This window comes from Schistocerca americana, chromosome 1 (assembly GCF_021461395.2).
Source record: "Schistocerca americana isolate TAMUIC-IGC-003095 chromosome 1, iqSchAmer2.1, whole genome shotgun sequence".
Classification (NCBI taxonomy): Eukaryota; Metazoa; Arthropoda; class Insecta; order Orthoptera; family Acrididae; genus Schistocerca; species Schistocerca americana.
Genome location: NC_060119.1, coordinates 479,255,635 through 479,541,058, shown reverse-complemented (window position 1 = coordinate 479,541,058; position 285,424 = coordinate 479,255,635). Strand labels below are relative to the sequence as shown.

The following is a 285,424-nucleotide window of genomic DNA, read 5'->3' as shown; positions in this document are numbered from 1 at the left end:
CGGATTTAAAATTATAATCAGAAAGCACCTTCTAAATATCAAAGTTACAATTTATTCAGAGGCAGAAAGAAACAAGTTTTTACTGTATGAGCTTCCGGGCAGAGAACCTTGCCGCTCCCTTTTGACATGGCCGTAGTTACGACCGCACACAACAGCCTCTGAAAGACTAAACTGGTGCAAATCTGCAACCCACCAGATAACTCTAACTAAGAGTTTTAACAATGTACACAAGCACACAAACTATGCACCCCCCGTAGGAGGGATGGAAATGGCACAAAACACTAACAATTAAAATATTAACCTTGCCACCGAAGGTGCAACTTGATTTTAACTTCTAAGAAAAGTCTTACGGTGAAAGGCTGGTAACTTTATATACTAGAATGATCATTTAAATAAAAGCCCATGAAATGCAATCTTATATAAAATTGTACAAGGTTGGCCAAACAATAGTTAAGATGCTCTACAGCACACAGATACCGCCTCTCAAGATCATAGGCAATAATATCAAAGTTTCCAAAGATCAATACATATTTCAGGTATTAGGGCGTTACACTCCAATCAATAAATTCGTTAACACACCAAATCCGACACACATGACAGAGGCAGCTACTAACGTACGGTAGATTGATAGGGAGATTGCCGAATAACCCGAACCGCAGGTTGCTCTAACCCGCCCCTACTCCACAAGGGAAAAACGGACCACCCAATTTATAAACAACCACCTTCCCGCGGGTGGGCAAACGGAGAAGAACGGTGGGACGACCCCAAAGCAAAATGGCTGGTAGCCTCAGCAAGTAAACGAGTAGAATTTAACAAGAGTAAATCAAACAACGTATCACCAATCACTTAACTTCTAATAAACTGAGATTTCTCGAGAAGACCTGGCGCAGCACCCCCAAATCGCTCTCCCGAACCGTCCGCTGCCAGCCGCTTCAACGGACGCAGGAAGGAGCGCCGATCTCCCGTCTCACGGCATTCCAGCTCGCACCGGCCAGAATGACGTCGTGGGTTGATTCCTGTTGCTCCCGTGTCACTACCCCTCGCTATACGCCACGGCCCACTGGACTCACGTGGCGACCTCACATGCGCCGACGCTCAAGGCGGACAAGTCATCTTGTGTCTCAGTGCGCGACCGACCAACCGATCGATCCAACCGCCAGTGACCATTGCCTGAACAAACTAGAGCAGACTGGCGGCCTAACGCGCAGACTCAGATGCAGGGACTAAGCCCCGACCGGGCGACCACTCGCTGAGTTCTCTTACTGGCGGAGTGGAAAAGCTGTCATTTTGCCGGCTTTAAAGGTTGATCCGAACGACAGACATACTAGCACTCCGAACGACAGACAGACACTAACTGCCTAACAGATGCGGGCGAGAGACAGCAAGCTGGGGCGAGAGACTGACCGACTGGTGAGCTCATAGCGCCTTTAAATGCACTTGAACAGGCAACCTTTCCCCTTTCCCACCAGAGGGAGACACCAAAGCTGCGACTGTCACAGCGGCGCCACCGCCAGAAACGGAGGGCGACTGCTTCACACTACATGCTGCGGCGCACTCTTCAAAACAGCAATTTTTACCACGGCTCAAACCGTTTTGCCAGGTTTCAACAGCTCATAATAGACCACGCCCCTCTGATCCCACCAAATACAGAGCATCGTCTTTTTGCCAAAGCTTTTCGGTCTTGCGGTCGTTGTAGATGGTGGGGCTGGGTCTACCCAAAGTTTTTTTGCACTTGGGTTACTCAAAATAAATCCACTTCTCATACCCTGTAACTATATGATGGAAAAATGACATCCTTTTGTACTGAGCGAGCAAAATGTCGCAGGTGTTTTTGCGCTTTTCCATTTGCCTATCGTTCAAATCCTGTGACACCCATCTATATTTCTTTTGGTGTTTGCGAATCATCTTCGTTCAACAATGCTTCCAGTTTCACATTTTCGTATGTTTTTGGCGATTTACCAAGCTCGTTGCTGCAACATCGAAATCACCAGTTTTGAACCGTCGAAACCATCTTTCACAGGTATCTTGCGATGGAGCACGTTCACTATAAGCTTCTCGAAGTAATCGTATGATGCATCAGCGGTTTTCTTCAAATGAAAACAGAAAATTAATGCTGTCCGCTAGTGCTCTTTCTGCGGTAAATTTAGACATATTGAACAGAACGACACAACACTATGCACACACTTGTCCAATTTATCACTTGTGCGCGTCTGTCACTTATTGATGACACAACAAAATGGCGCAGTGTCAGATCTTTATAGCTCGAACTGCATTGGCGCGACATCTGTTCTCTGAAATCCGCATGTCATACTTGTACACCTTAACAATACTTTCCAGTTTGTTTCATATTCTGTCAAAGTGACGTTTTACAGTTATATAAAAATATATCGTAATATCGGTATAAGAATAAGTGGATAGGTTGATTCAAAATTTCTATTACAGGCTTTCAGGAATTGTAAAGCGGACTTAGTAGATGAAGTTTTGATAAGGATCCCATGTCCGGAAATGTACCATTTGGATATAAAATCAGTTTAAAGATATTATGATTTTCAAATCTTCCACTTCAGGGTACGCCCACAAGCCGAGAAGAGGACACCGTCCTCGGTCCCTGTTGTAATTACATCACGCAACTCTTTCGTCTAGTGCAACAACGCCTGCGAGAAGCTGGTACGTTCGAAACTAGGAGGTGCTCCACGGACACGCTGCACTCTTAGCTTAGAAGAAGATGTTCTTCATCTCACAGAAGAGAACCCGAGGAGAAGTTGCTACAGTACACAGGTCAAAGCTCATTGTTTCCGCTGTTTGCGTACCGGGAGGTTTGAAAGTTATTCGATTCTCATACAGATTTTACATCCAAACGCTATATTTCAGGACATGAATTCCTTGTAGAAAACTTCATGCACTAAGTCCCCTCAACAACCACTAGAAGCCTGTAATAGCAGTTTTGAATCACCCTGTATACTTCACATAAAGTTTTCAGACAGAACGACGGACGATGATCTCTTTAGGTTTTTTTTCTTTTTTTCACTTTGAGTAGCAATATGATTATTTGTATGTTGGGAAAGTTTATTACAACGAAATTTGTGAAACTCATTAATATACGGTTTTACTAAAACTGGTTTCTCGACTGGCCAACTGGCTCTCTTTTCTACTGTACAGTATTATTCACGAATTCATTATTTTTTATTTCATAAAATATACACTCCTGGAAATTGAAATAAGAACACCGTGAATTCATTGTCCCAGGAAGGGGAAACTTTATTGACACATTCCTGGGGTCAGATACATCACATGATCACACTGACAGAACCACAGGCACGTAGACACAGGCAACAGAGCATGCACAATGTCGGCACTAGTACAGTGTATATCCACCTTTCGCAGCAATGCAGGCTGCTATTCTCCCATGGAGACGATCGTAGAGATGCTGGATGTAGTCCTGTGGAACGGCTTGCCATGCCATTTCCACCTGGCGCCTCAGTTGGACCAGCGTTCGTGCTGGACGTGCAGACCGCGTGAGACGACGCTTCATCCAGTCCCAAACATGCTCAATGGGGGACAGATCCGGAGATCTTGCTGGCTAGGGTAGTTGACTTACACCTTCTAGAGCACGTTGGGTGGCACGGGATACATGCGGACGTGCATTGTCCTGTTGGAACAGCAAGTTCCCTTGCCGGTCTAGGAATGGTAGAACGATGGGTTCGATGACGGTTTGGATGTACCGTGCACTATTCAGTGTCCCCTCGACGATCACCAGTGGTGTACGGCCAGTGTAGGAGATCGCTCCCCACACCATGATGCCGGGTGTTGGCCCTGTGTGCCTCAGTCGTATGCAGTCCTGATTGTGGCGCTCACCTGCACGGCGCCAAACACGCATATGACCATCATTGGCACCAAGGCAGAAGCGACTCTCATCGCTGAAGACGACACGTCTCCATTCGTCCCTCCATTCACGCCTGTCGCGACACCACTGGAGGCGGGCTGCACGATGTTGGGGCGTGAGCGGAAGACGGCCTAACGGTGTGCGGGACCGTAGCCCAGCTTCATGGAGACGGTTGCGAATGGTCCTCGCCGATACCCCAGGAGCAACAGTGTCCCTAATTTGCTGGGAAGTGGCGGTGCGGTCCCCTACGGCACTGCGTAGGATCCTACGGTCTTGGCGTGCATCTGTGCGTCGCTGCGGTCCGGTTCCAGGTCGACGGGCACGTGCACCTTCCGCTGACCACTGGCGACAACATCGATGTACTGTGGAGACCTCACGCCCCACGTGTTGAGCAATTCGGCGGTACGTCCACCCGGCCTCCCGCATGCCCACTATAGCCCTCGCTCAAAGTCCGTCAACTGCACATACGGTTCACGTCCACGCTGTCGCGGCATGCTACCAGTGTTAAAGACTGCGATGGAGCTCTGTATGCCACGGCAAACTGGTTGACACTGACGGCGGCGGTGCACAAATGCTGCGCAGCTAGCGCCATTCGACGGCCAACACCGCGGTTCCTGGTGTGTCTGCTGTGCCGTGCGTGTGATCATTGCTTGTACAGCCCTCTCGCAGTGTCCGGAGCAAGTATGGTGGGTCTGACACACCGGTGTCAATGTGTTCTTTTTTCCATTTCCAGGAGTGTATATTGAATATGAATAATCTACATGCATCTGGAAACAGGAAGTTTTAAAGCTAACAAACGCAGGTTTGAGACGTTCATTGTAGCCCCCTCCAGCTACAAAGCAGACATCTGAGCAGTAGCCGAACTCGTTTCAAATACGAGGAGTCACCTCTTGTGTTACAGAGTTCACCTCAGCTGTGATACGGTTCCGCAGGATGGAGTTGTTGGTAGAGATGGAACGTGAACTGCCTCTTTTACAGAACCCCGAGGAAAAAATCACATGGAGAGAGACCAGGGTACCTCGGTGGCCAGAACAAGAGAGAATCGGTCTTCCTTTTCCTTGTAGCCTACCCTTTCTTGAGAAAAAGACTCATTCGAAAATCCGCAGACATGAAAACGCCAATGGGGCAAAGCTCCAAACTTGTTGAAAAATGAAGTCTTGTGACTCTTTGGTAAGTTTAAGAAAGAACTATTTTTCCAACATTTTCGGGTATGTTATTCTAATAACAGTTTCCTCCGCAAAAAAATTTTGTGGTCCTTTGATTTACGAAAAGGCACGAAACAAACAAATTTACTTTCACTGAGACTCATGTCACAATGTTTCATAAGGATTTTTCAGGCCCAACATGCGAACAACGACTCTTTTCACCCTTCAACTATGCTGAAATCTTGCTTTGTCTTCAAAAATTCAGTGCAGGAGAAACGTTTTAATCCGCCATCTACGTTCCCATTTAGCCGCAAAATTCAGTATGCCTTACTTTGTCATTTTCAACAAAATACTATACAAATAGTAAACGGTATGGCTTGTGGGCCAAAGCTGTCTCAGAAGTCACCATACAATAGATGAGATTCCTACTTCTCTACTAGCTCTATCCGTTGACTTACTTGAACTATGTACACAAAGTAGGCCTTTGTTTCATCCTTTGTTCGGACTGTCGAAATTGTACACATCGACGGTTTTTCCTGTACTTGGTTCGTGGTTCAATTCCGAGTCGGACAAAATGACTCCTGCAGTAAAAATGCACAAGAATGTATAAGACCCAATGCTACAAGGGGGTCACAACTGACGTGAGCTGAGTGTCTGATGTCACGAGCACTCTGGTGACTATCTGCATTGCGCAGCCGTCACCACTGAAGGGGCAGTAATCGAAACCCTAGATCCTCTTCTCTGCAAAGGTGTGTACATTATTCATATCCAGTTTATATTCCACGATATGAAAATCAATTCATTAGGGTGCATCTTTCTGAATAGCCCTGTATTCTTGTTATGTTCATGACACACCTACAGGTGTTGGATCAAAATATGGAAACACCAAAAACACTACCCATTACATGCTTAATACGGCTTCCATTCGTCTCTGAACTGATTAACCTTTCTACCAGAGATCGGAAATTGGCCCCGAATCTCGCTTTAAATTCGTCAGCGAATCCTGTGACATCATATCCGAACTCGCCGTTCCGTGTGCTCGTGCACTCCACTCGTGTGTCTCCGCTGCAGCCCACTCGTCAACTGAGTCAGTTGTCAGACACAACTGGAGTTGACTCGTTCAGAAAGGAGAGCGAGAACGCGCGTTTCCGCCATTAAACTGTAAACAACTATTCGTTTATTTTACAAAATTATGATTTCGTTTTTACAGCCATTCTCAAGCGCAAGTTGAAGTGTTATAAAATGTCAGACCTGCCTAAACGACAGAAGCAAGTTATATAACGACTGATCAATTAGCTGTGAATATTGATCTGTTTGTGCACAATTTTGTATAAAAACTATATCCAAGACTGCTGTAAATTTATTTTAATACTTAATGTCTATGGAGTGAATGTTTAATAATTATGTTGACATATACATACTTTCGAAGCGTTACCGTGTCTGTAACGACCGCAGCTGAAAACATAACATGAGGATGAAGCGCAGTCTCTAAATGGTGATTAATTATTAAAATAAATTACAGAAATGAATAATAAGCTACTATGACCAGGGGAATACAGAAATAGCGTGCTTTTTGTCGCAGGGATAATAACAGTGACGTTGACTACGTGCCCAGTTTTCGTTTCACGCAGAATATGTTTTCTCATGTTAGAAGTGGAATAAACAAAAATACAAACATTACCTTTGCTTAGGACGAAATTTGTATGTTTTTCGTCTGAAGCATGGACTCTAGCGTAAAACTTGTTCTAGGTACCGTTTTTCTTCTAAGGAACACATTTGCAATTGAATCAGTCGTTTTGAAATGGGCATCAATCAATTTTTTTTAAAAAAGGAGTTACGAATTCAATACGTACTTTACGACTTTATCTGCCAGTTTTCATTGAAAAGGGCACCAGTCCACTACATATTGTCGTAGTTACCAGGGTTTGAAAATTTCGTATGTTTTGAAAAGTGTCATCAGTCGAGGACTACTGCCCTGCTGCTGATGTTATTTTTATTTTAGTTAGATTCTGTTAAACCTTTCTGAAAAGATGAATTCTAAATCTGATTCTCAAGTGGAAATAATTTCTAAAAACTGTAAAAAAGGTACAAAGAATGCAGATAGTTATAATCAAAATCTGATAGAACGAGTGCAAAAAACGTCGTAACGAAGAAATGGAACAATTATGTATATCAAAATTCTACATGTCTGAATGCACTCAGAAAAGTTCTCCATCCTCGGCGTCACATCGTCAGTCACGCACGTCGCAGACGCTACAGTCTTACCCTGAGTGCGGCAGCGAGCGTACCAGAAGGCGATGCCCGCTTAGTGCTGCGTTGTGTTGGGCGTAAGGCAAATGTGGCCACGTGGCTGTCGTGTGTCAACAGGCGGCCTGCCAGCAGTAGGAAGGGCGGCACTGCGGCCCACTCCATCACGGCTGCAGCGCCGGTAATTGTCCTGCTGCCACTGAAACACACTTTGGGCAGGCTGTGGCCGGCGCTGCCGCGTATTAACCTAGGAGAACACACACTGCCCTCTTCTACAACGGGCCCGGCACAGAATCCTATCTTACTGCAGCAGGGCCATTGTAACGGTATTTTTAAATGGTGATTTTCTTGTTGTTGTTTTGTATGCAAATTGGTTTCCAATTCTTTAACTTTCCAATGCATCTATGTTGTAATGTGAATCTGGACAATGCAAGTAGTGCGTTTACGTAAACACTATCTGATAAAAAGAGCCGCCAAATCCTTCCGAAACTTACAGCTGTACGCAATTAACTTTTACCGGAAAATAATTAAAACCCTAAAACTATATATTAAATTAGAATTATATTGAAATAGAATTTTGAAAGAATAAATCCCCATAATGCTTTTATTAAAACGCCAAACACTTTTACGTACGTAGCTGATTAAGTAAAATCCCGAACACTAATTGACACATATGCACGCACTCCATGTGATCAAAAGTATCCGAACACCCCCAAAAACATCCTTTTTTCATAGTAGGTGTATTGTGCTGCCATCTACTGCCAGGTACTCCACATCAGCGACCTTAGTAGTAATTAGACATTGTGAGAGAGCAGATTGGAGCGCTCCGCGGAACTCACGGACTTTGAACGTGGTCAGGTGATTGGGTGTCACTTGCGTCATACGTCTGTACGCGAGATTTCCACACTGCTAAACATCCGTAGGTCCACTGTTTCCGATGTGATAGTGACACGTACATCACAATACCGAACAGGCCTACCTCGTCTGTTGACTGACAGAAACCACCGACAGTTGAAGAGGGTCGTAATGTGTAATAGGCAGACATCTATCCAGACCATCACACAGGAATTCCGAACTGCATCAGTATCCACTGCAAGTACTATGACAGTTAGGTGGGAGGTGAGAAAACTTGGATTTCATGGTCGAGCGGCTGCTCATAAGCCACACATCACGCCGGTAAATGCCAAACGAAGCCTCACTTGGTGTAAGGAGCGTAAACATTGGACGACTAAACAGTGGAAAAACAATGTGTGAAGTGACGAATGACGGCACACAATGTGGCACTCCGACGGCAGGGTGTGGGTATGGCGAATGACCGGTGAACGTCATCTGCCAGTGTGTGTAGTGCCAACAGTAAAACTCGAAGGCGGTGGTATTATGGTATGGTCGTGTTTTCCAAGGAGGGGGTTTACAGCCCTTGTTATTTTGTGTGGCACTATCACAGCACAGCATCTTTCAACACGATCGAGTACCTGTTCATAATGCACGGCCTGTGGCGGAGTGGCTACACGACAATAACATCCCTGTACTGGACTTCCCTGCACAGAGTCCTGACCTGAATTCTATAGAACACCTCTCGGATGTTTTGGAACGCCGACTTCGTGCCAGGCCTCACCGACCGACATCGATACCTTTCCTCAGTGCAGCACTCCCTGAAGAATGGGCTGCCATTCCCCGAGAAGTCTTCCAGGCCTAATTGAACATATGCCTGAGAGAGTGGAAGCTGTCATTAAGGCTAAAGGTGGGCCAACACCATATTGAATTCCAGCATTACCGATGGAGGGAGCCACGAGCTTGTAAGTCGTTTTAAGCCAGATGTCCGGATACTTTTGATCACCTAGTGTAAGTAACCTTGCTCTGTAAGAATAAGATTGTCTTACAACTGAACTAAACTTTACTGAACCGAAACTGATTATAATTTTGAAATGCAAAGCTTGCCTGTCAACGCTTTTACTGAGTGCTGACTGATGTTCAGCTGGCCCTAACAAATTTTCATGATTTACCTTGTGGCAATGAAAACCCAGGACTGCTGGAAAGTGATTAATATTAAAATAAGCTCCACAGCAAACTAGCTAAAGAAAAAACCTTACTGGGTGCAACGGAAAGCAGTTTGCTTTATATACTTTATGCAACTGTTTTCCGCTGAGTGCAATGCGGCAACACACAGTAGCAAAGTCAAATAAATATTCGTGAGGAGACAGTGGGAAAGATTCGATTTACTGAATAATTGAAAAGAGACTAGCATTCAGAGCTGTATTATGAACCTCAGTCTCTAGCAATTACAATCAACTTTACAAAAACCACTTCTGATAAAGAAAATGCAATTCTACCATGTAATTAGTTAACCAAAATGCAACTCAGAGGCCAAGCTATGTAACTTGGTTTAGTTATGTCTCGATAGCTAAATCAACTGACCCTAATCAGAAAAGAAAAAGAAATCGTGCTTTTCTCAAACTCCTGATAAATGACAAGCGATTAAGCAGTGGAGCAACGTCATTACCTGAATATCTTCACGCTTCTCAAATCAATCTTTACAAAGTGATACTTCCAAAAGCAACAGCCTCTGCCTTTGCATCTCTCTGTTATGCTAGTTATTTTCAGACTGGTCAACAGCATAACAAGCCAGAGCCACCTAGAAATAAGACCTCAACACTTTGTGTATTACGTCATTGGTAGGGTTCATACTACTATTCAAGATGATTCCAGCTGCTAGCCTATATTGAACTTTATTTTCATCAAATTCTTATCCAAAATAAAAATGAAATTCTCATACTTTAAATAATGAGTATTTGTTCCCTTATTTTTGTGATACACTGCCTTTCTTCGTGAAATTACACATTGAAACTTAATTTGAAGTTGAGTGAAATTTTGAATAATCTGGACAAATACTATTTTAGGGAATCAAGGAATGTTTGTAAATTCGATAAACAATGAATTAGTATTTATATTTACCTAATTATTTATTTTTATTTGTACTTAAAAATTCAAAAACCTTCACAGAACCAAATTTTCAGTACACTTATCTCTTCCTGTTGAGTCATGTAACACTATTTGTATTTACAATATCATTGACCTTTTTGGGGGGTATAATTATTCAAAAGAATATTGACAGTAGGACCAAATATATAGTCAATGATTTCATGTACAGTGTGATTTACAATACAATTAAACCCAACAAATATATATCATCAGGCAAGTTGCTACAGCATACATGAACATACATTTCTTTGGCATCTTACCCAGAGAAACAACTCTTCTTTTCCAGTAAGCAATATATACATATGCCACATATGTTGTAATATCCTGATCAGGATAACACATTGCACCTCCACAGTTGTTAAATGATTTTGATCATCTTTCACATCCTCATCATCTGCTGTTAGATACATTTTACAATAATTACATTTATTTTTCTTAATGACTCGATATGACCAGTAGCCACTTACATTTTGAAGTACAGGCCACATTTCCTCATCTAACTTTTGTATGCCAGCATCATGTATAACTAAATTTAATTCCTCACTGAATGTCATTTGTGAAAGGCCATTTATATCTGACTCATTAGACAAAATATCATCCTTGGAAACTACAATATCACCAATTTTTTGTGTTACTTCCTGTCTCAAAAATATGTCTGATTGGGACATTGTAATTACCAGCATTGGGCTAGTGATATTTCCAAAACGTGTTTTTCAGATCATCAGTTTGAATTGTGCCTGTTAGGCAAATCTCGTTGAGCCAGTATCCAGTCATATCGATCAAGTCAAAATGCTATGTCTAAGAGCTAAACATGTTTGTCTGCTAAGACCAATTATAGGCCTACTGTCCGAATTTTCCATCATTAACCAGTTTGAAAACAGATGTAGGGACTCTAGTATGTGTTTAGAATTCCTGGTTACTGTCTGTTGACACCTATTTGATAATCTCTGACTTCTTAACAAAATTCAAACAGCAACTGTATCCCATGACCAGCAAGTTATCTCAGTGAAATTTGTATATCATTCCAGTATTCAATATTGTAACTAGAAGCTAATTCCTTGAGAGCAATAGCTGTTGTATGATCAAAACTACAAAGAGCAAATTTTACATTCTGCTTTTTGTTGTTGATGGATACAGTGATTTGAAACACAGTTTGTTGGCAAATTTCAATAAATTTACCTTTCCAAGCAAATGAAGAGATAGTTCTCTTCTCACGACATTATTATAAGATACAGTACCACTAACGTCTAACCCCATGCTCTCCAATGTCAATACAATATCTTTAAGGAAGGTGAAAAGAGCAGGTGTCTGCATGACACTGAGAGGCAGAATATGAGCTACGTCAGTGTACTGTGTATCCAAACTATGCACCATGAATACATAGGCTGTAGATGCACAGTGGCTGCTACTATAGGCCTGATACATAATATTACCACCATCTGTGACTTTAAATGGATTTCATCCATCAAGAGGAGAACAGTTTGGTCTTTTTAAGTTAAAAATGGCACTTTCTTAGCTTTATATCCTAAAAAATGTACATAAACTTGTTCAAGAACAGGGTTACTGGAAAATCCACCTCATATTCTAGTCAGAGTAGCAGGCCTAGGCATCATTTTTATTCCACTGCTTCTTAAAAACTTCTAACAGAGAGGAGAAATGGCATGAACTAATGACCATAACGCTAAAATATCCCATAAATATCTTGTCCTTTTTTTTACATTATAGTAGTGAAATCTGTTCTTTAAAAACTCATCATTTCTTGTTTATCTCGCAACTTTTCAGATAAATTATTGAAGACAGTAAATACAAAATCAACACTCTCAATAGCATTCAGGTCTTCTCCATTGCTAATTTTTAAGTTCACAATTTTAAACATATTAGTTAACTGTGTTGTATTACTTACAGTTACTGCAAACTTAAAGTTATCTATTCGACCAATCTGCAGATCATTTACATGAACAGTGAGTCTTAAGTTTGCACTAATTGCGACATGATGCAGAACTCCCAGAAATGGCACTTCACTAATTAAGAGGAAATATACACTAGTCTTCACGCACTCGGATCACAAGTATTAATGTTATCGCATAATTCATACAGAGAAGAGAATAATATTGAGTTCATATGCTCTTCATCAGTACTCAAACTTTCCTTTACAGTTGAATTGATGTAAACATTTTCCAAACTCTGTCTTCGGTTGTCAGGAGGTTGAATGTGTAGATAAATATCCACAAGATCCAGGTAATAGCGATGGTACTGCACCTAAACAAATATATTAATTACCATTATCTTACCTTATAAGTTGTAAGGCAACAGATTCATCCACAAATCATATATCCTAACACATAATCACTTAACACCCAAGTTTCGAGAACACATCTTCACCGAGGAGTCAAGCAGTATATTGCTCCCTCCAACGTACATCTCGCGAGGAGACCATGAGGATAAAATCAGAGAGGTTAGAGCCCACACAGAGGCATACTGACAATCTTTCTTTCCACGAACAATACGAGACTGGAATAGAAGGGAGAAGCGATAGAGGTACTCAAAGTACCCTCCGCCACACACCGTCAGGTGGCTTGCGGAGTATGGATGTAGATGTAGATATATCGCCAAATTGTCCAAGATATAGGCATGATAATGAAAATTTTCGTAAAACTTAACAGTAATTAAAAATGGCCATAACACTTTTCTTTACTTCAACTGAGAAGCTAAGGGAAACATATTTCTATTTAGCTTGCAGATCCTTACTACAGAATATATATGAAGATCATTCTCCCTGACTTTTAATCTTGAGAGTCTTAAATCTTCTAAACCAGAAAATAATGGAAAGATCGATGCTGTCACAATGTTCTTCTACTCTCATACCAAATATCAGGCTTCTCGTGTGTGTGTAATTTATACTACATTTGATCAAAATCGAGACTGATGAAACAAAAAAAAAACATTTAGATGAATAATCTACATTTGATCAAACTCGAGACTGATGAAATAGAAAAAAAACATTTATTTGAATACTCTGATGTAAAATATCTCCAGAATGAAATTTTCATTCTGCAGCAGAATGTGCGCTGATATGAAACTTCCCGGCAGATTAAAATTGCGTGCCGCACCGAACCTCAAACTCAGAACCTTTTGCCTTTCATGGGCAAGTGTTCTACCATCTGAGCTACCAAAACACACATCAGCACTCCTCCTCAGAGCTTCAATTCAACCAGTAAGTCGTTCCTACAGAGAGACTGCAGAGTGAAAATTTCATTCTGGAAACATCCCCAAGGCTGTGGCTAAGCCATGTCTCCGCAATATCCTTTCTTCCAGGAGTGCTAGTTCTGCAAGGTCTCAAGGAGACCTTCTGTGAAATTTGGAAGGTAGGAGACGAGTAGCTGTGAGGATGGGTTCTGAATCATTCCTGGGTAGCTCAGGTGGTAAAGCACTTGCCTGTGAAAGGCAAAACGTCCTGAGTTCGATCTCCATCTGGCATACAGTTTCAATCTACCGGGAAACTTCATAAGATGTCTTATTTGCCGTATGCGCAATTTAAAATCACGTTTCTGAGACATTTAGAAGTTTACAAAGAAACATACTATCACCTGTTCTGTCATGCTTCTCAGCATAAAAATATATGCTTTGACAGTTTGCTTTACTTATTTAATTCATTTTCATCGCAGTGACAATTCTTTTTTGTGTTTCGACAGAACTGTCATCAAAGAATGTGACTGAACAAAATTTAAAATGTTTATTTAACACAACAAACGATCGTCAAGTCACAGCCACTAAAATAATAAATTTTTTAAAAGGATACATAACTAGTTTTGACGCAGAGTCGTCATTTTCAAATATAATCAAAAACCTGGAAGACTGCATTAATAATTGCAACCAAACTTCTTTGAAATATTGCCAAAAATTCACTAAAGACAGTAAATTGAAGCAAAGATAGCAGAAACTGGTCACAAGACGTCATGACACTTTTTGGTTGGTCAGTCATTTCACATCTTAATGCAGTGTAGATGAAAACTGGATCGCGATGAAAGATATTTTACACTCTTGCGTTGTGTCCTACAGTGATTCAACGATCGTTTGGCAAACCAAGGCTCACACATCACGGTGGAAGCTGCCATGAGATAAGTAGAGCACATTACCCAATCGTACTGTTCTGCTAATGAAACTCTACAAAGACGAATTCATCAGCAGGAAAGTTCACCCTGCTGGAGTCCACGGTGAACATTCGCCGACCATGCATCACTCACATTGTCACTGGCTCCCATTCAGGTCGATGACCGAAGCTACGCACCCAGACAGGGTCGTCCAGGACATATCATGAAGGGGATGAGTGCGCATCAGGCCACGGCATAGGTCAGAGCAGATACAGCAGTATCAGGTGCTGTCAGCCATGGAGGACTTCTACTGGACTTTAGACATACAGTAGTGTGGTCCTGTAGGTGCTGAGGAACAAAGGCAATGCCGATGCCGTGGAAAAATGAGTCAAGGACTTTTACAACTGTGTCTTATGGTGCACACCATATGCTCCACTTCCCCATTCGATTGTGGGTGAAACATCGAAAATAACAAGGTGTGCAATACCACTGTGGGGGCAGAAATCAGAAAAAATGCGAACTGTAGGCCATTATCAGAGGCGATTTTCTGGGGCAATCCTTCAGTTGGGAAAACGTGGATGAAAGCCCACATGGTACCTCCCACGATGGTGGAGGCAATGCACAGGACTTATTGGTAATTGGACAGCACGTCAACCACCATCAATCACACATAATGACAGAAAAAGTCCGCAAAGTTGACGTCAGTGCAGTCCCAAGAACGTCTTGGTATGAACCATCAAGTGAAAGTTCTTGACGGTTCCGCCACCTGTTCGACACATTATTTGCATTCACCAACAATCCCCTGAGTTACTGAATGGATGCCAGGACATTAGACCAAAAGTCACGAGTGTACTTTCATAAGGGCCTATAGAATGGCCATGGTATAAAAGAGCAAGGCAGAAAATGAGGCCACAGGATCAGAGGAGTGACGACCGATGGGTTATCATGGACGCTGCTAAGGAGGCATCGAGTGGCGCCAGCCAATAATGGAGGCAGGTGGTGGGCAGGTGCTCGAACTAACCGTTAGACACAAATTCAGCCACTTGTCGAAGCATGGGATGTTAGTGGGTGGCCTGCACTACACAATGACCACCACCAGGAATCTAACCACCTCATGTTGCAAGTGGGCAACGATCTGAAAACAGAAAACTTTGGATTTGTCAAAGCCAGATCAAGTCCCATGGGCATGCACAACACATGTGTCTGTCTTAGCATGCAGTTCTGTGGTACTGTAATGAATCTCGTAGTGGTAAGCAGTCAAAAACAAACCCAACACTGGAAAAGCGCGTGGTCCTATCAGGAAGGCTGTGAATGAGAACCAAATAGTGACACAAATGTCTTATGGAACTTAGTGCTGCAGAGGAAAACATGGAATTTCCAGACTGCATACACGACGGCTAAAACTTCCTTTTCTATCTGCAAATGACTGTTTTGGGTTGTTTTCAACTTTTTGGAAGCTGTTCAGAGCCATCAACGTGTGTGTGAACCAAAACCATCCCAATCCCCCTTGGGAAACATCGGTTGCGAGGATGAGCCGTTTTCCCAGTGTAAAGGTACCAACGCACGGTGACGTCACTGGCATTTGAAAAACTCTGATTTCTGTAGATTGCACTTAAGGTTCACCTCTTGCAGTTTAGTGGAAAGAATCTGAAGGTTAGTGAGATGTTCCCGCTGTGAGCAGCACGAAACAGCTTGTGCTAATTGTTTTAAAAAATCTGTGAAAAATGCCATATGCTAGGTACACATAAAGGTACAAGTGTTGATGACCGTAATTTGTTGAGAGATATAATCCATCTAAGCTGCAGCAATGCCTCCACCAAATCAAGTTTAGAAAAACATTCACTGCCCACCAGTTTTGCAAGTATTCCATCAGGGTGGGGACTAGATAGCAATCCTCTACCGTTTCGACATTAATGGTGGACTTCGGATACCCGCACCAACAAAATGACCCTGTAGGCTTTCAGATTACAGCCAGAGCCATAGATCATTGGCTGGAAGGAATGTGTTTAACGATGCCGAGACACTGCGATCTGTCCAGTTCTTCCTTGACTTTTGGTTGCAGAGCAATTAGAAAAGACTGAGCATGACAAAATTTGGGGACGGCCTTCAGTTTAAATGTGAGGCGTGCCTCGTGGTCTTTTACAGCACTCAGTACCGGTGATAACTGAGACCTGTATTGGTGGCAGACGTTGTCCACCGCCTGGAGTGTGATGGAGTCAGAAACGAGGTGCACAACATATCGAATTTCGAACCCAAAAATTGTGAGTGCATCGAAACCAAAGCTGTTTTCAGGTGTCACACTATCAATGGCCAAAAACGTGACTGCCCTTTAATATGCTGGTACTCGACGTTGATCGTGAACTGGCCGTGAGCAGGAATGGGCTGATCACAACAACCGACCAAACGCTAATTGGTGAGTGAAAGAGAAGGATAAGCCAAACGACGATACTTTTCAAGATTCACAAGAGATGCAGAGGCGCCGATATAGACATGGAATAGGTATGACTGTTGCTGAATTTGCAGCGTAATATAAATCTTGCTGGAAACACTGAGCTCTTGGCTGTGTACCAGTGTGACACTACGACCCTCCAGAAAACCCACGTCCGCGTCTGAGAACTGGCCGGGCAGGTAGGCATGACAGACGGCTGGCACATGGCCATTTTTACGGCAAGCCGAGCACCATGCCTGTTGGTGCGAGTAGCGACTACGGGAGTGTGCTCAGAAACGTTCAGGTTATTAGGGGAAATTACTTCAGGAATGGTCACAGGCCGATTGCGAACACTGCGAACAAGATGAAACCAACGAAAGTGTCTAGACGACGTGGTTGCTGTGAAAACGAACGCACTGCTGCTACGTCAATTATGACCCCAAATTGTTCACTCGCAGTCTGGGACACTCTGAACGCCTGAGTGACAGCAAGGAACTCGTGAACTGTGGGATCTTCTAAACACAACGCCTCCCCGTGCGTCTCTATGTCCGGAGCAGAACACACGATTTCGTACATCACAGCCAGCCGCTGTGGCCGAGCGGTTCTAGGCGTTTCAGTCTGGAACCGCGCGACCGCTACGGTCGCAGGTTCGAATCTTGCCTCGGGCATGGATGTGTGTGATGTCCTTAGGTTAGTTAGGTTTAAGTAGTTCTAAGTTCTAGGGGACTGATGAACTCAGATGTTGAGTCCCATAGTGGTCAGAGCCATTTGAACTATTTTTCGTACATCACAGAGTTGGCATAGGACTGTTTACAACGAGAACAAATATGCCTGGACTTCTGAGATAAGTCCCAGAGGTCGGCTACCCATACTTGATCAGATTGGCCTGGTTACTTTTGTCGCTGGTGAAACTCTGTACTCCAAGGTACAACACGGATTTTTTAAAGGTAATAAGGAATGAGCAGCTTTGAGAAAACAACACTGTGATGTCAATTAAGGGAGCAATTTTACAAAGCAAATGAAATGTTTCGATCTCAGCCAAGACAGAAAAGTTAGGTCCATTACCTCAAATGCTGGGGGCTGCTGCTGCTGCAAACATCATACGTTTCCATTCGTCGTTTGTCTCTTAGAACGGTGGAAAAGTTGTGAGTGTATGTAAGTGTGCTAAGGCGGTTGTGGAAGGTTTGTTGTGCCACACTTTGAAATCATAACCAACTGATGGAGAAAGGCTAACATGTGTTGCTGTTCATGATACTGCTGCAATTGTTGTTGTAACAATTGAACCAACATTGGAAACCTTAGTAGTGAGACAAGGTTTGTGCGGCCTCGTGCTGTATTGTTGCCAGATTTATTCAAGATGCCAGATCCAAGATGGCAGCAATAGATGTGACAACACAATGATGTCATGGTTCAGTTCAAATTTTGGAGGGAAAATAGGTCAATTGGGCTAACTCCACTAATATAACCACCTCACCCCTCCCCCTCCCCTCCCATCCCTCGCCCTCCCCTATAAAATAGTGGGAAAATTTTGGTGGGAAAATTGGTCACTTGGGCTACCTCCACTATCCTAAGAAAGTGGTGGGAAAATTTTGGTGAAAAAATAGGTTACTCCACTAACCTAAGTGTTCCAACCACCACCTGTTCCTTCGAATTTGAGTTGTCATAGGCAGTAGCTCCACCCAGTGTGTTCAACATGAGGTATGGAGACCAACTGACATAGTACACAGACCCGCAACCAGAGGGCGCTGTCGTCCTATGGCGGTCTGGGGAGAGATGGTGGGAAAAGGATTAAGTCTGTGTCTAGCTGCTGGAGAAGGGTAGGAGTGTACTTGATATATTTTCAGTGGGAAGTTGGAACATTTTATTTAGGGATGGATATCACATAGTTTATTTATTACTCTGATAGAAAACATTCGCCCTGAAGTGCTTGGGGTCACAGTAAGTAGCCTACAGAGCTGCAAATCACTCATAAATCATATAAATTATACAGTACACTGATGTACAGATACGCAAACAACTCGGAAATTGTCAAAATAATGCATGTAAAACGCTCTACAAAAACGCTCACTAGTTGTAAACTGTCAAAATAATACATTTCACAGCCTACAGACCCGCAAACTAATCGTAAATCACCGAAATAATGCAGTACACTGTTGTACAGGCACACAAACAACTTGACATGTGAAATTACACGTCATGCCGCCACTATCTCTGTAAAGAGGACATCTGTCATGCAGATGTATAATTCGGGATTACAGTGCCTCACCTGTCGCTCGCTTAGAATCGATTTAGTTATGAAACTGATGTCTCGATTTTATAACCAAGATGCCACCTGGGAATGGAGTACGTCACATAAATCTTCATTCGTGTAGATAAATGTGTCGAAACAGGATAGTAAAGTTTCATCAGACATGAGATGGAAGTCCTCTGTTGACCGAGAGGTTTGCTGTTAACGATCGCAGGTACACAGTGTTGTTCTAAGTCACACACAGAACACGTGGTTATATATGAGACTAATGCAGACTACGCCACACAAGCGATGCATCCTGACCCAACAGCGAAAAATAGATCAAATGACCAGCAGCAACCGTTCCCTCCCTCTCCAACATGCATCATCAGTCTACCATTAAATCGAACCTCGTTACAGCTTCATCTCTAAAATCGTAAATTACACACTATGATCGAGGTGCCAGAAATATGTAGCCCACTATCTGGTGTACTTTGATGATGTATATGTTCGAGAATTAACAATGAATGGATGTACTGCACAGTCATCTATCTACATTCGCAATGTTACTCGGAAAGTAGAGGAGGGGGCGGTTTAGCGATGATACTGAAACTGGGAAGCACGCTGTCGCATCACTGGTAGGTGTTGAAATTATTGTAAAATAACTAAAGTTGTTCGTACCATGAACTATGATGCTTATTATTATAGTACGTCGATGGTGTCTTTTCCATCCCCTCCTTCCACTGGCATGCTGCTGATTACCACATAATGATTGACTGACATCGGTCGTTTGAGATGGAGAAAGTGTCTTGGTGGAGGGGCAACACCTTCTGGGGATGGTTAGCACCGAAACAGAAATCGCGTACATGACTGCTGTACGAGTAATTAATCGAAACAGAACACAAAGTCATCAGCTATCCCGTCACTGTGACAGATGAGTTTAAATGTAGAGGTTGTCAGTCACCTTCCGACAGCAGTTTGGAAACGCTTTACAATAGCGCCAAACTCTTCCAGTTTCCTTGTGTTGAGACTGTCTTTTATTTAAAATCATCCAGTGTGTGTGTGTTGTGGTAGCATCAGCAACAACATGATTTACACCGTGCGACGTCTAGTTTTCTATGAGAGGCGATGGATCGGAACCTGTTAATGTCAGTTTAGAACCTGACACAGACCTCGAAGTCATGGTGGTAATAACAAAATGTATGACAGTGAACAATGCATGTTACAGCAGAGAAAAACGATGTTTCAAATAACGACATAGAGAGCCTCTCTTGCGACTGACAGTATAGTCTGTGGGATACGATCATCATCCTCCTCCTACAGTACACGTGTTGACACTTTACACTGGTTTGCGCAAGTGTCTTCAATCGCTGGCCACCTGCTCCAATGAATCAATACCTGTATATTTTATAGGATCACCGCACGTGCTCGATGCCGGCACGCAAATGGTATTGGTTTCCGATATATCGGAAGAGAGAGAGAGAGAGAGAGAGAGATGCGGTACAAATCTTATCGAGTTCTCTATCGGATGAAGTTAGCGGAGCTTTTATAGTTCGTAGTTTTTCTCTGTTGGAAGGTACAGAATAACGATAATAGAATGTTGGGGTGATAGACGTGAATGGACCCTGGGGGATGCGGCTCTGCTTCGGACTGCAGTACCTGAATGTTGTTGAGTCTTACTAATCTTTCCGATAAGAAACACCACCGTATCTGTTCGTACTGTCTTTATACAGCCTCACGCTGCTGCCTTCGTTTGGCGCTGACCTTACACACCGTACACAACTAGAAGAGCTACGACAACATGTTCCCATTTCCATCAAATGGTCGAAACACAGGCTGCAGAATCTGGTAGATTTAGCTCTCTCCAACTTCTGTTCAGTTCCGACTTAAATTGGAACGATCACATGCCCAGAGCTGCAGAGATGGCAGTGCAGTGTCTGAGGAACTGTTTCAAGGTGCATAGGGACTATCTAAAACCACTTTGGAATTTTACTGTATCAGATGGGTTCGAAGTAGGTGACCCATTTCCAGATATGAGAGTGCCAGAAATATGATTCACTAGTGGCTGTAATCATTAAAATACTTCTCCATAAGTTCCAACGCAGGTGTGTGGTTGAATGGAAAGACTTTATTCCAAATCACAGACAGCATTTTTTCCGGGAAACGTTGCACTAGAGATCTGAAAACCTAGTGTACATTTCTTTCGACCTCAATCAGCACACTGTCTACTGTATGTGATCATTCTCAATCAACCTCCACCTATAACCCAGTGGATATATCGCAGAACCTCTGACGTGGCATCGAGAAAAAAGGCGTTACAAATACTGGAGAAATATCTAGTGGCAGCATGAGGGAGTTCCAAATACTGGCATCATACCGCGTTCCTTAGCCGAATCACTTTCTAAATTCGATGATTTTATTACGAGCTTACAACGTCAGCGACATGTAACCGCACTGTTGGTCTGTTAATATAACTCCACCAATCTGTGATATTCAGTGTTCCAATATATGCCTGGGAAAACCACTTCATTCGGAGATAATGCCATACATCTATTTATAAGGCTTGTATAGTTTTTGTCATGGATATCATTAGCAATACTTATGAGCACCTGTAGAACCAGAACCGCTTGTGTCAGTAACATAGTCGTTGCTATAGTGTTTTTAACATCTGGCGGCTTGTAAGAGGGATACGTTTTTCTTTCTAAGACACTGTGGTACCACTCGCAAGAAAAACTTATGAGACATGTCCACCCATCGCTGATTTTGGCTCAGTATGGTTTCGTGTAGCCAGCAATCAGTTATTGGAGAAGTACTATACTTAGTAGTAGGATGCGTGATAGATTCGCCTTCAGCATCAGGCTTATAAAGTGTGTGTGTGTGTGTGTTCCGACATGTGCAAAGAAACTATGTCCAGTCATAAGGAAGGTATGGATTTGATGTGGAATAATGCCGAAGCCGCAAAGAGAATGAAAGATTTTTTTTTACTTGGAAAAGTATCTCTGGTCATAAGGATGGTACAAATATTTCTATCTCCAGAGCCACTGCAGGGGTATTTCCGATACTTCGCTCGCTGTCAAATGTCATCCAACTGAGATTGCGATCGTAGTATTTAACTGCAAGTGCAGTGATAATATATACGTGGCCTGTTTCTTAGGACGATTCTGTCTGGTGTGTGAGGTGTAAATGGCGACAGTGGTCTGTGCTGGGAATGATTCACGTTTCCAGCTAACAGCAGGAGTGGTCTGAATGTAAGGACCGGTTGAGGTACAGGAATATAGCTGACTTAACCGTGTCGCGCTCTAGATGACTAAATAGTGAAACAATACTCACTACGTGTTGGACAGTCTTCATGCTCGCATGTGCTCTCCGTGGAAGTTCGAGAAGATTCGATATGGACGCGTGTGGACCATTAATCCCTCCCATGTAAATTGTCTGGTTGACTACTCTCGAACATTTCCCACCTTTATTTGGTTGAGAGAACATCGATTGTGATGTGTGCATGTGACACATGAAGACGGATGGACGGCATATTTGCTGGTTCTCTGGACATGAGAAGCACCATAGTTGACTTTGTAAAGTATAGGGATGATTTGGAATCTGTTGTATCACCGACATCAGTTACCACAAGTAGAAATATCAGTTTCCTCCATTTTTTTCGAGTTTTCATGTAAAGATCTTCGCAGACGAGATAAGCTTCTAGTTACTCAGTGGTTTACAGTAGTCTCCACCCCTCTAAATTTTCGGGGTTTCTGGAGAAATTATTTCTAGTCTATATCTTCAGTATTATGCTTCTAAGTGCTTGACATCGAGAGGTATCCCGAAAATAGTATGATATTCTGGCAAACCATGCGAAAATACACATGTCCTTGTAATCCCAGAGTCTGGAGATGGGTGTCGAAAGCAAGCAAGCAGGTCAGGGCCAGAAACAGTAATGCCTTTGTGCCCAGGGGAACCGACTCAGCTTTGTGCAGCAGTTTCGAGAGTGACCTTGGTCCGTTGAGGGCGCTCTGGTCATGCGTCAGTGTGTGTGTGTGTGTGTGTGTGTGTGTGTGTGTGTGTGTGTGGCGGGGGGGGGGGGGGGGGGGGGGTTGATGAAGTGTGACTGTCAGTTGCAGTGGATGACCGCCCAACCTCTCAGGCAATATCTAGTGCTGCGAGGAGTATGTACAGTACTTTTGCTTATGCTGTCTGTCTTCACGGTATATGTATGAGTATCTGGTGGTCGATAGCTATATGCAGGATGCAGAAATGGCGATTTTGTATGGCGCAGGATACGAAATGTGTGTTTACTACATCGATACAGTATGATGTGTTATATGGCTATAATATTCAAGCTTCCGTCGTCAGTGGCAGAGCACTGTAATTGAGCAAGTGTCTTTCCGTATTTGACGATCTGTAGACCACTTTAGCTGTCAGTGCAATATGGCGATCCGTGCAAAATAGTTATACTGCTGAAAGTCTCGTCTGCAGAAAATGATGGTGGACAGTGCTCCCACAATGGCAGCATCAGCAGTTTAGTGGGTAAATTCAGTAAGAGCCAATCAGAATGCTCCATTCATTGATAAGACATTATTTGTGCTGGGACATAAGAGCCTCTCCAGACTGGTTTGAAGAAGATGGAGGCAAGGCATCTATGGAAAGTTCTGACAGACAAGTTGAAGCAGACCATCCATCTCTGGCATGATGCTGGATCTCATCTGCCATTGTGGCATCAGGAAATCTACAGACCAGCAGCTGCAGGACACCGAAAATTCCAACAACGCTACGCAAACATATTGCGACAATGGGTCATCCACGCTGGGCTAGTAAACACAGGTGCGGCCAGAGGTATCACGCGTGTGAGATGGGCTGTCCCATTAGGATCACTAGGAAAGGTACATCCTGTGTTATTCTGGGATATTTTCGTAAACAGGTCCTGTTAGGACAAGAATTTCCATGCAAACAAGCTGAAACATCACAAAACCTCCTACAACAACAAAAGCGACTGTTAACTACTGCTGGGTCACTTTACGATTTCTGAGAGGGAGACTTGGCTCTTATTTACGTAGACATGTGACGTCAGTATAACACTGGCAACCTTTTAGTTGCAAATACGAGGGTGAGCCACTATGCAAACATCTTACTTGGCGCTGCAGACACAGCTACACAAGTCCTGTGTCAGCCACAGTGGCTATACAAATACATGTGAAGTGCCTCTCATGTGGGACAGACAGTCCCATTAGGATCGCTAGGAAGAATGCATCTGCTCATCATTCCACCTTGCAACTCTGTAGGAAATAGTTTCCTGATATGTCACAGTCGATTTTCTTAATGACAGTGCTACAGCATTTTTACATGCAATGAGTGTTTGAGCACCACATTATTTCGGCTTTTTAAGTGTTTAGAGCGTGTTTGAAGAGCGTTATACCTGCATTATTCTGACAATTTACGAGTTGTTTGCGTGTCTGTACATCAGTGTACTGCATTATTTTGGTGATGTACAAGTAGTTTGCAGGTCTGTCGGGCATTTACTGTGACCCCAAGCACATCAAGGCGAGTGTTTTGTATCAGCGTAATAAATAAACTATGTGAAATCCATCCCTAAATAGACTGCTTCCAACTTCCCACTGAAAATAAATAAAGTACACTCTTTTCCCTCTCCATCAGCTGGACACAGACTGAGTCATTTTCCCACCATTTCTTCCCAGACCACCATGTGACGACAGTGCCCTCTGGTGTCGGTACTGTGTACTATGTCAGTTGGACTCCAGACCTCATGGTGAACACACTAAGTGGAGTTATTGCCTATGACAACTCAAATTGTTTAAAATAAACACAGTATGCAGTGTAAAGACCAACATCCATCCCAGCACAGACTGGATCCTTTTCCCACTGATTCCAAGGAAGAGGTGGTGGTTGGATGACTTAGGATAGTGGAGGCAGGCCAAGTAACCTATTTTTTCGCCAAAATTTTCCCACCACTCTCTTGGGATAGTGGAGGTAGCCCAAGTGACCTATTTTCCCACCAAAATTTTCCCGCCATTTTACTGGGTGGAGGGGAGGGAAGGATGTTAGCGGAGGGGAACGGTCTAGGTTACTGGAGGTAGCCCAATTGATCCATTTTTCCACCAAAATTTGAACTTCCTCCCATGGCGTCATTGAGACGTTGCCATATCTATCGCCACCATCTTGGATCTGCCCTCTTGAATAAATTTAGCAACAATGCAGAGTGGGGCCATACCAACTTTGTCCAACTCTGTTCATCATAAAAATAAACTTGATGTAAACAAACGTAATCGTGATCATTGGTAAGAAGCTTGAGCACATGTACACAGGTGTTGTTACGCTCTTGGAAGTAGGTTCTACTTACGTATTATTAGTATTAGTAGTGAAACAAGCGAGGGGAACACGGTTAAAAAGTGCTGAGTAATAGGTTGTTCTTGAGGTTTTTCGTAAATTTACAGAAGAAAATGGCTTCTAAGTTTGCCGAGGGACTACATTTAATATAGTTGAAACACGCATATGCACTGGATATATAACAGAATCGGTTGTGTAGTAGACTGTTACTCTAGTTCAGTTCATGGATCGCTGGTTCAAGACTGGCCTTCGTTTTCTTTTTCATTAAATTTGGAAAAAGACGTCTGGTAGTTGTAAGATTCATCACTTTTACGAATAATGAACGTCTTCTTGTTTCTAATTATATTTTTCACGGAAATTCCTGTTTTCATTTAAAATATAAATTCTTAAATATCGATATTTTATGACAGATTGTTAATAAAAGGTGCTTAAATAAAGAAAACATAACAATTTTTTTAGGACTATGTCCATTGTTTTATACCACAACGTAGACTCACACGAATCAGTGTAATAAATGTCATAGAAACATAAAAACAATCATTTTCACAGGAACGAGTACACCAGAAAAATGCTGTATTTTTACTGTTGCCACTGTACTATTGCAATAAGAACACAATAGAACTGATCTGGAGCCAAGTTAAGAGATATTTGGCGAGAAATGACAAGACTATTAAGCTGCCAGACGTACTGGAACTAATGCACGCAGCGTTTTTGCTTGTCACTGCCGAACGCTGGCGGCATATAGAACGGCATGTCACAATAGAAGAGGAGAATACGTGACACCTGGGTAGCTTCGTGGATTCTGTTGTTGATCGACTCGTTATCAACGTAGCAGATAACAGTTCCAGAACGGAAACGTATATCTCGGATTCGGGTAAGGCAAGAGCTAAGAGATTACGACTGGCTGTAATTAATACCTTCAGTGGCTTCAATAGTCAACAATACGGTGAAGTCCCTGCAGTATGCTTTTGTGTCACACATAGCTCGCTCAGAAAAATTACCCTGTGCTTAAGTTAGGAATTTTCATAACTCTTGTTTGTAATTAGAATATTATGTTAGGTGAGAACGAGAGCATTTTATGCTTTCCATCTGGTCACCTAAGAAGCGTACGGTGGTGCTGGATTTATGCAGAATATTATTTCATTCTCTTTAAAAATTAAGTGATTGGAAGCTATATTGTTTCTCTGCTCGTCTCTTTTGACGTCTGAATTTCAACTGCTCACATCATTGCAGGTTAGCTGGACCAGCTGCCTTGCCAGTGCTGTCCAAGTTAGATGCGCCGGTAACGCTGTCGTCCCACATCGTCGCTCAGTTTATGTGCGTGTAACACAGCATAGAACATATCCTTATAATCGAACTTGGCTGTACTGGACGTGAAACTAAGTGGAATGAGATTTGGGCAAACGCGGAAGAATACGTTGTAACCTCCCAACAAAATTCTTATTCATATTAACCTCCACACAAAATTCGTTCACATTTAGCCTCCCCACAAAATTCATTCACATTTAATGTAAGCTCAAAACAGAAAAATTCCTAAACTTCTCAACAGTAAAAAATTATAATTATGTCGTTCACATTCATTGTAACGTCCCAACAAAAAAATAAATTCAGTAACCTGGTGATAATACAATGTAACTAACCTCTCAATTAAATTGTCGCTCACTTATAACTTTTCAATAATTGACTGTGAATTTAACCTGGTAAGTTTTGGACGTCAGCAGTGCTGCGTCATGGCCCTGAAAGATCATTCCGAATAAAAGAGAAAAATTCTTACCTCAATGAAGTCGCCGGATAACGCATATATATCTGCTCTTGCAGTAAATTTTTCTGGCACAGCCCTGTGCAATGCTGGACGATAGATTTGTCATTTATGAAAGGGGAACAACTGATTGTTCTTTTGCAATAATCGGGATGATCATGGATTGGAGAAATTAGTAAATTCTTTAAATTGAAATGAATGGTTGTTAAAAATTACTTTATATGAGAAAGATTATTATTACAAGATTTTAAAAACATTTACATGGGACTTGAGGCGACATTACTACATATGTGCGAGACTGCTTTTTACCTTCTACAATAATACTCAGGCTCCGGCATCGCTGCACCGCGACCGGCCCAGCCAACACGATACACCAGACCAGACCAGAACAGACCGCAGACTAGCAACAACTTACTGCTACAGCTACACAGTTCCTACTGCAGTCATCACTGCCCTCTGGTCAGAGATTCTCTTATACCTTGCATATCGTAGGCAGCGCATGAGCAATACATCGAAATTACATCTGCTCGGACCTCTTACAACGTGGTGTAACGTTTTTACATCAGGTTTATTCTTATGATGAATACAGTATGGTGGATAACACAAGGGTATGAAACAATCTCGTCTCCAAAAACTACAGTGCCTACAGTTTTATTACAACCAAGTACAGAGAAAATAAAACTGCGGTGAATTAACACAATGGTTCAAATGGCTCTTAGCACTATGGGATGGGGCTTAACTTCTAAGGTCATCAGTTCCCTAGAACTTAGAACTACTTAAACCTAACTAACCTAAGGACATCACACACATCTATGCCCGAGGCAGGATTCGAACCTGCGACCGTAGCGATCGTGCGGTTCCAGACTGTAGCGCCTGGAAGCGCTAGTCCACTAAGGCCGGCGTGAATGAACACTAAAGTTACAATCGCACGTTTTAATACGTCTCACTCGTACTAATGGATAAGTAGCGCCCACCCTCCCTTAATTAAAAGTTACGACAGAATGGGCAGACCATGTCAAAGAAAAAAAATAAAATCAATCCTTGCCCTCACTACAAGTGTATGTGCAACGACTGTAATGGATATTATTGTGGGTATTACTGCTTTTAAATATCAGTGACGTTTTCATTGGCTTTTAAGGAGTTAGAAAATATCACCTAGGCTCATAATCTTTATAGATTCGAACTATTTTACAATCGCGCGACCGCGTGTTTATTATACGGTATTCTTTAATGAAAATCTCATTTAGTGCAATATTAGGACATCGCTTCTTAATTCTGCAGTTTCAGTTTTAAAAATGGTAATGAACAAACTGGAGCCCGATGGTGCTCTAAGTTCTTACACGAAAAGAATCGATTCCGTTTCAAAGATTTAACATTAATGATTATTTCTCTCATTTTTTATAAAAGGTAATTTTGAATAATTACAATGAAATAAACACCCTTAGCTGCTTATAGGCGTTGACATACGTCAACGGGGACAGATGAAAATGTATGCCCCGACCGGGACTCGAACCCGGGATCTCCTGCTTACATGGCACACACTCTATCCATCGTTTTTTTTCTTTACTTTGTTCGTTGTTGATCGTTGTATTTGCTCGTTGTGGACGTCACATGACATCCGTTTCTTTCTCTTTGTTGGTCTTTCCACTCAGTTTTTTTATTACAGAGGCCAACCTGCCCTCTGATAGAACACGCTGAGCTACCGTACCGGCTATCCATCTGAGCCACCGAGGACACAAAGGATAGTGTCCGAAAGAACAGATACCATCTTAGTATATATATAGTTAAGGCTCACCGGCCACTTGACCATCTTCTTCTTCTGTGCGAATGCACAAACAGTGCCCGAACTCTTACGGGAATCGGCAACGCTCCGCGAGTAACGAGTAGCCGGTCGCGGTGGTCTAGCGGTTCTAGGCGCTCAGTCCGGAACCGCGCGACTGCTACGGTCGCAGGTTCGAATCCTGCCTCGGGCATGGATGTGTGTGATGTCCTTAGGTTAGTTAGGTTTAAGTAGTTCTAAGTTCTAGGGGACTGATGACCACAGATGTTAAGTCCCATAGTGCTCAGAGCCATTTGAGTAACGATAATAATGGGCGGGGCACTACGAATGTAGTGCGGGACAATACGTTGAGAATGTGGGTTTCGCGGGAGGCGTGCCAGAGATGAATCCTTGCAGTCGCACTGTCCTCTGTGTGCTCGGTGGCTCAGCTGGATAAGACGGCACGGTAGCTCAGCGTATTCGGCCAGAGGGTTAACTGCCCTCTGTAATAATAATTAAAAAAAAAAACTGAGTTAATCGATCAACAATGAACTTAAACGGATGTCTTACGACGTCCGCCCCCAGCAGATGCAATGAATGAAACCGAACAAAATGAGATTTTTTTTTTAAAAAAAAGATGGATAGAGCGTCTGCCATGTAAGCAGGAGGTCCCGGTCGGGGCACACATTTTCACCTGTCCCCGTTGACGTATGTCAACGCCTCTAAGCAGCTTAGGGTGTTCATTTCATTGTAATTTCATTCTAACGAGCTGGATGGTCATCGATGGTATCATGTCCGGAAGAACAGATACCATCTTAGTATATATAATTTTGAATAAATTATTAGAAATAATTAATCTTGAAATTGATTACTATTCATTTAAAAGGACAATAGATGTAACTCACGTTTAATATGGGCGACACTGAACGGAGCAATAAGATGCCGTAAAACACACATTAAACCTTTTATCAACCCAAAAAGACAACGCTATTCCTTCTTTGTTGCTAATCAATGTTCTTAGACATCTCTGCGTCTTTTATTGTCTCTGCTTAAACTCTTCGCCGTAGCACAGCAACAAAATGAAACTATACTGGGTTATCTGGCGCTTTTGCAATATAAATAAAAAAAATAAAATTATGATGTGTACTTTAAACAGAAGAAACAACAATCCAGGCGGAGGCCGGTATGAGGCGAAGTTCCTTATAGCGACATAACGGAACAATCCTAATCGGAGCCGGCCGGCTGGCCGAGCGGTTCTAGGCGCTTCAGTCTGGAACCGCGTGACCGCTACGGTCGCAGGTTCGAATCCTGCCTCGGGCATGGATGTGTGTGATGTCCTTAGGTTAGTTAGGTTTAAGTAGTTCTAAGTTCTAGGGGACTGATGACCTCAGAAGTTAAATCCCAGAGTGCTCAGAGCCATCTGAATCCTAATCGGAAAGTTGAACCCTCACGAAGCACGGAAGAAGCAATGGGGAGAGCAGATCCGCGCTGGCGGCCGGGCCCATCTTGCTGGCCACGGCGCTGGCATTGAGCGGAGCAGGCCGCGTGTTTCTGCTCTCTCGCCGGCGGCGGTAAATGCGAATCCCGTGGCTGGGATGGCGGCGTAAGACGACGTGCCGCCACTGTAACTGTTTGCGGCACAAGACAGTGATGCAGGGGAAGTCGAGATGAACAATTTGATACAGGACGCTTGTGGTCTATCAAGCCGGAAAACATTCGGCACTGGCCTTCTAAAGCCACCTGAGCTGCAGCGCAAGAGCACTCCGCGAGATTTGCAGTATCCTCTCGCTCTCTTTCATCAACGGGTTACCTGGCTATTCTTTAACTTAGATGTTTGGTGAGGGTAATGAAGGATAAAAAGACTTATCTCATCTTTATAAAAACTTAAGGCCACACAAATAAAACGATATAATTGTCAAGTTTATGCTGTCAAAATTCGCAGTAGTTTGAGGAGAATTCAATTTTACATTCTGCAAGAATAGGGGGTTTTCAATTCCAAGGGCAAATTGCCGGCACGGTAGCCCAGCGTGTTCGGTCAGAGGGCTGCGTGCTCTCTGTAATAAAAAAACTGAGTCAAAGAATCAACGATCAACTTGAACGGATGTCTTGTCACGTCCGCCCAGACCAAACGCAACGAACAGTATAGAACAAAATGAAGAAAAAAAACTTAGATGTCTGGTGGGGGTAATGAAAGATAAAAAGGCTAATCTCATCTTTATAAAGACTTAAGGCCAGACAAATAAAACGATTTAATTGTGAAGTTTATGCTGTCAAAATTCGCAGTATTTTGAGGAGATCTCAATTTTACATTCTGTAAGTGCAAGAATAAGGGGTTATCAATATCCAAGGGCAATTTTATCCAAAATATGGCGCGGCGCGGCTGTAGCTTAGGTAGCTTTTGCAGGCCATTTTGGACTGTTTTCCGGCTTGACAGACCTCAAGTGCCCTGTATCGATTTCTTCGTCTCCACTTCCCCTACACTGCTGTGGTATTTTATAAACGGTTATCGTTTACACCGTGTATTATGCTGTGGTGGCACTGTGATATAGCAGACCTGCGATTATCACATTTCCGAATATTTTTGGGAATTAATTTCCTCGCTTTTCATCCTGGCATATTTTTTTAAAAATCTTTCTTCGCTTTAAAATACTAATAATGAATGATCATTCACCTAGTCCCAGGTACTTTGTGAATACTGTAAAACAACCACAATGTGTTGGAAAACTGAGTATGTAGTATCAAGAAAATTACTCTGACTGCCATGTATTACTGTTACCTGCGTATGAACATTGGACTTAATCGGTATACGTTCAACGGACTGATTCGTAGCACACGCCAATACTATCCAAATAACGTAGTACTTGTTTCATAAATGTACTGCGATAGAATCACTGACACTAACCCTACGACTCTGTGTCTTCATTACACATGTGTTTCGCCGGCCGGGGTGACCGAGTGGTTCTAGGCGCTACAGTCTGGAACCGCGCGACCGCTACGGTAGCAGGTTCGAATTCTGCCTCGGGCATGGATGTGTGGGATGTCCTTAGGTTAGTTAGGTTTAAGTAGTTCTAAGTTCTAGGGGACTGATGACCTTAGAAGTTAAGTCCCATAGTACTCAGAGCCATTTGAACCACATGTGTTTCGATATTAATAAGCACATAAATCACCTCTCACTAAAATGAGAACTATAATTATAAGTTTCTGGTACTTACCCATGAAAAGTAACTGCAATTTATATACAGCTGCTGCGAAATTGGCCACTACAAGAAACGTGTTAACTTTTCCTTCTTTATTTAATCTCGATCTGTGTCTGTAGCAGCAACAATTCAGCACCATTGCTGTTACTAGTAAATGAATGTGTGACAAGAGAGTAGATACGTGGAATATTAAAGTTTACGTCTTAGCGCAAAATCTAAACAAGTGTTTTACCAACACGTGACTACTTCAGATTGATGTTTGCTACGTGCTCCGTACGCCATGTTCGCTCTATATTTCATTTTGTCTATGATCATGCAGCGATAATCTAAAACATAACAAATGCATTAAAGAGTGATCCAAGACAATCTATTTCTATAAACTTCATCACTCCATTTCTATAAACTTCATTGCGTGAACTGAGCTAAGCTTTTCTGAAGGATTTGTTTAGCTGACGAACTAGGCTCACATAAAACGAAATAAACGAGAACATAATGTACAACGCTTAACTTTGAAAATATTACTCCTAAGCTACTTAAAAATCAATGTGGCACGAAGTCTGAAATAAGGAAAAAAGAAATAGAGAAATTAAGCTCTCATATTTCGACGAAAACAGATACCGTCTGTAGCCACACTTATCTGTATCGCAAGAGAAATCCACGCAATAAATCCTCCTCGCTGACAATAGCAGAATCACATATTTCCAAGAGAAACGAAACTCACTGTCTGTAGCTACATTTACCTGTATCCGAAGAGAAATCCTCGCAATAAATTATTCTCGGTGACTGACAATAGCGGAACCGCCTAAAACATGCAGTTTACAGTTATGTGACTCAGTTCTTAAGGTGATGAGGTGTTCTCTAGGTCTTGTGTGTTTTGTAATGTGCTATACTTGTGAAAAAATTTTCGGTCGCTGTTGATTACTAATTCTGGCTTCTCGTATTTAAGCTGCAAAGTCAGGAAGAAAAAGCGTGTGTGTCTTCGTTAACGTAGACTTCGTCCTGGAGGCTGAAAAGGTCTCACACAAATCTAAATATTCCAAGGAATGATGTATGGCCTTCTTGTTTCGCTTCATTATATTGACCAATTCGTTATATCAATTGAACTTCTCACACAATACTTTTGGCAAAAGAATCGTGTCAATGACAATTTCCTTTGCCATTAATTAACGTCCATTCTGAGGCGAGTGACAGCCAACAGCAAACTGACAGCTGAAAAAACGCTTCCGCTATTCTCGTGACGTTACTGCGATTGTCACGGTGGTTCCTGTTCCATGGCTCCCACTCTGTCGCCGAGGTGCGACCCGACGACACAGAATAAACAGCAAGGAAGGCAGATACCGCGAAATATTTTTTGTATGTCCATCCTTTAGCAGAAGGTCTCTGGGACGACGGCCGATTACTATCGTGACAAAAAATAAAAACACCTACAGCCGTCCTTATGATTTCATTTTATTTTCTCGCTACCAGTTGGCAGTTCATGGTTGGAGCGCTGACACATTATCTGCGTATCCAGTAATGCTGGCAATGCTGGCAACTGATGGGTTATCCATGGAGATCATATCAACCTGTACCGCATCAAAAACAGCCTGAAGATGACAAAATAAAGAACTCGAAACTGGTAGCGAAAAAATAAAATCGTAAGGACGGCTGTAGGTGTTTTTATTTTTTGTCACGACAGCAAAATATAGTGAGATTGCTATCGTCATCCTGGGTGGCACATATGCAGCGTCCATCCACTCCAGAACACCCGCGCGTGAAAAAACAATCTTCTGAACATTGTACTGTACTAACTCATTACTTCAATAAAACATTATTCGTGGCGATCATCATTAGTTGCCGCGCGGGGTAGCCGCGCGGTCTGCGACGCCTTGTCACGATCCTTGCGGCTCCCCATGTCGGAGGTTCGAGTACTCCCTCGGGCGTGTGTGTGTGTGTTGTCCATATCGTAAGTTAGTTTGATTAAGTAGTGTGTAGGCTTAGGGACCGATGACCTCCGTAGTTTGGTCCCATAAGACCTTACCACAAATTTCCAATTTTTTCCTTCATTAGTTTGAAAGATGTCGTATAACACATCACATTGCCAAGTGATAAGTTACACGTACTCCTCCCTGTATGATGCGTGTGCGACATCTTCAGCGCTGAACTACTGATTGTATCTGCCCTGTGTTTGTCTCTGGTTCGTTTCTAGGATGCCAGAGGGCTCCTGTCCGCAAGAGGTCAAGTAAGTAGCGGCGAACTGGAATATAGGGGCGTTCTCAGCTATCAGTAGGGAAGTGACTTGGTGGTAGCGGAGTGGGCTATTTGAGGTCCGGGATTACTGAGGAAGTGTGAGTGCTCTGTTGGGCCAAACACAATTAGAAGGCAGCAGTCTGGCCTGCGGAGTGTTACTGGCAACATCACTTCAGTTGGAGTTTAAGTGTCAGATACTCGGCTACTGGAAGATTTGAGCCTATTCAGGGAACTGTTGCGTTCCCATATTGTGCACTCTATGGTGAGGTCTTTTGTTATGAGCAGTAATTTTGTGAGGATACTGCTCGCCGTGTCTGTGCCACCCATGGGTTGTGCTAAATGGAAAACACCTTGTAAGTAGGCTGTTTAGGTTTTTATATTGGTAACGCCATGTAGCGCTCTGTATGAAAATCACTGGCTGTGTTGTGTGCAGTCTGTGGCTGGTTTGCATTGTTGTTGGCCATTGTAGTGTTGGGCAGTTGGCTGTTAACAGCACGCAGCGTTGCGCAGTTGGAGGTGAGCCGCCAGCAGTGGTGGATGTGGGGACAGAAATGGCGGAGTTTAGAAATTTGTAAGACTGGCTGTCATATATTATGACTTTTGAACACTAGTAAGGTAAATACATTGTTTGTTCTCTATCAAAATCTTTCATTTGCTAACTATGCCTATCAGTAGTTAGTGCCTTCAGTAGTTTGAATCTTTTATTTAGCTGGCAGTAGTGGCGCTCGCTGTATTGCAGTAGTTCGAGTAACGAAGATTTTTGGTGAGGTAAGTGATTTGTGAAAGGTATAGGTTAATGTTACTCAGGGCCATTCTTTTGTAGGTATTTTTGAAAGTCAGATTACGTTGCGCTAAAAATATTGTGTGTCAGTTTAAGCACAGTCATGTATAATTTTTCTAAGGGGACGTTTCATATGTCGACCCTTAGCCGAGGATACCTCACTGGAATCTTCTGATTTTTTCTTGTAGTTTGTGTAATTAGTACAGCCTTTGTTTATTGCTAGCGCTTAATTATAGAGAGAATTTCCTTTGTAGTTGTAGTTTTTCATTCTTGTACAGTATAACAGTTGTGGCATGCATGTAGATTTGCACCAAGTATTTCGCAGCTGCGCTTGCAATTAACGAGATATTATTTTCAATGCTATGTTAATGTGTTTTCTTATTTTGCTCTTCAAATTGTGGTTTTCTGTGTTGTCGTGTGAAATATTGTGACAATAATGGCGTGTGAAAAACGTAGTACTAGGCTCCAAAGTAAACTGAGAAATGACAGTGAAGACGAAAGCAGTGTGTTAGCGCCACCGTGTAATGAATTAACTAATGTTCAAAGTAGTAATTTGCTAATTGTGCATAGGGAAATGGAGCGGGCTGAAAATAATGGTGTAGGCAGTGAAACAATTTGTGAACAGGGAAGCATTATCGATCGATAGGTCGGCAACAGCTTGGCTCAGGAATCCGAAATGACAGGACACAATCTTGCAAATACTGTAGATTCAGGTTTTGCGTCCTCGCCGTTTTCTCAAATAAGTCAATACACATTTTCTGCTTTTCAAAATGCGAATATTGCCGGTTCAAATGCATTGCCGAATAGCACTGAGGAACATGTTTCAGACACCAGTGCATTGTTTTACAATTAATGCAACAAATGGGACAAAAGCTTCAAAAGTTAGACACAGTGGAACAAAATCTTCAAAAGTTAGACACAATGGAACAAAATCTTCAAAAGTTAAACACAATGGAACAACACCAGAGACAAACACAGCAACAGTTAGACACAATGGAAAAAAATCAAAGACAAACACAGCAAAAGCTTCAAAAGTTAGACACAATGGAACAAAATCAGAGACTAACACGGCAAAAGCTTCAAAAGTTAGACACCACACTTGAACAAACACGTTAAGATTTAACTACTGAGTTACATAAAATTGAATCGAAATGTCAAAAAGTCTGTAATGACGTAAAAACACAAATTTGTGTGCATTTTCAACCTATTTTTTCGTGGCATGAAAATGCATTACAGAATCACGAAGCAGCCATAAAAGAACTGCAAAACTTTGTTCATGAAAAGCATGAGACCTTGTGGGCTAAAATTGACTCAGTTGCATATACCGATTCGGTTACGCAACTTGCAAAAACTCAGGAAAACTTAAAGGACACAGTAGATACGATTTCAACACAAATGGACACTCTGAAACTTGGTTCAGAAAAACACACTGAAGAAATAAGTACACTATCGGAGAAATTAGCCGAACTTTCGGATCAGTTCACTAACTTATCTGCAAAGGTAGATGATGATCTGAATGACACAAGACGCACAGTTTAGCGCTACAGAAAACGTATTTGAGCTATTAATTTTGTACTTAAAACATTTATTTTTAAAGATATTTGAAGTACAATGATACAAAGGTTTTCCGTGATACATTTCAATCCATTGCTGTAATCTGTAACACCTGAGGGTATAATTACATTAATCCTCAGGGGGGTACACGCTTACTTTGTGTACCATGTGTCTGGCAAGCACAAGGAGCCCTAGCTAATATGGTATTTGCTTATACAACTTTACACATCGGTACCATGTTTCTCTAACACAGAATTACAAAGTTATCTGATTATTTAACTGAGAGAGACAAACATTTATTTTACTACATCAGTGACAGATGTTTACGTAATTACACTGTTGAATAACTTCACACTTATGAAATTGTATTTTGTCTGTACTTGGTGAACTCTTCATATTTTTTCGGAACCATTGTGATCCTATGACAGCTTTGAATGATGTATTCAGATGGGATCATGATTTTTAAAGTATGTTTGAGGTAGATGACACTATTGAAATGAGCAGAGAATTTTCTTCAGGTTTTGATGTTATTGGAGGAAGCTACGACGATTTTGAGATTTGACTGAGGTGTTATGATGTTATTATTATGACGACGATGTGTATTATGCTGTTGAGGTATGTTTATTATGATATGTATTTATTATGATGAAATACTGAAGTGTCGATGAATATGTATATAGGTAATAAGGTAAGGAACAATGAGTAGTAGTTAGGCACTCCCATTTGAGAAAAAGGATGTTGGAAACCAAGAATTGTACTTTGAGAATTATGAAATGTGTGTAAATGCATGAATGTATCACAATGCAGGCGAAAATTTTTTGGACACTGTTATATTTATAGGATTTTGTTTCTACACATTCCTACTGTAATTTCTCGACTTGTGAAATTTTATTTGTATCAAACTGTCGCTGTAGCGGAAACTTCTGTTGTAAATTTCGGTAAGAAAGCAAAGTGACCTCGACGTAATGCGTCGTTGACTCCCAGCTGCGCGTCGCCTGGAGAAAAAGCCATTAGTGCGTGCCTTTCAGAGGCACTGGTGGAGAAAAAAGGAGGCCATTATCCTCGCTATTGACATTTCTTTGTAGAAAGCATCGCAAACACGACACGCTCAAACTTGAAAACATGATTACACTGTAGAGTTCTTAATTTATGATATTTACTGGAATGAAATGATGAGAAACATTTCATGTCTATTGTCTTGATAGTTGAAAGATTGTTTACTGCATTATGAAATGCCATATGGCTAGTGAAAGACGTTTCACGCTTTGCTTTGCCTATTTTGTTTAATATCTAGTTTCTAGCTGCACTGCAGCATTGGTTAAAATAAAATTTTATAGATGAACTAATATAAATATTTTCTGTCTACAGATCCAGTAAATAATAATTTTGTGATATACTTCCAAAAAAATGAGGGAGCAGAAAGAGACATTTCCCTTCACAAGAACTGCATACATAATTTTCTTTTCAAGTACTTGGCAATTTATTTCATAGAATAAGTTTTTGTGGTGCACCATTTTAATTACATAGACATTAAGATGTGAATATACATTTCCCTTATCTGTGTTGTTGTATTTAGTGTACTATTTTTTCTGCTTGTGGGTTTGTCATGTTTAGATATAAGTTATTACATTTACTGCTGCTAGCTTTGCCAATCTGCATTTTTTCATTGCTGTTTGTATTAATTGTTTTATGCTGCTGCATTGCCTCGTCCCTTAGTTTAGCATCTGAGCTCAGTAGATCTAAGTTAGCTTAAGATAGGGTAGGCTACATAAGAGAACGAGTTGCGATGAATTGGAAGAAATGCATTGAGAAGTTATACGAAAAACGTACAGAAAGCAGGTATAGATAGGAATTTTTGGAAATAATGAAGAACGAAGGGAGATCTCCGAGAAGTAAAGAAAGTTTTGTTTGCAAAATACTGCAGTAAAACAAACCCTGTCCTTTCCTTATGTTATCCCACTATGTGTTTGTGTACCCTTGGGTGTTTGTGTTTTTCCTGTCTTTATGTGTTTAGCTGATGAGAGTTATGTTGTAGAATTTTTCTAATACTATGTTATTTACTTTGTAAAGATGTTTAGACATTATTTATTCTGTTTTGTTTTAATGCTCATGTGTGAAGTTGATGTTTCAAAAGTTATTCTGATCTTTTATGTATTTACTTATGTCATAATTCCTGTAACACTGATCTATATGTTTATTTCTATTCTTTTGTAAAGCCCCTATTACTACAAATGTTATCTGTATTGTTATGTTCTTTAATGATGTATTTCGCACCTTTGTTATTGTATTCTTATGTTATAAAATTGTAATTGACACCAGTTCATCAAATTAAGTAACTTGTAAGTTACATTTCACTGCACACGTTTCTGTTGGTCATAGTATATGGACAATATGTGAGAAGTAGGGACTGATAGTGTTTGCACGTGTGTTAACAGCATTGCTGGTTATAAGAACAATTAGAAAAAAACTTTGTGAGTGCACAAGTGGTGGTTTATCGACTTCTTATATTCTCCGCAAGACTCTTCGATGGTGATTGTGTACCTGCACAGGCGCAACGGATGGCTGCTAGCCATTTCTACAAGGACTACAGTGGGTCTGCATCTTTGATGGCCCACCAGTACCATTATTTCTACAAGGACTGCAATGGGTCTGCACCTCTGGTGGCCCACCAATACCGTAATCTCTACCAGGAGTACAGTGGGTCTACTCTGTGATGACCTACCTACCAATATTCTCCAAAACTTCCACTGACTCTGCTGTGGGTTTGCTCTGTAGTGCCCCATTATATGTCTGCATGTCAAGAGTCAGCACTGTCTTTCTGTTTTCTTCTACTGCTCAGACTTTGAAAAAAAAACTGCAATTTTACTATGATGGATGATCAGGACTGTCTTTATGGACTGTGAGAAAATTTTAGCTTTTGACCAACATTGTATCAATAAGTGTGTGCATTTGATATCTTTGTAATTGTAATTATGAAAATTGTTTTCAAATCTGTATTGGCCAGTGCCCAAAACAATTTGTAAAATTTGTTGTGGGGAGCACGGGGGCTATGTAAGTAGGCTGTTTAGGTTTTTATATTGGTAACGCCATGTAGCGCTCTGTATGAAAATCACCGGCTGTGCTGTGTGCAGTCTGTGGCTGGTTTGCATTGTTGTTGGCCATTGTAGTGTTGGGCAGTTGGCTGTTAACAGCACGCAGCGTTGCGCAGTTGGAGGTGAGCCGCCAGCAGTGGTGGATGTGGGGACAGAAATGGCGGAGTTTAGAAATTTGTAAGACTGGCTGTCATATATTATGACTTTTGAACACTAGTAAGGTAAATACATTGTTTGTTCTCTATCAAAATCTTTCATTTGCTAACTATGCCTATCAGTAGTTAGTGCCTTCAGTAGTTTGAATCTTTTATTTAGCTGGCAGTAGTGGCGCTCGCTGTATTGCAGTAGTTCGAGTAACGAAGATTTTTGGTGAGGTAAGTGATTTGTGAAAGGTATAGGTTAATGTTACTCAGGGCCATTCTTTTGTAGGTATTTTTGAAAGTCAGATTGCGTTGCGCTAAAAATATTGTGTGTCAGTTTAAGCACAGTCATGTACAATTTTTCTAAGGGGACGTTTCAACCTTAGGGAAGTCAGTACTCAGTCCTGGGCACAGGATGGAGAACCCATGTTTCCTAAGCTGGAGACTACAAAGAGCCGCCAGTCCTCTTTAACCGTAAGCTCTGGGCATGCTTCAGCGACCACCGTGCACTACGGCGGTGCGGCGGTGGAGCGTTGTATCACAGGAAATGGGGATCTCGGCTTAGCCACCTGGATCGTGGGGATGGTAGAAACCTCTATAAAAAACCTGCCAGTATCAAGGTGTGCTGTGAGTACATGGGATGCATGGCTGTTGAGGCAGAATAGTCGTTAGCGGGAAACCTCTGAGGAAACTGATCGCCCCTCAGTTGTATAACGCTTATCCAGGCAAGCAGTGCTCAGTCTGGACGGAACCTTCTTTCCCTAGCTGCTCGTGGGTCCGAGACGGAACCCCAGAACTCAAAACACATCAACTCCCAGCCTAGTGTGTGTACCACTGCTTGGTATCAACACCCAATCGAACAAGAGGGCTCATGTAGGCAGTCTTCCTGAGTCGGCAGTTGATTCAAACAGTTTTGTTTCTAGTAACAGAATGTACGCTGCTATTCAGATTGTGATTTTGATAGTTAAAAGGAGAGAGGGTCGCTTTGACAAGTTTCAACTTTCAGCACCCAAATAAGTTTAGAGGGCATTGCTGGTACTTTAAAATCCGTCAAGCGATTGCGAAATGGGACACTGTTCGTTGGAAGTTCTAGTTGCAAGTAAGTAACGAATGTCTGGAAAACTAAATATCTTGGGGAAAATGCCATCCAAACTGACTTAGTGGACAATATAAACCACAGGAAAGGTGTTCTGTCATGTAGGGATCTTGTCGATATTCCCAAAGAAGAACTGATAAGTGAGTTAGCTCAGGAAGGTATCAAGGAAAAGGGTGGATGGGGATCAGGTAAAATCCGACTCCTTCATCCGTACCTTTGATAGCACAAGACTCCTGGAGCACATCAAGGCAGGTTTCTTTCGCCTAAACGTGCGGTTCTATGTCCACAATCCATTACCCTATTTCAAATTCCAGCACTTTCGTCACACCTTGCTAGGACCAAAGGATGAAGCCATTTCCGACAAATGTGGTAATGTTGCCCATGAAGGAGTCCAATGTTCAACTCTTATGAAGAGTGTAAATTGTTCTGAGGTTCACCTTGTCTGGGGTACAGAGTGGAGCATCTACCTTGAAGTCAGGAAGATACAGGAGCTTAAAACAAAGTAGTGCATCCTCTATGATGAGGCCTAAAAGATCAATAAGGCCATGCAGCCTTCCACATTCACTACATCTTTCGCTTCAGCCTTTGAAAACCCTATTCCAACAGCCGATGCCCCTACGCAAACAGAGTAGTGTCAGCACTATTACCTGCGTTTTTCGGTGCACTTGCACTTGCATTACTGCCGTTATTTCAGAATCCATGGCGGCCCCTTCCCTTGAGAACGTCAGAAAAAGCCATGGTTGTCAACAATGCGGATTTCCTGTCACCTCCAAAGACAGAGTCTGGTGAACAGTCCAATACTGCCTCTACCATCAGAGCAAATCGATATCATTAAGGTGGACGCTTGTAAAGAGTCTGTTCCAAAGACAGTGGAACGTGGAGTCTGCCTGATGCACCCACCTCGCCCCAAGATTAGATCTCTGCCCATTGCAGAGGGCAGGGGATAGCGCAGCCCCCATACTAAAGTGGGACATGAATGGGTTCAGGACTCATGTAGAGGAACTGAAATTCTCAGCACAGGCACACTTCCTGTGCTTTTCTTTGAAAGAAACACGTTTTAAAGTTTCTGACACCCCTGTGCTATACCCTCCAGCACTAGATGACCTGACTAAGGAAAGAGCGAAGGACGGGGCTGCTCTGTTCGTCTGTAATGCACACCACTGGTCTTGTCTCTCCTTGATTACTGACCTACAGGCAGTAGCCACTGAATTTCATGTGGGTCATAAGATCGCTATCTGCTCACCGTATTTACCTCTACAGGATGCGATAGTCTCTGAGACTCTCAAAGGCCTTATACAGCAATTCTCCCGCCAATTTCTCCTACTGGGTGCCTTTAGTACCCTATTATTGGCTCGAACTTGCCCTAGGTATCGAGTTTTTGAGAGGCTCATATCGTGTCAGGAGCTGTACATTGTCATTACTGGCAGTCTCACTCATTTCTCAGCTGCTACTGGGCCATCCTCTCCTTCTGCTCTCCATTCTTTGCTCTCGGTGGGAAGCAACTGATGACCTGCACTCCAGTGATCACTTACCACTGGGGACCCACCTATTGGACGGAGCATTACTTGCAAGGAAGCTGCCTGGCTATACTTGAATGGGTGGGCCACGTCACACGAGTGATCCACTATGTCGCTGAATTTTCCATTCCAGAGTCCTCAAATCATCTTAGAAGACAACCTGTACCTTGATGGACTGTTTAGTGCCTCCCAGGAACCTGGGACAGGTGTGTGGCTCTTCAGCAGTTCAAATGGTGCCCAACAGCAGACAACCTCGCAGCCTTTCGATTCGTGAGAGCGAAGGCTCGACGTGTAATTAAGGTGAGCAAGAATAAGTCATGGCGAGTGTTCCTGGACTCTATCTCCCAGTCCACTTGTTCTACAAAAGTATGGGAAGCCATATATCCAGTAAACACTGTCATTTACCAATAGTAGCAGCGCTGAAACAAGTGTACCTCCAAAAACGCCCAGTTACATCGCTCAGATGGCAGATCGTTTTGCAGCGACTGCTGGGAATGCCAGCCAGGAACCGAGTTCCGCTGCTACCGTGCCTTCAGGTCAACAATTCTGAATCTTCCAACTGCCATTTCTCCATGTGAGAAACGGATACGGCACTATCTGAGGCTTGTGATACTGCATCCAATCACGACCAAATCAAGTAAAGATTACTGCATTATTTGACAGAATAGTCGCTGAAAATCCTCCTGAATTGGTATGGCAGAACGGCCATTTTCCCAGCTCGTGGAGAATGGCAATTTTGATACCTCTTCTGAAACCGGGAAAGGGCCGAACGTGTCCTAATAGTTACCAGAGTGTCGCCTTAACGAGTCGTATAGAAAAGACCCTGGAGCGAATGGTTTACCGTCATCTGGTCTGGATGTTACAGACAGGCAGCTCATGAGCCGCTCTCAGTGTTGATTCCGGAGATTTCGATCGACTATCGAGAATCTGGCTCCGTTATAGGCGGGTATTCAACAGGCTTTTCTATGCAGACGTCAGTGCATCGGTATATTCTTTGACATCATTAAAGGGGTACGACACGTCTTGGTGACGCAGTATTCTAGGGCAGCACCACCAATGATGCTTCCATGGCCACCTACCTTTCATCAAACTGCCCTTCCTGTCCAAGTGCTTTTTTAGGTCCCAGGTTGGTGACAAGCTGTCGGATCGTTTTCAGTGGGAAGTGGTGTTTCACAGGGCAGTGTTATAAGTGGTATCGGCTTCGCCATTGCCATAAACAGTATCACGTCTCAGGTACGGAGTGCTGTATAATGCTCCTTCTCTGTGGATGTCTTTACGGTTTTCCATTCCTCCTCAGGCACTGGAACAGCGACTCGTCAGTGGTAACTTACAGAGCACAGGTTAGAGGAGTGGGCTGCAAAGATAGTTTATCAGATTTCTTCAGATAAGTCTCTCTCACCCCCCCCCCTCTCTCCATGTGTGTGTGTGTGTGTGTGTGTGTGTGTGTGTGTGTGTGTGTGTGTGTGAGTGTGTGTTCAGTTTAATCGCTCTTGCGGTATTTTTAATTAACCTGACTTCCATATGACAGACATCATTCGACACTTTAAAGACTTCGTGACGTTGCTGAACCTCATTTTTTACTCCGAACCGCTGTGGTTACAACAACTGAGGTACCTGAAAGCCAGACCCAGAAGATACTAAACATATTAAAGTACCTAGAGCGTCCGCTTCAGTCTTGTAGAGCTCTCGTGTGATCGTGGGTAGACCCTGGGTGCACACTATATAGATCAGCGAAACCTTCTTATCTGAAGATCATTGAAGCTATCTACCATGAGGGATTAGGCTGGCTACAGATGCTTACAGGACCAGACTCACACCTAGTCTGTGTGCTGAGGCTGGGGAACCGCCACTCATCATCCAGCTGCAGCTCCTCATGGTGCATCGGGCATAGAAGCTTCTCGCTGCTCCAAATTCACCAGTGTACCAAACTGTTGCTAGTCCGTCTCTGGAACGATTTTCCTCCAAGAAGCCATTTGGGATCGGCGTCCAGTGTGTGCTGGAGTTACTTGTGTGCAGTGAGTACAACCAAATAGCCAGGGTTTTAATTACCTGTCACCCTGGTTACTGCAGAGGCCCACGGTAATAAGTCCAGAATATCTAGGTCACCCTCCTCCAACTGCAAAGTCTGGGGAGCGAAGTGTCTTTCTGCTGGATGCCAAAGTGCAGGGGTATTGTGCGGAACGAAAGTTTAAATGTTCAAATGTGTGTGAAATCTTATGGGACTTAACTGCTAAGGTAATCAGTCCCTGAGTTTACACACTACTTAACCTAAACTATCGTAAGGACAAACACACACCCCATGCCCGAGGGAGGACTCGAACCTCCACTGGGACCAGCCGCGCGGAACGAAAGGATGGATGTATGTAGCAGCCAATGAGACAGACATATCGTGATCCTCAGGTACTACATTGGGCCGTCCCCCTACATGGTAACGCCTCGCTGTCGAGGTACAGAGGCATGCGTCAATGGGAAGACGGGCAGCTGGAAGTGACAGACAGTATGCTTCGACCGTGTGTAGGGAAGCAGCCTACTCACGCTGTAGTAAATTCACATCAGTTTCCATTGTGTGTCAGCCAGTCTGCTGTAACTAGCTCTCACATCATAAATGTTGCACAATACCTTAAAAATCAAGCAAATGACCTAAAACCTTTCTAGCATGTCAGGAATAATACCAAATTAATGTGTGTTAAATATCAGTTCGATAACTTCAGCCATTTTTGAAAGTTGAACATTTTTCTGAAAAAATCATTGGCGCAACAGGAAAGAGCTAGAGACTTCAAAATTTATATTTAGATTCATCTTTCAGAATGATTTAATAAAAACAGTACTTTGGATTTCACAAATTAAGATTTTAGTGGAAATTCATGATTTTGTGGTTTTCGTCTCAAAACTGAAGAAAGCAAGATAGATTAAGTAGGCTAGTAAATAAGGCTAGGATGTTTAGATTTAAATAGGTTGGAGGTCCGCTATGACTATGAAGATGTGAAAAGTTTCTTTTGAATACCTATAAAATTATAGCGATAGCGGATCTCAAAAGGGCCAGTTCAGAGCTCATCTACTGCGTGCAGTGTAATTAAATTAATTCTCCCGCCCAAAATATTTAACTTAGCCACTTCAAAATTTTATTATCAATACTTACCTGCGTGCTGAATGCACGTTTAAATTAAGAGCTTCATCGGCCATCAGCAAAAGAAGCTATAATTTATTATGTAACTTGAAGTGGTGCGTTACTAGCCCAGCGGCTAGTCGGGAGAGCCGATTTGATCAGGCGTTCCCTAGGCCGTCCGCACCGCGGCTTTATATATAAGAACGCTGCGCGAGGAAGGAAAGCCCCAGTTCTCTCCAGACGCTGAATGACACGCCATCTGTGTCGGGAGTCGCGTCGCATCAGTGTCACTGCTACAAACAGCCTCGGGTGCCGTATTAAGTTATTAGAGATACGCGGAACCATGAAAACATTTCAAGTGATGTGTTAGTTCTGGCTTCAGTTTGCGTATTGTCGTATTTTCACGTGCCGTCGCGGGACAGACATTCTACCAAATATTTAGCGTGGCGTTTGATGAAATATTTTCATCAAATTATGGCGAGCATTCTTTTTAACATTTAATTCGGACATTTATAGTTGCATCAGCGCATTAGACTCTGAACTGCTCTGTTAGTTAGGTTGTAGGGATACTTGTGTATTTTATCAGTGAATTTCAGAATATACTCAACTATTTTGGAAAACCGTTTTTGATTAGAAATCCCGGACAATCTCCTAATTCCTCAGAGCTATAAGCTGCAGCTATAATGGTATTCTCAGATGAAGTGGGCACTAGGATCTCTAAGTACTGGCTCCACGTTTTGTTAAATCACTTTCTGGGTGCTAAAAAGTAAATAGAGAGCCAGTGTTGAGAACGGCGAAAGACAGCATTAACAACATTCTAAAAGCCAGAAACTGATTCAACATGCAAGCATTTATACAGCAATTAGATATTTATATTTTTTACAACTTATTCGCCGCCCCACATATGGTGCATCGGCCGGGAACTCAACTAAGTGAAAGTGATTCTTTTTTTTTACTATTCGGATTCGCGATTGGAATGCGACACGCAGCTGAGTAATGGAACAGTGAATGTGTTACGTGTGAATGTGGACGACGCAATTGGATTAACAACACATCTGGATTGACAGAGCTGGCACTGAGTCTAGCGGTGCTGCCGGCATCGTGAGAAGCCAGTCTCGCCGCACCGCAGTCGTCCGCTGGAGCAGCCGGCGCAGAGCCTGCAATTGCGGGCCACGCAAACACACAACAGCCGTCGGAGAGCCGTCTGCAGTTCAACGTGCCACGTCGCATCAGGAATCCTGGTACGCCGCGCCGGCAACGCCATACGTCGTGCAGAAGGAACAAAGTTAAGTGAAAAGCTGTTAAAAATTTTACTAACCTGCACTAAAAGACTGTCGGCGATGGAACCGCCAAAAGAAACTGAGGTTAAACTTATATCAGAACCTATGTCTGTTGAGGGAACTGTAAATCCAGACAACGTTTCAAGTGTAAATATGCATGAAAGTAGTAATGTTAAAGTGAAATATGGAGTACTGTCTCCTGACAGTAGTGTGGGAAGGGGCAATGATTCAATAATAGAGACCCCTGTAGTAAAGCAGAAAGTAGAAATTGTAAATTTATTGGATGATAGTTTCTCTGATGAATTAAAAATGAATCAGTGAATGGAGGTGGTAGAGTTTAAGAAGGAGAAGTTAGATATGACTAATCAATCAGAAGTTTCATTTAGTTTTGATGATTCTGGTATTGGAGCTAGTTTTTTGTCACCTGAGTGTGATAAAAAGCCAGCTAGTGAGCAACCCAAAGATGCTGGGGCTATTGATTTAAATGTTATATTACAAGCAATAGCTGCCAGTAATGCACAAATGACAGCTGAGTTAAAGTCTGAAATAAGTGAACAGGTCAAAAGCAGTAATGCTGAATTAAAGTCTGAAATGGTGGCCAGTCAAACAAATTTTAATAAACAGTTTGAGGCAATGGACAATAAATTAGAATCCAATAACGCTGAATTAAAATCTAATATAATTGAGGTAAATAACAGGATTGTGGCCAGTCAAACTAATTTTAATAAACGATTGGAGGTAATGGACGATACCTTCAAGGCTGGTTGCAATAAGTTGAAAGAGGATCTGGACAGTTTGAATTATAAAATTGATTACAATCATGAGGATATTAAGAAAAAGGTTGCTCAACAATTTTCTGAAATGTATAAAACAGTAAAATCCGAAGTTGCTGAGGTTCGCAAGGACTTCCAAATGGAAGATGCGAAGCTGGAGCACAAGTTAACAGAAAAGATCGAGGCGGAATCTGAACTGTGCTCAGATAGATTTAAAGATGTTAGTATAAAAGTAAACATATGTCAAGCAGAAGTAGAAGCAATCAAAACTGACACTACTCATATTGTACAAAGAGTAGATACTGTTGAAATGAAAGTAGAAAATATCAGTACTAACATTGCTAACATTGAGAGTAAAGTAGCTTCAGTAACTTCTGGTAATGGTAGTATACAACAAGTTGTAGCTGCAAACGCCGATTTTATCGGGTGTCGGCAGTTCTTGCAGTTTGATCCAGATAAAAATATCCACCCGCTAGATTTCTGGATGTGATTCCACCAACTTGGTCTGAACGAGAGAAAATCTCATTTATTAAAAGCCATTTAGCAGGTGACGCCATGCGTTGGTCAGCTGATGTTATGTTGAAGTGTAAAACATTAGCGGAGTTTAAAACAGCTTTCATTAATGAGTATTGGTCTAGCAATAAGCAAAATGAAGTGTTGAGAGAATTTTGGAGTGGAAAACGCTTCAATGCAGGCAAGGAGTCCATTAAAGAGTTTGCTAGGTCATGGATTTCACGTTTGTCACATTTGGATGAAAAGCTGAAACCTGAAATGATAATACTAGGTCTTGAAGCCAAACTGCCATGGTACTGGCAAACTAGAATTATATCTGCCCCTAGAGACAATCTGTAGAAGGTGTTGCTGCCAATGAGGAGCAAGCACGTAATAACAGAAATGCCAATAACAATAATAGTAATTTTAGGAACGAGCAAAATGGCAATGTAAACATCAGAACAGTAGGTGTTCGCCATCCTAAGAGAGGTAGGAATTGGGGAAATAATTATCAGAACCAACAATGGCGTCTAAGGGATAATAATTTTGTTCCAAACAGAAATATGCATGTAAACAACAGTACGGAAAGTAATGCTGTGCCAGTCAACTATAATGAAAATAAAGGAAACAGTAGTAGGCCGAGGCAGGAAAACTAGTTCCCGTCTATGAGGACACTGGCGCTCACCAGGCGGTTACTTTTCCTAAGCCAGTAGTTACGGGAATTGGTAAGACAAATCAGAATACTCAAACTGAACAGGTGGATGAAGTGTCGGTAGCATCTAAGGATACAACAGAAATATTCGATCACTCACAGTATTTGATAGATACCGTGTTAGAGACGCTTTCTAAGTGGAAAGAGAAAGAGAAGGCGCAGCAGTGTAACGATAGGGACGAGCTACAAAATACTGAATTGACAGGTGAAGAAGCAGAAGAAATTCATGCTTATATTTACGATGAAGATGATGTGCTCTTATCTAAAGTGCCTGTGCAGGATGTTGATAATGTACTAATAGATTTAGGACAGGAGGTAAGTGAGAATGTAGAGGGTAGCCTGTTGGGGGTCGATGAACCCAGTAGCTGTGACCAGTTGTCACTTGAGAAGGAAACCGACGATAATGGTGAAAGTGGTTTAGCTGTAACTAGTGTTATGCCCGGTCTGGAGACGCAGAATCGCTCAGACTACAGTAATTTGGGTCATGTTCAGCAAACTAAATGTAATGAAGTCGTGCGATGTTTCGATTTAAAATTAATAGACCGACTGGAAAAGGCAGCTGAAAATGTAATTCAGGAAACCCCTACACACTGTGACCTAAATGTAATGAAGACAGATGTCGATCGCTTTAGTTGGAGACAAATCCAAAAGGAACTACTAGATGAATTTGAGGAACCACCTGTACAACCTAGAATAAGCCACCCTATAATAATAGTGAATACGTTGGGTATCAATGTACGTTGTCTCTTAGACAGTGGAAGTGAAGTGAGTGCGATATCTCAGTCCTTCTTTGATGCATTGCCTGGTAAAGACAAGCTTACAGTAATGAAGGTATCAGGACTAAGAATAATTGGTGCTGCTGGCAAGGTGTCAAAAACGGTAAAGCAAGAAGCTTTGCTGCCCTTTAACATTAATGGTAATTTAATTGATCATCCATGTTTAATTCTAGACAATCTCAGTATTGAAGTTTTAATTGGCATAGATTTCTTGTCAAAATATCAGAGTGTTGTTGACTCTGAAGGAAGCCAGTTAAAAATGGTCTTGCCAATAACCGGAGTAATTATAGTGCCTTTTAGTGATAAACATGTAGTAATTGATGATGAAACTTGGGAGCTGCTTATACGAGTTCTGAAAAATAGGAGGTATTGGGACGAAGGTGTTAATCTTAATAACAGTAAGCTGAACACAGAAGAAGAAGAAGAAGCAATTATTTTAGACAAAATAGAAGCTAAATTGCAGGAAATCGATAGGATTTCAGCCAATCAGAAGGAAGAACTGAGACAGGTTCTAAAAAGGCATCATAAGGTATTTTCAGATCGACCTGGCATAGTCAAAGGTTATGAATGTCAATTAAAGGTGAAACCCGGCCAAGTGTTTTTCAGGAAGCCATACCAAATACATGTAGCTAGGAAGGAGGCGGTTCGAAAGGAGATACAGAGAATGCTAGAGTGGGGTGTGATTGAAAAAGCGGTCAGTGAGTACAATAATCCTCTGGTAGTTGTACCAAAAAGAGACGGGAGTGTCAGATTGGTCTTGGACGCTCGTTGGTTGAATGAAATAGTGGTTAGGGAAAGTGATAGACCGCAGAACATGGACGAGTTATTGCAAAATTTCCGGGGAGTAAAATTCTTAACTTCTATGGACATCACGTGTGGATATTGGAATTTGCCACTGGCGGAAAGTTCAAGGAAGTACACAGCTTTCTTGTACGAAGGAGTTTGTTACCAATACCGTGTGGTACCTTTCGGACTTAATATCTCTGTTTGTGCCTTCGTACGTGTGATGTGCCATGTTTTAGGACCAGCTTTAAGTAATAAAATAACAGTCTACGTAGATGATCTGTTAATAGCAACTCCTACCTGGGAAGAACACATAGCTTTATTAGAGGAAGTGTTAGAGGCTATTGAGAGAGGTGGCATGAAACTAAAGATTGAAAAGACCGAGTGCGTTAAAGAGGAAATAGGTTTCTTGGGATATAGGATAAGTGGAAAAGGTATTCTGCCTGACCCAGGGAAGCTAGCAGTCATTGAAAAATTTGAGGCTCCCAGAAACAAGAAGCAGTTGAGATCAATGTTCGGTCTTTTCGGCTTCTATAGGCGTTTTGTTAGTAATCAGGCTTTTAATGCTCCCTGTCTACACCTCCTGCTGAAAAAGAATACCCCCTGGGTTTGGACAGCAGAATGTCACCTGGCGTTTGAGGTGCTTAAACAATCTTTATTTAATAGTCCTATTTTACATCATCCTGATTTTGAAAAACCATTCTGCATGTCTGTTGATGCTAGTGGCTATGGTATAGCTGTGGAGATATTCCAAGTAGAAATAGAGAACGAACAAGAAGTGCACAAGACTATAGTTTTCGCAAGTCGATCTTTACAGGCAGCAGAGAGAAATTATGGCATCTCAGAACTAGAAGCGTTGGCAATTGTATTTGGGGTACAGAAGTTTGAGCAGTATCTATTAGGTCACAAGATAATAGTTTACAGTGACCATAAGGCATTGACCTTTTTAAAGACCTGTAAATTGAGGAATGCTCGTTTGGTAAGATGGTCATTGTATCTCCAGCAGTTTGACCTTGAGGTTAAATATATTCAAGGGAAAGACAATCTGGTAGCTGATGGGTTATCTAGAAGTGCAGAGCTCTGTGATGACGCGGGAATTACAGCAACCGACCTAAATTAAGTTCGAATGTTTGCATTGCATGAAGTAAAGGAAGAAAGTGCATTAAAGAGAGTGATTAAGAACTTGAGACGTGAGCAGAATGCAGATGAACAACTGAAATTAGTGAAGAGCTATTTAGGAAATGCGAACTATCCTAAGGTTTCGCAATACTATTGTTTGCATAAAGGTATTCTGTTTAGGAGGAAAAAGATAGGTGTTTCTGAGTGGAAGCTGTGCTTTCCCTCACAACATGTAGACTTACTCATCGACTATGTACACCTGAGGTATGGGCACTACGGTGCAAAGAAGTGCATTGCTAAATTAAAAGAGAAGGTTGTGTTTAACAACATGTACCGCCGGGTGGCCAAGCGCCTAGCATCTTGTGTTGTGTGCCAGAATGTCCGTGCTGCTAACACCAGAATACAAGGAGATATGCATTCAGTAGAGCCAACTGAAACCCTAGAATTACTGGCTTGTGATTTGTTTGGCCCTCTTCCTGTTTCGAGAGGTGGTTGCACCCATGTTTTTGTTATTGTGGATGGATTCAGTAAATATGTTAAGCTATGCTCAATTAAAAGAGCAAATGCAAAAACATTGGTTGAAAAGTTGGAAAAAGATTTCTTCTTGAACGTTGGCGCTCCGAAGAATTTGCTGTCAGACAATGGGCCTCAATTTACTTCTGATAGATTTAAGGAATGTCTAGATAAGGCCGGCGTGAAACATCTGAAAATATCTGCGTATTTCCCCCAAGGAAATATGAGTGAATGTATTATGAGGGAATTGAATAGGCTTTGCAGAACTTATTGTGCTCGGAAACATTCAAGTTGGGCAGAGCACATTAAGTATTTTGAGAATGTAATTAACAACTTAAGACATGGTGCAACTGGTTTTGCACCTTGCGAATTGATGTTTGGCCAAGAACCGCACAATGTGATTGCAGATATGGTAGAATTCCCTATTCTAACGCAAATATCCACAGACGAGAAGAAACTAAAGGCTAGGGCTAATATGAGAAAAAGAGCGTTGGAAAGGAAGAAGCGTCATGACGCAAAAGCTGTACCTACTAGCTTTGAAATAGGTCAATTAGTCCTTGTTAAAACCAAAGAAAAATCAAAGAAAGTAAATGCAGAAACAAAGAAATTCATGTTCGTATACCAAGGACCTTTCAGGATCATAGGAAAACCACATGCCAATGCGTATAGGCTAGAGTACCCTAAAAGTAAGAAGCTATTAGGTCTCAGGAACGTGATCGACCTAAAGAAGTTCATAGGTAGTGAATGAATGCTGTAGGGAGGAGGTTGTTCTGCAACCTCTACACAGTGTGGCAGCTGTGCAGTCCCAGCTGTGTGAGATCTTCTTTCCCTTTCAGGTCTCACTCATTCTTCATCTTTCCTATCCACAAAAATTTCGACCTCTTCTTTCCAGACATGAAAATTTTCTGTCATGGCTATCAAGCCATGAGTTATGTAACCATTCTATCTACCGATTAGTGAAGAAAAATACCTAATGTGACAAACCTAATAGTGACAAACAATAGAGAAGTATGACATAATTAAGATACAAATGTATTTGAGTAACAATTATGTATAGTACCCTGGTAATATAGTAACTACAAAGTGTTGTTTTATTGGAAATGGTCCACCAACAGTAATTTAAAAAGATATATGAATTCATGTACAAGCAGGATCTGAAGTGGTAGTGAAACCTAGTGTATGCATTAGAGCTAACTAAGAAATAGTAAAAGAGATTGCTTAGTGTTAGGAAAAATTTGCAGATAAGTTGTAAGATTAAACTCACCTGGTATAGCAAGGAAAGGCAGTGTAATAGAATTGAGCAGTGTTTGTGGTTGAGACGTGAAGGACACGTCCCTGAAGTATTTATAAGGTTGGAGCTGGCCATTATTTTAGTGTAGTGTGTGACAGGATACACCTACAGGTATTGAGGTTATGAGTTGGAGGCGTGAATGCGACCATAGGTACCCTTATGTTAGATGAGACAGAGCAGCTCATGGTGTCCTATAGGTTTAAGGAATTTAGCATTATGCTCGTCCATAATTACTTGATGCACTTTAGTGGTAGGTCTGAGAGAGACTACCTGAGGTTTCAGCGTCCGATCGAGTGGAAATGGATTGCCACGTGAGCAAACTAATCAGCTGCAGTACACTATGAATATGAAATAAATGTGCTATCCTATGCTTTAAATATTAATAGAGTGAGTGTTCAATAAGTACATACACTAGCAAAATAAATAAATAACATACTGACAGAGGTGAAACATTATTTTAGCTCAGCATAAATACACTTCAAAGTAAGTAAGTACCTAATTGCAGATGTGGAACTGACAACAGCAGAGGACCAATAAGTGGATTTAGTAGTCAACTAAACGTAGTGTGTTTTGAACGCTCACAACTGTACTATTACCAAAAGTTACTCTCATGTACAAGAAGCTGAGAAAACAACCACTAATCATACTCATACTATCTCTAAGAATAAAGTAATCAAAGATGAGTCAGCTAAGTAAACAAAAAACAAATGTATCAGGAATGTACTGAGCATTGGTTCAGTGTTCTGGCCCAGAAATAATAAATTGAAATTAAATAGGATTCATGACTGTATGCCTTGAGCATAAATTTTCTCTAGTACGTGACTAACGGCGTTTTTGAGCCATTTGTTTAACGATTTTATGACAGTTAAGTAACCGTAAGAGTAAAATTGAAAAAGTTCTGTTAACTTTGTTCCAGCAAAATATTGAAGGATAAAATGTATATATCCCCATTTCATTGTGACCCACCATTAGATATTAAGTGAACAGAGTCTGAGGCACTCTTTTTGTTTGTTCTACAGGACAAACCAGATAATGGCAGCTTGGTAGCTGCGTGAAAGCGTGGAGTGACTTGGACACAACTCACAGTGACCCCTCCCCTTTCCCCCATGTAATTTAGAGAGAACGTGAAGGACGCACACCATAGCAACTTCCCCTCCTCTACCCTTGTGAATGGAAGTGTAGGACGCCAGCCAAAGCGGCTACAACCACGTGTGTAAAAATTATTTGTGAACTTTTCTTTCAGGTTTAGAAAAGACTGCTAAGAGATAATCATCTGTTTATGTATTATGTTATTTTCTTTGAATTTGTGTATGTAAAAATGTATTTAATGTATTTAATGGATCTAAGATTTTCATAATTTTTCAATTTGTATGTGTTTGTTTGTCTAAGGCAATATGTATGCCAAAATATTTCATTGACTTTGCTTAAAATTTTGAGTAATGACATTGTTTAAAAGGCAGTGAACATGCCTACAATTTAAATAATTAATGTAGTTAATCAGTTTTCTTTAATGTTTCTACAGGTTTATATTTCAATTTTGATTTTTCATAGTTAAACTGTACTCTTGCTTCCCTTTTTGTAATTAAATTTTTTTCATTCATTAACATTCATAAACAAAAAATTTAAGTAGAGGGTGATGTAGGGAAGCAGCCTACTCACGCTGTAGTAAATTCACATCAGTTTCCATTGTGTGCCAGCCAGTCTGCTGTAACTAGCTCTCATGTCATAAATGTTGCGCAATACCTTAAAAATCAAGCAAATGACCTAAAACCTTTCTAGCATGTCAGGAATAATACCAAATTAATGTGTGTTAAATATCAGTTCGATAACTTCAGCCATTTTTGAAATTTGAACGTTTTTCTGAAAAAAATCATTGGCGCAACAGGAAAGAGCTAGAGACTTCAAAATTTATATTTAGATTCATCTTTCAGAATGATTTAATAAAAACAGTAATTTGGATTTCACAAATTAAGATTTTAGTGGAAATTCATGATTTTGTGGTTTTCGTCTCAAAACTGAAGGAAGCAAGATAGATTAAGTAGGCTAGTAAATAAGGCTAGGATGTTTAGATTTAAATAGGTTGGAGGTCCGCTATGACTATGAAGATGTGAAAAGTTTCTTTTGAATACCTATAAAATTATAGCGATAGCGGATCTCAAAAGGGCCAGTTCAGAGCTCATCTACTGCGTGCAGTGTAATTAAATTAATTCTCCCGCCCAAAATATTTAACTTAGCCACTTCAAAATTTTATTATCAATACTTACCTGCGTGCTGAATGCACGTTTAAATTAAGAGCTTCATCGGCCATCAGCAAAAGAAGCTATAATTTATTATGTAACTTGAAGTGGTGCGTTACTAGCCCAGCGGCTAGACGGGAGAGCCGATTTGATCAGGCGTTCCCTTAGCCGTCCGCACCGCGGCTTTATATATAAGAACGCTGCGCAAGGAAGGAAGGCCCCAGTTCTCTCCAGACGCTGAATGACACGCCATCTGCGTCGGGAGTCGCGTCGCATCAGTGTCACTGCTACAAACAGCCTCGGGTGCCGTATTAAGTTATTAGAGATACGCGGAACCATGAAAACATTTCAAGTGATGTGTTAGTTCTGGCTTCAGTTTGCGTATTGTCGTATTTTCACGTGCCGTCGCGGGACAGACATTCTACCAAATATTTAGCGTGGCGTTTGATGAAATATTTTCATCAAATTATGGCGAGCATTCTTTTTAACATTTAATTCGGACATTTATAGTTGCATCAGTGCATTAGACTCTGAACTGCTCTGTTAGTTAGGTTGTAGGGATACTTGTGTATTTTATCAGTGAATTTCAGAATATACTCAACTATTTTGGAAAACCGTTTTTGATTAGAAATCCCGGACAATCTCCTAATTCCTCAGAGCTATAAGCTGCAGCTATAATGGTATTCTCAGATGAAGTGGGCACTAGGATCTCTAAGTACTGGCTCCACGTTTTGTTAAATCACTTTCTGGGTGCTAAAAAGTAAATAGAGAGCCAGTGTTGAGAATGGCGAAAGACAGCATTAACAACGTTCTAAAAGCCAGAAACTGATTCAACATGCAAGCATTTATACAGCAATTAGATATTTATATTTTTTTGTGGTGGTGTTCGTAGCGACAAGCAATTCGCTGTAGAAACGGCTTACGAAGTCACCGCCACACTTTTAATAGCGGGTCGACCGGTCCGCTGGAACAGTGAACAGAAAGATGAAAACCCAAACACTCTGATTAAATAAAAGTCGGTACTTATCTTTATTAACGAAGATACAGGAACACAGTAGTGAACTCCGTGTCTACAGAAATCTGTCTAGTTCGAGTCGGAGCGGCTAGGTCAGCGTCGGCTGACGACAAACAACAACTCTGCTGTGATGAACACACAACTGACTAGCAAGTACACAATTCGGTGGCGAGTATACAACTGAGCGGCGAATACAGAACTGTCCTAGCGCTCGCGACTCCAGCGCTTAAGAAGCCAGAAGCCAGCGGTGGCGCGCGCAGACTTGCGGCGATTTCCTGTCTCGCTGGCGCTGCTTATGCGGACGGCGTCCGGACTTTGACGCTGCCAACCTTTTGGCAGCGGGCTCGGGTGGCATTACTGGCTAGGATATAACACTCCTCCCCCCCCAAATCGCCGCACCGTCGTTGAATAATGACTTGGCGAGCGTCGACGGCGGGGGAGGGTTCTGGCCGCAGGCGTAGCAGAACAGACCAGGGCGGAGACTGTTGTCGGTGGCAGTCCCCGGTCCGCACCACAGCATTGGCTGCGCGGGGCCTCGGGAAACACCGACTGAATACCGAGGTCAGGGTGCACGCCTGTGACCACGGGCGCAGCTTCTGGTACTGGACGCGACGGGGCGTCGGGACCCACGAAGAGAGAGAGCGTCTCCTGACGCTGCGTCGACGGCTGCTGAGTGGGCGCCGGACAAGGCGCTGCGGTGTCAGACTCCTTGGGGGTGCCCAAGGAAAGCGGCTGCAGGACAGGCTGCACAGCCACCGCTTGGGAAGGTGGCCCGGCTGAGGGGTCGACGTCCATCAGCTCCGAAGGCGGTGGCGACTGAAGAGGGACCGCAGGCGCCGGAGCGACCACCTGGGGCGCTCCCGAATGAAGCTGCGTGGGAGGCATCAACGGGACGGGCTGTCGGCGTGGTAGCGGCGACGGCTGCTGCTGCTGCCCTGGGGGCGGCAGCGAAGTCGGAAGGCGCGGCTGGAACCCGCCGCGGACCAAATCTGTGGGCAAAGAACGAGCGGCAGAATCCGGGCGGCCAGCGCGGCGCAACTGGTTCTGATGCCTCCTGTGCACCCCAGTAGCACCTTGAACAGTATAAAAACCGCGACCCTGGACACTTATCGCGGTACCACGTTCCCAACGACGGCGACCGTGATAAACTCTGAAAAACACGGCGTCGTTGCGCTGAAAACGCTTGCGATGCGCAGAAGCGGCGGGTCGATCCGGGGGGTGCAACAACCGTAGTAGGGTGCGATGACGACGGCCGTGGAGAAGCTCCGCAGGCGAAGGGCCGTCGCGTGGCGTGGTCCGGTACGACGACAGGAACGTGATGAGGGCCTGCTGACGAGAGTGCGTAGCACGAAGGCGGTCCATATGATCCTTGAATGTGCGTACAAAACGTTCCGCTGCACCATTCGATTGAGGGTGGAACGGCGGAGTAAGAACATGGCGAATGCCATTGGCAGAACAAAAACTTTCAAATTCAGCAGAGGTAAATTGTGGACCATTGTCAGACACTAAAACTTCTGGAAGACCCTCAATACAAAAAATTGAAGTCAACGCCTGTATAGTTTGTGCAGACGTTGCAGACTGCATGGGCACAACAAACGGAAAATTGCTAAATGCATCTATCACGATGAGCCAACGAGAATTCCAGTATGGACCAGCGAAATCAATATGTACTCGCTGCCAGTGACCGGCAGGGCGTGCCCACTCAAAATAGCGTTGAGGCGGAGCAGCTTGGTGTTCGGCACACGTCGAACAATCTGTAGACATCTGCGTAATCTGCTTATCAATGCCGATCCATGTACAATGACGGCGGGCAAGCTGCTTGGTGCGGACCACTCCCCAATGACCTTGATGCAACAAGTCGAGGACCTTGGATTGGAGCACTTGGGGAACCACTACGCGAAGCTGGTCATTCTCGGTGCGTAACATCAAAACTCCGTGCGAAACAGACAACAGATGACGTTGCGGATAATAGCGACGAACCACAGGATCCGATATGTCCTTTGCCTTGGACGGCCAACCACGTTGAACAAAACGTAATAGTAAACTCAGATGAGGATCCGTAGCTGTCTCACGTGCCACCTGACGATAATCAATCGGAAAATCCCGGAGGGATTGATGCTCATCGGCGTCAATTTGATGTCAAGAGTCGTCAGAGGAACCGAAGACATCATCCGCAGCAACTGGCAATCTAGAAAGCGCGTCAGCGTTTGCATGCTGAGCTGTAGGGCGATACAGTATCTCATACTGATATTGTGATAACAAAAGAGCCCAACGTTGTAGTCTCTGAGCTGTCCGCTGAGGAACTGGTTTAGACGGATGAAACAGTGACGTCAGCGGCTTGTGATCTGTTACTAAATAGAATGGTCTACCATAGAGGTAGTGATGGAATTTTGTGACACCGAACACAATAGCCAACGCTTCCTTGTCCAATTGGCTATAACTACACTGAGCTTTGTTTAGCAATTTAGATGCGAACGCAATAGGACGTTCGGTGTTACCGACTCGGTGAGACAACACCGCACCGAGGCCGAAAGAAGAGGCATCACAAGCTAACACCAGAGGCTTGTTAGGGTCGTAATGGACCAGACAACGATCATTCAATAAAGACTCTTTAAGCTGCTGAAAGGCTGATTGGCAATCAGCTGACCACACAAACGGAACATTCTTACAGCAGAGACGATGCAACGGTGCAGCAATCTGTGATGCATTAGGTATAAACCTAATATAATATGTCAATTTGCCAAGAACTGCTTGCAATTCATGCAGATTGTGAGGGGCGGGCAAATCACGAATAGCTGCTAAATGTGACTGGGAGGGATGAATGCCTTGAGCATTAATAACATGTCCCAGATACTCCAGCTCCGTAAGGAAAAATGAACATTTATCGATGTTGCAACGTAGGCCTGCCTGAGACAACACTTTAAACTAACACTCCAAATTACGGAAATGTTCACCAGGCGTCCGACCGGACACAACAATATCGTCTAAATAGTTGCAACACGATGGCACATTAGCCAGAATTTGTGACAAAAAACGCTGAAAAACAGCTGGAGCTGACGCACAACCAAAAGGCAAACGCAGAAAACGGAACAACCCCAACGATGTGTTTATGACAAAATACTGTTGTGATTGCTCGTCGAGGGGCAATTGCAAATATGCTTCACGGAGATCCATTTTGGAAAAGAAACGAGCTTCCCCTAACTTATCCATCAGCTCGTCCGGTCTAGGCAAAGGAAAAGAATCAATGACAGTCTGAGGATTAACTGTCGACTTAAAATCAGCACACAAACGTAACTTGCCAGACGTTTTGTTTATAATAACTAAGGGAGAAGCCCACTGGCTCGCTGAAACGGGTTGAATAACACTGTTGTTTTGCGAACGACGAAGTTCATCTTCTACAGGTGCCCGGAGGGCGTGAGGCACTGGACGAGCACGACAAAATCGAGGCTGAGCATTATCTTTTAACGTAATATGAGCGGCAAAGTTCGCAGCACAACCTACACTCCTGGAAATGGAAAAAAGAACACATTGACACCGGTGTGTCACACCCACCATACTTGCTCCGGACACTGCGAGAGGGCTGTACAAGCAATGATCACACGCACGGCACAGCGGACACACCAGGAACCGCGGTGTTGGCCGTCGAATGGCGCTAGCTGCGCAGCATTTGTGCACCGCCGCCGTCAGTGTCAGCCAGTTTGCCGTGGCATACGGAGCTCCATCGCAGTCTTTAACACTGGTAGCATGCCGCGACAGCGTGGACGTGAACCGTATGTGCAGTTGACGGACTTTGAGCGAGGGCGTATAGTGGGCATGCGGGAGGCCGGGTGGACGTACCGCCGAATTGCTCAACACGTGGGGCGTGAGGTCTCCACAGTACATCGATGTTGTCGCCAGTGGTCGGCGGAAGGTGCACGTGCCCGTCGACCTGGGACCGGACCGCAGCGACGCACGGATGCACGCCAAGACCGTAGGATCCTACGCAGTGCCGTAGGGGACCGCACCGCCACTTCCCAGCAAATTAGGGACACTGTTGCTCCTGGGGTATCGGCGAGGACCATTCGCAACCGTCTCCATGAAGCTGGACTACGGTCCCGCACACCGTTAGGCCGTCTTCCGCTCACGCCCTAACATCGTGCAGCCCGCCTTCAGTGGTGTCGCGACAGGCGTGAATGGAGGGACGAATGGAGACGTGTCGTCTTCAGCGATGAGAGTCGCTTCTGCCTTGGTGCCAATGATGGTCGTATGCGTGTTTGGCGCCGTGCAGGTGAGCGCCACAATCAGGACTGCATACGACCGAGGCACACAGGGCCAACACCCGGCATCATGGTGTGGGGAGCGATCTCCTACACTGGCCGTACACCACTGGTGATCGTCGAGGGGACACTGAATAGTGCACGGTACATCCAAACCGTCGTCGAACCCATCGTTCTACCATTCCTAGACCGACAAGGGAACTTGCTGTTCCTACAGGACAATGCACGTCCGCATGTATCCCGTGCCACCCAACGTGCTCTAGAAGGTGTAAGTCAACTACCCTGGCCAGCAAGGTCTCCGGATCTGTCCCCCATTGAGCATGTTTGGGACTGGATGAAGCGTCGTCTCACGCGGTCTGCACGTCCAGCACGAACGCTGGTCCAACTGAGGCGCCAGGTGGAAATGGCATGGCAAGCCGTTCCACAGGACTACATCCAGCATCTCTACGATCGTCTCCATGGGAGAATAGCAGCCCGCATTGCTGCGAAAGGTGGATATACACTGTACTAGTGCCGACATTGTGCATGCTCTGTTGCCTGTGTCTATGTGCCTGTGGTTCTGTCAGTGTGATGTATCTGACCCCAGGAATGTGTCAATAAAGTTTCCCCTTCCTGGGACAATGAATTCACGGTGTTCTTATTTCAATTTCCAGGAGTGTAGTTCGTCTTTAAATATGTCACTGTATCGTTTACACAAATCGGTTATGCTGTCTTGAGGAACAACAACAGAATTAATTTGCAACACATTGTCTTGGATAGACAGGCCAAACAAGTCAAAAATGTTTACACTGTCTGTAGCGCGGAGCACTGTGAATGAAACTGTTTTTGTATTGCCACGGAATGTGGCTGGCACGCTACATACACCTAACACAGGAATTTGTTCTCCACTATAAGTAGCCAAAGAATGTTTTGCCGCTGAAAGTTTAGGGTGGCCGATAGCCGCATACGTAGCACTATTTATGAGAGTCACAGACGCACCAGTGTCTAATTGAAAATTGAAGGTCTTATCCTGGATGCGTAGCTTCACAAATAGTTTATTACACTGTCTCTGGATCGGTGCAGTGGAGGCGGAAGACACAAAATCAGCGCGTTTAGCGCGTGTTCGCTGCTTACGACAACTCGTGGGTTGGGTGGGTGGAACAACAACTCCCGCTTCACTTGCAGTCTGTACATTACTTTTTACAGCGTTTGAATTACGCTTGGGTCGCATAGCAGAGGGCTGGGTGGGTGGCTTATTACGAACAAGTTTATTACCCACACGAACCGTGGAAGAGTCCTTAAACGCGACCTTCTGGGCGGGCTGGCTTTGAAGAACATGAATATCCATGGGCTGGGCAGCACTAGAATTGTTCTTGCGTTTACGCAAACAAACAGTCTGGATGTGTCCTTTCCTTTGACAAAAGTGACAAACCGCGTTTCTTAACGGGCAACGTTCACGAGGATGAACAAGAACACACTTAGGGCAAGACTTAACTCTATCATTTTGCACACGCGGCTGACGAATGTGTTTAACATGACGCGGCCGGCTAGTGTTTACAGTCTGACTCTGCCGGTGGGGCCGCGGGCGTGACATGACTTGCTTAGCACAGGCAATTTGAGAAATACATGGCTGATCTAACTCACACTCAGCATAGTCAAAAGTATCTTGGGCTTCAATGATGTTCATCACAGTCTCTAATGACGGGTCAGGCAACTTTAAGATAGCAGCACGAATACGAGAATCTGCAATGTTTTGAGTAATAGCGTCTCGTAACATGACATCACTGTAGGAAGCTCCACACACACAATTAAATCGGCATAAATCTGTTAACCACTGCTTATTAGATTGATGTGGCAGTTTCTTTAATCTGAAGAACTTGAATCTGGCTGCTGCCACATGAACTCGCGACTCGAAATACTCAGCAAGCTTGTTAACAACAACGTCATAGTCTAAAGCTTCTGGCTTGGATTCCGGGAACAACTTACAAAGTAGTCGATAGACTTCCACGCCTGCAGTGGAAATTAAATAAAGCTGCCACTCAGTACCTGTGATTTTGTAGACTGTCATGTGCGCCTGCAACTGCGCGAAATATTCTCGCCATTCTTCTCGTGATGCATCAAAAGCACGGAAAGGTGGTGCTGCCTGTGCTTGTTCCTTTTGTGTTGGAGGATTAGCCCCTTGTTTGGCGATCGCTTCCACCAGACTTTGTATTTGCTGACTCTGTAACAAGATCAACTGTTGTAATTCGGCAGACATAGTGAACACAAATTAAACCAGCCCCCAAAATTTTTATCTCTATAATTAGAAGAACAAGAACAAGTTGAACCAGCCCTGCACACGAGTTCGGAAGTCCTCGTCGCCAGTTTTGTGGCGGTGTTCGTAGCGACAAGCAATTCACTGTAGAAACGGCTTATGAAGTCACAGCCACACTTTTAATAGCGGGCCGACCGGTCCGCTGGAACAGTGAACAGAAAGATGAAAACCCAAACACTCTGATTAAATAAAAGTCGGTACTTATCTTTATTAACGAAGATACAGGAACACAGTAGTGAACTCCGTGTCTACAGAAATCTGTCTAGTTCGAGTCGGAGCGGCTAGGTCAGCGTCGGCTGACGACAAACAACAACTCTGCTGCGATGAACACACAACTGACTAGCAAGTACACAATTCGGTGGCGAGTATACAACTGAGCGGCGAATACAGAACTGTCCTAGCGCTCGCGACTCTAGCGCTTAAGAAGCCAGAAGCCAGCGGTGGCGCGCGCAGACTTGCGGCGATTTCCTGTCTCGCTGGCGCTGCTTATGCGGACGGCGTCCGGACTTTGATGCTGCCAACCTTTTGGCAGCGGGCTCGGGTGGCATTACTGGCTAGGATATAGCATATTTTTTACAACTTATTCGCCGCCCCACACGTGGCATACATCCTTCCAGCCTCGCAGGTGGGATGAGGTCCCTTATTACTAGTAGTCGCACAGGCCAGGGCACTATGACGTATGGCTTCCTGTTCCGGCAAAAGGATCCTCCAGTTGAGGTGTGAGATCACAGTGCGCCACCTTTTATTACACTATGTTTTATATTCAAACCAAAGGGCGGTAGATCGTCTGCCGACAAACTTGCGCTCTATTTTAATTGACAATTGAATGAATGTGGTACGACTTTTAAGGTTTTGTGAATTGTCCAATTTGTTTCCTAAAATTTTAGGGCGAAGGTTTCAATGTGTTATCAGGGTGGCTGACTCATCCGTGTTTTTTGTAAGTGATCAGCCAGCCACACACTCCTGTGGATCTATTTTAGTTTTTGCCTTGTCTTCCTTAAATTTTTTTACAGTTTTAGAACATCTGAAAAGTTTTAACGCTACCTTCGTTGATGGTAGCTAGTGTGATTGTGCGGGTGATCTTTGTTGAGAGTGGGGGAGAGATTGCTTTTTATCTGTCTTCTCGCATTTTCTCCGTTTTATCCACATTCATTTCTACTGACTTCGTGTGAGCGCTGATAACCCCTTTGTTGAGCACCCCTAACCAGCAAACACACGCACGCACGCAAACACATACACACACACTCACAGTAATTTTGTTCTTGATACTGGTGGGTGAGCTGTTACATGCTGGTTCCTCTTGGGTCCAGCTGTTGTGATCCAAAGGCGTTCGTTTGTATTCTGTTACTAGGCTGCGTTTAGCCGATTTTCCGGTCACGTTCGCGATTTGTGCGAACCTGGATTATGTCTATTTTTCTCTCCATGTTACTGAGTAGCGTATCTCGTTTTTCTATGTATGCAAGCCGCGTTTTCTGTCAAACCGTTCTGTGAATTACTTACTCAATGCTCGCCGGCCTTCTTTAATTCATTGACGTCTTGTATTTTATGAGAATAGTGATTAACACACTGTTGAGGTTAAGTGTAAGGTACCTTTCTGTCATATTAGCCATTCAATGTTCGCCATCCTTCTTTAATTCATCTGTTATTTTCGTATTTTACTATAATAGAGTTTAACGCTTCCGATGTTTGCCAAATTGATTTAATTCATTGGCGTTCTGTATTTATCTAGAATAATGTTTAACGCTTCCAGTGCTTGTCAAACTTGTTTTATACACCAGTATTTTATATTTTATTAGCTTGGTGTTTAATTCTTCATATAGGCTTGCGTTATAGGACATATTAGCCATTATTTAATGCCTTGTTAAGGCAAACCCAGACAAGGGGTCCATTGCACGCTTTGCTTGGTCTTGTGGCATTCACCAAACCGTTTTGTAAATTCCCCATATCTCTGCGGAAAAGACATCTATTTTAGTAAGCTGATTCTGATAAGTCTGCATTACTTATCATTTTCTGTTTTCCGAGCGAGCAGCCTGTGGAGTAATTATCTTGTGATTTATTTGCCGTTTCTGCCCTCCGGCTTAGTTGGTTCAGTTGGTGTATTTCGTCAGCTATTGACACTGTTCGCTTTCCTGTAACCTCTGAAATTAAGCGTTTACCTTGCACTAGTGTTTTATATTTCAGGTCATATGATTTGACGCTAATGATTTCCTCTAAACCGCACTTAAGTAAATCTAAGCAACACCGTCTAGAGGCGTCCTTCAGTATAAGTTTAACCTGATGTTTTGGTCGGCTTTTGCGCAGTAAAGTTCTCTGTGTTTACAAGCCTGATAGGCTCCTGCTCCTGAGGGCTTGTTCAGACACAAGCTATGGCTATGTTCGGCTACCTGGAGGTCATTTGCATTCATGGACTTCATGCGATATCACCGGGCCACAACAGTCGCGATTGGTTTGAAGAACATTCTGGACAATTTGAGGGAATGACTTGGCTACACAGATCAGCCGGTATGAATCCCATCAAACGTTTATCGGTAATAATCGAGAAGTCAGTTGGTTCACAAAATCCTGCATCGGTAACACTGTCTTTACTCTGTGGTCCCAATACCTGGCCGCTCCCCAAACAGCTTACCACCGTTTCGCTCCCCTTAGACGAATGGTGTCGTCAATATTGTAAAACGCAAATAAACGATGAACGTTTGGAGTTCAGAACTAATTTTAACATTTTTACGTAAAGTTATTGACAACTAGTGTCTATTATGGTTTTCATTCCTTTACTTTATGATCACAACTATAAATGATCTCATTTGTAATAACGAAACTCATCCTTATTTTAACGTCTGGGATTTTCACAAAGAGATCTTAACCACAAACCACATAGTCATGTAATTGACCTATAGTTAACTGTATCGATGTTATATGCCTATTATCACAAAGTGATTGTTCATTTAATACAAATAGGAATTCTCATAAGATTTTATATTTATGGTAAATTCTGATTGTCTACCTGTTTTATCTCATCTTTATCTCTTTGTGTGTTAGGGTTAATCAAAAGGGGGCGGGGGTTGAGATTTAGGCACATCTCTTTCATCTTCTATAATCATCCGTGTTTTCACTATTCGGGATGAGTATCCGATGCCTGCTATGACTAATACTGTATCAAATGAATATTCGTCTTATTTATTACTTACGCTATTCGCTACTTGCGTCCAGAAATTACTTGTGTGTTACCAGTACCTGTCAGTCAGTAATTCGGATGGAAACCATTGGACAGGAAGAGTGGGACGCTAATCATAGTACTCCAGCTGAAGGAGAAAGAAAGGAAATGAGAGAACTAGAAATACCACAACTGAATAAAAGTAGAAGAAGAAGAAAAAGGAAAAGACAGACCCCAAAGACAAGTACGCTTCCCACTGCCACCCCAGCTATCCAGCCTTGTGAGGTGCCTCACTGGGGTGCTGGAGAATGAAGCTTGTCGCCGATTCCACAGAACAGACACCCCTAGCTTCACCTGCGCAGACCCAACAAATCGGTTATTACACTCTACTATAGAGAGTGCAGTGACACGAACAGTAATTCTGTTCGATTATTTAATTACTCAGGCTTTGTTAGCCTTACTCATTACATGTAGATTAGTTTCCTTTCGTAAGTCCAGAGAGGAAAATTAGCCTAATTACTTACACTAAATTAAGCTAACCTCCCCTAAAAAGTGTGCACAAACGCAGCGATAGCTTCTGTAATCAAATAAAGGTAGAAATACCCTTAACAGAAACATTTGCCAAGTAGAACTCTACTTTGAACAATTATATCTCTATGCTAACCTGTCATATATATGCCGTATAAATAAGAGTACACTTCCCTTCTTTCCCTATCAAAGGTGACAGTGCTAACAGCTAGCACCCCTCCCAAAGAAATCATTTAACTAGTTTTAGGAAGTTTCAGATAAAATATCTTTTGGCTATGGGAGGGGTGATCTGTCTGTTTAATCAGTCGCAAACTTCAAGTATGTAGGATTATCCGAAGCAGATTTATCTATGAGGAAGCCCATTATTTGATCAGAGTTATTGGAAGAATTATTCGTATGATTAATTCATGTACAGAAGACGTCACTCACATAAAGCTAGTTCGACAAATTCTTTAGCATTTTTCGTCAATCCAGAACACTTATCATGAGTGATCATCGGAAAAGGTAAAGAATATTTAAAAATAGCTAAACGATTAGCTACATGGTTGTTTAAGGCTGTCACAGAGATGCTCAAGAAACTACGGCGGGGGACACTAAAAGAGGTTGATGTACATTGCGGGGAGTCTTACTCACAAAATTCGGAGAACCCATTTTCAAAAAACATACTTTCACCATACACTGCATCTTGCAACGCAGAGCACCCATCGCTTTCAATGTTCTTGTCCCACGGGTACCTCATGCACAGCGAAACAACTCATGTAATCAAAATCATGTTTTAAAAAGCAAAATCTGTTTTGTAATTTTGTGAAATCTATGGTTGAAGAACCCCTTCTGTGAAGGGTGCGAGTATAAAAAAGCCATAAAGAGAAAACAAATTAGCCTATCCACTTTGTAGTATTCGCTTATTCTGTACACAATGTTTTGGCATTTAAATCATTTTGTGATAGACAACGCAACGGCTGGACTTGATTTGTGAACACTCTAAAGAATGAACTTATTTCTTTTTGGTCTCATGGTAGCTATTCACTTGTTAACGTTTTCAATCATGGTTGCGTGTGGGTTGCAAGCTTGACAATAGCTTCTTAAACAGAATCTGACCTTTCGTAATGTGTAAAAAGGATTTACTTTTTTCAGAAAGCTTACAGCACTCACACAGCGATGATTTTAACGTTCAACAAATACTATGGAACTTTTGTTGTTGTTGACATTCAAGAATTTTCGACTGAACTGTATGTTGACTGTATGTGATCGTAATTCAACACACTCAGGGCAGCGCATCAGGCATTCAGTACTGTTTCTATTTGGTACTGTGTGCAGCAAATAGTGCACATTTAATATACAATAGTGTACATTTAATGGCAAATAGGCTACAGTATTTACAGCTCAAAGGAGAAATTATGATTAATGTAAGTTGTTCCACAATTTGATAGGCTGATTGGTATGTTTGATTTGATAAAAAAAATGAGACGAATGGGGTCACTCGATACCGACTGATCGCCATAGTATCCTCTGCTAGTGGCGTAATTCAGATACGATATGGAGGGGCGGAACACTGCTCTCCCGGCGGTTGTCAGCTTTTGCACATTGAAGCCACTACTTGTCACAAATAGCTCCTTCTAGCATTTATGGACGACGTCACTCTGATGAATACCCCAGAAATACTCCAAATAGCTCCTGACTCGGCATCCCGAAGCTGTGTGCATCACGTTCCAGTCTTCCTACCAAGCGAAAATCTCCGCTATTACCGAATATTCATTTGGATTCCTCTGCTTAGTTGCCGGACATGGTGACAGCTACAGAACAAAGAGGAATATATAAATTACGTTGCTCTGGTTGACCTCCGTTCTACATAAGAAAAAAAGACAGAAGATCTTTCCATACATGCAACAAAGACCACACTGATGCTTTCGGGCTCAACCACTGCAACAAATCCACCGCAACTAAGCGTATGAATCTGAACAGAGACCCACTAAATGACACCGACAACAGCCTAACTATACTCCACACAGAAGAAGTTGGAACAAAATTTGATCTATTAGAACAGTTAGAAATGTTTCACAAATAAAAACTTCCTGGTGCATGTTAAAAGAACGAACTGAGTTGAACGGCAACAGTTTTTTCAACTATTTCAGAAGTTTACCTTTCTTTCTAAAGTAGCCAGAATTTAGTTTAAGCAGAGTTCAGTCATATATAATCATTTCACAACATACAGTCACAACTGACATCCGCAGAAAAAAATCGTTTTGCATTTATAATCTGGCTATAGATAAAAATTAATGTCGTTGTATCATCTTAGAAATAACATCTGTGTATGCATAAAAATGTAACATTTTTACATTCATATACCTTTTGACTTGTTTAAATGTTGTAAAAATGTGTTGTGAAACTAAACGTGTTTGTCCGCAAGTTAATAGTTTAACTTGCAGTAACTAAATACTGAGTAACAAGCACTGGATACGAAAGTGGTTCTAATTCTGGCTCAGTTATGTAAAAATTGTAGCTGCGGTATAGAATACTACATAACCTAGTAATATGTCTATGTACACTTAAAATGACCAGTGGTAACCTGTTTTGAACAGTGACAGAAAACTGATGTCAAGCACCTGAAGATGATCTCTCAGGATTCGAAATGCATTGTGCCTTGTAACAGAATCACGATTAGTGATAGAAGGCTGCATGTTTTCTTTTTTACGAAAGTAATACAATCACGGTGATAACAGCGTCAACAACGGAAAAATAAGAATACTTTTTCATGTAAGAATACTGTAAAAAAGTGTCTTCATATTGAATTAGTTTTGGGCCCAGAACTGTATGAATAATACGCGAGCAACATCAATGTCTTTCATAAATCATTCGAAACTTATTTTCACGATATTATATATTATCATGTAGAGATGGAGGCTTCTGGTAGGATCCTCATGTAAACGATCGCTCCCAGCAGTTCTCACACAGTTGTCACTCAAGAAATATCTACAGGCTATAGAAAATGATTTAAATACAGAAACCGGTTTAGAGCAATGTACGCGCTGCTGCTCGCTGTCAATAAGATATCAAATCTGAAGTACGTAAATTAAGACAATGCAACACACGATTTAGGTCTTCCAGTATGCAAGAATTACGTTGCACCTTGGGATGTCACAGTGTGCAACATGAGGCGGTCAGGTGTCAATTCTGTTGCTGCAACCAAAACCGGTATCTGCTACAGTCCTTCACGATCAACGCTAAAACAACAGGCGTCTTCACACATGCCAGCGTTAATGTTTGCTCGTTTCGAGTGTAGGATATTGAGTGACATTTTTCAATACTCCAAAGAATGCCTAATTACTGTGATAATATGCATTTAAAGTACACAACATGTCATCAAGCTATTCAGTCTCTATAACACGTGTCGTTAGAAACCACTGTATTACCCATCTTAAACAAACTTGTTGTCCTCACGGTCTCGAATAATTATATTCTAATCAACCTCATATCATTGTCTAGAAAGGCCTCTGATGTCAATACATTTACAGATTGGCCTTTATGGGAGGCGCTTATCACATAAAAGCAATGCTTCAATCTTTCATCATCAGAAACTGAAGAGTGCATTAAGAGAAGAAAATTGGCCTGTCAGTCAGCGATAAATGTGATTAATGTGCGTGCTAGCCGGCCTGTGTGTTATCGCGGTAGCTCGCTGCAGGAGCGTGGGTTTTAAATGCGCCGTTGCTGTATGTGTCCTCTACAACAGTAAAATCAAATATCAAAACTATGTGGGAGGAGGACTAACGAAAAAATGGAAAACAGGCGAGTAAAATATATAACACTAATATCATCATATTTTGTCATGCCTTGTCTTTACAACAATTCCCTTCTTTTGTCTGCACTTCTCTTCATCTCTTCCAGTTCCAGTGTTAAATGCTTTACATCAGTTTCCATCACACTTATATGATCTCATTTCTCTGATTTCCTCTTCCGTTTATCCCAAAAATTTTGTCCTCGAAATTGTCTTTCAGGAGGCTTTTTTGCCTTGGAATCCACTAGAAGAATGAGAATTTCCACTTTCCGATTGATTTTATGGGATTTTTCGGTGCAGTTATTCCTTTTAATACTGTTCCAACTGGATTAGATCTCTTTCCTCCACAACCATATCCATTACTGACGCTTATAAGCGTTTCCGTGATCAACACGCCAGTGCGGGTAACGCTTATAAGTGGCGCGTTCGCTAGCTGAGTACTTGGTTTAGTTTGTTCGGCTGTGCACTCGTGTTAGTACACGAAACCAACGAAATATCACGTAACGTTTTCCCGTCTGCAGTTGTGTGTTTTCGTCTTTAGTCGTATGCGTTGTGCATTGTTTGCAACGGTGGCGAATCAACCGACACCGGGACCTCCTAACCCGAAAAAGAGTAGGAAGAGTGAACAATATACTGACCACGAGTTACTAAGTGTGTTAGAAGATAGTGAAGTTGAGTTCAGAGGGAACGAACCAGAGGAGGGTGGTTGGAATTTGGAGAATGCAGAAACATACCATAGTGATGACAGTTTGGAAGCAGAAGGAGGAAATCGCCGACGCTAAAGAACCCACGCTCGCAGAAGTAAGCAAAGCAGGTGCGACTTGGCATGAAGAACCACATGGGATGCAGTATCATCCGTTTACAAAAGCAGAATGTTTGGAGATAAATCCTGCTAGCCATGCGCCAACGGGTTTCTTTAGACAACTGGTTACAGATGACATACTGCAACTCGTAGTTGATGAAACGAACGGTAACGCACGCAATATACTTGCAAGTGAAAATACGAAAGAGGGCTCTAGGATTAGTAATTGGAAACCTGTAAGTATAGGAGAAATAGTAGTCTTCCTGGGTATTTTATTACATGTGGGTAGTGTCCAATATGCTCGATTACAAGACTACTGGAAGAAAGACCATCTGCAAAGTACTCATAAATCACTTAAATAATGCGGTACACTGATATAAAGATACACAAACAACTCGTAAATTCTCAAAACAGTGCATGTACAAGGCTCTGCAAAAACGCTTCCTAAAGGTCAACTGTCGAAATCATGCAGTGCACAGCCTGCACAGCTGTTCACAATATTATGCAACAACACGATAACAACTAGTAAATTGTCAAAAGATAATGAACATGCAACGCTAGCAAACATTCTCACAACGCTTAAACAGCTGAAAAAAATGCAGTGCACACACACTCATTGTATGTAATAAAATGCTTTCGAACTATTGCCAGCCGCGACGTATCAGCGAACTGGCCCCCTACAGAATCCAAGGCGCGCATGCCACACGGCGCGCTCACTCCGAGTCAATTCGCGAGATGCCTGTGGGCCGCGTGCATGTGTTTACCGTTGCTGTTCCGATACCCGTCTCCTTGTGGATACTGACGTCACAGGACACGCTATAGAAATCTGTTCCAATGCTTCCCAGAATAGCACAGGGTGCATTGTTCCTAGCGATCCTAACGGGACATGCGAGCTGCGTCTAGCCGTGCAAGCGTTTACCCACCCAGAGTGGCTGACGCATCACCGCGAAATGTTTGCATAGTGACTCACCATAGTAGGTGCATCTAAAAGGCTGTCACTGCTATACTGATGTCACATGGCTATGTAAATGAGAGCCAACTCTACCTCTCGGAAATTGCAAAGTGTTGCAGAAATACATAACGGTCGCTTTTGTAGGAGCTTTGGGGATGTCTCTGCTTGTCTGCTTGGAAATTCTTGTCCTAAAAGAACCTGTTCACGAATTAGTCCAGAATAACACTGATTGTATTCCTCCTCACGGCTCTAACGTGACACCATGTCCATCACATGTTATCTTCCTGCTTTCAACAAATATCTCCGAAACACTAACCTTCTTACCACTATGTAGAGGCTCCTATGTCCCAGCACAAATGATTTCTTTTGAGTGAATGAAGCATTATAATCAGCTCGTACTGAATTTACCCTCCAAATTACCGATGCTGCCGGTGTGGAAGCACTGTCTGCCGTTTCCTTTCTGCAGACGAGACTTTCAGTGGCAAAAATATCTAGTACAAATCGCCATATTGCACTGACAGAAAAACCCTGCAAAGTAGCCTACAGGTCGTCAAATACTGAAAGACTCTTACTCAGTTACACTGCTCTGCTACTGAGGATGGAAGTCTGAACATTAGAGTGTGAAACCGATCTCCAACCCATCAATGTATCACTTTGTATGGTGTCGATGAGGTAAACATCAGCAGCCAGCCGCTGTGGTCGAGCGGTTCTAGGCGCTTCAGTCTGGAACTGAGCTGCTGCTATGTTTACAGGTTCGAACCCTACCTCAGGCATAGATGTGTGTGATGTCCTTAGGTTAGTTAGGTTTAAGTAGTTCTAAGTCTAAGGGACTGATGACGTCAGATGTTAAGTCCCATAGTGCTCAGAGTCATTTGAGCCATTTGAAACATGGCGAGAACAAGGTCTTAAACTCCTACACGACACGAATCTACCATCGTCATTTAACAGTCTTAGACAGCATCAGTGATATAATCTGGACAATAAGCTTATCAGGGATGTTCTCGACCAAAATATCGTGAAACCCTACAAGAATTGATAGCCGCACAGGGTAGCCGTGCGGTCTGCAGCGCCACTGGTCACACGGCTCAACCCGTCAGAGGTTTGAGTCCTCCCTCGGACATGGGCGTATGTGTTGTCCTTAGCGTAAGTTAGTTTAAGTTAGATTATGTAGTCTGTAAGTCTAGGGAGCGATGACCTCAGCAGTTTGGTCCAACAGAACATCATGACATAACCTCTCAATCAGTGTTGTAAAATTGCTTATAAATGTAGTACAGCTGGTAACACACAGCGCAAATGCACTGATTGGGGGTGGGGGGAGGAGGGGTGGCATAGTATAGCACTGTACTCGATTGTACCCAGTCGCCTCCACCAAACATATTCCACATTTGCTGAGCGTCTGCTCTGTTTTATGCATGTCTGTGTATGTGCATGCGTTGCAGTTGGCTCGTTTGGAGCTGATCTTACACATTGTACACTGTTGGCGGAGCTACACCAAAATGTTCCCATTTCCACAGAGTGGTCAAAACACGATCCTGATGCATTAACTCAGGTCACTCTGTCTCTACCTGGGTTGCAGAATGTGGTAGATAAATCTCTCTCAGACTTCTGCTCAGTTCCTACTTAAACTGGAACGATCAAATGCGCAAAGCTGCAGAAATGCCAGCAGTTGCATGAGGCACAGGGACTATCTAAAATTTTACTACAGCAGGCAGGTTCGAAAAAGGTGACTCGTTTCGAGATATGAGAGTGCCAGAAATATGATTCACTAGTGGCTGTGTCCATCAGATACAATGCAGGTACGTGCTTGAATGGAAAGACTTGACTCCAAAGCATAGGCATCATTTCTACTAGAGAGTGTACATTTCTTACGACCTTAATCATCACACCATCTACTGTTTGTGAACTTTCCCAATATACCTTCACCTATAAGCCAGTAGATATATAGCAGAACCTCTGACATGGCAGCCAGACAGAATGTGTTACAAATACTGGAGAATTATGTAGCGGCGGCAAGATGAAGTTGCAAATACCGATTTCATACCACGTTCCTTACCCGAATCACTTTCTAAATTCAGTGATTTATCATTAGGTAGCATCGTCGGCTACGTGTAGCAGCGCTGTTGGTCCGATAATGTACACTCCAGGGATCACTGACTATATTCAGTGTCGTGGTATTTGTGCAGAAAAGCCACTCCATTCGGAGGTAATGCCATGCCTCGATTTATAAAGCCCGTATAGCTTTTAACATGGATACTTGTGTGTACCAGTAGAACCAAGACCGCTTGTGATAGTAATATGGTCATTGCGATCGTGTTTTTTTTAACATACTTAAAGACGATTACGCCTTCCCTTCTAAGATATAGTACCAAGAGCAAGAAAAACTTATGAGACATGTCCACCCATTGCCGATTTTCGATCAGTATTATTTTATATCGCTGGCAATCACATATTGGCCAAGTACTATCCTTAGTAGTAGGGGATGCATAATCGGTTTGCCTTGAGCATCAGGCTTATAAAGTATGTGTTTGTTCCAACATGGAAATGACTATGTCCAGTCCTAAGGAACGTAAGGATTTGATGTGGGATACTGTGATAGGAAAGGGGAAAGTATATCAAGTAATAAGAATGGTACAGATATTTCTATTTCTAGAGCTGCAACCACCAGCGGGGTGTGTTTACGATTCATCGCTCATTTTAGAATGTTGTCCAATTGAGACCGCGATCATAACATTTAATTATAAGTACACTGATAAAATATATATGTCACTGGTGTCCTAGGATGATTCCGTCTGCGCCGGTGACCTGCGGTAGGAATGGATCACATTTCCGGCTACCGGTAGGAGCTGTACGAATGAGGAGGCCTGTTGGCATGCAAGTATGTAACTGACTGAACCGTGTCGTCCTCTAGACGGCCGAATAGCTAATTGACACTTATGTTTTGTTGGATAGCCTTTTTGGTCGCGTGGAAATTTGAGAAGATTCAATAAGGACACGTGTTTGCGCTAGACCATTATTCCTTCCCATGTAAATTATCTGATTGACTGCTTCAGCACATTTACCACCTTTATTTGGTTGAGAGAACATCGATTGTGGTGTGTTCATCTAGTAGATGAAAGATGGGTGAAAGACACGTTTGCTAGTTCTCTAGAAATGAGACACACCTTAGTTGACTTTGTAAATTACAAGGATGATTTGGAATCTGTTACATCACTGACACTAGTATTCGCGAAATGAAATATCAGTTTCCTCTATTTTTTTCGAGTTTTCACATAAAGATCTTTGCAGGTGGGATAAGTTTTTAATTACTCAATGGTTTACAGAATGCTCCACCTCACTAAAGTTTCACGTTTCTAGAGAAATAATTTCCAGTCTGTATCTCCGGAATTATAGTGTGCAGCAATTGGTGGCATACTGCTATGTACCTCATATCTAAAAGTATCGCAAAAATGGTATGATATTCTGACGTACCATGTGAAAATACATGTGTTCTCGTAATCACAAAGTCTGGAGATTGATGTAGAAAACAAGGAAGCAAGGAATTCGGGACCAGAAACAGTGACGCCTTTGTGCCGAGGGGAATCGAGCCAGCCTCTGTACAAAAGTTCAGAGAGTGACTTTGGTTTGCCGAGGGTGCTCTGGTCATGTGTCGAAAGCTGACGACTTGTCACCATCGGCTGTGGGAAAATATGTAGTGCTGTGAGGAGTATATACAGTGCTGTCTGTCTTTGCAGTATATGTACGAGTGTCTAGTGTTCGATAGCTATAAGAGTGATCCAAAAGGGCGATTCTGTATGGCACAGGATACGAATTGTATGTTTACCACATCGACACCATACAATGTGATATGTTGCTGGGTTGGAGATCGGTTTCACGCTCTAATACTCAGGCTTCCATACTCAGTGGCAGAGCAGTGTAACTGAGTAAGTCTTCCTGTATTTGACGATCTGTAGGCCACTTTGCAGGGTTTTTCTGTCACTGCAACATGGCGATCTGTACTAAATAGTTTTGCCACTGAAAGTCTCGTCTGCAGAAAGAAATAGGCGGACAGTGCTTCCACACTGGCAACATCAGTAATTTTGTGGGTAAATTCAGTAAGAGCCGATCATAATGCTCCATTCACTTACAAGACATCCTTTGTCCTGAGACATAGGACCCTCTACATAGGGGTGTGAATGTTAGCATTTCAGAGATTTTTGTTGGAAGTGCGTGATGGACAGGGGACAGGGTATCACGTTCGAACCGCGAGGAAGAACGCAGTTGGTGTTATTCTGAGCTAATTTCGTAAACAATCTCCTTTAGGACAAGAATTTCCATGCAACCATGCAGAGACATCTCCAAAGCTCCTACAAAAGCGACCGTTAACTATTTCTGCAACACATTACAATTTCCGAGAAGTGGACTTGGCTCTTATTTACATAGCCATGTGACATCAGTATAACATTGAGAGCCTTTTATATGCACCTGCGATGGTGAGTCACTATGCAAACATTTTGTTTCGATGTGTCAGCCACTCTGGGTGGGTAAACGTGTGCACAGCTAAACGCAGCTCTCATGTCCCGTTAGGGTCGCTAGGTAGAATGCACCCTGTGCTATTCTGGGAAGTATTGGAACAGATTTCTATAGCGTGACCTGTGACGTCAGTATCCACAAGGAGACAGGTATCGGGACAGCAAAGGTAAACACATGGACGCAGCCCAGAGTATCTTGCGAATGGAACCGGTGTGAGCGTGCTGTCTGGTATGCGCACCTTGGAGTTCTGTAGTAGGCCAGTTCGCTGATATGTCACAGCTGACAATAGTCTGGAAGCATTTTTTTACATGCAATGCACTGCATTGTTTTCGGCTGTTTAAGCATTGTGAGCATGTTTGCTTAGCGTTACACATGCATTATCTTTTGACAATTTACAAGTTGTTTTCGTGTCTGTTGCATTATTGTATGAACAGGTGTGCAGGCAATGCAATGCGTGATTTCAACAGTTGACGATTAGCAAGCGTGTTTGGAGAGCTTTTTACATGCATTATTTGACAATTTACGATTTGTTTCTGTCTCTGCACATTGGTGTACTGTATAATTTTGGTGATTTACGAGTAGTTTGCAGGTCTCTAGTCTATTTACTGTGACCTCAAGCACGCCAGGGTGAGTATTTTGTATCAGTATAATAAATAAATTACGTGCAATCCTTCCCTAAATTAATTGTATGCATTATTTGGACAGTTTATAATTAGTGACTGTGTCCACACATCAGTGAACTGCATTATTTGGTGATTTACAAGTAGGTTTCAGTTCTGTAGGCTCTTCAGTGAATTATTTCGACAATTTACAATAATCAAGAGTATTTGAAGAGCATTATACATACATTATTTTGACAATTTACGAGATTTTTGCATGTCTGTACATCACTGCACTGCATTATTTCGATGATTTGTGAGTTGTTTGCGTGTCTGCAGGCTGTGTATTGCGACCCCAAGCATGTCAGAGTGTGTATTTTGTATCAGTGTAATAAACAAACTACACGAAGTCCATCTCTAAATAAACTGTTCCAAACTAAGTAAAGTACACTCCTTCCTCTCTCCAACAGCCCAGCACAGGCTATTTTTCCGCTATTCCCCCCCCCCCCCCCCCCACCCAAATTACCATCTTGGATTACAACATGGGAGGGACGACAGTGCCCTCTGTTGGCAGTACTGAGTACTACGTCAGTTGGACTCGAAACCTCATGGTGAACACACTGGAGAAAGCTACTGCCTCAAATTGTTTAAAAAAACACTGCATGCCAAATAAAGACTTATGTCCATCCTATCCAGCAGCGCATCACAGGCTGAGTTCTTCCCCTCCAAATCCTAGGATGAGGTGGTGGTTGGATGACTTATGTTAGTTGAGGTAGCCCAAGTGACCTATTTTCCCTGTCATTTTCTTAGGTTAGTGGAAGTAGCTATGGTGAGCTTCATTGTCTTGCTGGAATTTTAACTTCCCACTATTTTCTGGAGAGGGAGGGGGAGGGGAGGGGTTAGGTTAGTGGAGGTAGCCGAATTGACCTATCTTCCAGCCAAAATTTGAACTTTCCACCATGATGTCATTGCGATGTTGCCATATCTATCACCACCATCTTGGATCCGCCGTCTTGAATATATTTGGCAACAGTGGAGAGTGGGGCCAAACCGCCAATATCCCCCTACTTCCATTACTAACGATCATTTATTTTATGCAGGTCTGATGTGAGCATAGTAAAATTTTTGAACTGTGATCGGAAGTGAACAGTGGGGGCTTTAAACCTCTGGAATGCTATTTGTGCATGTATCACAAGGAATCGATATTTTGAGGAAGGAGTGTTTCATTTTACAGTTTTTCGCCAAAGTTTACTGCAGAAAAACCTGCAAGGAGAATTTGTGTCATGCGTCGGAAATATTTTTCTTACATTGGGATAGTAACAGCATTGCATTCCATATGACTAATAGGTCAGAAACCACAATGACCTAACATTATAACGCGTTCTAAATGCAGAACCTTGTAGCATTAGGAGTGCATATGTTTATGTTCTCCTTTACCAATACCTGCTTGATAATGACCCCAGACACTAGAACAATACTTTAGAATTGATAGCGCAGTTGATTTACGTAAAATGCTGCAAACTCCGTCCATCTGGATGATGATGATGATGATGATGATGTTGTTGTTGTTTGGTTTGTGGGGCGCTCAACTGCGTGGTTATCAGCGCCCACACGATTTCCCAACATTTGCTCAGTACAATCTCGCCACTTTCATGAATTATGATTAAATGATGAGGACAACACAAACTCCCAGTCATCTCGAGGCAGGTGAAAATCCCCGATCCCACCGGGAATCGAATCTGGGACCCTGTGCTCGGGAAGCGAGAACGCGACCGCGAGAGCACAAGCTGCAGAGGTCCATCTGGAGCTACATTATGCATAAAAACCATCTGTTTCTTGTTCTTAACTGTCTGTTATATTATGATAACAGATTCATATCTACTACACACCGATAGGGGTGCTAACTTCCTCGACATTCGCACATTTGGAGAAGTCTTATACTACTGGATGGGTGCGGGGAGAGGTTACCGCCTCAGTTCGCACTGTTCCTTCACGAAACGTGAAATGTAGCGATCTACTTCTAGTCAGCTGCACATTAAATCGGTGCCAGTTCTGCAGGAAGCGTTAGTCAAAGACAATGCGAGGAGATCTTTCGGTCTCTAACTTTATCCTCAGAGTGCGAGAATGCCCAGTGGCTCCCATCCACATAGAGAAACATCCTACATTACGCACTATGATTGAAGTGCTAAAGACATGTATGTCGCTGTTTGGTATACTTTGGTGTACGTGCTTGTGAACTGACAATGAATGAACGTGCTACTCAGTCATCTATTCGCATTCGCTAATCAGTGGAGGGGCTGTTTAGTGATGATAAAGAAACTGGGAAGGATGCTGCCGTGTCATTGGTTGGTGTTGAAATTACTGTAAAAGCGCTAAAACTGATCGCACTATCAACTGTGATGATTATTATTACAGTACATCTTTTGCTTGAGATGAAGAAAGAGTCTTGGTGGAGGGGTCAACACATTCCGGGGATGGCTACCACTGAAACAGTGGCAACAATATGATGAATCAATCAAACGGAACACAGCGCCATCAGGTATTCCATCACTGTGAATGATGAGTTTAAATGTAGAGGTCATCAGTCATCTTTGGACGAATTTTGGAAATGCTCTGCAGTACCTCAAAACTCTTCCAGTTCCTTATGTTGTGACTGTCTTTTACTTCAATCACACACTGTGTGTGTGTGTGTGTGTGTGTGTGTTGTGGGTACAGCAGCAACAACATGATTTACACCATATGATGTCTAGTTTTCTGTGAGAGACAATGGATCAAAACATGTTAATGTCAGTTTAGAACCTGACACAGACCTCGAAGTCGTGGCGGAAAAGTCAAAATGTATAGCACTGTACAAAGCGTGTTACAGTAGAAAAAGTGGTGTATCAAACAACAAAACAAGGAACCTCTCTTGCAACTGATAATCTGTGGGAGATGGTCCTCATACAGTACAGGCGGCGAAACTTTACGCTGGTCTGTGCGAGCAATGTCAGTCTTTGGCCACCTGCTCCAATGGAACAGTACTTGTATATTTAATAGGATCGCCACATATGCTCGATGCTGGCACGCAGACGGTATTTGTTTTTTGATATCAGAAGAGAGAGATGCAGTAAAAATCTATCAGATGAAGCTAGCAGAGCTTTATATTCGTAATTTTTCTCTTTTAGATCGTGTAGAACAACGATGATAGAATGTTTGGGTGATACACATGAATGGACCCTGAGGGATGGGCATCTGCTTCAGACTGCAGTACCTGTATGATGTTGAGTCTTCCTAATTTTCCTGATGAGAAACCGCACTGTAACTGTTCGTGCTGTCTTTTATACTACCTCGTGTTGCAGGAGTAGGCTTTGTTTGGCGCTGACCTTACATATCATACATTGGTGGTGGAGCTACAACACATTCCCATTTCCACCGAATAGTCAAAGCACGGCCCTACAGCATTAACTTATTTCACTCTGTTTCTACACAGGTTGCAGAATGTGGTGGATATAGCTCTCTTCGACTTCTGCTCGTTTCCATTTTATATTGGGACGATCACATGCACAAAGCTGCAGGGGTGGCGAGCAGTTACAAGATGCATAGGGACAATTAAAAACCACATTGGAATTTTACTGAAACAGATAGCCCATGTGCCATGAATATGATTCACTAGTGTCTGTGATCATTAAAAATCATTAAAAGACTTCTCCATAGGATCCGCGCGGGTATGTGGTTGAATGAAAAGACTTGATTCCAAATCGCAGATGGCATTTCTACCAGAAAGTGTACCGGTAACACTAGAGATCTGAAAAGCCAGTGTACAGTTCTTACGACCTCAATCAGCACGCTATCTACTGTATGTGATCATTCTCAATCAACCATCGCCTATAACACAGTGGATATATCGCAGAACCTCTGACATGGCATCGAGACAGAATGCATTACAAATACTAGAGAAATATCTAGTCCCGGCATGACGGAGTTGCAAATACTGGCTTCATACCGCGTTCCTTAGCCGAGTCACTTTCTAAATCCGATGATTTTATTACGACGACGTGTAACAGCACTGTCAGTTTGTTAATACACACTCCGGCGATCACTGTCTATATTCAATGTCGAGGTATTTGTGTGGAAAAACCACTTCATACGGAGATAATGTCATCCCTCAATTTATAAAGTTTGTATTGGTTTCAACATGGATATCATTAGCTATACTTCTGAGCACGTGTAGAACCAAGACTGCATGTGTCAGTAACATGGCCTAATGGCCATGTTATATGCAGTTGTTAACATCTGCCGACTTGTAGGACGATTATGCATCTCTTTCTAAAACACATTGGTACCATGAGCAAGGAAAAAACGTATGAGACATGTCCACCCACCGCCGCTTTTCGCTCAGTATTGTTTTGTATCTCCAGCATTCAGTTATTAGTGAAGTATTATACTTAGTAGTAGACGATGCGTTACAGATTCGCCATGAGCAGGCTTACAAACTATGTCGGTCTTCCGACATGTGAAAAGAAAATGACTATGTCCTGTCGTAAGGACGGGTATGGATTTGAGATGGAAAACTACGATAGCCATAAGGGGAATGGAAGATTTCTTTTTACACTGTTTATGAAGGAACACTACAGGAGCCTTCTCGTATGATTAATAGTTTGCTGGATATGGTCTTCCCCCAGTACAGATTACAAAATTTTGTGCAGATCTGCGAAAAGGACTTGGAGCACTGGCCTCCAGCTCCAGTTGAACGATATGTTGTATGTAATATGCTCAATTACAGCACGCAGATGGTAATTGTTTTTCAATATATCAGAAGAGTGAGATGGAGTAAAGTCTTATAGGAGGTTCTATTACAAGGAGTGCTATAACTTGTTAAAGTTTGGATGCAGATAGTTCTCTCAAATCTGCCCCAATTTTGCTCATAAAACTAATAGGAATTTGCTGTCTCTACTCTCATGAACTCATGACTGATTTTTTTATTACTATTATCGTCACGATTGTTTGTTTAAAAAATAGGTGTTATTTCATACTTCATAACCTCTAATCCTAAAGTAGACAACACTTGAATTATAGCTCGTTGTAGAGTCTAGAAATGATAGTGGTTCTTTATCTCGACATGTGAGTAGTTCGCGTGAAACAGGTTACGATGATCAAATTGCTCACAAAACTAGAACGCAAAAATCTGCTGCTGTGTGAGACAAACTTTACAGACATGACAGTAGAGGTGAGTTATGCATAAAAAATGTCAAATGTAAGCATGCAGAGGTAACTGGTTCGAGATATAACAGGAGAGGCGCATGGTAAAATCTTATAGGAGGTTCTATTACAAGATAGACTCTCAAGATTTGTTTCATAAACGCCTGTATGTTATAGCGTCGCTATGGTAAAACGAGACCTGCCATAGTGTACAAAACAGCTACATCCTCTTGGATTATAGCTTCTTGTTGTCGAACGTAAAACGACTGTTTTTTTCTTAAATGTGAGCTAATGGCTTAAAAAATGTACAAATGTGTGTGAAATCTTATGGGACTTAACTGCTAAGGTCATCAGTCCCTAAGCTTACACACTACTTAATCTAAATCATCCTAAGGACAAACACACATACACACACCCATGCCCGAGGGAGGACTCGAACCTTCGCTGGGACCAGCCAGTGGCTTAAAACACTGTATTCTCTGACGTTATTTCCTGTGTTTGAAATGTTTGTAACGCACGCCTGATCATCTGTGATCGGCGGCAGTGCACTTCGCTGCATGTCGCACAATAATGAGACGCGAATTGTATCCTGCAGCTGAATGTAAAAACTACACTAATTTTTCTCATAAAACTAAAAGAAAATGGACTGTGCTTATTTTCGTGGGAAGAAGACATTTATTATCATTGTGATTGTGTATTCCTTTTTTAATAGTTGCTTTCTTATAGGAGTCGTAGTGATGTTAAATACAAATGTTACAGTCCTGTGCTCGGAACGGCGTGGCGGCCTAGTTCCCTTAGAGGTCGCGGCTGTCCCTTTACACAAACAACGGGTGGTTGAGGTAACCCTCATTTATCACGGTTTTCTTCTGAGGGATGCCGGCGCTGTGCTCTGTTGTATATGTAGCTTTTGTCAGCGTCGATAATGCTGACCGCCCAGCAGTGTGCTCACCAGGGCGCATTGTACTGAAGACATTCTGGTGAGAGGCTGCGGTTGCATTAGATGGAAGGCTCCCTGTTTCCCAAGCAACCAGCTTTTGGAAAACCCATCTGTAGCACTGTTGTTGCTCCAGAGGGGTCCAGTGCTTCCGAGAAAGACATGTAACAGATTTCAAGATAGAGTTGCGTTGACGTTAAATACAATTGTTCTCCATCGCAGAACAGCGGCCTGCTGGGGGCGAGGGGGCGTGTCTACTGGGGGTGGTCGCCGGACACAGCCGCCCTCTGACCAGGAGGGTCGCGTGTGGGAGCCGTGTCGCTATATTTTAGACGAACAAGTTGCACTCGAGGGGTCCGTCCTTTTATCTCCTATTGTTTAATTGACTATACATGCTATTGTGTTGGCATAGGACTGTCGCCTCAAGGTGGGTACGGGGGTACGACAATGATTTTCCTCAGTACATGTGATTCATTATCACCTGTTCATTACGAGTGCTGGTTTTTTCATGAGCATTTTGAAGTGTAATTAGAACAGACATTCATTTTTTTCCAACAGTTGTGGTAGTGTGTATTGGCTTCAGTTACCTGGGCTGCAGGGTGGTTTTTGGGCAGGCGTCTGTTGTGAACTGTGACGTGAAACAATGGTATATACTGTCCTCAGCAGTATGCTTACAGGTAATACAGTTTTAAAACTCCTCTCTCCAACACCAGCATCTCATCAGTTGAACATATTTCCAGCCTTACACTACTGCCTTTTTCCCACCAGCTTATAGGTGAAGAGTAAATTTGGAAATTTGTGGTAAGGACTATGGGACGAAACTGCTGAGGTCATCGGTCCCTAAGCTTACGCACTGCTTAAACTAACTTACGCTTAGGACAACACAAACACCCATGCCCGAGGGAGGACTCGAACCTCCAATGGGGGGAGCCACACGAACCGTGGCAATACGCGCCCTAGACCACACGGCTACCCCGAGCGGCGTGATGGGTGATGTTTGAGTGTGTCTATCACTAGTTTAGAGCGGTATTGCGATTTTTTTTTCCCAGCAGGATATCACCAGTTGTATGGTATCGTCAGTTTTTGAGCTGTATCGCGGTTTTAGGTCGTGCTTGTGTAGCGCCACGCATATAGTTGTGTAATTATGCATGATTTTTATGATTAATTATGTAATTTGGATCTATCTTTTCTTCATTTTAGCGTCCAAAAATAAAAAAGGACACTAATCTAATCTTCCTCTCCCTTAACTGCACAGTTTTCATGTGTTGGAGGGGCGGGGGAGGGTGCTAAGCTTTCCATCCAGTAGATCCAGTGTTCGAGTCCCATTTTTAATTTCCCGTCAATGCCAAGTGCCTCTGGTGGTATAATTGTGTCAGGGGGATGCACTTCTTTCCATCCAGGAGGACCTGGGTTCGAGTCCCAGAAAGGGTACCGCCATTTCTAATTTCCCACCAATTCCCAGGAGGGGGGTGGGTGGGACGTCAGCAGGCCCTAGGACAAAGAAGTTCTCATCAAAATTCGAAATTCCCGCCAAAATTCGAAATTGTCGCCAAAATTCGAAATTTGTGCCAGCAGGGTATGTTGGGGGAGACGGGGGAGGGGGCTGGGGCCCACGTGCAGGCGTTATTCGGGGGTGAGGGTGGGCGTGCTCGGGGTGAGGGTGGGCGTGGTCGGGTGTGGGGGAATTAATTGATCAATTTAATTAATTTGCATATCAATTTGAAATCAAAATTAGGGTGGTACTCCCACTACCCTACTACTTATGTTCCCATTTCGTATTAGTAAGAACTTTATAACTGTTCTCTTTTTAATTTTGAATGGTTCACTAACATTGATGTAACATTCTGTTCCTTTGGCTATTGGCGAATATTTACTATAAATTCCCATGTATATTATTGATTTGTTAATTTTTATACCGTTCTGTTATTTGTATGTTTGTTAACTTGTCTATGTTGTTGTTGTTGTTTTTTATACAGGGGGCCTGAAAATTGTGTAATGTAACACCAGAACTGACAGCGTAAAGTAAATGCGAAAGAGTCTGCAGGTAGCGTTTTAATTTTCATTTCACTATAGTATAGTGTACTAACAGAGGCTATAACAGGGAATTATTTAACATCCTGTGCTGAGGGTGCCGTAAGAAAATGTTGCGTCGATAACAATTGTACTGCCTTGCAGAAAGATCAGTCTATAATTTCAGACGAAATCCTTGTTCAGTAAGGACAAACATGCCAGAACGAAGTCGAAAATCACAATTCGTACAGTTAACTGAATTCCAGCGAAAGGCTGAGGAACTATTCCAGGTTACTGTCAACACACTGGGCATGACATGTCCGCAATACTAATCATGGTGCCAGTGATTTTCAGTTTTATTTATTTGTCATTATACATAAAGTTTTCCTTTTAATGGCTATAACAAACATCATCTCTAATGCAGAAAAAATGAAGGTACACTATAATTTCAAAATAAACTCTCTGCTGTCATACAAATTGTAGCGTAATATAGGATGTCTCAAAAGGTACGCTCGAAGTTCAAAGTGTTATAGCGCCGAAACTAATTAAGATATTCACATCACATTTCGCTTTCGTGACAGACAAACTCACGACGTTTTGTTTGTGTATGCTCCACGTTGTCGTGAGTGAAGCATAATGACGGAAGTTCAAAAAAAAGCTCCGTGTGTGGAATGGTTCATTCAGGCCAAATCGGAACGCAGGTCCAAAGGAACATTCAGGCTCGGTACAGGAAGCAACCACCTTCTCAGACGTCGATACGCCGGCGATATAGAAATTTTGTGCACACCGGAAGCGTTGATATGAAGCATCGTACGGGACGACTTGCAGCAGGTGAAGCCGACACAGAATTAGTACATGTGCCTTTTCAACGTTCACCATCTGTTCGGAGGGCGTCGCAGGAGCTGCAAACCCCTAGGGAGATCGTGCACCGGGTCATCGCAGACGTCTTTGAGATCTATCCATACCGATTGCAACTGCTGCACGCATTGAAACCAGACAAGCCACAACGTATGCAGTTCGCACCGTACATTCTTTGCCGATTAGAGGAGGATGCAATAAAATAAAAAGAAAAAAAGAAAAAAACACATAGCATTTGTTGACTAAGCAACATTCCACGTGTGTGGTAAGGTAAGCAAATACAATGTTCGCATCACAACCAATCTGCACACTATGACAGATGAGGTACGTGACAGCCCGAAAGTGAATGTGTGGCGTTGTGTGATGATTGATCGCATTGTGGTGCCATTTTTTTCTCAGAAAAACAGCTAATTCTAACAGTTACGCTGATATGCTAGAGCTGTTTGCGTTACCAAAACTGCATAGCTGGCTGACCGCCAGGGCACAGTCGTTTTCTAACAAGACGGTGCACCACTATATTTGGTATATTGGGCTCAGACTGTGCGATATGTTCTATGCCAGCTGTTTCCAGATGGCCTTCTCCCTATGGGGGTATGTCAAGAATAGAGACTACCACACGGCTGTCAACCAAGTCTATGATTTAAAGAACCGAATCGTTGCTGCCGCTGTCATAGTTAATGAGGACATCTGCTAGAACTTGAATAAAGACTGGATGCTGTGCGTGCCATGAAAGGTACACATGCTGAAACTGACAGAATGGCATAAAAACTTTGTGAGATAATGTGTCACATAATTGGAATTGGTGTGAATATTTAAATTAGTTTGGATGCTACCACACAATAAGATGTACCGTATCTCTTGAGACACCTTGTATATCACTGACTCTCTTACAGATGTACACTGTAAGATGTTTATTTGGAAGTTCATCAAAACTCTAATTACTTACTACAATTCTTATCTCTACTGCATCCTAGTATCAGAAAACTCTGTTGTGAACACTTAGGGCAATCAAAGGTGAATTGCTTAAGTTAATCGCCTTGTTTGTCACTGGTTCTCTGAGATGCTAATATTCCTAAACCACATTATCCAAGAAGCTAATATCTACTAGTCTAACAATCATCATAAAACTGATTGTGTAATTAGAGATGTTATTTTTGGGCATTCTTTTTATAGTTTATTTATCTTTGCAACTGAAGTTCAGTTTAATATCCTAATCACTGAGGCAAACATTGCTTGTAAATTATTAGACATGTAAACTTCACGTCATATCAACACAAGAAACCTGTAAACCACGAGCAAACCCACAAGGGCACTCCATTGCTCACATTTCCTGTGTGATGTTTTTCCATTCTTATGCTACCTAACCTTATCTTTCTAAATTACTTGAATCATTTTGCAGCACATAAAACTATTTCATCTACTAGTATCTTGGGACATGCAAGAACCATCAGGCCAGAGAAACACTCTCTTTTCATCGGCATCCCTCGCATGTCTCCTATTAACAATGAAAATTATTTAGTCCACCATCTGTTCTGTAACTGTGACCTCTTGTATACACCCATGATAGTCTTCAATTTTTAGAGTGTCCCGTTAACTTGTGTGATCCCTTCTCGTTTCCTTTATCTACTTCTTCTTATCGGTTTCGACCTTCTTTCCTCTTTCTGTTTTCCTTACAACGTTCTCTGGGTTGTAACTATTAAATTTCCATCTCTCCTCAACAGATACAATTCTACGTCGTGTGATGATACCTTCTGACTTATCTTGATCAGAATCTCACACAATATTCTATTCCTGGCTCTGTTATGATTTCTTATATCCCGCAACATACACTGTTCTTCCTCAGTTACACACCTATGCATTGAAAGATACATGATGACATGCTCTGGTGATCCAAGCTTTCCACAGTCAGGTACATCCTGTTTCAATTTAATGATAATTTTCATGCCCGTCGGTGTGGTTCGTAACTAGATTTGAGTGGACCAATCTCTGAAAGTGACAAATACTAGAGATTTGAGAAAGATGCAAATACCATTGTCGTTCCAGATTACAGTGACTTGGCGAGCTAACACATTATGACTACCAACTTCAAGTGTGTCGGTTCACTTTTGAAATGCAATACAGCAGCTATTCCGCGCGTCGCTGATCCGGCAAGTCCTTTGGTGGGTTTCCTGCGTTACGGGGCTCCAGATGTCTACGTCAAGTCACACAACTGCGATAAATTACGGGGCGGTGGTCTGTGAGTGGCGATGGCACGCGACAGCGTCCCAGGTACGTTCCATCAGGTCCGAATCATGCGGATCTGGTGGCCAAGACCACAATCATCAAACCACTGTAATATGACTCTGACCTTGTGACAGGAACAATCATCCTGTTGGTCGATGTCATCGCCATCAGGAAACTCATCAAGTATGAAGGTATGCAGTTAGTTTGCTATAACGTACATGTAGTTCAGAGCGGTCATGGTGCCTTCAATTACTATGATATGTCCTACAGAAGCCCTAATGAATGTCTTCGTAGCGCAGTGGTTCTCAAAGTGCGCCCTAGAACATTTACTGGTGCGCCCTGTAATATTTAAGGAAAACGTGTGGTCAAATATAAAAGAACATATAGCTACTCAATTTTATCCATTTCACGACAGGTATAATACGTAACGAGTCCTTAAGTTTTGTCGAATAGTTCAGTTTGGTTAAGGAAATAAGGTGGCTTATTCTCCTTGTAGTGTCGACGGCATTCGGAACGTTTCATGCCGATTGTCTTCTTTCTTCCCCTGCTGCTAATCTTAGCTATCCAATAGTAGTGGCTGTTTGGGAACTGGGAAAAAGTATTTCAAAATAATGAGTGATGGTGAATCCATTGCTGGCCCATCGAGGTCATCCCTTACACCGCCGAGAAGTGTAAGGAATTCTAGGGAAAGTGTAATTCGCAGTGGGGCGAGAAAGCATTCAGATGGCAGAATGCTGCGTTCTGGAGAAACAGATTGGTCACATTGTCACATTGCTACAATCATAACAATATGCAGTGGTGGGAGTGATTAATTCATTTAATAATAAATGTAATTGCATTTATAAACGTAACACTTTTCCGTGGTAAAGTTTCGTGCGGCAAACACAGTAACTTACTTGATATGTTCTAAAAATTGTCTTACAACGTAATGCTTCATGGTCATTCATAATTTAAAAAATTCTCAAATGCCATTTTCCTCAACTCCTTGCACTAGAACTGCATTACAACAGCATTAGCTTGATATCACAATTATTGATAGAAATAATTCGCTTTTAGTGAACCCTTCTTACTTTAGCGTGTAAAATATAACTATCTTAGTCGCTGGTCGATATCAGGAGCACAGGCATCCGTGGATGAATAGCACTGGTCGTAAAATTTTCCTAACCATCCTGCCTCTCACCACCCTTCACCCTGTAGGTGCCGTGCAAATTATTTTCGCACGCCTCGTCCCGTGCCTCCATTCCGTAACCAAACGATACGACACTTGCAACGCCTTTATGTCTGTAAATAAACATTCAGTTAATCCTCAGTGCTGTCAAGCGTTAATGGATTTCTGATCAGATCCAAACAATCAGAATCAGGAGAAAACGGTGAAAAAATATTTGAGGGATGGCGGATTTTTTCGACGGAAACTCTTACGGATCGTCTCGTGCTTTTGTTTCGCAGTTGGTTTGCTTATGGACGTCTTTTTATGATGGTAGCCATGCTCAAATTGATCCTTGTGCGCTATGCATGTAATCACAACTTGTCCATAGAATTCGGAAGGTTTCGTGTCGTTCCCAATGACTGCAAACCTATTCCGCCTAACTCCGAGTGGCGCTGCAACAGCACGTGGTACGTGAATTGCATATCATTATTACTGACCATTATGACTTATTTAGTTACCGAGACAGTCTATCAAAAAATTATAAATAATATCTGCACCTAGTCAATTTTAATAATATTTTATTGAAAATGCATACTTTTCTATTGTCAGTAAAATATTATTGAAAAGAAAAACTGGGAGAGAAAATTATCTATTAGAGCTGCTTATTCTCTGACCTCAAGCTGTCCGTGACTAAAAGAATATCATTTCATATTCTTTGCCACAGATGAGTAGCACATGTAAACGTGATCGTCATTGTTCATGAAGCCTTGCTACTTCTGAGCATCATTTCCACTGCGGTTTAGTGATCCATCGCATTCATGACAGAAGCTTCCAGCAAGGTTAACGGAACCTGAAAATTATCGTTGGCAGCACTATTAACCCATGGAGGCATAAGAATGCAGGCCCAGAAGGAAAACGCGCTTCCGCTGAGTGCGCTCGACGTGATCGCAGGACTTTCAGGTGATATGTTAGAGATATGTTGTCAGCGTACGTGGTGCTCGTGTTTTGTGTACAGTGTACTGCTTATTTTCAAAGCGCTAGAAGTGAATCTTATATGCAGAAGGCAATCGAATAAAATGGACAGATTTCTGAAAAACAAGCATTCCGTCGAAGAATCCAGTTCTGGAAATGAACAAATGCTAAGCAAAACAGCGGCCTACTCGTAATTACAATCAAAGCTACTTAAGCTATGGTTTCCATTGGAGTGGGAGTAAAGTTTATCCTTTCTCACTATGCTTAGTATGTGGGTATAAAATGGCAAATGAATCTCTGCTTCCTAGTAAACTGAGCAAACATTTTAAAACAATGCATTCACATTTTCAAAATAAACCTGTAAACTATTTCAAGAGATTGTCCGAACAGCAAACAAGGGCAATAAATTCTTTTAAAAGTGTAATGTCTGTTTCTGATAAAGCTCTGACCGCTTCCTACCAAGTATCTGAACTAACAGCAAAGAGTATGAAAGCTCATACTACAGGTGAGTCACTTACTTTGCCTCCTCGCAAAAAAATGGTCATGACGATGCTAGGAAATGAAGCAGCTATGAAAATAAGCAATATTCCTTCGTCGAATGATACAGTTCACAGGTGAATAATAGAATGTCTACTGATACTGAGAAAAATGTATGCAATAATGAATTCAAGCACTCAAACTTTACATTGCAAGTTGATGAATCAACAGATATTATCAACCAATCGTAACTCTTAGCGTGTGTCCGTTTCATTAATCAAGGTCAAATAGTAAATCAGTTTCTTTTTTGAAAAGAATTAGGTGTGTCTACTGAAGCTGAGGACGTTTTCAACATTTTAAATGATTATCTTAATAAGTGACAGTTAACATGGAAGTCGTGTGTAGGCATTTGTACAGATGGCGCCCCTTCAATGGTAGGCTGCGTGAAGGGCCTTGTTTCTTTCGTAAGAAAATAAAATGTAGATGTTATCATAAATCACTGCTATCTTCTTAGTTGGGTCTTAATAGCGAAAACAGTGGGAGAAAAACTGAGAGAAGTCTTAGAGCAAGTTGTTCAGATGGTAAACTTTATTAAAACAAAACCTGTCAAAACCCATTTATCCGAAAAACTTTGTATCGGTATGGAGTCAGAACACAAACGGTTGCTTTACCCACAGAAGTCAGGTGGTTGTCGAGGGGGAAACTTCTTACCCCCGTGCACGAGCTACGACTAGAACTTCTCGTGTTTTTCGATGAAATGAAACATTTACATTTTTGCAACCTCCTTCGGAATGAATTTTGGATTGCCAGATTGCAGCATTTGGAAGACGTATTTCAGCAGTTCTATATTTTGAACACTAGCATGCAAGGGAAAGAAGAAAATATCCTCACATCCAACGACAAAATCAAAGCGTTTCGCAGAAAACTACAAATATGGAAAAGAAAAGCTGTTCGAGGTAACTAGGAAATGTTCCTGCTAGTAAGGAGCGCGTGCATAAATGAAATACTTCCCATAGTAGTAGATCATTTAATAGGTTTAGAAGAGAAACTGAGTTCATATTTTCCATCCTTCAACACTGAACAGTACGACTGGGTTCGAATCCCATTCATGGAAACTTCAGGTGATTTCGCCTTAATGTTAACAGAAAAAGAAGATCTGGCAGCTATATCTACTGATCGTGGACTGATGATTAAGCATAAGAAATTGTCTCTTGAAGCCTTTTGGATGTCTGTAATGAGGAATATGAGTCTATATCTAAAAAGGCTTTGAACATTTGATTTCAATTTTCGCCGTCATATGTATGTGAATTGGGATTTTCTCCCCTCATCACAATTACATGTAAAAAGAGAGACTCTTCAATGTACTGTCGAGGAAATGAGAGTTTGTCTTTCAAATATATCTCCAAACGTTGAAGAAATCGCCAGGACATATCAGGCTCATGTTTCTAATAACAATAGAAAGAGCAGACGTAAGGTACGTTTCTTTTTTATTGCATTATTACCTTTTCCTATAATTTGAATTGCTATTTTTATTGCGTTATTTCGTTTCAATGCGTTTCACTTTATAGTTTCTCTTGCCTTTCGTCTTGGCTGGGTAGGCTGCAACACGGCGCTCGGCCGTCACATTTGGGTGACAATCGTGCTTCATGAATCTCTCACAATTTTATACAAAAATTATTTGTTCATATTGTGATAATGTATGTGTTTTATTAATATAAGTTGTATTTTCTCTAGTCTGGACGCGAAATTCAAAATAAAAAGACGTAATTGTTATTTTATCGCAGTATTTATTTTCTGTATTAACAGTTGTAAAATATTCCTCAGAAATTTGTTTATAGTGCGCCCAATATTCTTTTGCGGCCTTTTAAATGAGCGCGAAGCTCAAAAAGCTTGAGAACCACTGTCGTAGCGTAAAACTGCCGCACTGCCCCGCGTCTGTGGCACGATGCATATTTATAGCAATCGTTCACCTAGGTGACAGCATATCTAGACATGGCCATCAGTCTCGTATAACAAACAACTTGACTCATCCAAATTGAGGTTACCTAGTATTACTTCCTAATGCGGAACGGGCATCTCGTTCTACATAGCCCATATCAATCGCTGCTTCTGGCGTTAAGTTACTATGCATGTAAACTATCCGATTTGGCGAGCGTGCATTAAATGTAATGATCTTCTATTCCGGGGTAATTTACATCATTGTTCCATTGGATTATATAACAAACGATTCTGATCACACAAATTATGACGCTACATCCCATCGTTTCGCAGTTGTACACTACTCAGTATACTTTGTTACGGTCGGAATAGACAACCCGAAACTAGTAATCAGTGAAATCATATATGCGATTTGACTATTAAGGGTTCTCCTGTATCCACAGCTTCAATCGCATTTTTTCTTGGCAGTGTGATTACCACGCTTGTCAGTCTTTGAATATGTTTGGAAAAACAAGAGAACCTGAGAAGCGATACTAGCTCTAAAACTAGTTTTAGAGGAACAACTAGAAAGGAATCTAACTTCATACATACCTTTGATAATGTTACATGGAACCAAATGTATAAGGGCTTGAAAAAGCAGGAACAGACACAAAGACCGAAGAATCATACGGAACATTTTGAGAAACTGAAACAGCTGTCACTGATAAAGGACAAACCAAGAAAAGCCGATATGAAAAGGTGCTCAGTCGCAGAAAGGCTCAACAAAAAGATTTTCACACTTTCAACTTTCGGCCAATGGCCTTTCTCAACAACAGACACACATACGCACGCACACACTCACGCAAACTCAACTCACACACACGATTGCCTATCTGCGACTCAGCATCTCCGCTATATGGTGAGTGGCAACTTTCCTTCTCATAATATTGCTACATACCATACTGGATTTTCAATTGTTAGGTATGAAAAGGCACCAGACAAGGTGGCGCATTTTCATCCATTATCTTAAACCAGAATATAGAAGAGATGCTTTAAAAAGTCAAAGAAGACTCATAGCCAGGTACACTAATACATGAGCAAAGAAAAGACATGTTAACGTACACCGATGTTATAGCTCTTTTACACTGAGGAAAGCTGGTAGGCCTATCTAATATCGTGTAGGTCCCCCACAAGCATGCACAAGTGCCGCAGCACTACGTGGCATGGACTCGACTAATGTTTGAAGTAGTGGTGGAGAGAACTGACACCATGAATCCTGCAAGGCTGTCTAAAGATCCGTAAGAGACCGAGCGGATGGAGATCTCAGCTGAACAGCACGTTGCAAGGCATACCAGATATGCGCAATAATGCTCATGTCTAAGGAAGTTAGGTGGCCAGCGGAAGTAGTTAAGCTCAGAAGAGTGTTCCTGGAGCCACTCTGTAGCAATTATGGACGTGCGGTGTGTCGCATTGTCCTGCTGGAATTTCCCAAGTCCATCGGATGCACAATGGACATGAATGGCTGCAGGTGATCAGAGAGGATATTTACGTACGTGTCACCTGTTAGAATCGTATCTAGACGTATCAGAGGTCCCATATCACTCCAACTGCACACGACGCACATCATTACAGAGCGTCCACCAGCTTGAACATTCCCCTGCTGACATGCAGGTTTCACGGATTCATAAGATTGTCTCGATAGTCGTACACGTCCATCCGCTCGATAGAATTTGAAACGAGACTCGTCCGACCAGGCAACACGTTTCCAGTCATGAACAGTCCAGTGTCGGTATTGACGGGCCCAAGCGAGCCTTGTGTCGTGCAGTCATCAAGGGTACAGGAGGGGGCCTTTGGCTCCGAAAGCCCATATCGATTATGTTACGTTGAATGGTACTCTGACACTTGTTGATAGCCCAGCATTGAAATATGCAGCAGTCTGAGGACGGGGTTGCATGTCTTCAATTTGAATGATTGTCTTCAGACGTCGTTGGTCCCGTTCTTGCAGGATCTTTTTCCGGCCACATCGATGTCGGAAATTTGATGTTTTATCGGATTCCTGATATTCACGGTCCACTCGTGAAATGGCCGTACGGGAAAATCCCCACTTAATCGCTACCTCGGAGATCCTGTGTCCCATCTCTCGAGCACCGACTATAACACCACTTTAAAACTCACTTAAATCTTGATAACATGCCATTGTAGAAGCATTAACCGATATAACAGCTGCGCCAGACACTTGTTGTCTTATATAGGAGTTGCCGCCCGCAGCGCCGTATTCTGTCTGTTTACATATCTCTGTGTTTGAATACGCGTGCCTATACCGGTTTCTATGACACTTCAGCGTAATTGTAAGTGCAGTAGACCTTGAAACCATGTTAACTGTATTCGATAAGGATATGGGGAAAGAACATAATATGAAAATACGTAAGTCCAAGACAAAAGTGATGCTACTTGAGAAAATGAACTTGTTTATCTGTTTAGGAAGCAAGATCGTTGGGGACAAATTGAGAAAAATAGAATTTCTCCAGCAAAAACTGCATTCCGCAAGAAGAAGATTTGAACTTCAAAAAGCGCCAGCCTTTCTCAAAACGTATGTTTGGAGTGTGGCATGATATTCCTGTGAAACTTGGAATACAGCTCAAAGTAAAGTGGACTATCATGGTTACAAACGAAGAGGTTCTTAAAAGAGAGGGCGAGAAGAGAACCCTGTGAAAGTCAGTTGTCGAAAGAGGAGTGCAGCTTATCGGTCATCTAATGCGGACTCCTGAAAATAATAACAGACAGGCACGTCAATCGGAAAAGACCTAAAAGAAGGCCACTAGTAAGATACATAGACCAAATTATGAAAGATGTTGTATGTGAGCTGTACGGAAAAGTGAAGAGGAAATCGAAAAGCCGTGAAGAATGAAGATCTGCTGCCAATTTAAGTGCTAGCGACTAGTCCTGGATTCCTCACCGATGGTGTACATCAAGTGATTACATTTACAGATCAATAGCACAAGCGATTCTGAAGTGCGTGGTATCGTCCCAGGCTGAGACACCCATATTAATATGTGGTGTAGCTTCCAGGGGTGGCAATCAAGGCGGTGGCTCTGGTATCCGCTCGATCCTCCAGATGGCGAATACTGTCCTGGCGTACGTTATGCCACGCCTGCACGGCTTGTTCACGCCTGTTCTGTAACAGTTGTTGGTTGGGAAGTCACTTCACATCCCATCCTATCCCACACATGCTCGAATGGAGACCGTGCTGGTCAGCGACCGTGCCGCAAGTCTTGTAGAGCACGTTGATTTCATGGGCAGTGGTGGTCGACTATCATCTTGTTGGAACAACACATCACCTTCCTGTTGCAAGGACGGCAAAGGAATTGGTCTAACAACATCCTGCACGTACCGAGCGCTGGTTAGCGTCCCCTCGAGAAACTCCAAAGGTGAACGAGAGTTGTAGCTCATTGCGGCCCAGACCATAAAGCCTGGGATGGGGCCAGCGTGCCTCGGATGGATGCATTCCACGAGACAGCGCCCAGCAGGTCGACATCGTAGCACTAACGACCATCATTTGCGTGCAGGCAGAATCTGCTTTCATCGCTGAAGATCACAGCGCGCCATTCCATCTTCCAAGTGATCCTCTTGTAAGCATAGAATTGTATCGTTGACTATCGATAGTCGCCTCTCTGCCGAGCGCAGTACAACAGTGGGGAGTCGTGGTGTAGCTTTCGTGGAGCGTTGGCGGAGTGTTGTACTGATGCCGTGGCTGCAGCACGTAGGCCTATCTTACAAGTTATGGTGAAGTAATTGAAAATGTTTTGCCACACAAGTTTTACGTTTAATTTCAGTGTCCGCGGTATAGTATCAATGTTCATGAACAGGTGATGTTTCTCGGTTTCGTGCGTCGTGTGGAGAGAACAACAATCAACCGCGTCGCTTCTGTTACGGAAAAATAATGTCGACTGGTATGATCCTAATTGCAAGTTCTAAGTAAAGAGACATATATCGTTTTGACTGGCTGAATATCACGAGCGCAGTTGTTGTTGTTGTTGCGGTCTTCAGTCCTGAGACTGGTTTGATGCAGCTCTCCATGCTACTCTATCCTGTGCAAGCTTCTTCATCTCCCAATACCTACTGCAACCTACATCCTTCTGAATCTGCTTAGTGTATTCATCTCTTGGTCTCCGCCTATGATTTTTACCCTCCACGCTGCCCTCCAATACTAAATTGGTGATCCCTTGATGCCTCAGAACATGTCCCACCAACCGATCCCTTCTTCTGGTCAAGTTGTGCCACAAACTTCTCTTCTCCCCAATCCTATTCAATACTTCATCATTAGTTATGTGATCTACCCATCTAATCTTCAGCATTCTTCTGTAGCACCACATTTCAAAAGCTTCTATTCTCTTCTTGTCCAAACTATTTACCGTCCATGTTTCACTTCCATACATGGCTACACTCCATACAAATACTTTCAGAAATAACTTCCTGACACTTAAATCTGTACTCGATGTTAACAAATTTCTCTTCTTCAGAAACGCTTTCCTTGCCATTGCCAGTCTACATTTTATATCCTCTCTACTTCGTCCATCATCAGTTATTTTGCTCCCCAAATAGCAAAACTCCTTTACTACTTTGTTTCATTTCCTAATCTAATACCCTCAGCATCACCCGACTTAACTCGACTACATTCCATTATCCTCGTTTTGCTTTTGTTGATGTTCATCTTATATCCTCCCTTCAAGACACCATCCATTCCGTTCAACTGCTCTTCCAAGTCCTTTGCTGTCTCTGACAGAATTACAATGTCATCGGCGAACCTCAAAGTTTTTATTTCTTCTCCATGGATTTTAATACCTACTCCAAATTTTTCTTTTGTTTCCTTTACTGCTTGCTCAATATAGAGATTGAATAACATCGGGGAGAGGCTACAACCCTGTCTTACTCCCTTCCCAACCACTGCTTCCCTTTCATGTCCCTCAACACTTATAACTGCCATCTGGTTTCTGTACAAGTTGTAAATAGCCTTTCGCTCCCTGTATTTTACCCCTGCCACCTTTAGAATTTGAAAGAGAGTATTCCAGTCAACATTGTCAAAAGCTTTCTCTAAGTCTACAAATGCTACAAACGTAGGTTTGCCTTTCCTTAATCTTTCTTCTAAGGTAAGTCGTAAGGTCAGTATTGCCTCACGTGTTCCAGTATTTCTACGGAATCCAAACTGATCTTCCCCGAGGTCGGCTTCTACTAGTTTTTCCATTCGTCTGTAAAGAATTCGTGTTAGTACTTTGCAGCTGTGGCTTATTAAACTGATGGTTCGGTAATTTTCACATCTGTCAACACCTGCTTTCTTTGGGATTGGAATTATTATATTCTTGTTGAAGTCTGAGGGTATTTCGCCTGTTTCGTACATCTTGCTCACCAGATGGTAGAGTTTTGTCAGGACTGGCTCTCCCAAGGCCGTCAGTAGTTCCAATGGAATTTTGTCTACTCCGGGGGCCTTGTTTCGACTCAGGTCCTTCAGTGCTCTGTCAAACTCTTTACGCAGTATCGTATCTCCCATTTCATCTTCATCTACATCCTCTTCCATTTCCATAATATTGTCCTCAAGTGCATCGCCCTTGTATAGACCCTCTATATACTCCTTCCACCTTTCTGCTTTTCCTTCTTTGCTTAGAACTGGGTTTCCATCTGAGCTCTTGATGTTCATACATGTGGTTCTCTTATCTCCAAAGGTCTCTTTAATTTTCCTGTAGGCAGTATCTATCTTACCCCTAGTGAGATAAGCCTCTACATCCTTACATTTGTCTTCTAGCCATCCCTGCTTAGCCATTTTGCACTTCCTGTCGATCTCATTTTTGAGACGTTTGTATTACTTTTTGCCTGCTTCATTTACTGCATTTTTATATTTTCTCATTTCATCAATTAAATTCAATATTTCTTCTGTTACCCAAGGATTTCTACTAACCCTCTTCTTTTTACCTACTTGATCGTCTGCTGCCTTCACTACTTCATCCCTCAGAGCTACCCATTCTTCTTCTACTGTATTTCTTTCCCCCATTCCTTTCAATTGTTCCCTTATGCTCTCCCTGAAACTCTGTACAACCTCTGGTTCTTTCAGTTTATCCAGGTCCCATCTCCTTAAATTCCCATCTTTTTGCAGTTTCTTCAGTTTTAATCTACAGGTCATAACCAACAGATTGTGGTCAGAGTCCACATCTGCCCCTGGAAATGTCTTACAATTTAAAACCTGGTTCCTAAATCTCTGTCTTACCATTATATAATCTATCTGATACCTTTTAGTATCTCCAGGGTTCTTCCATGTATACAACCTTCTATCATGATTCTTAAACCAAGTGTTAGCTATGATTAAGTTGTGCTCTGTGCAAAATTCTATCAGGCGGCTTCCTCTTTCGTTTCTTAGCCCCAATCCACATTCACCTACTACGTTTCCTTCTCTCCCTTTTCCTACACTCGAATTCCAGTCACCCATGACTATTAAATTTTCGTCTCCCTTCATTATCTGAATAATTTCTTTTATTTCATCATACATTTCTTCAATTTCTTCGTCATCTGCAGAGCTAGTTGGCATATAAACTTGTACTACTGTAGTAGGTGTGGGCTTCGTATCTATCTTGGCCACAATAATGAGTTCACTATGCTGTTTGTAGTAGCTTACCCGCATTCCTATTTTCCTATTCATTATTAAACCTACTCCTGCATTACCCCTATTTGACTTTGTGTTTATAACCCTGTATTCACCTGACCAAAAGTCTTGTTCCTCCTGCCACCGAACTTCACTAATTCCCACTATATCTAACTTTAACCTATCCATTTCCCTTTTTAAATTTTCTAACCTACCTGCCCGATTAAGGGATCTGACATTCCACGCTCCGATCCGTAGAACGCCAGTTTTCTTTCTCCTGATAACGACATCCTCTTGAGTAGTCCCCGCCCAGAGATCCGAATGGGGGACTACTTTACCTCCGGAATATTTTACCCAAGAGGACGCCATCATCATTTAATCATACAGTAAAGCTGCATGCCCTCGGGAAAAATTACGGCTGTAGTTTCCCCTTGCTTTCAGCCGTTCGCAGTACCAGCACAGCAAGGCCGTTTTGGTTGTTGTTACAAGGCCAGATCAGTCAATCATCCAGACTGTTGCCCTTGCAACTACTGAAAAGGCTGCTGCCCCTCTTCAGGAACCACACGTTTGTCTGGCCTCTCAACAGATACCCCTCCGTTGTGGTTTCTCGGTTTCGTGCGTCGTGTCGAGAGAACAACAATCAACCGCGTCGCTTCTGTTACGGAAAAATAATGTCGACTGGTATGATCCTAATTGCAAGTTCTAAGTAAAGAGACATATATCGTTTTGACTGGCTGAATATCACGAGCGCAGTTACTTTCTCGTTTGTACAACGTAACCGAAATTTTGTGGAGCATCCGCGCCGTGACCCGGTCACGCGCACGCTCGTGTTATAAGCTATAGAATTTTTAGTACTGTTGGAAAAACTGTGCCCCTCGTAGACTGATAAAACATCTGTTGAACAGTCATTGGTTCAAATGGCTTTGAGACTATGGGACTTAACATCTGAGGTCATCAGTGAAGTAGACTTAGAACTACTTAAACGTAACTAACCCAAGGACATCACACGCGTCCATGCCCGAGGCAGGATTCGAACCTGCGACCGTAGCAGCAGCGCGGTTCCAGACTGAAATGCCTAAAACCGCTCGGCCACAGCGACCGGCCGAACAGTGATTATTTTGTGTTCTGTGCATCGTGTTTTTGCATTGGACGCCATCATTTAGACAGCAACCTGATACGTCATAATGGGAAAGTACTGGAGTACAAATACTGATCACATCCATTGTAGAATAATGTTGTGATTACGATGGCTTTCCCGGCGTAATAATTGATAATATTCTTCTCGGGTGTGCAGCCGTATCATAACGTCATCTTGACATCTTGTGTTAAAAAGACGTTATGATCCGGCTGCACACCCGAGAAGAATATTATCATAGAATAATGTTAATTGTGAACAGTACAGCCCCACCCTATGCGAGTGTTTAACAGAATACAGTGAATTCTACTAGATCAACTTGGTATTGCTGGTGCGAGTGGTTCCTCTCCCTGCTAGACCATAGTTATTACAGGACTCATCATATCAGGCAGTGCAGAGAGCAGGATATCAGCCGCCGCGGGAAGGACCAGGTATATGGGTTTAGGCACACGGTCGTTATATGTCCAGAGCCGTTCCTATGTCTACGTAGTGTTGTACAGTCTCGACGAGTGCTAAAGGCTAGCTTTTATTGGTACTGAACTTCTACCGCCTTTTCCTCTGGGGCGTGTACCAGTCGAACCATCATGCATGTCAATGCTGTGGAGTGACTGAAAGACAGGCTGGAGGTGTGCGTGCCCGTAGTCTCACTACTAATAACAGGTTCGCAACAGTTAGGGTTGACACGTCTGGGCTCACGAGCCCTCCTGTCTGTGCTGTGGTAGCTGTACGACCTGCTACTGCTGCCCTTACAATACGACGATCCTGGCGGCCGTCTGTGCTGCGTGGACGTCCAGAACGGGTGTGTGAATGTTCGCATGATTACTGCTACCAGTATCTTTGCGCAACTGACGCGGCACGTCCAACTTGTGTGGCAGTTCGCCGAAGGAATCATCTCGCCACTCGGAAGGCCACAAGCTCACACCTTTCAAGCTCGCTCAGTTGATCGCAGGAAGCATTAGTGCATCTCCGTGGCGTAGTTATCTGCTTCCTTCACGTGTTTGCACCACACTGAACTTTTTGGCTGTGAGCATTCCCTATTAAAGAATAGACATAGATAGCGCTCTGATAGATATTCCACTACGTCATCTTTGGCAGACGATTTGAAATCATTATCAGTAAATCTGATTTTCTAACAGACAGGGAGCAGTATGTCGTCCTGAACGGGGTAACCTCAACAGAAACAAGAGTAACTTCAGGTGTGCCCCAGGGCAGCGTAATAGGTCCTCTGCTTTTTACGATTTACATAAACGATCTGGTTGATGGTATTGACAGCGGTCTTAGACTGTTTGCCGATGATGCTGTAGGAAAGTAGCATCACACGAAAGTTGTGAACAAATCAACGAGGATTTGCAGAATATAAATGCGTGGTGTAATGACTGGCAGTTATCTCTCAATATTAGTAAGTGTAACCTACTGCGTATAACAAGGCGAAAATCCCCATTAATGTATGAGTACAAAATAAATCATCAGTCTTTGGAAGCGGAAACGCCAGTCAAGTATCTGGCTCTGAATATTCGAAATGATCTCATATGGAATGATCAGATTACACAAGTAACGGGTAAGGCGAACTCTAGATTGCGGTTTATTGGTAGAATCCCGAAGCGATGCATTCCTTCAACAAAGGAAATAGCTTACAGTACGTTAGTTCGTCCAGTCTTAGAGTATTGTTCGTCTGTTCTTACCAGTTGGGTCTGATTCAAGAGATTGAGATGGTCCAAAGAAGAGCGGCAAGATTCGTGAATAGTACATTTAGCCGTCGCGAGAGGGTTACAAATCTCATTGAAAGTTTGAAGTGGGACACGCTTGCAGATAGACGACGCGCTAAACAGAAGGGGCTGCTCACTAAATTCCGAAATCCAATCTTCGCCGAGGACGTAGAGCATATTGTAAGTAGGCTGTTTATGTTTTCTTATTGGCAACGTTACATAGCGGTCTGTTTGAGAATAACTGGCTGTGCTGTGTGCAGTCTGTGGCTGGTTTGAATTGTTGTCTGCCATTGTAGTGTTGGGCAGCGGCAGCTGGATGTGAACAGCGCGTAGCGTTGCGCAGTTGGAGGTGAGCCGCCAGCAGTGGTGGATGTGGGGAGAGAGATGGCGGAGTTTTGTAATTTGTCATGAACTGCTATATATATATTATGACTTTTGATGATACTAAGGTAAATACATTGTTTGTTCTCTATTAATATCTTTCATTTGCTAACTATCCCTATCAGTAGTTAGTGCCTTCCGTAGTTTGAATCTTTTATTTAGCTGGCAGTAGTGGCGCTCGCTGTACTGCAGTAGTTCGAGTAATGAAGATTTTTGTGAGGTAAGCGATTTCTGAAAGGTATAGTTTAATGTTACTCAGGGCCATTCTTTTGCAGGGATTTTTGAAAGTCAGATTGCGTTGCGCTAAAAATATTGTATGTCAGTTTAAGCACAGTCTTGTATAATTGTTCAAAGGGGACGTTTCAATATATTATTACCACCAACTTTCAAATCTCTTAATGATCATCATTCAAAGATAAGGGAAATAAGAGCTCGTACTGCGGCGTTGAGACAGAGGAGGGGGGGGGGGGGGGGGGGGAGAATATGACTTTGGCACGAATTGTGCCCTCTGCCACACACCGCTTGGTGGCTAGCAGAGTATATATGTAGATGTAGAAATCTACTATCCACCGTGTGGCATATGCCGTTATCGGATCAAAAGCGACGTCGTCTTTCCAGGTCTGCAATTTTTTTTTTTTTTCCGGCAGTGTAGAGTTCTGTCAGGGATGAAAAAGAAGTTACTTCGGTGGCATGGACACATCACATAGACACCACCTACTTCAGTCATCAGCTCAGCCTATCATATTACTATAGAAGGCCAAAGACAACGTGGAAGACCAAATTACGGTGGATGGACATTATAAACACAGATTTAAGATCAAGGAGCCAAAACCCACAGAAAATCGCAGACCGTAAGGAATCGTGTGCATTGACCCAAAAAGAAGGCACCCACTTCAACAAAACGGTGCTAAGAAGAAGAAGAAAAAGAAGAAGAGAAGAAGGGTAATGTTGTTAAATTAAGTCAGACGACGCTTCGGAGGGGGGAGGCATTAGATTTTAAAAAAGAGACTTTAAATGTCGTTGTTCTGGTCACTGGGTACGAAATACGTGACTGTAGAAGAAAAGAGGATATAAAATTTAGACTGGAAACAGAAACGTTTTGCTAAAAAATAATGATTTTTAACGTCGAAAATAAATTTTAGATTTAGGGGCCCTGTTACGAATCAGACTGTAGTGCAGCATTATACGGAAATGAATGAACGGTAAGCAGAACAGACAATGAAAAAATAAAAGGCTTAAAAATGTGGTGGTACAGAAGAATATTGAATGTTAGAAGTGTAGATCGGGTATCTGATGAAGAGGTAATGAAGGTAATACGAGAGAAGAGCTTTACGGAAAACCTTGACAAAAACAAGAGATAGGTATATCAGACACGTCCTAGGGAGGAGGGGGAAACTGTAGAGGAAGGGTACGGTTTGACTTCATTAAGCAGATTTCAATTCATTCAGGTTGTTGTAATAACGTAGAGATGATGAGACTTCCACAGACTACCGTGCTGACCTACTTCAAACACGTCCTCGGAGGGAAGACAATATCACATAACTACAGGACATTGTAGAAGTTTTAGAAATTCCATTTATGTTCAGAAGATATTTGACAAATCAAACAAACAAATTTTTCTCACACAAAGAATCAAACCTTACCAAAAAATCAGAATAAACCATTCGCTCTCTGCCCCCCTCAGCAATATGAAACATTTTTCTATTGGCAGTTATCTGTAAATAGCTATGTATAGAAATACATCCATTTTTACATTTATACTCCGCAAGTGGTAGAGTGTTCTTCCATGATCACTATAATGTCCCAACATTCCTGGTCCAACGGCAAATAGTACACCTCTGACCATTAAAATCGCTACACCACGAAGATGACGTGTTACAGACGTGAAATTTAACCGACGGGAAGGAGATGCTGTGATATACAAATGATTAGCTTTTCAGAGCATTCACACAAGGTTGGCGCCGGTGGCGACACCTACAACGTGCTGACGTGAGGGAAGTTTCCAACCGATTTCTCATACACAAACAGCAGTTGACCAGCGTTGCCTGGTGAAACGTTGTTGTGATGCCTCGTGTAAGGAGGAGAAATGCGTACCATCACGTTTCCGACTTTGATAAAGGTCGGATTGTAGACTATCGCGATTGCGGTTTATCGTATCGCGACATTGCTGCTCGCGTTGGTCGAGATCCAACGACTGTTAGCAGAATATCGAATCGGTGGGTTCAGGAGGGTAATACGGAACGCCGTGCTGGATCCCAACGGCCTCGTATCACTAGTAGTCGCGATGACAGGTATCTTATCCGCATGGCTGTAACGGATCGTGCAGACACGTCTCGATCCCTAGGTCAACAGATGGGAACGTTTGCAAGACAACAACCATCTGCTCGAACAGTTCGACGACGTTTGCACCAGCATGGACTATCAGCTCGGAGACCATGGCTGCAGTTACCCTTAACGCTGCATCACAGACAGGAGCGCCTGCGATGATGTACTCAACGACGAACCTTAGTGCACGAATGGCAAAACGTGATTTTTTCGGATGAATCCAGGTTCTGTTTACAGCATCAGACGGTCGCATCCGTGTTTGGCGGCATCACGGTGAACGCACATTGGAAGCGTGTATTCGTCATCGCCATGCTGGTGTATCACCCGACGTGATGGTACAGGGTGCCATTGGTTACACGTCTCGGTCACCTCTTGTTCGCATTGACGGCACTTTACGACCCGTGACTCTACCCTTCATTCGATCCCTGCGAAACCTTACATTTCAGCAGGATAATGCACGACCGCATGTTGCAGGTCCTGTACGGGCCTCTTTGGATACAGAAAATGTTCGACTGCACGTTCTCCAGATCTCTCACCATTTGAAAACGTCTGATCAATGGTGGCGGAGCAACTGGCTGGTGACAATACGCCAGTCACTACTCTTGATGAACTGTGGTATTGTGTCGAAGCTACATGGGCAGCTGTACCTGTACACGCCATCCAAGCTCTGTTTGACTCAATGCCCAGGCGTATCAAGGCCGTTATTACGGCCAGAGATGGTTGTTCAGGGTACTGATTTCTCAGGATCTATGCACCAAAATTGCGTGAAAATGTAATCACATGCAGTTCTAATATAATATATTTGTCCAATGAATATCCGTTTATCGTCTGCATTTCTTCTTGGTGTAGCAATTTTAATGGCCAGCAGTGTACTTGGGAGGAATGCTTCCGTATTAACTCTATTTCCTCCAATTTTGCCATCGTGGCCATTCCGGGAGATATGTATAGGAAGAAGTAATCTGTTGATTCACTGTTCTTGGAACGCTCTTTCCTGGAGTTTTGACAGAAAGCCTCATCGTGACGGACAGAACCTCTCTTGAAGCGTCAGTCTCAGGAGTCTTCTGAGCATATCTGTAACGCTCTCACACTTACTAAACGAAAAAATGAGAAAATGCTTCGCTCTCCTTTGAATGTTCTCTATTACTACTATCTCTTAAAGGGTTGGGGGGGGGGGGGGTATGTACATAAAAGGCAATTCCACGAAGACTGTGTTAAACAAATGCAAAAGGAAGTGCCGTGAGAAACGTCAAAGAGGGCCAATACTTGCACCGCCAGAGTGCAATGAGCGACAATATCGATGCCACAAAACACCTACGCAGACATCGCAGAACTGATATTTTAGTGGTACAAGAGATTCACGTAGGAGTCAGTGATAGACGCCCAAAAATTAAAGCGATGAAACTGGCAATAGCTTCCGAACAACACAGTAGTGCGACAATCGTAAAATCAGACATAGATTTAAAGTCTTCCCAAAATACCGACAACAATGACACTGCGGTCCTTACTTTACAACTAGACTCCTGTACCGTCAAATAGTTTCGCAAACTGTGGTGTCGTCCACAGAACGAGGTATCACGCAGACGTTTGTACCCCAATATGGCACCACAACTAAAGACAGTCGCTGCAAGACGCAGCAATGAATCGGAAGCATGGCATAGACACGTCACTGGTTGTTTACGTAACACCTCCGCAGGCGAAAAGTTATTTATGTCCGAGCGCAGTACCGCTCAGCTCATTTTCTATGTAACCAGCAATCAATTGTAATCATCGCTAAAACGACAGATCGTCGTAGTATAGATACGGCGGTGAACTACTAGCACAGTTGTACTGAACTTTATGGCTTGTTAAATACAATTAGACTCTGATGTGAAAGTACCATTATGTAATGAATTGCTAAATGTTGTAAGCGTCGGCGACAGCATCAATTTCGTGTCATCTGTGTAAAAACTACCTGTTTTCCAAATTAAATGATTAACACGGTCAAGTTTCAATAAAATACTGACAATTTGTCGCATGTTGCAATATCCGCTCGACCTCCCCCTGAACTAGGCTTGCTACAATACGTCACATAAACCATCCTACATAGCATTCGAACTTTTAAACAAACCAGTTTTGGAAAATGAAAGGTGAAACTCTTAACAGGAGATTTTAACTGTCCTAGTATCAGTTGGAGGTATAATAGCACAAATCAAAAGGGTAAAGGATTGGAATCATGGTGCCGGCCGCTGTGGCCGAGCGGTTCTAGGCGCTTCAGTCCGGAACCGCGCTGCTGCTACGGTCGCAGGTTCGAATCCTGGTCTCCGAGCTCATAGTCCATGCTGCTGCAAACGTCGTCGAACTGTTCGTGGAGACGGTTGTTGTCTTGCAAACGTCCCCATCTGTTGACCCAGGGATCAAGACGTGTCTACACGATCCGTTACAGCCATGCGGATAAGATGCCTGTCATCTCTTCTGCTGGTGATACGAAGCCGTTGGGATCCAGCACGGCGTTCCGTATTACCCTCCTGAACCCATCGATTCCATATTCTGCTAATTGTCATTGGATCTCGACCAACACGAGCAGCAATGTCGCGATACGATAAACCGCAATCGCGGTAGGCTACAATCCGACCTTTATCAAAGTCGGAAACGTGATTGTACGCATTTCTCCTCCTTACACGAGGCGTCATAACAACGTTTCACCAGGCAACGCCGGTCAACTGCTGTTTGTGTATGAGAAATCGGTTGGAAACTTTCCTCATGTCAGCACGTTGTAGGTGTTGCCACCGGCGCCAACCTTGTGTGAATGCTCTGAAAAGCTAATCATTTGCATATCACAGCATCTTCTTCCTGTCGGTTAAATTTCGCGTCTGTAACACGTCATCTTCGTGGTATAGCAATTTTAAGGGCCAATAGTGTAGTAACATCCAAACTTGAGATGGCGGTGTAGATATCGACTCAAACGATTCGTCATAATAATATCAACACTGGAATTCAGCACAAGAAAGGACTGTGAATGACACGACGTTAGACCAAAAGACAGAGAGAGAGAGAGAGAGAGAGGAGGCGCTATATGCTACAAGTGCCAGGTGACTACAGTTAGAGGAATACATGAAATGTATTCGCAGTTGCCAATATGGACAATCATCAGCTTTATAATAGAATGATGACAATGAAAATTTGTGCCAGACCGGGACTCGAACCCGGATTTCAGTGATATCGCGACCGGTCGTCTTACCATTTAGCTTGCCAGAGTGACTCACGGATGTACATTTCATGTATTTCATAACGGCTGTAGTCGCCATAGTGTCTGTTCCTTCGGACATACATGCATCCAGAATAATACAGGCACTGCAGCATCGCATCGTATCGCATTTCCAGGAATCCATGAGAGAAAAATGTCTCTTACTTATACAGCTCTCTACCTTTTCAGGCAAATAGTTTTAGGGTAATGAAAATATTACGAGATGTTGCGATCAGTCTTTCATAAGATAAGTGTGAGAAAAGTAATAAGACCATTTTTTATCTGCTAAAGTTTTTATTTTTTTCAAACGACAGTATTGTCCCCTTCAAAGTAGTTCCCTCCGCCAGTTATATACCCGCGGACTCGTTATTCCCAGTCTTGCTAGCAGCGCTGAAAGTCTTCAACTGGTAGGACCTCCACCATATCAGTCACATTCTTTTGAATCTTTTCCATAGTCCCAAAATAACGTTCTTTTAAGACGTTTTTCGGTTTAGGGAAAATAAAAAAGGCACAAGAACCCAGGTCAGGTGAATATGGGAGCTGTGGAACAACAGGGACGCCTTTTGAGGTCAAAAATTCTGTGATGGAAGTGGCTGTGTGACCTGAGGCGCTGCCATGATGCTGCATCCAATTGTCTGCAAAGTCGGATCTCACTTGATTCGCTCTTCTCCTGAGCCTTTAAGGACATCTTTGTAAAGCACTTGGCTGACAGTTTGTCCTTGAGGAACAATGTCTTTATGCGCGATATCCCTACTGTCAAAAAAGCAGATCAGCATCATATTGATCTTTGATTTGTTCATTTGAGCTTTTTTCGGTCGTTGCGATGTCTCAGTGGGCCATTCCTCACTTTGCCGCTTTCTCTCAGGGTCGTACTCAAAAATCCAGGATTTATGACTGAACCATTCGTGGCCATTGGCAGTCCTCTCAAGCAGATCAACGCATACGTTTCATCGTACGTCCTTCTGCTGAGTTGTGTGGTTTTTCGGCACCATTTTGGCAGAAATCTTTCGCATGTGCGAAACTTCAAAAAATGGCTCTGAGCGCTATGGGACTTAACTTCTGAGGTCATCAGTCCCCTAGAACTTAGAACCAGTTAAACCTAACTAACCTAAGGACATCACACACATCCATGCCCGAGGCAGGATTCGAACCCGCGACCGTAGCGGTCGCGCGGTTCCAGACTGAAGCGCCTAGAACCGCTCGGGCACTCTGGCCGGCTGCGAAACTTCCTTCAGAATTTTAATGTACGGTGAAAGTGTTTAAGTTCAACAGGTCACCCATCACCTTTATTGTTAAACGTCGGTCTGACCTCGCACGCACATGTTCGACGTTTTTGAAGTTGAGGGTCTCCCTGAGCGAGGTTTATCTTCAACCAGTTCTCGACCCTCGACATAAGATTTGTGCCAGCGAAAACTTGTGCTCTTGATAAGGAATGTTCCACATAGGTCTTTTCAATTTTGCAAAAGTCACAATCACTGATCTGCCAAGTTTAACACAAAACTTGATGCCATAACGTTGCTCTAAATTCCGCTGTTCGTAACACATAGCAGAAGCACAACTTCGTTGATGTACCTCTCAAAAATAGCGTGATGGCTGTACGGAGTTGAAACTCGGACTGATCATCTGGAAGGGATGAACACACCAGTCTACGCAAGTACACTGCTGGCCACCGTAAATGCAACACCCTGAAGGAAGCATCCGAATCAAGTGAAATTTACACCATGGGTTTGCAGCGATGAGATATGCAACTGATTAGAATTTCAGCGCAGACGCACATCACGCTCGCCTGTGGCGCCACCTCATAGCGCCATTTAAGGCTTGGCGATTTCGACGAGTGTACGTTCGGCACGTGTGTTTACCTTGTGGTTGTTTCACAAGACGATCAGTTATGCCATCGTTTGATCAAGTATCCGAGTTCGACAGAGGAAGGATAGTGGCTTACCGAGATTGTGGATTATCATACAGAGAAATCGCTAGTCGTGTTGGACGAAACCAAACAACTATAATGCGGATATGTGACCGTTGGATGCAGGAGGGTACGACGGACCGACGTGGTCGATCGCATTCACCTCGGTGCACCACTGCACGTGCTGATAGGCAAATTGTGCGCATGGCAGTGACGGATCGCTCAGTGACATCCCGAACCATAGCACAGCACATTGCGTCTGTAACGTATCATCCAGTGTCTGCGCGTACCATTCGACGCCGTTTACAGCAGAGTGGTCTGTCCGCAAGACGTCCATTGCTTCGTCTACCATTGACGCAGAACCCCAGACGTCTCCGTCGCCAATGGTGTGATGACAGACGGATGTGGACGGCAGAATGGAATGACGTTGTCTTTACTGACGAGGCACGCTTCTGTCTGCAGCACCACGATGGTCGGATTCGAGTGTGGAGACACCGTGGAGAGAGGATGCTGGACAGCTGCATTATGCACCGCCACACTGGTCTTGCACCGGGTATTATGGTATTGGGCGGTATTGGATATTACTCTCGCACGCCTCTAGTACGCATTGCTGGTACTTTAAATAGCCGGCGATACATATCCGAGGTGCTGGAGCCAGTTGTCCTTCCTTACCTTCAGGGCTCGGCCACAGCCATATTTCAACAGGATAATGCGCGACCACACGTGGCACGCATTGTCCAAAGGTTCTTCGTCAATAACCAGATTGAAGTGCTTCCCTGGCCGGCTCGCTCTCCGGATCTTCCGCCCATAGAAAACATGTGGTCCATGGTTGCTCAGCGAGTGACCCAGATTACATCCCCAGCTGCCACACCAGATGATCTTTGGCAACGTGTGGAAGCTGCTTGGGCTGCTGTACCCCAGGAACACATCCAACGTCTCTTTGACTCAATGCCGAGACGTGTGGCAGCGGTGATCTCCAACAATGGCGGCTACTCTGGCTACTCATTCTGGCAGGAACCGCATGTCACAGACGTCTGTAAACGTAATCATTTGATACTTGGTCAACATGTTATCTACAAAATAAATTTTGTTGTGCTACCTCTTGTCTTTCTTGGTGTTGCATTTGCGGTGGCCAGCAGTGTATAACAACACAGCGTTACCAGATCGCTCGCACCTCGTAGTTTTGTTCTCTTACTCCTGTTTTAATGTAACAGGGAGAGAGTACTATGCTGCCACTATCGTATATATTGCATAAGGATCATGAGAATAAGGTACGAGAGATGAGTACGGACATAAGTACGTAAAAGTCATTTCTGCCTTGCTCAACACACAAGTGGCTGTTGTTGTTGTTGTCTTCAGTCCAGAGACTGGTTTGATGCAGCTATCCATGCTACTTTATCCTGTGCAAGCTTCTTCATCTCACAGCACCTACTGCAACCTACATCCTTCTGAATCTGTTTAGTGTATTCCTCTCTTGGTCTCCCTCTACGATTTTTACCCTCCGCGCTGCCCTCCAATACTAAATTGGTGAACCCTTGATGCCTCAGAATATGTCCTACCAACCGATCCCTTCTTCTAGTCAAGTTGTGCCACAAATTTCTCTTCTCTCCAATTCTATTCAATACCTCCTCATTAGTTATGTGATCTACCCATCTAATCTTCAGCATTCTTCTGTAGCACCACATTTCAAAAGCTTCTATTCTCTTTTTGTCTAAACTATTTGTCGTCCACGTTTCACTTTCATACGTGGCTACACTCGATACAAATACTTTCAGAGATGACTTCCTGACACTTAAATCTATACTAGATGTTAACAAATTTCTCTTGTTCAGAAAATCTTTCCTTGCCATTGCCAGTCTACATTTTATATCCTCTCTACTTCCACAATCATCAGTTATTTTGCTCCCCAAATAGCAAAACTCCTTTACTACTTTAAGTGTCTCATTTCCTAATCTAATTCCCTCAGCATCACCCGACTTAATTCGACTGCATTCCATTATCCTCGTTTTGCTTTTGTTGACGTTCATCTTATATCCTCCTTACAAGACACTGTCCATTCCGTTCAGCTGCTCTTCCAGGTCCCTTGCTGTCTCTGACAGAATTACAATGTCATCGGCGACCCTAAAAGTTTTAATTTCTTCTCCATGGATTTTAATTCCTACTCCAAATTTTTCTTTTGTTTCCTTTACTGTTTGCTCAGTGTATAGGTTGAGTAACATCCGGGAGAGGCTACAACCCTGTCTCACTCCCTTCCCAACCACTACTTCCCTTTCATGCCCCTCGACTCTTATAACTGCCATCTGGTTTCTGTACAAATTGTAAATAGCCTTTCGCTCCCTGTATTTTACTCCTGCCACCTTCAGAATTTGAAACAGAGTATTCCAGTCAACATTGTCAAAAGCTTTCTCTAAGTCTACTTTTTTCGGGATTTGCCGGCCGGGGTGGCCGAGTGGTTCTAGGCGCTACAGTCTGGAACCGCGCGACCGCTACGATCGCAGGTTCGAATCCTGCCTCGGACATGGATGTGTGTGATGTCCTTAGGTTAGTTAGGTTTAAGTAGTTCTAAGTTCTAGGGGACTGATGACCACAGCAGTTAAGTCCCATAGTGCTCAGAGCCATTTGAACCATTTTTTTCTTCGGGATTGGGAGAGGACAGAAAACCAGTAACATTTGTATCAGGTACCTTCCGCCTTGCACTTGCGGAGTACATATGTGGATGTCAACGTAACAAGATAAGAGGAGAAAAATAAAATAGGCTATGAAATGAAACCCAAACGCGCCCACGTTCCGTAATAAGAAAGGTGCGTTGTATCAAAGATTACCACTGCGAAGTACGAGCTCACGGTTAAGTGGCTCGCATACGCTCAGCGTTAACGCGTGTGAAGGCGGGCCGGGGTGAGTCTATCATCTGGCGCTGGTGCGACGGTGAGCGGGCGCATGCGCGCCTCAGTCGGGGAGTTATCTCGCGGGACACCAAGTCTCGCACCGAGTCTGCACGGCGTGTGTGTGCATGGCGCTCCACTGCGCTGCCGACGCACGAGGGGTGCGCATCCGACACCTCGGCTGCGGACATGAGGTGCCGCCGCTGCCGCCGCTACGTGCTGCTCACCCCCCTGTGCATCGTCGCTGGCCTCTGCTTCTTCCTGTTCCTCCTGCCACTCCTGCGCACACCGGATGAAAGTAAATACCAGGTGAGGCGGCCCACCAATGGTAGTCGACGCACTAGCCCTGCATCCTGCATTTCATCGTAACCCTGCGACAAGTGACTGAGGTACGTCGTCGCCGCGTGACGATAAACCTGTGCGTCTCGTATACAAATATTTAAGCCACACAATTTTAATGGGAACAATCTCTAAGTCGGTATAGATCCAGTACATTGATATTTAAAAAACGTTTCGATTATCACTTGCTCTCCCCCTTCCTCATCATCAAGTCGCAAGGAGTAAAAGGATACAAGACTGTTTTTCTTTTTTAAAAAAAAAATCTATTTGTGTCTCTGTCCGCTTGCACAATAAGCATATTTCAAGGCTCCTGCCTGGAAGCAAACCGAATTTATTATTTTTGTCTCATCATCCATACGTGCTTGGGTGATGTAACACCATCGTCAGTGTGTTTCCGTTTATTTTATTGAATATATCTTCCTTTTTTTTTTCATGGTGCTATCTGACATCTGCAGTACGGTTGGTATTTCAGTACTACCTGTCACCTGCGATTTTATTGTTGGTATTATTGGTTTCCGTGTTGTCAAAACCATATGAACTGTATTCGCAACGCGTATTGTCAACGAAATATGTATGGGTGAAGGCAAAACACTAAGAGTTTGTGTTTTCTCTTTTTCACTTTTCAAGGGAGAATGCTCAGAAAACTAACCGTTTGTGTCATTTTTTAAATTTATTCATGGCTGTGCAAGTAGTTTTTTATGCTGAAAGGCAATGTAAGCTTTAAGCCACGGATATTGAGCGTAAACCCTCCTTGAATATTTTAATGCTAGCGTAACGACCGAATGAATCCGTCCACGCGCTAACTAATCGAATAATGCGAGCGGCTCCGTCGAAAAAATGATTTCAGTGAACTGCTACGAGCGTCATCAATATGCATCTGCCTGAATGTCAGAAAGACCAGATACAACAATTGCGAGGCTCTGATAAGCTGTATGTTTTGTGATTGGTTGCCTGTTAGCGAATGTCAGCAATATATGCATCGATCATCAGTAAAGTATAGCTACGTTAACAAACTAGATGATTACCCGCTGTTACCAATTTTATTTACGTGTTTTTAAAAGCATAATTTTATAATTTGAAATATATTAGAAAAACATAACAATACCAATTTAATAAAAGCATGGTTTATAACTCCTCCTAACATCTTCCAAGACTTCTTATATTCGTTTATCAAATGGGACTCTCACCAGTAGTGTGGAAACGCCGAAAATTGTGAATTCTAAACTAACATTTTTCAAGAGATCGTGAGTTAAATTTGTACCAGTTGATACATATAGAACATGAAGGAATCCTTTTGGTTATTTCGACGGAACCTGTTTAATTTTTTGAGACTCAAAGCAACTTTGCGCTCATTGCTATTCACTCTTACAGCGATACGGTCACAGTGAAGAAGATTATATTAGTAAGTCGCCTTGATATGTTACAACTTTATGTATATAAACTTTTGGCACTGAAAATAGCAAAGTAATTTGGTTGCTTTTGATTGCTTAAGTTAAATGATGTTAGAAAGCATTCCGCGAAAGCAACCTGGGTTCCACAAATCCGCCAAACAAATTGTAATTCTAATTGAACGTACATTTAATTCAAGAACTTGTGTTACCTATTGATTGGGAATTGTCTCTTAAAACACGTCCTAAATACTATTTAATTCAGTAATTTTTGCAAATGATTATGTCAATTGATAGTAAAATTGAACAACAAGCGTAATCATGAGGTTTCATAATACAAATTTTGAGAAACGGAAACTATATGTGACAACCTGGCACGATACACTCCATGACGCCGTGCGTCTTAAAGGTTTTTTACTAGTGTAACTATTATAATAATTTGATACGTAGTTACGCTTTCCATATTAATGAAGTGATTAATGTAGTGATAGCTGGGGTCTGGTGATATTAGCTCCATATTCCGTGTCCACACTTCGAATATGGTCAGGATTTAGTTGACTGCTCCTATAGACAGTCACAATTTATTTGATGCTTTTGTATTTAAGAAGCGTTTCAGGGATCAAGGTCCCATCATGACTCCATAAACATGAATCGTACAAGAAAAGCATAGGAATCCTTATGAATACGAACTAATTAGGGTCGATCTAAGCATGATTGTTTTGAATACATTTGAAATACATAAATGTTTCTGACCGGTGCCTTTATTAACAATTCCACGACGTTTTCTAATAAATGACTGTTTAATTCAAATATTATAACATAGCATTTAGAAACGTGAATACGTAGCTCCATTACTTCCATTGCAGACTGAAGGGTGACATACTGACAGACCTAAAGGCAAAATATTGAATATGGTCCATGAAATTGTCTCACTGCGAAAGGAAGTACAGTGGTTCCTCTCCTCAGCCATCCCATGGACAACAAAATGACAAGTACTGAGGTAAGTGATCGCAGAACAGCAATTATTTCCAGTGGATGGTGCAGGAGCTAAACCTTGACTTCCGAAATACGTTCGATACTGTTTCCCACTGACTCTTAGAGCAAAACAAGAGCTCGCGCAATGCCGAACCAGTAGTAGTGTGTTATTAGTAACTTTATTGTGAGATTTACGCAACACGATGTGTGAGTGAGTGAATGTATGCGTTGTGGCTGGATTCATGCCTCCCTTGAAGGTAGAACTCAACACGTCATTCTCCGTGCGAGAAAAAATGTCAACCCAAAAAGTAACTTCGAAACTCTCAATGCGTGTTTTAAGAACGTTACTTTTTACGGTATGTGCAGGGTGTAAACGATAACCTAACGACATACTACAATGGTGTAGACGAAGTCGAGACGAACAATTCGATACAGGCTACTTGTGGTCCATCAATCCGGGAAACAGCCTCAGACTAGTCCACAAGAGCAACCTACGCTACGGCCCATGCGCGTCGTGCAAGATTTTGGCTAAAACCGTCCTTGAATATTAAAAACCCATTGTCATTACACTTGCGGAATGTAAAATTAGTGTTTGTGTAAATTTTGCCTCAAAATATTATGAATGTTAACAGCATGAAATTAACAATGAAATTGTTTTGTTTTTTTCTGGCCCTCTTGCACGATCCGTTACAGCCATGCGGATAAGATGCGTGATCTCGACTGCTGGTGATACGAGGCCGTTGGGATCCAGCACGGCGTTCCGTATTACCCTCCTGAACCACCGATTCCATATTCTGCTAATTGTCATTGCATCTCGACCAACGCGAGCAACAATGTCGCGATACGATAAACCGCAATCGCGATAGGCTACAATCCGACCCTTATCAAAGTCAGAAACGTGATTGTACGCATTTCTCCTCCTTACACGAGGCACCATAACAACGTTTCACCAGGCAACGCCGGTCAACTGCTGTTTGTGTATGAGAAATCGGTTGGAAACTTCCCTCACGTCAGCACGTTGTAGGTGTCGCCACCGGCGCCAACCTTGTGCGAATGCTCTGAAAAGCTAATCATTTGCATATCACAGCATCTTCTTCCTGTCGGTTAAATTTCGCGTCTGTAGCACGTCATCTTCGTGATGTAGCAATTTTAATGGCCAGTAGTGTATTATATATGAGGTTGTCGCTTAAGTTCGAAGCGCTTTTGTTTTCCATGTTGGTATTCCAGTTGCTATAGGTTTATTTATTGATTGTCATTTTTAGTTTGTAGTTCACTGTTGCTGTCTGAGTTTACATATTGTCATTTTGTCATTTGGAGGTAGTAAGTGGAGCTGTGGACGCTAGAAAATGGGGTGCTAAGTGGAGAAATTGGAACATTTCCGACATATTCTTCTGTTTATGTTCGATAGCGGAGGCAGCCAGAAGCATTTGCTACGTTTATGTGGCTAACGTCATTGGACGAGGACGCCAAGAAAATGGTTTTCTCGTTTTAAGGAGGATCATTTTGACATTGGTGACACTCCATCTCCAGAAAGACTTTCGGGATTTGATGATGATCATTAAGCGTATTAGTCCACAATGACCTATGCCAATAAACGGCCGCCGGTGTGGCCGAGCGGTTCTAGGCGCTACAGTCTGGAACCGCGCGACCACTACGGTCGCAGGTTCGAATCCTGCCTCGGGCATGGATGTGCGTGATGTCCGTAGGTTAGTTAGGTTTAAGTAGTTCTTAGTTCTAGGGGACTGATGACATTAGAAGTTAAGTCCCATAGTGCTCAGAGCCATTTTTGAGCCAATGTACGTGAGAATTGGTAAATGAACTGTGATCACTCCACCATCGTGCAACGTGTGTGGGGGATGTTCAAGAATAGGGTGAACGGCTACCGCATGCGCTAAGCTAAGAGCACAAAAATCAGCGGGTGGCCATGTGTGCCTCCCTCCTTGCTCGTCATCATTGTCTCGTGAACAGCTTCGACCATTCCTATCGTGTATCGTTACTGGTGACGAGAAATGGCGTCTTCATGCTAACATGAGCAAACGAAAGGAGTGGCTGAGACCGAACAAAGCAGCAACTCCCCTACAAAGACCTGGGCGCATCCACAAAAGATAATATGTGTTTGGTGGAACAGCGAAGGTGTAGTGTACTACGAACTCCTTCCCTGATGTGTAACCATCACAGATGACATTAATTGTCAGCAACTGAGACGTCTTACAGACACAGTCCAGGAACAACGAAGAGGAAGACTGCATGAAGTAATGATACTCCATCAGAATTCTTGCCCGCATTCTGCTAGACTGACAAGAAACACTATACAGGAGTTCATCTGATCTTGCGCTCTAAGATTTTCATCTTTTCCCCCCTCTACGAACAGGCAGCACTGAAAAGCCTATGTCAAATGGTTCAAATGGCTCTGAGCACTATGGGACTCAACTGCTGTGGTCATAAGTCCCCTAGAACTTAGAACTACTTAAACCTAACTAACCTAAGGACATCACACACATCCATGCCCGAGGCAGGATTCGAACCTGCGACCGTAGCGGTCGTGCGGTTCCAGACTGTAGCGCCTTTAACCGCTCGGCCACTCCAGCCGGCAAGCCTATGTCGAAACAAGGCCTCGGGAGTAGATAACATTCCATTAGAACTACTGACAGCCTTGGGAGAGTCAGGCCTAACAAAACTCTACCATCTGGTGAGCAAGATGAATGAGACAGGTGAAATACTTCAGGAAGAATATAATAGTACCGATCCCAAAGAAAGCAGTGGTTGACAGATGTGAAAATTACCGAACTATCAGTTTAATAAGCCACTGCTGCAAAATACTAATACGACTTCTTTACAGACGAATGGAAAAACTGGTAGAAGACAACCTCGGGGAAGATCAGTTTGGATTCCGTAGAAATGATGGAACATGTCAGGCAATACTGACCCTACTATTTATCTTAGAAAATAGATTAAAGAAAGGCAAACCTACGTTTCTAGCATTTGTAGACTTAGAGAAAGCTTTTGACAATGTTGACTGGAATACCCTCTTTCAAATTTTGAAGGTGGCAGGGGTAAAATACAGGGAGCGAAAAGCTATTTACAATTTGTACAGAAACCAGATGGCAGTTATAAGAGTCGAGGGGCATGAAAGGGAAGCAGTGCTTGGGAAGGGAGTGAGACAGGGTTGTAGCCTCTCCCCGATGTTATTCTATCTAAATACTGAGCAAGCAGTAAAGGAAACAAAAGAAGAATTTGGAGTAGGAATTAAAATCCATGGAAAAGAAATAAAAACTTTGAGGTTCGCCGGCGGCATTGAAATTCTGTCAGAGACAGCAAAGGACTTGGAAGAGCAGCTGAAAGTAATGGACAGGGTCTTGAAAGGAGGCTATAATATGAACATCAACAAAAGCAAAACGAGAATAATGGAATGTAGTCGAATTAAATCGGGTGATGCTGCAGGAATTAAATTAGGAAATGAGACGCTTAAAGTAGTAAATGAGGTTTGCTATTTGGGGAGCAAAATAACTCACGATGGTCGAAGTAGAGAGGATATAAAATGTAGACTAGCAATGGCAAGGAAAGCTTTTCTGAACAAGAGAAATTTGTTAACATCGAGTATAGATTTAAGTGTTACGAAGTCGTTTCTGAAAGTATTTGTTTGGAGTGTAGCCATGTATGGAAGTGAAACGTGGACGATAAATAGTTTAGACAAGAAGAGAATAGAAGCTTTCGAAATGTGGTGCTACAGAAGAATGCTGAAGATTAGATGGGTAGATCACATAACTAATGCGGATGTATTGAGTAGAATTGGAGAGAAGAGAAATTTGTGGCACAACTTGACTAGCAGAAGGGATCGGTTGGTAGGGCATATTCTGAGGCATCAAGGGATCACCAATTTAGTATTGGAGGACAGCGTGGAGGGTAAAAATCGTAGAGGGAGACCAACAGATGAATACACTAAACAGATTCAGAAGGATGTAGGTTTGCAGTAGATACTGGGAGATGAAGAACCTTGCACAGGATAGAGTAGCATGGAGAGCTGCATCAAACCAGTCTCTGGACTGAAGACCACAACAACAACAACGAACAGTCATCGAGGAACTTCCTTTCCCGGTGAAAATGTGCTCCGAACATTGCTGGGCGAGTTCTTCGCCTCTAAACCACTTCCTTTCTACAGCCGCGGAATCGGAATGTTACCCCAGCGTCGGCAGACTTGTAAATAGTGAAGGAGGATATTTATCGATGACTATAGTCTCTGCTATGTGTATCTGTTGTGTTTATTTAACTTATGGGAAAACGCTACGAACTTATGCACCCACCCAGTATAAAGAGGGGCAATGACCCATTAACGTTTGATTACACTATTGGCTACTACCACTGGAAACAGTAACGCCCGTACAATAGCTTGGAGTACCCCGTGTGAAGCGGCCACATCAAACGTAAGAAAAACAGATGGCCGGCTGAAATTCATTTCAAGAGTCCTCATCATCATCATAGCATGTTAAAGGAAATTTTCCCTGTCTCTCGCCATCTTTACAATTTGGTTGCACTCCATTCCACAGATATTGTTTTATAATATGGATATTCTGCACTTTGTGGAGAATAATGATTTCTGCAACTAAGACTGAAGCGATGGCTTTCTGGAGCTTTTAGGCTGTCGTTCTTCACAAACAGTATTTACAAAGGAACGGAGAACGCGAGAATGGGACGGAGGTGGAGGGGAGAATTACGGGGTTTGTCAGCCTTCGACAACATAACGCAAAGTATTGGTGTAGTCGTAGTTCCTCAGTTTTTTTCAGTCGACCCACGTCTCCAGCTCTCACTTACAGGAACAGAAAATTAATCCGTGAACTCATGTAAATACCAGACAGTTTACCTGGCATATCACAGTCTGGCTATAGAAGTATGGATCTAACGATTAACTGTTAGTGAACAGGGGTCGGAGTGCAAATTATAGTACGCCGAATTAGATTCCATGCTTTTGGAGTAAACAGCGTGACAATCTACGCTGATAACGACTCTTAGGATACCCTAAATTCAAGCTTACTTCAGATTCAACATAAAATCCAAGTCTTCTCACAACTTTGCGAGAGTCCCTTCGCCGGTCCGGTTAAGACATCGGCACACTGAGTACAATAAGGCAGAGTGTTAGCGAACCTCACTGATGTTCGAACCTTTTTGTTATTTATAGCCGCACTTTATTTTTAGTCACTGTTTACTACTTGTTAGGTCATTATCGTTTCGATAAAGCTGACAAGTAACTTAAAACTGTCACAGTAAATACTTCCGGTACAACAAGTGCAACTGGTACTTTGCACATCGGATCACACTGACAGCGATTTGCAAGCGACAACAGTTGCTTCCTTATCTTAAAATACCTGAAAAATTAGCGTTTTGCTATCTTTCTTGGTCTCACTGGGACCTACCTTTCGAGCACATCTAATTGTAAGAGGATATAAGGGCAATCCTCGTAAATGGTTCAAATGGCTCTGAGCACTATGGGACTTAACTGCTGAGGTCATCAGTCCCCGAGAACTTAGAACTACTTAAACTTAACTAACCTAAGGACATCACACACATCCATGCCCGAGGCAGGATTCGAACCTGCGACCGTAGCGGTCGCGCGGGTCCAGACTGTAGCGCCTAGAAACGCTCGTCCACTCCGGCCGGCTGCTCGTAAATCATAAATCACGATCAGAGATCAAAATACTGTACTTTCATATTCAATATTTAAACAAAAAGGGTTGGCGCTTCCTTTGCAAGGGAACACCGTCACAATGATAGAAACAAATTATGAATGCAGCGGCTATTTTTATTTTTAGAGGGTCGCCTAATCAGGATATTTCGGTTCTGAGATTCAGATTAAGTCTGTGTTTAATAAATCGTTCTTTCTTCAAAACCTGGATGTTTACCACACTGGAATGACAGAAAATACGTATCCCGCTAAATTAACATAAAGTCTCGTAATCCTGATTGAGAAATTGCCCCAACGCAACCAGCCCAAAATCGTATAAAACACTGAAAGCACAAAGCTCTCTGAAGCTCACTTTAACACTGAAGGTTCCGATAATGCTTTGGGCAGATACCTCTTGTACAAGGAAGACGGCTTGGGAAACGTTATAAGCTTTCATCAGTTGTGCAGCTCACAAATGCAAAGTAAACGAGTGCACGACCGACGAAATAATACAGTTGATCAGGCAATTCAAGTTGCGTAGAAAAATTTCAGCTACCAGTCACAATAAAAGGTTATTTATTTGTCACACGACAGGTTTCGGGCTTGTGCCCATCCTCAGGTGTTTATACATTCATGTACATGTTCATGCTGCTAGATATCACTGTATAAATGCAAAAAAAAAAAAAAAAAAAAAATATTTGCTGGTGACTAAGTGGCAAGACTACTTAAAATTGTCGCACCTGTTTAGTCACCAGAAAATTATTATTTTGTATTTATACAGCGATCTTCAGCAATATAAACATGTACATGAATGTATAAACACCTGAGGATAGGCACAAGCCCGAAACCGGTCGTGTGACAAAAACAAACAACCTTTTAATGTGACTGGTAGCCGAATTTTTTCTGCACCCTGTAAAAGAACAGTCACAGAGTTCAACAGCATCCACTACGGATAAAATTAATTTAACTCAAGTTGTGTATCAAACTCCGCAAATTGTAAGCTGCTCAGAAAATGGCTCTGAGCACTATGGGACTCAACATCTTAGGTCATAAGTCCCCTAGAACTTAGAACTACTTAAACCTAACTAACCTAAGGACATCACACACACCCATGCCCGAGGCAGGATTCGAACCTGCGACCGTAGCAGCCCCGCGGTTCCGGACTGCAGCGCCAGAACCGCACGGCCACCGCGGCCGGCGCTCAGAAAATGCACAGCACTAATACGAAATGCGAAACTTACTCAAAATTCAGCAAACATAGGCCACAAACTGCCAGTCAGCACCGGAAAAAAGCGGCAGAAATGGCAACAGAACAAGGCTGTCCCTACGAGCTCTGAACCACGAGTGCCCCAGACGGCTTCCACGTGACGAGTGCTCAGAATTCGCCTCCTCTCAGCCTAACTCCGGGCTTCTCGAAAAATTCTGTGCGCAGGAGAGGATATCCAGCCACTTCCACAGTGACCAGCGAGAATTTCGCTTTGTTTGTTGAGTACAGGGGAACCCTGCAGAACGTTCCCATTCGTGGCTTAAAAGAACGCATCTTAACATTCAAAAGGTCGGTATCAGATTCTAACCATGTTCCACTCATTGCTCGGGGCCTTCGCGCCTGAACACGGCGACGGGCAAAACTCTGTTGATTGGATGACAACGTTTGGAGGGAAAGGGCTAGCCAGTCAAGTAGACTTGTCACCGTAGAGCCGTGTCAGTTAGTTACATGTTCCATACATCGTCTGAACGATTCTTTTATCGAAGTGATGAGGAACGAGTCAGTTTGTAGGATATGTACGCTGATCATTGTGGCCGGTCGGGGTGGCCGAGAGGTTCTAGGCGCTTCAGTTTGAAACTGCGCGACCGCCACGGTCGCAGGTTCGCATCCTGCCTCTGGCATGGATGTGTGTGATGTCCCTAGGTTAGTTAGGTTTAAGTAGTTCTAAGTTCTAGGGTATTGATGACCTCAGAAGTTAAGTCCCATAGTGCTCAGAGCCATTTGAACAATTTTTTGATCATTGTGACCACTGACCAATGCAGGTTGGATGCCTCCTGGTGGCGTTGCGGGCACCTGACGCAATAAGAAAAAGTATATAAGTCGAGAAGAGACGGATGAGGGATTACCCTAGACAAGATAGGAGCTGCAAATTGAGAAATCCACTGAGATAAGCGACTTTGCAAAGGTCAGATTATTATTACGCAGAGCCTGCGAACGAGTATCTGGAAAACGCCGAAGCTGGTCGAATGTTCAGGTACTACCGTCGTGAACATCTACGTAAAGTGGTAGAAGGGCAGTCAAACTACCACCAGGCGCTAAGTGGTTGGACGTCCTCGACTCTTCACAGAACGTGTGGGTTTGGAGGTCTTGTCCGCTCTGTAAAGAAGGATAGATGGCGATCTGTTGCATCTCTGGCGAAAGAGCAAAGTACCGGTGGACGTATAAGTGTTTCGGAGCAAATCATCCAGCGCTCATTGTTGAACAAGGGGCTCCACAGCAGACGACGCCTGCGTGTTCACATGTTGAACCAATGACACCGTCAACTATGATTGTAGCGGGCTCGTCATCATCGAGATTGGACCGTGTATCACTGGAAACGTGTCGGTAAGAGTGAATCACATTTTTCCTGCACTCGGTCTACGGTCCCTCCACAAACGCAGTCATCCAGGCGATTAGCTGCTAGAAACGTGCACCGTGCCACTGGCGCAGGCTGGTGGTGCTATGACAGACATTCTCCTGCGCTTGTATGGGACCTGCGATAGTAATCGAAGCCACCATGTCAGCTGCGGGCCACCTGCATCCCTTCGTACTTGGTGTGTTCCCTGGCGACGATATCATATTTCATCAGTATAGTTTTCCGTGTCTCGAAGCCAGAATAGTGCAACAGTGATTAGATGGGCGTGATGGTGAAATCACGTTAATGTCTTGGTTCCCATCTGGGTCGCTATGGAGGCCACCATCGCGTCCACACACTAGCGGACAGCTACACTACTGGCCATTAAAATTGTTGCACAGCGAAGATGACGTGCTACAGACGCGAAATTTAACCGACAGGAAGAAGATGCTGTGATATACAAATGATTAGCTTTTCAGAGCGTTCACACAAGGTTGGCGCCGGAGGAGACACCTACAACGTGCTGACATGAGGAAAGTTTCCAACCGATTTCTCATACACAAACAGCAATTGAGAGGCGTTGCCTGGTGAAACTTTGTTGTGATTACTCGTGTAAGGAGGAGAAATGCGTACCATCACGTTTCCAACTTTGATAAAGGTCGGATTGTAGCCTATCGCGATTGAGGTTTATCGTATCGCGACATTGCTGCTCGCGTTGGTCGAGATCCAATGACTGTTAGCAGAATATGGAATCGGTGGTTTAGGAGGGTAATACGGAACGCCGTGCTGGATCCCAACGGCCTCGTATCACCAGCAGTCGAGATGACAGGCATCTTATCCGCATGGCTGTAACGGATCGTGCAACCACGTCTCGATCCCTGAGCCAACAGATGGGGACGTTTGCAAGACGACAACCATCTGCTCGAACAGTTCGACGACGTTTGCAGCAGCATGGACTATCAGCTCGGAGACAATGGCTGCCGTTACCCTTGACGCTGCATCACAGACAGGAGCGCCTGCGATGATGTACTCAACGACGAACCTGGATGCACGAATGGCAAAACGTCATTTTTTTCGGATGAATCCAGGTTCTGTTTACAGCATCATGATGGTCGCATCCGTGTTTGGCGACATCGCGGTGAACGCACATTGGAAGCGTGTATTCGTCATCGCCATACTGGCGTATCACCCGGCGGGATGGTATAGGGTGCCATTGGTTACACGTCTCGGTCACCTCTTGTTCACATTGACGGCACTTTGAACAGTGGACGTTACATTTCAGATGTGTTACGACCCGTGGCTCTACCCTTCATTCGATCCCTGCGAAACCCTACATTTCAGCAGGATAATGCACGACCGCATGTTGCAGGTCCTGTACGGGCCTTTCTGGATACAGAAAATGTTCGACTGCTGCCCTGGCCACCACATTCTCCAGATCGCTCACCAATTGAAAACGTCTGGTCAATGGTGGCGGAGCAACTGGCTCGTCACAATACGCCAGTCACTACTCTTGATGAACTGTGGTATCGTGTTGAAGCTGCATGGGCAGCTGTACCTGTACACGCCATCCAAGCTCTGTTTGACTCAATGCCCAAGCATATCAAGGCCGTTATTACGGCCAGAGGTGGTTGTTCTGGGTGCTGATTTCTCAGGATCTATGCATCCAAATTCCGTGAAAATGTAATCACATGTCAGTTCTAGTATAATATATTTATCCAGTGAATACCCGTTTATCATCTGCATTTCCTTTTGGTGTAGCAATTTTAATGGCCAATAGTGTATTTACAGGAGCAAACACCTGGTGCCACATGGCTCCACAAATCTAAAACTGTAGAATCGATGATACGCGTGATCGGTGATATAGTGCCATAAAAGGATGGCTCAACAAGCTATTAAGCAGACGGTCATAACGTCTTGGTTCGTTAGTGGGTACATAACTAGTATTGACGTTAATGAACACACTATTGTTTTTAGTCCTACTCATGCAAGTACACTTTTTTTTACTGGCTACCAGTTTTAAGCAGAAATTCGTCAACAGAATAGAAGAAGTTGTCCAGGAGAAATGATTTTAAATTATATTTAAAACTTGCTTCGCTACCCGACAGACATTTTATGTTATTGGCCAAATGATCAAACAATTTTGTTGATGCATATTGAACTCCTTTCTGAGCTACTGGCAGCTTTAAAAATGTGGAATAAAGGTCATTTTTCTCTCTAGTGTTGGAGGTATGGACATCACTGTTCTTTTGTCCCCCCGGTAGCTGAGTGGTCAGTGCGACAGAATATCAATCGTAAGAGCCCGGGTTCGATTCCCGACTGGGACGGAGATTTTCTCCGCACAGGAGTGGGTGTTGTGTTGTCCTAATCGTCATCACCGACGCGCAAGTCGCCGAAGTGCCGTCAACTCGAAAGACTTACATCCGGCGAACCGTCTACCCGACGGGAGGCCCTAGTAACACGACTGTTCTACACACAAAAATTGGGGCATTGTACCCTATTTACTGACTGCTCCTCATGTGCTATATCAGTTCTTGCTATGACTCTATCGTTGTACAGAACTGAATGTAGTGTGGTTTACAAACTTTAGGGAGACTCTATTTTCAGAGAAACACTTAATAATTCTTTGGAAAATATTATTTACCAACTCTTCTGTTGTTTTCTCTTTAATGTGATTTATTATAACACTAGAATCGTCTGCGAAAAGTACCATTTTTTCGCGCGTGATTAGCCGAGCGGTCTCGGGCGCTGCAGTCATGGACTGTGCGGCTGATCCCGGCGGAGGTTCGTGTCCTCCCTCAGGCATGGGTGTGTGTGTTTATCCTCGAGATAGTTTAGTTTAAGTAGTGTCCAAGATTAAGGACTGATGACCTTAGCAGTTAAGTGCCATGAGATTTCGCACACATTTGATCATTTTTGAACCAATTTTGCTTGTTGAATATTACGTGGAAAGTCGTTCACATATATAATGAAAAGGACGATTTTGGAATATATAGGGTGCTCGAACATTATGAATCACCTCCAAGAAAACGATTTATTGACAAATAGCCAACACGGATTCAGAAAATATCGTTTTTGTGAAACACAACTAGCTCTTTATTCAAAAAAAGGCTCTGAGCACTATGGGACTTAACTTCTGAGGTCATCAGTCCCCTAGAACTTAAAACTACTTAAACCTAACTAACCTAAGGACATCACATACATCTATGCCCGAGGCAGGATTCGAACCTGCGACCGTAGCAGTCGCGCGGTTCCAGACTGTAGCGTCTAGAACCGCTCGGCCACTACGGCCGGCAGCTCTTTATTCTCACGAAGTAATAAGTGCTATTGACAGGGAACGTCTAATTGATTCTATAGTTTTAGTTAGCAAAGTCAAAGTTCGAAATAATCGAATGTAAGTCATCGACTAAAACAGAAATAAAATCTGGCATTCCCCCAAGAAAGTGTTATAGGCCCTCCGTTGTTCCTGGTCCACATAAACGATTTAGAAGACAATCTGAACAGTCCTCTTACATTGTTTGCAGATGATGCTGTCATTAACCATCATGTAATGTCATCAGCTGATCAAAACGAATTGCAAATGATTTAGACAAGCTATCTGTATTGAGCAAAATTGACAGTTGACTCTGAATCGCGAGAAGTGTGAAGACATCCACATGAGCACTAAAATTAATGCGCTATATTTCATTTAGTCGATAAAGTACACAAATCTCTAGGCTGTAAGCCCAACTAAATACTTAGGGATTGCAATTACGAATAACTTAAATTGGAACTATCATACAGATAATGTTGTGAGGAAAGCAAACCAAATACAGCGATCTATTGGCAGAGCCTTTAGAAAATGCAACAGGCTTACTAAAGAGTCTGCTTACACTACGCTTGTCCGCCCTCTTGTAGCATAATGCTGTGCAGTGAGGGTTCTGCATTAGATAGGATTGGCAGAGGACACCTAAAAAGTTCAAAAAAGGGCATCTCGTTTTGTATTATCACGAGATAGGGCGGAGAGTGCTACGGATATGGTATACGAATGGGGTGACAGTCATTAAAACAATGGCGTTTTTCGCTGCGGCAGAAACTCCTCATGAAATTTCAATCACCAACTTTCTCATCAGACTGTGAAAATATTTTGTTGGTGTCCACTTACACTGAGACAAATGATCATCATAAAACAATAAGAGAAATTAGAGCTCGCACGGAGAGATAAGTTAGTTCGATGAATCCTCTGCCAGCTACTTAATTCTGATTTGCAGAGTAATCATGTAGGTCTAGATGCAGATGAGTTGAGCTGAAATTGGACCCTGCGGACTTGCTTCATGATTTTCCTTTCTCCAGTCACTAAAATTTTCTACCTTTCTGACATTGTCTGCATTATTAAGCGCAACCTTTGCATTCTGTCTCTCGGGGATGATTCAGACCAGCTCTGTGTGAAGACATCAGTTCCATACAACTTGAGTTTTTCTGAGGTAGTAACATATTTACACAATCAAGCGCTTTGCAAAGACGACAGAAAATATCAACGGGCGACATACTGTTAAGGCTCTTACTACTTGATGACTGAATGTATAAACTGCATTCTCAGTAGAGCAATCCTTCGGAAATCCTAACTATGGTATGCTAAGTAAAATATTTCCACTGAAGTGTGCGACTACTCCTGAGTACATACTCTGGAAAAAGATGTCAGTAAGGAAACTGGACGACAATTGTTTAAGTCTGCCATGTTACCTTTCTTATGAATTGGTTTAACAATTGTATATTTCAACCCGACAGGAAAAATTCCCGGTGCCAGTGATGCATTGCATGTAACGTTAAGGAACCGCGAACTGCAGTGCCCTGAGGACCCTCTTCCCTTTCCAGAGCCTCTGTGACTGACCTCCTGTGGTCAAGGAAGACTACCAGAAGGACTCCTGGACCTCTAGTTTTTTTCCAAGATAACTTGAAGCTAGTTTGCTTTTGTTCTACAGTACTACTTTTATTGCGTTAACCGGTTTTCGGCTTACAAGGCCATCTTCAGCCATTTACTGATAATTGTTAAAATGTTAGTAAATGACATTGGAAATGAACTTACACATCTAGCTTGAAGCTGAAACGCACAGTAGATAACATCTTCGACAGTGTGGTGGTAACGAAATGTAAAAAACGAACAGTAAGTAAATCTAAAGGGAGTCTTTTAAAGATGGACATATTCGCCTTTTTTGTACTTCGACAGGAGCATTTTTCCGCTGGTGGTAATATTACAAAAGACAGCTTCACTGAAGCGGAGTTATTAAACTTGTTGTTGTAGTTGTTGTTGCGGTCTTCAGTCCAGAGACTGGTCTGATGCAGCTCTCCATGCCACTCTATCCCATGCAAGCTTCTTCATTTCCCAGTAGCAGCCTACACCCTTTTGAATCTATTTACTGTATTCATCTGTTGATCTCCCTCTATGATTTTTACCCTTCACGCTGCCCTCCAATACTAAATTGGTGAGCCTATGATGCCTCAGAATATGCCCCACCAACCGATCCCTTCTTCTAGTCAAGTTGTGCCACAAATTTCTCTTCTCTCCAATTCTATTCAATAACTTCTCATTAGTTATGTGATCTACCCTTCTGTAGCACCACATTTCGAAAGCTTCTATTCTCTTCTTGTCTAAACTACTTATCGTCCATGTTTCACTTCCATACATGGCTACACTCCATACAAATACTTTCAGAAACGACTTCCTGACACTTAAATCTATACTTGATGTTAACAAATTTCTCTTTTTCAGAAATCCTTTCCTTGCCGTTGCCGGTCTACATTTTATATCCTCCCTACTTCGACCATCGTGAGTTACTTTGCTCCCCAAATAGAAAAACTCATTTACTACTCTAAGCGTCTCATTTCCTAATCTAATTTCCGCAGCATCACCCGATTTAATTCGATTATGTTCCATTATTCTCGTTTTGCTTTTGTTGATGTTCATCTTATACCCTTCTTTCAAGACCACGTCCATTCCGTTCAGCTGCTCTTCTAGGTCCTTTGCTGTCTCTGACAGAATTACAATGTCGTCGGCGAACCTCAAAGTTTTTATTTCTTCTCCATGGATTTTAATACCTACTCTGAGTTTTCTTTTGTTTCCTTTACTGCTTGCTCAATATACAGATTGAATAACATCGGAGACAGGCTACAACCCTTTCTCACTCCCTTCCCAACCGCAGCTTCACTTTCATGTCCCTCGACTCTTATAACTGCCATCTGGTTTCTGTACAAATTGTAAATAGCCTTTCGCTCCCTGCATTTTACCCCTGCCGCCTTCAGAATTTGAAAAAGGGTATTCTAGTCAACATTGTCAAAAGCTTTCTCTAAGTCTACAAATGCTAGAAACGTAGATTTGCTTTTCCTTAATCTATTTTCTAAGATAAATAGTAGGGTCAGTATTGCCTGACATGTTCCAACATTTCTACGGAATCCAGACTGATATTCCCCGAGGTCGGCTTCGACCAGTTTTTCCATTTGTCTGTAAAGAAGTCGTGTTAGTATTTTGCAGCAGTGGCTTATTAAACTGATAGTTCGGTAATTTTCACATCAGTCAACACCTGCTTTCTTTGGGATTGGAATTATTATATTCTTCTTGACGTCTGAGGGTATTGCGCCTGTCATACTTCTTGCTCACCAGATGGTAGAGATTTGTCAGGAATGGCTCTCCCAAGGCTGTCAATAGTTCTAATGGAATGTTGTCTACTCCCGGGGCCTTGTTTCGACTGAGGTCTTTCAGTGCTCTGTCAAACTCTTCACACAGTGTCATATCTCCCATTTCGTCTTCATCTACATTCTCTTCCATTTCCGTAATATTGTCCTCAAGTACATCGCCCTTGTATAGACCCTCTATGTACTCCTTCCACCTTTCTGCTTTTCCTTCTTTGCTTGGAACTGGGTTTCCATCGGAGCCATTGATATTCATGCAAGTGGTTCTCTTTTATCCAAAGGTCTCTTTAATTTTCCTGTAGGCAGTATCTGTCTTACCTCTCGTGAGATAAGTCCTCTAGCCATCCCTACTTAGCCATTTTGCACTTCCTGTCGAAATCATTTTTGATACGTGTGTATTCCTTTTTGCCTGCTTCACTTACTGCATTTTTGTATTTTTTCCTTTCATCAAATAAATTCAGTATCTCTTCTGTTACCCAAGGATTTCTACTAGCCCTCGTCTTTCTACCTACTTGATCCTCTGCTGCCTTCACTATTTCATTCCTCAAAGCTACCAATTCTTCTTCTACTGTATTTCTTTCCTCCATTCCTGTCAATCGTTCCCTTATGCTCTCCCTGAAATTCTGTACAACCTCTGGTTCTTTCAGTTTATCCAGGTCCCATCTCCTTAAATTCCCACCTTTTTGCAGTTTCTTCAGTTTTAATCTACAGTTCATAACCAATAGATTGTGGTCAGAGTCCGCATCTGCCCCTGGAAAAGTCTTACAATTTAAAATCTGGTTCCTGAATCTCTGTCTTACCATTATATAATCTATCTAAAACCTGTCAGTATCTCCAGGCTTCTTCCATGTATACAGCCTTCTTTTATGATTTTTGAACCAAGTGTTAGCTATGATTAAGTTATGCTCTGTGCAAAATTCTACCAGGCGGCTTCATCTTTCATTTCTTACCCCCAACCCATATTCACCTACTACGTTTCCTTCTCTCCCTTTTCCTATTATCGAACTCCAGGCACCCATGACTATTAAATTTTCGTCTCCCTTCACTATCTGAATAATTTCTTTTATCTCATCATACATTTCATCAATCTCTTCGTCATCTGCGGAGCTAGTTGGCATATAAACGTGTACTACTGTGGTAGGCGTGGGCTTCGTATCTATCTTGGCTACAATAATGCGTTCACTATGCTGTTTGTAGTAGCTTATCCGCATTCCTATTTTCCTATTCATTATTAAACCTACTCCTGCATTACCCCTATTTGATTTTGTATTTATAACCTTGTATTCACCTGACCAGAAGTCTTGTTCCTCCTGCCACCGAACTTCACTAAGTCCAACTATATCTAACTTTAACCTATCCATTTCCCTTTTTAAATTTTCTAACCTACCTGCCTGATTAAGGGATCTGACATTCCACGCTCCGATCCGTAGAACGCCAGTTTTCTTTCTCCTGATAATAACGTCCTCCTGAGTAATCCCCGCCCGGAGATCCGAATTGGGGACTATTTTACCTCCTGAATGTTTTACCCAAGAGGACGCCATCGTCATTTAACCATACAGTAAAGCTACATGCCCTCGGGAAAAATTACGGCTGTAGTTTCCCCTTGCTTTCAGCCGTTCGCAGTAGCAGCACAGCAAGGCCGTTTTGCTTAGTGTTACAAGGCCAGACCAGTCAGTAATCCAGACTGTTGCCCCTGCAACTACTGAAAAGGCTGCTGCCCCTCTTCAAGAACCACACGTTTGTCTGGCCTCTCAACAGATACCCCTCCGTTGTGGTTGGGCCTACGGTACCGCCATCTGTATCGCTGAGGCACGCAAGCCTCCCCACCAGCGGCAAGGTCCATGATTCATGGGGGGCGGTTATAAAACTTAGTTTTCCGAAATTCCTTCACCATAGACTACCAAGTAAGTATTCCGAATTAGAAACAAGACGAGCTACCAACATGTGTAAAGTTAGAAATAGATATCCTCGTTGTAGCGAAGCAGCTTAAATCACTTAATAAATGCAAGTCTTTCAGTCCAGATAGTGTACCAGTTACGTATCTTTCTGACACATTAGCTCCAAACTTAGCAATCATTTACAGCTCCTCGCTCAGGAAAAGAGCCGTACATTGCACAGGTCACACTAACACTCAGAAGTAGGAGTAATCCGATCAATTACAGCCCATATCATACCAGTCGATTTTCAGTAGGATTTTGGAACATTAACTGTGTTCATACATTATGAATCACCTAGACGAGAATGGCCTATTGACACATAATGAGCACTGATTCAGAAAAGTTCGTTCTTAATAAAGACAACTGGCTGCTCCTAAACTTTCTAAACCAATTAAAAGACAATCTGAGCAACCCGTTGAGACTGTTCGCAGATGATGCAGCCATTTACCGTCTAGTAAAATCATCATATGATGAAAACCAATTGGAAAATGACTTAGACACGATATGCATATGGTGCGAAAAATGAGAATTGTCTCTGAATGAGGAAAAGTGTGAGGTCATCCACATGAGCATGAAAAGAAATTTGTTAAATTTCGATTACTCGATAAATCACATAACTTATAAACGCTGTCAGTTCAATTACATAACGAGAAACTACAATTACGAACAACTTAAATTCGATCGATCACACAGATAATGTGGCGAGGAAGGCAAAACAAAGACAGCGCTTTTTTGACAGCACACTTAGAAGATGCAACAGGTCCACTAAAGAGCTAAGTCGCTCTAGTTAAGTAAAAAAAGTCCTAAAGTGAAAATCGTAATTGGTTTTGTAAATTGACAATGCTAACCACTAGTCAAATATTGTTACAGTGCCCATTTTGCCACACATGGTCACTGTAGCAATATTTGGTTTGTGATTAAAATTGTCAATTTACACAACCAATTAGGATTATCATTTAATTTTTTTTTATTTAGCTTTGGTTACTTAGCTCAAAAAGAAAAAAAAAAAAGACTGTATGCAATGACCGTCACACTGGACGACATTTTAGACTGCTCTGAAAATGGTTCGGTAATGAGCCGAAACCGATAATCTGTAAAGAAAATTTGCAATCTTGACGTACCATTTTTTTATCACACATGTTTTAAGTCAACAGATCCCATATCTCCTCTCATCGACAGTGTCGAAGTATACATAACTTCATTCGTTTTTAGTATAAGGTGCATCCCCTAGATTGAGAGATACTATAAGTACGTGGGAAATTGTCTGCTGTTTTAGTATAATGTTGTTAACAAGTATGGCGTCTGTATGTAAACAGTGTTAACCCTGGAAATTTACACGTCTGACTTTTAAAAGGAAGATTAGGATTTCCCCTAGAAGGGCCTATGGTATCCATATTCTTCTGCTACCAACACCGACCATTCCAACAGTCACGCAACTTATGTCAACAACAGAAGCAGACAAGACAGCAGACGAAAGCTTTATGTACTGTTAGCGCCAGAGTGGAGAGGACGCGAACGAGCTTCGACGGTTCGCTAAGCGATCGGCAACTAATGAAACAAGAGTGATCACTAGTGCACGCAAACCGAACGCGACCGAATGCTGTTCACTTCCTTTCGCCTACCGTTTAGACCAGAGAAATTTTCGTTCGCCTGCCGTTTAGACCAGAGAAATTCTCGTTTGCCGATACTCATTCTCTTGCGTTCGCTCCGGTGTGAACCAGGCTTAACCTTCGCAATACCAAAGGCAGGGGGAGGGGGGGGGGTGTTTTGTGACCAGCTTTTGAAAATATTGTAGCCTAGTCAGGTATTCCATATTTTAAAATTTTGAAAGAAATATTGCATTTCATGAAGTTTTCTGCCAGATTCCATAAATGTTACAAATTCTTGAGTAAACCATAAATTTAAGTCTCAATAAGAGATGTTGCTTTTCAAAATAAATTTACAGATTCAGTACCACTCTATTTACACATCAGTATCTCATTAAAAATGTATTGTGCGTAAACGTCAACAACAATTTAAGGAGTTTGTATTTCTTAAAAAAATATTTTGTGTGGATCACAAAGTACCCTCCCCCTCCCTGGTAGTACGCGTTACTAAAAGTGTGTTTGTATTTCTGAGACTATGCTAAAAGATATTTTCAAGTTCTAGACCCTGCTTACACATCAGTACCAATTAAAAAGTCTGTTGTTAATATGTCAACAAAAGTTAACAACTTTTTTTCTGTTTATTTTTTTAGGGTGGGCATAAATGACCATCCCTCTACCCCCCCCCCCCCCCTTCGTAACACATATTACTGAAAATACATTGATACTGCGAGGGTTAAGAGGGTGAGAGGTTACTCAAAACGTAGTGCGGCTCGCATGCCCTGTAGCTTAGGTGGTTTTTGTAGGCCAATTTGAGGTGTCTCCTGACTCGATAGACCACAAGATTGTACCAAACTGTTCGTCTCGATTTTCCCTGCACACCTGTTGTACGTTATAAACAGTTATCATTTACTACCCGTATAACTCCTGTCATAATAGACTCGAACGAGTAGCAGTTATAAAGGGCGTAACCGGAGGAATGCTTATTATTCAGGGGTGTGAAAGGAACGACCATTCGAAGCAAAAAAATCTAGCAAACACGACTTCTAGATTGCATACCTTAAAAGCTATAAGTCTTCTCCATCTTCGATCCTGTGAGACAAATCTTTTGTACTGTAAGCTCTTTGCTTTCCAATTTTGCGAGGCGGTAGTATGGATCACAAGCGAAAAATGTTCAGTTAACTTGGGCTCTAAAATGCATACCTTAAGAACTATGAGCATTTGTTCAGTAGAAGAGATGTGTTTCACAGTAACGAAGATGAAGTGCTCGTAGCTCTTAGGATATGCATTTTAGGTCTCAGAACATCTGAACTCCTTTTCGGCACACTGACAGTGAATATACACGGGTGGAAATAAATAGTAAACGTGGAAAGACGACGTCGATTGTGATCCGATGACAGCACATGCCATCTGGGGGAAGTAGACGTACTGATAACGGTTTCAACGTCGTCCACCAACAGACAGCGTAGTGGCATAGAGCGTCATCTGCGTCTAACCTTTAATGGGAAATGCTCACAGCCAGGAGGCAGAGTGAGATGCAGACTTGTGAAGTAAGCAGGCAACCTTGAAACGGAGACACACTCGTGTTTCCTACAGCCATACTGAGCGAGCTTGAAAGGGGTCAAATTGTGGCCTTCCGAGTGACGGGATGGTCCTTTTGGAGAATTGCCACACAAGTTGGACGTGTTGCGTCACTTGTGCAAAGATTCTGGTATCAGTAGTCAAGAGAACATTCTCACACCCGTAGACGAGGTTCTGGACGTGCACTCAGCGCAGATGCCCGCCAGGACCGTCGTATTATTGGTTACCACAGCACAAATGAGATGGCTTGTGAGCGCATATATGTCAACACTAACTGTTGCAAACCGGTTATTAGCAGTGGTACTACGGGCATGCACGCTTCTATCCCGTCTTCCACTCATGCCACAGCATCGGTGTGCACGGCTTGACAGGTATCATCAGAGGATCGCTTGGAAGACTGAATGGCGCGCCGTGGTCTTTAGCGGTGAAAGCAGATTCTGCCTCCACGCAAGTGATGGTCGTTTGCGCGTACGACGTAGATCTGCTTAGTGCTGGCTCGTGGAATGCATTCATCTGAGACACGCTGGTCCCATCCCAGGCCTTATGGTCTATGGTGCAAAAAGCTACAACTCTCGTTCACCTTTGGTGCTTCTGAAGGGGATGCTAACAAGTGTTTGGTATCTGCAGAAAGTTATTAGACCTGTCCCTTCGCCGTTCTTGCTACAGGAAGGCGACGTTTGTACCAACAGGTGAATGTTCACGCACACGCTGTACGGTGACTATAATTTCGCACCCTACAAGCACTCACCTACATACTTTGGTGTGATTTACAACCAGAATTAGGTATCATTTGATATGTTGTACATCGTTTATATGAATACTTAAAGAAGACTGACAATGGCACGTGCACCTTGTAATGCCTATTCTAGTAGAGGTTGGAACGCCAGTGGAAATGAAACGGCAGGTGTAGCTCAGGCCCTGGGTGGAAAAGCCTGCACAGGTGTGTTGGTTCAAAATGGTTCAAATGGCTCTGAGCACTATGGGACTTAACATCTGAGGTCATCAGTCCCCTAGAACTTAGAACTACTTAAACCTAACTAACCTAAGGACATCACACACATCCATGCCCGAGGCAGGATTCGAACCCGCGACCGTAGCAGTCGCGCGGTTCCGGACTGAGCGCCTAGAACCGCTAGACCACCGCGGCCGGCTCTTAGGTTTATATTTAACAGGAATTATTTCGTCCTTTACTTTTCATGCTATATAGTAATAAAAAGGGCGTAGTTTAAAAAAAAAACCTACATGTACTGTGAGCCTTCTTATAACATTCCTTTAACATAAATGAGGACTTATGTCATAAATTAGAAACTAAAATGGCAGGATTCTAACCTGCGACCGTAGCGGTCGCGCAGTTCCAGACTGAAGCGCCTAGAATCGCTCGGCCACCACGGCTGGCGGGTGTGTTGGTCCTGCTTAAGTAACCCAAGATGGATGATGAGGGCACCTGAGCGCTGAAGCACAATACAGTGGTGGCCGGCCGGTTTGTATTGTGGCCGGAAGAATAACCAGACAATACTTCGGAAACTCCGAAAATCTTGGACGCAACAGAGAGGAACGAGGAAGCGTTACCTCGGAAATCACGAAGGCTGGGTTATTTCTGAGGATTTTTACTCTGAGAAGCATACCATTGTATGAATTCCTAATTAATGGGTATATGTATTTCCTCCTAAACTTTCCGCACTGGACGACAAAGGACTAAAATATGGTTGGTCGACGTTCGGAAGAATCTGTGGAGAGGGAGAATATTCTGTGGTTTCGAGCATATGATTCGCCTTCTGCTTCAACGTGGGAGGGGAGCCGAGCTTTACTGGGAAGCCAGCGGTGGAGGGAAAGAGGTCTCCCGTTTTGGGCACCCGTGCTTGACGGTCGCTCAGTATCAGCTTTTGTTGGTACAGTCGGACTTGCTATCTTTGCTCTAAGGAGATTTTGTAGTTAGGTCGGTTAGGTACTGTACTGTTGCGAACTTATACAATTCTGGACTTCGCCTCCGGCTAGGGAGTCGTCGTTGAGTACGCAGCGTTCAGTGATTGAAAGCACTTCTTCTGTCTATACTCACATTGAGACGTTTTCTGAATTCCGTCCTTGTGACTGGGAATTCGCGTTTCTTGTCTGTAGAACACAGAGGGGAGAAGACAGTACTAGTTAATACTAGTCAGAGGACCGGCTTCTGCCAGGCCGGCCGCGGTGGTCTAGCGGTTCTAGGCGCTCAGTCCGGAGCCGCGCGACTGCTACGGTCGCAGGTTCGAATCCTGCCTCGGGCATGGATGTGTGTGATGTCCTTAGGTTAGTTAGGTTTAAGTAGTTCTAAGTTCTAGGGGACTGATGACCATAGATGTTAAGTCCCATAGGGCTCAGAGCCATTTGAACCAACCGGCTTCTGCCGTCCTAATGTTTGAATGAGTTTCTGTTTTGTGGCTGGAGTTCTTCCACTGTCAGAGACGTGTGCGAGAACCATCACTCCGACGCACCGGACACAGTACATACGGTGATATTCCTAATTGCTTTGGCTTATTAGGGCTATTAAGCTAAACAGCTGTGATCACATAAGTTTTATTTCCACTGAGGTTCCACACCACTGTAGGTCATCTTTGAAAGTAGTGTCTTCTAGTGTTTGGTACGTAGATGATATCAGTCATCTCGCGTTATTTATATTACATCACGTAGACAGAGAAAGGGGCAGATTTGGGCAGTTGATCAGTAATGTTAGTTAAGAAATTCATTTTTATCTCTTTATGTCCGTTGGACATTGATATATAAACATTTGTGATATATAAAAGGGTTTTAATGTACAAAAAATGGAAATGAGCGAGTGGCATCATTGGCCGGGAGGCCACTATTCGCGGAAGTTCGGCCGCCAAGTGCAAGACTTATTGCATTCGATGCCACATTGAGCGACTTGCGCGCCGGTGATGTGGATGAAATGATGATGAGTACAACACAACACCCACTCCACGAGCGGAGAAAATCGCCAACCTGACCGGGAATCGAACCCGGGCCTGCTTGCATGGGAGGCGAGCACTTTACCACCCAGCTAAGCAGGCGGACTTTTAATCTACAATAAATGGATAAGCAGAAATAACATTTACCATTCAGTAGTTACTAGTTCCCTTAATCATTTATTTATATTTATGTTGTAATTTATATGTTAAAGAGCAAGAAGGAGGAAATAATATCACCACTAACAGATCTTAAGATCTGCTTCAGGGGGTAGTCAGACAGGGCCAAATCTTCATTTTCACGTTCAGTATTTTCCGTTGCACACTTTCATTTTACACCTGCCTGGAGTAGCATCTTGGAACACTACCCATGAAATGCTCATTGAAATTCTTGGCTTCTATGACACCTGGGGACCAACAAATGCAACAATACCGACTTACAGCTACTTAACCAATACATCAGCGAGAAGGCTAATGGAATATATGTAATAGGGTCATTAGAAACAAAAGTCAAAACTTTTGGTAACATTTTCGGAGAACAGCGATCTTGTAAGCTATATAAAGTTAGTGAAAAACAGTCAACATCGCCATGGTTATTTTATTTAAAATGACCGATTTCGGCTTAGTCTGAGGCCCTCTTCAGAACAGCACCATCATCTGAAGTTGACGATGTCCAGAAGAGTCAGTAGACCTCAGTCGTTGAAACTGAGGTAACCATTGCGATCTAGAGTGCAAGAGTTTTGACTGCGATCATAAAACAACCATCGCTATCTAGACTGTTTTTCACTAATTTTATAGAAACAATAGTAGTTTTTTTGAAACAGCCCATCTCGCTTGCTCTGAATATTGCCGAACATGACATACATCAAGATTCAACCACATCAAATCAAACAGGCAAGAGGAATATGGAAACTTAATAATAGCATCCTCTTGGACGGAGAGTCAGAACACGAATTTCGTGGCGTATAGCGGACCTGTACAAAATACGTGCACAAATACCCTAATGTACTGGACTGGTTGGTAAATCTGGTAAAGCCAAGGATAAGGCTACAAAAGGAGAGAACAATAAAATACCTTGAGCTTCTACTTGTCTTGCCTTCCTGACTTGTATACCAGACGTACAGACCTAGTGTGTAAAGGCTAGAATATTACTTATCAAACTGCAACAGCAGGATGGTCTTAGAATAAGAGCCAAGGTCATCAGTGAAGTCGAATAAGAATAAACATCCCTCTACCATTTTCTAAGACGCAAGAAAAGGAGGAATCAGCAGGTAATAAAAGAGAAACACACGGAAGAAGGGAATGTGGTGAGAGATCAAAAAGGCATTCTATAAGAAGTTCTAAATACTTTCAAAACCTCTATGGAGAGGGCATTACCGATGAGCTCATGATCGGTTACACGTAACAAACAATCTCGATGCAGAAGATAATTGATTGCTATGTAGTCCCTACACGGAGGAAAAACTTCTTGAATCGATAAGACAAGCAGCTAAAAGAAACCCATCAAACTCAGATGAAATATCCGTTGAGTTTTATGTGACATTATGGGACACAATAAATAGCATAACATTGATGTCATTAACCGTATTTGGACACACGGTCATATTCCATGAGATTTTACAGGCTGGTTAATTTTGCGGTATAATATATCCGGGGTTAAAACGTCAACTTTAACTTTCCCGCAAATGGGGGAGTATAAGGACTGTGGGATGTTAAATGCCGGTGCGGTACCTATACTTTGTATAGATCGGGGAAGGAAGCAAAAGCGCTACCGAATGATTTGTCAGCTGGAATTCTGTAACAGATGTGACCACAAAGCGTAATGTATAGGACTGAGTTAGGCTGTATTACATTGTAAACTAGTACATACTGGACCGGATAAGACACAGGACTTCCATAAAAGCTGCGGATGTTTATAAAGAGATGCTCCATAAATCCGAAGTGAACAGGATGGAAAGAAAATTTATTGACAGGAACTGGACAACATTGTGGGTGAACGTATCCAGCAAATGTTTCGCTCTTAAAAGTGCAGTCGTCGTGGTTTCGAGTAGTTAATGAAACAATAGTAACAAATGGAAAGCTTAACATGGTTAAACTATGTTAAACTTTAAATGTTGTTACTGTGAAGACAAAGACAATCTGGAGCACAGATTTAGCCGGCCGCGGTGGCCGCGCGGTTCTGGCGCTACAGTCCGGAACCGCGGGACTGCTACGGTCGCAGGTTCGAATCCTGCCTCGGGCATGGGTGTGTGTGATGTCCTTAGGTTAGTTAGGTTTAAGTAGTTCTAAGTTCTAGGGGACTTATGACCTAAGATGTTGAGTCCCATAGTGCTCAGAGCCATTTGAACCATTTTTTTGAGCACAGATTTCTATGCATCAGATACGAGCAGGTACGCCTCTATACAAATATTAAAATTTCTTTAATGAATAGAACGGACGAAAGGTATAAATAGATAACAAGTTTTTTAACCATGTTGCGATACTATTGGCCAACAAAACAAAATACTATACTACGGCTGATTGGAAACTTTGTCCACTACATTACAAGTGAAAGTGAAAAAGAACCGGAGAGTTCCCTTTATTTTCTAACAACAGAGAGGCACAGAATAACAAGATTAAAAATTATAAATCCACGTATCAAAGGTCTGCATTTCTATTTTGTTTTCCTTCCCACGTAATTATTATAACTGTTCAAACTGTCATTGATGAATGATTCATTTATTGTTTTCAGTATATTTACCTTGAAAAAACGAGAAACTTATTTTCGTAATGAGAATGAAAAAAATGAATACACAATAACTCTACATCAAATCAGTATAGGCACTTTATTTATATTATTTTATCTACGTGGGTGGCAAATACGAAGTATAATCTATGGAGCAGTATACGATTCAGGATGGTACTGATCATGGAAACATGTTAAACAATACTAACTGCGACATACAGTACTTACAATGAACTCCGAATTCTTGCATGTGCGTGGTTTTTTCAGTGTGCCTATTGCAAAACAAACTTGGGTGACAATCCTAAGCGGTACCCGGTCATCACACAATTTCACGGCGTACCTTGTATATCTGTATATCTCTTGTCAGAATAACGTGGGAATGAAATAAAAAAAAGTATTGGAAGCGAGATTTAATCCTCACACCCCACTCTTACGAAACTAAGCGCTTACGCGTTTGACTGCGGAACCCATGCTTATTAGCGACAATACGAATCCGTATGAGTACAATGGGGTGGAGATGTCTTCTGAACAGCACGTTGCAAAGCAGCCCAGAATGCTCAATAACGTTCATGTCTGGGACGGTTTGGTGGCCAGCAGAAGTGTTTGAGTTCAGGATAATGTTCCTGGAGCCACTCTGAAGCAATTCTGGGCGTGTGGGGTGTAGCATTGTCCTGCTGGAATTGCACAAGTCCGTCGGAACGCACAGTGGACATGAATGGATGTAGGCGTCCAGACAGGATGCTTACGTACGAGCCACCTGTCAGAGTTGTATCTAAACGTATCAGGGGTCCCACATCACTCCAACTGCACATGCCCCACAACATTACAGAGCCTCCGCCAGATTGAACAGTCCCCTGCTGACATGCAGGATCCATGGATTCATAAGGTTGTCTCCACACCCGTACACGTCCATCCACTCGATACAATTTGAAACGAGAGTCGTCCGACTAGGCGACGTGTCTCCTGTCATCAACAGTCCAATGACGGTGCTGATGGCCCAGACGATGGTCGTGCAGTCATCAAGGGTAGCGCCTTTGATTGATAGTCAAAACGTCCTCGGTCCTGGGTTCGAAACCCGCCACTGATTAAATTTTTATTAATAATCACCGATGGTGGGTGAAGAGTTCCGGCATATGAAGTCACCTTCATTCTGCGAACGGCCTTGTCAAGGAGGGCAGAGGAACGGACAGAGGTTCGGGGCACTCTCTTGTCCTTGGGGTGGGAAACTGTCCCTAAAGGTGGAAGATCAGTTATGGTCAACAGCATGAGGATGCAGAAGGCAAACCACTGAATTAAAGGACACATGACGCGTATCCACAGGACATGTGGCCTGCAATTGAAATAGTGTCATGATGATCTCCTCATCGGTAAAAGATTCCGGAATACCTCCCATTCGGATCCCCGGGAGGGGACTGCCAAGGGGGAAGTAACCGTGGGAAAAGATTGAATAATCAACGAAAGGAAAGGGTTGTCCGAGCCGGGACGTGGAATGTCAGAAGCTTGAATGTGGTTCGGGAGCTAGAAAAACTGAAAAGGGAAATGCAGAGGCTAAATCTACTCTATCTGATCAAGAGTATCTGGACACGTGGCTCAAAATGACTTACAAGTTCGTAACGCCCTCCATCGGCAATTCTGGAATTCAGTATGGTGACAGCTTCCACTCTCGCAGGCATACGTTCAATCACGTGCTGGAAGGTTTCTTGGGGAATGAGAGCCCATACCTGACAGACTGCTGCACGGTTGACATAAGTTTCTGACTTCTGTTACGTAGATTAGTTTCTGCCGTTGTATTACATACATAAATTGGATGTCTCTCCTAAAAGTCTTCAGGCACATTCACTCTGGTGTTTCGGCAGATATTTGCAATTTCAAAAAATGGTTCAAATGGCTCTGAGCACTATGGGACTTAACATTTGAGGTCATCAGTCCCCTAGAACTTAGAACTACTTAAACCTAACTAATATAAGAACATCAGACACATCCATGCCCGAGGCAGGATGTGAACCTGCGACCGTAGCAGTCGCGCGGTTCCGGACTGAAGCGCCTAGAACCGCTAGGCCACCGCGGCCGGCTTGCAGTTTCATTTTTGCTATGTTTAGCCGGAGGGAGTCCATGAAAATACTGCTCATCACATCTTTCATTCGACGTTCAGTGTGACTGGAGAGTGTGGGTTTATTTCTTGTTACAAACAAAATTATTTTTAAAGCGGAATTTTACATGTCCATTCGATGAAGTGGTCCGTGATTAGTCTACCCCGATACTTTTTTTATCTGTCAGTATTAAAAGGGATAGTAAAACTCGAAGAATATCCAGTACTCCAGAAGCGATGGCACTGCCTGGTCCGCTGCTACCGCCGCGCTGAAGCGTTGCTCAGTCGATCACATAGTGTAGTAGGGGTCAGTGAAGTGAAATAGGAAGAAGACAAGGTTTTCTGGTCAGATGAGTATTGGGTAATATCAAGAGCAGCAGAAAATGGCATAAAGGGAGTAGGATTCGTTATGAATACAAAGGTAGGGCGAGGACTATATTACAGTGAACAGTTCAGTGATACGGTTGTTGTTGTCACAATCGACAGCAAATCAACACAGACAACGATAGTTCAGGTACACATACCGACTTCGCAAGCAGAAGATGAAGAAAGTATATATCTTGTAGGGATAATACAGAACATACAGAGAGGTGAAAATCTAGTAGTGATGGGGACTAGAATACAGCCGTAGTGGAAGGAGTAGAAGAGAAGCTTACAGTAAAATTTGGGCTTGGGACAAAGAAGGAATCAGGAGAAAGACAGACTGAGCTCTGTAATAAATTTCAACTAGTAACAGCGAATACTCTGTTCAGGAATCAGAAGAGGAGCAAGTATACTTGGAAAAGACCATTTTTTCCCATACTTATGCATTTTAGGGCTCACGGAAATGCTCGAAGGACATGCACCTTTGTTTGAAAAACTGCAACGGTCAGGGATTGAATCCATACCATCCACTTCACCTGACGAATAGTCTACCATCGAGCCACACTGCCCGTCGAAATTAAACACACGGAAAATTTGGAAACTTCAAAGACGATTTTCCCGAGAGTTTTTGAGAGTTGAATCTAACTGCTTGGTGACCTTGATACTTGATTTATGAACTTCACGTACCAATGATATAAAAAGTTACAAATATCTGATTGCCGTGTGGCCTCCTTGTTGCACTTTTCTCTGCAGAATGTGGGCACACCCCTGGCCGCAAAACGTCGGGCTACCGTGCCGGCTACCCAAGCACAGCTTGCGATCCGGCTTCAAAGCTGTGCTTCCGCCAGTAAGGCGCTTGCCCGCTGAAGACAAATAAATGTCCCAGATTCGAGTTCAGGTCTGGCACACAATTCTAATCTGTCAGGATGAGAACGAACATGGAAATTGTTTTTATTTATGATAAGCACAGCTACGATACCAGATAAGTGAGACCTTGTGTTGCGAAAATGATGAGATAACGGGTACTTGATTTCTGGAGTAAGGTATTGGAGTGGGTGCACGCTTATTCATTGAAGTAATCATAGTAGTGGTTATGATATTGGAATTGCATTATTATATTCGACAACCGGGATAAATTAATAACTGGCTCCTTTTACCGACCCCCTGTCTCAGATAAAACAGTTGCTGAACAGTTAAAAGAAAACTTGAGTCTCATCACAAATAGGTACCCTACTCATACAATTATAGTTGGCAGTAACTTCAATTTACCTTCCGTAAGTTGACAAAAATAAATTTTCATACCCTATTTTAAATAGAAAACAACTTACGTAATTGTTCTAAATGCTTTTTTAAAGTTATTTTTAACAATTAGTTGACGAGGCCATTCAAATTGTAAATGGTTACGAAAACACACTTGATCTCTTAGCCACAAATAATCCTGAGCATCACGACGGATACAGGGATTAGTGAACACGCAGTCCTAGCGAGGCTCAATTCCGTAACAAAGAAATTCACCAAAACTAAACGCGAAATATATCTATTTATAAAAGCAGCTAAAAATTCTGGTGACATCTTTATAAGAGATAGTCTCCAATACTTCCAAACTATGTAAATGAATACCATATGTGGCTTAAGTTCAAAGAAATAGTATCAACAGCACTCGAGATATACCAAATAAATTAATAAGAGACGGAACTGATTCCGCTCGGTACACAAAACACGACAGAAAGCTGTTGCAGGAGCACCGCAAAAGGCACGTATAATTTAGACGAACGCAAAATCTCCAAGATTGGTGAAGCTTTACTGAGACTCGAAATTTGGTGCGGATTTCAATGCGAGATACATTTAATGGTTTCCACAACGAAACTCGATCTAGAAATGTGGCGGAAAATCCAAAGAGCTGCTGCTCACATGTTAAGTAAACCAGCGGAAAGGCTCAGTCAGTACCTTTACTGCACGACAGCGACGGTAATGTTACTGATGACAGTGCCACTAAAGTGAAGTTAGTAAATGCATTTCCGAAATTCCTTCACCAAAGAAGACGAAGTAAATATTCCAGTATTCGAAATGAGAACAGCTGCAAACATAATTTAGAAGTAGATATCCATGGTGTTGCAAAGCAACTGAAATTACACTGTCAGTGACAGAGGAAATGATGAAATATCTTTTCAAAAAGTCTCTAACGTATAAGAAAAGTAGGTCTAATACATTTGTTTCTGATGTTCTTTAGTAACAATTAATTTTCAATAGTAAGCTCCTTGTTTTTACTGACCTGTTTAAAGATAATCAACAATTTAGTAAGAAATTTTAATTTTTAAAGGACTATATCTAAATGTATTTAAGTAGATTTACATCTACTATAAATGTTTGCAGCTAAACTTAAATAAAAAATATTTGAGGTGCCAAAATTGTCAACCTTAGGATCAGATCAGTTTTGGGATGTCAATTTTAGGTGCAATTCAAAGGTTCATTTCCCATTTTCTTTTAAAAAAACGTATACTATCAGTTTAACAAACCATGATATTTTAGGTGATGGTTGCGATTCTGAAGATTCAGAAAATTATTTTAGAACTCACAATTATTTAATAGTATGGCCATAATATTGGAAGGGAGATAAAAGTTATCTTAACGTGGCAACAATAGGGATACTTTTGCGAGGCTTGAAACACTTTTTAATTTTTACATTAAAGGCTGATTCGCATCACACTTTGCACAGGCTTTGGACCGTAAAAATGATAAATGACCGTCTACCATTCTGGCATGTGTAAAATCAGCGTAAACACGCTGAACTAATGTACACTCTATTTACAATTACAACTTAATATTAGCTCCGATAATACTGCTTCAATGTTTTAATAATTTTATCTCAGTAATCTGCGAGGACTCAGTGGTCTTCATAGTTTTTAATACATTATTTTTAACGTATTTTAGTCCAGTTTCTGAATATGGGCAATGGCTTTCAAGCAAGGCCTAATGTTGCCAGTCTTTTCATAATTCTTTACGGTTCTCTCTATCCTGTCGTCCAGCTTCAAGTATTTCTTCTTCCTCTTCCTACCTTCAAGATTCATTTTCAATTTCATGTACATGCAGTTTGTGAGTTCTGCCGATAGCGCAGCTGCCTCAAAGTCCACCTTCACTTGTTTAGGACGCCACTCAGAGACTGCCTGTTATCAGACGAAACAGACGAACATATGTGTCTTTCTTCTTATTAGGGAGCAGTGGAAATACAGTAGGAAGAATGTTTGTTTCTTTAATCGGGCCTCCTAAGTCTACGTGTATGGTGTAGATTTGTGCACACTGCTTGCTGCATCTCTTAAATGTTCCATCCACAAAAAAATGGGAACATGTTTTTAAACTTTTTTTCCTTTGCTTCCACTAAAAATCATTATTCTCACCTCTAATCTATCGTCTTCCAGAAGAAAACTACTGCCATCTCCCATTTTTAATAGATCTTCATGAAGATCAATTTCATAAGAGTTCTTAGGCTCTTGTTGGTTCCCCCGCTCTTGACTCCATCGACGACGCATGGTTCTCTTCATAGATTCTGAATTAGGCATCACTGTAACAAAGTCATAAACTTTATTATGTAGATTTCCCATTTCATCCGCGTATATCGCCGATAACTGTGTAGTTTCTTCTCGAGACCTTCTCTTCGCTCTTTCCACTTGCTTTCTCACTTTCAGAGCCGCATCGTCAGGTGGTCCACAGAGATGTTCTGATACGTTCAACACTTCTCCGTCCCTCGAAAGCAGCTTTCCCTTGTAATGATCCGCTTTTCGGTGTAAGTACATCCATGTAACAACACCTTCTTTAGATTCCCTCTGTTCAAGATACGCGTAACCTTTGTAATGAGCAGGAGGCCTGCCCTTGTTCGTTGTAATAACTTCCATACTGATGGTCACGCTAGGAACTTCGAAAGCAAACTGGGCGGGCGGGTGAGGAGGAGGAAGAGGAGGGTGAGGGGGGGGGGGGGGGGAGACATGGGATCCAACCCTTCGGAAAAGGTAAAACCGTGGCAAATGTCCGGCGTGTCAACTGTCCGGCGTGGCAACTGCCCAGACACGCCGGACAGTTGACTCCCGACTTGATAATAGCTGATGGTAGGGTTCGAGTGTGGCGCAAACCCTACAAAGCCATGGATCCAAATTGTCAACAAGGCAGATGTACAAGCTGGTGATTCCTCCATAATGGTGTAGGCTTTGTTTACACGGAATCGACTGGGTCCTCTGGTCCCACCGACTCTCTTCGAGACCGATTTTAGCCATTCATGGATTTCATGCTCCCGAACAACGACAGAATTTTTATTGATGGGAAACCGCCATGTCATCGGGCCGCAGTTGTTCGTGATTGGTTTGAAGCACATTCTGAACAATTCGAGCGAATGATTTGGTCTCCTAGATCTCCCGACATGAATCACATCAAACATTTATGAGATATAATCAAGAGGTCAGTTCGTGCATAAAATCCTGCACCGGCAACACTTTCGCAATTACGGACGGTTAAACGGGCAGCATGGCTCATGCAGGGTGTTGCCAATGACACGTTGACTGCTTGTCATGTCCAACTGCTGCACTACGCCGGGCGAAAGGAAATCTGACACGATACTAGGAGCTACACCTTGACTTTTGTTACGTCAATGTGTAACTTGAAAAAATCCGTACAAATTTCGGAAGTGGTTGGCAAAGAGAGTGTCCGTTAATTCCTCTCCCCTCAGCTTACGAGTTCATGTCTTCTAAATGTCGTAAGTCTCGCTTCAATAGCTGTGCAATTGCAAAAACTTGGCAGCAAGGTGATGTGACGCTCTGTTCTGCCTTGAAAATGAAACAGCCCTTATAACTGAGATATCAGTTTAATGCTGGGCCCAGACTAATTTAAGTATTGTTCACAGAGACGCGCTATCGTCATATAATGGGCGGCCAAAAACATTCCGTTCGAAGGCCGTACGACCCAGAATCAGCATGCCGATCAGGCAAAATCGCCGTGAATATGGAGTCGATCATCCCACCGACGCACGAGGTTGAAGAAATCCGTTTGGTGAACACAGTGTTCTCCTGATTGAAGAAGTCATTAACTGCCGACAGCACATCCTCTTCCTACAGGAATAGTCGACAAATCAAGGTATTTGTTTAAGGGGCTGAAGGCGTGATAATCACATGGGGAGAGGTCTGGACCATAGGGCGGGTGCTCCAGTTGCGAGATAACATCCCATAGATGTTCGGGCTCACATGCGGTCCCTCTTCGTCGAAATGTCTTGGCTCAAACTCTAGGGGTTGAACCGCACGTGTTGCATTACACGCCCAAAATTAGACGTTTGTGACCCTTTGGTTAAATTGTCTGGCTGATGGCGAATTTGCGAAATACAAAGTTAATATAACATATAATAACAGTAATAATAATATCGGGAACTAAATTAACGACCCATAAATGATGTAGGCCACAGAGTTGCGATTTGGTAAGAATAATGTTTATTCAGAAAGCAAACTAATAGAGAAAGTGGTCGTATTTAGAGCACATATTACACTTGAGCGCATATTTGATACAGTTCGATCATTCGCAATCTCATCGCAAAACACAAGTCCAGTACTCCGCCTCCTTAACTATACGAAAAGTTAAGAGTTCAAACCAGGCGCGCGGCTGCTCACTGCTCAGAGACTAAGTCCCGCGATACCACATAACGCGAAATTTTCTAACTCGTTTCACTTACCAGCTACCCAAAGGCCGACTGTCCGCTTTCGCGTCTCAATCCGACTGTACCCTTTGGTGTCTACAACAGAACTGTCCGCTTTCGCGTCGTCTCCAGCACTGTCTGCCCGATCCCTGCCGCGTTTTTCCGCCCGCCGAACATCTACGCTCAACTGACTAGGGCAGTTTTCTTTCCTGAGGCCGTCCATCTGATTGGCTACAGCTCATTCTACATTTTTTTTCATTTTAATATATTTAAATAATAAAATCTTGACCACTTTCACGTTCTAAATAAAGTAGTAATAATATCCTTTACATAATAAGCGTTAAATTCTTTTACATAAAACCAATACAATTTCCTTCTTAGCTTTGAATGCCACCGCCAGTAGCCTTGTATCCATGTACTTTCTGATAAATAAATAAAGAACAAAAGTAACTACTATGCGCTAAACTTTACAACAAATATTGTATGACCTAACAATGCAATAAGGTGTCATGCTTTCATCGTCCAATGTGTTTTGTGTGGAGGAAATGATGATCTGATGCTTAACTGTAAATACGGAAAATTTAAATTTACTGTATCTTTTAAACAAATAAAGTTACAGAGTTGATATTTACCTCGTTTGTTATTTTAATGATGCGCTTCTATGGGAAGTGTCGATCGTTAAGATCGACCAAAGCGTACAGATTTTAGCATTCAGGTCTTTGTTACAAAACTTGTGAATTTCACTTTAACAGTAAATCCTAAACTATTATAGATATGAACAATATTCAAGTTTTATTGGGATCACCATGAAAATTTATGGAGGATGGCAGATTAAAATTACTGTGGCTTGATTCCCCGCATTACTACAGAATTAAATAGTTTTCATAAGTGTTTCCCTTTACGGCCGATCGCAGGTCCGCCATATTTAACACTGCTACTCCTTCTTGGCCACAAAAGCTTTCTACGGTATGGCCGAGCGGTTCTAGGCGCTTCAGTCTGGAACCGCGCAACCGCTACGGTCGCAGGTCCGAATCCTGCCTCGGGCATGGATGTGTGTGATGTCCTTAGGTTAGTTAGGTTTAAGTAGCTCTAAGTTCTAGGGGACTGATGACCTCAGAAGTTAAGTCCCATAGTGCTCAGAGCCATTTCAACAATTTTTTTGCCCCTTATAATCAGGTGCTTGATCTAGCTTCACGGCAAATCAACATGCGGTCTATGCCCTGGTGGCTGAACTTAGATTTTTTTCTTTAAAGCGCAGTTTAATGTGGACAAGTGGGCTAGACGTTCGTATATCATTTGGACACACAAATGTGGGTTACTTTCTTCGATGACTTCAGACAGATATTTTGTTGTGAAAGAATAAAGCGGTGTAATGCACGAAGAGTGTAGGATGGAAGATATAGCATGGGAACTTGTCGTAAACGGATGAAAGAGTGTAATTGCATGTTGCACTCTAAACAGTTAAGAGAATGGATTAAAAAGTCTCGTAAAATTGCATGATAAACCATGTTCACCCATAAGACAGTAGGTAAACGTGATACTGCTAGTTGTTTTGTCCAACTTTGACGCAGATGCTAGATCGTTGCCAGTTATCAAACTGATCGCTTTTTCAAGTGCCGACAAAGATAAAGACATTTATCGTGTAGGGGAAACAATTTTTACTTTAACAAAATCAGATTGTCGAGAGAAGTTAATGTGTACTCTGCGCCAGCACATAAAGGCCTTTTGTTTGGTATCTTCTAGACCCCGGATAGAGGTTTCTTCGGTAGAAGTGGTCGATACAATTTGCGCTACTGTCACAGACGGATGTCGCTTTGACATTGACATTGTAAGAGATAATTGACAGCGCGTATTAATGAGGTCATAATGCTCTGCATGCGGAGAAGCCGAGTTTGTGATTGGTACTATGTCTGTCGATTTGCACGAAGAATATTGCACAATCTAATTTGGAAATGTTCACTCATAATCCGCTGGACTTACTGCGTCGTTATGTGATTCTATGTAAGATGTAGATTCACTATTACACGCCGAAAACAAAACTGCAGTGAAAACAGTGGACTGAAGAAGCTGAGCAAGCACCTGAAAAATAATCGAAAACCATTTGCATCGGCAGGGAAAGTGATGATGTTTTGTAGATCTTGCGATGTTCTTTCCACACGACCAAACTTTTCCTCATGCTACTGTCCTTCAAAAAACGCAGGTACATGCTAGATCGCATACTGAGACAGGAGCCTAGAGAGAATGTCCCACAGTGAGTTTTTAGGTGCATTTTATTCCGTATACAGAAGAATAGCGCAGGTATATTTTTCTTTTTTCTGTTTGCGCTGATCTGAATGGCGGGCTGTTTGAAATCTGACGTCCTTTGCGGAGATCGTGGAGGAATGGTTCCCAGTGGGAAATTTATCGGAGGTTTTCTAGAATTAATTTTCACTCTGCAGTTGATGTGAGTTGATTTGAAACTTCTTGTCAAATTACAGCTGTGTGCCGGATCGTGACCCGAACCCGGAACGCAGTCTCAATGTGTCAAGCAACTTCATGGTCTTATAACCAAGGAAAACCTTCCAAAAACTTTGATCACATCCGGGAAATTGAGACCTATTTAACAGACAGAAAAACCTAGTCTACTACACATAAAGATGTATTTTCACGTGTGTACACAGAGTAAAATCATTGGTTAGAATATGATCTGTTTCCCGAAGTAGTCGACCACTCGTCGAAATTTTTGTTTTGTCCTTCATTGTCTACTCATGAGGGTTTTATTTTTACTACTTATTTTTGCATCTTGAATTTCCTCTTCATGAGAACTGAGCGGGCTGTTGTAGACCCTGGATCTTTTCAAAGTAATATCCGATTAGGCAGGGGGGCTCCGGGGATTGGTTCAAATGGCTCTATGGGACTTAACATCTGAGGTCATCAGTCCCCTAGAACTTAGAACTACTTAAACCTAACTAACCTAAGAACATCACACACATCCATGCACGAGGCAGGATTCGAACCTGTGACCGTAGCGATTGCGCGGTTCCTGACTAAAGCGCCTAGAACCGCTCGGCCACAGCTGCCGTCGCTCCGGGGATTCCCGCGTCCTTTCCTTCTCTGTTCCAAGCAGCAGCGCTGCCTGTCTGAGGTACAACCCATTACAGAGTCGCGGCTCTACTCATACTGGCATCCGATCTGGGTGATGGAGTAATTTGACGTGCGCTTGAAGCAGTCAACTGCGCGCATGCGGTAATTTCTGCGCGTGGTGGTCTGTTTTTGAGTCAAGTCAACTGCGCGCGAAGGAAAACTCAAGTCAAGTTGGCATTTTACTTCTCATTTTCAGAGTCTTACGACTGCTAATACCCACATGTCACACACTCAAATCGGTATCAAACGTTTTTATGTCGACAGGGTGTCAACCAAAGCTCTGATTTAGTTCGTACTACGTGCCGTCGTCCAATAGAACGTGCGTAAACGATCATTAAAAGCAACACCAGAATTACGGAGCACAGGAACAGCATAAGTGTGAGTAATCAATGCGTGTAGCTTTCGTGGGGAAGTTGGTAGAGCGTTAGATTCTCGTACCGAGGGTTCTGAGTTTAAATTCCAATGATGACTTTTTTTTAGTGTATTATGGGTGAAAGTGTTATATGGGACAACGTCACGTTTATGACATGTAAAAGGGCTGTTTGGAGTTTACAGCAATGTTCTCATGGCAATCTGCTTCCGCTTTATTTCTTTGAAAGTAGTAAACCTATGGAGTACATTTATAGTTTCACAGAATGTACAATCAAAATAGAGAAGTTAAGAAACAGTTACATCAGACGTGCGGACATAATAGTAGTAGTTGTAGTAGTAATAATAATAATAAAACTAATGGTAGTAATAAATAAAATGATAAGAGCAACAATAAGTACACAACGTTCAAAAATCAATGGGTGCACACACACACACACGCACACACACACACACACACACACACACACACACAGTGTCATTAGAGTCATTCATTAGGAACAAAGGCTTCACTATAATAGGGTTGGAAACGGAAGAGTATGTGAAGGAAATTACTTTCGTACACCAGGCACATTTGACGAATCTCACAGTAGAGTATCCAACCTGCAGATTGCAGAATGAAGGGTTGCGTCTGAGACAGAATTTTGCCAAAGTTTCAAAGCTTCTGTGTTCATTAGCCATTATCCACCTGTGACGGTGAGAATTATATAAACTTTGAGAACACGACTGATTTTACGTGAGAGACTGCAGCTAAAAAACATCATTCCGTTGTTGCAGACTAATCTCTTCCAAAGAATCTCGAGCAGCATCGGACATTTTATGAATCATATCCTTGTACGTTCTCAAGAAATGAAGATCAAGCGGTTGACAAATTGAGGTTGTGCCTGCTGGAATTATGTGAATTGTGATTTTGTCTTATGATAGGTTATTTTCTACGAACAGCTCATGAAGCACACTAGCGTCTTTGTGGGGCTCATAAGAATCCAGTATTAGCGGAAGTTTCTCACCTGTAACAATTTCACGCGTAAACAATTTTTAAAAAAAGGATGTAATCAGTGGGATTCGAACGCGGCACTTATGGTACGATGACCTCACGCTCTACCAGCTCACCCATGCGAGATCTTTTCCTGTGCTCCGTAGTTCTGGTGTTAGTTTTACTTATCGTTTACGCACGTTCTACTGGCCGACAGCACATAGCAAGAACTAAGTCGGTGTTTTGGTTGATACCCAATTGACACACAACGCTTGGTACCGATGTGAGTGTCTGATATCTGGAGGTTTGGATATAGACCAGTCACCGGCGTAAATACTCATTCTCTTAATAGGGCACTCGTCAAGATATTTAAAAATGACACAAACTATTTTCATTTCTTTTGGTAATAATGAGAAAAGGTTTTTAAAAGAATCGAACGTGTCATAATTCCATTCCTGGTACATTAAAATAAATTCCTGTCTGTACTGCACATGTTGTTCAGCTTATTGTTAGATTGGCGAGGCCTATCTGTATCATTCTTTTTAGCCTATCTGGTTGACAGAGTTAGAACAACAGCGTCAACAAAATGATATATCTGTGGATGTGCACTCTAAAAATTGAGGCCGAAAGTCCTGAGCAATGCCTCTCAAGCATTGGCATTCTTTCAGAAATTGTAGTATTGGAAGCCCAAATTTCGGACGGAAGCCCACATTCACTGTCAAATAATCAGCAAAATAAGTAACATTTTCACTTTCAGAGTTAATTCTCATTCAATTCTCAACAAAAGCACTCCCAAGGGAGGAGAGCCAAACCAAACACACTTTGTAACCGTTTACTTCGTTTATAATCATTTATTTTGTTTATAATCGGATGATAGTCCTAACGCCTGAATTTTCTTCCACTAGGCCTGTGTCAAATGAAACCCCATCCTACTACTGATGAAAATGGACACGCCTGACTAACTGCTTTGTGTTCAACTACCTCGAAATATCACACAATGACAGTTGATACTTAATATTCATATCGTCACAAGCATTTATGGCAAAATAAACCATCCGGCCCAATAAACACTTTTTTTAATGTTAGTAACATCTTGGCTGGAAATACCGAGTTCATTGTCGGTAACTTCTTTATGAATTAATTATAATCGTTTCTAACATATTTCAGTAACAGCCTTAAGTTTTACACTGTTGGAAATTCTTTGTCTCTTTAAATTATCAGCGGCTTCATGTTCATGACTAATTTCATTGACAAACAAAAGGGCGAGTGAAGAATCTTTTAAGTAACTACGTGATTTACATGTTTTTATTGTGCATCTTCACACAACTCCACACCGTGTTTCTCTATCGTTCCGATATGTAGTTCTTCCGGCAACGATCAACTTTTTGGCCTCTTTCACTCGTCATACGCTCCACTGGAACGCTATAGCCTGTTTCTAACGTACTAGTCACACACGAGGAGTAGGAACTGGCACACAGAGCAGAGCTTTCAGAGAAAGTGACTAATAAGAACAGTGCTACCAAAAGTTCAGAGAAAACATTACAAAGTAGCAAATAAAACAGTCTCGCACCCAGCAAGCTGGGACTGGGACAGAGGGATTCCCCTTTGTGCGTATTTTGGAGGCGCCATCCAGTCCCGGTGTTCGCCTGATAACCAAGGGAGACTTGGCGAAAACCTTTGGTGGAACCGGGGATTGGGACTATTTTAATTACTTCCTGGTACTGCGCTGTGTCGTGAGCTCCTTATGAAGTACTGCGCCGTTTTTTTCCTTTGAACTAAGCTATGATACTTGTAAGTAGAATCTGTCTCTATATAGCCGTTTACAAAATTAGGCCAGGAGAGGAACATAACAGGGCAGATGCAACTTAGCTACTGATTAAACTGTAGCAGTTACCACATTGTAGATTATTCAGAAGAAGTGCAGCAAGTGCTGAAGGTGATCGGCGCTTGGTATACGAACTGCCAGCTGGACCATAAACAAGTGCACGATACTAAACTCTGATAGGGGAAAGATTCATTATTTTCTGAGAAAATGGCAACGTATGGTCCAGAGGGGCGGTAGTTAGTTCTGATGGTGACCGTCTGAGACATTCTGAAGCAGTTACTTGAAAACATAATTTTAATTGTGTCGGAAAATAAAAATCGTTTTAACAATTTCAGCAATCACGATCATATCCAGGCGATAAAGAGTCCATTATTATTTGATAGCACGACTGATGGTTTATTATCGAGGAGTATGGTTCCACAGCCGTTTAAAATTCAATGACTACATGAGACTAGCTGTAGTAAAAGCTATCTACCATACTGAGGTCCATTGGAGGAATTCTAAGGAAATGTAATTCACCCATGAAGGAAGAAGGCTGCTTTCAACACCTATGTTTTAAAAATTCCTTACAACGAACCCCTTGAGTGCGAAGTCGCAAAAGGGCAATAATGTTTATGACATTCGACGTCCCACAAGTTGTCTACCAAGCAAGATTTATACAAAAATATGTACCCGTTTTCAAAAAAAACTTTGTACAATTGGTTTCATTTTATGGGCGAAAATAACTAATTTTCAAATATTCTCCATTGTAATGATAATAAAATGAACATTCAATAATTAGCGTGCAAAAAACAATAACAATATTCAATTATACAGTGGAATATAGCGGACCAACCACATCCGTGCATTGTGGTGGTCACGAGCTGCTGCGCACTGCTGCACTGACTCGTTGATATTTTCATAGTGATGGCCAACCGTTGGCAGCACTTGCGCATGATGGAAAGGTTGAACATTCACAGATGTTTATCCCAGGTTTCCATTGGGGAAAAAATACTTCTGTTGCAGCTAAGACACAGAAAAGTTGATGTATGCATTTGCACCCAGAGAGTGTGAATGGATTAGTTCATCTTCATAACCTTATCCAGAAAGGTATCCGAAATTAAAAGAATTCTTAGTCTTTTGTTGTACTGTACAGATATAAGGTCATATGGTACAAACATGTTAGAAGGCACGTAGCTCATTATTCGGATCTTTCCTAATCGAATAACGCTAGAGCGAATCGGTAGGCTGGTAAACACAAGCTTAGTAACATACTTATCAAAACAAATTATTTGTAAAGATAATGTTCCTTTAGCTCAGTATGTGCCAGAAAGATTCTTTTATTATTTTCCCCTGGGGAAAGCAATTTACTTCCAACTCTGCTTAATATACCATCTCACATAATCTCTTCGTTTGATGAGAACTTCGTTAACTTCTACCAAATTTCGGCTAGAAAAATGTCACATTATATGGGGACAGTGGGTGGAGAACTATTTCGAATCGCAGCTCGCGAACTGAAATCCCGATCTGTGAACAAGCATACTGGCATGCTACGAAAGAACTGTTTTACACATATCTCTTTGCATCTTTAACTCCTCCTCGCTATGCAAACAGTGCAGTTTAGTTATGTAACAAGAACGTCTAGCTGTTTCACTCTTTTAGAAACCGTAAGGACAATACTTCATGCATAGTGATATGATATATGCTAGGAAATCCCTACGATTGTCTGGCATCAGTATTGTTATTATTCGTTTGGAACCACCCAGAGAACAAGTACAGCTTAAGTAAGATACGTTGCGGACGCGCGTGACATCGTCCCCATTTTGCAGAAACTTTGGGGTACGTCACGGGGTTCATCCAACCATCAACACTAACAACTTCTGCTATTGGAACGGTGTACCCTGTGCCAGAATGTTGCCCATATACCACACTAGTCGACATGCACCTTAACCAGACTTTTCGCATCATCACAAGAACAATCACAAATATGCAACTTTCCAAATGCCTATTCTCAGTCATATATTTCCTCCACTCTCGGGAGTTTACAAAAACAGCTTGCGATTCTTACCTCTCCGAGGATGAAAACATTCCCGCACTCAATAAAAACAGACTTTGCTCCCTTCATTCACCTTTATAACGATGAAAATTTTTGGTGGACAACGAAATAACAATAACAGACCGATGGAGAGAAATATGGCAGGACAGTGCTACCCCAGAACAGCTTAAGATGCCCTGCATCGCGCACAGGCCATCAGGTTTTCAAGAGCACTGCAAGATCTGGTCTGCTCTCAACAGAAAAAGGGCAAATAATGGACCATGTGCTAACTTTGTGTACAAATGGGTATAGCAACATCGCCAAGCTGTGATTGTGGCGCAGAACGACAAACCGTGCAGCAACTCATACCTGTGTGCTCAAAACGATCATTCCCTCGCCATCTGGAGGAGTTCCTGATGGCAACAAAGACATCAGTAGGATATATTCAGCAATTGGATGTATGTCGGCGACCTTTTGCGCTTTGTAAATACAATAAATTTAATTAATATATAATTATGACTTTTCCTGTCTTTTAAATACATGTATACGTATTGTCAAAGAAAAAAAAGTTTTCTTATGTAATGTGATACAAGCCACACTACACATAAATTAACGGTAATACTCTGCTAGTTTCTGAGAACCGATTTGATTCAGATCGAGCAGCCAGTAGCGCATCGACTCTCAGCCCGCCACAGACGCCTGTTCAGTGCCACTACTCCTCTTACGATATCCGTGTCACAGTCAGGAAAGCGGCTTTTAATCAGGGAACTGACCTTGTAACCACGTAGCGTTGTAATGAGCCAGCGTCTAGAACTCAACGTAAAACTGGTACTGCATTCAGTATGGCAAAACGATATGCCGTCGAGGAAGCAAATGGAGAGCTACGTTATTCAATTTAGGTTAAGAGAAAAAAAGTAATGAAGTCTGTCGAAATACAGACATGCCGGATCAGCTTAGATGGAAACTTTCGGACACACAATAACAAATGAGCTAAACATGACATTGCTCCAACAGTGGGTCGGTATTGGTGGTTGCGCCCATGGGTTTCTAGCATTCTCGGAAGTTATTTAAGCAAATAACATGTTAAAGAAAAGCCTGAAGTCTACAAACGAAAAATAAACATTCTTCTTTCTCACATCAAGGTTAGGCGTTTTCCTCTCCGACTACACAGTTTCCCGACATGTCCTCGTTGGTCTTTCTAAATGTGCTCTTTCATGTGCAAGGACACACTATGTTGACTATGGAGACTTCCGTTCTTTCTACAAGAGGAATTCGTTTTGCCTTATATTTGTGGAACTTGGCATTTACGGCTACAGTTCGCATTGCAAATTTTCATTTCGTTTTCTGTCGTTTCATTTGCATCCCAATCCGTACACGTACCTTATTTCTGCCCTCTGTTCACACACTTTTATGTTGGTCATCTCTTATTGTCAAACCACAGTACAGTCACAGACATTGCCTTATTCCGTTTCAACGTTGTTTCTGGCGTTACTTTTCATGGTCTTGTATGCGGTGACATTTTTATTTCTTCTTCAGTAGATCAATTGCGTAACAGATTACGTATTTTAAATAGAAAGATAAACAGGAGTCAACTAAGCCACTTGTGACTATTAAGGGAAAGTGGGGGAATAGTGTGCAGTTAAATAAAAGTTATTATTTTGACAGATTCATAATAACTAATCTAAAACCAACTGCATGTAAGATTGTTGTAGTTTCTCTTATTTTACTATTCTAAATCAATTTAGACGTAAAGAACAGTACAATAACGTTTAACTCCAAATATCACAATGATGCGAATGCACACGAGTTACCCATGGGTAACTATCGGCAGAGATCGTGGAATTGTGCATTTGAGGAGGGAAGCTTATACGAAATGTACATAATCTCCATTTAAATTATGTGCCAATTTGTTAGACAATAAGAACACTGAAACGAACTAAAACAGCAGCATAGGTCATGTAATCACTTTCATTTTCACATTTCAACAGTTTATTGGTCTCCCGGATAAGAAGTCATTACAAACATGTCTTGGTGTGTCTTCTTTAGTAGCTGCAGCAAGATAACAGTTAGAGCACCCAACACACCTTTAGCATAATCTTTTATCTTTCTGCACATACAACATAATGCTAGGCGTCTATTACTAACTGTAAGTGGCATTTCAACGCACCAATAAACAAGCGTAATCATCGTCACCGTCATTATCAGAAATGCCAGGAACATCCGACACCTCCGATGACTCGTGTTTACTCCGTATTATGGCTTTCTTTTCCTTCCTTTCTGGCTGCTCAGTGAAGCAGGCGCATACACCTTTCCCATTTTTGTTCTTCAACCTAGCATGACGTTTTTTTCATTCCTTACTTTCTCCTTCATATCGGCTTCTTCCGGCTTATTTTTTACGGAGATGCGTAGCAGTTCTTTTTCAGCGCGCCGTTACTCCAGCCTGCCATTGCATACTAAATTGGCCAGATACTGTAAGTTAAGCTGTTATATTTAGAAAGCTAACACATACAATTATACAATAAATTACTATTTTTAATAACATATGCAGACAATAACTATAAGATTACCTTCCTATTTTCTGCCTGCTGAAGATAAAAGAAACTGGCCTATTATATCATCCTCACACTCACATATTCCACAGCTAAATGACGTCTGTCTTCTTGTTTCTGTTTGTTACTTCCAGAAATCGGAAGAAGGCAGCAGCAGTCGAAAGACATGTTTACCGCAAACTTCAGATACTGAACGCGTACGATGACCCGCTGCGTACAAACACGCAGGTCTCCCCTAAATGCATTAAAAAAGCACGCACACTGTGGTGGTAATAAATTTGAAAATGAATGTTATGCTCCCAGAAACCCTTAGAGTTCCTCAGATTTACTAGAAGCATCAAAGAACCATTGTTAAATTTTTATTACTTTTTCCAATGTTTTTTGTGAACATTGAAGTAGTAACTGTTTGAACTGAAGTTTTTTGCTTTAATCTATAATTATCACCAATCATTATTTCTCGTGAAAAGCCCAGTATATATAGTGAAATGCTTGGTTGGATTTAGCCTTGGTAGATCAAATAAATCTATTAATAAATGATGTGAATTTTTTTCCGAAGTATATTATACGGGCAAGTGCGACGTCACTCCCGGCAAATACAACAGAATGGGCAGAATCGCAGCGCCTGCATAGCTTCGTCAGCCTAGACCGCTCGTCGAAGACTCGTAGCTTTTGGCGACAGAGTGTCTGCTGTGTATTGATCGAGCTCGGGCATGAGCCAACAACTCCTAGGCTTCAATGAAGTGCTTTTTACACGACCCAGATCTCTGACTTTATCTCGCAACCTCAATTAAGATACCGCCAACAATAAAGAAGCAGAAGATTAGGCCAGACAATAAGATACTACAAATTCATGTGCACACCATTTTTTTTCTCACGTCACGGAATAAACATCAGAACCTCACATTAAACTTATGGGACAGTGTAATCACCACCCCGTCGCAGATCAGCCACTACCATCTGTTAACAGCTTCGTTGGGCCACGTTTTTCTCGTCGGCACGTGCTGTTTCCTTCCTTTAGACCGTAGCGAGATCTAAACTTCGGTGCGCGATAGATATCTAGCCATAAAGTATGTTGACGTATCGTTGTCTGTAATCCTCAGTTTTATTGATTACGGCAAAGATCTTCTGTTCAGTTCTAGTCTTGTATCAGTTTAACTAATTTCTTAGTATATCCTCTCAGTTTTCCACACTTCGCCTTCACTACCCTTTTTTATGGTTCTGTGTTAACACCGCAGGCAAGCTATTTAAAATTTGTTAAAGGTTCAAGGCTAAAATTACCTAAACAAAGTTTTGGTCTTCTAGCATCGATGTCGCACAATCTCATCACTTTTGTTTTTTGTTTTTGATGTTTAACAGTTGTTGTCTATGGAGAGATTATTCTCTCGAGAGGTCAGTATGGCCTGATCGGCCTCTTGGCTCTTCCTTTTCACGATTAAATCGTCTAAATGCAAATCAAACGGTATAGGTAACAGGCAACTATTTGTCTGCCACTTTCGTCAATATTTAGTTCGTACGTCCGAACTTATGAATTCAAAACGTTTCACCAAAAGACAATATCCACTTCTCTCAGAACTCTCAATCTTGAGAGCACACTACGGAGTTCACACTGATAATGATGTTGACGATGGACATGATGTTCAAATGTGTGTGAGCTCCTAAGGGACCAAACACCAAACAACTGAGGTCATCGGTCCCTACTTAAAATAACTTATGCTAAGAACAACACACACACCCATGCCCGAGGGAAGACTCGGCAACCCGTGACATGGCGCCTCGAACCGCGCGGCCACTCCGCGCGGCGATGGACATAATTTTTAATGGAATGAAAGTTTAATTTATTACCCATTATGTGATGAACATCAATACAAAATTTGATACATATCGCTTTTGACGCTTAATGATGTAACACTTTCCATTTCTGTCTGTGAGTTTCCCACAAAGACCTTTCAACGTCTTCTTTCTAATGAATTTACTTGTGCATTTAATTTTTAATATACTCTCCTTGTACCATCATTCAAATGCTCCCAGATCCTTCTCCTCCAGTTCCCACTCGGTCCGTGTTTCAGGAGCTGACAGTTTTGTGCTCCAGATTTACAGTTTCAACAATTTACTCAATACTATTTCAGTATTTGATAACGCCGTATGAGCTTCCCAGCATCTCAACAGTGGCGAAACACAGAGGATGGAGAACGATGTAAATTTTCTTATATTTAGATGAGTAAACTTTGAAATCATCAGGCAGAGACGTGATTTTCGTTTGGTATTTACTCTTCCTTCACACCATCAGATATATCGACATTACTTGAATCACAGGTCACACCTACTATTGAACTAATGATTAAACTGGATCAAAGTAGTTCACTAAAATTTAAGATCATTCTGCCAAAAAAATACGCGTTTCATACGACAATAGTCTAGCCTACTCTAAGGACAATCGCTAAGTGCGCTGATACTATTCTGCAGTTTTTATTTACGTTGTTCAGCATAGCGAAGATACGTTAAGTGACAGCTGGTTTCAACAATTTCAAGTTCGAGGAAATGGCTGCAGTACAGTCACAACCAAGAGTCACTTTTCTGCAAAAAGTTTGCCTGCATCAATCCGCTTCTGATGTCCCCTTGGCTCCCACCTTGAGTAACCTAGAATTCCTTAATTTCCTCTACCGTTATCTCATCCTCAATGCTTATGTTTATAAAGTCACTGTCCCTTGTCTTCTATTCATAATTTTTTGTTATTAACCTTATTAATTTTTAATCTAAATTCTTTGCTAAATGCTGCTATCCAATGTATTCTACAGTTCTTCTAAGCAATCCATAATTTTGTCTAGAAGAGCAACCGGTATTTTCCCTTGCTCTGACATCCCTGTTCTGACATTTTCCTTCATTCCCTTCGTTGTCCCTCCCAGTCATAAGCTGACGAACGTCTGCGATAACCTACAATCCATCCTTACACCTACTTAATACTAATCTGCTTGACCTTCCAGTTTTTATTTCTCTCATTCGATTACCACAGATGTAGTAGAGCACTCGTCGACTTCAATGCCTTACCCTCAGTTATAATGATTTTGTATTCATTATTTTATTATGCATTGTAAAAGGTCTTACGTAGATCGACAACTGCAACAAAAGAGATCTCCTTTTATCTGACCTGATCCTCATATACAGTGATCTTCAAACCGTTAACCGACTAGATGCGTTGACTGGTTTTATAGAAAGATGACGTGTACAACTGGTTGTCGCCTAAAAGGACGACAAACATTTTCTGCCTTCAAGTAGTCATGGTCTGAAACCATATCGTGTAGAGATCGTCGGCTAGCAATAGGGACGGCACGGAAATTAGAACTCCTGGATTCTTACATCGTACTTGATGGATAGTGACGTGTCTGATCACTACAGGTCGACAGCTGCCACAGAAATCAAAGCAAGTCGCCTCTATGAAGAGACCTGAGTGTCATTTCTCGTGAGTAGAATTTGTATCTCATCTAGACCCCCTGTGACGCTACACAGATGTTACACACATTACTGGTTTTGTGGGTTACAGGACAGCTTCGTAAAAACTTATGCAGTCTGTACTCTTAGACAGAGGTTGGCGAATTCGCAGACGCACAGCCGACCTTCAGGTGGTGTTGTGCTCCTGTTTGCTTATGGATCAATTATCAGCAGGTGATAACGTGCACTTTGTAAAGATTAGAGTTTACGATCCCTTCGACATTAAGGTTATCAGAGGCGTAGCACAAGCTCGGATTACGGAAGGATGGGGAAGGAAATTGGCCGTGCCCTTCCAATGGTCCAGCCCGGCTTTAGCCATGACCGACTTAGGGAAATCACTGAAAACCTAAGCTGCATGGTCGTCGTCCTCCAGAATGAGATCCAACCAGGGCGCCACCTCCCGCGGCGTGCTTCACGTCTGGTGTAATTCTCCTCTTTACTCAAACACCAGCGATGGGTCGTGACAAAAAGCTATAAACTCGATAGTAAGTCACCTGATTCAACTGTCAAGTCACTAGCTTTTTGTAATATGAGTCCGCGTCCTCCATAATTCTTTAAATGATGTAATTTTCGCTTTTAGCTGTAACCGTTATATTGCGCTATTGCAGTATCGGCGTTTGTGCCATTTTCAAGTATCTACAGAGACATAATACAATGTAAACATGTTGGACTGGTTTATTCTTCCGCAGAACATTACCCTCCAGCTTGGATGAATAAGCTCACCGGAAAAAATTAATCACCCATACAGAAATCATTACAAGTATCTGTAATATCTTCTAGTTCCGCAGCTGGTCTTGACAACCACATAGCTGCTGTTAGAAAGTGTGTCGATATGATTGTGCAAGCACGTCGCATTTCCACTAAATTGCGGGGATGCTGTTGTCAGCGGTTTATTTATCCCCCCCCCCTCTCCACCCGTTGCAAATGTCCCACATACTTTCTATGGGAGCCATGTCAGCTGGTTTTGCAGGTCAACCGTGATATAATAGGATGGGGGAGTATTCAGAGAACTTTAGAACTTTGCTGTTGTCGTCCTAATGTGCCTACGTGAGCAATGGCCTCTTACGAGATGACCGACTCTCACAGTTCATTGCTTGCTGTTCCCGTCGCAAGGTTGTCTGGCTAACAGGTGGGAATGGACCTTTAGTCACCGCCTGCAGCAATTCCTGTCGGGTTTGGAAGGGATCTTGATTCTCCGATCCCTCTCAGCCAGAATCTTTTCCGACGAAAATTCTGACGAGGTGATTCGTGGCTACGTATGTTGCATCATTGCTTGCAAACACGTTGTACAGTTCGCCGCGAAACACCAGCAAATGCAGAACTTAACACATCGTATGCCCCTTTTTAAGACTCCGTCACGTTCTTACCTGTTTACATACAATGTCCGCCTGAAACATAAGCGTCTCACTGATCGCTGCTACGTTATGTTCACTTGGAAGCAGTGTGCGTGCCATTGACCACATGATTCGATCGTTGCGCCGTCTGGAAAGGGTTAATGATTCATCGGCGCGTGCTCCCTGGGTTGACTAATTTTTTGCCATATGAGCCTAGTACTCACACAGGACTTTGTGCCACGCAGCTCAGGCAAACCATGCGCATTATAACTGTTATAATCAGAGCTACACTTACTCTCCATCTCTGCAGCAGGAAAGTTCACTTGCACGGACGTACAAAAACTACAGAAAAGTTCTCACCTCCCTATTCACGCAGACATTCTAAAAAATCAGTAAAGGAACAGTTCGTTCCCGTCAACCAAATCTGGAAACAGCAAGGATGTCAGCGGAGAACGACTTTATGATTAATAATTGATGGAGACACATATGGCAGATTAAGGGGGGTAGGACGCCAAACGGGCCGACTTGGAGAAGGAGAGGCATCACACGACATTTTAATTTCCATTGTCTATACTTTTACAAATAAGTTCATAAAACTTCGTCAGCATCACCAGGAAGGATTCAGGATTCACACTCGTTGCGGTGGAAGTTCGAAAACATAACAAAATAATTTTCTTTTTTTACGTGCGAAATTTCATTATTTTTTCACTTACTAATGGCTGCATTTTTTGCTATAGGTACACTTTTCTTCATAAGTTAGAGAGATTCTTCGGTGAATTTTGCACAGCATACATACCATACTTACAGGTGTACGAAACTCTAGAATTTATTTAATTTATGAAAAAACAAATGAGCTGTTATATTTTAAACTTCATGTTTAGGAAAAACACAAATTTTATAGTTAATTACCTCAATTTGTACCACAGTTTTTAATAGATTTGGAAAATTCTAGAGTTTCATACACCTTTAAGTATGGTTTGTGTGCTGTGCAAAATTCATCGAAGAATCTCTCTTACTTATGACGAAAAGTGTACCTATAGAAACAAATGCTGCCATTAGTAAGTGAAAAAAAATGATGAAATTTCAGATGTAAAAAAAGTGCTTCGTTATATTTTCGAATTTCCACTGCTATGAGTGTGAATTCTGAATCCTTCCTGGTATGCTGACAAAGTTTTATGAATTTATTTGAAAAGTATAGACAGTGCTAGTTAAAATGTCCTGTGGTGCCTCTCCTGTTCCAAGTCGGCCCGTTTGACGTCCTACCCCGCTTAATGCTACGACGGAACAACTCAACGTGCTGTGCATGTCGACCAAGCCACCTGGCTTTCCGTTTGCCACTCAAGATCTGGCAGATTCTTAGCCGGATAAGAACCAACACAGGAAGGTGTGACAATTCTCTGAAGAAATGGTAGAAAATAATGTTTCCTGGTTGTGACTGTGACCCTGAAAAGCTGACTGTTCACCACGAGATAATAGTAAACATTAATTTTTGTAATGTAGCCGTCTGCTGAATAAATAAGTAAATATAAGATATTAATGTTGTATTATGTCTTTGCAGATGACTGAAAATATAAAAAATGGCATAATTCCAACAGCGCAATAAAATAGTTACTGTCTAAACTGAAAATGATGTCATGTCAAGACACTGTTCTTGCATTTGAGAGAATATGGCTCAAATTCCCGTTCGGTCATCTTGATTTAGGTTTATCGTGGCCTCCCTAGTTCATTAATGGCGAAAGATAGATAGACTCAACTGAAACAGCCTAGCCTAAGACGTGTCTTATTCGTGCACCATCTGTATTCCGACTCATTTAATATCGTCGTCGATGGGACGTTGTGTTACGACGTATTGTAAGCAATTGAAAATTAGAGTGCCTCTCCAGCATGAGCTATAACATCTATTCTTGTGAAAATGAAGTGATTCCAAATAAGTCGGTGTTATGCTACCACATCACTCCCAACCCGTTTTCTTATAATCTCTGAAGAGCTACACCGTTAATGAAGACTGTAAAAGAGTGCCAACCATAGAGGCGTTATACAGCATTTTCAACGTCAACTGAATCTACCCTGCTACGGATAAACAATTGGCAAACAATGACTACAGGCTGTCACAAGCCGGCCGCTGTGGCCGATGTGGCGAAATAAATAAAAAACATTTTACATTTTAAATTCCACGTCATTGTTGATTTAATCAGAGTTCTCACCTTAGACGTAGAATTAGTCCTTCTGCCACAATATTAATTCATTAGTCGCCATCGATGTTCTTCTCTTTGTTGACCGTGTGTACCATCATGAGTCGGCATCGGTTCATTTCACGAAGACGGTGGAAACCAAGGAATACTATGCTACGTCGCTATAAATAATTTTCGTAACACTTCGATACTTTTCACTATTTTTTTGTTCACAACACAATAGGACTTGCTGTGCTCGTCGCACAAACCATAATTACCAACCATATGGCTGCCTTTTCGCACAGTCCAAAAATCACGTCCATCCTCCACAAGGCAACAATCGAAAGTGTCCCTTAGCTCCTTGGAGTATCAAACAAAAGAGAATCCAATGTGAACTTTACAAAGATTATAATATACATGCCTCTCAATTTATCTTTGGCGCAGCTTTTAAGATATTGTATGTCTCTGCATAGGAATGTGTCATTACAACTGCCCCCCTACTGTATACTGTCACTAGAAAATTTATTTGATTGACAGGATACAGTAGTCGACCTTGCAATTGATAGGTTTGGGGGTCTTTTATTTACACTTCATTTTTATTGTCTCATTTTCATGGCACTGTGAATTCTTTGGTATTTCTGAGTGTGTGTCAGTTTTTTGGTATACTTATGCTAATATTTACAAACCTTAATTCTAATATACAAAGTTCTGGTTAATACTGAGAAAATGACATCATGTAGTAAAGTTTGTACCATAAAATATACAATGAATACAACGTTACATACAAATGTTTCCTTCCTCATCAGAGGTGAAAATTAAGTCCTTGTATTGCTTTCTGTATTTATTCTGGGGCGACGAGCTTTGTTCGCTAGCCCGTGTTGAATATGGGCGGGTGATACGCGCGCCTGATTGTTTGGTCGTCTGTTAGCGGGCAACGTTGGTTGAATGCGCGCGCCAGTGCACTGAATATACACCGACGTGCGGGTACCGTCGAGACTTCCGAACCTCAGTATGCGTGTGCTTTTTGTAGTTCCTTCCAGTACTTAGACTGGATACGACGAGGTACATTGGAATATGTGCCCCGAAGAACACACCACACTATGTGCGAGGCGGAGGACGATCCCGTCGATGCAGCTCCTGGTAAGAAGCGTACCGTGTCAAACTTGTTTGGCATTGTCCTTTCCTATTGTGACGCCATGTGTCGTTTGACGATACAAGCTTCAATTTTCGATGTCACTTGTTTAGGCTCTCTGACACTTGCAACGCAGCGCTACTTTGCACAATTTTAATTTCTACATACACACCACTTTAACCGCGAGTATTGCGATCGAAACTTCCTTTTCACTACACTTTTTTTTTTCTTCGCATTAACCCCTTTTACCTATTGTACTGAGATTCATTCCCCTCAATACTTCTTGTCAATGTACATAATTTGTAAGTCACGGGACTTGGCATGAAATACAAAATACATCACATACAATGGAATAACATATAATACATACAATACATTGTTTACATTAACTGCAGGAAAAAACTATCGACTAAAATTGAAAAAATTTTTGACCACTCATAGTGGCTTCTTCGTCTTGGATTTTACTGACACACACACTCGCCTTTTCCCATTAATCTGTTAGAAGGAACAAGTCCTTTGTTTTCCTTCTTGAACTCGAGTATAAGTTAAGGTTTACCTCCATTACGTATTCTTCACACGCAACGACATGCATCAGCATGCAGAGAATACAGCTGTAGCCGCTCCACTGAAGCTTGGGAAGGGAATTTCCTACCTTCTACTAAGGGTAGTGGCAACGACTACGTGTATGCTACGGTTTTTTGCGTATAAAATCTGAAAATGCACGAAATAATCATTTATATGCAGCATAACCCTAATACGTACAGTGTTTTGTGCTTGAGCACGTTCTGGTGTGCTTGTAAATCATTACCTCTAATAAAATTTCCTACATTAACATAGACATATAAACATAAAATTTTGAAGTTCAGGGTGTAGCTACTATTAATATGTACAGTGTTTCACAATAGCGGCACGCCCTTGTGTGCGTGTATCATTTTCAATTAAAGTGCGCTTATAGGCGTCTTGTGTTATCATGGGAGAAAAAATAGACATTTTAATGCATCGGTTGTCATGAAAATCTATGTACACGAACAATCAGACCTTCATAGCTTCAGTGCAGCATGAAATTCTTTATGACGTTTTGTTCATAATTCATTTTATAGACGATTCCTTTGCTTACAGGTCGTCGATCACACTACTTACCTGTTTCTCGTATAGCGGCGACATCATTTTCATTCTTTGTGACTGTAAATTGTTATATGTGTGAAAGATATAATTTTAACATGATTTTTCCTTTCATGTTGCAAGTGGGTAAAGTAATTCATACCTTCCTTTTGCATACATGAGTGAAGCATCGCTAATGTTGCACTTTGTATCAGGGTTTTCGCATTTTATTGTAAACTCGTAGAGTCTTACGGTTTTAATTAAGCTGTTTCTTGACGTTAGGTATACCTGTTTATACGAGGTTGCCTTACAGTTTAATTTTCCTTATACACTTCTACGTTGTTTAAGTTCAGTACATGTACAGGGCTTCTTTCGCCTTTCACACATTCATACATACGTTTATACACAAAAAAATATCTACCACTATAATATACACTTTGCTGGTGGGGCCCTTTTTCGGTACCCTGCACCATTCCTTCAATATTCCAAAATAATTCAGGGTGTGCTGAGCATCGTCCCTTATACTAATAATACTTACAACTAAATATTTCTTCTTACATACATAACTGCCTTCCAGTCCATTAATGCGCAACATTCCCTATTTTCCTCCTTTACACTTTAGCTTTCGTACATGTACCCTCGTGTATAGCTTATATATTCTACAAAGCTGTTTGCTGAGTGCTTCAGGTGTTTCCTAACGTTAATGTGTTTCTCCCTCTATAAACCCTAGGTATTTGTTTTGAGAGCGATTCAGTTCATTACTCACGCTGCATAGGTCTGTTTATTATTACCCTATTTTAAAGCTTGTGTCACTCTTTTCCTTAGTCACAAAAATTCCCGCGTTTACCTTGTTGTTCATTCTGAAAATCGCTAGCTACTGTGTAATGTAAATGTATTCGTTATCTCTTTGATTTCCTCTTTGCTGCTTTTTCCCTATATGTAATTGTGTGCTGTTCTCGTGTACGTAGCCTTTCTTCCGGTTATATATCTGCATTATTTATTTATTTATTTATTTTTCTACACTCCTGGAAATGGAAAAAAGAACACATTGACACCGGTGTGTCAGACCCACCATACTTGCTCCGGACACTGCGAAAGGGCTTTACAAGCAATGATCACACGCACGGCACAGCGGACACACCACGAACCGCGGTGTTGGCCGTCGAATGGCGCTAGCTGCGCAGCATTTGTGCACCGCCGCCGTCAGTGTCAGCCAGTTTGCCGTGGCATACGGAGCTCCATCGCAGTCTTTAACACTGGTAGCATGCCGCGACAGCGTGGACGTGAACCGTATGTGCAGTTGACGGACTTTGAGCGAGGGCGTATAGTGGGCATGCGGGAGGCCGGGTGGACGTACCGCCGAATTGCTCAACACGTGGGGCGTGAGGTCTCCACAGTACATCGATGTTGTCGCCAGTGGTCGGCGGAAGGTGCACGTGCCCGTCGACCTGGGACCGGACCGCAGCGACGCACGGATGCACGCCAAGACCGTAGGATCCTACGCAGTGCCGTAGGGGACCGCACCGCTACTTCCCAGCAAATTAGGGACACTGTTGCTCCTGGGGTATCGGCGAGGACCATTCGCAATCGTCTCCATGAAGCTGGGCTACGGTCCCGCACACCGTTAGGCCGTCTTCCGCTCACGCCCCAACATCGTGCAGCCCGCCTCCAGTGGTGTCGCGACAGCCGTGAATGGAGGGACGAATGGAGACGTGTCGTCTTCAGCGATGAGAGTCGCTTCTGCCTTGGTGCCAATGATGGTCGTATGCGTGTTTGGCGCCGTGCAGGTGAGCGCCACAATCAGGACTGCATACGACCGAGGCACACAGGGCCAACACCCGGCATCATGGTGTGGGGAGCGATCTCCTACACTGGCCGTACACCACTGGTGATCGTCGAGGGGACACTGAATAGTGCACGGTACATCCAAACCGTCATCGAACCCATCGTTCTACCATTCCTAGACCGGCAAGGGAACTTGCTGTTCCAACAGGACAATGCACGTCCGCATGTATCCCGTGCCACCCAACGTGCTCTAGAAGGTGTAAGTCAACTACCCTGGCCAGCAAGATCTCCGGATCTGTCCCCCATTGAGCATGTTTGGGACTGGATGAAGCGTCGTCTCACGCGGTCTGCACGTCCAGCACGAACGCTGGTCCAATTGAGGCGCCAGGTGGAAATGGCATGGCAAGCCGTTCCACAGGACTACATACAGCATCTCTACGATCGTCTCCATGGGAGAATAGCAGCCTGCACTGCTGCGAAAGGTGGATATACACTGTACTAGTGCCAACATTGTGCATGCTCTGTTGCCTGTGTCTATGTGCCTGTGGTTCTGTCAGTGTGATCATGTGATGTATCTGACCCCAGGAATGTGTCAATAAAGTAACCCCTTCCTGGGACAATGAATTCACGGTGTTCTTATTTCAATTTCCAGGAGTGTATTTTCTTTCTCCTTCCGTACAAGCTAAGATTTTACTCAGTATAATATAATATTACAATACCGTCCATGACCAGCATGTACTTGTATGTTCACTTTTATTACGTAATACCAGCTTATAATTAAATTTTCTAAGTTACTATTTACAAGACTTTCCTGTTTTTGAATGACTTTCGTCTCAGTGTCTCATAGTAAGAGTGGTCTCAAAACTTTTAAACTTTCCGCGCATGCGCGCTTACGTACCACGACTGGACTGTAGGTGCGGGGAAAACTCTGCATTGTTGGCGAACATTATTCGTGATAGCCACCATCGTGTAATAGTCACGTGACGCCTGGACTCGACCGCGCATGCGCCTTCGCGCTTTGTATACGCTCAGCTGATCGGACATGGAAGGGGGGAAGATTTCTCCCCGGCTCGCTGCCTACAGCGCGGCCAATGACCTCGTCTTGACATGCAGCTATCGCGTGCTGATGAGCTGAGCGTTGGATTGCAACTTCGACGTGTGGTTTGTTGCTCGTCTCAAGCGAACAAACTCTGACCTTCGCGCTAATTTGTCTTTGTTCCCCTCTCTTAAATAACTGAGTTAGACTACAAAGTACCGTATGGTTTATTTTATAGTGTTAAAGACTCACAGTAACACATGTTTCATTAGGTGTGGTTAACTATGCGTAGTTCAGCTGGCATATGCCCCCAGTTGTTCGCAAGTTTCTTAGGTTAATGACAGCAATTTTACTATGTGATCCAAGGTTGTACAATTTCAATTTTGCTAAAATAACATATAACCTTTAATGAAAAAATTCCTTGATGTCCTTGTGGGGGTATAACCCTTTCACCTTGCCCGTTCGTGTGTTACCTAACAGATAACATCCTGGGTGAGGTTTGTCTATTATAATGAAAGGGCCATCATACAACAACTGCCACTTTTTGTTTAATGCCTTAATTTTAGAGGATTTTGGGTGGGTACGTAATAGTACTTCCTGTCCAATGTTAAATTCTGTAACCTTTCTTATCTTTTTGTTGAACTGCTTTCTCCTTATTTCTGCTTGTTCTTCCATCTGTAGTAATGCTTGACGTACCTTTTCGCCTAGCGTTATTTCCTTTGTGGCTAATTTAGGTAAAGGTTTAGCCCATTCGTCAAGTTCTGTGCCTTGAAACATTAACTCTGTAGGTGTAAAGCCTGTTGAAGTATGAATTAAATTATTTACAATATGCTGAAATGGAGCTATGTATTCTACCCATTTTGTCTGTTTATTTGGTACATAAGTTCTTATAAAGCGATTAAATTCTTTAAAATTTCTCTCAACCGGGCTCGATTCTGGGTGAAATTTGGATACCAATATATGTTTTATGTTTTGAGATTCGAGAAATGTTTTCCATTTATTACTAGTGAAGTTTGTTGCATTATCAGTTAATATAATTTTCGGTTTTCCCACTAGTGGTATGTAGTCTTCTATCATGCGTTTGATTATTGATCCCGACAGTACTGCTTTTATAGCATACATTTTTAAATACTTTGTGAAGACATCATAAAATGCGATCACATATCTAACTCCTCCCCTAGCTCGTGGATATGGACCTGCTGCGTCCACGGAAACTAGTTCTCTTGGTCTAGTTGGAATGATAGGGTGTAATACGTCCAAACAAGATCTATTAAGATGTTTAACCTTCTGACATATTGTACACTTTTTTATTATTGGTTCAATCCTGCGTCTGAGATTCGGGAAGTAACAATACGTTGATATTTTCGCTGTACATTTTGATACCCCATAGTGTCCCCATACTCTATGTGTGTGTCTTATCAAATTGTCTATGTATTCTTCCGGGATGCAGACACACCAGGTGTTGGATTGTGGATTGCGCCTGTAGAAAAGAACATCGTTTGACATTGTGTAATATTGTTTCAATGTACTATTGTCATCTGCCTGCAGTTTTTGCATAACTTGTCTCCATCTATTGTCTTCCTTTTGTAGTTTGCTCATGTCCTTACACATCTTTCTGTAATATGGTTGAAATGTGCCATCATGCATCAGAAAAACTCTAAAATCGGAAGTCTGTTCGATCAATTCATTGAACTCGCTCAGGCCTTGTGGCAAGCGCGATAATGCGTCGGCAATTACATTCTGTTCACCCTTGATATAAACTATCTCGAAATCAAATTCCTGGAGGAATAAACACCAACGTGCAATCCGTTTGTGCAACAATTTGCATGTGAGTAAAAACGATAGTGCTTGATGGTCACAAAACACTCGTGTATGTCTTCCCCAGAGATAGTATTGGAACTTGCGGAAAGCCCACACTACAGCTAACGCTTCAAGTTCAGTTGCCGAATAGGCTCTTTCACATTCCGTTAACGTTCTACTGGCAAAACTAATTATGTTTACTTTCTGTTCTCCATTGTCATTTACTAATTGGAACAGACAAGAGCCTAATCCCTGACATGATGCGTCCGTGCTCAAACAAAAGTTGTAGTTCATGTTAGGATGCTTCAAAATGGGTGCGTTTATGAGTGCCTGTTTGATTTTTACGAAATCTTCCCCACATTTTACTGTCCACAACCATGTGTGGTTTTTCCTTAAAAGGTTGAGTAGGGAATCACTATTCAGTAACTGTTTGGGCACGAATTTTCGAAAAAATGACGTGAGCCCCAGAAACGCTTTCAATTGTTTACGTGTTTGTGGTGAGGGGAAATATTCTATGGCATCAAGCTTTTTTGGATCTGGTAAAATTCCGCCTGGTGAAATAATGTGGCCTAAAAATTTTATTTGATCCCTTCCGAATTCGGACTTCTTAAAATTTGCTGTGACGTCATATTCTCGGAACTTTTGGAACACTTTGTGTACCAATTCTACATGCTCTTGCCAGGTCTCCGTGGCTATCAAGAGATCGTCTACATACAACGTCACTTTGCTAATCAGTTCTGGACCCAATACTCTGTCTAAAGCCTCTATAAACACCCCAGCACTCACGTTGAGTCCAAATGGCAGTACTTGGAATTGATAGCTTCTGCCAGCATGAATGAACGCAGTATATTTTCTGCTATCACTGTGTAGGGCTATTTGCCAATACGAAGCCTTCATGTCAACGGATGTTAAATACTTCACTCCATGAAATTTAAGCGATTGCTCATCTAAGTTCTCCGGCCTAGTGCGTATTGGTACGATGATCTTATTAATTTCCCGCGCATCAAGTACTAATCTGACTGATCCGTCAGGTTTACTAACAGCTAGGATGGGACTGCAGTACGGTGAATGTGAAGGTTCTATCACCTTCCACAGAACCATTCTATCTATTTCTTTGCGAACCGCTTCCTTCTTTGCCCATGGTATCGCATATGATTTATGGCAGTACGTTTTATGTGGGTAGACTTCCATTTTGTATTCATACGTTTTGATTATTGTTGGCTGTTTTCTAAAAATGTCGCGGTATTCATAAATAAGATCTGCTAGTTCATTTTGTTGAGTTTCTGAAAGACAAGTGGATTTTCCTACCTTCTCGTGGGCGGCCTGTTCGTTAATTATTTCCGTGTCTAATTGTTCGGGGAAAGGAATATCTATCAATAAAACTTGTGGGTAAACTAATTTTACTTCAGCTTGTTTCTGTAATTGGCCATTACGATCTATTGTTGACCTTACAAGATTGACCTTCACACTACGACTGCCCACACGGAAATAGCAAAGTCCACTGCCTATGTCGATGTTCACTTTATACTGCCGGAAAACTTCCATGCCTAAAATACAATTGACGATTAACTTGTCAACGATTAAGAATGTACAGTTTATCGTGACATCGCTAATGGTAACAGGTATTTGCGTCTGCCACTTAATACTTTTCGACTTGTTACCTATAGCTGTCAAGATTTTACAATTTTCCGTTGGCAACACTGGTACTTTTAATACTTTCGAAACTTCTTTAAATAAACTGTTAGAAATAATATTCGTAGATGCGCCTGTATCTAAAATTACGTTGGTAATTATAGTTCCTATCTTTGCTGTTATTACAGCCTGCACGAGGTCACTTACCTTGTCCGGTGCTTTCATCTCTTCTTCACATAGATCATCTTCTACGGTCGCATCCTGATCATATCTTAAAAATAATTGTCTAAGATGTAATGTGTGCTTGTTTGTGCCCCCTGTTGTCAAATCGGTCGGCCGGTGGGGGCTCATTACGACCGATTGTTGTTTACCGGGGGAGACAACGGCGTTGCTTCAGTACTTTCCGATACATCTACAAAGTGTACTGAGTGGTTATTCTGTCGCCAATTAGTTTCCGGACCGCTGCGTGCAACATTTTCTTGCGACCGGCCGTCGCTATTCCTCCTTGGTCTGTCATTCCTATTACTGTAACTATTGTAATTTTCATTTGTGTGCCGCCTTTCATCACGCGGGCCTGACCAATCATTCACGTGATTTCTATCATTTCCATACCGCCGTGGACCGTAATCTGTACTATACCTTCGGTCTTCACGTCTCTGTGGCGCCGAATTCCTCCGATTCCCGTAATTCCAGGTTCCATTATTTGGCCTTGTCGCATACGGATGCCAACTGTGTGGGTTTTGTCCACTGCCATTAAAATGATATCCGTTACCGTTGTTTTGATTGGTTCCGGAATATTCATTCCGATTACTTGTGCTCGGCTCTTCGTATATTAGATCAATTGAGTCAAGCACGGAAAGAAAGTAGTCAAGGTCGTTTTCCGGTATGGTTACCAATTTTTCGCGTAAATTCGCGGGTAGTCTGTTTTTCAGAATTTTGAGAACGTCTACATGCGGTATTGGATTGTTCCAATAGCGCGTCTTATTCAAGTACTTTTCGAAATACTTTCTCAACCCGCCGTTTTTTAGGTTGAACGGTTGTGGGTTGAATACCTCACGTCGCAGTCTTTCTTGGACCCCAGCAGACCAATATTTCTCCAAGAAAGCCCGTTCAAATTGTTCGTAGGTGACGCACTGTTCAGCCATGTCTGTGGCCCACAAAAGTGCGTCGCCTTGTGTGAAGCCTACTACATATCTAATCTTCTGTGCCTCAGTCCAGTTTCTTGGTAAGACATTTTTAAATGCTCTTACAAATACGACTGGATGAGTTTTTCTGGATTCTGTGGAGAAAACTGGAAACTGTCTATGTTTCAACAGGCTCTCATCGACTAGAATCGTCGAGATGCAAGGCGACACGCCTACTGCCTGTTGCAGCACCGCGTTTGGCGAATAGCCATTGTTTGCCTGTGCCGGTGCGTGCACATACGCCGCACAGGGCGCGTGATGTTCTGCGTTATTGACATCGTAATCTGGCACGGGCGAATAAGTGTCGCGCTGCTTGTTGCTTGACGTAGGCAAGTCATTTGAAACGTTTATTCTACCAGCAATTTCCTTACGTATTCTGTCCTCGGCTACTTTGATTTCATTACCTAATTTTTCAAAAAGTTTTGTTTCCCGGTCAGTTATTGATTCATTTACATTACCGTTTTCTAAAGTTTCATTTAATTTGATAATGTCGGCGTTGATACGTCGAGTCTCCTGTTTCAGAAAACCGACTTCTTCGTTAACTTTATTAACTTGGTCAGGTATTTCTTCACATGCGGACTGTACTCTTGTTAAATTTAATTGAATAGCCTGTACGTTTTCATGTATTTCCTTTTGTACGGTTTGTGTTTGATTGTGTGTTTCTACTATTTCTGACAGTTCCTGTTCCTGTTTGTTTGTAAGATCTGACAATTTCTTTTCTAAATCATTTGCCAATACATTGTATACACTATTGACGGTTTTGATGACTTTGTCTTCGATCTTTTGATCGATTTCATTGGTGAGTTTATTTAAGCGTTGATCGAAATGTCTGTGCATGTTCGCCAGTTTTGTGTTCGTTGTGTTGTGGCTGACTTCTAGATTCGCCAGTTTTGTGTTCGTTGTGTTGTGACTCATCTTTAAATCAGATAATTGCTCGCTCACGTTTGACATCAGACTATATAATGCCTCAAGCGTAACTGACGAAGCTTGTGTGTTTGTATTTATGCCATTATTTGTTGCCATTGTTTCTCTGCCACGGTCTGATTGAATCGAAACCGGGCTAGGTTCACTGATTTCACGCGAAATATTTTCATCTGATCTGGTAATCGATGCTTCATCGACTGTGCACAAGGTTTCATTTGCAAGTGGTTCATTATTGTTAATCCCTGTGGAGTGCAATTGAATCGTATTTACTTCTACATTATGTTGTGCTGAAAAACTAATTGCGTCATCATTTACGTCACTATTGTCAGAATCGGTGACGTGTCCATGAACATTTGTTAAATTAAAGTTCTCCGATTCCATTGTGAAGATATTATTTTTATCTGTACTTTACTGTTAATCTAAATCTTTAAATTCTCTCGCAGTTGAATTAATAAAAATATCTCGCGATTGTTATTTGTTGCGCGTCGGAAATTTACAAGATGGCGCACTACGTCTTCTAATTCTGCGATTGTTGAACATAAAAAGTAATTATCAAAGTGTAATTGTGTGTTACCACAAACACTACCAGGATTTTAATATGGACAGGAAAAGGTTCTGCTTTAAGTGGAGCTAAGCCAAGGTGCAGCCACTGCATGCGTTTGCGCTTTCCTACCTTAATTCCGACTGAACTGCGTCACTCACGATTACGTTAGTTTTGTAAATCCTTGTCCTTGTTCCTTCTGGTTATTGTGCCATCCGTTTATACAGTTAATACTGTTTCACTTTATTCGTCATTTTCCATGTGCGTCATGTAACAGAGAAACAGTAATTAGTACAAGTACATTTGTAGCACAACAATGAAGTACTTACTCTTTGTTCCACCAGCACTGTCCTGTCACGGTCGCCAGTGTGGCGAAATAAATAAAAAACATTTTACATTTTAAATTCCACGTCATTGTTGATTTAATCAGAGTTCTCACCTTAGACGTAGAATTAGTCCTTCTGCCACAATATTAATTCATTAGTCGCCATCGATGTTCTTCTCTTTGTTGACCGTGTGTACCATCATGAGTCGGCATCGGTTCATTTCACGAAGACGGTGGAAACCAAGGAATACTATGCTACGTCGCTATAAATAATTTTCGTAACACTTCGATACTTTTCACTATTTTTTTGTTCACAACACAATAGGACTTGCTGTGCTCGTCGCACAAACCATAATTACCAACCATATGGCTGCCTTTTCGCACAGTCCAAAAATCACGTCCATCCTCCACAAGGCAACAATCGAAAGTGTCCCTTAGCTCCTTGGAGTATCAAACAAAAGAGAATCCAATGTGAACTTTACAAAGATTATAATATACATGCCTTTCAATTTATCTTTGGCGCAGCTTTTAAGATATTGTATGTCTCTGCATAGGAATGTGTCATTACACCGAGCAGTTCTAGGCGCTTCAGTCCGGAACCGCGATGCTGCTACGGTCGCAGGTTCGAATCCTACCTCGGGCATGGATGTGTGTCATGTCAGGTTAGTTAGGTTTAAGTAGTTCTAAGTCTAGGGGACTGATGACCTCAGATGTTAAGTCCCATAGTGCCTAGCGCCACTTGAACCATTTTTTGAGCTGCCACAACACTTTGAGTTAGAACAGGTTATATTTTGCACTGCAAGAAACGTTAAACTGGCATGAAGACTGTCGTATGCTGTGCAAGGTCTTTGATTGTGCATGTAACCGATGGCACACGAGAGGGCGCCACCATCCATACACACTTCACAGCGGGCGCCGCTCAGTTCGGATCTGTCGTCATGAGACGTCACTCACATTAAGGAACTAACTTACGCTTCCGCTACTGGTTCTTCAAAGCGCCACATCCATCCGTCGCGCACCCACAAGAAATACGGTACCGCAACAAACTTATGACGTCACAGTAGTTGTCTTGCCGGAAATACATCACGAACGCTCGGCTCTGCCAGATCCATCCGTTGCGGGGCACATGAGAAATACAGGCCACACAATGAACTTGTGACGTCACTCCTGTTGCCTTGTCCGTCATACATCACGAACGCTCAGCTCCTTCTGCGGCCATTGGGAAAACGCTACGTCAATGAAAAGGTACCTACTATAGGTCTTGACTCGTGTTATGTGGACTTGCATGTATTTAAACGCAAAGCTAATAATTACTAAACTGCTCTGAAATTGTAACTCGCTCCACACGGGAGACGGTCGCTGAAAATCGATCAGCTGCCTCACTGAATGCTGATAAGTACAGCTTGTTCGCCACGGTAGCAGCACGATCAGCGTGGCTGATTGCTAAGCTAAGAGGCCCTGGTTTGATTCCCCGCTGGGTCGGAGATTTTCTCTGCTCAGGAACTGGGTGTTGTGTTATCCTCACGTTCGTAGCGTTTTAATTGACATTCCACTAATGAGATGGCTGAATGGACACAGCCCGAAAGCTAATAAAAAAAAACTACAACTGCTTTCCTCTTCCTCAAATTAGAGTGCAGACGGCAATCATTCCGTCGATCGCGAATAAATGGAGATGCATCGTACGTGGTTCTGGTTCATCATTTACCGTCGCAATTCGTTCAGTAGCAGTTCCAGTCTACAGTTTCAAACCATCCGACGCACATCAACGGTTGCCATCGTAATAGCAATCCGCTGTTTACGAGTGATCGTGGGGTTGTTAAACACCTGGTTTCTACTGAAACTTCGACTCAAAGACTGAACTTAATAGCTGTCACAGAAACAGTCCAAGAATAATTCTATAGTTTGGGTAATTCCTTTCATCTGTTAGGTCAATTATCGTATAGGACTTGGACTGCAGTGCCACACACCTTGCAACACGCAAAATTCAGTATTCTGTGTACGTTCTTTTGTGTTGCTCATATTAATTGTCTAAGAGATAGTGCCCTGTGAGCACTTATGTCGTAAACGTGCAGGCCGGCTACCTTGTATAGCAACGATCATTCTGTGGTAGGCGTTGCTACCTAGGACGTTGGGCGCTAGACTTGCTTTTGCGAATACAACATCACAGTGTACTACATCCTTAGATCGGAAGTGTTACAGCACAGAATGCTTCCATTTAAAAGTAATCACCATACGTAATTCCCACTGCGAGACGAGACGATCAATTCTTGTTTCGTAGAATGCGGCCGGCCGCTGGCAGATCCACAACTGTTCGCGCTCTTGCATTCCCTCGTCCGACTAGACGACCACGCATGTCTTTCTCCAGGTCGCCAAAGATGTGAAACTCACATAGTGAAACATACGGGCCGTACGGAGGACGTTGCACTGATTCCCAACCAAATCGCTGAAGCGTAACCTTCGTCCGATTGGCAGTGTGGGGGCGGGCATTTTCGCGCAACAGCATGACTCTGCTCGACAGCATTCCTGGGCGTTTTGACTTTACGGTGCATCGCAGGTTCTGCAACCTGCACACTGATTGTGGTTCCACGGTCGAGGAACTCAACGAACAAAGGGCCACTGCAGTCGAATAAGAAGACAATCATGAACTTACCAGAAATTATGTGAATAGCTTTCGATTTCTTTGGTGGAGGAGACGTGGCATGTTTCCACTGTTGGTTTTGCCTTTTGCCCTCGGGCTGTTGTAATGCTCTCGGACGGAATCATCCTGTTACACGAATACGACCGCTCCCACACTTCCAATCGGACGAATGCTATGCTTTAACGATTTTGTTGGAAATCACTGCAACACTGCAACCTTCGTTACAGCGCGTATCTTTCACCTTGTGATTTTCACATCTTTGGTGACCTGAAGAAGGACACGCCTAGGCGTCGGTTTCTGTCAGACGAGGAAGTGCAAGAGTGGGTGCGGTTGTGGATCCGCTAACGGCCGACCGTGTTCTACAAAAGGTGAACTGATCACTAACGTCAGCCGGCCAGGGTGGCCGAGCGGTTCTAGGCACTACAGTCTGGAACCGCGCGACCGCTACGGTCGCAGGTTCGAATCCTGCTTCGGGCATGGATGTGTGTGATGTCCTTAGGTTAGCTAGGTTTAAGTAGTTCTAAGTTCTAGGGGACTGATGACCTCAGAAGGTAAGTCCCATGGTGCCCAGAGCCATTTGAACCATTTCATCACTAACGTCTTAACACGTATGCCGATTACTTTTCGATGAAACCATTCCATTGTCCGTTGTGGCGGGTGTTCAGTTTTCATTTGACAGCTCCTCACACATAATGTGCATAAAGAAACATTATTCAGCAAGTTTTCCATTAGAAGCGACATTTAAATGTTGTTTGTCTCCGATAAATTCTCGTTATATCTCGTGTAAATAGGAGAAAATTCTACAAGTAGTTGTCGCACTGTGACGTCAGCAGGATATCCGCGTCCTACCTGAGTGGTCAGTGCGACTGGCTGCCATGTATCCTATCCCAGATTGGATATCCCGGCCAACAATTTCATTAGTAGCAGGATCGTGGCCTGTCGAAAGAGAGGTTGCTGTGCGCGTTGGTCGGAATCCAACTACTGTCATCAGAACAAGGAATCGATAGTTTCAAGTAGGTAATGCTAAAGGCCGTGCAAGATGTCAAAGGCCCAACGAGACTGGTGCCTGAGAGGACAGACATATTGTTCGTTCTGGTGTGCAGAATCGTACAGCCACGTGACGCACCTCGAGTCAAGAAATGGGCCTGTCTGCAGCAAGGCAAGCATTAAAAAGACAGTACGCCCACGTCTGGAATACCACGGACTGCCAGGACGGCGGTCATTGTTGAAGCTTCCCTTGATGGGGCAGAGCCGCGCGACCGACGTTGCATGCAGGAGCGGCACGACGTCACCTTTCCAGACGAAGTCTACCTGGTTCTGGGCACAGTGTGACGGTGGCTGTATCCATATAGGGAGGTTCCGAGCAAAACGAACGCTGGCGGATAGTATTCGTCATCTTCGTAAGGCTCCGGTTCCTGGTGTGATAGTACTGAGACTCCTGGGTTGCTTTTTTTGTTAGTCCTCCAAGTGTCCTGACTACTTTGTGAATTATGTGTGTGTGGGGGGGGGGGGGGGCGGAGGTAGTGTTCCACTTCTTATTAACTTACGCTCGGCTGCCGTCATCACTATTTGATTGAATTTAAGCCACATCTAGCTGACGTAGTATGGAAGGAATGGGGACTGCCTTTAGGACAGTGTCAAGCGAACTTATTTTGGATTTTTTAATGTAAAAATATTTTGCGTTTATTTTGGATGGATTTGTATGTTACGGATTTAGTACTGCTACACCGACCGTGCAGTCACTAACTCTTGTATACACCACGTCGCTCACTATTTGCTCAGGACTGTTTGTCACTAAGAGATCTACTAAATAATACCACTAAAGGTGGTGTAAATCTAAACTACACATTTAATATAGACGAATACACGCCTCGTAAAAACACACACACAAAAGAAAGTAAAGATTGCACCGCAGAACCATCCAGATGTATCTATGCATACTACGGTGACAAGTCACGGAATAGCGATGTGGACAAATACATATGGTGGTAATATTGCGTACATATGGAATAAAATGGCAGTGCTTTGGCAGAACTGTCATTGGACTCAGTTGATTCATGTGAAAAGATTTCCGAAGAGATTATGGCCGCTCGAAAAGAATTAACAGACTTCGAACGCGGAATGGTAGTTGGAGCTAGACGCATGGAACATCCCATTTCGGAAGTCGTTAGGGATTTCAACACTCCGAAATGCACAGTGTCAAGAGTGTGCTGAGAATATAAAATTTCAGGCATTACCTCTCACCACGGACAACGCAGTGGCCGACGGCCTTCACTTAACGACCGAGAGCAGCGGCGTTTACGTAGAGTTATCAGTGCTCAGAAACAATCAACGCTGCGTGAAATAACCGCAGAAATCAATGTAGGACGTACCAAGGCAACAGGTAGGCCATTCCCGTGTGTCACGCTGTTATTGGTTAATGAGTATGACGTCGTCGGGAATACTGTTCTACCGTGATAGCTCAACACCAGCCTCATGAGCTGTTTCTCGCGAAGTGCTACATCCACATGGATACTCTGCAAATAAGATTTAAGTGCCTGGAAGAGGGCTGACGCACATTACTAAGCATCGCTTACATCTCAAATTATAAGACATTAACACATGTATGTTATACACACATCAAAAAAGGTTTTCCATCACCCTGGTTCCCAGAACTCCTGAAGATAGGAGTTGACTTTGGATATTGTATCACAGACACAGTCCCTTAGACAGTTCAGAGATGTCACTAAACCCGCCCAAAGATGTGAACAACCATGCATGAGCAGCGCCTATTAGACGGAGAGGGTCCGACAGCCTATCAGTTCCAGTCATTGCACCAGGAAGGAGGTACAGTGCTCGTGTTGTCTGTACTTCAACCATGCCTAGACGGTCAATACCGCGGTTCGATCGCGTCCGGATTGTTACTTTGTGCCGGGAAGGGCTCTCAACAAGGGAAGTGTCCAGGCGTCTCGGAGTGAACCAAAGCGATGTTCGGGCTTGGATGAGATACAGAGAGACAGGAACCGTCGATGATTTGTCACGCTCAGGCCGCCCACGGGCTATTGCTGTAGTGGATGACCGCTACCTACGGATTATGGCTCGGAGGAGCCCTGACAGCAACGCCACCATGTTGAATAATGCTTTTAGTGTAGCCACAGGATGTCGCGTTACAACTCAAACTGTGCGAAGTAGGCTGCATTATGCGCAACTTCACTCCCGATGTCCATGGAGAGGTCCATCTTTGCAACCACGACACCATCCAGCGCGGTACGGATGGAGCCAACAACATGCCGAATGGACAGCTCAGGATTGCCATCACATACTCTTCACCGATGAGGATCGCGTATGCCTTCAACCAGACAATCGTCGGAGACGTGTTGGGAGGCAACCCGGTCAGGCTGAACGTCTTAGACACACTGTTCAGCGAGTGGAGCTAGGTGGAGGTTCCCTGCTGTTTTGGGGTGGCATTATATGGGGCCGACGTACGCCGCTGGTGGTCATGGAAGGCGCCGTAACGGGCGTACGATACGTGAATGTCATTAAAAAAATGGCTCTGAGCACTATGGGACTTAACTACTGAGGTCATCAGTCCCCTAGAACTTAGAACTACTTAAACCTAACTAACCGAAGGACATCACACACATCCATGCCCGAGGCAGGACTCGAACTTGCGACCGTAGCGGTCGCGCGGTTCCAGACTGTAGCGCCTAGAACCGCTCGGTCACACCGTCCGGCTGCTACACTACGCCGAGGAAAAGGAGATCCACCACGCTGTTCGGAGGTATTCCATGACTTTTGTCACCTCGGTGTAAGTGACTCGCTTCGACATAGAAGCCCGTAATACGAGGGGACCTCAAAAAACACGTATAAGCCCACGCTAAGCCCATTGTGGAACAAGAGTGGCGTGTTGTCAGACGAGAGTTCACATACTGCATTTCCTGCACGCCCAGTTCTGCTGCGTTATGGACAACAGATGCACCAGCGTCGGGGAGTGAAATGCCGTGACAACGGGAAAAGTGCTCCAAAGCTGTAGTATGCTAGACAGTACTATTCATGTGGACAAAACCTTTACACTGCACATACATTCACCTTGAAATGCTGGCGATATATGGACCAAATGCAACGCGGCTTCTAGCCACGGTGGAATGGTGCCAACAATATGATCAAGGCCGCAAAGGACATGAGTGATCCGGAATGGGAAGCAAGATCATCGACATCCGTTACAGGCGGCGATGTCCAGCAGTCCAGTAACTGATTGAAGGCTGTCGCAGATTTTTCGATGAGGACGTTCACACAGCGGTTTTCGAATTGCCCCATGACCAAGGAGCAGATTTCTATAGCCGAGGAACTGAACGACTGGTATAGTATAGTGTTCTGAGCGTTGTTTCGAATCTTTACTTCTATGTTGGAAAATACTAGAATGTATCTGTGTCACTCTGAAGTACAGTGCAGCTTTCAGTAAAAGTTGCTTGGCCTTTCGAAATAATGTGTAAGTTACTTTTTGAAATCCCTCCGTACAATAAACAAACTAACAATAACTAAAAGAAAACAGCCCTCGGTCACTAATTTTTAACGAATTAACCGGGTTTCGACACTGCTAGGAGTGTCTTCCTCAGAATTTACACCAAAGAATGGTCTATAAAATGTTCACAGAATTATGACTGAAAACGTATGATACAAACTATTAGTACGGAATTATCGTGAAAGACTGGCAGTACTTATATGTCATTTATAAAATAATAAATATGCCAAAATGGCATTAGTCACAAAGATATTTAAGATAACAAAACTGTAATGGCGAGCCACTAATGGCTGCTCGTTACTTGCGTGGTGCAGGCTGTAAACGGACTGAGGTGCCCGCGTTAACAAATGCGGCCAGGTGAACATGGCACTGCAACGAGCGCGCCATCTAGTAGCCGTAGATACAGTTAGGCTACTTCACATTGAAATATAGGCAGAAATGATTATAATGAGGACGTTCACACAGCGGTTTACGAATTGCCCCATGACCAAGGAGCAGATTTCCATAGCCGAGGAACTGAACGACTGGTATAGTATAGTGTTCTGAGCGTTGTTTCGAAACTTTACTTCTATGTTGAAAAATACTATAATGTATCTGTGTCACTCTGAAGTACAGTGCAGCTTTCAGTAAAAGTATTTGGTACATAATGGAAAGCAATGTTTGTTTGATAGTAGCGTACAACATAATATTTTGTCTACATCAAAGCTTATAACAGTAAGGTAAAACATGAAAGTATCATTATGAAAATGTAGATAGGACTGAATGACAACTTTTAGAAAGCAATATTCACGTGAAATACAGCCAAGAAACATTTGATAATTAGAAAACATGGGACTACCTTAGAAGAAAAAGAACATTTTGGCAACCTGCACAAGGAGACCCGTAGTCACATATCGATTAACGGCTTTATACCGTTGAAAAAATTTTTGTTACGTAGCTGTAACAGTTCGTTAAGAATGAGGCTATCCTTTCGAGCTAGATGCTTGAAAATCTCTAATTCTTCTAGACTGTCTTGTCTACGCCCTTTCTTTTCGGTGTGCAAAATGTTGCTATCTCATATGGTTTTAGGTGAATGACCTGTAATTAGAAGACGGTCGGCAAAAGATGAATTTTGGGGGCTAGTGCCATTTTTTCTTAGCAAGTGTTCTTCATATCTGGTAGTGAAGGCACGTCCAGTTTGTCCTATATAGTAAGAGGTGCAAGTATCGCAGACAATTTTGTAGACACCAGAATTTTCTAAGGGGGAACGAATAGAATGTAAATTATGAACTAAGTTTTTTTCCAAATTGTTATTAGTAGAAAAAGCAACGTTGCAGTCGTATTTCTTTCGAAGAATACGTTGGATCTGATAAGGGATAGGCCCCACGAAAGGAATAGAGAAATATTTTTTTGAGTTAGACTCGATGGCAGAAGTGCTTAGCGTAGTAATTCTTTTAGCAGTTAACAATGAGTATAAACCAAACATAGTAGTTGACGCCCTTAAAAAGAAAACTGCACAAGTCATTGCCTCCTTCTAGTGAGGTTGCTACACTTATGTGAGCCGTTCAGTGCTGAGTCACAGATTCCCTTTAGCACGAAAGTGTGTGTGGAGTTTCGCAGACTGCATAAATTCATTTCCCCCAGCCTGCTGCTGCATATATCACAGAATCGAAGGCAATTCTAAAATCATGCATGATAGGGCATACAATGCTTCACGAGTACTGCCGATAGTAGCTGAAGCGTTTACTCAAATGCATGCCCTCAGGCGTCTGTCTGCAGCCGTGCACTTTACGGCTCCTGCGGGGAGGGGGAATGTCAATGTGATTCTGAGAAGAAATAAGGTTGAAAATGGAAAATTGATGCAAAGAACATGTGAGCTAATTCACAATATGAAATAAAGCCGTTTATTTTGTCATCAGATGTACATATTATCACAACAGGACCAAACGCGATACAGCATTAAACGAAATGTGCTGTATTTGAAAGACATCAATGGGTGAATTTAAAAAGAAAAGAAAAAGTCTGCTTTCACCTTACTACCGAGAGAGACGTTTGATTGAGATCTCAAAGAGAAGTGTTGCTGGCGATGACGATGTTTATGTAGCAAAAATAAAGTTTTTTCACAGACTTCAGGACACCAGTAGCGTGGAACCATAGAATAGCTGGTAACTTCTCGGGAAAGTGTTTCCATTAATTTCTGCTGCACAGAGTCTAGTACGAATCGATAATTATCCTCGCTCATCGTTAGTTAATATCGAGACAGGTATTTGTTCTCTAACTGCTCATCCAGTTGTAAGACGTGTATATTTATATTGTCTGTTGTCAAACAATAATTTATGAAAGATGTTTATATTTCATTAATAGGATTAAGTAGGAATAATTAATATTTGTCATGTTGGAAATAATTGTGGTAGCAGGGAATGTCTGCACCAAAGTATTGTTGGCAGGAGAGACCGCAGATTGATATTTTAAAAAGAGCGGGAAAGACCGCACATTGATGCATTTTGTAATGGTAGTAGCGATTGTCTGCACCAGAAAGCATCGTTGGTGGGAGAAACCGCACTTTAGCGTTCGTAGGAAGTCAGTAGTAAGCGAGAAGTGAAGCGAGTCGGTAGCAGGTCTGAAGCGAGAGGTTGAGAGGAGCGGTGTGCCTGCCAGCCACCAGCTATGTTTTACAAGAGATTATAAACGGATGTACAGAGACATCAGCTAATTATTATGATAAGAGGAACTAATATTATTGAATTATTTTTTTGAGAAACTTAAGACTACTGAAGGTATGTTTGCGCAATGCTAGCTGTAAGATTATTGTAAAAAGTAAGTCCCATTTGAACGTTTGTAAAATCGTTTCATTCAGAATATAATTAATTTTTGCCAGCAATATTGCATTACTGATTATAATCCATCCCAAAAACCATCAATGTAAAACTTTGCAAAATTTTATTGTTGTCAGGAAAAAGTTTAACTATGAATTACCTAACATCACTCAAATTAATTAAAGAATAACGTCAGCTTTGCTATTAAATAATAACGTCAGCTTTGGTAATAAATACAGCCACTTATTATGACAGACCACCACCAGCTAATAAAGTATAGTAAAACAGAGTAAGTATATTCATGTCGCAGTTCGATGTAGCAGTCAGATGGCGATCCAGCATCAGTAAAAAAGGTAAGGAATAGTTTTGGGTTATTGCACATTCTATGTGTCGTCGAAATAATCAGAAAATCACTTTAATAAGCACCAATTAAATTTGTATGCGAAGATTTAGAAAGAGAATAAATTTCAAAGGGAAGATTTCATTTGTTATTATTAAGCAAGAGATAGAAATCGTAAGAGAAGGTTTGATAGGTTACTGTAGAAGGGAAGGTTGCGTAACGCAAAAGAGGTATAGAGGAGACGGGAAGGTTTCACTGTATTTCATTGGCAGTGACCATTTTTTCTTTTTGTGTTTTTCACTGCTACCGCATATAACGCAGTGACTGTAGAGGAAGTAAGACTTGCTGGTTTTCTCTTAGCACTGGACGCCGTGACAGCTTTTTCTCTACACATGCAGACTGACATCTGACGTGCACGTTGTGACAAGTCTAGGTACTCGCGATTTTGTTCTGCGCTTTAAGGAACGTGTTAGTGGGCACTAAGATGCCGTCGATGAAGATTACGCCCGCCTGTATCTGCTTGCTTATCGTTACCACGGTGCTTTGCAGGAAGCGCCCGCACTGGTGTTGACCCCACTGTCGGTGATGGACGCCTCTCAGAAGTACCGCGTGCGGCAGTTCGTGTCGGTGGGCGACCGCTGGCAGCAGCTGCCTACGTCAGCGGGGGACTGGACCACGTGCCTGGCGCTGCACGCCTCGCTGTCGCACGTGCACCACGTGGAGCGCCAGGCGCGCTCCTGGAGCGGGCCCCTCTCCGTCGCGCTCTTCGCCGCGGGGGACGACGTCCGCCTGCTGCTCGCCTACATCATGTTCCTCAGGCGCTGTAGGCAACACGTGCGAAGTAGGGTAAGTAAGTAAGTAAGTCATTTCTTGCGTCTCTGCCAGTAAAAACATTAACTACTCAAACATTTTTGCACTAACTTTATATCTGCAAACGTGTGGTTTTTACTTGTGGCTATTAAACCTGCAACACCACGAAGGCGACATGTAACATACCTCAAATTAGCGTGAAGTCTATTACACTGACGGAAAAAAATCGCAAACCGAAAAATTAATTAACGTAGAGTAATGCAATTTCGGAATTACATTTGTCTAGGTAACATATTTAAGTGATTAACATTGCAAGAGCACAGGTTAATGTAAGAGCGAGATAAGCCATTGCAAATGTGAAATGCTGTGTACTACCAGAACGTTGAATGTGAGTATGCAGACGTGCATACATTGTGTTGTACAGGTGCCGGTTGTCAGTTTGTGGGATGGAGTTCCATGGGGGTTGCACTTGGTCGGTCGGTCAATACAGGAACGCCTAATGCTGTTTGTGGATGACGCAGAAGTTGTCGTCTGATGATGTTCCACATGTGTCAATTGGAGACAGATATGGTGATCGAGCATGCGCAGCAACATGTCGACACTCCATAGAGCATGTTGGATTACATCAGCGGTAAGTGGGCGAGAATTATTTGTTGAAAAACACTCCATGAAATGCTGTTCGTGTGTGGCAACACGACAGGTAGAATCAGAAGATTGTACAAATTTCCGATGAGGCTATGTGGGACAACCAAGAGAGCGTTACTGCTGTCATAAGAAATTGCGCCCCAGACCGTAACTCCAGATGTAGGTGTAGCGCGTCTAGCACGTGACAGGTTGGCTGGCCTACTTCTAACCAAAACACGGCCACCACTGGCACTGAGGCATTAGGAAACTCAACAGGCCTCCATGCCTTCCAACGAGCTGTTGCTTGACACTATCGAAGTAGCAAATGGCGGTGGTTTCTGGTCAAAGGAATGCACGCTGCAGGGCATCTGGCTCGGAGCTGTCCTCATAGTAAATGATTTGTAATAGTTTACTGTGTTGCCAACTACTGCTCATATCAGCGCTGCAGATACAGTACGATGCGCCAGAACCATACGCCGAACACGACTGTCTTGCCTGTCGGTAGTGTGACGTGGCCCTCCGGAGACAAGTCTTCTTACAACTTACAACCAACCGTCCAGTCTTCCGACCACCGTTGCCAGCAGCCATGTAGAGTGGCTACATTCTTACCAAGTCTTGCTGCAGTATCGCAGAAGGGTCATACAGTTCCTCATAGCACTGTTGCAGGATCTCGTTCAAACTCAGTGAGGTGCTGTAAATGGCGTCCTTGGCGCCTTAAAGGCATTCTTGGTTGACATAAACTCACCACGTCCAATCTCTAAGACAACTAAACTTCAGGACCGTTACGGCGTGTACTTAAATCAAACTTGTTTTGCATCTTCATAGGGGCGCCACTAATGACTACTCTGAAGCGGTGGCGTGCAATCTGAATAGACATCATCTTCCAGATGTAAAAACACGCTTACCAACTTTCGTTTATGTCCCATGACTCGTTTTTGGTGTTGCGATTTCCTTTCCCCATTTCACTGCAATCACACAGAGCAGCAGGAGTAACTAAATTTACATGGTGTATGTAAGGAAGGATTATACGGCTAGTTTCTTATCCAGAAATCGCGTTTGACTAGTCATTGTTCGTCAGAAGCTCGTATTACGCCTCGTGTTAGGAGTAGAAAAATCTATCAGTATGTGTCGGAATTCAACAACGGCAGCATTTTAATGCATTGAGGCTGCAGTTTATCATTCTGCGATATGACTGCTCCCATCGATCTGAAAATCTTTGAATGTCAGACACATATGGAATCGATCAGTTCGGGAGGGTCGTACACGACGCCGTGCAGGATCGTAGCGACGCCACGTGATTAGCGCTTGTGAGGAAAGGCATATTATTTGCTCCTATATGAAGTATTGTATAGTCATGGCATGTAGCATGAGCTGGAAATGGCCTTCTATGCTGCAAGACAAGCATCCACACGGCCAGTACGAAGACTCCTGGAGTACCACAGACGGTGATCATGGCTATCATTGTTACAGTTTCCCTTGATAATAATAATAACTCCGTGTGGCTCAAGGCCCGGTGCAAGTGATTCAATTCGATGCTACTTCGGTGACTTGTACGTCACTAACCTACACCGGTTATCTAATGGGGAAAGGGGAATCGCAATTACCTGTCATATGGGCAAACTTCTGTCATCGCTGAGAGGAGAAGACCAGGTTGCAACGAAGACTGAAAATCCGTAGTACGAGCGAGATTCGATTCTGCGACCCTTGATGCAGCTGCAAAGAGATCGCGCCAGTAGTGGTGTGACCAACGGCAACGCTGACCAAAAAACTTGCAGATAACAACATAGTCGAAGTCAAGAGAAATCCTGTGAACAAATTGCAATCAGACATAAGGAAAACAATTTAAAACAGTATATTTTTGTTTCCAGATGAGAAAGAGAAACGTAGATTAAAAATGGTGAATCCGTCCATTCCTCCGCTTCGTTTGCAAATTAAATTCCGCAAGAGGGTGAACCGATTATGCCGATTATGAACAATATGTCATGTCCCAATTACTAACTGAACCGGGAATGCAACAAAAAACTGAAAGCAGCATATACTTAATAAAAAGTCATTCAGTGTCGAGAATAATTACGAATTAGCGAATGGTATTAAGCATTTACCATTCCCAGCTGGAGGTTATAAAGAAGAACGTGCTGATATACAAGAAGGTTAGTCAAGGGGAAATAACAGAACGCTTGGAAAATATTAGAACTTGTGTTGTCATTTAATTAGTTTTAGTTTAACGATAAGATTTTCTATCAAAAGAACAGACTCGCAAAGGGCAACGGTTAGTCGGTGTCTTACCTGAGATATTTTTAAGTGAGCTATAAAATAAGTATTTTGAACAAACTCCTCATGTCTGCGAAAAAACCGTGTATCACAGACGTTATGTAGACGACACCATACTACAGTAAAAAGGTGACGAAAGTGAAATGTGCAAGGTAGCAGAAAGAATGGGCGGGGTGTACGAAAAAATTAAGCTCACCGTGCTTTCAGAAAAATGAAAGTAAAATTTGGATTTCTAACGATAAGTACAACTGGTTTTAGACTTCGTCACAAAGTTGGCAACATCGGCAACACTTATTTACAATCTGGTGTCTATAACATCAACTGTAGAGACTGTGACAAGTTTTATATCGGTCAGATGGGAAGGAATTTCGACTCGTTTTAGGGAGCATTATGTATAACCAAAATAAGAGCGCTTTCGGTACACTTTCAGAGAAAAACATTCGAACAGAAACATAGACCATAATATGAAAGTGTTGCATATGACGCCAAAGGGACAATTACTTCTAGGCGCGCAGTCCGGAACCGCGCGACTGCTACGGTCGCAGGTTCGAATCCTGCCTCGGGCATGGATGTGTGTGATGTCCTTAGGTTACTTAGGTTTAAGTAGTTCTATGTTCTAGGGGACTAATGACCACAGCGGTTAAGTCCCATAGTGCTCAGAGCCATTTGAACCATTTTTTTGGACAATTACTGAATCTACTAGAGGAAATGGAGATTTATGTACACAGAAAACGACAACCATTCTGCTAAATGAGCAGAATGCGATTAATCTGAATGCTTATTCTGATGTATTCAGAAACCTACTAGTTTGAACAGCGCCGAGCGACCTACCGGGTTGACGTGCCCCCCGTGTGCGGCGCCGCCAGCGACGACGCGGCTGGGCCTTCCTCAGCAAGTCTTTCTTTTTTTTTATTTTGGCTTTGGGTTACAGGGACCGTACAGCCAAAAACTGTTATAAAGTGCCAAAGAAACCTAAACGCAAAAAAGTAGAATAGCACAAAATTACAAAGTTACCATATAAACACACTCTTACAGTAAAATAAAAGCGCAATTAGACAAACGCCAGAGAGCCGATGACAATGACAATGGAGCCCCTCCGCAAGTTCCGCCACAAGAAACCAAGAACGTCACACAAAGAAGCCACGAGGCGGTGCCATTGAGAGCCCACTCCGGGTCTACTGTCGACTATCGACTTTTTAATTACTAGTTACTGTTTCGTTAATTACCTTACACTTACTGTTACAGTTTAATTGTTTTATCATGCTGAAAGATTTCATTTTATAGATGTGATTTTATTCTTGTACCACTTATACTGGCTTTTACACAATTGCGTACTTTACTTTGCCAGGCTAGGAGCTTCGCCGCGCGGAGTGGCCGCGCAGTTTAGGGCGGCATGTCACGGATTGCGCGGTCCCTCCCGCCGGAGGTTCGAGACCTGCCTCGGGCACGGGTATGTGTGTTGCTCTTAGCATAAGTTAGTTTAAGTAGTGAGTAAGTCTAGGGACCGATGACCTCAGCAGTTTGGTTCCTTAGGAGCTTCACAAAATTACTGTTTGCACTTCTTATGTGGATTTTAAGTATGCATCTAATTCAGCGTGTTGTGTATCACTACGGTCATTTTGCCATTTGATGTATTTTAATTAATGACCAAGCATACTGCATTTTAACCATTACATTTGCAATACTGGTTACTCATGTACCCTAGCTGTAGTGCTCTCTGCTGGTCTCAGTTATTTGTATAAATACCAGATTCATCCTGACCATCACTAGCACATACTATGGACCTACATGTATAATTTGAAGTTGATACCTACATCAGAATGTTTAATTTCTCTTATGCAGCACCAAACCTGTTATAGATTTAGGTTCAGCAAACTGAACTAGTTGGTTACACCCGGTTTTTGTTTGTAACAGATCTAAGGACGGTAATAGTGAAGTGTTAAAGTTTATGTGAACAAGACAGACCTGTAAAATAAAGTGCTACAGGTCCTGTAATTCGCGTAAGTAACGGCCGCTGATTTGCGTGCACTGTGATGGCGCCGGATAGCGACTCAGATGGGTTCCATTGGATTTGCGTCACGGGAATTTGGTCACCGAGACATCAACGTGAGTTCACCAAAATGCTTCTCCAACAACTGTAGCACAGTTTTGGCTCTGAGACACAGACAAATATACTGCTGAATGATGACATCGCTGTCGGGGAAAGCATCAAGTGTGAAGGGACGCAGGTGGTTCGCAGCTGTCAGCATGTCTTTGATTACTACCACATATCCAATGCAGGTGGTTCCTTCGCAGCTGTCAGCAAGTCTTCGATTACTACCACATATCCCATGCAGGTGGTTCCTTCGCAGCTGTCAGCGTGTCTTTGATTACCGCCATATATCCCATGCAGGTGGTTCCTTCGCAGCTGTCAGCGTGTCTTTGATTACCGCCATATATCCCATGCAGGTGGTTCCTTCGCAGCTGTCAGCGTGTCTTCGATTACCGCCATATATCCCATGCAGGTGGTTCCTTCGCAGCTGTCAGCGTGTCTTCGATTACCGCCATATATCCCATGCAGGTGGTTCCTTCGCAGCTGTCAGCGTGTCTTTGATTACCGCCATATATTCCATGCAGGTGGTTCGCAGCTGTCACTGTGCGTTCAATTACAACCACATACCCCACGCAAGAGCGGGAGAATATCTCCTGTAACATAATACTGATCCCACCAGCCTGCACGCTGCTCGTTTCGAGCCGTCGCTCACCTCGGTGACGGCATTAATGGAGACGACCATCGATCTAGTGTATCAAAAATGTGATTCACTCCAAGATCCGACGCGTTTCCATTGATCGACGGTCGAATTGCGATGGTCCCATGCCAACTGCAATCGTAACTGACGATATCGTTGGGTCAACATGTGAAAACGTAGAGTTGTTGAACAATGTACGATGAACTGTGTGCTCCGAAACGCTCGTCCGTGTACCAGCATTGTGCTCTTTCGGCAGAGCTGTCACAGATCACTATCTAGCCTACTTTACAGAACAGACAGTCCTCCGAACCCCACGTTTTGTGAATACCAGTGGACGTCCAACCATTTAGCTCCTAGTGGTAGTTTCACTGTACTTCTACCTCTTTCCGTAGGCACTCACGACAGTGTCATGCCAACAATCGACCAGCTTCCTCGTTTTGGAGATAGTTGTTGACAGGCTTTTTGCATAATAATAATCTGTCCATTGACAAAGTGGCTTATCCCAGTGTATTTCCCCATTGGCATCTATATCTTCACTAGGTTGATCACCTATCCGTTTCTGCGGAGATTAGATATTTTTAATAGCCCATCACGTACCCGTAACGTCACCAGGCGGCTTCCAACGTCGCGATGGGCAGTGGTCATAATATCTTGGCTTATCAGTGAACAAATGCAGAAAGCCCTATGTGAGAAAGTCTGGCAGCACAGTTCAGGAGAGGATCCACAGCATGAACCACACACAGTCACACACGCGCGCGAGCATGCATTATTGAAAGGGCCAAGTAAATAAACTGTCTGCACTATAATATTGAAATAAGGCATAGCTAGAAAAATGTAAAGTCTCCATGTCTATGACATAGCCTGCTCGGAAGAATAATAAACGGGGACCAAGGTTTGGATTTAACGATCTGTGACATCATCTCATCCACGGGAGCTGAATACGTCTAGCGGGAGTCTAAGCCGAGCAGCGTGGCCTAGTGGTAAGACGCATATTCTGTGGGACCGCTGCTCTGTTCTCCATGTTGTCATGCAAATGTAGGTTTCCCACGTTTACCTACATCGCGTATGGCAAACTTCGTCGTGTTTCCTCCAAAAGTGACGCAACATTGTCCTCTGCTGTCTTATTTCCCATTAGTAATTAGTCCATCTTGAAAGGTTCATAGTTCTGGAAGGCCTGGAGAAATTTGTTCCAAACTTGGTACACATTGCTTGTTGGACTTAATAAGACTCCTCTAATACTTCTATTTGTGGAGGTGGGACAGTGGTGACGCGTAAGCCTAATTCCGAGACACCTGTAGCAGTTTCAGTCAAACATAGGACCCATATGACTATCTAGGAAAAAAACACAACTGAACTAGAACACTCCTAGAGAACACTCCTAGTTTTCCTACAGATGGAAGCAAGGATCGAAGTGGTTAAGGGGAGTTTAGTTAGAATAACTATGCAACGCATGGAGAAATTTCAACGAAAATACACGTAAGGTGGTTTATATGAACAATCAAAGCAATAAAATTTATCGAAACCCACCCCTTATGCAACAATAGAGGAAAATTGGAAATTGGCGGTAAGTTCCTATGGGACCAAACTGCTGAGGTCATCGGTTCCTAGGCTTCCACACAACTTAATCTAACTTAAACTAACTTACGCTAAGTGGAACACACATACCCATGCCCGAGGGAGGACTCGAACATCCGACGGGGAGAGTCGCGCGAACCGTATCAAGGCGCCCTAGACCGCGCGGCGTAACAATAGAGCTGTCTCAGAAAAAGGTGTACAACCACTGCAGATTGGATTTCAACTGGCGCATATTGGCGTAAGTAAACGCGATTATAAGGTGGCAAGAAGCTTTTTAAATTTTTTCTCCTGTTTATATACATTTATGGTCTCTATACAGTCTTGTGCGGTAATAAACACTTGCTCGCAGCTCGTGGTCGTGCGGTAGCGTTCTCGCTTCCCACGCCCGGGTTCCCGGGTTCGATTCCCGGCGGGGTCAGGGATTTTCTCTGCCTCGTGATGGCTGGGTGTTGTGTGATGTCCTTAGGTTAGTTAGGTTTAAGTAGTTCTAAGTTCTAGGGGACTGATGACCATAGATGTTAAGTCCCATAGTGCCCAGAGCCATTTTTGAATAAACACTTGTAGCATAAAGATGCAAGCTGAGATCCTTCTTAGTACATAAAGCAAGTTGCGTTATTCATTTTCCGCATGTCTTCAGCATGCATCGGGGCTCGGCTTGGTGATCCTTGACTAAGGATAATGTCGCAGCATGGTAGCCATTGTGCGCACACGGATAAACAGTTCAGCCAGTCCTGCTATCGCTAACAGTTCAGAGCACTCGTTTGGCGAAGCATTTAACGTAGAAGAATTTGAGCGACTGATATCTTCCATAAAAAGAGACAAAAGTTACGCACAAAGTTATACCTAAGATGATGACAAAAAAAAAAAGGTTCAAATGGCTCTGAGCACTATGGGACTTAACATCTATGGTCATCAGTCCTCTAGAACTTAGAACTACTTAAACCTAACTAACCTAAGGACATCACACAACACCCAGTCATCACGAGGCAGAGAAAATCCCTGACCCGCCGGGAATCGAACCCGGGAACCCGGGCGCGGGAAACGAGAACGCTACCGCACGACCACGAGCTGCGGACTAAGATGATGACAAAAAGCCCGAAAGCAACGCCATGTTTTACGGGTTTTCTTCGTAACTATTCGGCGGTACCATGTCATCGGAATATTTGGTAGTCTTGACAGCCTTCTTCGGGGAAAAATTGTCGTCATAATGAAGATAGTAAGTATGACCATCAGATTTTTTTTTTATGTCGCCCGTGTCGTTAGTTGCATATAACATTGAAGTATACTGCCGCGGCTCACGGTCTATAGGGGGTCTGTGTTGGCTGTAGCTGGTTATTTCTGTGAATTATTTAGTGACTGTGCAGTTAAACAAACGCTTATTAAAAATAATTATACCCTCTATTGCGAAATTGCCTGTTACTTCTGAGATTTCAGTTACCAAACGTTTACCAAGAGTTCTGGAAAGAAACAGCGGAAAATAGGAGAAAGTTTGTCGTGAATCTCTAGAACTCATTCAGTTACTCGATACATGAAAAAAAGTATTACATGATCACATAAAATAATACCTCTTGGTGGAGTAATTTATTAGCTCTAGTAAAAGCAAAGCCGTTAGTTGGGGATGGTACAGCCTCACAAATAGTTTAGATTCTAACCTGAATTGTGAATAATGACGCAGGTATCTGTGCACTTAACGTAGTGTCGGGCGTGAAGGAATTTTGAGTGACATCGGTTGTGCTTGCGACTGTATGGTTTATGGGCTCTCAACGGCTAGATTACACACGTCTGTGACATAAAAATTGTTTCAAATTTCTTAAGTGATTTTTATAGTGTTTTCAACGCTGATTTCGGGAAAAATAGCGAAAAATTCCATCACGTACAGTTATTTCACAAACTGCTTGTCTAGTTCAGCTTTTTTGGATATTTCAGTACTCCATTGAGCTTGAATTTTGGGTTTTAGGTTCTCCATAAACTGTTATTTAGCCGTTTTATACTAGATATACGTAAAATAAAGAGTAATTAGGAGAAACCAGCAGTATTTTCATGTCAGTGCCTGTCTGTCGCGCTGCCCCTTCCCCCGCCATCACCAAGCAGTCAGCTTCTGCTATTGTCCTCCAGTTCACAGTACGTCTTCACTCTGTGCTGTTCACGTGTTGTTGTTAGTAGTGCTTGAAAGTAGTGACTGTTTTCTTGTGTTGTGAAGTTGATTCTCTTGAAAAAGCATATTTCGTCTAGTTTGGTATAAAGTTAGGCGATCAAGATAAGCCTTGGGCCCCACACAAAGTTTGTTCAGTGTGTGTTGAAAAACTGAGGCAATGGTTTCAACGTAAAAAGCAGCCCTTATGTTTTGGAATACCAATGATTTGGAGGGAGCCCAAAAATCATAATGATGACTGCTATTTTTGTTCGTGCAACGTATGAGGTTTCAATTTGAAAAAAAAAAAAAAAACGATATTTCTTACCGTAACATTCAATCAGCCATTCGCCCTGTTCCTCATGGACCTGAAGTACCAATACCCTCTCCTCCAGATTCTTTGGATGATATAGATGATAACGAGCCATTGGCTCAGCAAGGTGATAGTGAAGAAGACAGAGATTTCTACGACCCTGGCACAACCGATCCTATTCCATTCTCACAATCTGAACTGAACGATTTAATTAGAGACCTAGGTAGAGGTTTTAGGATCTACATTGAAAGATAAACATATGTTGGTTCCGGGTACATCCTTTTCTTGGTATCTATCGAGGGAAAAGGAGTCTTTATCTTTCTTCTCTCAAGAAGGTGACCTGGTGTTTTGCAGTGATGTTCCTGGACTTACGGCACGTTTCAAAATAGAATTTCCTCGTGATGAGCGGAGACTTTTTATTGATTGTTCAAAAAGAACCCTTAAAGCAGTACTTCTACACAATGGCAGTAAGTATGCTTCTATACCAGTTGGATATTCGGTTCACTTAAGAGAATGTTACGAAAACGTTGAACTGGTTTTAAGCAAACTCTGCTATTCGGACCACAAATGGCCACTATGTGGTGATTTAAAAGTGATTTCAATGCTGCTTGGTCAACAAAGTGGCTATACAAAGTACCCTTGCTTTCTCTGTGAATGGAACAGTAAAGACAGAAAGCAGCATTACATAAAAAAAGCTTAGCCCTTAAGAAAAACCGTACAGGTAGGGGTTAAAAATGTTGAGAGGAGAACCCTTGTGGATCCCAAAAAGGTGTTACTTTCACCACTTCACATTAGGTTGGGGCTGATGAAACAATTAGTTAAGGCATTGCCAAAAGAACGGGAGTGTTTCAGATATCTTTGTGGACAGTTTCCTGGTTTATCCGAGGCAAAGCTAGAAGAAGGAATCTTTGTCGGACCAGACATCAGAAAACTAATGACAGATCCCAACTTTGTGGACAAAATGGAAACAAAAGACACGGCACCATGGACATCTTTTAAATTAGTTGTTTGCGGTTTCCTAGGAAACAAAAGACATCCAAACTACAAAACAATCGTCGCAGACATGCTCGACAACTTTAAGAAGCTGGGCTGTACATGAGCATTAAAGTTCATTTTCTCCACTCACATCTTGACTATTTCCCTGCAAACCTTGGTGATGTAAGTGAAGAGCATGGCGAATGATTCCACCAAGACATCAGAGAAATGGAAAGAAGATATCAAGGAAGATGGAACGTCAACATGATAGCGGACTACTGCTAGATGGTAAAAAGAGATGATCCTCAACGAGTCCACAGCCGGAAAAGCAATAAAAGAAGCTTCGACAGAAAACGAAAGAGTTATTATAAGGACTTATGAGTTTAAAGAGGATTGGAAGTGTACTGGAAATGTAGTTTAGAACATGATTTATAAATAAAATAAAATTTTATAACGTTGAAAAAATGTGATAAATTGCTTAAATTTTGTTATTATACCCAAAAATACTGCCTTTTTTGTGAGAAAACCTGGCGTGATAGAAAAAAATGGATTGAATTTTTGAAATCAGCGCTGAAAAGTACATAAAAGTCAGTTATCAAATTTCAAACAACTTTCAAAAATGCAGACCTGTGTTGTCAGTGCCCGGACAAATATCCTTAAGAAGGGGTGGGCTTAAAATGGCATAAAAAGGAAGAGCAAGTCATACAAGTACACGCTCTCTCCCCAACCTCATTCACTGTCATCCACACAATCACACTAGCTCACATCATTTAAGATAGCACAAAATGATGAGATGTTCCAAAACTGGCAACGAAAACACAATTAATATGTGAGGAAAGCTGAAATTACTACACAGGGAAATGTGACTTGCAGACCACTTAGAAACATCGTGGATGAACCATCCACCCTGATAACACGTTAAAAGTTTCTCCCTAAAAATTTGGGGAACAAGTGGGGCATTTCAGAAAACATTAAAAGCTGTACCACATTCGTTTTATTGTTAGTTGAAACGAAGAGAAAATCTATCGGCAGCGGAGTACTGCCCTCTTGTCTGAATATAAAACATAGTCTGGACTGTGGCGTACCGTGATCTGTACACCACGAACACCACAGATTGGAGGGCCCTCTCAACGGAGCAAGGCGCCATGCGTCAAAGGGCTGTGGCCCACTCGAAGACGAGTAAGGAGGACCTCATCCCATCTGCTTGGCTAGACTGAGGTATGCCTTGGTCGCGGTGTGGACAGCAGCTTATTGTCCGTCTCTTCCAGCGATTCTTCTCATTATTTGAGTCTCTGCCTCAATGGCGAGGTGGTGGCATGTAGGGGAATGGCACACTAAACTATCTGAAGATCGCGACACGCCTTCTTGGGTACTGCATTCGCCATTTCGTTTCCCTTAATACCCATGTACCCCGGTACCCATCAGAAAGACACTTCTATCCCCAACCTTTACACGTGTAGAAGATAGACTTGGATATCCTGGATTACTTTATCTGTTGCGGGGAGTGAACAGCACTCGGGGCGTCGGAATTTAGCGGTCGCAACACATCTCATATGCTCCAGCGCTCCTAACATCGCGTATATTTCGGCATCAAACACATTGAATATTTGATGTAACCGGATCTTGACGATACACTCAGGAAAAAAAAAGAGCAGCCAATGGATTCCCCATGCTTAGGCCCATCCTGAATACAGCTATATAGTTGCGGCGCTCATTTAAAATGTCGTAAAACATTGTATTAAAAACAGATGCAGAAGTGTAGTCTCTCCAGTACCGCACTAAATCTAAAATTACTCTGACCTCTGCAGTAACTAGTGTTCTGAATATACCTAGGAAAACAGATTCGGGAGGTATGATGTCACAAACACTGAGAGGCGTGGTAAATTACCGCATCACGCATGACGTTTTAATTTATTACGTCTTTGCTACTAATTCTATTCACAACAAATTTCGTAGACAGTAGGCACATATACCACTGGCTATACCTGAAAAATTGTATCTTTTACAGCTCATAGTTCTCGAGATGCAATGTCATAAGCGTTAAGCTGCATGAAAATGAAACTTCAGGGTGAAATTCGCTAGACTTACAGGTGAAACATGTGTATAAATACACGTGAAATATGTTTCATGTATGAAATGTATTGACATGTGCGTATACATGCAAAGCCACGGCTAAAAACTCTCCCTAAACCCACGGCACGATTTCAGTCAGATTTGGTGCACATTTTAGTTAGAATCTGAAAAGGAATAATGTAGGAATAAGAACCATCAGGCTCGTCTTTGGGATGTGCGACAACATGGAGAGAGAAGGAAGGACAAGGAGATAGACGACGAGGGGGAAGGAGAAGGAGGAGATGGACAGAGAACGGGAGGGGGACAAGAGCGAGGGGAAAGGAGCAGGAGGACAGAGAAAGAGAAAAGGAGGAGATGTACAGAGGCACCGAGAAGAAGATACAGGCAGAAAGATGGGAGAGGAGGAGATAAACAGACTGAGGGCGACGAGGAAATACGGGGGCTGTTGAAAAAAATTCCGGAACACTAGTAACTTCGCGCCAATGGTGTGTTGGAGCGAAATGCGGTTGGCATTCCTGTACACGTCTGTGTCTAATATATAACTTCCGGATGTTTCAGTGTTATATCTCTGTTAGTTACTGTACAGTGCTGTATTGAGCAGAACGTTGTGTCGCACAGTTTGCGAATTTCGACATGGCAGAGTCAGAGAAGCAACGCGTCTGCATTAAATTTTGCGTGAAACTCATGAAAACCTTTAGAGACACACCAAATGACGCAGGAAGCCTACAGTGATGAGTGCTTAAGCTGTACTCGGTGTTACGAATGGTTCACACATTTTAAAAATGGTCGGACGGATGTTAAACATGACTCTCGTTCACGACGCCCTTCGAGATTTACCGACGATGCTGACGTCAGGAAAGTCAAAGAAACTAAGCGTTCCAGTCTAAGACTGACTGTCCGAGACATTGCGGAGAATATAACATTTCGGGTGATCATCTCATAAAATTCTGAGGCAGTATCTTCGAATGCACTGTGTTGCCGCGAAGTTTGTCCCACCGCTCATGAGTCAAAATCATAAAGACCTTCGCCTCGCAATCTGTGAAGAGCATTTGAATCGCACAAATCAGATCGAGATGTTCCTTAAGAGAATCATAACTGGTGATGAGACGTGGGTCTACGGTATGATATTGAAACCAAGATTCAGTCTTCTTCACGATTTTTGAGAAAGATTCTCCAAGACCAAGAAAAGCTTGTGAGGTCAAGTCAAACGTCAAGGCCATACTGATAGTTTTCTTCGACCTGGAAGGATTAGTTCGTTATGAATTCGTGCCACAGGGACAAACTGTTAATCGATGATACTATCGGACCGTGTTGTGACGCCTGTAAGAAGGAAACGGCCTGAAATGTGGCGAGATAGTTCATGGCTCTTGCATCAGGATTACGCACGGGTCCATTCATCCCTGTTGGTGAGTGACTATTGCACAAAAAAGAAATCACTGTGCTGCCTCTACTCCGTACTTTCCAGACCTCGCCCCTGAGGACTTTTTCTATTTGCATAGTTGAAAACTCCGTTGAAAGAACGAAGATTTGCAACGATAGACGAGATTCAGCAAGAAGCGTATCAAGGTTGCTTCCGTAAGTGGAAAAGGCGTTGAGAGCGGTGTATCAATTACGGAGGAGAATATTTCGAAGGATACCATGCACAATAAGTGAAAGGTAAGCGCAGAAAAATTTTGTGGGGAAATTTCCGGAATTTTTGGAACCGACTTCGTACACAGAGAAAGGGAACAGGAGTAGATGGAAATAAAGAGGGAGAGGAGGAGATGGACACAGAAAGGAAAGGGGAGAAAATGAGCAGGGAGGGAGGGTGGAGGAGATCAACAGAGAGAGGGGAGGAGGAGATGGAATTAGAGGGGTAGGAGGAGAAGGACAGAGGTGGAAGGAGCAGATGGACAGAGGAGAAGGACAGAAGTGGAAGGAGCAGATGGACAGAGGAGAAGGACGGAGGTGGAAGCAGCAGATGAACAGAGGAGGAGGAGCAAATGACAGAGGGGGAGGAGGAACGGGACAGAGAGAGGGGGAGTCAACTGACAAACAAATGGGGAGGAGGAGATGTAATTGGAGAGAGTAGGAGCAGATGAACAGAGGGGGAAGGAGTAGATTCACAGAGGAGGAGGAGCAGATTGACAGGGGGAAGGGGGAGGGGGAGAGGGACAGAGAGAGGGGGCAGAGGAGACGGATAGAGAGAGGATCAGGAGGAGACGGACAGAGAGATGGGCAGGGGGAAATGAACACAGAGAAAGGGAAGTGGGAGATGGACATAGAGAGAGGGAAAGAGGAGGTGGATACAGAGAGAGGCAAAAAGAAGATTACACAGAGAGGGGGAAAGAGCAGGTGGACAGAGGAAGGAAGGAGGAGAAGATGGAGGTTGGAATAAATAAATACCCGGACAATGCCGTGATTCTCATCTACAGTAGTTGGCCTATAATTTTTTTTGCATCTGTCCGACGACGCTTCTTGAAAACGGCAGCGACCTGTGCTTTTTTTCAATCGCTGGGTATTCTGCGTCGCCACAACGACCTACCGATGGGGGCACGTGCGTGTTTTCGCGTACATTCTGTAGAATCTCACAGGTATGCTTTTTCACTGTTCAGCAGTTTTAGCTAATGTCCAGTCCCTCGGTCACTTATTGCAATATCTGTAATTTCGCCGTTCGTGCGATTATTGAAATGATGAAGCGTACTGCAATCATCCACAGTGAAATAATTTCGGAAAACAGAGTTCAGTACATATACCTACTATCTGTGATCTTCCTACACGGTATACCCTGCTTTTCATGTCCTTCAAGTTCCTTGCCAACTGCATGCTTCCTTTGTGGCTCAAAAAAATGGTTCAAATGGCTCTGAGCAATATGGGACTTAACTTCTGAGGTCATCAGTCCCCTAGAACTTAGAACTACTTAAATCTAACTAACCTAAGGACGTCACACACATCCATGCCCGAGCCAGGATTCGAACCTGCAACCGCAGCGGTCGCGCGGTTCCAGACTATAGCGCCTAGAACCGCTCGGCCACTCCGGCCGGCTCTTTCTGGCTCCAAATACTTCACAGACAGCACTACTCCCAAAGACAAGCAAACCAAAATCGTTGCTGTACTGTAGTTTCATCGTAGGTGAGCTTCCACTTACTGTGGCCTACGGAGCATCCACCCAATGACACCGTCGTCGCGGCTGGGGACCAGCTGGAGGAAACAGACTGCGGAGAGGACGACGAGCAGGTGCTGCAGCGGCTGCTGTGGCGCCAGGCGCACCCTGTGGGGGAGCAGCTGTCGTACCCGCAGAACCTGGCCAGGAACACGGCCAGGCTCGCCTGCCCCACGAAGCTCACGCTCTGCCCAGACGTTGACATGCTGCCAGGGCCCAGGATGGACCTCGCGGCTGGGCTAGCGGACCTCTTCAGAAGAGAGCCACCGTGCAAAAAGTACGTCAGCCGATACTGCGTTTCTTTAAAATAACTTTGTTATCAACGTTTCGGTGACATGCCTCTTCTGCAGAAACAAGTAGCAATGTATTCCCAAGCGACGTAGGCTCCAAGTTGTGGGAGGGGACCAGTCGAGGCAGGCCGCACAGAGTATTCATTTTTCGAGTGCGGGCAACTGTCGACAGCATGAACTCTTGGCACGTTGTGTACGAGCCGGTAATTCTGCTCCCCACCACAGATATCTGTCGGTCACAATGTTACTTAAATTGGAGTACGGCGGCCGGCCGTTGTGGCCGAGCAGTTCTAGGCGCTTCAGCCAGGAACCGCGCGACCGCTACGGTCGCAGGTTCGGATCCTGCCTCGGAGATGGATGTGTGTGATGTCCTTAGGTTAGTTACGTTTAAGTAGTTCTAAGTCCTAGGGGAATGATGACCTCAGATGTTAAGTCCCATAGTGCTCAGAGCCATTTGAACCATTTCGGAGTACAACGTGTGGTACACAGATGTGGACTTCCTCTGAATCTGGCTGACATGTTTTAATCAAGCAACGCGAATAACACTCGTTCATCGTTTTCCTGTTGTGATGCCATTTCTCATGGTAGGCCATCACTTAGTGAAATTACAAATAAGCACAACGTCGTCGACTAATTAGGCGACTAACTAAAGGCTCAGTTAGACTGGCAGTACTGTCGCACACTCACTAAACAAAAATAAATAGTCACCCACAGCAGACATAAGGCAACTAGAGTATAACATCGCCTTTAGTCTTGAAAACGGCGAGGAACTGAGTCAGAAAGATTCCTCAGGTATTCCACATCCAGCTCAAAGCACTCACTGATGATTATATCCTGTAGAGCAACCAGATTGCGGGGATGTCAATTCAGACGTTTCATCTGCTGTTCCAAACAATCCCAGAGATTTTCTAAAGAATTTATCGAGGCACTAGCGGTGTGGTAAGGTTCCTGAGTGTTAATTAAACCAGGAACGCCGGCCGGTGTGGCCGAGCGGTTCTAGGTGCTTCAGCCTGGAATCGCGCGACCACTACGGTCGCAGGTTCGAATCCTACTCGGGCATGCATGTGTGTGATGTCCTTAGGTTAGTTAGGTTTAAGTAGTTCTAAGTTCTAGGGGACTGCTGACGTCAGATGTAGAGTCCCCTAGTGCTCAGAGCCACTTGAACCATTTTTTGAAACCAGGAGCATATGGGACAGCTCTGAGAACACGGCGGTTATCTTGGAAGATGGAAGTGTCCACAGAATACCTGCCATGAAATCTAGAAGGAAAGACAACATTTATTTATCAATAATTTTGAAATAAGCATCCCAGTTCACGTTCCATTGAAAGCGAATGGGCAGGCAAAAGTCATGGCATAAAGAACATCCCCCAATACCTTGCAGAACCATCTCTGGCCTGATATAAACTCTGTCACACTGTAGGTTAGGCTCCTCAATGGGCCATCGCACCACCATGAGTCACTTGAAAAGAGGCAACATCGTAACTCGTCAGACCACTCTAGAAACCCGTCATCTAAAGCCCAGTTAGTGTATTGCTTGGCTATAGAAGACGAACGGTTTGACACGCTGCTGAAAGTAATAGCGTTTTTATTTCATGTAGTTTGCTAGGAAAATGCTTGAGTTGCCGCTGCATTCACTGACAGCAGCAATTCCTGTCTGGCTTGTAATCGATTGTCATTGACAAGACCAGACACTCATCTCCAATCCCAGCTGGTTAGGATTTTTTTACGACTATTGTTCTTAACCCACGTTATATGACTGTGTGGCACACCATTCCTTTAAGATACCATGGACATTCCGCATTGATAAATCGGGAAAAATTATTCACGGTGCTTCTAAAGACAACAGCTCCATTACGCCATTCAGTTACACATCATGTCGTCCCATCTTAATAGACTGGTTGCAGACACACCACTTCACTCCACTCAGGGCCGAACCGCACAATAACCCTGGGTTCGGTGTGGGGCGGCGGTGGGGTGAGTGGACTGCTGTAGCCTCTTGTGGGGTTGTGAACCACTGCGGGCTACGGCGGGGATGAAGCCTCTCCGTCGTTTCTAGGTCCCCAGATGCACACAACACAATACTTTCGCTTTTGTAATATTAGTATTTAAACTTGCTGTATCAGTCTCCCGCCTTTGTTGTTAAAGTCTATCAACTCGCGAGACGAAGAGTACAATCACATTCAAAAATGTACGCGTTTCAAATATATTCCGTTCATACCTGTTGCTTCTTTCTCCAGTTTAAAGGTCTCAAAACTTCCTTTTACAGATGCTGAGAATTGTTCTGATGGTACGGAATCTCCTTTCCTGATCATCATTTAAATCTTAATTTGTCAGTATTGAGAAGAAGTCTAATCGGAGCTGTAGTATTCCGATATACATTGTTGGATATAATACGGTAGGGTGAAACAATAACTTGTTTCTCACAGGCCGTTAAAATAGATTTAATTCAAAATTAAACAAAAAAAATTACAGAATCTTTAAATCCGAGACCCGGTGGTGATTCATTCCATTGCTCCGTTCTGTGATTTCGTTCACGTCTTGCAAACGGCCAATTGTGCTATAGACGCTGCTAATGGCAGATTGCTTCTGTGTTTGATTAAAAATCAATGTTATTTCCTATGCAGTTGGCATGACAATGATTTTAGCGAATGTCTTGCCATTACAGAGAGGAGGCTAAAGAATGTATAGATTTTTCTGTTTTGTTTGTTCCCGTTGTTGTGAAATACCTCAGCACAGTCATTAAGTTCTGACACTGGGCGCATAGCGGCGATGTGACGCACTACAGCACATAGGTGGCGCCCTGGTATGCCAGTTAGTCTGAGGAGAAGGAGGAGGAGATCATTGTTTAACGTCCTGTCGACAACGAGACCAATACAGACGGAGCACAAGCTCGGATTAGGCTACAATTGGGAAGGAAATCGGCCATGCAATTTCAAAGGTACCATCGCAGTATTTGCCTGAAGCAATTTAGGGAAGTCACGGAAAACCTGGATTAGGATCGCCAGCGTAAGTTTGAACCGTCGTGCTCCAGAATGCTAGTCCAGTATCGGTTGAAACGTCCCCATAGAAGAAATATACATGACTGTGCTTAAACTGACACACAATGTTTTTAGCGCAACGCAATCTGACTTTCAAAAATCCCTACAAAAGAATGGCCCTGACTAACATTAACCTATACGTTTCACAAATCACTTACCTCACAAAAATCTTGGTTACTCGAGCTACTGCAATACAGCGAGCACCACTACTGCCAGCTAAATAAAAGATTCAAACTACGGAAGGCACTAACTACTGATAGGGATAGTTAGCAAATGAAAGATATTAATAGAGAACAAACAATGTATTTACCTTGATATCATCATATATAAATATAGCAGTTCATGACAAATTTCAAAACTCCGCCATCTCTCTCCCCACATCCACCACTGCTGGCGGCTCACCTCCAACTGCACAACGCTACGCGCTGTTCACACCCAGCTGCCGCTGCCCAACACTACAATGGCGAGTATTACAACAATGCAAAGCAGCCACAGACTGCACACAGCACAGCCAGTGATTTTCATACAGAGGTGGCGTTACCAATAAAAAAACCTAAACAGCCTACTTACATAGCCCCCATGCTCCCCACAAAAAATTTTACAAATTGGATTGGGCAGTGGCCAATATAGATTTGAAAAAAAATTTTCATAATTACAATAACAAAGAAATCAAATGCACACACTTATTGATACAATGTTGGTCAAAAGCTAAAAATTTCTCACAGTCCATAAAGACAGTCCAGATTGTTCATCACAGTAAAAATGCAGAGTTTTTCTCAAAGTCTGAGCAGTAAAAGAAAATGCACACAGAAGTAGTGGATTTCCATGCAGTCTTGAAGAAGTAGTGTTGTCCTTCCAACGGAAAGACAGTGCTGACTATTGACATGCATACAGGTAATGGGCCACAACGGAGCAAACCCACAGCAGAGTCAGTCGAAATTTTGAAGAGTATTGGTAGGTAGGTCATCACAGAGCAGACCCACTGTAGTCCTGGTAGAGATTACGGTATTGGTGGGCCACCAGAGGTGCAGACCCACTGCAGTCCTTGTAGAAATAATGGTATTGATGGATCATCAAAGATGTAGACCCACTGTAGTCCTTGTAGAGATAGCCAGCAGCCATCTGTTGTGACTGTGCAGGTGCACAATCACCATTGAAGAGTCTTGCGGATAATATAGCAAGTCCATAAACCACCACTTGTGCACTCACAAAGTTTTCGGAACTGTCCTTAGAACCAACAATGCTGTTATCCAGTCCCTTGCTGAATTATTAACACACGTGCAAACACTAACAGTCCCTACTTCTCACATATTGTCCATATACTATGACCAACAGAAACGTGTGCAGTGAAATGTAACTTACAAGTTAATAATAAGATGAACTGGTGTCAATTACAATTTTATAACATGAGAATACAATTACAAAGGTACAAAATACATCATTAAAGAACATAACAATACAGATAACATTTGTAGTAAAACAGGCGTTACAAAAGAATAGAAATAGACATATACGTCAGTGTTACAGGAATTATGACATGAGTACATACATAAAAGATCAGAATAACTTTCGAAACACCAACTTCACACATGAACATTAAGACAGAACAGAATAAATAATGTATAAACATCTTTACAAAGAAAATAACACAGTATTTGAAAAATTCTACAACATAAATCTTATTAGCTAAACACATAAAGACAGGAAAAAGACAAATACACAATGGTACATACATACATAGCAAAATAATACAAAAGGAAAGGACAGGGTTTGTTTTACTGCAGTATTTTGCAAACAAAACTTTCTTAACTTCTTGGAGATCTCCCTTCATTCATCATTATTCCCAAAAAGTCCTATCTAAGCCTGCTTTCTGTATTCTGTTCATATTTCTTTCAAAATAATTATTTCTGATTGTACAATACTCATTTGGGCCCAAATCTTTCTCATATAACTTCGCAATGCATTCTTTACCTATTCTCCATAGTCAGTTTCTTATATAGTCTACCCCCTCTTAAGCTAACTTAAATCTACTGATCTCAGATGCTAAACTAAGGGACGAGGCAATGCAGCAGCACAAAACAATTAATATAAACAGCAATGAAAAAAAATGGAAAATCGCAAAGCAAGCTACAGTAAATCTAAATTACCAAGCAATTCAACATTACAACTAATATGAGGCAATGCGCAGCAAACAAAAAAATAAATCTGGCTTAGCAGAGTAACACAAATTAAAGTTCAGTAGCACTATGCCTGGCAAACAGCAGCTTATATCTAAACATGACATAGCTCAAGCAGAAAAAATAGTACACTAAAGATAACAATGCAGATAAGGGAAATGTATAATCACATCTTAATGTCTAAGTAATTAAAGTGGTGCACCACAAATTGTTCTACAAAAGAAATTACCAAGTACTTGAAAAGAAAATTACAGATGCAGTTACTGTTATTAGTCCCTTCTTATTGTTCTTTCCTTACCAAGTGCTCCTTTTTTGAATAATGTGGATCACAAAATTATTATTTAATAGATCTGTTGACAGAAAGTGTTCACATTAGCAAATGCATTTAATTTTATTTTATGAAACCAATGCTGCAACACAGCTGGAAACCAGATATTAAACAAAATGAGCAATCTCTTAACTACAAAGACAATAGATGTAAAATGTTTCTAATCATTTCATTAGGCGTTTTAGTAAATATCATAAATTACGAGCTCCACAGTATGCTTTCAACAAGGAAATGTCAATAGCGAGGACAATGGCCTCCCCTTTCTTTTTTTCTACCTGATGAGGCACTCACTAATGACTTGTTCTCCCAGAGTCTGACACAGCTGCGTGCCCACGACGCATTACGTGCAGGTGGTCACTTAACTTTCTTACGGAAATATTTACGACAGCAGTTTCCGCTACAGTGACAGTCTCATATAAAAAATTCACAGGTTAAGAATTTGCGTTACAAATCTGTAGAAACAAAATCCTGTAAATATAACAGAGTCCAAAAAATTTTCGCCAGCATTGTGATACATTCACGCATTTACACACATTTCATAACTCTTAAAGTACGATTTTTGGTTTCCAACAACCTTTTCCACAAATCAGAGTCCCTAAACACTACTCACTATTCCTACCTCATTATACATATACATATTCATCGACACTTCTTCAATATTTCATCATGAGAAATATGTAGCATAATCAAACTCCTCATATACAGTATCATCATCTTATTAATCATAAACATACCTCAACAGTATAATACACATCGTCGTCATAATAATATCATAATATCTTAGTCAACTCTCAAAATCGTCGTAGCTTCCTCCAATAATTTCAAAACCTAAAAAAATTCTCTGCTCATGTCAATAGTGTCATCTGCCTCAAATGTACTTTAAAAATCATGATCCCATACCAAATACATCATTCAAAGCTCTCATAGTATCACAATGGTTCCGAAAAAATATAAGCATTGCACAAAGTACAGACAAAATACAATTTCATAAGTGTGAAGTTATCCAACTGTGTAATTGCGTAAACATCTGTCACTGATGTAATAAAAAAGTTTATCTCTCAGTTACATGATCAGATAGCTGTGTAATTTGTGTGTTAGAGAAATATGGTACCGATGTGTAAAGTTGTATAAGCAAATACCATATTATCTAGGGTTCCTTGTGGTTGCCACACACATGGTACACAAAGTAAGTGTGTACCCCCCTGAGGATTAATGTAATTATACCCTCAGGTGTCACAAATTACAGCAATGGAATGAAATGTATCACGGAAAACCTTTGTATCATTGTACTTCAAATATCTTTAAAAATAAATGTTTTAAGTACAAAATTAGTCACTCAAATACGTGTACCGTAGCGCTAAACTGTGCGTCTTGTTGCAACATAATCTCTGTGGAAGTGACGTAGGTATCGTCCTCCGAAAGCCAAGTTCTGCAGAAGTCAATGTACTTACCTCATGATAAACAAAAGTGAAATGCTTATTGGCGTGATGAAGAAAGTACTGTACAGTAACGTATTGTTGTGCCACGAAAAAGGCTGTCTCATTGTTGCTATACCACAAAAGTTACCACTAAAACATGTTTTTCTTTCCAGAAGAATTCAGAAAACTGTGCAGATATAAAACAGATACACCGCAAAAGCAACATTGTAAATTGTCACTCATTAGTAGCGTCGTGATAAAATCGTGTAGCTGTTACATAAACTAACCACTGTGTCATCTGGTATCTCACAGAAAGTACTTTAAATCCAGAATGTATTTTCAAGTAAACCAAAATGTTGCATTAAAATCTCATTAGCAGTACTGGTAAATGTTCTAAGTATGTAAGCCTTATAGTCGTTCCATAATCGTGCAACTAACAAGCAAGAATGTACACACACAATAACACTGTGACGTCTGTTCACTATAACAATGCATTCGTCATTTCTGTTTCAATAAATTCTCTTGGTTCTTGACTGGATATTTAACTTCAAACATTGTTGCATGTTAACAGATTCTAAGTCTGACAAGCATACTAGTAATGTAAAGTGAAAAGTTTTATGGCAATGACAAAGTTAAAAAGCAGATTATCTTTCAATAAACGGTTTTACATGTAAAATGTGGTGTAAACCTTTACTCTTCCTAGTACGCAGCGTTTCAACTTCAACGCAATTATCATGCGGTATACGTCGTTAAACAATACTGGAATTTTTCTCAAGGTTAGCGTCTATGTCATTTTTCTCTGAGCCAGCCGGCGCAGGTGGCTGCCTGCGGTGCGAGTCATTGTCTGTTTCTTTGTTGACGCGCGCCGTTATTGGAATTAGGAGACCTAACTTCTACAAATTCACCGTGACGAGAGGGCCCTGCCCTGTTTGAATCCCGCCAGTTCTGATGCAATTCAGGTCTGTCGTTATGATCATATCGTCTGTCGTCATGTCGGTAGTTCCTGTAGTTTCTTTCTTGTCGGTTAAGTGGTGGAGAATTTCTCCCTGAATCGTAACTGCGCGCTGGACCGTTGCGTCTAAAGTTATTCTGTCTCCCTTGATAATAATTACTTTGGTTCCCAAATTGTCTGTTTCTCTGATTGTCTCTGTGATAGTCACTACCGCGGAGAGGTGATCTTTCCCTGTAATTATTACTACTCTGCCAACGATTGTCATACGGGTGGTGGCTGTTTTGGTCACGATTTGTGTAGTGAGAATAGCCTTGTCGCGTCCAGTTATCGTTTCTGTCGTCACGGAATTGTGAAGGATGTGACCTGTAGTGATTGTTTTCCTGTTTTCGCATCCCGCAACTGTCAGTGTCAATTTCTAATTCTTGTAAGAGTCCCTGAAATGCTTCAATGTCGTCTTTGCAACGTCCTGCCAAAATAATATGTCGTAAATGTTCAGGCAGTTTGATTAAGCAAATGCGGATGAGTTCTGAGGGGCTGTATGGGTTTGAAAGATACTGATTCTTATGCAACATGTCTTCAAAATATTTCATAAGACTGGAAAATTCAGATTGTTCGAAACGTTTCATCATTATGATGCTATGTTTTACTCGGTCTTGCGTGGCTTGAGACCAATATGCTGAGAGGAAGGCATGGTAAAACTCTCCTTCACTGTGGCAATCGTGAATTACCGATCGCATTCCTACAGCTGGTTCATTCTCCAAGTAGCCACACATAAATTCTAATCTGTGTTCTAACGACCAGTTGGGAGGAAAACAATGAGAGAATTGAGGAGCCATGCTTGTGGATGAATGTCGTTGCCAGAATTCTTAAATGTTTTGAATTTACGTGTAGTAATGAACAGCTTATAGTCAAAATCATCATGTCGGCGAGTCGCATATCGGTCATTGTTAGGTCGTGTCGGCCGTTCCATCTCAAAATTCGGTGCACATTGCCAATTTCTTTCATAACTTCCGAAATGCCCTGTGTTATTATTTTGTGGCTGTTCCGTATTTCTGTGTCCCTCTTCCCGTATTGGGGCGCGAGTATCCTCTGAAATACGTAATTCTTGTATTACCTGTGTCAGCTGATCTTGTACTTCCCAGATTTCTCTTTTGTACTATGTATTGATTTGATTTTGATTCTGTTTGAATTTTCTAATTTGTTCATACTCTTCTGTGTCAGTGAAGGCTACAGGTCTTGTGTCATTCAGATCATCATCTACCTTTGTAGATAAGTTAGTGACCTGATCCGAAAGTTCGGCTACTTTCTCCGATAGTGAACACATTACCTCAGTGTGTTTTTCTGAACCAAGTTTCAGAGTGTCCATTTGTGTTGAAATCGAATCTACTGTGTCCTTTAAGTTTTCCTGAGTTTTTGCAAGTTGCGTAACTGAATCGGTAGATGCAACTGAGTCAATTTTAGCCCACAAGGTCTCATGATTTTCATGAACAATGGTTTGCAGTTCTTTTATGGCTGCTTCATGATTCTGTAATGCATTTTCATGCCGCGAAAAAATAGGTTGAAAATGCTCACAAATTTGTGTTTTTACGTCATTACAGACTTTTTGACATTTCGATTCAATGTTATGTAACTCACTAGTTAAATCTTCACGTGTTTGTTCAAGTGTGGTGTCTAACTTTTGCAGATTTTGTCCCATTGCGTCTAACTGTTGCTGTGTTTGTCTCTGGTGTTGTTCCATTGTGTCTAACTTTTTAAGATTTTGTTCCACTGTGTCTAACTTTTTAAGATTTTGTCCCATTTGTCTCTGATTTTGTTCCATTTGTTGCATTAATTGCAATAATAATGTATTAGTGTCTGGAATCTGTTTCTCTACGCTTTTCGGCAGTGCATTTGCACCGGCAACATTCACATTTTGACAAGCAGAAAATGTGTCTTGACTTATTTGAGAAAACGGTGATGACCAAAAACCTGAATCTACAGTATTTGCGAAATTGTGTCCTGTCATTTCGGATTCCTGAGGCGAGCTGTTGCCGACCGATCGATCGATAATGCTTCCCTGTTCACTACCTGTTTCACTGTCTACACCATTGTTTGCAGCCCGCTCCATTTCCCTATGCACAATTACCAAATTACTACTTTGAACATCAGTTAATTCATTACTCGGTGGCGCTAACACACTGCTTTCATTTTCGCTGTCATTTCTCAGTTTACTTTGGAGCCTAGTATTACGTTTTTCACACGCCATTATTGTCACAGTATTTCACATGACAACACAGAAAAACACAATTTGAAGATCAAAAATAAGAGAACACATTAACATAGCACTGAAAATAATATCTAGTTAATTGCAGCTGCGAAATACTTGGTGCAAATCTACATGCATGCCACAACTGTTTTACTGTACAACAATGAAAGACTGCAACTACAAAGGAAATTCTCTCTATAATTATGCGCTAGCAATAAACAAAAGCTACACTAATTACACAAACTACAAGGAAAAATCAGAAGATTCCAGTGAGGTATCCTGGCAGGGTCGCCATATGAGACGTCCCCATAGAAGAATTATACATGACTGTGCTTAAACTGACACACAATGTTTTTAGCGCAACGCAATCTGACTTTCAAAAATCCCTACAAAAGAATGGCCCTGACTAACATTAACCTATACGTTTCACAAATCACTTACCTCACAAAAATCTTGGTTACTCGAGCTACTGCAATACAGCGAGCACCACTACTGCCAGCTAAATAAAAGATTCAAACTACGGAAAGCACTAACTACTGATAGGGATAGTTAGCAATTGAAAGATATTAATAGAGAACAAACAATGTATTTACCTTGATATCATCATATATAAATATAGCAGTTCATGACAAATTTCAAAACTCCGCCATCTCTCTCCCCACATCCACCACTGCTGGCGGCTCACCTCCAACTGCGCAACGCTACGCGCTGTTCACATCCAGCTGCCGCTGCCTAACACTACAATGGCGAGTATTACAACAATGCAAAGCAGCCACAGACTGCACACAGCACAGCCAGTGATTTTCATACAGAGGTGGCGTTACCAATAAAAAAACCTAAACAGCCTACTTACACGGTTAGTCTCTCATGTCAGCAAGGGAGAGTTGAGTGCATCCACTATTGGCAGAAATATGGTTGTTGTTAGTGATTTGACTCCGCGTATCGGAACTCGAGTAAGTCGGAATTGGAAAAAAGTACAAACAGCAAATTCTGCGAGGAACTAGGCAAACTCGCTATCGAAGTGATGCATTAAGCTGACGGTGACTCAATGATTGAGACGCAGTCTTGTATTTAAGTGGCACCGACGCTTATTGCAAAGGAGACACAGTCTGGAACATGATGTGCCGTAGTGGTCGGCCACAAACGATTTGGACTGAACGCAAGATTGAAGAGGTTGCAATGTTGGCGCGCGCCAATCGCTCCCAGTCGGTAGACGATTTCGCAGCAGCAGTAGGTTTCAGCCACAGTGCGAGCTACAAAAATTCTGACTAGTGACCGAAACATGTCGCAGCTTCCCAAGCACTGTGAGCATCCCGAAGCAAGACCGTCGTAATGACAGCATGACGATATTTGGCGTCATGTTCAGTAGTACTGATGATGAACCGACTGGATAATAAACGGAGACGAAACAAGGTGTTTCCTGAGCGATCCGCAACTGAGCCGACAAGCGACCTTCTGGAAAACACCAGCATCACCACGGCACAAAGAACCGCAACCAGACAGGTCAAGAGGAGAGGTGATACTTGAATTGTTTTTTTATTCAAACGGAATTTTTCAAATGGAATGCATCCAAGACGGTGCAGCGGTAAACAAAACCCGCTACAAAATCTCGGCCGCTTGAGCGTCGTTAGTCATGAGCTTCGGTATGGGAACAACTGGCTGTTGCTACACAACGGCTTTGAACATCGTTCTGTCCTCGTCCAAGATGCCCTTAGAAGGCAACAGATCACCCTTTTACTATGCCCTCCGTGCTCACCAGATCTCGCACCGTGTGTTTTCTTTTTTTCCTTCTCTTTCCTCCCATGGGAGCTCTCCTGCACTCCTACGGGGGCGTAGATTTCATTAGGTCGAACAGATCATGACTGCCGCAAGAGAAGCCACACGGGACCTTCCTGACAACATGGTTGAACGATGCTTCCAGCAGCTATAGCGACGTTGGCAAACGTTCATAGCAGCCAACCGCGATTATTTTGAGGTAAAATGTTGATCTGTTTCATTTCAAGCCGTAGCTGCACGGCCAGAAGGCCAAAAGCGAATAAAAAATGGTATATTATGTTAGGCGGCATCTTGTGACGCGTCCTTGTTCTCGTGGGTGCCTACTCTGGCGGCGTCAATTTCAGAAGTTAACGACTGTAGCACTATAACGTTTACGCCACTGTTCCGACTTCGGAGACTAAATCCCCCCCGCCCCCTGGACATTCTATAAATAATTTTCTAACTTCTGTTTGTATTAATTTGTCTTTCATCTTTCAATATTTTGATTGAAACACTATCATTCCAGGCGCCTCTTCTTTCCTGGTACCTCGAAGGCCTTTATACACTTGATCTGGCATTACTTTTGTAATGTCATTAGTTTCATAATTCACTACCTCTATTTCCCATTCATCCCTTGGACTGTACAAATACTTGAAGAAATCTTGGAACGCTGTACAATTATCTCTCCTGCCTAAGTGATGAAATGTGATGTCTACTCAACAACAGTCCCTGTTTCGTCTTATTGTCTTATTACAACGACGATTGTGATGGACAGCGATCACGTAGCCTTCTCTCCACCGAGGCTCAATAATATTGAGGTCTAATGACTCAATGCGAGTGCGACATTGAATTCCGCAGTGACTTTTGCACTTGTCGTTCTCTTATTTTTCGTCATAATACTTTTCAATGACCGACTGTCACGATCATTCTTGACACACGTTTATCGGTGATGTGACTTAGCGGATGATGTTTTTCCGCTTTCCCTATATTGTTGTTGTTGTTGTGGTCTTCAGTCCTGAGACTGGTTTGATGCAGCTCTCCATGCTAGTCTATCCCGTGCAAGCTTCTTCATCTCCCAGTACCTACTGCAGCCTACATCCTTCTGAATCTGCTTAGTGTATTCATCTCTTGGTGTCCCTCTACGATTTTTACCCTCCACCCTGCCCTCCAATACTAAATTGGTGATCCCTCGATGTCTCAGAACATGTCCTACCAACCGATCCCTTCTTCTTTCCCTATATGCGATACAAATCTTTGATATGGTGCCTGTTGAAACACCAAACACATAGTTACCTTGGTTTTGGAAGCACCAACAATCTGCCTGTGTTCGATTACACTTAATTCCGACGTAATGCACTCACAACTACACAGAACACTGTACTGAGCATGACCGACACATTGCGATAAGTATCAAATAGGTTCAAATGGCTCTGAGCACTATGGGACTTAACATCTGAGGACATCAGTCCCATAGAACGTAGAACTACTTAAACCTAACTAACCTAAGGACATCACGCACATCCATGCCCGAGGCAGGATTCGAACCTGCGACCGTAGCGGTCGCGTGGTTCCAGACTGAAGCGCCTAGAACCGCTCGGCCATTCCGGCCGGCGCGACAGGTTTCTTTTGTGGTCAAATAAAGCAGCACAACCTGCAGGCTCGGCTAGCTTCAGTAGCTATGTTCAGGCATGCATTTCTTGGATGTTTCCATACCTTTGTCCAACCGCTGTAAGTCTATGGTAAGTACAGCGTTATTCGTCTGCATTGCAGGTGCGCGTACATCTTGCCGGTGTTCGAGCTGGACGCGAGACTGGCTGGCCCACCGAAGGACAAGTGGGAGCTGCAACAGCTGGTGGAGGACAGGCTGGCCCGTCCTTTCCACTGGGAAATCTTCAAGGACAACCAGAAGTCCCTGGATCCGACTCGCTGGCTGCAGCACGCTAACGCCTCTTCGACGCAGTTGTCCGTGGCCTACAGCGTCAAGTACGGATGGGCCTTTGAGCCGGTATATGTGGCAGCCAGTGGAGAGCTGCCCCTGTTTGACGAGAGCTTCGTAGGGTACGGCTTTACAAGAAACACGCAAGTACGAAACATAACCTACTATTTCCTCCTGTAATGACGTATAGACAGTTACATGTAATATTAGATAATTTCATCCGTCATCCCTAAATTTATTTCTCTTTCTGCAGTAGAGGTCACTTTCTCTATATCCGATTTACAAGAGACTTGCTGAGAAACCCATCATTGCGTGGGTATTGTCAATTTTCTATTAGAATTGAAAACATAAAATGTCCTGTGTTTGTAGTGAAACATAGCAAAAATTTCATTTCCATATATTCGTGAAAATACCTCTGAAATTATTAAACAGTCGTACAAAATTATACGCACAATGGACAAATGTGTAAGTACAGTATCCAGATTAAGAACGCGATTCTGTAAACATCTGTACTGCAATGGCTCCTCACTGCTCTACAGACGTCAATCGTTTTCGTCTACGGCCATTTGCGCTTCGCATTTTTTTAATTGACTTTCGGGACGTACCCACACACCCATGTCAACAGTGGAATGTCATTTAAGACGATATGAACGTAAGGACAACACAACACCCACTCCCCGAGTGGAGTTGCGAGTCTTCCCCGTTGACAACACGCTGGGCGAATCACATGGTCACGGGTTCGATTCCCGACCGGGTTGGAGATTTTCTCTGCCCGGCGACTGAGTGTTTGTGTTGTCCTCATTATTTCATCATCATAATCATTCGTGATAGTGGCTAGATTGGATTGTGAAAAATTGGACTGTGTAAGAACTGGGACTTTGTATGGACGCTGATGACCGCGCAGTTGACCGCTCCATAAACCAGACATCATCATCACGTTGGGCGACTTGCGTGTCGAAGATGTTGATGAAATGAAGATAAGAACAACACCCAGTCCTCGAGTGGAGAAACCTCCGACCCGGCTGGGAACTGAACCTGGGCCCACTGCACGGAACTCAGAGCGCTGACCACTCAGCCAAGGGGGCAGACTATTGTAGGAGACAAAATCTATTAAAGCTTCATGCTTGATGCGGCATTTTTTCAAGTGCCTCAGTGTTTGTGACGTCATATCTCTTGAACTATGTGTCGTACAATGACATATTTGCGTAGGTGCATTCAGCGGCTTATGTAAATACTGTCTGCAAAATGTATTGCGAATATAATTAGAAGCAAAGAAGTTATAAATTTAAACGTCATGCACAATGCGGCAGTTTTTCGCACATCACATTGTCAAAAAAATGGCTCTGAGCACTATGGGACTCAACTGCTGAGGTCATTAGTCCCTAGAACTTAGAACTAGTTAAACCTAACTAACCTAAGGACATCACAAACATCCATGCCCGAGGCAGGATTCGAACCTGCGACCGTAGCGGTCTTGCGGTTCCAGACTGCAGCGCCTTTAACCGCACGGCCACTTCGGCCGGCATCACATTGTCTATTGAGTCATATTTCCTGAACTATATGTGATATACTTTTGTAGGTGTATTTAGCGTCACACGTGGATACTGCCTGCGAAATTTGTTGAGAACACAGGTCGCAACACAGAATACATTTAAATGGCAATGCAAGATGCGCCAGTTTTTCATGACCTCATCGTTTAAGATGTCATAGCTCTTGAATTATGGAAAGTAGGTGGTTCTCATCCCCACAGCAATTGTTGCCTGATAGTAAGGGATATGTGTACCAACATTAGTTGAAATCGGTCGAGTTGTTTAGAAGGAGATGTGGAACATGTAGTGTTGGCAGAAGAGCCAACACTGTTTTTCTAGAGGAGGCCGAAATGCACGCGTTTAATTACACGCTGACTGGCGTGAGGTCTGGAACAGGACAATATCTTGAGAATTGCAAATAAAGTACGTAGTTGATATAATACTTAACTTTAATCCACAATTGTAGAACATCTCTCGTTACGGTACATGCTTCATAATATTAATTATCAATTGAATACGGCGCCTTGCTAGGTCGTAGCAAATGTAGCTGAAGGCTATGCTAACTATCGTCTCGGCAAATGAGAGCGTAGTTGTCAGTGAACCATTGCTATGAACGTCGGCTGTACAACTGGGGCGAGTGCTAGTAAGTCTCGCTAGACCTGCCGTGTGGTGGCGCTCTGTCTGCTATCACTGACAGTGGCGACACGCGGGTCCGACGTATACTAATGGACCGCGGCCGATTTAAAGGCTACCACCTAGCAAGTGTGGTGTCTGGCGGTGACACCACAGAACACACACACACACACATTTTGATCATATGTATGGATTTAAACGCTGTAAGTTCTCTCCTAGTGAACTGTTATCACAGTTCAATTAATTTTCGGCAGTTGTACTGTTAAATTAGTAGAAAAACGCACAATGGATGGTCGTAGTTCCTTCTAAGAATAAAAATATCCCATATCCAATAACACAATAGTTAAGATCACTATTATGGGGATACACTATTAATGACTGGAAAAATATTGAATAACAACATTTCAACTAAAGTTTCATGAAACTTTTCGAATTTACGAGAACGTACTAAAATGTAATGCCACCAAATGTTTTATTCTATTCTCATGATCGGTTGAGGTATTGCATGTCATTCACATTACTCGGTCGACTTCGCCGCTCCGCTGGCGCAAGTTGCAACCCTCTCCCGCTAGAGGGCTCCGAACTGTAGAAGTATGTCGGTACACTGCAAAACCCTCAGAAAACTGAAAGCACGAATTCCAAGTGTCCGTCCACACATGGAGCACCCTCTCAGCATGATAATGCCAGCCCACACACGAGGGCTGCGACGTCTGCAACGATCGACGCCTTGCGTTCACTGTCATCTGTGATCCTCCATACAGTCCTGACTTGGCCCTATCCGACTTTCATCTGTTTCCAAAACTTAAAGAACACCATCGTGGACCTCACTTAGATAGTGATGAAGCAGTGCAAGTACAGGTCAGGTTGTGGCTCCATCAACAAACGTTCTATCGTGACCGTATTGACAAACTGGCCTGTCGTTGGGAGAAATACACTATGTGATCAAAAATATCCGGATACCTGGCTGGAAATGACTTACAAGTTCGTGGCGCCCTCTATCGGTAAAGCTGGAATTCAATATGGTGTTGGCCCACCCTTAGCCTTGATGACAGCTTCCACTCTCGCAGGCATACGTTCAATCAGGTGCTGGAAGGTTTCTTGGGGAATGGCAGCTCATTCTTCGCAGAGTGCTGCACTGAGGGGAGGTATCGATGTCGGTCGGTCAGGCCTGGCACGAAGTCGGCGTTCCAAAACATCCCAAAGGTGTTCTACAGGATTCAGGTCAGGACTCTGCGCAGGGCAGTCCATTACATGGACGTTACTGTCGTGTAACCACTGCGTCACAGGCCGTGCATTATGAACAGGTGTGCGATCGTGTTGAAAGATGCAATCGCTATCCCGGAAATGCTCTTCAACAGTGGGAAGCAAGAAAGTGATTAAAACATCAATGTAGGTCTGTGCTGTGATAGTGTCACTCAAAACAATAAGGGGTTGAAGCCCCCTCCATGAAAAAAGCGACCAGACCATAACACCACGACCACCTCCGAATTTTACTGTTGGCACTACACACGCTGGCAGATGACGTTCACCGGGCATTCACCATACCCACACCCTACCATCGGATCGCCACATTGTGCACCGTGATTCGTCACTCCACTGTTCAATCGTCCAATGTTTACGCTCCTTACACCAAGCGAGACGACATTTGGCGTTTACCGGCGTGATGTGTGGCTGATGAGCAGCCGCTCGACCATGGTTCAGAACTGGTTCAAATGGCTCTGAGCACTTGAGCACTATGGGACTTAACATCTGAGGTCATCAGTCCTCTAGGACTTAGAACTACTTAAACCTAACTAACCTAAGGACATCGCACACATCCATGCCGGAGGCAGGATTCGAACCTGCAACCGTAGCGATCGCGCGGTTCCAGACTGAAGCGCCCGACAATGAAAGCCAAGTTTTCTCACCTCTCGGCTGTCATAGTACTTGCCGTGGATCCTGGTGCAGTTTGGAATTCCTGTGTGATGGTCTGGATAGATGTCTGCCTATTACATATTACGACCCTCTTCAACTGTCGGCGGTTTCTGTCAGTCAACAGACGAGGTCGTCCTGTACGCTTTTGTCCTCTACGTGTCCCTTCACGTTTCCACTTCGCTATCACATCGGAAACAGTCAACCTAGGGATGTTTAGGTGTTTGGAAATCTCGAGTACAGACGTATGACACAAGTGAACCTAATCATCTGATTACGTTCGAAGTCCGTGAGTTCCGCGGAGCGCCCCATTCTGCTCTCTCACGATGTCTAATGACTTCTGAGGTCGCTGATATGGAGTATCTGGCAACAGGTGGCAGTACAATGCACCTAATACGAAAACGTATGCTTTTGGGGGTGTCCGGATACAGTTCATCATGTAGTGTATGTTCATCACCTGGGTGACTATGTTGAGAAATAAAGATGTAGACATGAAGAATAAAGATGCAGAATGTTAATAAAATTTGTTTTATTTAAAAAGCTTTACTAGTTGTCACATAACAAATTCGAAAAATTTATTTTTCAGCACGCCCTCGTATTATCAAATATTAGTCGTTGTGATTTTTAGCTCTTACACACACACACACACACACACACACACACACACACACACACACACCACTGTTGAAATCTCAGTTCTACAGTGTATAGTGTAAGCCCATTACTAGCGATTATTCGTTTTCTTATGGCAATCCATCCGAGATACATTTTGCGTGAATCACTCACGATATCATTTCGTCTCTCCCCTCTTATTAATTGTTTTATATCCCCTTTCATATCCTTAACGCGACCAGGTGCCGCTAAAGGCCACCCACTGTTTACAAAATATTTAAAACATGTAAATATTGGTGGCTGGTGCTTCAGTGCGACAGCTTTTGACATACAGCATGGACTCTTCCGTAGCTGCGAGCTTGCTATTCACCGCAACGATTCTTATCATCTCCATCTTCTGCTGAATGCCAATGAGGTTAACAACTTGCTGGTATGAATATTGGGAAAAGTTGATTCCAAACTATTTATTCACAGACTGGAGCGGTTACCTCAACTTCAGAAAACTGACTAACAGAAGCACCTTGGAACCTCTGCGCTCAGTCACGAAGATTGAAACATTCATAGAACAACCGAAGGCAAAACTCATGCTTTTGTAGTAAACACCAGTTCGTCAAAACTCTCTCATGAATCGCAGCGAAAAGAAGCACAAAACTTAATCGGGGTCACTATGCATTAGGTAAATAGTGACCGGATAAAGAACAAAATCGGTCCCATCTGAATCTAGCTAAGCGATAGCAAAGTTTTCACTCGCGAGAACTACGTAATGCTTCTGACAAATGACTAAAATTAACAGAAAATTTCTAAAGCGGCAAAACTGAAGTAACTTTCCACTGTAATCACTTTCCAAATGCGCACACAGGCGGCAAGTCATGCTCATCGCACACCAGCACAGCGATTTACTAACCGTTCACGGCAGATTAGCCTCGCTTCCGTGCACAAAGACAGAAAAGCTTGGAGGGGGCGAACTGACCATTCGACAAGACCAATTTTTCAAAGGTACCAGGCGTTTCCTCCAATCACAAGGTAGGAGAAACAACACCTGGTTCCTTTTCTCAAAATTTTCTATAGGTATAACTCCTAAAATTAGAGCAAATGCTTGTCTTGCACGTGGGTCTGAGGGAATCAGTCGCAAGACCGTGCGTTATGAAAGCCCGGAAAGATAAATGCCGCATCAGACTTGCACCTCGAGCCAGCTTCGAAAAATGAAATTCAACGGCCGTTCCAAGGCGATGTAAAAGGCCGAACCAAGGAATTCCACATGAATTCACCCATGTGCACGCGTTTGCAATTAGCAGTTATCGATATTCAGGAAAGGTGGTTAAGGGTTTGTGGTGCACTGAATATTAAACATAATAGAGATGAAAATAAAAATCAATCAGTTCGGTTGACCGTATTAGTATATAGCATAATAAAAATACACTCCTGGAAATGGAAAAAAGAACGCATTGACACCGGTGTGTCAGACCCACCATACTTGCTCCGGACACTGCGCGAGGGCTGTACAAGCAATGATCACTTGCACGGCACAGCGGACACACCAGGAACCGCGGTGTTGGCCGTCGAATGGCGCTAGCTGCGCAGCATTTGTGCACCGCCGCCGTCAGTGTCAGCCAGTTTGCCGTGGCATACGGAGCTCCATCGCAGTCTTTAACACTGGTAGCATGCCGCGACAGCGTGGACGTGAACCGTATGTGCAGTTGACGGACTTTGAGCGAGGGCGTATAGTGGGCATGCGAGAGGCCGGGTGGACGTACCGCCGAATTGCTCAACACGTGGGGCGTGAGGTCTCCACAGTACATCGATGTTGTCGCCAGTGGTCGGCGGAAGGTGCACGTGCCCGTCGACCTGGGACGGGACCGCAGCGACGCACGGATGCACGCCAAGACCGTAGGATCCTACGCAGTGCCGTAGGGGACCGCACCGCCACTTCCCAGCAAATTAGGGACACTGTTGCTCCTGGGGTATCGGCGAGGACCATTCGCAACAGTCTCCATGAAGCTGGGCTACAGTCTCGCACACCGTTAGGCCGTCTTCCGCTCACGCCCCAACATCGTGCAGCCCGCCTCCAGTGGTGTCGCGACAGGCGTGAATGGAGGGACGAATGGAGACGTGTCGTCTTCAGCGATGAGAGTCGCTTCTGCCTTGGTGCCAATGATGGTCGTATGCGTGTTTGGCGCCGTGCAGGTGAGCGCCACAATCAGGACTGCATACGACCGAGGCACACAGGGCCAACACCCGGCATCATGGTGTGGGGAGCGATCTCCTACACTGGCCGTACACCACTGGTGATCGTCGAGGGGACACTGAATAGTGCACGGTACATCCAAACCGTCATCGAACCCATCGTTCTACCATTCCTAGACTGGCAAGGGAACTTGCTGTTCCAACAGGACAATGCACGTCCGCATGTATCCCGTGCCACCCAACGTGCTCTAGAAGGTGTAAGTCAACTATCCTGGCCAGCAAGATCGGATCTGTCCCCCATTGAGCATGTTTGGGACTGGATGAAGCGTCGTCTCACGCGGTCTGCACGTCCAGCACGAACGCTGGTCCAACTGAGGCGCCAGGTGGAAATGGCATGGCAAGCCGTTCCACAGGACTACATCCAGCATCTCTACGATCGTCTCCATGGGAGAATAGCAGCCTGCATTGCTGCGAAAGGTGGATATACACTGTACTAGTGCCGACATTGTGCATGCTCTGTTGCCTGTGTCTATGTGCCTGTGGTTCTGTCAGTGTGATCATGTGATGTATCTGACCCCAGGAATGTGTCAATAAAGTTTCCCCTACCTGGGACAATGAATTCACGGTGTTCTTATTTCAATTTCCAGGAGTGTATGAGAAAACACAGGAGGAGGAACGGCGCTCTGCAGAACTTGATAAAACTATAAAATGACATGTAAGGTGACTGACTCCCGTCTCGTGTCCATACTCGAGAGACTTCACGATTGATTTAAATAGTGCTTAAGATCCGCAATAGCTATGTTGCAGATCAAACAGAATCAATGACGTGAGAAAGGGCACACCATCATGTCTAAGTTGACAGCTATGCATATGACTTAAGTACCCAATATTAAATATTGTAAAATTGCGATCTTTAGGAGTATGGATGTCTACTGAAGGTTTACTCCGTCAAAACCAGAAGCCTTCTAATTATTTATCGTTGCGAATCCTCATCTATCTCCCATCAAATTAGGATCTATTTCTCCTACATTACGTTATCCAGTGCTCATTCCATACTTCCCTTATGCTATAGCTGTCTATAGTCTTTGAGAAGCTTGGAAGTAGCACTTTTTTCAGATAAAAGACGTAGACGTGGCTCTGTCAGAGGCAAGGAATATGTGGCTTTAGGAGCTACGTGTTTGCTTGCATTTGGTATAATAGGGCAGATGTTTGTGGAACCCCTCCTGTTGACTCCAGACCTTTGTATTATTTGATCAAGTCCACTACATTATAGATTGTTGAAGTTCTCTTGGGAGCTTCTTTCAAATGCCACAGAAAAGTATACAGGAATGCCCACTTTCACTGAAGACGTTGAAACTACACATTGGGTCAAAAAAAGTTGTAATTTCAGTTTGTTTGTCTCTGAGCGGGCATCCAATATACACACTCGATCCGCCACCGCTCCCTGTGCGTGGGTGGCATGTAACAACTTTGAAATCTTCAATGGCAATCCCCATTTTTTATTGTATTGGGATTCTACGCCAAAACCAACATACATTTTGTCTGAAGAATTTTCTTCGTTACGCCACAGATGGCGCTGTAATCGGACGAACATAAATGGATAGAAACTCGTAATTTACGACATCCTACTCAATAGCACTTGAATATCCAATGGCATGTGGGACCCCACCTCCATGCTGCGAGGATAGGACAGGCCAGTATTTTATACTTTCTAATTGGAAACTTCATTCGCAACTTTGTATTTCTTAGACATCTCGATAAGGTGGCTACTCGACGCACCACATTGGCCGTATAGCGAACTACGACGTATCATGAAAGGCAGTACATTACGGCCGGTGTTGTGGCTGTGCCCTCTTGTAATGTTTCGTTGTTCCTGGCTGGATGTGGCCGGTTTCCTCTCACTACAACACAAAATGCACAAGTTGTTAAAGTACACTTTATGACAGGAACCAATTGAGTACTTTACTTCAATGATGTACAGTGTGAAGTTCTGTGGTTAACAGCAACCAAATGACATGCACTAATTCTTGAATATTGTCCATGTCCATATCACAACTACACTACTAGCCATTAAAATTGCTACACCACGAAGATGACGTGCTACAGACGCGAAATTTAACCGACAGGAGGAAGATGCTGCGATATGCAAATGATTAGCTTTTCAGAGCATTCACACAAGGTTGGGTCGGTGGCGACACCTACAACGTGCTGACATGAGGGAAGTTTCCAACCGATTTCTAATACACAAACAGCAGTTGACCGGCGTTGCCTGGTGAAACGTTGTTGTGATGCCTTGTGTAAGGAGGAGAAATGCGTACCATCACGTTTCCGACTTTGATAAAAGTCGGATTGTAGCCTATCGCGATTGCGGTTTATCGTATCGTGACATTGTTGCTCGCGTTGGTCGAGATCCAATCACTGTTAGCAGAATACGGAATCGGTGGGTTCAGGAGGGTAATATGGAACGCCGTGCTGGATCGAAACGGCCTCGTATCACTAGCAGTCGAGATGACAGGCATCTTATCCGCATGGCTGTAACGGATCGTGCAGCCACGTCTCGATCCCTGAGTCAACAGATGGGGACGTTTGCAAGACAACAACCATCTGCACGAACAGTTCGACGACGTTTGCAGCAGCATGGACTATCAGCTCGGAGACCATGGCTGCGGTTACCTTTGACGCTGCATCACAGACAGGAGCGCCTGCGATGGTGCACTCAACGACGAAACTGGATGCACGAATGGCAAAACGTCATTTTTTCGGATGAATCCAGGTGCTGTTTACAGCATCATGATGGTCGCATCCGTGTTTGGCGACATTGGGGAGAACGCACATTGGTAGCCTGTATTCGTCATCGCCATACTGGCGTATCACCCGGCGTGATGGTATGGGGTGCCGTTGGTTACCCGTCTCGGTCACTTCTTATTCGCATTGACAGCACTTTGAACAGTGGATGTTACATTTCAGATGTGTTACGACCCGTGGCTCTTACCTTCATTCGATCCCTGCGAAACCCTACATTTGAGCAGGATAATGCACGACTGCATGTTGCAGGCCCTGTACAGGCCTTTCTGGATACAGAAAATGTTCGACTGCCGCCCTGGCCAGCACATTCTCCAGATCTCTCACGAATTGAAAACGTCTGGTCAATGGTGGCCGAGCAACTGGCTCGTCACAATACGCCAGTCACTACTCTTGATGAACTGTAGTATCGTGTTGAAGCTGCATGGGCAGCTGTACCTGTACACGCCATCCAAGCTCTGTTTGACTCAATGCCCAGGCGTATCAAGGCCGTTATTACCGGCAGAGGTGGTTGTTCTGGGTACTGATTTCTCAGGATCTATGCACCCAAATTGCGTGAAAATGTAATCACATGTCAGTTCTAGTATAATATATTTGTCCAATGAATACCCGTTTATCATCTGCATTTCTTCTTAGTGTAGCAATTTTAATGGCCAGTAGTGTATGTACAATGGCTAACATCCTGTCACAGCTAGCTAAGGTTCGAGGCAACGACTGTCACTATGGAAGACTATTGTATAGTGCGACGTATTGAGGTGGAATGCGAATTGAGTACCGATGCGACGTACTGAAGTATTGAATTGAGAGATTGAGACAGCTCGGTCGGCGGCGGCGTATATGCACGCTGCCCAGGGGACGTTATCGGCGTGTAGCCTGGGGTTGTGTCTTGGTCTTCTCTTGCCATAGGCGCGCTTAGTTCACCGCCTGTTATACAATGTTTCCTAGTGCCAACCGGTGTGCTCGCGAAGGCGTACGGTAGCACATTCCTCCTCCCAGAAACATCGCACCGTTGTCGTGTACTGGAGATGCGTACGACAGTGGTGGGGGCGGTAGGAAGCTGGACGTAGAGATGAGCCGGGAGCCGCAGTGTAGAGAACGGCGTACTCCCGACCTTACCCCCCATTTGGCTTTTGAGAGCAGAGGAACGTCCTCCCGAAAACACTGCCCAGGGTACACGTCCAGTCTTGAGGGCGTCTCCTGGGACGAGGACGGCGACGGCGTGTCTAGGTCCATCGGGTCGAAGAGCGGCGGCGGCGGCGGAGGTGGAGGAGAGGGCGCGACGTCCGATGGCTCGTGCTGGAGTGCCGTGGCGGCAGCAGATGGCGGTTGCGATGGCCTCGTGGTTCCGTGAAGCCATGAACTTTGGCAAAAGAAAAGCAGCAGAATCACGAGGGAAACAACAAATACGAATTTGATTCTGGTGACGGGGCTGCAAACCATCGGGACCTGCAATTAGATACAGATATGTCCCAATGCGTTCCTGGATCTCGCCTCGCTCCTAGCGTTGACGTCGGGCAAAAGCTCTGTAAAGAACAAGATCCCGCGGTGCAAAGCGATACTTGCGGACCATCAGCGGCACCGGATACTGCAGTGCGTGGAGCAAATGACGCAGCGTCCAATGGCGGCGGCAGTGCAGAAGCTGCGCAAGTGATTCTCCGTCGAGTGGATGAGAGCGATAAGAGGCGAAAATAAGTTGCAGTGCCTGTTCCCGTATGAGCGAGGTGCAAAACTTGACCATTTGTTTGAAGGTGCGAACAAAGCGTTCCGCTTCGCCGTTTGACTGCAGGCGAAACGAAGCACTTGTTAGATGACGAATACCATTTTGTTCACAGAATTGTTCAAAGTCATGTGACGTCAACTGTGGTCCGTTGTCCGTAACAATGACTTCAGGCAATCCTTCAACTTAAAAAAATGGAGGACAGCACTTGAATGGTGCTACGTGACATGGTAGAATTCATAGGCACCGCAAATGGGAACTTGCCAGAAGAGTCTACCACTATGACCCAACGAGTGTTCCAAAATGATCTTGCAAAGTCTATGTGCACTCGTTGCCAGGGGGATTGAGTCTTAGACCAACCTGAGAACGTATGTGGCGGAACAGATTGGTTTCCCACGCGTGCGCGACACTGACGTCAGCTGTTCAATGTGGGCGTCCTTACCCTGCCGGGTAGAGTGCAGTAGCAGTTGACTAACTGTTTAGTGCGAACAATTCCCGAATGTCCTTGGTGAAGCAGTTGTAACATGTCCTTTTGCAACATTGTGGGAATGAGTACACGCGATTGTTCACTGTCAGATAGTACTAAGAGCACATGTTGTTGTACTGAAAGGTTATGCCGACGACCGAAGTATCGGCGCACTACTGTCTTCTGAATACTGTTCAATGAGAGAGGCCAAGATCTGCGAATGCAATGCAACAAAATCTTCAGATCAGGGTCCGCTTCCGAGGCCTGTCCAATTTTTCTGTAATTCAATGGAAAAGATTGCAGCAATTCAGAGTCCTGCGCATCGATATGGAAACAACAAGCGTCAGAGGAATCAAAATAGGTTGGTTAGTTGGTTTAAAGGAGGGGGGGAAGGGACCAAACTGCGAGGTCATCGGTCCCTTGTTCCTGGTAAAATAATTACACAAGGAAAAGAAGAAATGAAAGGAGACGTACAGCATAATAACAGGAGAATGGAAGAACTAGAAGAATGGCAGGGGACAACCAACACTACTATGGACAAAACATGAAAAGAAAACCACAGAGAGAAGCAAGAAACAGGTAGAAGGGATAAAAACAAGGGAGCAAATGACCGTGGCTGGCCGACCACGAGATTGAAAAGGAAAAGCCAACCACTCTACGACTCATTAAGAATCCAACCTAAAAGCATTAGAGTGGAGAACATAACGGGACAAAAGGCATGCGCAAAAACGTATACAGAACGATAAAACCCACCGTCACGTATAAAGCTAAATTAGCCCATGAGGCGTTGTCAGCTAAAATTAATGACAACGAGTCCGGTAACTGAAGAGTCCGCAGGGCAGCCAAAGGACAGCTCACCAAGATATGGGCCACTGTCAGCCGGACGCCGCACCGACACTGAGGTGGGTCATTAAGGCGCAGGAAGTAGCCGTGTGTCACCCAAGCGTGGCCAATGCGGAGCCGACAGAGAACCACAGAGTCCCTGCGAGAGGCCCGCGTGGAGGTCTTCCACACATTCATAGTCTCCTTAATGGCACGCAGTTTCTTGTGTGTACTGAGGTTATGCCATTCCGGCGTAGTACTGAACGCAGGTCAGTTGCAGAGAAGCCGATCTCCGCCGTAAGCGGTTTCCGCGTAGCCTGTTTGGACAGCCTGTCAGCAAGTTCGTTGCCTGCGATTCCAACGTGACCTGGGGTCCGGACAAACACCACTGAACGACTGGACCATTCCAGGGCATACATGGACTCCTGGAAGGTCGCTACCAAGGGATGACGAGGGTGGCACTAGTCGACAGCTTGTAGGCTCCTCAAGGAATCAGTACACAGAAGAAACGACTCTCAGGGCATGAAAGGATGTGCTGAAGAGCACGAGATATAGCCACCAGCTCGACTGAGAAAACACTGCAGCCATTGGGCAAGGAATTCTGTTCAATATGTCCTCCATGGACATACGCGAAGCAGACGTGATCATCATCCATCGAGCCGTCGGTGTAAACCACTTCATGGCCTCGGTACAAGTCAAGAATCGAGAGGAAGTGGCAGCGGAGAGCTGCGGGGTTAACTCTTTAGGGCCATTTGAAATGTCCAGGTGAGGCCGCGGCTTAGGTGTACACCATAGAGGTGAACATGAATGGGCCTCAAGTAGAGGTGGTAAATGCAAGAACTCCAGTTCAGAAAGTAGGAATCGGACACGAACTGCTATTGGAAGCCCTGGCCTGGGCCGCCGATGCGGGAGATGAACGGCCGTTGATGGGAAAAGGAGACAGTAATTCGGATGTGCAGGAGAACAACGAACGTGTGCAACGTAACTGGCCAGCAGTTGTGCACGCCTAACCTGCACTGGAGGGACACCAGCGTCCACCAGGGCGCTGGTCACTGGACTCGTCCTAAAAGCTTCTGTCGCTAGGCGAACGCCACAGTGGTGCACTGGGTCGAATAAACGCAACGCTGAGGGCGCCGTCGAACCATAAACGAGACTCCCATAATCAAGGCGATGCTTTCAGCACTTCCGCTCAATCTGATGAAGGTGAGGAAGCCAAGTCAATTGGGCGTCGAAAACCAGCCCTAAGAATCGATATGGCTCCACTACCATGAGTGGATCGTCATTAAGGTAAAGTTCTGGTTCCGGATGAACGGAACGACGCCGACAGAAGTGCATAACACACGACTTCGCGACCGAAAACTGGAAACCGTGGACTAGAGCCCATGACTGCGCCTTGTGGATGGCTCCCTGTAGGCGCCGCTCAGCAACACCAGTACTGGTGGAGCAGTACGAAATACAGAAGTCGTCTGCATACAGAGAAGGTGAGACGGACAGCCGTACAGCTGCTGCTAGACCATTAATGGCCACTAAAAATAAAGATAATCGCAATACAGAGCCCTGAGGGACCTCATTCTCCTGGATATGGGGGAACTATGGGAGGCACCAACTTGGGCACGAGGAGTACGAAGCGACAAGAAATTGTGGATAAAAATCGGGAGCGGGCCTCGGAGACCCCACTCGTATAATGTGGCAAGGATATGATGTCGCCAGATCGTGTCATATGCTTTTCGTAAATCAAAAAAGACGGCAACCAGGTGTTGGCGTCTGGAAAAGGCTGCACAGCCTGCATACTCGAGGGACACGAGGTTATCAGCGGTAGAGCGACCCTGGCAGAAGCCGCTCTGACATGCAGCCAGTAGAGCACGTGACTCCAGGACCCAACCCAACCGTCGACACACCTTACATTCCAGCAGCTTACAAAGAACGTTGGTGTGGCTGATGGGCCGATAGCTATCCACATGAAGCGGGTATTGCCGGGTTTGAGCACCAGAATGATGGTGCTCTCCCGCCATTGCGGTGGAAAGACGCCATCGCACCAGATCCGGTTGAAGATGACGAGGAGATGTCGCTTGTAGTCAGTTGAGAGATGTTTAATAATCTGACTGTGGATCCGATCTGGCCCAATGTGCACGACCACTGAGGAGCTTCCACTCCGTAAATTGGGCGTTATAGGATTCACTGTTGCATGTAGTGAACGAGAGGACATTCCCTTCCTGCCGCCATTTGAGAGTGCTAAAGGCTAGGGGGTAGTTCACCGATGCAGACGCACGGAGCCATTTAAAGGCTGTGAGGTGCTCCAGGGAAGGGTGCCACTTATGCCGCTGTAGAGATCGCCGACGCTCCTTAATTGCTTCAGCGACTTCTGGCAACCACCAAGGGACTGCCTTGTGCTGGGGCACCCTAAAGAGCGAAGGATCGCGTTTTCTGCCGCAGAAAGGATTGTTGTAGTCACCTGCTCAACCATCTCATCGATGTTCCCATGTAGGAGAGATTCAATGGTGACAGCAGAGGTGAAAGTTTCCCACTCTGCCTTGTTTAAAGCCCAGTTGGGCAGGCGTCCGTGGGACTGACGCTGTAGCAGTGACAGGAAGATGGGGAAGTGGTTAATACCACACAGGTCGTCATGTGCTCTCCAGTGGATAGATGGGAGAAGTCCTGGGCGGAAAATTGATGAATCTAAGGCCGAGTACCTACCATGAGCCACAATGAAATGTGTGACAGCCCCAGTATTTAAGAGGCAGAGGTCGAACTGTGACAGTATAGTTTCGACATCTCTGCCTCGCCCAGTAAGCGCGGTGCCACCCCACAAAGGGTTATGGGCGTTAAAATCTCCCAAAAGTAGGAAAGGTTTAGAGAGTTGATCAGTCAGTGCAGCTAATACATTCAGGAGTACTGTATCATCTGGAGGAAGATAAACATTGCAGACAGTTAATTCCTGCGTCGTCCTTATTCTGACAGCCACAGCTTCAAGAGGGGTTTGAAGGGGCTCAGTTTCACTACAGACTGAGTTTAGGACATAAACGCAAACTCCACCTGACACTCCGTTATAGTCGCTACGGTTCCTGTAATATCCCTTATAGTTGCAGAGGGCAGGGGTCCGCATTGCTGGGAACCAGGTTTCCTGGAGGGCAATGCAGAAAGCAGGTTTAAAGCTTAACAGTTGCTGTAGCTCAGCCAGGCAGCGGAAAAAACCGCTGCAGTTCCACTGGAGGATAACGTCATTGTGAGACTGGGAAGGCATGGAACATTTAATGAGGCTTCAGGGTCACCTGCTGCCACCGACTTATTGCCTGAACAGTCTATATCCATTGTGTCTGAGGGTCTGGCGAGATCCAGGCCCTCAGGGGACGCCAGAATCTCCACCTCATCCACAGACGCAGAGTTTGTAGGTAGTGGTGGTGTGGGTACCACTGGAATTCCCTTGGTCTTGGGGATCTTCTTTTTGGATTTATCTTGCTGCTCATGGGTTTCCTTGGCTGGGAGGACTTCACTGATACAGTCTCTGGGACTGAAGATGAGCGTGAAGCCCTACGACCAGTGTCAGCTTTCCCACTAGCAGAAACCTGGGAAGGGAGTGACCTAAGGGACCCCTTCCTAGCGAGAGGAGCCAAAGGAGACTTACTCTTCTCCAGGGCAGAAGTGGGGACATATCCCCGATAGTTGGGGGGGGGGGGTGTTGTTCCTGAAGAAGGTGGTGTAGGAGCAACAGGGAGGGAAGTGCCCCCCACCGTCAAGGGGGCAGATGTAGTCTTCTGGCTCTGAGAGGTGACGGGTTGGTGGAACTGATGGGGCTAGCATAAGACAATGTCATATGTACAGAATGTGGATGTCCAAATTTCCTCTTAGCTTCAGTGTAAGTCAGTCTGTCCAGGGTCTTGCACTCCATGATTTTCCTTTCTTTCTGGAGAATCCAGCAGTCAGACGAGCGTATGGTGCTCTCTGCAATTGACACAGATTGGAGGTGGGGCACAAGGAGGATGTGATGGGCGTCTGCAATCTCGACATGTGACACTGGAAGTACAACAGGAAGGCATATGGCCAAACTTCCAGCATTTAAAGCACCACGTTGGGGGAGGGATATAGGGCTTTACATCAGAGAGGCAGACCATCACCTTGCCTTCTCGGGTAATGTATCACTCTTGAAGGCCAAGATGAAGGCACCGGTGGCAACCTGAATATCCCTCAGACCTCGGTGGACACGCCAAACAAAATGTATACCTCGTCGCTCTAAATTGGCGCACAGCTCATCGTCAGACTGTAAAAGAGGATCCCATTGAAATATGATGCCCTGGATCATATTTAAGCTCTTACGGGGCGTGATGGTTACAGAAACATCCCCCCAGCTTGTCACAAGCGAGTAACTCCCGTGACTGGGCAGAGGATGCTGTTTTTATCAAGACTGAGCCAGATCTTATTTTGGACAAGCCCTCCACCTCCCTAAACTTGTCCTCTAAATGCTCAACAAAAAACTGAAGCTTCATCATCATGAAAGATTCCCCATCAGCCCTAGAATATACACGGTACTGGGGCAAATAAGAGCTGCTGCCATGTTTAGCCTGACATTCCTCCCATGGTGTGGCCAGGGAGGGGAACGATTTTAAGTCATACTTCCATGCACTGAATTGAGCCCATGAATGCTTAGAGACAGCTGGTGTTTGACCACCAGCAAGAGATGATGTACTACGTTTCATCGCGTGTCATCTGACCTGATGCCACCCACTCCGACCAGGGGCCCTCACCACGGTCGCCACCCAGCCTCAGCAAAGGCCACCTGGCAGGATGACCATTGCTGGGAGTCCTGATGCCCCAGGATGACTCGCATCTACTCCTCGGTATATGTGGGGGGTTAACGGGGCAGGCATCAGCAGAGCGATCCCTGTGTGGTCAGGGGGCTACAACCAACAAGATACATGGTGGCCCCACCACAATGGACTGGCTACCGTGCTGGATATCAGGTGCAACCAAGCAGACAAGTCTATTATCATCGTCAGCGCAGAAAACGATACTGCACAGTTGATAGATAAATACGCCCCCAGGAGGGTGACCTCGCCCAACAGTTGAAGAATCAGCAGAAGTGCAGGTCGACGTCGACGAAGGATGAGAGATGTCTCAGCGCATGATGGACATGATGCCCTGTGTAAGGCGCCCTTCCCCAGTTGGCTCGCTCTTCGGGAAAATTTTGAAAAATGGAGGTCAAACCCTACAGGGGACCATCACATAAAGGCAAAAACGTGTAAGACTCCTTTTAGTCGCCTCTTACGACAAGCAAGAATATCTCGGGCCTATTCTGATCCCCAGACCCTCAAGGGGTATCAAAATCGGAGCCGGGGCCGACGGGAAGACGAGAAAGGGCATCAGCCCTGCCATGCTTTGCCGTAGGCCTGTACACGATTTCGTAATGATACAAGAATAGGAGCAAAGCCCAACCTTGCAATTCTTGAGCAGTACGTGTAGGAACCGGCTTTGATGGACGAAACAAAGACTGCAAAGGCTTGTGATCTGTCACTAAATAGAACTTGTGACCAAAAAGATAGTGAAGAAATTCTGTCACACCATACACAATAACGAGAGCTTCTTTTTCAGTCTGTGAAGCACTGAGTTGGAGATAACTACTTTGAGGCAAAAGCAATACGTCTGTCTAGTGCATTAATTTTGTGTGGAAGCGTAGCACCTATTCAGTAAGAGGAAGCGTCTACTTGCAAAATTAGTGGTTTGGCAGGACCAAAAGTGTACTAAACATCTGTCACTGAGTAAGTCATTTTTGAGTTTCTGAAATGCGTCGTGACACTCTTTGGTCCACATGAAAGGTACTTTTTTGTGACGCAAACGACGCAACGGGGCCGCTATCTGTGAAGCGTAAGGAATGAAACGAATGTAGTAGCACTGACTGCAGTTAAGATACATTGCGAGGAACGGATAGGTCACGGATTGCAAGCAAATGAGATGAGACTGGAGGGGTCGCACGCCCTGACTGTTTATCACATGACCTAAGTACCGCAGTTCTGTCTGAAAAAAGTCACTTTTCGAGACGGCACTTGGATCCTGCACCTGACAACACTCGAAATAGAGAACGCAAATTGGTAATAAGTTCCTGTAGCGTACGACCTGAGACAACAATATCATCAAGGGAGTTCGAACAGATCGGCACTTCAGCAGTTAGCTGTTCTAAGTGACGTTGAAAAATGGCAGGTGTGGAGGCATTGCCGAAGGGCAAACGCAAATACTTGAATAGGCCTACGCGTGTATTAACAAACACTTTCTGCGATCCTTCATCTAGTGATACACTCCTGGAAATGGAAAAAAGAACACATTGACACCGGTGTGTCAGACCCACCATACTTGCTCCGGACACTGCGAGAGGGCTGTACAAGCAATGATCACACGCACGGCACAGCGGACACACCAGGAACCGCGGTGTTGGCCGTCGAATGGCGCTAGCTGCGCAGCATTTGTGCACCCCCGCCGTCAGTGTCAGCCAGTTTGCCGTGGCATACGGAGCTCCATCGCAGTCTTTAACACTGGTAGCATGCCGCGACAGCGTGGACGTGAACCGTATGTGCAGTTGACGGAATTTTAGCGAGGGCGTATAATGGTCATGCGGGAGGCCGGGTGGACGTACCGCCGAATTGCTCAACACGTGGGGCGTGAGGTCTCCACAGTACATCGATGTTGTCGCCAGTGGTCGGCGGAAGGTGCACGTGCCCGTCGACCTGGGACGGGACCGCAGCGACGCACGGATGCACGCCAAGACCGTAGGATCCTACGCAGTGCCGTAGGGGACCGCACCGCCACTTCCCAGCAAATTAGGGACACTGTTGCTCCTGGGGTATCGGCGAGGACCAATCGCAACCGTCTCAATGAAGCTGGGCTACGGTCCCGCACACCGTTAGGCCGTCTTCCGCTCACGCCCCAACATCGTGCAGCCCGCCTCCAGTGGTGTCGCGACAGGCGTGAATGGAGGGACGAATGGAGACGTGTCGTCTTCAGCGATGAGAGTCGCTTCTGCCTTGGTGCCAATGATGGTCGTATGCGTGTTTGGCGCCGTGCAGGTGAGCGCCACAATCAGGACTGCATACGACCGAGGCACACAGGGCCAACACCCGGCATCGTGGTGTGGGGAGCGATCTCCTACACTGGCCGTACACCACTGGTGATCGTCGAGGGGACACTGAATAGTGCACGGTACATCCAAACCGTCATCGAACCCATCGTTCTACCATTCCTAGACCGGCAAGGGAACTTGCTGTTCCAACAGGACAATGCACGTCCGCATGTATCCCGTGCCACCCAACGTGCTCTAGAAGGTGTAAGTCAACTACCCTGGCTAGCAAGATCTCCGGATCTGTCCCCCATTGAGCATGTTTGGGACTGGATGAAGCGTCGTCTCACGCGGTCTGCACGTCCAGCACGAACGCTGGTCCAACTGAGGCGCCAGGTGGAAATGGCATGGCAAGCCGTTCCACAGGACTACATCCAGCATCTCTACGATCGTCTCCATGGGAGAATAGCAGCCTGCATTGCTGCGAAAGGTGGATATACACTGTACTAGTGCCGACATTGTGCATGCTCTGTTGCCTGTGTCTATGTGCCTGTGGTTCTGTCAGTGTGATCATGTGATGTATCTGACCCCAGAAATGTGTCAATAAAGTTTCCCCTACCTGGGACAATGAATTCACGGTGTTCTTATTTCAATTTCCAGGAGTGTATTTGCTAATAAGCATCAAGCAAATTTTAGAAAAGTAACAGCCTGCACCAAGCCTGTCCATAAGTTCCTCAGGGCCAGTCAACGGATAAATGTAAATTATTGCCAGTGTATTGACTGCTGTTTAGAAGTAAACACAAATGCGAATGCGACCAGAAGGCTTGGGCATCGAAACCAATGGACATGCCCACTGACTAACTTGTATTGCAGCAATCACACCACTGTCTTGTAATTCTTTTAATTTACTTGCTACTTTGTCTCGTAAAGCAATGGGAACGGGCCGAGTCCGGAAACACTTAAGCTGTGCATTGTCTTTCAGAGTAATGTGTGGTACAAAATTATAAGCTTTTCCAAGTCCAACAGAAAAGCGTTCAGGAAATACTTTAGGGAAACTAGCCACACTGTCTTTTGGATTAAAAGCAGTCACTGAAAGTGCATTGTCGTGGATGCTACGGCCGCACAAATCAAACGACTGTATCCAAAAATATTTAAATGTCTCTCGATTTCAACACAGTAAATTTCACTGTCCTAGTGGGAGATCTGTAAATGGCAAGCGAACTACACTGTCCAACTACTGGGATTTCTTGTCCATTGTATGCAGTGAGATACGAGCTTGATGTTGACAGGCGTGATGAGCCTAACTGTTCGAATGTGACACGATTAAGAAAAGTTACTGAAGACCTGTGTCCAATTGAAAGTTAACACGACGGCCAGCAATTTGTAGTGTTACAAAGAGTTTGTTAAAATGGCGTCGCACTGCACTGTGGCGAGATGAGGGCACAACTTTACTGGAATTACTGCTAGAATCTATAGTCGGTTTTGAAAACACTACATTCACAGAATGTGCATCAGACCTGTTGTTGCAAGAATGGATAGAACTGGCCTTCTTTTGCCGTTGCAAGCAAACTGCCTGGACATGCCCTTTCTTTCCACATGAGTAAGATGTCACGTTGCGCGACGGGCAATCTTGCAGCTTATGGCGAACAAAACAGCGAGGGCAAGACTTCACTAGATTTACGGGCCTGGCTACTTGTCTGCGTGGCTACGACCTTGCCGCAATGGGTACACCGGTTCCCGTGAGATCACCGGAGCTAAGCGCTGTCGGGCGTGGTCGGCACTTGGATGTGTGACCATCCAGGCCGCCACGCGCTGTTGCCATTTTTCGGCGTGCACTCAGCGTCGTGATGCCAATTGAGGAGCTACTCGACCGAATAGTAGCGGCTTCGGACAAGAATACCATCATAACGACCGGGAGAGCTGTGTGCTGACCCCACGCCCCTCCTATCCGCAACCTCCACTGAGGATGACACGGCGGTCGGATGGTCCCGGTTGGCTACTCGTGGCCTGAAGACGGAGTGAGTCCTACTTGTCTGCGTGCGCTCTCGTTGTGGCGGCTGAGTGGGGCGGTCGCGGGCAAGACGAGACTCGACCCAGCAAATCGGGACCTGATCAAATTTATCGGCTACTGTGGGGCCGGAAACGGATTGTACGAATATTTTCAGCACTTGGTGGAGCGAAGGATCTCAGTACTTAAGAATCTGTTCTCTAATTCTGAAATCAGGGGCATTGTATGTGATCGCATCACGAATCATCATGTCACTACAAAAGTTGCCTCAACTATACTCCAATTTACACTTCCTAGTGAGACGCTGTAAGTCGGTATACAACTGAAGGTACGTCTGTTCCGGCTTTTTCTTAGGGTGATCTGAATCTGCTGTTCGTAATTTGACTGAATGCATCTGCTACTTCATCATAGGAGAGTACGTCGGGAGACGACTTAGGGAAGACTCTGTGAATTAAGCGAAACACAGAGGTTCCCACGATGGACAGAAAATAACGAGATTTCACAGTACCTTCTTTTTCACTGAAGTGCGGATATGGTGGAACGTTGTTTGATGGCACTTGTTTGATCGGTTGGTTGGTCGATTGGGCAGCCAACGCAGCTTGTGCAACAAACAGTTGCTGTACAGTAGACAGCAACGTGGCGATTTTCTGGTTCTGTAACTGAAAAATCTGATTTAGTTCCGGGGCAGGAACAGTCTGCGGAGCGGGTGGGGTAGCCAGTCTAACGCAAACAAATAACGCAAAATACGAAAAGACAAATAGAAAAGCAATGCGTAAAGTCTCTGAAAATAAAATAGATTAGTTCTGCACCTCCCCTCCTATAATACATGCAACAACAAGAACAAATGAGCAAATAGAATCACTATAACGATAGCTTCCCTCTAGCATCCTAGAACACATGAAAAGCAAGCAAAACGTGTTGATCGGAGTTGTCGCCACTTGTTGTGGCTGTGTCCTCTTGCAGTGTTTCGTATTTCCTGGCTGGATAAGGAAGGGTAGTATGATAGGTGGGTGGCCGGTTTCCTATCACTACAACACAAAATGCACACGTTGCTAAAATACACTTTATTACAGGGACCAGTTGAGTACTCAACTTCAATGACTTGTAAACTGAAGTTCTGTGGTTAATAGCAATCGGATAACATCTACTAATCCTTGAATCTTGTCCGTGTCCATATCAGTGTCAATATACACTCCTGGAAATTGAAATAAGAACACCGTGAATTCATTGTCCCAGGAAGGGGAAACTTTATTGACACATTCCTGGGGTCAGATACATCACATGATCACACTGACAGAACCACAGGCACATAGACACAGGCAACAGAGCACGCACAATGTCGGCACTAGTACAGTGTATATCCACCTTTCGCAGCAATGCAGGCTGCTATTCTCCCATGGAGACGATCGTAGAGATGCTGGATGTAGTCCTGTGGAACGGCTTGCCATGCCATTTCCACCTGGCGCCTCAGTTGGACCAGCGTTCGTGCTGGACGTGCAGACCGCGTGAGACGACGCTTCACCCAGTCCCAAACATGCTCAATGGGGGACAGATCCGGAGATCTTGCTGGCCAGGGTAGTTGACTTACACCTTCTAGAGCACGTTGGGTGGCACGGGATACATGCGGACGTGCATTGTCCTGTTGGAACAGCAAGTTCCCTTGCCGGTCTAGGAATGGTAGAACGATGGGTTCGATGACGGTTTGGATGTACCGTGCACTATTCAGTGTCCCCTCGACGATCACCAGTGGTGTACGGCCAGTGTAGGAGATCGCTCCCCACACCATGATGCCGGGTGTTGGCCCTGTGTGCCTCGGTCGTATGCAGTCCTGATTGTGGCGCTCACCTGCACGGCGCCAAACATGCATACGACCATCATTGGCACCAAGGCAGAAGCGACTCTCATCGCTGAAGACGACACGTCTCCATTCGTCCCTCCATTCACGCCTGTCGCGACACCACTGGAGGCGGGCTGCACGATGTTGGGGCGTGAGCGGAAGACGGCCTAACGGTGTGCGGGACCGTAGCCCAGCTTCATGGAGACGGTTGCGAATGGTCCTCGCCGATACCCCAGGAGCAACAGTGTCCCTAATTTGCTGGGAAGTGGCGGTGCGGTCCCCTACGGCACTGCGTAAGATCCTACAGTCTTGGCGTGCATCCGTGCGTCGCTGCGGTCCGGTCCCAGGTCGACGGGCACGTGCACCTTCCGCCGACCACTGGCGACAACATCGATGTACTGTGGAGACCTCACGCCCCACGTGTTGAGCAATTCGGCGGTACGTCCACCCGGCCTCCCGCATGCCCACTATACGCCCTCGCTCAAAGTCCGTCAACTGCACATACGGTTCACGTCCACGCTGTCGCGGCATGCTACCAGTGTTAAAGACTGCGATGGAGCTCCGTATGCCACGGCAAACTGGCTGACACTGACGGCGGCGGTGCACAAATGCTGCGCAGCTAGCGCCATTCGACGGCCAACACCGCGGTTCCTGGTGTGTCCGCTGTGCCGTGCGTGTGATCATTGCTTGTACAACCCTCTCGCAGTGTCCGGAGCAAGTATGGTGGGTCTGACACACCGGTGTCAATGTGTTCTTTTTTCCATTTCCAGGAGTGTACAATGGACAACGTTCCCTCACAACTAGCTAAGGTGCGAGGCGACGACTATGACTATGGAGGACTAACTGCACAGTGCGACGTATTGAGATCGAATGCGAACTGAGTCCCGATGCTACATACTGAGGTACTGAGATTGAGACAGCTCGGTCGGTGGCGGCGGCCTATATGCACGCTGCCCAGGGGGCGTTATCGGCATGTAGCCTGGGGGCGTTTTAGTCGTCTCTCGTCATAGGCACCCTTAGTTCAGCGCCTGCTACATAATGCTTCCTGGTGCCGACCGGTGTGCTAGCGAAGGCGTACGCCAGCGCAGCCGGCGCTCGTCTACCGTGCAGACTTAGAACAGATAGCGGCTCTAAACAGTACAACACTTGCGCAGTGCTTATTGGCTGTACACCTATCATTTGGAGAACAGACTTTCAAGTGGACAACGACTGTTACATTCACGGAAGAAAAAACTTAAATGATCCCGGTTTACAGAGAATGTTGGTTTGTATGTCGAGCGTTTTTCAGAGAAAGTTCTGTCTCGTGCGTTCTTTTACATGGCTTTGAACGCCTTTACGTCTGATGGCAGCGTACAGACCGGCAAAAGGAAATGAAGCAATCGTTTTAGGGGAGAAGCTAAGGGAATAGCTGTACTAGCGGCAGTGCACCACAACCCACGGATAAGCACCCGGCAATTACACCGCGATTCCGATGTGTACGTAGGTAGTATTTCCACAATACTGCATCGTCATAAGTATCATCCACGCCATGTGTCAGTGCGTCAAGAACTTCATGGCGCCGCTTTCCATAACTGGGTAGTGTTTTGTGCATGAGCACGTCAACAAATGCGAACGACCCCCACGTTCTTTGCCGAGGTACTATTCTCCGATGAGTCTACATTCACAACCCGTGGTAGCGTTACCGGCATAACATCTATTACTGGATTGTAGACAATCCCCACTGATTATGGTAAGTTGACCATCAACGTCCTTGGCCGGTTAAAGTACGATGTGGCATTACGGGGAACAAACTCATTGGCCGTAGTTTATCGACGTCACGTTGAATGGACGCATATATCGAACGTTTTTGGAGCAGGAACTACCGGTGCTACTGTTGGATGCTGCCCTGGACGTTCGGCAACGTATGTGGTTTCAGCATGACGGCTGCCTAGCGCATTACGCAGTTGAAGCACTGGTCAGTGGATCGGCAGAGGTAGCGCTATTAATTGACCCGCTAGATCGCCGGCTTTGACGTCGCCGGATTTCTTACTGCAGGGATATTTAAAAGATAAGGTGTACTAGCAAGGCCACAGGCAGTGAAGACATGGTCGACCGCATCAGAAACGGCTGTGCTGACATTCTCGCAGATATGCTTCTGTCCTTTATACGGTCATTTGGAAAGAGAATCACTAAGAGTATCGGAGTCGGCGCTACTACGATTGAACACTTACTCTAATTGGAAAAGTACAGTAGCGTTCCCCTCAGGCCATGGCCACAGTCGCGCGTCGGGTAATCTCCTGTTCGATACATCGGAGAATAAAATGTTGAGAATGGGGTTCCCAATTAGGAGTTATGAAATACTGGCCTGTCCCACGCTCGCAGAATGGAGATGGGGTCCCACGTGCCATTGGATATTTAAGGGCCATTGAGAAACATGCCATAATTACGATTGTGTACTCATTTATATTCCTCTGATTACAGTGCCATCCGTGGCGAAACGAAGAAAATGCTTCAACATAACTGATGTAGATTTTGCTGTAGAATCGTAACTGCAATAAAAAACGGGAGTTACTATTGAAGGTTTCAAACTTGCCCCCCGGCACCCAAGCACGGGGTGGGGTGGGGAGTCGAGTGTGGTATCTCCTCCGAGACAAACAAATTGGAATTGTAACTTTTATCGATCTGATGTGTAGCTTTCGGGATATTTCAATGTCTTCATTTAAAATGAACATGCTATATAGTCCCATTAGAAAAAGAAACAAAGTCAGTGTCGTCATTCGGCAACTATAAACGATAAAAATTACTTGTGAACGTCAGGAAATTCGCCATATTGTCCGCTATAACTTGGCGAAAACCATACATCGACATATTTGTTCATTCTGGATAAATCTGAGGTGCCTGTCGTTGCTGCCTCATCCTGTATATGGAAATACGTGCTACGATTGGCAGTAACAAGGATTTAGTAGCAAATCTGCGTTGAAATACTTTGGAGAAAAGATACTTGGAAACACCAACAAAAACAGGCTTTGCCTGATCGTGGACGATGAAGGTTGCTGGGTGCCAATGCTCATCTCGGACGTGGAGTCCAACGGGATCAGCAGGGATGTGAATCAAGTCACATTTTTGATCGGTATATTGTTTTGCCATGTGGCAGAAATCGTCTGCGTTGCAGCATCTGCTGACACCAACATGTTTGGGACCAGTTGAAACTTGCAGCTCGTCGTCGCTAGGACTAGAGTATCTCATCAAAAACGTCCAGAAACCTATTAGTGGATATTAATATAGAGTGTGTCTACCCTCCGCCTTTATGACTGCTTGAATTCTGCTGGAAACACTTGCGACGAGACATCTGCTTATCTGTGGAGGTATGGCTGCCCATTCTTGCTCAAAAAGAGAAACGAGAGAAGTTAGTGATATTGGACGCTGGGGTCTCGAGCGAAGTCGACTTTCTGGTTCAGTGGATTGAGATCGGGACTTAGGGCAGGCCAGACCATTTCAAGAATTATACTGATCACAAACCCTTTCCTTCACTGATTCTTCTTTATGATAGGGTTCATTGTCATGCTGCCGGCCGGAGTGGCCGTGCGGTTCTAGGCGCTACAGTCTGGAACCGCGTGACCGCTACGGTCGCAGGTTCGAATCCTGCCTCGGGCATGGATGTGTGTGATGTCCTTAGGTTAATTAGGTTTAAGTAGTTCTAAGTTCTAGGGGACTGATGACCACAGCAGTTAAGTCCCATAGTGCTCAGAGCCATTTGAACCAGCCATTGTCATGCTGATACAAACAGCTGAAGACATGAGCGGAAAAACGGGCTAACATTCAAATGTAGAAGCTTAAAGATAAATGTTGCCATCTGTTGCTGGGTAGGGGAACACTCAAAATGTCAATTTTGATAGTTCCCAAACCCAGCTAAAGATGGCAACACAACTCTAAGCTTTTACATTTGCGAATTAGCACGTTTTTCCGCGCATGTCTTCAATTATTGTCTCTGTACCGTTCCTCTACTATAAGCAGTACAGAATGGCGTAAAATGTTTTCTGTCCTTTCGCACTTAGGGTTATTAGTAGGGTGAGGGCGGCAAATTGATATCAAACTGATATGCAAGTAAACCAGGAACACGCATCACACTCACACCCAGACGACTTCATGTGTTTTCCTAAGGCTACACAGGGTTCCAGCACCATCCCCACTCCCCACCCCTCCCCTCCCTCACCTACCCTATTGCCGAGAGTTTCGGACTTTGGAGGGAATTTCGAATTTTGGTGGGAATTTATTTGTCCCAGGGCTGTACTGACGTCACACCCCACCCCCTCCCAGCAACCGGCGGAAATTGAAAATGGTGCTGCCTTTCTGGAACTCGAAAACCGGTCCCCCTGGAAAGAAAGCTAAGTACACCCCCCGCCCCAACACAATTGTACCACCAGAGGTGCCTGAAATTGGCTGTAGCCAATAGGAACGCAGCATCCGATCACATCGGGGATATAAGGTGGGCCCAGCAGCTCTACAAGACTTAACAGGCACCATCTTGCAGGCAGCGGAAGAGGGCACCCCTCCACAAAGGGATGGCCCACCGCCGTAAATACAGCTCCCGGAACACTTGCTAGCTCAAATTCGACATAAGAACAGAGTGGCAAAAGAGTGGAAGATCATCAGAAATCAGGCCACCAGGGGACTGCTCAATCGTCTACAGAGAGAACTGAAGGTAGCGCTCAATGAGCACAGAAACCAGCAATGGCAAAACCACCTCACAGCTCTCAAAGTAGACGATCATACACTATGGCAAGCAACCAAACAGTTCACAAAAAGACGCGCTAGGATGTCGCCACTGCACGGCGAGCGGGGTCTGGTCTACAGCCATGCTGAGAAGGCCAACGCCCTCGCCGACTCCTTCGAGAAGCAGTTTCAAGTGGCAGTACCCCTGGATGAAGAGCATGGAAAGGTAGTCAGTCGTCAACCGAGGCTTTGTGAATGCCGGTCCCCTTATACCTGCGCGTGCCGCCCCCCCCCCCCCCCCCCACACACACACACCGCGGGAGGCTGGATCCAGTGGAGCCGGCAGATGGGGTGGAGGGGGAAGTGGGTGCGCCGTTCGTGTCTCCGTCACAGCATTCCTGTCCCGTCTCGCGAGCTGGACGGTTCCTGGTGCGTTCACGGCGTATTGTGGCTAATGCTGGTTTCCAGGCCGCGCTAAGTTGATAACCTTCGTCCCTGTTCACAAGATTCTCGTGGACCCGTATTTCTATCGATTCTTTAATGACGCTGTCCCAATATCTTCCGGCTCGGCGCAGCACCCTGGTGTTCTCTAAATCAAAGGTTGGTTTTCTTTTTTCTTTGATACTATGTTCAGCTATAGCAGATTTCTCTGTCTGTCCAAGTCAGATGTGTTCCTCGCACCTTTTCGAGACGCAGCGCTGCGTTTGTCCAATGTACTGTATACCATATTCGCAGGAAGTGCTATATATGCCAGGTGTGTTGAGTCTGAGTGGGTCTTTAGCTGAGCTCAGCAGCTCTTCCGTCTTCGGCGGTGGTCGGAAGACGGTATCTACGTTCGATTTTCTCAGTAGCCTCCCGATTTTGTCTGACAGGGGCCCCAAATATGGCAGAAAGGTGAGTCTCTTGTTATGTTCCTCTTCTTTTTCTTCCTCTTCCCGAAATTTGTCAGCCTGTCTCCTCTTGAAGGCCTTACCAACCTGTGTTTCACTGTACCCATTTTTCCGAAATACCTCTCTTAGTTGGTGTAATTCGTCTTAGAGGCTTTCTTTGTCACAAATGACGAGTGCTCTGTGTACCAAGGTGACCAGTACTGACTGGCGTAAAGGCTGGATGGTGGCAGCTGGTTGCACGGAGGTACAGGTCTGTGTGCGTCTTCTTTCTATACATTGAATGGCCCATCGTGCCATACGCCTTCTTCCTAATCAGTATGTCCAGGAAAGGAATACAGCCATTCTCCTCTACTTCCATCGTGAAGGTGTAATCTCATGTATGCTGTTTAGGTGGTCCATAAGCTCCTCCAGTGCCTGTCTGCCATGCTGCCATATCACGAAAGTATCGTCGACATAGCGGAAGAAGTGCCTTGGTTTACGGTGAGCAGTTTGTAGGGCCACCTCCTCAAAGTGTTCGATATAAAGATTTGCGATCCCTGGAGCAAGGGGAGATCCCATGGCCACTCCTTCCACTTGTTGATAATGCTCTCCATTTCACTTGAAGTCGGTGGTCGTAAGTGCATATTCAAAGAGCTTCACTGTTCAGATTCGAAGTGCTAATTAAGGAGTGCCAAGGCGTCTTTTTCTTTCTCCTGATAACATACAGATAATGGTCGAAGTAGAGAGGATATAAAATGTAGACTGGCAATGGCAAGGAAAGCTTTTCTGAAGAAGAGAAATTTGTTAACATCGAGTATAGATTTAAGTGTCAGGAAGTCATTTCTGAAAGTATTTGTATGGAGTGTAGCCATGTATGGAAGTGAAACATGGACGATAAGTAGTTTGGACAAGAAGAGAATAGAAGCATTCGAAATGTGGTGCTACAGAAGAATGCTGAAGATTAGATGGGTAGATCACATAACTAATGAGGAAGTATTGAACAGGATTGGGGAGAAGAGAAGTTTGTGGCACAACTTGACCAGAAGACGGGATCGGTTGGTAGGACATGTTCTGAGGCATCAAGGGATCACCAATTTAGTATTGGAGGGCAGCGTGGAGGGTAAAAATCGTAGAGGGAGACCAAGAGATGAATACACTAAGCAGATTCAGAAGGATGTAGATTGCAGTAGGTACTGGAAGATGAAGAAGCTTGCACAGGATAGAGTAGCATGGAGAGCTGCATCAAACCAGTCTCAGAACTGAAGACCACAACAACACAAACAAGGCGTCTTGAAGAGGTGACGTCGAAGCTCATAAGTAGGTCATCTCTCTGTATTCGTATGTCCTTCAGTATTCTCACGAAATCTGCGGAGTTTTTCACGTGATGGCTGCAGTGTCCCACCAGTGTTTTTAACATTGTCGCCAGGTATTTGGCCAGTCCATAACTGTGCGAGCTGAAAGTGTCCAGAATCGGCCGTAGATGTGAAACTTCCTGGCAGATTAAAACTGTGTGCCCGACCGAGACTCGAACTCGGGACCTTTGCCTTTCGCGGGCAAGTGCCCTATCATCTGAGCTACCGATGCACGACTCACGCCCGGTCCTCACAGCTTTACTTCTGCCAGTATCTCGTCTCCTACCTTCAAACTTTACAGAAGCTCTCCTGCGAACCTTGCAGAACCAGCACTCCTGAAAGAAAGGATACTGCGGAGGCATGGCTTAGCCACAGCCTGGGGGATGTTTCCAGAATGAGATTTTCACTCTGCAGCGGAGTGTGTGTTGATATGAAACTTCCTGGCAGATTAAAACTGTGTACCCGACCGAGACTCGAACTCGGGACCTTTGCCTTTCGCGGGCAAGTGCTCTACCATCTGAGCTACCGAAGCACGACTCACGCCCGGTCCTCACAGCTTTACTTCTGCCAGTATCTCGTCTCCTACCTTCAAACTTTACAGAAGCTCTCCTGCGAACCTTGCAGAACCAGCACTCCTGAAAGAAAGGATACTGCGGAGGCATGGCTTAGCCACAGCCTGGGGGATGTTTCCAGAATGAGATTTTCACTCTGCAGCGGAGTGTATGTTGATATGAAACTTCCTGGCAGATTAAAACTGTGTGCCGGACCGTGACTCGAACGCGGGACCTTTGCCTTTCGTGGGCAAGTGCTCTACTATCTGAGCTACCCAAGAATGACTCATGTCCCGTCCTCACAGCTTTACTTCTGCCAGTACCTCAGATGGTAGAGCACTTGCCCGCGAAAGGCAAAGGTCCCGAGTTCGAGTCTGGCTCGGGCACACAGTTTTAATCTGCCAGGAAGTTTCATATCAGCGCACACTCCGCTGCAGAGTGAAAATCTCATTCTGGCCGTAGATGTATCGGCTGTTGATGTATTTTATCTGTGTCAGACATATTCCAGAATCCCAAAACAACTATTGACGAATAATGCAAACCTAATCATTGCATTCAGACGGGACAGTCTGAATTTGAAACACATTTATCAGGCTCATTATAAACCGATATGTCGTGCAATGACTTTGTAAAGATCATGGGTTTCTCGTTATTGATAAAACAAGAAAACTGAGTGATGGCAGGTATAGATGGAACTTCCAGGAGCCAGATATATATATATATATATATATATATATATATATATATATATATATATATATATGGTGGTGGTGGTGGTTAGTGTTTAACGTCCCGTCGACAACGAGGTCATTAGAGACGGAGCGCAAGCTCGGGTTAGGGAAGGATTGGGAAGGAAATCGGCCGTGCCCTTTCAAAGGAACCATCCCGGCATTTGCCTGAAACGATTTAGGGAAATCACGGAAAACCTAAATCTGGATGGCCGGAGACGGGATTGAACCGTCGTCCTCCCGAATGCGAGTCCAGTGTGCTAACCACTGCGCCACCTCGCTCGGTATATATATATACGGAAGTTAGTTCGATTAGTATACCAAGAGACGACGACTAAGCATAAAGTCATCGAAGCATGGAAGGCCGTTCGCGAGAAGTTACGGCTCTTGAGGTTAGGGCATTTGAAGGGGGAGCAGACACTGCGAGAAACCTTTAAAGCACTTACATAATCTCTCAATGAACTCTCAGCGAAATTCCACAAAGACGACGATGACGTTATTGCCGTTTTCTTAACCGTCACAGTGACGCTAGGATAGACAAAACATTCGGTGCCAGCGATGAAAAACCATACATGTTGCGCACGCAGCTTATAACTTTAAATGAAAAAACAACACAGATCAGCGATAAACAGTTTCAAAGAATAGCCGGTCCACAGAACCTTATTTTCCCAAGACCAACAAAAACTGTAAATTATTCGCCTAAAGATATGGAAATGTATCGTCAAATATTGCTTTTGTCTGATCTGCATAAGAATGCAAAAAGTCGAAGCAATGTGAAATACAAATCCATTATAAAACCTGTATTGGATGGTGAAAAAAGCAGCAATGGCGATGGTACTGACATTTATCATAAAAGAGTGAGCAATCGGTTCCCGCAGATATATTAAGACGACACCAATGAGCTAAAAGACCGACTACGACTGCTCATGGAATCAGATGCCGCTGGTAATACAGCTAATCTGAATGGAGTTGTTTCATTAATTTCCGAACTTAGAGAGGTATCACCGAATAAATATGGAGACTGTAGCTCGAAACCAGCGAACAAAACATACCCTCGAAGATATGTTGTGATTAAAAGGTTTGGACGACCTGTGGCAGGCGGATCTTGTCGACTTGAGAGAATATTCAGGGGTGAATTACGGATTCAAATATATTTTAATGGCCACTGATACTTTTTCTAAAAACACCTGGGCATTACCTGTGAAAGTGAAAACAGGGAGGGCTGTTGCTCATGTGTTTGAGGGATTGCTGCAGACGGGGACGAATCGAATCTCAGAAAACCTTCAAACAGATCACAGCGATGAATTTTACAGTAGATACTTCAAGACTGTGATGGAGCGCTATGGAATATATTACTACTCGACGTTCATCCACCTGAATGCGAGAATCGTGGAATGCTTGAACAGAACAGTGAAAACCCAAATGTGGACGCAATTCAATTTCGTGTCTCACACAAATGGGCCGATACCCTCCCGCAAATAATTGCCAAGTATAGTCTTACCAAACATCTCACAACAAAACGAGACCAATCGATGTTCGTGATAATAGACTTCTAGCTACAGTATATATTGGTATTAAAATGTTACATCCTGGCAAACGGCAATTTAATGTAAGTGATTTAGTACATATTTCAAAACAAAAAGACAGCATTTGGGAAGTCATACATGCCAAACTGGTCAGCCAAGGGATTCACAGTTTCCAAAGTGCAGAGAACGAATCCTAGAATCTACCCGTTGAGGGACAGCTGGGGTACTGAAATTGCAGGATGCTTTTACATAGAACAGTTACAGAAGAGCTCGGAACCAGAAGTTTATCTCGTAGAGAGGGTCATATGGCGTAGAGGGAACAGAGCGTTAGTTAAATAGCTTGGTTTTCCCGCACCACGAAACAACTGAATCGACGCTGACGATTTGCTGTATAATAGGATGTGCAGACCACGACCACCTCAGTAGCATAACATGCGTGATAGGAGACGTGCTAGAGGAGGAGGCGGTGTTCTCGACAAACTATCAGTCGAATTAGACATTCCTGGATGTAATTTCTGTGGACCTGGTACAAATTTTCATAAAAGATTGGCACGTGATGATATCAGGATAGATATGCTCGACGCAACGTGTGTGGACCACAACATCGCATTCGCAGAAAATAAAGATCGTCAACCCCCCAGACTGAACACGTGCGAGAAGGGATACTGGTATAGGTAAACGCAATGCAGCATCTGCAGTTAAAGAAAGGTGATAAAGTTAAGTTGGGCTTGGTTGTGAGGAAGTTCAGCCAAGCTTTAAGCGCTGCGTATAGTGCGCTAAGGAAGAAGATGACAACCAAAGGCTGTATGAAAAACTGTATTCTGGCAAGGCTATATGCAGCTAAAAGTGCCCTGTACCAGCAAAGAGCGAGAAAAGAAATCGTTTTTTTGGCTCAGGGTTCTACCAATACCAAAGACGTCGGGTGGAATTATTCCCCTCCTCATTCCTGCCCTAACCGGTCTCTCAGCGGTGGATTCACTAGCTGGGGGTGCTGCTGCTATTAACAGGACAGTCAAGAATGCACACAACTCTCAGGAGCAACTGCAGGAGGCACAAAGACATAACCGCATGATGGAGGCAGCAGCCATCGGGAAAGGGCTATACCTGAAACCATATAAGAAAGGACTAGATATCTTTATAAACAATAAAAAAAAGCCCCCTAGCAGTCCTATCAAACAGGGCGCTTAGAAAAACAGATCTGCTTAAGTTTGTTAAAAGGAATTCAACATTCCGAGGTGTGTTTATGCGGGATGCATTACCGAAGACTATGTGGAAATCAGGAGAATGCGGAATTGTGAATCTCGACGTAGCAGGAGGACCTGGAACTCTCAGGGTAGCATATTTTTTTAAAAAGAAGGAAACACAAATAATGTCTACTGTTTCGGTGACCTGCAACCTCCAGAAGAATTACAACGATACTTCACAGACAGAAGGCATGGTCTACAATTTTCGACGCTATCAAGACTTTAATACATTCCTGTGTGGTCGTCTATGCATCATGTTCCTCCTGACGTTTACGAATGATATATAAGGACGGATATGAAGCGTCCATTCACTGCCGGCCGGGGTGGCGGAGCGGTTCTAGGCGCTACAGTCTGGAACCGCGCGACCGCTACGGTCGCAGGTTCGAATCCTGCCTCGGGCATGGATGTGTGCGATGTCCTTAGGTTAGTTAGGTTTAAGTAGTTCTAAGTTCTAGGGGACTGATGACCTCAGAAGTTAAGTCCCGTAGTGCTCAGAGCCATTTGAACCATTATCGTCCATTCACTAGTTGATGTTTGGATGCAATGTCGTACACTTTGAATTTAAAAGAACGATCGTCTGTATTACTTGCGAATTACCCTCCGCCCCACACCGTCAGGTGGCTTGCGGAGTATGGATGTAGATGTAGATGTAGATGTACTTCCCACCAATTGTTTTAAGCGTTGGAGATTTGAGTACCGCGCTGATTGGACTGGAGACATATAACACCATACCAAGTATCACGCATGTTAACAATGGAAATTAATGATAAAAAAGAAATTGTGGAAATTGAACCTAGTGCATACGACACTAACGATTTAAACGAAGCTTTAAACAGTCCAGGAAAGGGATTGTGCTCCGTCCAAACATCAGTACACTTAAATCTGAAATAAGGACGGGGAATGTGTCGATTGACTTTAAACAGAAAAATTCAGTAGGCCCACTACCGGTTTTCACAAAGGGACACAGATCACAGTAAATTTTACAAATCTGATCAGACAGTAGATATTCAAAATGTTCAGATGTGTGTGAAATCTTATGGGACTCAACTGTTAAGGTCATCAGCCCCTAAGCTTACACACTACTTAACCTAAATCATCCTAAGGACAAATACACACACCCATGCCCGAGGGAGGACTCGAACCTCCGTCGGAACCAGCCGCACAGTCCTTGACTGCAGCGTCTGAGACCGCTCGGCTAATCCAGCGCGGCAGACAGTAGATATTCTCCCTGCCAGTACAATCCGTGTTGAGTGTAACACTGCAACGAACTGATATATCAAGTATACATTGGTTTATTCAATTTACGGATTCTTCCCACCAGGGTATAAGATTGTCGAGTCTCCTATCAACGCTGTATGCTTTCCAGTGATAGTTCAGGCATTGGACTATCTGGAAATGCGTATTGTAGACTGTAATAAGCAACTTGTTGACTTTAGCGGTGAGGAAATCATTGTACGACTACATCTAAGATAAGACTGGCGAAAGATATAAAACAAGCGCACACAGCGCACAGCACAGCACGTCACAGCAGAACCGCAAGGTGATAACACGAGCTTCTTACATCAGTAGGCCTCGCTCGATATATCTCACGCAGTGGAATATGATGAGCGAATCATACGCTAGGAGTACTTCTCGCATAAACCTAATGCTTTAATGACATTTAACAGGAACAATGAAATCCGGATTGTTATCCAGCACCAAGACGCTTTAACTCTTCCACGCAGAGTTTCATACATCTGAATTACGCATTTAAGAAAAAGGATGGTAGTCATACAGTGGGATCAAGGCTTACACGTAATGCTTTGGCATTCCTGATCCAGTAAGTACGTTATGAACTTAATGGGGTAGAGATTGATCGTACACATTATGCTGGCGTAGCATCAACCCTTAAAAATTGTCTCATCATCACCGTCCGATTTGAATGGCTTAGAAAATGCAGGATGGTTCATAGACGAGCCTGTGGGCAGAACAGCAGAAGACTGCCGCCCATTTACTGCATGCATTCCCCTAAAAATGCTTATGGGGTACTTTGAGGACATGCAGAGAATTATTATTAATGCTAAACAGGAGCTTATTCCGGTACGGAGCGCAACAGATAGCAACTCATACACCCAAGGAGTGCAAGAGGAGACTCAGGTCATCATCAGTAAAATTATATGGAAAATGTCACACTTCACTGTGGCAGATGACGAGCGTTTGAAGCTTTTAAAAGTTCTGAAATCCGGTACGCAACCCACATTAAGTTTCCGCTCGTGGGAGGTTTTTGAGTACCCGGTGGTACCAACAGCGAGCATACAAACATGGGCTATTAAAACCTCCACGCAGCTGGAAACACCAACATTCATTATACTTGCATTTCAGACGAATAGAAGGAAGAATTTAGCAAATAATCCCACCGTATTTGACAACTGTAGTTTAACTAACGCCAGAGTCTATTTGAATTCAGAATTCTATCCATATGACAATTTTTCACTCTGCAGTGGGATCGGAATATATACAGTCAAGCATTTGAATGTATGTAAGATTCCATGCTTCTTCCTACGCAGGTGTTGAAGAGAAAGGATGCCTACTCAGCCCACGGAAATTCAAGGAGCTGGCACCAGTCATCGTAATAGACTGTTCTAAGTAGAATGAGATAATTAAATCAGGACCAATAGATCCTCATCAAATTTCCCAGAACACACTGCAGCGTACGCTCTAGTTCTACACGACCATGTGATTAACAATTGCCCACTTACTGGTGTTGTGCAGATTGCTGTATGAATGACCAAGTGCCGCTGCATGCACAGAGCACTTCACAATGACAACGTGTAGTGTGAATGTTGTTGCCGACATTCAAGCTTTCTATGAAGATTAGTGTAGGCTATTTATGTTTAAATATGTTGCACTCATAGCGTACACACAAGATGCTAGTATAATAGAGACAATTCTCTGCGAGAATTGCTTCACCGACGCTTTTCACTGGTGTGAATTGTGCTAAAACGCGGAGGAATGCAAAGTGGCTAACACGTTTCTTTCATGGATTCCACTGATACTGGATTCCACTGGTATACCGTATAGAGAAATTATGACGTTACTTCGAATATTTGATCATCCTGAAACCATAATCTATGTCAACGGCGAGAAGAAGATCACATGGATGCAGCGAATCTTTAAGTTTTGCATCTACTGAAGACCTGGAATTCCACAGGCGCCCTGTTATCCATCAGCTCAAGAAGATGTGTGAAAATAGTGTTGCTGCTTATGAAAATGTAAAATTACTTTTAAGTTGGATTAATGAAAATAAATGAATTTTTTATCTCACATTCTCTGTTTTTCTTTGCTTCTACATAGCTCCTACGTACATAGTAAGTAGCTTTGCTCTGACCTTACGTCTGCGACTTCGTTCAAGCACAGGAGATATAATTTCAGCCATGTTTGCTGTATGTCTTTGGAAGCGGACACGACCATGCGCCGCCTGTCCCCAAAAACCTATACATGCAGCACGATAGGCGAAAACCCGTGCAAACATATATTTTGTTTCTCTCCATTTTAAACGTCACCTCCCCGAAACTTCAACTAAAACCTTTGCATCTTGCACAGCTTTATATACATTTGTAAGGGTAGGAATTTGTGAAAAAACAACAAAGAATAACAATTTTTTATTCAGACATAAATATTCACAGTAGTAATACAGATCTACATCCACAAATATTGTTTTTTACAATATTCATTTTATTCACAGTTCTTGGTTTTACAAAGAATATTACTGGTTGAAAAAATAATGTTTATCTTACATTACAGTACTGATTACAGCTACTGCACAGGCGTAGTTTCTCTTACACAAATACTATTAATAGTGAAATTCTACCCAAACAGAAGACTTAATTTCTTCGTTCGACTGGATGGCTGTAAACATTTTCCACCTCAAGTTGCTGAAGTAATGTAATAATACAACGAAGCGGATGGCCCTAAAATGTTCATCCCAAAAAGCATCACTAAAATGAACAGGGTAGAACTCACACTTAAAACTACTATGAATTGGACAGCTAGCGGTAGGTGAAACTTAAAAACTAATCTACTTACACATACTTTCACACAATCGCAGCCGGAAGGTGTGGCCGAGCGGTTCTAGGCGCTACAGTCTGGAACCGCGCGACCGCTACTGTTACAGGTTCGAATACTGCCTCGGACACGGATGTGTGTGATGTCCTTAGGTTGGTTAGGTTTAAGTAGTTCTAAGTTCTAGGGGACTGATGACCTCACAAGAAAAGCCCCATAGTGCTCAGAGCCATTTGAACCATTTTTTAACACAATCACACACGCACATGAAGTGCAAAAGAGAGAAATACGGTAGATTATTTTTTCCCTTCATTTACAATTTTTCAACTTTTTTTGATGATTTTAGTTCAATTTTTAATCTTTTTATATACTTTGCACATTTTAAACTTTCTTTTATAATTTTTTCAATCACATGCTGCTTATATATTCTTGCACACATAATATGCTACTTATTCAGAAAAAAATAAGCAGAATATATTGACACACAGGCTTATATATTTACACAGATATTCACACTCAAACACACTCACAAGCATGCATATGGACACGCATAAGCGCTCACACATGCAGGCACGCCATACATCACACATACAATATTTGTTGTTGTTGTTGTGGTCTTCAGTCCTGAGACTGGTTTGATGCAGCTCTCCATGCTACTCTATTCTGTGCAAGCTTCTTCATCTCCCAGTACTTACTGCAACTTACGTCCTTCTGAATCTGCTTAGTGTATTCATCTCTTGGTCTCCCTCTACGATTTTTACCCTCCACACTGCCCTCCAATGCTAACTTTGTGATCCCTTGATGCCTCAGAACATGTCCTACCAACCGGTCCCTCCTTCTTGTCAAGTTGTGCCACAAACTCCTCTTCTCCCCAATTCTATTCAGTACCTCCTCATTAGTAATGTGATCTCCCCATCTAATCTTCAGCATTCTTCTGTAGCACCACATTTCGAAAGCTTCTATTCTCTTCTTGTCCAAACTATTTATCGTCCATGTTTCACTTCCATACACGGCTACACTCCATACAAATACTTTCAGAAACGACTTCCTGACAATTAAATCTATACTCGATGTTAGCAAATTTCTCTTCTTCAGAAACGCTTTTCTTGCCTTTGCCAGTCTACATTTTATATCCTCTCTACTTCGACCATCATCAGTTATTTTGCTCCCCAAATAGCAAAACTCCTTTACTACTTTAAGTGTCTCATTTCCTAATCTAATTCCCTCAGCATCGCCCGACTTAATTCGACTACATCCCATTATCCTCGTTTTGCTTTTGTTGATGTTCATCTTATATCCTCCTTTCAAGACACTGTCCATTCCATTCAACTGCTCATCCAAGTCCTTTGCTGTCTCTGACAGAATTGCAATGTCATCGGCGAACCTCAAAGTTTTTATTTCTTCTCCATGGATTTTAATACCTACTCCGAATTTTTCTTTTGTTTCCTTTACTGCGTGCTCAATATACAGACTGAATAACATCGGGGAGAGGCTACAACCCTGTCTCACTCCCTTCCCAAACACTGCTTCCCTTTCATGCCCCTCGACTCTTATAACTGCCATCTGGTTTCTGTACAAATTGTAAATAGCCTTTTGCTCCCTGTATTTTACCCCTGCCACCTTTAGAATTTGAAAGAGAGTATTCCAGTCAACATTGTCAAAAGCTTTCTCTAAGTCTACAAATGCTAGAAACGTAGCTTTGTCTTTCCTTAATCTTTCTTCTAAGATAAGTCGTAGGGTCAGTATTGACTCACGTGTTCCAATATTTCTACCTCATACAATATTTAAACTATGATAAAAGAGCCATACTACTAGGTACAAGCTCTCACTCAGCCAGGCACTCACTCACTCTCTCTCATTCACACCGTCAGAGTCCACCGTCCCCCGTTGCGCTTCAAGTAAATAGTGTGAGTACGGGGGGGTTTCGATCCCGTCATCACAAGTGAAATGACAGATTAGATTAGATTAGATTAATACTAGTTCCATGGATCATGAATACGATATTTCGTAATGATGTGGAACGAGTCGAATTTTCCAAAACATGACATAATTAGGTTAATTTAACAACATACTTAAGTTAATATAACAACTTTATTTTTTTGTGTTTTTTGTTTTTCTTTATTTTTTATTTTATTTTTTTTAGTATTTTTTTTCTTAATTTATATCTAAAAATTCCTCTATGGAGTAGAAGGAGTTGTCATTCAGAGCCGGCCGAAGTGGCCGTGCGGTTAAAGGCGTTGCAGTCTGGAACCGCAAGACCGCTACGGTCGCAGGTTCGAATCCTGCCTCGGGCATGGATGTTTGTGATGTCCTTAGGTTAGTTAGGTTTAACTAGTTCTAAGTTCTAGGGGACTAATGACCTCAGCAGTTGAGTCCCATAGTGCTCAGAGCCATTTGAACCATTTGTCATTCAGAAATTCTTTTAATTTCTTCTTAAATACTTGTTGGTTATCTGTCAGACTTTTGATACTATTTGGTAAGTGACCAAAGACTTCAGTGCCAGTATAATTCACCCCTTTCTGTGCCAAAGTTAGATTTAATCTTGAATAGTGAAGATCGTCCTTTCTCCTAGTATTGTAGTTATGCACACTGCTATTACTTTTGAATTTGGTTTGGTTGTTAATAACAAATTTCATAAGAGAGTATATATACTGAGAAGCTACTGTGAATATCCCTAGATCCTTAAATAAATGTCTGCAGGATGATCTTGGGTGGACTCCAGCTATTATTCTGATTACACGCTTTTGTGCAATAAATACTTTATTCCTCAGTGATGAATTACCCCAAAATATGATGCCATATGAAAGCAATGAGTGGAAATAGGCGTAGTAAGCTAATTTACTAAGATGTTTATCACCAAAATTTGCAATGACCCTTATTGCATAAGTAGCTGAACTCAAACGTTTCAGCAGATCATCAATGTGTTTCTTCCAATTTAATCTCTCATCAATGGACACACCTAAAAATTTGGAATATTCTGCCTTAGCTATATGCTTCTGATTAAGGTCTATATTTATTAATGGCATCATACCATTCACTGTACGGAACTGTATGTACTGTGTCTTATCAAAATTCAGTGAGAGTCCATTTACAAGGAACCACTTAGTAATTTTCTGAAAGACAGTATTGACAATTTCATCAGTTAATTCTTGTTTCTCAGGTGTGATTACTATACTTGTATCATCAGTGAAGAGAACTAACTTTGCCTCTTCATGAATATAGAATGGCAAGTCATTAATATATAATAAGAACAACAAAGGACCCAAGACTGACCCTTGTGGAACCCCATTCTTGATAGTTCCCCAGTTTGAGGAATGTGCTGATCTTTGCATGTTACGAGAACTACTTATTTCAACTTTCTGCACTCTTCCAGTTAGGTACGAATTAAACCATTTGTGCACTGTCCCACTCATGCCACAATACTTGAGCTTCTCTAGCAGAATTTCATGATTTACACAATCAAAAGCCTTTGAGAGATCACAAAAAATCCCAATGGGTGGTGTTCGGTTATTCAGATCATTCAAAATTTGACTGGTGAAAGCATATATGGCATTTTCTGTTGAAAAACCTTTCTGGAAACCAAACTGACATTTTGTTAGTACTTCATTTTTACAGATATGTGAAGCTACTCTTGAATACATTATTTTCTCAAAAATTTTGGATAAAGCTGTTAGAAGGGAGATTGGACGGTAATTGTTGACATCAGATCTATCCCCCTTTTTATGCAAAGGTATAACAATAGCATATTTCAGTCTATCAGGGAAAATGCCCTGTTCCAGAGAGCTATTACACAGGTGGCTGAGAATCTTACTTATCTGTTGAGAACAAGCTTTTAGTATTTTGCTGGAAATGCCATCAATTCCATGTGAGTTTTTGGTTTTAAGCAAGTTTATTATTTTCCTAATTTCAGAGGGAGAAGTGGGTGAGATTTCAATTGTATCAAATTGCATAGGTATGGCCTCTTCCATTAACAGCCTAGCATCTTCTAATGAACACCTGGATCCTACTATATCCACAACATTTAGAAAATGATTATTAAAAATATTTTCAACTTCTGACTTTTTGTTCGTAAAGTTTTCATTCAATTTGATGGTAATACTGTCTTCCTCTGCTCTTGGTTGACCTGTTTCTCTTTTAATAATATTCCAAATTGTTTTAATTTTATTATCAGAGTTGCTGATTTCAGACATGATACACATACTCCTGGATTTTTTAATAACTTTTCTTAATATAACACAGTAGTTTTTATAATTTTTGATAGTTTCTGGGTCACTACTCTTTCTTGCTGTCAGATACATTTCCCTTTTCCGGTTACAAGATATTTTTATACCCTTAGTAAGCCATGGTTCGTTACAAGGTTTCTTACGAGTATATTTAACTATTTTCTTGGGGAAGCAATTTTCAAATGCATTTACAAAAATGTCATGAAATAAATTATATTTTAAATTGGCATCAGGTTCACGGTACACCTCATCCCAGTCTAACTGCTGTAGGCTTTCCCTGAAATTTGCAATTGTTAAATTGTTGACTGAACATACTACTTTGGAGGACTGTTTAGTATTGCTGAATGGAGCTATGTCATATATTGTAACTAGCTGTGCACCATGATCAGAAAGACCATTCTTAACAGGCTGAGCATTTATCTGGTTAAACTTATCTTGGTCTATAAAGAAGTTATCTATCAGTGAGCTGCTATCCTTTACCACCCGAGTAGGAAAATCAATAACGGGTGTCAAATTGAAAGAACCGAGTAATACTTCAAGGTCATTTTTCCTATTACCCTCTTTCAGAGAATCTACATTGAAGTCCCCACAAATAATAATTTGCTTCCCCCTGTCTGACAGATAGCACAACAAGGAGTCCAAATTTTTCAGAAATAGATGAAAATTTCCTGATGGGGACCTATATACAGTTACAATTATAAATGTGCCTTTATTTAATTTAAGCTCACAGGCACATGCTTCTATATGTTTCTCTACACAAAACTTTTTTGTTTCTATACTTTTTGCACAATGATAACTTTTGACATATATGGCAACTCCTCCTTTCTCCATATTTTCTCTCATTACATGTGCAGAGAGCTTATAACCACTTACATTTACCTTATCCATATCAGTAAAAATGTGATGCTCAGACAGGCATAGTATATCTATTTCATTCTCAGCTTCTAAATCTTCCAAACAAACCAGAAGCTCATCTACTTTATTCTTTAAACTCCCAATATTTTGATGAAATATACTTACATTATTTTTAATTATACTTTTATGAGAACCTTTCCTTATTCTAACATTTGCAGTACTCTCCTGTCTGAGTTTCTCATTGTGCTTAGGCCTAGTTCCTATACCAGTGGTCACATGGTGTTCAGAGAGGCAGATTATGTCAATTGGGTTGGGTGACTTTAGTTCATCAATGCAATTACCTAGGACTGAGATACAACTTGGTGGAGATAAAATTTCTGGTGATTGGTGAAAATTTGTAATTGATAGCTGTGATTGGTTATCCAATGTGCTAGAACTGTGCTGTTGAATTTCTTTCCTAAACTGAAGATTTGTTTCAATCCTGACCTCTCGTAGAACTTGACATCTTTCTGTCTTACCTATCCTAAAAATGGTGCTGCTCCAACACCTATAACCACTGGTATTTTACCATTCATGGCAGTGCCTCCCCCCCTTAAATTTCCTGCTATTACCCCAGCCAGTTTCCCCTTCCCTTTCCTGTTGAGATGTAGGCCATGACTGGTATAGTCCCACCTACTGAGATAATCAATATGAGCCCCCGCACCCGACACAAGCAGCCGTTCCAACTCCAGATTAACTCTCCCAACAGAAGAGTTCAAATGAGGCCGGTCATGGCATCTCAGGACAGATACAAATTCAACATTGGTGTGTCTCGATGCCGACGCAATCTTTACCAGGTCACACTCTATACTGTACCCAGGATCTCTGTCGATGCTGTTCCCTGGCCCTCCCACAATAACCACGGTGTCTTCCCTGGTAAATCCTTTACAGAGTGAACCTAAATCCTCTGTCACCTGATCCAGACTAGCACTTGGTTTGAAAAAATTTGTGACCTGGTATTCTGGTCCTAATTCCTCCTGCAGAAGTTGGCCTACACCTCTGGCATGAGAACTGCCTAACAACAAAACTTTCTTCCTTTTCGATGACTTTCCTACATTCTTTTTCAATTTCCTATTGAAAGTTTGTTGTGTCCTGTCTACACCTACCTCTGCTTGAGGCTCATCAGTTTCTAACTGAAGCAACAGGTCAAACTTATTTTTGACATTCACCACAAAACTGTCAGACTTAGTTCTAGGCCTGTTCCTTCTGCTACCTGTTGCCACTTCCCACCTCTCTTTGCCCTTCTCCCTTCTTAACCTGTCCAGATCTTCCCTAGCCTGATCTAGCTCAGCCTGAAGGGCAGCAATTTTCCCCTCCTGTTCCACTATCTTCCTATCTCTGCTGCAAATCCTACATAACCACTGATGAGCCTGATCCACTTTCCCAACACCCACACCACTGCAGTCCCCCCAGTGAAAAAAACTACTGCATCCATCACACCAAACCCCGGAACTAACAATTCTACGGCAAGTCAGGCACTTCTCACTCATGGCAAAAATAATACTTTAGCTAGAATAAATCAATTAAATTACCGAAAATCAAAAAAGACGTTACAAGAATTAAGCCTATTCACAAATGTATATAAGCAAGTTTCTGATTTAAAATTCCGCTGTTTTTCTGAGATCTGTATTAAAACAATGAAGGTATACGCTATTTATTATATATTTCACTCGATGGAATGAAAAAAAGGACACTTAAACGAGATACTTTAACTCTGATTCTCCAAAAACGTTACGAGAATTAGGCCTATAAACAAATGTATATAGGCAAGTTTCTGATAAAAAGTTACGCTGTTTTTCTGAAATCTGTATTAAAACAATGAAGTTATACGCTATTTACGGTAGTTTACTTATTTGTTACCGAGAAACTAGTTAAATTACCTTGAAACAAGAAAAAAACACGTTTACAAAATTTAAGCCTAAGCACGACTTCGCGAAGTTACGATCTTTTCGTGTTTTCTGAAAAAATACGCAAATAAAAGTCAAACCTTTAACGGCAAGACTAAACGATACACTAATGCACGTATTTAATTTGTTGTCAGCGTTAAACTAAATTATATTCCTGTCTAAATCACTTAACTTTCTGGAAATGGTTTCTGGCGTCACTTACTCGGCGGCCATCTTGGAACAGTCAGACTTTAGGTTGCAGCACAGTGTACACCTCATGACCTCGTGATCGAATACTAGTCTTCTGTACCAAATGCGGAGTTTGCAGCGGTGCACCGCTAACACCACCCTACAGGCAATGCAAATAGTCTTTGACCGTGAAGACATATGATGCCACACGTCATACATCCTTAGCCCGCCTCCTGGTGGCTCCACCTATTGTACGATATGCATACTTTTGGATTTTAGGCCCACAAACTCCACAATCGGAAATCCAATAGCCTCATCTTCCGTTAAGCCGAAAACCGTCTTGTTCCAAGGAACGATATTGTTAGGTTTATTGGCTACATATCCCGATGTGTCGAATTCATTACCGTGACACCTAATTACAAATCTTCACCCAATAGCTGAGGCTATCTGAATCCATATCAAGTAACTTTGTTTGGACAAAATGAGTTATAGCAAACTCATAGTGCAAGTGATACATGTGGAGTTTGGAGATGTCCATTATACACATATCCAAACTGATTGGTTTCATAAACTCACATCTCCACAGCAACAAAGTTCTCATTCAAAATAGTGACCTGCTTAAAATCTGGTCTGGCGATGCACTATATTACGCCCCAGTGCCCACCCTGTTCGCTCCTATCAAAATGTTGCATTCATTTCTTACATTCTGCATGGTTTTACCGAAAATAGAATTATTCATTAATTTATAAAAATCTGTTTTAGTATTTTATTCAATATACCTCTTCGACCATCCCATTTGATTCTACCTAGCTCCATCCCTAAGCTGACACACTGCTGGAAATTACATACCTCCTTGGTGTCCAACAGAGGTCTTCAGTTCAGGGATAGTACTTCCTCATGGAACTTGTTGCTCTGGACATAACGCCAAGTCGCTTATCATTTCATGAAAACTAACAGGGTATATGAGGTCTGTCCCCACCACATACCCTACATCAGAATCAGCCACCAGACCCAATATTTTTCCATCTAATCCCTTGTTTTCGGGCACCCATTGAAACCCACCGATCGGCAGTGGTTGCATCATGGTGTGCCCATCTGAATTATTCACATCCAAATATAGAACAGAACTTGAATCGAGGGATGCATTGAACCCCAAACCCATAAGTGGATTATTTGCCTTGGCGTGTCTAAGGACACACTGGCAAAGTCCTCCACAGATAGCACATTGCAAAAAGCATATCAGTATCAGTCAACAGTTCGATGCTGCGCCTCGTTTTCTTGAGTATCGCATCCCAGTTCAACCCAGGTGCCGTTTAATAAAAGGTGGGGTCCATAGAGTATGTGGCCATTCATGCACTCTGGAACTTTTCAAAAACATCTCCAAGCAAACTCACGTCATTCCATGTGTAGTCTTGCGTATTCGCCCAAATTTGGAATGTTGAATTCCCGCCGGACAATCACAGCATGCTCATAATCTGCACCAGTTATGGCATCGCACATGAGAGTACTGGTAAATGCAGGATGTCGGGTAGCCTGGTATCGTCGAGTTTCGTCTTACTATCCAAATACTCGTAAGGCAAACTCCTTTCCTAGTCACGAGCTGAAACTTTTCCTCACCGGGGTATGCAGATCGGGTGATATGCATATCCTCCCGAGATTGAGTTTCAATGAGTTTCTGGAGTGGCGCCTGCATAAAACGTAGCGTGTCAAGGAAGCAGAGCGTAATTTTTAGCGTCATTCGTTTTGAGAATGAAATATACTTCTCAACTCTCTTAGGCAGGACACTGACTTGATTTTCCTCCCAGGTGAAATTAGCCAATTGCTCAACTAGAAAGTGAGTATCATATCCATTTAAATTATGGAAGAGAACGGGTATGTGTCGTGGTAAATGATACTTCAAATTGCATGCGTTCTGAGTTGCAACACGCAACTTCCCCATAAGATGACAATGATCTCTATGCAGAGTTTCAGCTTTTCTATCTAATGGCAGCCCACAAATATGACAGTTAACTGCATCATTGCATAATTTTTTATCCTCCTCCGATTCGGTCATTGGGATGTTGCTGCTGTAAAGCCTATCAACGTCCAATGAGAGTTTTTGAAACTCAGTGAGCAACCAAACCACAGGATTATCCCCGACATAAGATTCATAGCGGTTAAGACTTGAATCATATGAACATGCAGTTTGGTACACTGCCACATACGGTACTTGTTTTTGCGTGAAGGTGGTATGTGAGGCTAAGGGGTTCCCTTCACAGTGGATGATAGGGACAAGGAGACATTCGAAATCTGCGTATACAACAAATGGACATCATTCCTAATGGTGAGAATTCTTAAATTTAATGAACTTGTTTTCATCTGAAGGCATAACAAGAAGTACCGATCCCTTGGATTCACAGTCCTCCAGATGCCTTTTTAAATGCTTTTCCTCTGAAAAGGTATTTAGACATCTGAAGCAAATGCCTTTCTTATGTTCTTTTTTCGCCAATTGGCTGTAAAGGTGGAGGAACATGTCTCTGATCCATACATAATGCTGATTATCGCCTTCAGAGAAGAGCAGCATGTTTACATGAAGAGTACGCTCACCTGAATATTTCAAAAAATGGAATGGTTCAATTACAGTACAGTTGTTCAGCTCATCTGACTTGTTTTTCTGCTTCTTCCTCTGGCCATAAACGTGAAGCGATATTCCGGGATTTTTCGCCTCAAATTTTGATATGTTCTGAATCTTTGTGGGGAACTCGACACCGTCAAAGTTATAACATTCAGAAATGGTACTGAATCTTTGTGGGGAACTCGACACCGTCAAAGTTATAACATTCAGAAATGGTAAGACCTATTATGTATCAAGATGTTAGATGTTTTGTGTAATTTCTTTTGCAAGCCATGATTGACCATGCAAAATAAGCGTCATCCTTTTCATTTTGAATGTTTATACAGGCCTGCTCGTTCTTAATAGCCTCAGGGAGTTTGATTTAACTGGACTCTCCATCTAACATATCATTGACATGAATATCGAGGTGTGGTATTTGGCTGAGTGCTTTACTGACCCTCTTCCTTCCATCTCAGAAAACTGGGGCAATATAGCGCTCAAGATGGATTCACGATACCACTCGGCGACTGATGTACTCTGAGATATAACGCCATTCTCATCCCAGATGTAGTGCAGGCTTTACTCTTCAGTAGCACTGAGCTGTTTGGGAAGGGGAGTCAACTTGCAGCAGAGTTCTGCGTTACATTTAATGTCATTATATCTCGGATCATGTAGGACTTTGAGGAGCTGTGGATCCAGCACCGGGGGGCATGCATCTAGAAGCCTGACTGGGTCCCAATACACCCCCCACCCCCCCACCCGCAGGTGACTCACGTCAGTTCTGGGAAACGAGATACGCTCCTCAAAGGTCCTAGCAACCGCTGAGTATTCTAGAGGGCCCATGACGCCGCTAATCTGTTGTCCTTCACTATTGGAACGCGACAGGAACAACCACTAGCCACAGGTTCATTATCATCAATACTACAACTAGCAGATGACGTGTCCACCCAGTGGATGAGGGGGCTGGCGCTGAGGCGCCTCCGGGAGGCGGGGGGGGGGGGCAATGAGCATAAAGATAAACAGCTGATGGTCATCTACAATGAAGGTTCACTATTATTTGACAGCTGTAAAGACTCGCCACATCACAAATTTAATCTTTCGTTACCTGCTTCCTTGATTCTAAGCTCACACGCGTTCGCAGATACAATGGTAAACACGATACATATGCGACGTGTCGTAAAACTCATTATAATGGAAAAGGGTTCGGCGTCAGCGGTATGACGATTGTGATAGGAGGTGTTTATTCTTATTCTGCGAATTATAGAAAGTATTGGGCATAGCTTGCTTCGTACCCTGTTTCAGGGCCCGTAAGCGCTTAGGAACAAGTGAAAACAAGGGCGCCCATACCTATGGGATACCTATGGGAAACGAGCACCGCCCCCCTCTCCTGCTCCCCACAGCTCTCAGGAAAAGAGAAAAATATAGAGTATTCAGGAGTTTTTCTTTCAAGAAACCGATTTAAGAAGTACTAATTTTGGGCGTTTCATGAGGTTCTCTTGTTCTCTTAGACATCATCATGCCTCACTGGCCTGAGCTATGAACTTGCTTCTGGTCGCCTCGTCTAACACATATAGACAAGTTGGAGGGCTGTGTTCGAATAGGACTATCTTTACACTGGGTAGTTGTAGTGCATGATACATGCTTGAAAATCGAATAGCAAAAACTCAAAGTATATAATATTTATTCTACAATTTCCAATCTGAACATGAGACCCACTCGGTCACACCAAGATTTATGATCAAAGACCATTTTATAGCTGGAGACAACGCTCATATCAAATAAATTAGTTTTAAGAAATGAAACATGGTCGAAACAAGCTGTAATATATTTATTGTCCGTGCTGTTAGTTAATTTCGACTGCTAGTAATTTTCGAGCATCTGAAATACATCCACAAAAATGGGAACATTGGTTTATACAACGTATGTCCATGTAAAACATCTTGTGTACATGTATACTTCATAAAAAAAGTTACTTACTTATCATAAGTCTCAAGCTTCACATCACATCTGACTAAATAGCTGGCACATATGTAAAGGCACTCATTGCTTTCATGTGCATGTATAGCAGCACAATGCAATAGTGCACTATACCTATAAAATGCATATTTGAACCATAAGCTTATTTTATTTTACGCCCAAATATCTGCTGGTTTCACTCTTTGACCATTTTTACGGGAGAAGGGTTAAAATGATTTAAGCCACCATATTGTATCAGTCATTGCTTAAAACATGTAGTGCATGCCTTGATTGTAAATATATGACACAGGACCACAATGCACTAGATTACATCCCTTAGTAACGCGAACAGGAAGCTACCAGTCATAACACAGGCACAGCTATTATGGTGCAGCCAAAGATGTCTAAAACCACGTTTATGGCTGGTCGATAGTACCATGTACGATTGTGGCCCAGTATTTACTGGCTATTTTGTTTGTTACACTCAAGCTTACCAAGCAGAGCAAAGGAATTCATATCGCTAGCATATATGACAAAGGGTGCGTGGGACAACCACGGAAGTGCTTCTGCTGCCATACGAAGTCGCACCCCCCACCATAACTCCAGGTGTAGGTCTACAGTTCTAGCACGCAGACAGGTTGGTACTAGGTCCTCAACTGGCCTTTTTCCAACCAACACACGGCCACCACTGGCACCAATACAGAACCAGCTTTCATCAGAAAGCACTACAGACGTCCACCCTATCCTCCAATGAGCTCTCGCTTGACACTACTGTAGCCGCAAATGGCGGTGGCCTGCCTGGGGCCGGTGGAATACACGCTACAGGGCGCCTTTCCTTGAAGTAGTCTATTTGTAACATGCTGTGTCATTATGGTATTCAGATTGCTGTTACAGATACAATACGATGTGACAGAGCCATACGGCGAACACGATGGTCTTCTCAGTCCGTAGTGCCACGTTGCTGTGCGGAGCCCAGTCTGCTTGCAACTCTAGATTCTAGTGACCAACAATCGCGTACAGTTACTATATTCCTGCCAAGTCTTTCTGCACTATCGCGCAGGAAACATCCAGTTTCTCGTAGCCCTGTTACACGACCTCGTTGAAACTCATTGAGGTGTTGATACTGGCGTCTTTATCGCCTTAAAGGCATTCTTGAGTAACATCAACTAACCACGTACAATCTCAAAGGTAACTAACGCTCACGACCGTTGCAGCAAAGCAAACCTGATTTGCATCCTCAAAGTGCTGATACCCGCGCCACTCTTTGCGAATGGCTCGAAATTTGAACAAACATCATCTCTGAGATGTAGGAACACACCTACCAACTTCATTTTATGTCACACAACTCCTTCTTGGTTTCGCGACTTTTTTCCGTCAGTGTATGTTGGCCCTCTTATGTATTAGCTTATGAAATCACCATTGTTTGGAAATTCAAGTATCATGTGAAGGGAAAAGGAGTTTTATCGGAGTTATCAGCATAAAACACCCAAAAACTGCTGCATGACGTATTCGGTATTACAGCAGCAACAACAGTTCAAATGATAGGACCGCAGCTAGAAGACCATAATCTTGGTTCTGGTAAAAGTTTAAAATTCGAAACTCATGCATCATATTTCATGTTTAAATTTAATATTTAATTTTCAGTCCCAACTACGAAACACAAAAGATTACGTCAGACTTCCTAATGGGGCATGTCAGTTGGTCTACGAGGTGAAACTCAAGTGATACACTCCTGGAAATTGAAATAAGAACACCGTGAATTCATTGTCCCAGGAAGGGGAAACTTTATTGACACATTCCTGGGGTCAGATACATCACATGATCACACCGACAGAACCACAGGCACATAGACACAGGCAACAGAGCATGCACAATGTCGGCACTAGTACAGTGTATATCCACCTTTCGCAGCAATGCAGGCTGCTATTCTCCCATGGAGACGATCGTAGAGATGCTGGATGTAGTCCTGTGGAACGGCTTGCCATGCCATTTCCACCTGGCGCCTCAGTTGGACCAGCGTTCGTGCTGGACGTGCAGACCGCGTGAGACGACGCTTCATCCAGTCCCAAACATGCTCAATGGGGGACTGATCCGGAGATCTTGCTGGCCAGGGTAGTTGACTTACACCTTCTAGAGCACGTTGGGTGGCACGGGATACATGCGGACGTGCATTGTCCTGTTGGAACAGCAAGTTCCCTTGCCGGTCTAGGAATGGTAGAACGATGGGTTCGATGACGGTTTGGATGTACCGTGCACTATTCAGTGTCCCCTCGACGATCACCAGTGGTGTACGGCCAGTGTAGGAGATCGCTCCCCACACCATGATGCCGGGTGTTGGCCCTGTGTGCCTCGGTCGTATGCAGTCCTGATTGTGGCGCTCACCTGCACGGCGCCAAACACGCATACGACCATCATTGGCACCAAGGCAGAAGCGACTCTCATCGCTGAAGACGACACGTCTCCATTCGTCCCTCCATTCACGCCTGTCGCGATACCACTGGAGGCGGGCTGCACGATGTTGGGGCGTGAGCGGAAGACGGCCTAACAGTGTGCGGGACCGTAGCCCAGCTTCATGGAGACGGTTGCGAATGGTCCTCGCCGATACCCCAGGAGCAACAGTGTCCCTAATTTCCTGGGAAGTGGCGGTGCGGGCCCCTACGGCACTGCGTAGGATCCTACGGTCTTGGCGTGCATCCGTGCGTCGCTGCGGTCCGGTCCCAGGTCGACGGGCACGTGCACCTTCCGCCGACCACTGGCGACAACATCGATGTACTGTGGAGACCTCACGCCCCACGTGTTGAGCAATTCGGCGGTACGTCCACCCGGCCTCCCGCATGCCCACTATACGCCCTCGCTCAAAGTCCGTCAACTGCACATACGGTTCACGTCCACGCTGTCGCGGCATGCTACCAGTGTTAAAGACTGGGATGGAGCTCCGTATGCCACGGCAAACTGGCTGACACTGACGGCGGCGGTGCACAAATGCTGCGCAGCTAGCGCCATTCGACGGCCAACACCGCGGTTCCTGGTGTGTCCGCTGTGCCGTGCGTGTGATCATTGCTTGTACAGCCCTCTCGCAGTGTCCGGAGCAAGTATGGTGGGTCTGACACACCGGTGTCAATGTGTTCTTTTTTCCATTTCCAGGAGTGTATATTAACAAAAGCTTATTGGGTCTTTACAAGAAATTAAATGTGCACAAGAAAACACTAACAGATTATATACTCAAATTACACGATTTCCCTTATCTCTTACATGATGCTATAATGCAACAGGCTGGATCTCTCTGCCTTATTGGCGTGTAGTCTTATTACTACACAAAACATATACAAAAAGAATATTATAAAAGTTCCAAACCATTCTTTACTATATTACAATTTGATAACGTGCTCCCAGAGATTTATGTTGATTATTACAATGTCTATGCCAGGTAAAAAATAGCGGAAGTAAAGTTGGTTTAAATCATCCCACACATTTTATGTACCAATATTATTATACATCGTTTAGGTAGATGAGAGGTCCACCCTACTGCTTTACAGCACCATACAAGAGATATTGAGAAATTATGCTCTTTGTGTATATAATCTGTTACTGTTTTTGATATTGCACATTACTTGTGAACTTTTAATTTCTTTTAAAGATCCAGTAAGCGTTTGTGAATGTATTTTGTGTTTCATTTTATATACCAACTGGCATACCCATTAGGAGTTCCGACATAATCTTTTGTCTTACGTACTTGAAACTGAAAACTCCAGTATTAAACAGGATTCATGGTGCATAAGTTTCAGATTTTTAACTTTTAATACGATACAAGATAATTATCTTCTAGTTATGTTAGTATCATTTGAACATATATGCAATCGATTTGTGTTCCGATGCTTTGCTTGGCACGCTCCAGTTAAACATTATATGCCAGTATACACTGGGCCACAATTCTACATGGTACTATCGACTATCTGTAGATATGGTTCCAGACGTCTTCGGCTGCTCCATGACAGCTGTGCCTGTCTTATTACATGGCAGGTTTCTGTAGGCGTATTACTAATGGGTGTAATGTAGTGCACTATTGGATTGTACGTGTGCCACACACGCATATGAAAGTGATAAGTGCCTTTATATAGGTACCGGCTATTTAGTCAAATCTGAGATGCAGCTTGAGGACAGAGATAAGTAAGTACCTTTGTTTATGAATATACACTCCTGGAAATGGAAAAAAGAACACATTGACACCGGTGTGTCAGACCCACCATACTTGCTCCGGACACTGCGAGAGGGCTGTACAAGCAATGATCACACGCACGGCACAGCGGACACACCAGGAACCGCGGTGTTGGCCGTCGAATGGCGCTAGCTGCGCAGCATTTGTGCACCGCCGCCGTCAGTGTCAGCCAGTTTGCCGTGGCATACGGAGCTCCATCGCAGTCTTTAACACTGGTAGCATGCCGCGACAGCGTGGACGTGAACCGTATGTGCAGTTGACGGACTTTGAGCGAGGGCATATAGTGGGCATGCGGGAGGCCGGGTGGACGTACCGCCGAATTGCTCAACACGTGGGGCGGGAGGTCTCCACAGTACATCGATGTTGTCGCCAGTGGTCGGCGGAAGGTGCACGTGCCCGTCGACCTGGGACCGGACCGCAGCGACGCACGGATGCACGCCAAGACCGTAGGATCCTACGCAGTGCCGTAGGGGACCGCACCGCCACTTCCCAGCAAATTAGGGACACTGTTGCTCCTGGGGTATCGGCGAGGACCATTCGCAACCGTCTCCATGAAGCTGGGCTACGGTCCCGCACACCGTTAGGCCGTCTTCCGCTCACGCCCCAACATCGTGCAGCCCGCCTCCAGTGGTGTCGCGACAGACGTGAATGGAGGGACGAATGGAGACGTGTCGTCTTCAGCGATGAGAGTCGCTTCTGCCTTGGTGCCAATGATGGTCGTATGCGTGTTTGGCGCCGTGCAGGTGAGCGCCACAATCAGGACTGCATACGACCGAGGCACACAGGGCCAACACCCGGCATCATGGTGTGGGGAGCGATCTCCTACACTGGCCGTACACCACTGGTGATCGTCGAGGGGACACTGAATAGTGCACGGTACATCCAAACCGTCATCGAACCCATCGTTCTACCATTCCTAGACCGGCAAGGGAACTTGCTGTTCCAACAGGACAATGCACGTCCGCATGTATCCCGTGCCACCCAACGTGCTCTAGAAGGTGTAAGTCAACTACCCTGGCCAGCAAGATCTCCGGATCTGTCCCCCATTGAGCATGTTTGGGACTGGATGAAGCGTCGTCTCACGCGGTCTGCACGTCCAGCACGAACGCTGGTCCAACTGAGGCGCCAGGTGGAAATGGCATGGCAAGCCGTTCCACAGGACTACATCCAGCATCTCTACGATCGTCTCCATGGGAGGATAGCAGCCTGCATTGCTGCGAAAGGTGGATATACACTGTACTAGTGCCGACATTGTGCATGCTCTGTTGCCTGTGTCTATGTGCCTGTGGTTCTGTCGGTGTGATCATGTGATGTATCTGACCCCAGGAATGTGTCAATAAAGTTTCCCCTTCCTGGGACAATGAATTCACGGTGTTCTTATTTCAATTTCCAGGAGTGTATATGTGTGGACAGCCTGTAATTAAATTATGACAGCATATGGCGTATGAGATTTGTTTCTTGGGTAAAAACGAAGGCACTTACAACACAAGACACTGAACATTTTCTACAAAACAATTAAAACGTATGGAAAGAGATAAAAGACCGTGTACTCGTCAGAAACTGGAGCTATTAAATTTTTTATGACTCTTTCCTCTGAATTCGTTAGTTAATATACTTCTTTTAACCACGACTCCACTTTTACCTTCTGTCGACAGCTGTTGTGGTCTTCAGTCTGAAGACTGGTTTGATACCATTCTACAAGGGTGCTTATCCTTTGCCAGGCTCTTCATCTATGAATAACAACTGCAACCTACATCAATCCGTATTCAGTAGTAGTCCCCCTCTAGAGTCCTCCGCCTCCTCCATCCCCCCTCTCTCCACCCCCCTCTCTCTCTGTCTCTCTGTCTCTCTCTCTCTCTCTCTCTCTCTCTCTCTCTCTCTCACACACACACACACACACACACACACACACACACGCGCGCGCGCGCGCGCGCGCGAGCGCGCGCTCTTCTCTCCATTATCTATTTACGATTCCTTTATGTCTGAGGATGTGTCCTATCAGCCGATACCTTTTAATCGGGTTGCACCTTAAATTTCTTTTTCCTGTATTTCGATTTAGTGCTCCTTCAGTTCTACCCCTCTAATCTTCAGCATTCTTCTGCTGCACCACATTTCAAAAGCTTCTGTTCTCTTCTTCTCTGAACTGCTTATCGTTCACTCCTCATGTGCGTACGAAGCTAAGCACTCCAGATGCATACGTTCAGAAAGGACTTGCTAACACTTTAAAATTTATTACACGATGCAGTTTCGGAACTGCGGCCGGATTACGCCGGATTCTTACCACGGTATTTCGGCTGACAACCATTCAGCCATCTTCAGGTGACTGTTTTGCATTGGAGACTGCTAGTTCACATCGCTAGTTCGCGCGTGACACTAGACCTCCGCTCACGTAGCGGCTGCCTTTGCGCATACGTCTTCGCGCCAATTTTTCGTGTAAAGGTAGCGAGGTGAGCTAGCCATCTCCAGTGCAAAACATTCAACTGAAGATGGCTGAATGGTTGTCAACCGAAATATCGTGGCAAGAAGTCAACGTAATCCGGCTCCAAACCCGAAACTTCATCGAGTACTCTTGACGCAAGGAAAATATCAAGAATCACACTTAAGTTTATATTCCATACCTACAAATTTTTGTTTTTCAGAAAGCATTTTCCTGCTATTCGCAGTCTGCATTTTATACCTTCTTCATTTCGGCCACTATCAGTTATTTTGCCACCCAAGCATAAAAAGTCGACTCCTTATTTTAGTGTTTCATTTCCTGATCTAATTCCTTCAGCGCCGTCTGATTTAATGACTACATTCCGTTACCCTCTTTTTACTTTTTGTTGATGTTCACCTCATAAAGGCTTCTCAATAAACTATCCGTTCCGTTCAGCTGCTCTCTGTCGACATTTGTCTCACTTTAAATAATCAGAACATTTGACATAATCCTCTTTCGTTCAAGATTCTCTCCATCTCCCCCCACTACGCTTCCGCACTCGACATTCGGTTCTTACTCATTGACTACAGAAAACTCGCGCTGTCGCTTCGACATTGCCCAACGAATGTCAGTCTCTGAAAGAACTTGCCACCCTAGCCGATATTGTACCCTCGCACTTAACAACCTTTTTTTCTCACAGGCATACGAGATGTTTGCCTCCGGTTGGCGGTTCTTCGTCCTGGACCACGCGTTCCTCATTCACTGGGGCCTGCAGTCGATAGACAAGCGGCCCAAGTGGCGCTGGAAGGAGAACACCATCAACAGCGATCGATTCCGCAAGTGGGTGAATCGAGTCGCTCTCAAGTACGACGTGGACGAGATGAAGCTTACGTGGAGATACGCCGACTACGACTCGGCTATGACGACGTGCCCTCGGCAAAAGTGCAAATCAGCACGACCCAAACCTACAAAGTCAACTCCGTCACCAAAGAAGCAGGAAAAACCTGCAAAGGCAACTCCGACACCAAATAACCAGGAAAAGCCTACAAAGGCAACTCCGTCACCAAAGAAGCAGGAAAAACCTACAAATGGAACTCCGTCACCAAAGAAGCAGAAAAAACCTGCATAGGCAACTCCGACACCAAAGAAGCAGGGAAAGGAGGCCTAGGCCCAACGAGATGTGGAATTACACAGAAAGTGTTCGTGACAGCAGACTGAAAACGTGTTAGCTAGTCTTCAAACTGTGCATATTTGTTTTTTTTATGATTTCTTACTGAAGTACTGTCTATGTTTATTGATGACACTTAGGAACATTTGCACGGAAACTGAAACAAGCTTCTGTTGCTTACACTGTGGACATGTCTTTGGTGCCTCTATGAAAAAAAATGAGTCATGGGTTTAGCTCTACTTTCATCAACCATTACTTGTGGGCTTGCCTTATTGTTTCTAATTGCACTTCTTTACAAAATGCCGTAGTATTTATTTTTAAATGACTTGTCACTTCTACAAGTTAGTTTTTGTCAATGTTATCTTAGCACATAATAAAACTGTAATTAATAACATTCCTGTAGCTTTGACAAAACTGCTGTGTTCAATAGATCGCAGATTTCTGTTTTAAACTGTATGTGGAGTATAGTAAAGTCCACGAACTGAACTGACATGAATACTATTTCATGACTCACATTAATTGAGCAATGATATTATGAATATGATATAACAGCGAAAAATCTGTAAAACATTTTATGAGTTGTTATTAGTGCTTATCGTTCAAAGTAGTTATAGGGTGTTCTAAAACGTCATTTATTTATTGTATTGTAATTTTAAATATTGATGTATCTCAAAGGAAGTGATAATATATTTTTCTTCGTTGTTTTTATAACGACTGAAATACGGATTTCTTATCCGACTGCTGTGATCGTAAAGACTCTCGTAAGCTTAGACGTATGCAAGTATGTACACTCTCTTCCAGATAAGTGTAACCGCCAACACCATAAGTGCGCTTTTACCACTCTTCCATGCTGGCAACCATTTATGTGGCGGCAGTCGCTTTCAAAGTTAGCATATTTATTGTCCTAAAAGTTATTTTCAAAATGTGATATAAGTATATAATTAAATTACAGTATTATATTGTCATTAATCTACTTCAATTTTCCAATTCCTCATCTGAAAAGACCAATGAAGTACTTCACTCACAACTTTTCCCAACAGTATAAGCATTCCTTAAGGTGAAAACTTTAGTCGAGGCTATTAAGAATTGCTGGTCTTGGCTGGATTGAGGGGATGTGCTAAACTAGAAACTCAGAACCTTTGACGTCAAATAACCTAAGTATGATGTTTTAGAAAATTGCTGAAGCTAGTACTAAATCACAAGACGTAAATGTTATTTGAAACAGTTACAAACATTAAATGAGACAATTCTAAAACATTTGAACTCACTTCTTTGAAATGAACAAAGATACGGGATACAATTTCAGAGGTTTTGATTGCCATGTGAAAATTTGCTTCTTTTTACAAAACACAGTTTACACTGCCTTACCTCACTACTTGTTGTGCAGACACAGTTGCAAGAGAATTCTGAAACAGTGGTTCATTAAGCGAGGACTGAGGGAAAGTAAAGTCAGTAGCTTATAAAAAAGCACATCCCCAGCAAAAAAAGTGAAATGTCTTAACATACGTTGTTCTAAAACCTATAGCATTTCTCGTTTCACCAGCCATTGATGATCTTTAAAAATTACATTCTTTCACCGAAAAAGTCTGTAGTTATGAAAGAACATGGTAGATAGCTAAGTTTTACATAATAATGATATTGTAAAATACTCTCCTCTTTGTATTCTATCATTTGCCAAACTCTCATTTCGACATCTGAAACGGTTCATGAAATATGAGGAATATTGTGGGTATTTCACTCTGGCTTTATCACTGGCGTAGCACAATCGCTGATGAGTGCGCTACATCAGATCAGTTTTTTCGAGACTGGTGGCAGATTGATATCTCTGCCCTAGTCTAAAGGAAAATTCAACAAGTTAGCTAAATTTCATACTCAACAACATATTATGTAATATACACCAAACGAAAAATCATAACGACCTCTATTTTTGATTGCACGCTTTCGCCAATTTCGCGCAGCTCTTAATTTCAGAAAATATCACAATAACTATGACCATTAACGAAAGGATGGGCACATCGTAATGAACCTGACGTACAAAGCTGTAAGTAAAGCAAAAATGACTTTTTTCTACTGAATAGTTTCTGGAAAATCGCCTGAGAAAGATTGCAAGGAGCGCTCCTCGATTCTGCGCTCGCTGACCGGCCGAAAGGTGGTAAATACTTCCTGGTCTCCCCTTCTGAGCAAACGAATGAACTTGCCCAGCAAATCGGACGAAAACTGGTCACTGCGCATCGGCCACCGTGCTCTGCGCGAGCTACACAAAGAAACCTCAAGCTCCCATAAATTTTTAATTCGTCTGGATGACTCAACAAGAAATCAGACATGTGTCGCTCATTATTTCCATCTAGTGCGCATGCCCAGATTTGTGCCCTGAATGTCATGTAATCAGGAGATATGAATCAGTCTGCAGTTCCAAACATGTATTGTAGTGGCGCTGTTGCAGGGATGTGCAACATACTGTAGGTGCGTTGTGTATTAGGGGCTTGAGAACTGCTGTCTGCTTCTGTGCGCCGATAGGACTCTGGTAATTCTTTAGTGCCATGTGTTCTACCATCTAATGGCAGACGCATAAGATCTGTTTCGTTCATGATAAACGTTCTCACTGAGGCGATACAGTATGCTACATGATACATGAAGCAACTTGCGATGTGATGCAGAAGCAACCTGCATTGATGGAGCACATAGAAACAAAGTTGAAGCGACTTACCTGATTCACACAGGGACGACAGCAAGACAACATTAATATAATTCTCTTATGTATTGCCTGGTGCAACAGTGAATGCTGGTTGCACCTCGCAACTCTATCATTTGATACATGGGGGGGGGGGGGGGGGGGGGGGGGAAATTTCAAGTCGTCTGATGTAACAAAAAAATTACTTTATGTAGATGAAGCAATGCTGCATCCATCTGTACAGTTAGTTTCTCACAAGAACTGTTACTTTTCGCTTAACAAATTAAAATTCACTGTTTTGGGATTAACACTTGTTCTCCACTATGAAATCTTTCTCATTCAACTTCGTGAAACTACTTGTAAAAGAATTTATTTTGTTGAATCATATGCTCTGATATCACTGCTTTATGATGAGCTGGTTTTCTGTTCGCCACTGCCCACAGTTATGGTGATAGTACGAAATTAAATAAAACAAAGCGCATATTTTGAAAATTTTGCAAAACAAATGTAGTCGCTGGCCAGTTCACATTTGGTCTATTTTAGGTCCTATAATGCCGCGTACCAAAAGCAGCTAACACATCGAAATTATTGTCTGCGGAGTATGGTGGATGGTACAGTTCTTCCCAATCCCATCGACCGAACAGAGCAGCCACAGCTTGCGCTGTATGCGCCCGCTAATTGTCGTGCAAAATGATGGGTGGGTTGTGCAGAACGTGTCGCCGCTTCTTTCGTAAAGCTGGTAGCACGCAGGTGATGCTCCAAAAACGAACAGTAATACTGTGCATTGACGGTCTACCGTGGAGGAACGTAATGCGTTAGGATAACACTATCACAGTCGTACACGAGAATTACTATAAATTTAGACCTCTCCATTCGCACCATCGACAGAACAAGCTCTGCTAACGGTATACTACGCCTTCCACATCGCTGGCTACGGGTTCTACACAATGCTGGTGACTACTTTGAAGGACAGTAACAGGTGCAAACGTGTAACTCTTTTGTATCGGTTGTGAATAAATAGTTGCCACTATGTAAGTTCCACCCCTGGTATATTCCCATACAGGGGTCACATTTTAAGGGGACCACACCGTGGTTTAGGTCGAAAAAATCGATTTTCGGTTTTCATCATATTTCGACAGATTAACGTTTTATTTACGTACTCTGAAAAGGATTTTGCTGAAAAAAATTTTTTTCGAGCATTTAAAGAGCATTTTCCTACCACATGTGTTTATGTGCCACGCCCACTTTTCTATCAACCACTTTTCTGCATATATTTTAGATCTTTATATCCCCAACATTGCACGTTAGGGATTTTTTTTTACTCCAGAGTGTGATGACTATCCTTGGAATGCAACGGTCGGTATTCTTTTGTTTTTGCTGTTTGTAAACAACACACTTTCAAACATGTGGTTAGTTTTGCTCAAGTGTGATTGCGAGTAGTTGTTATACTTACGTTTGCAGTGATTGTTAACGTGTGTTTTGTTGTGTTTGTTGAAGATGAAGAAACGTAAAGACATTTTCAAGAAACGACAATTTAGAGGAAACAAGTTTAGAAAGCTTTCTGTACAAGAGGTTATGTCGCCTGGCAACGATGTTTCTAATTGTAATTCTTCAACAAGTGCATCATCAAAGAAGCTCTCGCCATTTCAAGAGAGTTACAACGAATTTACTGTAAGTGACAAGGGGTGCAGTAATATTATTATAAATTTGAGAATATTACCTGATATAATTTCTAAATTTGTACAATGTAGACTGTGTGGTGAGTCACAGAGCGTGAAAATTTGTGAGAGTGCCAGTGGGAGAAGAGGCCTAGCAATTACTTTGGATTTAATTTGCACTAAATGCTCAGCTGTGATTTCATTTATGAGTTCTTCAAAATCAGATGCAAGTGGCCCTTATGAAATCAACACTAGATTAGTGTATGCCTTACGAACCATTGGCAAGGGCATGGCTGCAGGGAGAACATTTTGTTCAGTGAAGAACTTACATCAACCACCAAATAAATTTGAAAAACTGACTGAAATATTAGAGAAAGCTGTATGTGAGGTCAGTGAGGAAAGCATGAAACTGGCTGCTAGGGAAGCAGTGGAAGAAAATGATGGATTTTCGGATATTGCAGTTGCACTTGATGGAAGCTGGTAGAAAAGAGGACATACTTCTCTGAATGGAGTAGTGACTGCCACGAGTGTAGACAATGGTAAAGTGTTAGATGTGGAGATAATGTCTAAATATTGCAAATGTTGTAAAGTCAATGAACATAAATAACACAATTGTGTGGCTAATTTTAGAGGAACGAGTGGTGGTATCCAAGTTCATGGAGTACAACAAATATTTCATCTTTCCATAGAATCTAGAGGCGTACGGTACACCAAATATTTGGGCGACGGTGACAGTAAGGCATACAACAATGTAGTGAACTCTAAGCCATATGGAGATACCATTATTAGCAAAATAGAATGAGTAGGCCATGTTCAAAAACGTTTGGGAACAAGGCTGAGAAAACTAGCTGTTGATATGAGAGGAAAAAATTAGAAGATGGAAAATTTTTGACCGGACAGGGTCGGTTAACTAAAACTAAAATAGAAACCTTGCAGGTATACTATGGCCAGGCAATTAGGAGAAATAAAGAAAATCTGGAGGCAATGAAGAGAGACGTTTAGGCCATATTCTTCCACAAGTCCTTTACTGATGATAAGCCACGTCATAGATTGTATCCATCAGTAGAAAATTCGTGGTGTAAATACAATAGGGCTCAGGCAACTGGAGAATCTTATTCTCATCAGCATTCTCTTCCTGCTGCTGTTATTACAGCAATTAAACCTATTTTCAGAGACTTGGCTCATCCTGACCTTCTAAGGAATGTCTGCATGGGCAGACACAGAACCCAAATGAATGTTTCAGTAGCATAATTTGGAACCGCCTTCCTAAAACTGTATTTGTAGCCATGCATACCATGAAACTAGGGGTTATTGATGCTGTTATTATATTCAATTGTGGTAATATTGGGAAGTGTTTGGTACTGAAAAACTGGGAATTAATCCTGGTGAAAATATGATCACTGGGCTGCAACATTGCGATAAAATGAGGATAGCCGATGCAGACAGCTCTGCTTCTAATATGGCAAAGAAAGCAAGACAAACATCCAGGAAGGTGAAAAAGAAGCTGGAAGACCTGCTAGAGGCCAAAGAAGGGCCATCATATGCAGCAGGTCAGTTTTAATTAACTATAAGTAACAAATTTCAAAAGTTTTTTCTTTAAAGTCAGTTTCCCGCAAATTAAAATTTTTAGTACATATGCCCCAGTATATCAGAAACTATCATAGATAAATGAATGACATTTTCAGAGACTCTGCATAACATAAAAGCTACCTCTGGTACTACATTCATCAATGTTCTCCCATTAGGAAGTTCACAAAATATATTTTCTGCAGAAAGAACTTAATATTTTTTGTTAATAAATTTAAAATGGATAAAGTAGATTTTAGTACAGTTGACTCTATTAGCATCACGTAACATACAGTAAAAATATTAAGGTCCTGCATCAAATAGTTTTTTGAGAAATGGGTCAAATGTTTGCCTAAATTAACATGGGTTAGATAGGCAGGGTGTGGTCCCCTAAATTGAAAGTCGCTTGCACGTTGTCGCCGAATAAATATGTTATTGCAGTGCCCGTGTTCTTTAGAATTACGATGCAATGTTCGTTTGGATATGCATGCATATCTAAAGGAACATCCCACAGTATTTCTAAACAACACAAGCACTGCGGTATCGTGTTTGGAAGTTGTAAACGAAATGGACGGCAGCGACGAGCCACAAAACGGAGCTATTACCGCCTGCTGTGTCTTGTTGCTCGTCGTATCGCCGCTGTCAGAACACGATTCCCCTATCGCCTCGGTGTAAACCGCACCTTACACAGCCTGATACAAAAACAGCCAAGTAAAAAAACACGTTTCTTGCAAACAAACAGGGTAGCTTTATGAATTTACGGCTTTCGCAAAGTGATCTCTAAACGCACTCATTATCTTCATCATTGGTTTCCCTGCCTGTGGACTCTTATGAACTTACACACACATACGCACACATGTACACACACCAGTAACCGCTAGGCAATAATGCTCCGATCAGCCATGGCTTCACTCCGATCAGCCATGGCTTCACAACTTACACGATGCAAATACTAAAACGAAACACTACAATACTAAAAACCATGCTTTTCATCAGCTTCAAAGCAAGGATAGCAATTAAAAAACTACAGTACTTATTTTTTCGATTGTACCAAGTCAAAAGACCACACGGCCTTCTCGGACATCCTATAAAAACCTATAAGTTCTCCATCATGATGTGTTACACAGAACATGAATGAATGAATTAGTTTGATCTTTGTCTCGTTGCCAACCAAAGATTTCATGTGGTAATTACCTAATTGATGAGGAGCAAAGCAAAAGCAGAAATGCTCAACTCCTCT

At 43.2% G+C, this 285,424-nt stretch overlaps 1 protein-coding gene across 1 annotated transcript; it reads left to right on the top strand.

Moving 5' to 3' along the window:
- The first annotated feature begins 113,476 nt into the window (after nucleotides 1-113,476).
- On the top strand, nucleotides 113,477-279,254 carry LOC124624054 (beta-1,4-glucuronyltransferase 1-like). Its single transcript, XM_047149082.1, has 5 exons — nucleotides 113,477-113,630; nucleotides 189,952-190,248; nucleotides 206,015-206,322; nucleotides 220,020-220,332; nucleotides 277,822-279,254. Exons 1-5 carry the CDS (start codon nucleotides 113,511-113,513, stop codon nucleotides 278,248-278,250), a joined length of 1,467 nt encoding a protein of 488 aa, XP_047005038.1. The 5' UTR covers nucleotides 113,477-113,510; the 3' UTR covers nucleotides 278,251-279,254.
- Nucleotides 279,255-285,424: the final 6,170 nt, after the last annotated feature.

What these genes read in the sequence shown, in the direction of transcription:
- LOC124624054 (XM_047149082.1), top strand. Translation starts at nt 113,511, where the DNA reads ATGAGGTGCCGCCGCTGCCGCCGCTACGTGCTGCTCACCCCCCTGTGC. An exon ending in CGGATGAAAGTAAATACCAG is followed by an intron (nt 113,631 to 189,951) that starts GTGAGGCGGCCC and finishes GGTGCTTTGCAG; the next exon opens with GAAGCGCCCGCACTGGTGTT. An exon ending in GCTTTACAAGAAACACGCAA is followed by an intron (nt 220,333 to 277,821) that starts GTACGAAACATA and finishes TTTTTCTCACAG; the next exon opens with GCATACGAGATGTTTGCCTC.